General features: G+C 41.7%; 1 protein-coding gene, 3 non-coding genes and 1 pseudogene across 6 annotated transcripts; 3 read left to right on the top strand and 2 right to left on the bottom strand.

Moving 5' to 3' along the window:
• Nucleotides 1-61,631: 61,631 nt before the first annotated feature.
• On the bottom strand, nt 61,632-61,740 carry LOC126944621 (U6 spliceosomal RNA). The gene has a single exon (XR_007722135.1). It is a non-coding gene; the product is annotated as a U6 spliceosomal RNA (small nuclear RNA).
• Nucleotides 61,741-67,863: 6,123 nt separating this feature from the next.
• LOC126944482 (U6 spliceosomal RNA) lies at nt 67,864-67,970 on the bottom strand. Its single transcript, XR_007722068.1, has one exon. It is a non-coding gene; the product is annotated as a U6 spliceosomal RNA (small nuclear RNA).
• A 14,041-nt stretch (nt 67,971-82,011) lies between these two features.
• NR5A2 (nuclear receptor subfamily 5 group A member 2) lies at nt 82,012-230,180 on the top strand. 3 transcript variants are annotated; one of them, XM_050782329.1, is made up of 8 exons: nt 82,012-82,320; nt 94,032-94,169; nt 98,164-98,282; nt 99,863-100,004; nt 102,637-103,283; nt 164,434-164,553; nt 174,069-174,216; nt 226,723-230,180. In XM_050782329.1, exons 1-8 carry the CDS (start codon nt 82,257-82,259, stop codon nt 226,968-226,970), a joined length of 1,626 nt encoding a protein of 541 aa, XP_050638286.1. In that variant the 5' UTR covers nt 82,012-82,256; the 3' UTR covers nt 226,971-230,180. The 3 variants fall into 3 exon arrangements, with proteins under 3 accessions (XP_050638286.1, XP_050638297.1, XP_050638307.1); XM_050782340.1 differs by lacking the exon at nt 94,032-94,169 and having other exon boundaries at nt 82,024-82,320; XM_050782350.1 differs by lacking the exons at nt 82,012-82,320; nt 94,032-94,169 and adding an exon at nt 95,228-95,314.
• LOC126944793 (U6 spliceosomal RNA) lies at nt 108,243-108,347 on the top strand. The gene has a single exon (XR_007722176.1). It is a non-coding gene; the product is annotated as a U6 spliceosomal RNA (small nuclear RNA).
• A 29,891-nt stretch (nt 230,181-260,071) lies between the features above and the next one.
• LOC126955476 (cyclin-Q-like) lies at nt 260,072-261,205 on the top strand (annotated as a pseudogene).
• Nucleotides 261,206-285,581: the final 24,376 nt, after the last annotated feature.

Below are 285,581 nucleotides of genomic sequence, written 5' to 3'. Positions count from 1 at the left end.
GTTTTGGCCAAAGGCGGCCAGCTCTTCAAACCAGGCAAATGCTGAGCTGTAACCAATTCAGCTGTGTCTGTACCTCACTTCTGTTTTCTGTATGTCACTTTTCTTTTTCTGTCTATACATCATCTTCCACCACACGGCTGTGCTGGAGTCTCTCTCAGCCTACTCTGTTCTGGGAGGCTGCCTGATCCATGACTCGCTCTTTGCTCCGTTATACTCTGTTAAACTTAATTTGTCTGAGGTTTTTCTTTTAATATAAGACAGCATGTGACATTACCCACGCCGTCACTCCCACCAGCTCAGGGAGCCAGGCCTCACCTCTTTTACGTCATTTCTGAACTCCAATCAAAGCCTCCCAAAGGAATGTTTTGGCAGCCTGAAGACATAGCTAATCTTCCCTTATAAATAGCTGTTCTTCTACCAGAAAATTGAATGGATTATAACATAATAGAGCTGTAAAAGTTAGTGCCTTCATAATAAACCTCAACTATGCTTCTCTTGTGATTATTTAATCTCCTTCAGTCAATCATGTCAATTATGTTATCTACGCCAAACTGTGGATAAAACAGGAAGGATATACAGAGATTCTTCTACAAATTAAAACCTTCATGAGCTCTATTTACAGAAACATGGATATTTAGGGAACTTCGAAATCACTGGGTAGCAGCTCACATTCCAGTCTTCCGAGTTCGTTCATGGCCATTATCATGGCTTGATCCTCTCAGCAATCATCAGAGGAAGCAGTCAGGGAACAGTGGAAGGAGAAGTATACAATGAAGCAGGAAATGAGTTTGACTCCAGATTCTGTACCTTGTTATCTGATAAACAGTTATTTCATCCATCTGGACTCAATTTCCTTACCCATAAAATGTGGGTGATGAGGCCTGGTGCAGTGGCTCACACCTGTAATCCCAGCACTTTGGGAGGCCAAGGCAGGTGGATCACAATGTCAGGAGTTCGAGACCAGCCTGGTCAATATGGTGAAACCCTGTCTCTACTAAAAAATAGAAAAATTGGCCAGGCGCGGTGGCTCACGCCTGTAATCCCAGCACTTTGGGAGGCCGCGACGGGTGGATCACGAGGTCAGGAGATCAAGACCATCCTGGCTAACACGGTGAAACCCCGTCTCTACTAAAAATACAAAAAATTAGCTGGGTGTGGTGGCAGGTGCCTGTAGTCCCAGCTACTCAGGAGGCTGAGGCAGGAGAATGGCGTGAACCCGGGAGGCGGAGCTTGCAGTGAGCCGAGATCGCACCACTGTACTCCTGCCTGAGCGACAGCACAAGACTCCATCTCAAAAAAAAAAAAAAGCCAATGATGACAGCTACTTTCATTTGCTGAAAGATTAAATGAAATGAATATGTAAAAGCATCTAGCTGAACATCTGACTTACATTTTCTTTTAAAAAAAAACTTTTATTTTAAGTTCATGGATACATGTACAGGATGTGCAGGTTTGTTTGTTACACAAGTAAGCATGAGTCATAAGGTTTTGTTGTACGAATTATTTCATCACTCAGGTATTAAGCCTAGTATCCATTAGTTATTTTTCCTGATCCTCTCCCTCCTCCTACCTTGCACCCTCCGGTAAGCCCCCATATGTATTGTTCCCCTCGATGTGTCCGTGTGTTCTCATAATTTAGCTCCCACTTGTAAGTGATAACATGTGGTATTTGGTTTTCTGTTCATGCATTAGTTTGCTAAGGATAATGGTCTGTTATGAAAAGGTCAAAAAATAATAGATACTGGCAAGTTTGTGGAGAAAAGGGAACACTTTTGCACTGTTGGTGGGAGCGTAAATTAGTTCAACCATTGTGGAAGACAGTGTGGCAATTCCTCAAAGACCTAGAGACAGAAATACCATTCGAGCCAGCAATCCGATTACTGAGTATACACCCAAAGGAATATAAATCATTCTATTATAAAGACACATGTAGGCGGGGCGCGGTGGCTCACACCTGTAATCCCAGCACTTTGGGAGACAGGTAGATCATGAGGTCAGGAGATCCAGAACATCCTGGCTAACCCGGTGAAACACCGTCTCTACTAAAAATACAAAAAATTACCCAGGCGTGGTAGCACATGCCTGTAGTCCCAGCTACTCGGAAGTCTGAGGCAGGAGAATCACTTGAACCAGGAGGTGGAGGTTGTAGTGAGCCGAGATTGTGCCACTGCACTCCAGTCTTAGTGACAGAGCGAGATGCTATCTCGGAAAAAAAAAAAAAAAAAAACACACATGCACCTGTAAGTTCATTGCAGCACTATTCACAATAACAAAGACATGGAATCAACCTAAATACCCATCAATAATAGACTGAATAAAGAAAATGTGTACATATACACCATGGAATACTATACAGCCATAAAAAGCAATGAGATCATGTCCTTTGCACGTGGAAGGAGCTGACTTACGTTTTCTCTTCATGCAAACGCAATGGGAGTTTTTTGTCTTGACAAAGTAATTCTAAAACAGAACAAGTTTGCAGAATAAGCCAGTAAAGAATTCCAAAGAAAAACAATGGAAGACTACCATGGCCCCAATTCTCTAATCCACCCTGCATTCACCTTTTCTGCAATATGATTCCACAGCTCCTTCCATGAGAAAGTGGAGTATATTTCCCAGTCCCTCAGTCCTGAGGTTAGCCATGTGACTTGTTTTGACCAATGAGACATTAGAAAACTTGCTGCAGGCAGAGGCTTGACAAAGTGCTTGTGCATGTAATTCCTGTTTTGCCCTCTGCACTTCACTGTGTGAACATGTCTGAGCTAGTCCACTAAAGGATAAAATAAATGGGACCCAGTCACACACATCACCCCAGCCCACAGCCAGCAGACCACCAGACATGAAAATGAGCCTAGCTAAAACCATAAAAAGTGCTCAGCTTAAATCACAACTACAGTTTCATGAGCTAAACAAATGTTTGTTTTAAGCCATACTTCCTTAATGGGGTTTCCATGAGGAAAATAAGTCCTATAAAAAAATCATTCGTGTCTATTTTCTCAATTCTCCCAAGATGGTACATAGTTAATTTATTACATATAATAAATGCCTTACAGCATTAGATTTTAACTATCTCCTGGAACCCTGTTAGCTATTGCATTTTGGGTGGTTGTTATGAAGCATAATTATAGCCAGAGATAACTGATGTAATCATATATTAAAATGCTTTATAAAGCCACCATTATTAAAATACTGCATCACCAAAATGACAGGTAAATGAAAGAAAATTTAAATTTAAAAATATCTGTGGCTGGATGTGGTGGCTTACACTGGGAGGCTGAAGTAGGAGGATCACTTGAGGCTCCAAGTTCAAGACCAGCCTGGGCAACATAGGAAGACCCCATGTCTACAAAAAATGAAAAAATTAGCTGGGTACAGTAGTGTGTGCCTATAGTCCAGCATCTCAGGAGGCTGACATGAAGGATCACTTGAGCCCAAGAGGAGGTCAAGGCTGCAGTGAGCAGTGTTTATGCCACTGCACTCCAGCTTGGATGACAGAGCAAGACCCTGTCTCAGAAAAAAAAAAAAAAAAATATATATATATATATATATGTGTGTGTGTGTATATATATATATACACACACATATGGTTTTAAGGAACAAAAAGTTTAATAGGCAATAAAGAAGAAAGAAAGAAGAAAACAGCTCCTCTGTACAGAGATGGGGGTGTTCAGAACAATGAGAGACCCCCCAAAAAAATTTTTTTAAACAAGGGGCATTTTAAGTCTTTGGAGGAATGATGGAGCATTCAATGAAGTATTTTGGGACAAGTGGCTACTATATGGAGAATAAAAGCTTCACTACCTATCATCTTGTCCTCAAATCCATTCCGGATAGTTAAAAATTTAATGTTTTCCAAAGAAAGAGCTATATCATTAAAAATACATAATAATTTATATTTTCTTCAAGTGACAGAGGGCTGTTGAAGCATGATACCAATAAAAGAAGCCATAATGGAATGATTGATAGATTTAACTATGTTAAATGTTTAAACATCAGTACATATTAAAGGGCAAACAAAATTTTAACTTTGGCACAACACTTTTATATTTTGCTACAAAGTTAAAAGGCAAACAAAAAAATGGAATTTGGGACCAGGCAGTGGCTCATGCCTGTAATCCTAGCACTTTGGGAGGTCAAGGCAAGTGGATCACCTGAGGTCAGGAGTTCGAGACCAACCTGGCCAACATGGTGAAACCCCATCTCTACTAAAAGTACAAAATTAGCTGGAGGTGGTCCCAGCTACTTGGGAGGCTGAGGCAGGAGAATCACTTGAACCTGGGAGGCAGAGGCTGCAGTTAGCCAAGACGGCGCCGATGCACTCCAGCCTGGACGAGAGAGCAAGACTCCACCGCAAAAAAAAAAAAAAAAAAAAAAAAATGGGAATTTGGTAATACATGTGTGTTTGTGTGTGCATGTGTGTGGATATATATGTGTGTGGATATATATATATATATATATATATTCATAGCAAATATTTGTTGAGCTTCTGCATGCCAGAACCGTGTATCTGAAGGTAAAATAGAAAGCAAAAACAGGCCAGGAGCCGTGGCTCATGCCAGTAATCCCAGCACTTTGGGAGGCACAGGTGAGTGGATTACTTGAGGTCAGGAGAGCAGCCTGGCCAACATGGTAAAACCCCATGTCTACTAAAAATACAAACTTAGCCGGGCATGGTGGTGCACTCCTGTAATCCCAGCTACTCGAGAGGCTGAGGCAGGAGAATCTCTTGAACCAAGGAGGCGGAAGTTGCAGGGAGTCAAGATTGCACCACTGCCCTCCAGCCTGGGCTGCCCTCCAACCTGGGCAACACAGAGAGACTCTGTCTCAAAAAAAAAACTGGAATATAGCAAGTGACTAAATACAGGAGAGCATACCAGTAACAGGAAAATACATGTGCAAAAGCCCAATGGTAGGAGGGAGTTAGGTATATTTGAGGGACTGAAATAAGGCCAAAACCACGAAAGCACTGAAAACCAATAAGATACTGGCTGAAGAGGAAAACAGGGGTCAGAAGTTGCAAGCCTGGCCAGGTGCAGCGGCTCACGCCAGTAATTCCAGCACTTTGGGAGGCCAAGGCAGGAGTATCACTTGAGCCCAAGAGTTCAAGATCAGCCTGGGCAACATGGCAAAACCCTGACACTACCAAAAATTACAAAAATTAGAGAGGCATGGGAGTGAGCGCCTATAGTCCCACCTACTTGGGAGGCTGAGGTGGGAGGATGGCTTGAGCCTGGGAGGTGGAGGCTGCAGTGAACTGAGATCACACCACTGCACTCTAGCCTGGGTAATAAAGCCACACCCTGACTCAGAATAATAATAATAATAATAAAGTCACTTAAAGGACTTTGATTTGCTGGTTAATATGATCAGATCTGAATTTTGTAAAATCTTTCTGACTGACTCAAGCATCTGCAGTGAGTTACTGTGTTAGTGCAGGCAAGAGCACTAGGAATTTGATCTAGTGTGGTGCTAGTGAAGATATTGACAAGTGAGTGGATTCAAGAAATACTGGTTTTTACTTTTTTTTTTTTTTTTTTACAGATGGGGATCTCGCTGGATTGCTTAGGCTGGTCTCGAACACCTGGCCTCAAGCAATCTGCCCCCTCACAGCCTTCCAAAGTGCTGAGATGACAGTCATGAGCCACCACGTCCTGTGGAGAGAGAATTTAATGATAAACACAGTGGAGCTTGATGATGGATAGGATTAGGGAGTGAATGACCAGGCATGGTGGCTCACGCCTATAATCTCAGCACTTTGGGAGGCCAAGGTGGGTGGATCACCTGAGGTCAGGAGTTCGTCACCAGCCTGGCCAACATGGTGAAACCCCGTCTCTACCAAAAATACAAAATTAGCTGGGTGTAGTGGTGGCCACCTGTAATCCCAGCTACTTGGGAGGCTGAGGCAGAGGAATCACTTGAACCCGAGAGGTGGAGGTTGCAGGGAGCACAAGATCGTGCCACTGCACTCTAGCCTGGGTGACAGAGTGAGACTTCATCTTAAAAAAAAAAAAAAAAAGATTAGGGAGTGAAGGAGGGAAGGTAATTATCTACTGTGCCAGAATGTGAGAGTGGCTTATGAGTTTTATCTTAAACTCGGGAGGCTGAGGTGGGAGGATCACTTGAGCCCAGGCAGTGGAGGCTGCAGTGAGCTGTGACTGTGCCACTCTACTACAGCCTGGGCAACAGAGTGAGATTCTGTCTCAAATATAAAATATATATACTACTCTGTTTAAAATATATGAGAGATTTGTGTAATACCTAAATGAATGATGTTAGGCTTCATCATTAGGGTTTGTTAAGAAATAAAAATTGAAAGTAAATTTAATTTAAATATTAAAATGACATAGTGTTTGTAAAGTTCTTAGTTCAGTCGCTGACACAAATATTCATTTCCTTTCTTTTCTGCTCTATACAAGTAATACTAAAGGCTAAGGCTATTAGAAGATTATGTGGGTTGGGCAAGGCGGCTCACACCTGTAATCCCAGCACTTTGGGAGGCCAAAGTGGGAGGATCACTTGAGGCCAGGAGTTTGAGACCAGCCTGGGCAACATAAGCGAGACCGTATCTCTAAAAAAAAAGAAAAAGAAAAGAAATGAAAGGTTATGTGCAATTGATGTTGGGTGTTCTGCTTTATCAGTATTTGTTTTAATCAAATAAATCAAATATATTCTACTTTCAGTTACTTCCAATCTATGTCACCTCTTCCAGGTTCTCTTAGCACGTATACACCTCTATTATAATAGTATGATTCAGTTAATATAGAGATAATAGGCAACCAAATCTTTTACAAAATACTATTCAGTAGTTTTGGTTATAATATTTTTGTAGAAAGATATTCAGAGTACAATTTAAGCATATACACACATTATAGGTGAGCAAATAGATGCATGAAGAATGTAACTTGTTTAAGCTATAGAATACAACCAAAAGGAGTAGCAAATAAGGTCTTTTCTTTCTAAAAGTTTGCCATAGCTGAAACGCAACAGGAATCAGCATGCCACTTGACATTATGAATGCATTCCATCAGGTGCCCAGGCATATGAAAATTGGGGTTCCTGCTCTATTCATAAGTTGGACATCAACTAACATTGCTCTGCAGCAAATTCCTCTACACAAGGAAATCCATCTAAGTCCTTCCAAAATGTCCTAATAAGAAATAAAATAAGTAGAATTAAAGCTGTACTAGGCTAGGGCATATTTATATTACTGACAACTATAGATTATTCAGTAATACCTCGCAGTGCACCAGTAAGCAGAGAGCATGGAGAGCTAATAAAAGTAATGAAGTCTTCGAAGTACATGAACTCACTGCTATTAAATCTCTTCTGAGAAATGGGATGAGCCTGCCAAGTTTGTTGGGAGGAAGGTTGAATGTGTAGGCTGTCGAAGTGAAAATAAGTAGGGCCATACGGCAATGGTGGCTGAGAGAGATAATGGGTGTTAATGCCCGGAAACTGAGTGCTTTACCTAGCCTTCAACTTTATTAGGAAGCAACAGTGACATAAAGCTGGATAGGGTTTATCGTGCTTGTACTTGTCAGCGAAATCTACGGATAAAAATCATAGTTTTATAATAATCCAAAGCTTGAATGTACCATGTGGCTACCAATATTGAGGAGCCAATAGAGGTATAGCCACATAACACAAGCGTCATATTTTTCATGTGGTGACTGACTGTTTAAGGAGAGGAAAGCCTATTGAAGGATCCCTGTTATTCAGAATCCCTGAAAGGCCAAGATGATGTTGAGGTCTATAGAAAGTGCTACTTAAGCCGGGCGTGGTGGCTCACGCCTGTAATCCCAGCACTTTGGGAGGCCGAGGTGGGTGGATCACAAGGTTAGGAGTTTGAGACCAGCCTGGCCTGTATGGTGAAACTCCGCCTCTACTAAAAAATACAAAAAAAAAAAATCTGGGCGTGGTGGCATGCTCCTGTAGTCCCAGCTGCTTGGAAAGCTGAGGCAAAAGAATAGGTTGAACCTGGGAGGCAGAGGTTGCAGTGAGCCGAGATCGCACCACTGCACTCCAGCCTGGATGACAGAGCGAGACATCATCTCAAAAAAAAAAAGAAAGTGCTACTCAGGTTGTGGGTCAGTCAAGGATTAAGCAGACAACGCAGCATGCCAGTGCAGTCTCCTGAGGTAGTAACAGTGGGGCACATCTATCACCCCGGGACTAAAGGGTCAAGGGAAGGGAAGTGTTACTGGACTCTGGAGACAGAAAGGGCTGTGCAGAAAAGATCATGCTACAGGAACTGTAACCTTCAGAAGAGGGGCAAAGTCAGCTGCAGCCACTCTGCAGGGAGGGAGATTGAGGAGTAATGCCCCAACCTCTCTTCCCTCTGCTCTCCAGCAGGGGCCGCCTATTGACTGAACCCAACCAAAAGCCAGCGGACAGGGGAGTCCTGGGAATTGGTCTCCAGGGAGCTGAGCAGGGTGGATGGAATAGGGAGGATAAAGATCTGAAGGGGCAAATGGAAGATATATCTACTGTCTCCCTAGTTTTGCATATGTAATTATTTTATCAATAATTCCCTATATTATTTGCTTGGTTTTCTCTCCAGGAAGAACAGTTCCAACACAAGAGTGGGTGAAGGACATTAAACCTCAATAATCAACTTCCTTAAGCATTTCCAGGTAACATAATCTCTTGCTTCCCTACCAAAAAAAAAAAAAAATCAAAAATTCTCACTTAAATCCCTGGGAGATATTTATTTTCCTCCTACAAAGAATGCCTGTTGTTGAGTGATGACGTTTCTTTAAAGAGAATAATTAAAGCTCTCTTTTTTTTTCCTTTTACAAATCAGGTGAGCAATGTACTCACTCTGAACAATGACAGTGTTTTGGCTGCTTGTGAACCCTGGAAATATTGATCAGTTAAAAATATTCGGACTCTTGCATCTCTTGAATTTGCTTACTGCAGCCCTTCTTCCTGTTCGGCCGGGAGAGCACCAGCAATTTTGTTATCATGATAAATTACCCTCCCTGGTAGGTCACTCTTTTTTACCTAAAGTCACAATTTGCTCCTTCCGTTAGGTCATAACCTGATTTTTTTCAGGGTGACAGATTTATTGCTTGCTTTGTGCTCCAAAAAACAAATCACCAACATTGCTCAAAATATAGTCCTGTCACAATAACTTTGGATATTTCCCAATGGGAATGAGACTCAGCATGTATATTCCAGTTTGAACATGGTAGAGTAGGCATTCCCACGTTTCTCTGGATTGAAGCTGGGAGGACAGTACTTAGGTTTAAGTCACGCTGCCAGTTTAAGGAATTGATGAGCAATAATTAATATTTGTTGACATAGTCTCAGGGGATCTTTTCTACTTTTTAGGAAACTCAGCCAACCAAACAGCTATTCTCATCTCCAAAGCAAGCCTTTCTCGTGGCTGGGATACTTTCCTTGGCCATTACGAAAGCGTAAATCCCCTGTAAATGTCCCTAAAACCTGAGAATGAAGCTGTGATGTCTTAGTGGTTCAGTAAGATCATGTCACAGAGCTCTCACAGTGTAATGTGGACTAAAGTTACGAACAACAAACAATTCCAGGCCTGGTCCATAAGAAGAAACCTACACTAGGTCCTCAATGCTTCCTTCATCAACCTGCCTGCTGAGTGTGCCGCAAGTCTCCAACCCGCATCCAGTCCAACTCCTGCACCGCACACTTCCAAATGCAGTTATTCCAAAGCAAGTCCCAGCTCTGTCCATACTGGGGCCCCTAATCTCAGCTGAGTCCTTAACACAGGCCAGCATTCTAAGGTCTATTCCTAGTCAACTGGCCACTCCTTCTTTAACCTAAACTCATCCTCCTCCCCAGAGAACTAATCCTCTCCTGATCTCAGTCAACAGCACCACAATCATCCGAAAAATCCTTTAGACCCTTCCCCCTCCCTGACTCATCCACCTGAAAAGTTACATCTCCTAAATATGCCCCAGATCCCTAAGGGTGTGGTGTGATCCTACAGTGGAATACCATTCAATGGTTTAAAAAACCACTAACAATAAATGAGTAAAAAATAGCTGCAAGTTTCATTATAGATAAGCCTCAATAACATAATATTGAATGAGAAAAGTCACAAATAAATATATATTGTATGGCCAGGAGCAGTGGTTCATGCCTGTAATCTCAGCACTTCAGGAGGCCAAAGTAGGTGGATCATTTAAGGTCAGGAGTTTGAGACCAGCCTGGCCAACATAGTGAAACTCCATCTCTACTAAAAATACAAAAATTAGACTGGTTTGGTGGCAGGTGCCTGTAATCCCAGCTACTCAGGAGGCTGAGGCAGGAGAATTGCTTGAAGTTGGGAAAGGGAAGTTGCAGTGAGCTATCACTCTAGCCTGGGTGACAGAGCCAGACTCTGTCTCAAAAAAAAAAAAAAAAAAAAAATGCATATGGTATGATTCTGCCTATATATAGTGTGAAAACAGGAAAAATAAAGCAGTATTTCACCTGTCATGAATGGCATTCTATGGCAGGTTGTATGACAAGGCCAAATATAGGTGGCCATTATCTATATGTTAGGGACTGAATGTTTGTGCCCCCCAAAAATTGGTATGTTGAAACCTAATTCCTAATGTGATGGTATTTGGACAAGGTGGAGCCTTTGGAAGGTGATCAGGTCATGAGGGTGGAGCCCTCATGAATGGGATTAGTGCCCTTCAAAGAAGTGGCCAGTGAGCTTACTTTCTTTCTGACAGATGATGATTCAATGAGAAGACAGCAGTCTATAACCAACTATGCTGACATCTTGATCTGGGACTTCCAGGCTCCAGAGTGTAAGAAATAAATTTCCATTGTTTATAAGATATCCAGTTTATGGAACTTTGTTATAGCAGTTCCAAATGACTGAGAAAATACCACTTCTTCTCTATATTATTACTGTTTTCTTAAAAATAGAAACTACCTGGTTGCAGTGAGCCGAGATTGTGCCATTACACTCCAGCCTGGGAGACACAGCAAGACTCTGTCTAGGGAAAAAAAAAATAATAATAAGAAGTAGAACCTACCTAGATGGCAGACGCTAGTATCTACACAAGTAGATGAATGGAACACAGAAAACCTGGTCAAACTCCTTTATTTGATGTCATAAAAACTAAAAGCCTCTCCAAAGTTATTACTTTACATTCAAAATGAATTAAATGTAATGTTATGGTGTAGATATATATAATTCAAGTGATAGGTACTCTCAGGCTCATTCTAGAGTATGCTTTCTGCATCATCTTTATAAGCATTTATTAAACTCCTACTATGTGTCAGGCGCTGTGCTAGATCTAATAATACAAATATAATAGAACCAAAAACCTTTCCATTTTCAGGGGATTTACTGTCCACTGAAAAGGGGACAAGGAAAGGACAACAAACATTTAAAAATTACAAGACCAAGAAGAAAGTGCTATACTATAATGGAAGTGCTATAATAGAGTTTCTGTGGGAAAAGAAACAAGCAAGCCAAAAAAAACCACTTAATTCTTCCCAGCAGTAAATCTGGGAAGGCTTCACTGTGAGGATTAGTTTTGCTTTGTTTCTGTTTGGGGTTTTTTTGTTTGTTTGTTTGTTTGTTTGTTTTTTGCAGATGCAGATGAATTCACAGGTAGGAAGAAGTGGAGGGATACTTTCTAGGAAGAGAGTGCAGAAGCACGCGAAGGAAAACCAGCATAACACATTTGGGAAATGAAAACCTGAGAGAATCTGGCTAGGTGCAGCGGCTCACACCTGTAATCCCAGCATTTTGGGAGGCCGAGGCGGGCAGATTGCTTGAGGCCAGGAGTTTGAGACTTGCCTGGGCAACGTGGCAAAACCTCATCTCTACCGAAAAAATTGGCTGGGCATGGTGGCGCATGCCTGTAATCCCAGCTACTCAAGAGGGTAAGGTAGAGGATCGCTTGAACCCAGAAAGTGAAGGTTGCAGTGAGCAGCGATCCCACCACTATACTCTAGCCTGGGTGACAGAGTGAGACCCTGTGACACAAAAAAGAAAAGAAAATATAGGAGAATGAGGCCAGCCGCGGTGACTCGTACCTGTAATCCCAGCACTTTGGAAGACTGAGGCAGGCGGATGACTTAAGGCCAGGAGTTAGAGACCAGCCTGGCCAACATGGAGAATTCTTGTCTCTACTGAAAGTACAGAAATTAGCTGCGCATGGTGGCAGGTGCCTGTAATCCCAGATACTCGGGAGGCTGAAGCACAAGAATCATTTGAACCCGGGAGGCAGAGATTGCAGTGAGACGAGATCGCATCGCTGCACTCTAGCCTGGGCGGCTGTCTCCAAAAAAAAAAAAAAAAGAAAGAAAAGAAAGAAAAAAAAAAAGAAAAAACAAAAACAAAAAGAAAATATAGGAGAATGAAATCGGAATATGAAGGGTATAATATGACATGTCCTTTGATATTGCAGACCATTGGTCTGCTAACTACAACCAGTTTTATAAATAAAGCTTTACTACAGCACAGCCATGCCATTTGTTTACATATTGCCTATGGTGCTTTCACACTACAATGACATAGCTGAGTAGTTACAGTAGAGACCCTTGACCACAAAGCCCAGAATATTTACCATCTGGTCCTTTACAGAAAAAGTTTGCCAACCCTTGAAATAATGCAGAACAACATAATGGTTGTAAGAGAGAGCACAAAGGCACAAATCCCTGTTCGCCCTGTTTTCCCTACACTATGCCATTCATTCATGATGTCAAACATATCATACATATTTGGGCAACTTCTATCCATTAAAAAAGATTACCTATTTTCTGCAGAAAAATATGGTTTCTTCATGAGAGTTACTTGAGATTTTCAAGGATCTTTCCATTTAAGTCCTGAATGATAAACACAAGGGTTTTTCTCTGTTTGTTTATTTAAAGTAGAGGCAGAAGTCTCCCTATGTTACCCAGGTTGATAGGCATCAGCCACCACATCCAACCCACAAGTTGGTCTTAACTACTTTTATTCTTTTTTTTTTTTTTTTTGAGATAGGGTCTCTGACACCCAGGCTGGAACTCAGTGGCCTGATTACTGCTCACTGCAGCCTCAAACTCCCCAGGCTCAGGTGATCCTCCCATCTCAGCCTCCCAAGCAGCTGGGACTAGAGGCATGTGCCACTAGCCCACTTAATTGCAACATTTTGTAGAGACAGGGTTTTGCCACTTTGCCCAGGTTGGTCTTGAACTCCTGGACTCAAGCAATCTGCCCACCTCAGCCTCCCAAAGTGCTGGGATTACAGTAACGAGTCACTGCGCCCTGCCTGATTATCTTCATTCTTAATCTGACTGGGGCCTCTGTGGATTCTAAATATTTGAAGTCTGTTTGTTTCAAATCAATCCAACTTTGGTCTTTAGCTCAATATCAGTTATCAGTAAATAAGAAATATTTTAAAACACAGTATTCTCTGGACATAAAAAATATCATATTTTGCTGCCCAAAGCTTATTCCAAAGTTCTTATAACAATTGTTAAAAGCCAAAAGACCAGGCTAGGTGTGGTGGCTCACATCTGTAATCCCAGCACTTTGGGAAGCTGAGGCAGGAGGAATGTTTGAGTCCAGGAGTCAAAGAACAGCCTGGGCAACATAGCGAGAACCTACTCAACAATAAATTTTTTAAAATTAGCCAGGTATGGTGGTGCATGACTGTAACCCCAGCTACTCAGCAGGCTGAAGTAGAAAGGATCACTTGAGCCCAGGAGGTTGAGGCTTCATTGAGCCATGTTCGTGCCATTGCACTCCACCCTGGGTGACAGAGCAAGATCCCATCTCAAAAAAATAAACAAAAACTAAAAGACCAATTGGCAGAAACAAGTATTTAAATTATCATGTATAACAATCCTTTTATAGTTCATTATAGTTATTTATCACACCGGTCTGATGTGATAAATAAATAAATAAATTCTCAACCGGGCGAGGTGGCTCACGCCTATAATTCCAGAACTTTGGGAGGCTGAGGCTGGTGGATCACCTGAGGTCAGGAGTTTAAGAGCAGCCTGGCCTGCATGGTAAAACCCTGTCTCTACTAAAAATACAAAAAACTCAGCTGGGCATAGTGGCAGGCACCTATAATCCCAGCTACTTGGGAGACAGAGGCAAGAGAAGTACTTGAACCCAGGAGACAGAGGTTGCAGTGAGCCAAGAGCATGCCATTGCACTCCAGCCTGGGTGACAGAGTGAGACTCTGTCTCAAATAAATAAATAAATAATCACTTATTGTTCCATTTCAATACATAATTGAATAATAATAGCTAATATTAAATAAGTATCTGTGTGCCAAGTCCTGAGCAAAGCACTTTATGTAGATTATTTTATGTTATCCTCACAGTAACCCTATGTGGTAGGTCTTATTAGTATTCCCATTTTTCATAGTCTGTCTGCATTAGGGCTTATGTATTCAGATCAATAAACATTTCTGGTGCACCTGTTATGTGCAAGGCACTGTCCTAGGCATTTTGGAGGCTGCAAAGATTGCAACACAAGTGATGATATCACAAGACAGTAAAGAGCTATGAGATATCACAGGAGAAATACAATTGCCTTGGTAGCTCCAAGACAGGAATGAACACATCTCTAAGGGAATCCAGAAAGGCTTCACTGATCAGATGTTAATATCCTGGGGCTTCAAAACCAAGGAAGAATCTCTCCTTTCTTCTCTCTCCATGCAAACCACAGGGGCTCTGCCACTGGCCTTTAACAGAGGCACCGCTACTGCAGGATGCTGCCCACACAACTCCATCTGGATTTTTGGCACATGGTTGTGAATCTCTATTTGTCCAAGCCATCACTCTTTGTGACTCTGATTTTGTATTTTGATTCTACTTCTTGGTGGTGTTGCCTACTCATGAACTGGTTCCTGACCATGGCCCATTCCAACCTCAGCCTGTCTACATCCCCTGGAAAGAACTGATAGGATTCAGCAGATCATGTCTATATAGCTCTTCAAGTTCTTTAAAGCGTCTTCCTACCTAAAGAAAGATACAAAGATTTTCAAGTGTATCATCATGTCACTGAAACCAATTATTAAAAAGTATACATAGCAAGAAATATTGGATTGTATTTGGCAGTGGTTGTGAAGATGCAAGGCATTTGGGGGAAATATCTGGGGCACATAAAAACGTGCCTGACTCCAACCCACTCGTATTTTTTCAATTTACATTTTGTAGATGAACTGTAATAACATGCCATCAAAAAAGAAATACTCAAGGCCGGGTGTGGTGGCTCACGCTGTAATCTCAGCACTTTGGGAGACCAAGGTGAGTGGATCATCTGAGGTCAGGAGTTCGAGACCAGCCTGGCCAACATAGTGAAACCCCGCCTCTGAAAAAAATACAAAAATTAGCCGGGCAATAGTGGCACACACCTGTAATCCCAGCCACTGAGGAGGCTGAGGCAGGAGACTCGCTTGAGCCTGGGAGGCAGAGATTGTAGCGAGCCAGGATCATGCCACTGCACTCCAGTCTGGGTGACAGAATGAAACCCTGTCTCAAAAAAAAAAACTTTCACAGGAATCAGCAGAATTTTCCAAGGTCCCATCCAAACCACTCTGTACATATGCATAATCTGAGTATCAGAATTCCCTTTCTTCTGTTGATCATCCTTTTGTTGAGACAGAAACCCTGTTGCCTGAGCTGGAATGCAGTGGCGTGATCTTGGCTTTCTGCAACCTCCGCCTCCTGGGTGCAAGTGATTCCCGTGCCTCAGCCTTTTGAGTAGCTGGGATTACAGGAACGTGCCACTACATCCGGCTAATTTTTGTATTTTTAGTAGAGATGGGGTTTCACTATGTTGGCCAGGCTGGTCTTGAACTTCTGGGCTCAAGTGAGCCTCCTGCCTCAGTCTCCCAAAGTGCTGGGATTATAGGCATAAGCCACCTCACCCCGCCTGGTCACCATTTTCTTTTTGTGGCCATTAGACGCTACCAATGAGACAACTCAGAAGATGTCATGTTCAGAGAGCTAATTAGAATGAACTTTGCTACTCTTTGACTTACTTGAAGAAGCCTACCTTGGGCAAGAAGTTTCAGAGAATGGGAAATTATTCCATGAGCAACAGGTCAGAGTTTCCTCTCTAACTCCATTTATGTCTCTTCCTGGGCATGATCAACTCACAGGGAAGAAAAACAAAGGCTGATCTGGTAATAGTGGGCATTGAGAAGTCTGTAATGAAAGTATTCTCTCCTCATCCTCATCACTTAGGGAGACCGTGTGGTCTAATGGAGCGATCAGTAAACTCAAAATAGAAAGATTTGAGACCAGGTTAACCATTAAATTATTGTAAGGCTCACCTCAGTTAATCCTGCAGTTTCCTCCTCTGTAATATGGGTGGGGAGTGAGGTACATGATCTCTGAGATTCCCTTGTGGCTTTTTTTTGTTTTGTTTTGTTTTGAGACGGAGTCTCGCTCTGTGGCCCAGGCTGGAGTGCAGTGGCCGGATCTCAGCTCACTGCAAGCTCCGCCTCCCGAGTTCCCGCCATTCTCCTGCCTCAGCCTCCCGAGTAGCTGGGACTACAGGCGCCCGCCACCATGCCCGGCTAGTTTTTTGTATTTTTTAGTAGAGACGGGGTTTCACCGTGTTAGCCAGGATGGTCTCGATCTCCTGACCTCGTGATTCGCCCGTCTCGGCCTCCCAAAGTGCTGGGATTACAGGCTTGAGCCACCGCGCCCGGCCCTCCCTTGTGGTTTTAACATTCTCTGACTAGGTTACTTTGCATTCTAGACATGCTCATTCTCTTTTTTTTTTTTTTTTTTTTTTTTTTCTTGAGACGGAGTTTTGCTCTTGTCACTCAGGCTGAAGTGCAATGGTATGATCTTGGCTCACTGCAACCTCCACCTCCTGGGTTCAAGCGATTCTCATGCCTCAGCCTCCTGAGTAGCTGGGATTACAGTGCCCGCCACCACGCCCGGCAATATTTGTTTTTCTTTTGTATTTTTGGTGGAGAAGGAGTTTCACCATATTGGCCAGGCTGCTCTCGAACTCCTGACCTCATGTGATCCGCCGCCTCAGCCTCGCAAAGTGCTGGGATTACAGGCATGAACCACTGCCCCACGCCAGACATCCTTATTCTCTTACGCTACCCATCAGGTTGACTTCCCTCTGCACAGTGGAAGAAATTCTTAGAAATGGCAGAAGTTAGATTTTAGGTCAAAATCTTTAGTAAAGATTAGATTTTTCTCTCTGTGGACTAAGATAAGACAAGCACCACCTCTCAATTTGACAGGGACAAATTGACTTTCTCCATGATGACCTCAAATCAAACTCATAATGTGCTTATCAGGTGCCAGATAATGACGCCTACTGCAAGCTGCCCAAGCCTCTCCTTGTTTACTCACAGGTTACTTTCCTAAATGAGGCCTTCCGGCCACCGTAACTAACAATACATGCCCCAAAGGCCCTAGCCTCACCTCGGCTTTATTTTTCTCTTAAACACTTGTAATCATGTAACATATGATATATTTTACTTTTCATTTATTTATTTATTTTTTAGACGGAGTTTTGCTCTTGTTGCCCAGGCTGGAGTACAATGGCACGATCTCGGCTCACCGCAACCTCCGTCTCCCAGGTTCAAATGATTTTCCTGCCTCAGCCTCCCAAGTAGCCAGGATTACACGCATAAGCCACCACGCCCGGCTAATTCTGTATTTTTTTAGTACAGACAGGGTAGGGTTTCACCGTGTTGGTCAGGCTGGTCTGACTCCTGACCTCAAGTGATCCACCTGCCTTGGCCTCCCAAAGTGCTGGAATTATAGGCATAAGCCACCACGCCGGGCCAATAATTGCTATTTTTAAGAGTAGAACATAAACCGGGCATGGTGGCTCACATCGGTAATCCCAGAAGTTTGGGAGTCCAAGGCAAGCGGATCGTCTGAGGTAGGGAGTTTGAGACCAGCCTGACCAACATGGAGAAATCCAATCTCTGCTAAATATACAAAAATAGCCGGGTGTGGTGGCACATGCCTGTAATCCCAGCTACTCGGGAGGCTGAGGCAAGAGAATCACTTGAACCTGGGAGGCAGAAGTTGTGGTGAGCTGAGTTAGTGCCATTGCACTCCAGCCTGGGCAACAAGAGCAAAAATCCATCTCAAAAAAATAAAAATAATAGCACATATTAGGCTATCCGGCTTCATATCCACTTAGCCTCATCCCAACTGACACTATATTTTATCTTTTTTTGTGAGATAGTCTTGCTCTGTCTGTCTTGCCCAGGCTGAAGGGCAGTGGCACAATCTCAGCTCACTGCAGCCTCCGCCTCCTGGGTTCAAGTGATTCTCCTGTCTCAGCCTCCCAAGTAGCTGGGATTACAGGTGTGTCCCACCACACCCGGCTAATCTTGTATTTTTAGTAGAGACGGGGTTCTACCATATTGGCCAGGCTGGTCTTGAACTCCTGACCTCAAGAGATCCACCTGCCTTGGCCTCCCAAAGTGCTGGGATTACAGGCTTGAGCCAGCACGCCTGGCCTTATTTTTCCTTTTTATAGAAACAGGCTCTCACTAAGTGTCACTATTCTAGTCCAAGCTGACATCCTCTCTTTGTTACCTGACATTTTGCCACAGTTTCTTAACTACTCTCCTTTCTTCCTCACCACCTCACAATCTATTCTCTATATTGCATCCAGAATGGTTTTTCTAAATCATAGATATAACCTAACTTTTTAAAATGGGCTTCCTGATTCCTTGTTGTCTTAAGGATAAAGATCACATTTTTGGCGGGGCGCGGTGGCTCACACCTGTAACGGTGTGAGTCAGCACTTTGGCAGGCCAAGGTGGGCAGATCACCTGAGGTTAAGAATTTGAGACCAGCTTGGCCTACATGGTGAAACTCAGTCTCTACTAAAATACAAAAATTAGCTGGGCATGGTGGCGGGCACCTGTAATCCCAACTACTCGGGAGGCTGAGGCAGGAGAATCGCTTGGACCCATGAGGCAGAGGTTGCAGTGAGCCGAGATGGCACCACTGCACTCCAGTCCAGGCGACAGAGCAAGACTCCCTCTCAAAACAAACAAACAAACAAAAAGTACAAAAAATTTATTGGGGGCCAGGCACAGTGACTCACACCTGTAATCCCAGCACTTTGGAAGGCGGGTAATCCCCTTGAGGCCAGGAGTTCAAGACCAGCCTGGCCAACAGGGTGAAACCTCATCTTTACCAAAAATACAAAAATTAGCCCAGTGTGGTGGCATGCACCTGTAATCCCAGCTACTCAGGAGGCTGAGGCATGAGAATCACTTGACCTGGGAGACAGAGGTTGTAGTGAGCCGAGATTGTGCCACTGTACTCCAGCCTGGGGACAGAGGGTCAATAAATAAATAAGTAAATAAATGTACTGGAGAGTAACACCTGCAAAGAAAATGGGGGAAAAGCCAGATAGAGAGAAGGAGATGTCAGGCTGAGATGTGCACCTGACATTGTCTCTGCCACCTCATCAGGGAGAATGAAGCAAAGAAGGCCCATTAAAGGAACCCCACTTTGGGCAAGATCACTGGACTGCGCAGGCCTTGTTTAGTCATTGTCTGGAAACCACTCCAAAAGTTTGACCTCAGCATCAAAGCTGAGGCTGACTCTGACCAAGCCCACCACTGGAGCTGTCAGGGAACGGAACTCCACCCCTGGAAGCTGTCTGACCAGCCTTTTCTTGAAGGTATATCTGAGCAGCACCTGTCAGAGTCTACCACACAAATGAAGCTATACAGAAGGGTTTGCCTGAGGTTTTGAAAGCAGTATCAAAAGATGGGTTCCAAAACTAGTTTGAGCACTGACAGCATCATTGCATTCAGTATGTTTCTCCCAAGGTAACCGTTTTTGAGGAAAGGGTACTTATTTGAATACATTGGCCTGGCCCATTTGATTTTCAAAAATTACTTCATATTACTTTAGAATCATTACTGCTACATGTACAAGATGTCGAATTCTTTTTTCATTTTATCAACAGATATCAATTTATTCGAGTTCCTGAATTTTTGACTTAATATTTATGAGGCTTGTAAGGTCTTTTGCTTTTTTTCTTCTTTTTAGTTGTTTCTGCACAGAAATTTTTAAAAACTTGCATAAAAATAGGAATAGGTAAATTTTTATCATAATATGCTAATATAATCTAATTTGAATTCATGCCAACCAAACTGTGCAAAACACAGATTCTTTAATGGTAATAGTTTGATAAACAAGTAAAATAAAGCTGGGCATGGTGGCTCACGCCTGCAATCCCAGCACTTTGGGAGGCCTAGGCGAGTGGATCACCTGAGGTCAGTTCAGGACCAGGCTGGCCAACATGGTGAAATGCTGCACTGTCTCTACTAAAAACACAAAAATTAACTGGGCATGGTGGTGCACGCCTGTAGCTCCAGCTGCTCAGGAGACTGAGGCAGGATAATTGCTTGAACCCAGGATGCAGAGGTTGCAGTAAGTGGAGATTGTGCCATTGCACTCCAGCCTGGGCAAGAAAGCAAGCCGCCATCTCAAAAAAAAAAAAAAAAAAAAGTCACTAGAAAATCCAAGCATTTTTGTTTTGGCATTTTATGTATATATTCGACTTGGTAACTGAAAATGTAAAAATAAGGGTTAGCTAGGCATGGAGGCTCACACCTGTAATCCTAACACTTCGGGAGACCAAGGCAGGAGGATAACTTGGGCCCAGGAGTTCAAGGCTACAGTGAGCTAGGATTGCACTGCTGCCTCGGTGACAGTGCAAGACCTTATCTCTGTTCGTTGTTGTTTATTTTTGGTTTTTTGTTTTATTTTAAAAAGCCAATAACATCTAAAATAAGTTTTGCTAAATTTTTGGAAACTGTAGGTAATAGAAATAACCACAAATACTTCAGAAAATCAACATTCTATTTATTTATTTATTTATTTATTTATTTATTTATTTATTTATTTATTTTTTGAGATGGAGTCTCACTCTGTTGCCAGGCTGGAGAGCAGTGGTACGATCTCAGCTCACTGCAACCGGGTTCAAGCCATTCTCTCACCTCAGCCTCCTGGGTAGCTGGGACTAGCACGCTACCACACCCAGCTAACTTTTGTATTTTTAGTAGAGACATGATTTCACCGTGTTGGCCAAAATGGTCTCGATCTCTTGACTTCGTGATCTACCCACCTCGGCTTCCCAAAGTGCTGGGATTATAGGCATGAGCCACTGTGCCTGGCAGAAAATCAATATTCTAAGTAAATTGTTTAATGGGGCCTATATTAGAAGATTCCATTTTAGCCGGGCGCGGTGGCTCAAGCCTGTAATCCCAGCACTTTGGGAGGCCGAGACGGGCGGATCACGAGGTCAGGAGATCGAGACCATCCTGGCTAACACAGTGAAACCCCGTCTCTACTAAAAAATACAAAAAACTAGCCGGGCGAGGTGGCAGGCGCCTGTAGTCCCAGCTACTCGGGAGGCTGAGGCAGGAGAATGGCGTGAACCCGGGAGGCAGAGCTTGCAGTGAGCTGAGATCCGGCCACTGAACTCCAGCCTGGGCGGACTCCGTCTCAAAAAAAAAAAAAAAAAAAAAAAAAAAAAAAGAAGAAGATTCCATTTTAAACATTTTGTGTGGAAACACTATGATCATATTAAGTTGGCAGTTTCACTAACCTTTAAAATTTATATAGCAAAATAGTTTAACTATTGCCAGAATTTTATTTCCACATCATTAAGTATTTTGCAGTTTCCCTCCTAAGTTAATTATCTTTGTAATTTGTTTAGTGTTTTTTTTTCTTGGCTTTTTCTACACCCTATACACATTCTCAAACCTCTTTTTTCTTTTTAATTGAGACAGGGTCTTGCTCTGTCACCCAGGCTAGGGCACAGTGGTACAACCAGACTCACTTACGACCTCAACATCCCAGGCTCAAGCAAACCTCCCAAGCAGCTGGGACTACAGGTCCATGCTACCATGCCTAATTGCTTTTATTTTTTGTAGAGACAAGGTCTCATTATGTTGCCCAGGCTGGTCTCAAGCAATCCTCCTGCTTCAGCCTCCTAAAGTGTTGGGATTACAGGTGTGAGCCACTGCACCAGGTCTCAAACTTATTTCTAAAAGAATAGATTCTACATCTTCCCTCACAAGAAAAGGGTTCTGTGGCTTGTCTATATTTGTCTTGGTTGGTTTGTTTTTTTGTAGAGATAGGGTCTCACTATGTTGACCAGGCTGGTCTTGGACTCCTGAGCTCAAGAGATCCTCCTGCTTCAGCCTCCCAGAGTGCCAGGATTACAGGCATGAACCACTACACCTGTAATCCATCTATATTTGGAAAACAAAAATTGTCCAGGGGAGATGAGCAAAATTGATTAAACCAAACAAGCATGTGCTGAACCTGACTCTATGCAGAACTCTGAGGTGTGGAACACCTGGATGTACAGACTAGCATCTGGCCTCTAGCAGCTTGCAATTTAGTGAAGGAGGAAAGACACATACAGAACTTAAAATACACCTTTATAGAAAACTGAAAATGCATGTGGTATAAACATGAACCTATCAGAAAAAAGAAGAGGTGATTTTAACTTTAAATATGAGCCTTTTAAAATAAATGGCCCATGCAGTGGCTCACACCTATAATCCCAGCAGTTTGGGAGGCCAAGACGGGAGGATCACCTGAGGTCAGGAGTTCGAGACCAGCCTGGCCAACATGGCACAACCCCATCTCTACTAAAAATACGAACAATAGCCAGGCATAGTGGCAGGTGCCTGCAATCCCAGCTACTCAGGAGGCTGAGGCAGAAGAATCTCTTGAACCCAGGAGGCAGAGGTTGCAGTGAGCCAAGATCACGCCATTACACTCCAGCCTGGGCAACAAGAGCGAAACTCCATCTCAAAAATTAATTAATTAACTAAAACAAATACATGTTTGTGTGGTGATTATTTGAAGTCTGGCTCCCACATCACACTGTAACTACCTTGAGGCAATATACTAACTTACAGTACTGTGAAATCATACTGCCTGGGTTCAAACCCTAGCTTTGCCACTTACTTGCTCTGTGACTTTGAACAAGTTACTCATCCTCTCAGCACTTCAGTTTCATCATCTGCAATGAAAGTGATACTAGCACCTACCTCTTAGGGTAATTGTGAGGATTAAACAAAATATGATCCATGGCTGGGAGCGGTGGCTCACGCCTGTAATCCCAGCACTTTGGGAAGCTGAGGCAGGTAGATCACCTGAGGTCAGCCAACATGGTCAAATGGTCTTTACTAAAAATACAAAAAGTTAGCCAGGGATGGTGGCAGGCACCTGTAATCCCAGCTACTCAGGAAGCTGAGGCAGGAGAATCACTTGAATCCGGGAGGCGGAGGTTGCAGTGAACCAAGATCTCGCCATTGCACTCCAGCCTGGGCAACAAGAGCGAAACTCTGTCTAAAAAAAAAAAAAAAAAAAAAAAAAAAAGGCTGGGTGCGGTGGCTCACGTCTGTGATCCTGGCACTTTGGGAGGCCGAGGCAGGTGGATCATGAGGTAAGGAGTTCTAGGCCAGCCTGGCCAAGATGGTGAAACCCCATCTCTACTAAAGATACAAAAAGTAGCTGGTGGTGGTGGGCACCTGTAATCCCAGCTACTCAGGAGGCTGAGGCAAGACAATCGCTTGAACCCAGGAGGCAGAGATTGCAGTGAGCCAAAATCCCACCACTGCATTCTAGCCTGTGTGACAGAGTAAGACTCTGTCTCAAAAAAAATAATAAAAATAAAAATAAATAAATAAATCCATAAAGCCCTTAGTGTTGTGCCTGCCATATAGAAATGCTTAATAAAAGGTATTTTTAGGGCAGGAAGCTTTCAACTTTGCTTACTAGTATAGTCCTTGTGACTGGCACCCACAGGTGCTAAATGTTCATTTTGGTCACATAGGAGGACATAGAGTAGCTACAGAAATCACTGTCAAATTCCTTAATTCAGTCAAAAATTTGAGTGCTTACTATACGCCAGGCACTGTTCCAAGCACTGGGGGTACAGCAGTCAATAAAACAGTCAAAGATCCCTGTTCTTGTGGAGCTTATAATATAATGGAAGAAAGACAGGCCACAAACATAATGTATATATTAAGTTGGTGCAAAAGTAATAGCAGTTTCTGCGATTAAAATTTGCAAAAAACAGCCAGGCATGGTGCCTCACACCTGTAATCCCAGTACTTTGGGAGGCCAAGGTGGATCACCTGAGGTCAGGAGTTCGAGACCAGCCTGGCCAACATGGTGAAACCCCATCTCTACTAAAAATACAAAAATTAGCCGGGTGTGGTGATACACCCCTGTAATCCCAGCTAGTTGGGAGACTGAGGCAGGAGAATTGCTTGAACCTTGGAGGAGGAGGTTGCAGTGCGCTGAGATGGCGCCACTGCTCTCTAGCCTGGGTGACAGAGTAAGACCCCATCTAAAAAAAAAAAAAAATCGCAAAAACAGCCATTACTTTTGCACCAACCTATTAGAAAAGCTATAGTTGACTGGGCATGGTGGCTCATGCCTATAATCCCAACACTTTGGGAGGCCAAGGCAGATGGATGGCCTGAGCTCAGGAGTTCAAGACCAACCTGGGCAACATGGTGAAACCCTGTCTCTACCAAAAATACAAAAAACTGATGGCACATACCTGTAATCCCAGCTATTTGATAGGTGGGAGCATGAGAATCTCTTGAACCCAGGAGGCAGAGGTTGCAGTGAGCCAAGATTGCCCCACTGCACTGCAGTTTGGGCGACAGAGCAACTCTGTCTCAAAAAAAAGAAAGAATTAGCCAGGCATGGTCACACTTGTAGTCCCGATTACTGGGGAGGTTGAAGTGGGAGGATCGCTCGAGCATGGGAAGTATAGGTTGCAGTGAGCTGACATTGTGCTACTGCACTCCAACCTGGGCAACAGAGGGAGAAATAAATGCCACAGTTGTTTTTGTTTTGTTTTGTTTTGTTTTTGGAGTCAGGGTCTTGCTCTGTTACTGAGGCTGGAGTGCAGTGGCGTGATTATACTCACTGCAGCCTCAAACTCCTAGGCTCAAGCAATGCTCCCACCTCAGCCTCCCAAAGCACAGAATTACAGGCATGAGCCACAGTGCCCAGTAAAATGCTTGACATGTTGACTGTTTGACAATGACAGATGCTAAAGGACAAAACAGCATAGGGTAAGGGGGATTGGAAGTGTAGGGGAATGGGTTGCAAGTTTAAATAGGGTGGTAAGGGTAAGCCTCCTTGACAAGGTGCTATTTGAGCAAAGACTTAAAGGAGGTGAAAGAGCAAACCATGCAATCATCTAGGTAGGGAAGGGAATAGCCAATACAAAGGACCTGGGGCAGGAGCATATCTAGCCCAAGAGCAGCCAAGGAGACAGTGGCTTGAATAAGATGGGAAGGAGTACAAGATGAGACGAGAGAGTTAAAGATAGGGTGAAGGAGAGGCAAAAATCAAGTAGGTCCCTGTAGATACAGGTCATTGGGAGAGCTTTGGCTTTTACTAGGTGAAATGGGAGCCCCTGCTGAGCAGGAGAATGACATGTTCTGTCATATATAGAGATGTAGATATAGAGATGTATATTTAAGAATCCATTCAGTTGTTTTCCTGATAATAAATTGGTAAGGAAAGGAGACCAGTTAGGCAACCATTATTTAAAATAAAAATTAAAAAAAAAACAAAACAGATGGAAGATGATGGTAATACGTACCAGAGTTAGTGGTAAGTACTGAGATTCTGGGTGTATTTGGAAGGTAGAGTCATCAGGATGTCCTGACAGATTGGGGTGAATTATAAGGGGAAGAGGATGAGAAGGATGTCACCAACGGAAAGAATGAGGTTGGCATCAACCCAAGTAGAGAAGACTGTGAGAGGACAGAATTGAGGTGGGAGTGGGGGTGGTCCTGAGATCAGTTTTGGGCATGTGAAGTGGGGGCTGTTAGATATTCAAGCAGAGAAGCTGAGCAGGCATCGTGCAGTAGAGAAGCTGAGCAGGCATCGTGCAGTAGAGAAGCTGAGCAGGCATCGTGCAGTAGAGAAGCTGAGCAGGCATCGTGCAGTAGAGAAGCTGAGCAGGCATCGTGCAGTAGAGAAGCTGAGCAGGCATCGTGCAGTAGAGAAGCTGAGCAGGCATTGTGCAGTAGAGAAGCTGAGCAGGCACTGTGCAGTAGAGAAGCTGAGCAGGCACTGTGCAGTAGAGAAGCTGAGCAGGCACTGTGCAGTAGAGAAGCTGAGCAGGCATCGTGCAGTAGAGAAGCTGAGCAGGCATCGTGCAGTAGAGAAGCTGAGCAGGCATTGTGCAGTAGAGAAGCTGAGCAGGCATTGTGCAGTAGAGAAGCTGAGCAGGCATCCTGCAGTATACAAGAGCGTTCACTTGGAACTGTAAAAGTGGAGAGAAAGATGAATGAAAAAATAAAATAATGAATGTTATAGGATATGAGCAAAATGCTACCAGAGGTCAGAATAATAAATGAGCTCTGCCGAGGAGGGATGATGGAGCTTTAGGATCTTGAAGAATGAGCAGGATTCCTGAGTGAAGAAGGGAGAAACGGCGTTCCTGAAAGAGGGAAGAGCCAGGAGTCAGGAAGGGGATAGGGAATGATGAGAAGCTTCCATGGTCGAAGGCTCGACAAGGGAAGGCAGCAAGGGCCAGGGAGAAGACATGAACGAAGATTTTAGCCAGATTATAAAGAGATAAACCAAGTTAAGGGAGGAAAAAAAGGTCAAGAAACTAACATGAAGATCTATGTTCCTGGTGCTCTGCTTTTTGCTTTACATGTCATTTAATTTTCATTGTTTATGATCATTTAAAATAACACTTCAGACCAGGCACTGTGGCTCACACCTGTAATCCCAGCCCTTTGGGAGGCTGAGGCAGGAGGATCACTTGAGCCCAGGAGTTTGAGGCCAGCCTGGGCAGCATAGAAAGATCCTGTCTCGGCTGGGCACGGTGGCTCACGCCTGTAATCCCAGCACTTCGGGAGGCTGAGGCGGGCGGATCACGAGGTCAGGAGATCGAGACCATCCTGGCTAACACAGGGAAATCCTCTCTCTACTAAAAATACAAAAAATTAGCCAGGCATGGTGGCGGGCGCCTGTAGTCCCAGCTACTCGGGAGGCAGAGGCAGGAGAATGGCGTGAACCTGGGAGGCGGAGCTTGCATTGAGCTGAGATCACCCCACTGTACTCCAGTCTGGGGGACAGAGCGAGACTATGAAAAGAAAGAAAGAGAGAGAGAGAGAGAGAGAAAGAAGAAAGAAAGAAAGAAAGAAAGAAAGAAAGAAAGAAAGAAAGAAAGAAAGAAAGAAAGAAAGAAAGAAAGAAAGAAAGAAAGAAAGAAAAAAGAAAGAAAGAAAGAAGAAAGAAAGAAAGAAAGAAAGAAAGGAAGGAAGGAAGGAAGGAAGGAAGGAAGGAAGGAAGGAAGGAAGGAAGGAAGGGAAGGAAGGAAAAGGGAGGAAGGGGGGGAGGAGGAAGGAAGGAAAGATCCTGTCTCTTAAAAAAAAAAAAAAATTAACCAGGCACCGTGGCACATACTCATAGTCCCAGCTACTCGGGAGGCTGAGGTGGGAGGATCACTTGAGCCCAGCAGCTCAAGGCTGCAGTAAGCCATGTTCATGCCACTGTACTCCAGCCTGGGCAACAAAGTAAGACCCCTCTCAAAAATAAATAAATATAATAAAATAATGCTTCAGTTCTTCCTGATAAAAAACAATGAAAGGGAAAAATTAAAATAATGCTAAGGATTAATATTTCTAATGAAATCAAATATCCGAGAGGGCAAACAATTTCATTCACTCCTGATTTGGTGAATTTTCACCCATAACTTAAATATAAGAACAAACACTCTTTACTACTCAGCTCACTTGTCCGTCTATAGTAAAAGTAGAAAAGGGTTTTTCTTGAAAGGAGATTTAAAAAAGGAAAAAGAAAAAACGTGGTCGTGGGCGGCTGTAATTCCAGCTACTCAGGAGGCTGAGGCGGAGAATTGCTTGAACCCAGGAGGCGGAGGTTGCGGTAAGCTGAGATTGCGCTACTGCACTCCAGCCTGAGTGACAGAGTGAGACCCCATCTCAAAAAAAAAAAAAAAAAAAGAGGAGAAAAGCAGTCTACAGTAGGCTACCTCTCTGTGAGTCAGTCAGAATTCTCAGGGTTGTCTTTTTTGAAGGAGAAAATCACATAGAGGAGGAGTTAGAGGAAGGCTGTCTTTTAGATTTTTCTGCCATTAATTTATTCAGCTGATGTTTATTTTATTGAAGGACCTTTACTGCTAGGTTTTATTGAAAGTACTCATACAAGTGCAAAGAAGAAAAACTCTGCATGCATGAGGCAAATTTAATATTCTTCAACACTATGAATATGCAGAATGATCCATTCAAAGGCTGGAAATCTGAAGCCAGGCACGATGGCTCACACCTGTAATCCCAACTACTCCTGAGGCTGAGACACAGGAATCGCTTGAACCCAGGAGGCAGAGGTTGCAATGAGCCGAGGGAGACTCCATCTCAAAAAAAAATAAAAATAAAAAAAATAACTTAAAAACAAATAAATTAAACAAAGCCTAGAAATCTGAGCATTCCCAAGGGTTAGTTAGAAATAAGTGATCTGTTTTTGTTTTTTTTTTAATCTATTTTGTAGCCAGGCGTGGAGGCTCACGCCTGTAATCCCAGCACTTTGGGAGGCTGCGGCCGGTGGATCACGAGGTCAGGAGATTGAGACCATTCTGGCTAACACGATGAAACCCCGTCTCTACTAAAAAGACAAAAAATTAGCCAGGCACGGCAGCACGTGCCTGTAGTCCCAGCTACTAGGGAGGCTGAGGCAGGAGAATTGCTTGAACCTGGGAGGCGGAGAGGTTGCAGTGAGCCAAGATCGTGCCACTGCACTCCAGCCTGTGAGACAGAGCGAGACTCGTTCTCAAAATAAATAAATAAATAAATAAATAAATAAATAAATAAAAATATAAATAAATTTTAAAATCTATTTTGTTTGTTCATTGGTCCCATTTAAAATTACCCAATGAAGAATGTGAACCACCTAGTCAATCTGACTGCTTTCCTGAGCATCAACCTGTGAGAAATCAAGACAGAAGGTAATTCTCATAAAAATGCCCTCCCTAGGGAACTTCCGGAAAGAAATTGTCAGAACGTGAGTTTTCTAGTTAAAAGGAAAAAATGTTGCAACTAACTCAAATCAATAAATGACTAACTCCATCATCCCTGTAGCCACGTGTGTGGAAACATGCTGGCAGCACAGCCAGTATTTGTGCTAACATTAGCACACTCAAGGAAAATCAAAACGTGCTCCTTAAGGCTGTCAGGCCCTCTTAAAAGCTTTCCCCTCCCACCATCTCTTAGATGAGACTGACGTCTGTGCAGAGTAATGGAAGAAGGCAAAGTCCTTTTTCATCTCCAAGGACTATGGCTAATATAATCTACTCCCCAGATAATTGTGTATTGTATCTGCCTAGATTAACAAACAGAAGATTAAGTAAAATGGAGGAAATCCAGTAGATCACACAGCCAACCTTTCCGGAATCAGGATCTTTACACTTGGTGTCCCCTCTGCCTGAAACCCAGTTTTCCCCACATATTTACATAGCCAGCTGCTTCTCACTGGAGCTCCCTCGAGGGGCCTTCCCTGATCACTCCTTCTAAAGCAAGATCCACAGACTCCCTGCTCTCCACAGTGATGTAACCACCCATCTGATAATAACCACACACTTCTAAAAATCTTGATTATTTCTTTCTGCTCTCTATCCCACTTGAATATAAACCCCATGAGAGCAAGCACCTAGTTTGTCTAGTTCCCTGTTGCAGGACCAGGTCTCAGACAGTGCCTGGCAGGAGGTGGGTGCCCAATAAAGATGTATGATCTAATGAGCAAATGCAGGACCTGAGTAACCCGAGGCAGTGGGCCCACAGTGCCTGAAGTCTGAAGTCTGAAGCCCATTTCTCAATTGCTCCTTTTTTTTTTTTTTTTTTTTTTGAGACGGAGTTTTGCTCTTGTTGCCCAGGCTAGAGTGCAATGGCGCGATCTCAGCTCACTGCAACCTCTGCCTCCGGGGTTCTAGCGATTCTCCTGCCTCAGCCTCCCAAAGAGCTGGAATTACAGGTTCCCACCACCACATCTGGCTAATTTTTTTTATCTTTAGTAGAGACGGGGCTTCACCATGTTGGTCAGGCTGGTCTTGAACTCCTGCCTCAGCCTCCCAAAGTGCTGGGATTACTGACATGAGTCACCGCGCTCAGCTGCTCCATTTCAATGGGTTAAATCCCCCATGAGCAAGTTAAAAGCAGGTATTGTGGCAATTAACCAGAGAATTCAGATGCAAAAAAAAACCCACTTTGACCTCAAATATCTGTTTCAAGAGAACGTTAATCTTTCAGTTCCTTAAATTCTTGACTTTACTTTGTATGTGTAAATCTGGCTAGCGGAGCTTCTTTTCTACTGACAGTGAGGAAAATATTTTTTCTCCTTCCTCAATAATTAGGGAATTTTCAAGGCCAGGCGCCGCGGCTCACACCTGTAATCCCAGCACTTTGGGAAGCCAAGGCGGGCGGATCACTTGAGGTCAGGAATTCGAGACCAGCCTGGCCAACATGGCGAAACCCTGTCTCTACTAAAAATACAAAAAATTAGCCAGGTATGGTGGCACATGCCTGTAGTCCCAGCTACTCAGGAGGCTGAGGCAGGAGAATCACTTGAACCCAGGAGGAGAAGGTTGCAGTGAGCCGAGATCATGCCACTGCACTCTAGCCTGGGCAACAGAGTGAGACTGTCTCAAAAAAATAAAGTAAAATAATAATAATAATAATAAAATAAACATTGAATGTAGAGAGAAGAAAAAAAAAAGCAGGAAAGAGAGAGAACCAAAAATGTAAAAAGTAATCCTATCTAAATCCATTAGCTGAGTTTCCCTAAAAGTGCTAGTGCCCTTACGAGAGGTGTAAAATAAACATAACATCATGAGATGTAGCATTCACCTTGAAACTCAACTTTAAACATTTCCTGAAAGAGCTCCTTTCTTTATGACGTCCCAGAATCTTAGAAATACGGCATTTGATCAAAAGAAGGCATTATAGACTCCAAGTTCCAATGGCTTAGGGGTACCATATGAAAACAATGTGTCAAGCCTCTGCAGGACAATAGGGTCCTGCTGGCCACAGGTGATGTCATTTAGCTTCAATAGCCTTTGCAGATAAGAGCCCCATGGGAGAACACTGGCCGGCAGCCCATGTGTGAGCATGCGGGCTTTTCCTCTTGAACATATTGCATGATTATGGAACAGTCCCTGGAGGATTGAGACTTTATAAACAACAAAAATAATTTTGACAGCTGGTGACAGAAATAATCATTTCTCCTTGTATTTCATTAGTATCAGTGACCACTTTGTTAATGTTCTTTCAAAACAGAAAATCTGCATAACTCAACTCAGCAAGTGTATGTTATACTTTTTTCTCTGGTTAGCAACTGACTATTCAGAGTTTGAAGGTGGACAAGATGGTCACAGTTGTCTCGAAAATACTCCACTTTCTCAGATGGAAGAAATTTGGAACAATTCAACAGAATGTCAAAATGTTTATAAGAAGTCTGAGATGAGAGAACTTTGTGACACAAGACAGATAGACAAAATAAACAAATGTAGTCCTTTGCCACCTCTTAGGTCTCATTACAAACTCCTTGAGTTCCTGAACTGTGCGCCTGAATTTTCTCAACCAGGGAGAGAATTGAGGTGAACCAAAAACTAACATCAAAAACGTAAGGAAAACCTCATCCTGCCTGAGATCTAACCTGCTGCCTCCAGCTGTTGAGTTTCCAGGGATCTCTGCATCAGCTTGCCAAATGTAGAACTGTAAGTGCCCAGGTGGCAGGAAATAGAAGCACTGTAACTTGCTTTGCAGAGTAAAACACTGACATATGTGACTAGTTGACAAATAGAACTTGGTGAGTGAAGGACACATCATGGCTGAGATGATATATTTTAAGGTATATTTGAAAGATGACAACCCAGTTAACAAATAACAGAAATATAATTTTTAGGCTACCACTAGTCAAATTATTTCTTTTTTTATTTTTATTTTTTTGAGACAGAGTCTCGCTCTGTCGCCCAGGCTGGAGTGCAGTGGTGCGAACTCGGCTCACTGCAAGCTCCGCCTCCCGGGTTCATGCCAATCTCCTTCCTCAGCCTCCTGAGTAGCTGGGACTACAGGCGCCCGCCACCACGCCCGGTTAATTTTTTTTTTTTTTTTTTTTGTATTTTTAGTAGAGATGGGTTTCACCGTGTTTCGATTTCCTGACCTCGTGAACCGCCCGTCTCTGCCTCCCGAAGTGCTGGGATTATAGGTGTGACCCACTGCGCCCAGCCTAGTCAAATTATTTCTAAGAGTATGGTTTTAAAGAAGCAGAGATGAGCTTTTAGGCCAGATGCAGTGGCTCACACCTATAATCCCAGCATTTTGGGAGGCCGAGGCAGGCGGATCTCTTGAGTTTAAGACCAGGCTGGGCAACATCATGGTAAAACCCCATCTCTACCAAAAACAAAAACAAACAAACAAACAAACAAGTTAGCTGGGCATGATGGCACACACCTGCAGGAGAATGGCTTGAAACCAGCAGGTGGAGGTTGCAGTGAGCCGGGATCGTGTCACTGCACTCCAGCCTGGGCAACAGAGCAAGACCCTGTCTCAAAAAAAAAAAAAAAAAAAAAACGGGCAGAGATTAGCTTTTAAATCACAGATTAAAAAATGAGGCCACACCTGTGTAGTGGCTCACACCGATAATTCCAGCACTTTGGGAGGTCACTGTGAGAAGAACGCTTGAGGCCAGGACTTGGAGACCAGCCCGGGCAACATGGTAAATCCCTGATTCTACATACATAAAAATTTTTAAACATGTAAAAATTAGCCAGACATGGTGACACATGCCTATAGTCCCAGCTGAGGAGGCTGAGGTTGCAGTGAGCTATGATCCCACCATTGCACTCCAGCATGGCGACAGAGCAAGACCTTATCTCAAAAAAAATTAAAATAAAAGTTCACCTTGGTTATCTCAATTTAATTTTTTTCTTTGAAAAGGTATCTGGTTTATTCAAGTTGTGATCTTCCTGAGAAACAAATAGAAGTCAGTGCAGACCAGCATTGTCCAACAAACAGAACTTTCTGGCATGATGGAATAGCCTACAGCTGCACTGTCCCCTCATGTGGCTATTTGAGCACTTGAAATGTGTCTAGTGTGACTAAGAAACTGAGCTTTCTAATCTTAATTTAAATTTGTTTAAATAGCCACATGTATTTAGTGGTTAGCATACTGGACAGTGCGTGTCTAGACCAGTGGTTCTCAACTGAGGGCAATTTTTAGTCCTCAAAAGCAGTCCTCAAGGGGTCAGTCACGTTGCAGGGGTAGAGGGAATCAGGGCCTATCTTCAACTGGTGGATAACCCCTCCAGCCATTCAAGCTCCCGTTTTCCCCACTACACATGGGCCTACCTGAAGAGGTTACTTCCTTGATTTAAATTTTTAAGAGAAAGAAACCTATATAGATCTATTAGTCTCTTGTGTTTTCTTTCTTTTTCTCTTTTTTTCTTTCTTTCCTTTCTTTCTTTCTTCCGTTTTTCTCTCTCTTTCTTTCTTCTCCCTCTTCCTTCCTACTTTCCCTCTCCTCCTTCCTCCTTTCCTTTCCTTTTCTCTTTTCTTTTCTTTTTTCTTTTCTTTTCTTCTCTGACAGGGTCTTGCTCTGTCACCCAGGCCAAGTGCAGTAGTGTGATCATGGTTCACTGCAGCCTCAACCTCCTGGGCTCAAGTGATCCTCCCACCTCAGCCTCTGAGTAGCAGGGACTACAGGCATGCGCCACTGCACCAGACTATTTTATTTTTATTTTCTGGTAGAGACAGAGTCTCGCTGTGTTGCCCAGGCTGGTCTCAAACTCCTGGATGCAAGCAATCCACCAGCCTCGACTTCCCAAGGTGCTGGGGTTACAGGCTATTTTTACTATCTATTTGAGGGCAGTGAAACTACTTTATTAGTATATAATGTTATACAGGTGGATACCTGTCCCATTTGTCCAAACCCACAGAATGTAACAACATCAAGAGTGAACCCTGGTATAACCTATGTTTGCACAATAATGATAATCAGTGTTGGTTCATCAATTGATTAAAAGCCTTTTTTTTTTAAGAGCAGTTTTAGGTTCACAGCAAAATTGAGTAAGTACAGAGATTTCTCATATACTTTCTTCCCTCACACCTGCACAAACTTCCCATTATTAATATCCCCCACCAGAGTGGTACATTTGTTATAATCAATGAACCAACATTGATACATTATTATTACACAAACATAGTTTATACCAGCGTTCACTCTTGGTGTTGTACATTCTGCGGGTTTGGACAAATGTGACAGGTATCCACCTGTATAGTATCATACAGAGTAGTTTCAGTGCCCTCAAAGTCCTCTGTGTTTCACCTTTCTTGTGTTCTTAAAAAATCCAAATGAACCTCTCACTGTTATCCCGCTGAAGAAAAAAACAGGGCAAAATTCCAATGAATCTAAAATGATATCTGGCTTTCAATTTCAAAGAGCTGTTGAATAAGATTAATAAGGGAATAAACTTAGTTTTCCTTTCATTATTCAGGGAAAAAGTCTGGTATTTAAGGCTATTTGTAGTTACTCTCAAAGTTCCTCCCTCTAATCTTCCTATACCAGCCTGTCTTAGCTAAATTGATGCTGTTTCAGCACATTTTGTTCTTCCATGTCCCTTTATTTTTTCCATTGTTATTTTTTTAGACAGGGTCTCACTCTGTTGCCCAGGTCGGGGTGCAGTGGTGTGATCTTAGCTCACTGCAGCCTTGAACTCTTGGGCTCAAGCGATCCTCCCACCTAGGCCTCTCGAGCAGCTAGGACTACAGGTGCACACCACCACACCCAGCTAATTTTATTTTATTTTATTTTATTTTATTTTATTTTGTAGAGATGGGTCGTTATTTTGCTCAGGCTGGGCTCAAACTCCTGGCTTCAAGTGATCACCCCACCCTGGCCTCTCAAAACACCGGGTTTCAGGCATGAGCCACCATGCCTGGCCTCCTTTATGCTTTTTTTTTTTTTTTTTTTTTTTTTTTGAGATGGAGTTTCACTCTTGTTGCCCCAGGCTAGAGTGCAATGGCACGATCTCGGCTCACCGCAACCTCCACCTCTCGTGTTCAAGCGATTCTCCTGCCTCAGCCTCCCGTATAGCTGGGATTACAGGCATGCGCCACCACGCCTGGCTAATTTTGTATTTTTAGTAGAAACGGGATTTCTTCATGTTGGTCAGGCTGGTCTCGAACTCCTCACCTCAGGTGATCCACCTGTCTCAGCCTCCCAGTGCGCTGGGATTACAGGCGCGAGCCACCGCGCCGGGCCCTGGCCTCCTTTATACTCCTTTAGACTACTTCTCACCTGAATGCTCTCCATTCTTCCCTCCTCCCCACTCATTCATCTTTTAAGAGTCTGTCGTGTGCAGCTTCACCTAGGAAGCTGCTACTGATTCCTCCAATCCACACTGACACCCCTCCCTGTGTTCTCTGAACTCTCACTGTTCCATCATTTGGTTCCAGTTTATAAAACAGTTTTTACTGCTAGTTAAATTTTCATATGTGTAAGTCTTGTCTCTCCAGCTGAATTGTAAACACCTAAAACACAGGGGCTCTGTTCTCCTCTCAAAGGAAGTCACAGTTTCATGCAAAGAGATGTAGCTCACTAAATTCCTGGCACTTTTGACTAAGTGGTACCTACCTGAGTCTATGATATTTCCACTATAAGAAAAGTAGGAAAGCGGCCGGGTGCAGTGGCTCATGCCTGTAATCTCAGCATGTTGGGAGGCTGAGGCAGGTGGATCACTTGAGTCTAGGAGTCTAAGACCAGCCTGGCCAACATGGTAAGACCCCATCTCTACTAAAAATACAAAAAAATTAGCCAGGCATGGTGGCAGGCACCTGTAATCCCAGCTAATTGGGAGGCTGAGGCAGGAGAATCACTTGAACATAGGAGGCAGAGGTTTCAGTGAGCCAAGATTGCACCACCGTATTCTAGCCTGGGCAACAGAGCAAAACTGTCTCAAAAAAAAAAAAAAAAAAAAAGAAAGAAAGAAAAGAAAAGTAAGCTGGATGAGTGCAGTGGTGTACACCTGTCCTCCCAGCTCCTCAGGATGCTGAAGTAGAATTGCCTGAGCCCAGGAATTCAAGTACAGCCTGGGGAACATAGCGAGACCCCCATCTCTTCAAAAAAAGAAAAAAAAAGTAGATAACCTCAGGAAACCATGAAGACCACCCCTTTATGCTTCAGCTGAACTCGAACAGAGCCAAAAACCTGGATCGCATCAATTCACTATGGCTAATCCAGACTTATCTCCAAACAAAGCTTCCCAACTAAGATCTAAACACACTAATTCTACCTTCACTAGGTGATTAAATGATCTACAGCTATCCAGGCTAGGCTTCCCTCAGCAATACATCCAGCTGCTTTACCATGTTCTACAAATGATTATTGGATCTGTATATGGAGGACAAACGATCAGCACTAGGGCAAATTTCCTCTGACACCAACCCGCCCTGACACACTTTAATGAAAGCCAACTCTTGGTTGTTCTAGAAAATAAAGTACTTTTATACTGTTGTTTGTATAAACAACAACTCTCTCTCTCTCTCTCTCTCTCTCTCTTTATATTTTATAAAATAAAAAATATATATATTTTAGGTGGAGTTTCACTCTTGTTGCACAGGCTGGAGTGCAGTGGCACAATCTCGGCAACCTCCACCTCCCGGGTTCAAGTGATTCTCCTGCCTCACCCTCCTGAGTAGTTGGGATTCCGGGCACCCGCCACCACACCCAGCTAATTTTTTTTGTATTTTTAGTACAGACAGGGTATTGTCATGTTGGCCAGGCCAGTCTCGAACTCCTGGCCTCAAGTGATCCACCCACCTCGGCCTCCCAAAGTGCTGGGATTACAGGCGTGAGCCACCGCAACATGCCACAAATATATTTTTGGTATAATCTCTCATGGAGCTCTTTAGATGTGGAAACAATTGTAACATAAAAGGATTCAATTGAGGAAGGTGATTGTTTAATGAGGAGAATCTGTCTTGGTTGACGAAGATCACTTTCTGCTTAAAAGCTGTTTTAGTGCAGTTGTGAGAAACCCCCTCTTCTTTTTCAAGCCCATTCCTTAGAAGAAAAGAAAATATGGTTGGTGATCATTAGCCAGTTTTATTTTATTTACTAAGATAAGATTTATAGCTTTCAAGTAAAACTAAACTCCTGTGCACTACCCACAATTACCTTGTGACAGAGAATAAGGATACCAAGCTTCGCTGTTAAAGCTGGACTCTTTCAAGACAGTGAAAATTCCTGGACACCACTGGTTCTAATGACCTCAAAGAAATGTCTGAATCACAGTTCATTACTGAATATAACAGTTGCTTAACAGAAGGTAGTGTTTGAAAAATAAATTGTCATAAAACAATAGAAAAAGGAAGATTGGGGCACATGTTCTCAGGATCTCCTGAGGGCTGTGTCGTGGGCCATGATCGCTCATATTTGGCTTGGAATAAATCTCTTCAAATATTTTAAAATCTCTTCAAATATTTTACAGAGTTTGACTCTTTTCATCGACAACTTTAATAATCGTTAGTAAAGATAATTTTTAAGTTATTAATAAAATTTTTAAAATTTTCAAAACTTAATTTAAACATTTAGTCCCTTTATTAGTCAGATAGGTCAAGTACTATCTCTACTGAATATTTTAAGGCCATAAACTATGACTTCTGTAATGTTTCTAATAATTGTTTGGCTTGTTTATGAACTTACATTTTAGAGTCATTAGATTTTAGGCTATAAAGCAGGGGTGTCCAATCTTTTGGCTTCCCTGGGCCACATTGGAAGAAGAATTGTCTTGAGCCTCACATAAAATACACTAACACTAACGACAGGTGATGAGCTAAAAAAAAAAAAAAAAAAAAAATTGCAGAACAATTTCATAAAATTTTAAGGAAGTTTATGAATTTGTGTTGGGCCGCATTCAAAGCCATTCTGGGCCGAATGTGGCACACGCTCTAAATACATGGCCGTGATAAGGCCTGGGGACATATAAGATCTTACCTGGCCCAGCTGTGCCTCCTGGCTGTACTAAAAAAGTCTGGTATTATCTCTACAGCTTTGTCCTTTGTCCTGGGCTCCACATCTAATAGATAATCAAAATTACTTACTTTCTAGGGTTTTCATTAAAAATAAGAATTACCGGCCAGGCACAGTGGCTCATGCCTGTAATCCCCGCACTTTGGCAAGCCGAGGCAGGCAGATCACTTGAGGTCAAGAGTTTGAGAACAGCCTGGCCAACCCCATTTTTAGTAGAGGGCAAAACCCCCTCTACTAAAAATACAAAATTTAACTGGGCGTGATTGGCACATGCCTGTAATCCCAGCTACTTGGGAGGCTGAGGCACTAGAATTGCTTGAGCCCAGGGGGGCAGAGGTTGCAGTGAGCCAATATCGCACCACTGCACTCCAGCCTGAGCAACAGAGTGAAACCCTGTCTCAAATAAATAAATAAATAAATAAAGTGTTTGCTTTTTTTAAAAAAGAAAAAGGACAATTATCTTTAAATGGCATTAAGATAACTAGATAACTCGGTGGATAGGAGAAAAGACAATGATTTATCTATCTTACTACAAAAAATCAGACACCAAAACAGGATACTTAAAATAGTTTTAAATCCTTAAAAATTAGCAGAAAACCAAGCTGGGCACAGTGGCTCAAACCTGTAATCCCAGCACTTTGGGAGGACAAGGTGGGCAGATCACCTGAGGTCAGGAGTTTGAGACCAGTACGACCAACATGGTGATACCGTCTCTACTAAAAATATAAAATTAGGCCTGGAGCGCTGGCTCAAGCCTGTAATCCCAGCACTTTGGGAGGCCAAGGCGGGCGGATCACGAGGTCAGGAGATCCAGACCATGGTGAAACCCCGTCTCTATTAAAAATACAAAAAATTAGCCGGGCGTGGTGGCGGGTGCCTGTAGTCCCAGCAACTGGAGAGGCTGAGGCAGGAGAATGGCCTGAACCCGGGAGGCGGAGCTTGCAGTGAGCCAAGATCCCGCCACTGCACTCCAGCCTGGGCGGCAGAGCGAGACTCCCTCTCAAAAAAAAAAAAAAAAAAAAGAAAAAAAAATACAAAATTAGCCAGACATAGTGGCGGGCACCTGTAGTCCCAGTTACTCGGGAGACTGAGGCAGGAGAATTGCTTCAACCCTGGAGGCAGAGGTTGCAGTGAACCGAGGTGATGCCACTGCACTCCAGCCTTGGTGACAGAGCGAGACTCTGTCTAAAATAAATAAATAAATAAATAAATAAATAAATAAAAATAGCACAAAACTAAACACATATTTGGAAATAATAAGTTCCTTAGAGCTGATGGAATAGAAGAAAATGTAAATGACAGAAAATGAGATCAAATAAACTATTTAAATTTCTAGATAATAAAAAGTTCAAGATTAGAGGAAAATCAGATAAATCTCAAAAAAGAGTGTTATCAATATTTCATCTTAATGTTTAAGAATAACAAATGTCCACTTTGGGAGGCCAAGGCAGGTGGACCACTTGAAGTCAGGAGTTTGAAACCAGCCTGGCCAACGTGGTGAAACCCTGTCTCTACTGAAAATACAAAAAATTAGCCAGGTGTGGTGGCAGGCACCAGGCTTTGAGACTCCATCTCAAAAAATATAAAATAAAAAAAGTAACAAATGACCAGACGTGGTGGCTCATGCCTGTAACACCAGCACTTTGGGAAGCCCAAGTGGGTGGATCATTTGAGCTCAGGAGTTTGAGACCATCCTGGGCAACATGGAAAAACCTTGTCTCTACAGAAAACACAAAAATTAGCTGGGTGTGGTGGCATTTGCCTATAGTCCCAGCTACTCCAGAGGCTGACATGGGAGGATGGCTTGAGCCTGAGAGGTAGAGGTTGCAGTAAGCTGATGTTTCACCACTGCACTCAAGCCTGGGCAACAAAGACAGACCCTGTCTCAAGATAAAATAAAATGAAATTTAAAAAGAGTAACAAATAAGAGTTAGCTATTGAGGAGGCTGAGACAGGAGCCTCACTTGAGCTCAAGAGTAGCTGTAGTTTAAGGATTACAGGTGGCTCATGCCTGCAGTCCCAGCACTTTGGGGGCTGAGGTGGGCAGAACACCTGAGGTCAGAAGTTCAAGACCAGCCTGACCAATATGGTGAAACCCCATCTCTACTAAAAATACAAAAATTAGCTGGGCGTGGTAGGGGGTGCCCGTAGTCTCAGCTACTTGGGAGGCTGAGGCAGAAAAATTGCATGAACCCGGGAGGCTGAGGTTGCAGTGAGCCAAGATCCTGCCACTGCACTCCAGTCTAGGCAACAGAGTGAGACTCCATCTCAAAACAAAACAAAACAACAACAACAAAAAAAAGAGTTTAAGGCTGCAGTGTGTTATGACTGTGCTTATAAATATTCACTGCAAGCTCGTCTGGGCAACATAGCAAGGCCTTGTCTTTTTTTTTTTTTTGAGACAAAGTCTCATTCTGTCACCCAGGGTGAAGTGCAGTGGCTCGATCTCAGCTCACTGCAACCTCCACCTCCCGAGTTCAAGCAATTGTTCTGCCTCAGCCTCCCAAGTAGTTGAAACTACAGGCGACCCCCACCACACCTAGCTAATTTTTGTATTTTTAGTAGAGATGGGGTTTCACCATGTTGGACAGAATGGTCTCGACCTCTTGACCTTGTGATCCACCCACTTTGGCCTCCCAAAATGCTGGGATTACAGACATAAGCCACTGCACCCAGCCTATTTACTTATTTTTGAGACAGGATCTTGCTCTGTCAACCAGGCTGGATGGAGTACAGTGGTGCGATCACGGCTCACTGCAGCCTCGATTTCTGGGCTTAAGTGATCCTCCTGCCTCAGCCTTCCAGGTAGCTGGGACTATAGGCACATACCATCATTGCTAGCTAACTTTTTATTCTTTATTTTTGTAGAGATGGGGGTCTCGCTTTGTTGCCTGGGCTGGTCTCCAACTCCTGGCCTCAAGTGATCCTCTACTTGGCCTCCTAAAGTGCCGGGATTATAGGCCTGAGCCACTAGGCCCGCCCTGCCCTACTTTAAATTTAAATAGCTAATGGCCATCTTACTGGACAGTACACATTTAAAGAATTCTTATTCATTGCTAGATTGAGTACTTGTTGTCTTTTCATACTTGAGCTTCTCATCTCCAGAACTAAAAAAATTATCTTTATTAAACAAATACATATTAAAACAACCTCACTGGCTGGGCACAATGGCTCACATCTGTAATTTTAGCACTTTGGGAGGCCAAGGCAGGTGGATGCCTTCAGCCCAGAACTTTGAGACCAGCCTGGGCAACATAGGGAGACCCTGTCTCTACAAAAAATTATTTTTATTTTTTAATTTTTATTTATTTATTTATTTTGAGATGGAGTTTCACTCTTGTTGCCCAGGCTGGAGTGCAGTGGCGCAATCTCAGCTCACTGCAACCTCCGCCTCCCAAGTTCAAGCAATTCTCCTGCCTCAGCCTCCCAAGTAGCTGGGATTACAGGCACGTGCCACCATGCCCGGCTAATTTTGTATCTTTAGTAGAGACAGGGTTTCTCTATGGTGATCAGGCTTCTCTCGAACTCCTGACCTCAGGTGATCCGCCTGGCTCGGCCTCCCAAAGTGCTGGGATTATAGGCATGAGCCACCATGCCCGGCCCCAAAAAATTATTTTTGAAAAAATTAGCTGAACACAATGGCATGCACCTGTGGTCCCTGCTACTCAGGAAGCTGAAATGGGAGGATCACTTGAGCCTGCGGGGGTTGAGGCTGCACTGAACCATGATTGTGCCACTGCACTCCAGCCTGGGTGACAGAGTGAGACCTGGGCCTGGTGGTGTGTGCCTGTAATCCCAGCTACTCGGGAGGCTGAGCCAGGAGAATCGCTTGAACCCGGGAGGCGGAGGTTATAGTGAGCTGAGATTGTGCCATTGCACTCCAGCCCGGGTGACAGAGCAAGACTCTGTCGCAAAAAAAAAAAAAAGAAAAAAGAAAAAGAAAAAACACAGGAGACACTCTACAGAATGCTTATGGGATCAACTGATTCTTTTTAAAAAAAAAAAATTATTGGCTGGGCACAGTGGTTCACACTTGTAATCCCAGCACTTTAGGAGGCCGAGGTGGGCAGATCACCTGAGGTCAGGAGTTCAAGACCAGCCTGACCAACATGGAGAAACCCCGTCTCTACTAAAAATACAAAATTAGCCTGGGTGGTGGCACATGCCTGTAATCCCAGCTACTCGGGAGGCTGAGCCAGGAGAATCGCTTGAACCCGGGAGGCGGAGGTTATAGTGAGCTGAGATCGTGCCATTGCACTCCAGCCTGGGCAACAAGAGTGAAACTCCATCTCAAAAAGAAAAAAAAGTATTTATAGCTGGGCATGCTGGCTTATGCCTATAATTCTAGCAATGTGGAAGGCCAAGGTGGGAGGATTACTTGAGGCCAGGAGTTTAAGACCAACCTAGCCAAAATAGTGAGATTCCCTCTCTATTAAAAAAGAAAAAATTCTGTTTATAAAAAGAAAAAAAAGATTTTTTCAGAGACAGGGTTTCACACTGTTGACCAGGCTGGAGAGTAGTAGCGCAATCATGGCTCACTGCAGCCTCAACCTCCTGGCTCAAGCAGTCCTCCCATCAGCCTCTGGAGTAGCCAGGACTACAGTCATGGACCGCTATGCCTAATTTTTTTTGGAGACAGCATCTTACTCTGTTGCCCAAGCTGCAGTGCATGGCATGATCTCAGCTCACTGTAACCTCTGCCTCCTGGGTTCAAGCAATTCTCCTGGTTCAGCCTCCTGAATAGCTGGGACTACAGGCTCTCGCCACCACGCCTGACTAATTTTTGTATTTTTAGTAGAGATGGGGTTTCACCATCTTGGTCAGGCTGGTCTCGAACTCCTGACCTTAAGTGATCTGCCCACCTCAGTCTCCAACAGTGCTGGATTACAAGCATGAGCCACCATGACCGGCCTTTTAAAAAATTGTTTGTACAGACAGGATCTCACTGTTGCCCAGGCTGGTCTCAAACTCCTGAGCTCAAGCAATCTTTCCACCTTGACCTCCCAGAGTGCTAGGACTGCAAGCATGAGCCAGAGTGCCCTGTGAAAAAACATGTTTTGAAGTATTTCTCTGCTAGTATTAATTGATGCATCACTGAAATACAGCTCCTTAGTTGCCTAGTTAGCATCAAAGTAATAAAAAGTGACTTTATTTATTTATTTATTTATTTTTTGAGACTGAGTTTCACTCTTGTTGCCCAGGCTGTAGTGCAATGGCGGCACGATCTTGGCTCACTGCAACCTCTGCCTCCTGGGTTCAAGCAATTCTCCTGCCTCAGCCTCAGGAGTAGCTGGGATTACAGGCACCCACCACCATGACCAGTTAATTTTTGTATTTTTAGTAGAGTTGGGGTTTCACCATGTTGGCCAGGCTGGTCTCGAACTCCTGACCTTGTGATCCACCCGCCTTGGCCTCCCAAAGTGCTGGGATTACAGGCGTGAGCCACCATGCCTGACCAAATTTGAAACTTTTTGAGTTCCGATGTCATGCTACAAGTGGAAAATTCTACAACTGACCTCATGTGATGAGGTTGTAGTCAAAACACAGACAAAACTTTGTTTAATGAATAAAATTATTTAAAATATTTTATAAAATTACTTTCAGGCTATGTGTATAAGGTGTATATGAAACATAACTACACTTTGTGTTTAGACTTTGATCTTTTCCCCAAGATATTTCATTTTATATATATATGCAAATATTCCAAAACTTTTTTAAAAATCCAAAATCTGAAACACTTCTGGTTCCAAGCATTTCAGATAAAGAATACTCAACCTTTATTGCTATTGTGTCATTTTACACATAAAGAAACAGAAGCTCAGAGATGCTAAGCAATTTACCTGAGACCACAAAGCTAGTAATCAGGCAGTCTGGTTCCAGGGTCAGAGTTTCACATTCTGAAAAGCACAACATTTGAGAGAGAATGGGAAACAGAGGACGCTGAAAGCAGAGATAAAGCTTGACCTACCCTCAATATCCTCTGAATTTTGTTTAGGCCAGAATTTTTAGCCATGATATATTCCCTTAGGGTCAGCCCTAAGATAGACAAAGCCATGTGATGAGAGGAAGTCAGGTCTTTCCAGAATGTGATATAGGTTTTTCATTTGTTTTTGTTGTCTTGAGACAGAGTCTCACTCTGTCACTCAGGCTGGAGTACAGTGGTGCGATCATGGCTCACTGCAGCCTCAACCTCCCGAGCTCAAGCAATCCTGCCACCTCAGCCTTCTGAGTTGCTGGGACCACAGACATGCACCACCATGCCCAATTAATTTCTGTATTTTCTGTAAAGATGGGGTTTCACCATGTTGCCCAGGCTGGTCTTGAACTCCTGAGCTCAAGTGATCTGCCTGCCTCAGCCTCCCAAAGTGTTGGGATTACAGGCATGAACCACCCCATCCAGCCTTGTATTTTTTTATTAGTAACAACGTTTTTGCTGGTATGTGTTGAGTAGCTCTTACCTGAAATACTTGGGACCTGAGGTGTTTCAAATTTTGGATTTTTTTCAGATTTTGGAATATTTGCATTACATACTTACTAGTTAAGCATTTCTAATCTGAAAATCTGAAATCCAAAATGTTCCAATGAGTATTTCTTTTGAGTGTCAAGTTGGCACTTACTTACAAAGTTTTGGATTTTGGAGTATTTTGGATTTTTTATTTTTGGATTACAGATGCTCAACCTATAGCAGTAAATGACCCGAAGGAGGAGATTCTGATTCCATTTCTCATCCCATAGTCCCTCCAGCAGATACAGCAGGAAAAAGACAAAATGAACTAAATGTTTAAATAGCAAACATATAGTCATTTCAGTTGGGGATGGAAATTCCATGTATGGGAAGCTTAACCGAAGCAAAGTTGAAGGCAGCAGTTCATAGCACACCCTTTACTACTGTAACTGCTCAACTTCATATAATAATAACCGGAAAACTTGCCAAATGAATCAGGCTTCTAGATATTTTTCCTTCTCTTTATTTCATTTTTCTTTTCTTCTTTTTGGAGATGGAGTCTTGCTCTGTCACCAGGCTGGAGTGCAGTGCACGATCTCGGTTCACTGCAACCTCTGACTCCCTGGTTCAAGCAATTCTCCTGCCTCAGCCTCCTGAGTAGCTGGGACTACAAGCACACACCACCACGCCCGGCTAATTTTCATATTTTTGGTAGAGATGGGGTTTCACCATGTTGGCCAGGATGATCTCTATCTCCAGACCTCGTGATCCGCTCAGCTAGGCCTCCCAAAGTGCTGGGATTACAGGCGTAAGCCACCACACCTGGCTTTCATTTTTATTTTCTACTCCTAAACATGAAATCCACCCTGAAGTGTTTAAGACAATCAGGTGAATTCATTCATCTGCTCTAAATTTTTCACTTAAAAATCATACCAATTTTGGCTGGGGGTGATGGCTCATGCCTGTAATCCCAGAACTTTGGGAGGCTCAGGCAGGAGGATCACTTGAGCCCAGGACTTCAAGACCAGCCTAGGCAACATGGTGACACCCCATCTTTACAAAAAAATTAAAAATTAGCTGAGCATGGTGGTGCAGCCTATGGTTTCAGCTACTCAGATGGCTGAGGTGGGAGGATCACTTGAGCTGAGGAAGTCGAGGCTGCAGTGAGCCATTATCTTGCCACTGCACTCCAGCCTGGGTGAAAAACTGAGACCTTGTCTGAAAAAACAAAACAAACGAACAACCCAGGTTTTCCCAAACTACAAATGAGATCAATTCAAATTTCAGCACAACTGTGTATGAGGTGCTATGCATTTGAGAGGCTGCACAGAATTACAAGCTGTGGACCCTTTTCTCCTGAAATTCACAAATAGCAGAGGCTTTCTTAAGAAATTCAATTTTAAATATATAAGAATAAATAACAATACAAAAGAATATCAAAATAGCACATTGTGTAATTAATTGCTAGATGAGAGGCACAATCAGGTTGACAAAATAGTAATGAAGTGTATATTAAATAATTTAATCAAAAGCAGCTCATATATTTGTGAATCAGAGATTTGGCTCTAAAAACAATTACTGGGGAAAAGCCTCATGACTCAGAGAGTAAAGTCAGGATTGGAACCAAGAGACTGTGGCTTTTGCTAACTTCTAGATGGTGCCGAACCTCTCACTTAGTCTCACTGTGTTTCTATTTCTTGATCCGAAGACTGAGCTCAGTAGGTTAAGTCAGCCTACAGATAGACACTGAAAAATAATTAATGTATTAGAAAGACAGAAGAAGGCTTTTCTAACATTAAAGAAAAAAACTGACACTATGCCATGAGTTCAAGTGATTCAAAACAGGATGTGGAAATTAAACTCCATGAAAAAGTAAAAATCAGTAACTATGAAAGACCCCAAATAGGCTACTATGTTATTGACAGCATTTCTTTTTTTTTTTTTTTTTTTGGGAGAAGTCTCATTCTGTCGCCCAGGCTGGAGTGCAGTGACATGATCTCGACTCACTGCAACCTCCGTCTCCTAGGTTCAAGCAATTTCCAGCTAATTTTTGTATTTTTAGTAGAGACAGGGTTTCACCATGTTGGCCAGGCTGGTCTCAAACTCCTGACCTCAAGTGATCCGCCCACCTTGGCCTCCCGAAGTGCTCGGAGGCGACACCCACCTTGGCCTCCCAAAGTACAGGTATGAGCCACCACGCCCAGCCGACTGATAGCATTTCATAAAGTAATCCAAATAAGAATCAGTTCACTACTCCAATTAGATAATCCTTTTATTTTACATTAAATCTTTTTTTTTTTTTTTTTTTTTTTTTTTTTTTGAGACGGAGTCTCACGCTGTTGCCCAGGCTGGAGTGCAGTGGCGCGATCTCGGCTCACTGCAAGCTCCGCCTCCCGGGATCCCGCCATTCTCCTGCCTCAGCCTCCTGAGTAGCTGGGACTACAGGCGCCCGCCACCGCGCCCGGCTAATTTTTTGTATTTTTTAGTAGAGACGGGGTTTCACTGTGGTCTCGATCTCCTGACCTTGTGATCCGCCCGCCTCGGCCTCCCAAAGTGCTGGGATTACAAGCGTGAGCCACCGCGCCCGGCCAAATCTTTTTAAAATTAATTAAGCACCCAGACATTATCTAGATTGTAGAGCTTACTAGAAAGCTACTTTTTTTCTTCTGATTGTCACTCAATTAAAAAAATGGAAGAGAAAATTCATCAAAGTAATTATGAATCTAAGTGGGCAGGGTTTCAGTTACTCTCTTTAGTCCTGTCTATCACTTGAGAAAATAATGTATCCTTTACAGCTTGTAACTTTCTCAAGGACCTCCAGGAAGTGTCCTGGAAATAGATACCTAACATCAAATGATGCCTTAATAGACACTAAATATCGAGATAGATCTAGGGATTTTCCTCAATGAGTACAAGGGATTGCCACAATTCAACTCTATTTTCAGCCAAACCAACTTAGGAATGCATTATGTTTTTCAGGGACACCGGAATGTCAACTAAACAGTGTTATCTGACATAGTCAGGTCAAGGCAAATTATCTGCTTGGTCTAGGGGCATCCTAACCATCAACTCCCAGTTCCTTAATAACTGAGTTCAACTGAGTCCTTTTCTTGTTTCCTCTGAGCAACCAGTGGAAGCCTATATAATTCTCATCTTATAAAAGAATTCATTTAAAGGCGGTTTGAAAGTTAATGGTTAAACCCATTGTTTGTGGTTCCATGAATATAGGTCACAATAGTAACAAGCCTTTAGACAGAAAGTACATAAAGAGGTAGTGAACAGTTCAGGACCTTATTACAACATGTCTGTCAAGCCCAAAGGGGCAAACAATGTGTCTGATTGATTTTTTTTTAAAGGGGGGAATCTGGCAGACAGCTCAGCTCTCATTAAGCCACTAGCTTCTAAACCTTGCCCCAAATTAAGACTGGAAGTTGAAGCAAAAGCTTTCTTTCTTTTTTTTTTTTTTTTTTTTTTTGAGATGGAGTCTCACTCTGTCGCCCAGGCTGGAGTGCAGTGGCGCGATCTGGGCTCACTGCAAGCTCCACCTCCCGGGTTTACGCCATTCTCCTGCCTCAGCCTCCCGAGTAGCTGGGACTGGCTAGTTTTTTGTATTTTTTAGTAGAGACGGGGTTTCACCGTGTTAGCCAGGATGGTCTTGATCTCCTGACCTCGTGATCGGCCCGTCTCGGCCTCCCAAAGTGCTGGGATTACAGGCTTGAGCCACCGCACCCGGCCAGCAAAAGCTTTCTTGATTCAACTCCCCAGGACCACCTTTCTTACGGGCAAAAGTCACAGTTACATTCAAGATTCTCTTCCTTCCTCCCACAGGTTCAGCTGTTTGAGATCCAGAAACATAAATTATCCCAAGGATGGGTAGACTTAGGGAGAATAAAACAAGACCCACCTACTGTGCCCCTAGCAACACACTTCCATATTTATTTATTCATTTGAATTTTTTTTTTTTTTTTTTTGAGACCAAGTCTCACTCTGTAACCCAGGCTGGAGTGCAGTGGCATGATCTCAGCTCACCACAACGTCCGCCTCCCTGTTTCAAGCGATTCTCCTGTCTCAGCCTCCAGAGTAGCTGGGATCATAGGCACGTGCCACTGTACCCGGCTAATTTTTTGTGTTCTTAGTAGAGACAGGATTTCACTATGTTGGCCAGGCTGGTCTTGAACTTCCAACCTCAGGTAATCCACCCACCTTGACCTCCCAAAGTGCTAGGATTATAGGCTTGAACCACTGTGCCTGGCAGAAAAATATTTTTTTAGAGACAGGGTCGTGCTATGTTGCTCAGGCTGGAGTACATGGTTATTCACAGGTGTAATCATAGCTCACTATAGTTTCAAACTCCTGGGCTCCAACAATCCTCCCACCTCAGCCTCCTCAGTAGCTGGGAGTACAGGTGCACACCACCACTCTCAGCTAATTTAAAAAATTGTTTTGTAGAGGTCAGGTGCGGTGGCTCACTCCTATAATCCCAGCACTTTGGGAGGCCGAGGTGGGTGGATCACATGAGGTCAGGAGCTGGAGACTAACCTGGCCAACATGGTGAAACCCTGTCTCCACAAAAATACAAAAAGCAGAGTGTGGTGGTGGACACCAGTAATCCCAGCTACTCGGGAGGCTGGGGCAGGAGAATCGCTTGAACCCGGGTAGCAGAGGTTGCAGTGAGTCGAGATTGTGCCACTGTACTCCAACCTGGGCAACAGAGCAAGACTCTGTCTCAAAAAAAAAAAAAAAAAAATTGCTTTCAGAGATTGGGTTCCACTATGTCGTCCAGGCTGGTCTCAAACTCCTGCCCTTAAGTGATCACCCTGCCTCAGTCTCCTGAGTAACTGGGACTACGTACTCACACAACTGTGCCTGGCTATATATTTTAAAAGACATTAAATCCTCTCAAGTTTACTCATTTTAATCATATTTTAAATTTTAAATCATATTTTAAATTTTTATTTATTTTTTCAATTAACCATTAATCAAAGGGAATCATTCACATTTAAAGAAACAGTATAGGCCAGGCGTGGTGGCACATGCCTGTAATTCTAGCACTTTGGGAAGTCTAGGTGGGCAGGTCATTTGAGGCCAGGAGCTTGAGACCAGCCTGGTCAGCATGATAAAACCTCATCTGTATTAAAAATACAAAAATTAGCCAGGTGTGGTGGCACATGCTTGTAATCTCAGCTACTACAGAGGCGGAGGAACAAGAATCACTTGAGCCTGGGAGGCGGAGGTTGCAGTAAGCCAAGATCAAACAACTGCATTCCAGCCTGGGTGACAGAGCAAGACTCTGCCTCGAAAACAAACAAACAAACAAAAAAACAAAAATCAGTGTAACAAACATTTACATAGGGATATGTTCATAGAACTAGATGCAAGTTATATTTTTAAATATAGTAGACTGGTCACTCAGCTTATGCTCTGACTAGCTGTGTCTAAACCAGCCCAGCCTTCGAGCTATTCATTGAATTACTAAGCACCTCTTGTATGACACATACTGGATGTGGTGCTAAGGAAGGGAAGAGCAAGGGAACCCTCCATGGTTATGTAGGAGACAACAATATGCTGATACAAGCCACCCATTGTATTACCAACAGGCTTCAGAGAATCCAAATGGCTGGTATTGAGTGACTTTAGATGTAATATTAGTTTGGGAAATAAAATTACAGCATCAGGGTCAGGCGTGATGGTTTGAGTCCGTAATCTCAGCACTTTGGGAAGCCAAGGTGGGAGGATAGCTTGATCCCAGAAGTTCAAGACCAGCCTGAGCAACACAGTGAGACCCCATGTGTACAAAAAATACAAAAATTACCTGGGTGTGATGGTGCACGCTTGTAGTCCCAAGTGCTCCGGAGGCTAAGGTGGGAGGATGGCTTGAGCTGGGAGGTTGAAGCTGCAGTGAGCCAAGATCGCACCACTGCACTCCAGCCTGGGTGACAGAGCAAGACCCTGTCTCAAAATCAAATAAATAAGGCCAGGCAAAAGAGTGAGACTCCATTCAAAAAAAAAAAAAATTACTTCAAACACAGAGATTCTTACCGTGACACTTTGTGGCGGTGATAAACTATAAGGATTGATGGTCAGGTGAGGATAATGCTCTCAATGATGCTCCAGTGGCACGGGTGCATCTTGGTTTCCATTTTGTTTGCAGCATCTTGCACAAATTATAGAGTACTTGGGCCAGGCACAGTGGCTTATGCCTGTAATCCCAGCACTTAGCAAGGCCGACGCAGACAGATCACCTGAGGTTAGGAGTTCAAGACCAGCCTGGCCAACTTAGACAGGGTACAGGTCTAAACCCTGTCTCTACTAAAATACAAAAAAATAAGCCTGGTATGGTGGCGGGTGCCTGTAATCCCAGCTACTTGGGAGGCTGAGGCAGGAGAATTGCTTGAACCTGGGAGGCGGTGGTTGCAGTGAGTCAAGATCACACCACTGCACTCCAGCCTGGGCGACAGAGTGAGACTCTGTATCAAAAAAAAGTAAAAACAAAAAACAAATTACTCGATAAATATGAACAATATCAAAGAATAAATACTTAAATATCAACAGCTTGGTTATCAGTTCTAATAAATTGAACACCTATCTTTTTTGGATTTCACTTTCTCTCTCTTGCTTGCTTTTGGCACTGAAATATCACAAGGCTATCAAATGCTATCATTAAAAAAAAAAAAACTGGCTAGGTGCGGCGGCTCATGCCTGTAATCCCAGAACTTTGGGAGGCCAAGGAGGGTGGATCACCTGAGGTCGGTAATTTGAGACCAGCCTGACCAATATGTAGAAACCCCGTCTCTACTAAAAATCCAAAATTAGCCAGGCATGGTGGCACATGCCTGTAATCCCAGTAACTCAGGAGGCTGAGGCAGGAGAATCGCTTGAACCCAGGAGGCAGAGGTTGCGGTGAGCCGAGATGGCATTGCACTCCAGCCTGGGCAACAAGAGCGAAACTCTGTCTTAAAAAAAAAAAAATCCACAAAAAACAACTTTCATAACTTGAGAAAACTGAGATCCCCAGATTGGTGGTGTGGTATAAAAGTCTATGAGAAAGAACTCAAATTAGCTGGGCATGGTGGTACACACCTGTAATCCCAGCTACTCAGGAGGCTGAGGCAGGAGAATCACTTGAACCTGGGAGGCGGATGTTGCAGTGATCCGAGATCTCACCACTACACTCTAGCCTAGGCGACAGAGAGGGACTCTGTCTCAAAAAATAATAATAATCAAGCCAGGCACGGTGGCTCATCCCTGTAATCCCAGCACTTTGGGAGGCCGAGGCTGGTGGTTCACCTGAGGAGGTCAGGAGTTTCAGACCAGCCTGGCCAACATAGTGAAACACCATCTCTACTAAAAATACAAAATATTATGGCTGGGCGTGGTGGCTCACGCCTGTAATCCCAGCACTTTGGGAGGCCAAGGCAGGCGAATCATCTGAGGTCGGGAGTCCCAGACAAGCCTGAACAACATGGAGAAACCCCGTCTCTACTGAAAATACAAAATTAGCCTGGAGCGGTAGTGTATGCCTGTAATCCCATGTACTTGGAAGGCTGAAGCGGGACAATCACTTGAACCTGGGAGGCGGAGGTTGCGGCGAGCCGAGATTGCTGCCATTGCACTCCAGCCTGGGCAACAAGAGCAAAACTCTGTCTCAAAAAAAAAAAAAAAAAAAAAAGCTGGGTGTGGTGGCAGGCGCCTGTAATTCCAGCTACTGGGGAAGCTGAGGCAGGAGAATCGCTTGAACCCGGGAGGCGGAGGTTGTAGTGCGCCGAGATCGCGCCATTGCACACCAGTCTGGACAACAAGAGCGAAACTCTGTCTCAAAAAATAATAAATAAATAAATAAATAAACAAACAAATAAATAAATAAATAAACAAACAAATGAATGAACCCAGAAACATGGAGGAGGAAGGTGCAGGGAGCTATTGATATTTTGTCAAAAATATGAGAGAATAGTAGAGAGATTAAAGCAATTAAGGATTCTTTTTTTGTCCTGGATTACACTGTCTAGCCTTTCATTTTAAAATAAATCAGAAATAATAATTTTACGAGCAATTTTAATTATGCCTAATACATTTTTCTGCTTCCAAAGTTACAGGAATGCTTTGATCTTAAAAAAAAATTATACTATTATACCTATTTTTCTTTTTTAAAAATTTTACTTATTTATTTATTTATTGAGACGGAATCTCACTCTGTCACCAGGCTAGAGTGCAGTGGCGCGATCTCAGCTCACTGCAACCTCTGCCTCCCGGGTTCAAGTGATTCTCCTGCCTTAGTCTCCCGAGTACCTGGGACTACAGGCATGCACCACCACACCCAGCTAATTTTTGTGTTTTCAGTAGAGACGGGGTTTCACCATGTTGGCCAGGATGGTCTCGATCTCTTGATCTCGTGATCCGCCCACCTCAGCCTCCCAAAGTGCTGGGATTACAGGCATGAGCCACCATGCCCTCTGTCACCCAGGCTGCAGTACAGTGGCACAATCTTGGCTCACTGCAGCTTCCCTTCCCAGGTTTAAGCGATCCTTGTGCCTCAGCCTCCGGAGTAGCTGGAATTACAGCCGTGCACTATCTCACCCAGCTAATTTATGTATTTTTAGTAGAGATGGGGTTTCCTCATGTTGGTCAGGTTGCTCTCAAACTCCTGGCCTCAAGTGATCCACCACCTTGGCCTTGCAAATTCCTGGGATTGTAGACATGAGCCACCACACCCAGCCCTATGCCCATTTTTCTAAAATGCTAGGGTTTTTCTTTTTATGCACAATGGTTCTTCCCCAGTGGCTTAAAAATTCTGGATATTTTATCTGTCCGTTTTTTGACTACCCAAGTCAAAATCAAGATACTGTAGAGATTGAAACACAGGCAGGCTGGGAGCAGTGGCTCATGCTTGTAATCCTAGGACTTTGGGAGGCTGAGATGGGAGGATCAGTTGAGCCCAGGAGTTCGAGACTAGCCTGGGCAACATGGTAAAACCTCGTCTCTATAAAAAAGTGCAAAAACTAGCCGGTCATGGTGGCACACACCTGTAGTCCCAGCTACTCAGGAGGCAGAGGTAGGAGGATTCATTGAGCCCAGCAGATCAAGGCTGTATGCAGTGAGCCATGATCTCGCCACTGCACTCTGGCCTGGGCAACAGAGTCTCAAGGAAAAGAAGGGAAGAAAAGAAAAGAAAGAAGGAAGGGAGGGAAGGAGGGAAGAAAAAAACCACAGGTAGCTGGATGTGCCATGTGATGGACTTTCTCTCTTCTGGACAGGCAATAAAAATTGGGACCAACTTGGCCACATCTCAGGGAGAAAATGGGCCTTGTTGTTAGCCAGTCCCAAATGCCAAAAGACTCATTCAGGTCCTGAAGACATAGGGAAGGCACAATGGTCTTCTCTTTTCTGTGGTTTCTCTTAACAATAGAAAAATAAAAAGGAGAAATCTTAAACCTGGTGCAACAAAATGGGAAACCTTGCAAATCTCCTGATAAAATGATGGGGGGACTCTGGGACTATGAAGGTCTCTTTAACAAATCATAGTGAACTTTCCCAAAAGCCTGATACTCAGCAATATCTTGAACAAGATTTTAGAAGATTCGAGGCAGAGATACAAACACGTTTCCACTAAGAGAAACGTTGAGCTGTTTAAATGTGTTGTTGGCGCAAGATAATTTTGTTTTAATGTGACAGTTTGGGCATGAAAGATTTGATGGGAGTTGTTTGCTCTTTGAAAGCCATTAGGGGGGAATTTACATCTGCTGGTTTTGAGATGAAATGGCAAGCAATAACCAAATTCTTAACATTAAGCCAGTATAAAAACTCAGCCAAATCAATTTCAGGGTACGGGCTTTTCCTGCAGTGTGGTGAGGCAAGCCTTCTCTGGGAGGCCACCGCCTTTGGAGAGGCCTATCCAGATGGCGGGGCAGAGATAGCTGAGCATGGCCATTCCCCTATGGGGTCATCACCCACTCAATCTCAGCTCTGTTGTTGATTCGTTACTCTGACTTTTACAACATCACTCCTCACACCTGAGTTTTTCTATTCGTTAAGTGGAGGTAATAATATTTGTCTTTTCTGCATAGTACAGTGAGGAGTGTAAGCAAACGGAAGGGAAGTTTTGAAATCTTGGCAATCTAAAGGATATTCTTCAGGCTCCCTAGAAAACATCTCAGTAGAAAATGTGTAAAATATACATAATCCAAATCAAGTCATCCAGAGCAACATTAGGTAAGATTTTCATTCCCAAAATAAAAATAGAAAAGAAAAACAATGATAAAAATTAAACACTAGCTATTTTTCAAAATGATAAAATTGTAAAATTCCAAGAGAGTATTTTAAGTGTTTTTAACACACACGTATGGGGGGGCATGTGCTAGCCATAGAGACAGATCTTAAGGTAAGTCACAGAGAGGAAAATATTTAATGTAGATTACAAGAGCTATACAGAAAAATTCTCTGAAGTTATAAAGCATAATACGTTTTATGTTGGATGTAGAGAAGTATTAAATATTCCATAAAGGGCTTTAGAATCATTTTTCTCTATCATCCCTTTCAGAGATCTGATAAGGCAGATTTATAATTGCAATCAGTTATACATGAGGTAACTGAAGTTGAATAGAGGAAAAAATATCATCATGAAAAGAATTCAAACAAGCTTTTGAATTCTATTTCTCAGTCTCTGGGTATAACAAATGAAGTTTACTTTCAAACTTACCAATTTATTGCAAATTCAAATAAGAGACTAGATAGTTGGAACTTGGTTTAGAAATGATTTTAAACCCTGTACTTTTTAAAGAAGCTTCACTTGAAGCATATTATATGTAATGAAGTATTTTGAAAGGTTAACATAATAGCAATTACCATAAAACTTTAAAAGTTGTCAGCACGATAGGTCTCTTGTGCCTCTTAGTGACTTTAGGACTAACACAGATCATTGTAACAATTCAAAATTGTCCAACTTAGTGTGGCACGGTGGCTCACACCTGTAATCCTAGCACTTTGGGAGGCCTAGGAAGGTGGATCACTTGAGGCCAACAGTTCAAGACCAGCCTAGGCAACATGGCGAAATGCTGTCTCTACTAAAAAAATGAAAATTAGCCAGGCATGGTGGCATATGTCTGTAGTCCCAGCTGCTTGGGAGGCTGAGGTGGGAGGATCACTTGAAACCGGGAGGTGGAAGTTGCAGTGAGACGAGATGGTGCCATTGCACTCCAGCCTGGGCGACAGAGTGAGACCCTGTCTCAAAAAAAAGAAAACATTGTCCAACCGTCTTCTAGAACAATGACAGTTATCCAACTCAGGCTTAAAATGAGGTACAAAGTACTTTGAATCCCTAAATTGGGCCAACTTTTGATAATGCTTTTACTGATGTCAGATAAGATATAGACAAAACACCTCATTTGTTATCAAACTATTTTGAAACCCACTCTTTAGGAAAATAATTTTAGTCTCCTAAGTCATTTCACATGTGCAAGCATTTCCTGCAGACTGGTTGCCTTTTGCCTTCCACTTTTATACTTAGACAAATCTCACATGGCTTCATTGATCAAATAATTAATGGATGGGTACTTTCTATAGAAAATATAACTTCAGGCTGGGTGCGCCGGGCGCGGTGGCTCACCCCTGTAATCCCAGCACTTTGGGAGGCTAAGGCAGGCAGATCACGAGGTCAGGAGTTCGAGACCAGCCTGGCCAGCATGGTGAAATCTCCTCTCTACTAAAAATACAAAAATTAGCCGGGCATGATAGGGTGCGCCTGTAATCCCAGCTACTCAGGAGGTTGAGGCAAGAGAATCACTTGAATCCGGGAGGTGGAGTTTGTGGTTAACCAAGATCAAGCCACTGCACTCCAGCCTGGGCAACAGAGTGAGATTCCGTTTCAAAAAAAAAAAGAAAAGAAAAAGAAAGAAAATATAACTTCAGGCCGGGCTCAGTGGCTCACGTCTGTAATCCCAGCACTTTGGGAGGCTGGGGCAGGTGGATCACGAGGTCAAGAGTTTGAGACCAGCTTGACCAACATGCTGAAACCCCGTCTTTACCGAAAATATGAAAATGAGCCAGATGTGGTGGCGCAGACCTGTAATCCCAAGTACTCAGGAGGCTGAAGCAGGACAATCGCTTGAACCCGGGAGGCCGAGGTTGCAGTGAGCCGAGATAGCACCATTGCACTCCAGCCTGAGCGACAGAGCGAGACTTCATCTCAAAACAAAAGAAAAAGAAAATATAACTTCAGCGTTTGTAGATGAGATATACATGTATAGCCCAGAGTACATGTGGATGCCTACTATGCTTTGCCAACCACACCTACTTCTCACAAGCTGAGGCCAAGTCTGTGAAGTCAGTGACACTCTCCAAGACTCTAAAAAAAAATCCCAGTATACACTGTCCTCCTTCACCAGCCCACTCTCTATATTTCGTTTTATGTTATATCAACTTGATATCAAGAAAAGAACTTTTGGCAAAAATGGTCTTTACCAAAATTGTCTTTTCCACGATTCTTCCCAAGCAAATATTAGGGTTTTTTTTCTTATTAAAACATATGCAGGTTTAAAATAAATAAATGATTGCTTAAATGAATTTCAATCAATAGTTTTCTAGCTCTAGTAAAAAAAAAAAAAAAAAAAAAAAAAACTTTCACCTTAGGATACATAAGTAGTGTGCAAACAATGGGGAGAAAGTAATGACTAACATTCACTGACACTATGTGCCAGGCTTTTGATAAAATTCACTCATTTAATCCTCACAACTCTGGGACATAGGTACAATTACTATCCTTATTTTGCAAATAAATTGAGGCACGGAGCAGTTAAGTAACTTGCCCAAGGTCATCCAACAAAGCTTAGCTTAAATCAATGCAGCAGCCCTCCAGAGCCAGCCTCCTGAACCCAGGCACTGTTTGTAGACACACACACATACACACACACACACACAGAGAGAGAGAGAGAGAGAGAGAGAGTTCTTCAACTCCAAACTAGCACTCTCTTTCCTGTTTGATACTAGGAATGTAACTTCTTCGTGGACATGCAGGGGACAATGGACTCTAAACACACAAAACACAAGTAGAGACAAAGTTAATTAATATATACTATAGGGCTGGGTGCAGCGGCTCATGCCTATAATCCCAGCACTTTCGGAGGCTGAGGCAGGAGGATATCTTGAGCCCAGGAAGTAGTGCCTGCAGTGAGTTATGATTACACCACTGCACTCCAGCCTGGGTGACAGAGTGAGATCCCTGTCTCTAAAAAGATATAGACATAGGGCTGGGCATCGTGGTTCATGCCTAAATCCCAGCACTTTGGGAGGTCAAGATGAGAGGATTGCTTGAGGCCAGGAGTTCAAGACCAGCCTGGTCAACATAGCAAGAGCCTCATCTCTAAAAAAAAATTAAATTAAATCAAAATACAGATATAGATCTAGAATAGCCCCAGCCATTCCTTGGTCATGAGGAATTGGCCATTTTCTCCTAGAGCAAATGTCTCTGGTTCCTTGACAGATTCCCTCATAATGTCTCCTTACTACACAGTCTTAGACATTGAGAAGAAAACACCAGAGGGGGTGTTTACAGTCCAGTGCTCTGATTAAAGATGGGTTTATCTGGCTATATGCTAACGACATACAGATGACACATCACAGCTGATGGGTCGTAATGGAGCACTCAGAACTTCGGCATCTCATTTCATCACCACCACCATTCGTCCAGCGAGCTCAGCATTGTTATACTCGGGATACAGACAGACCATATTGTCCAGTACACAGAAAAACTGGGATTCCTGCCTTCTACCTCCAAAGTGGGTTTTCCCTTCACCACAGGACTTACTGTGACAGAAAAACAAAAAACTAAAACCATGTAACAAAACAACTTGGAGCATCTGTTCTGCCCTTTTTTTTTTTTTTTTTTTTTTTTTGAGATGGAGTCTCGCTCTGTCGCCCAGGCTGGAGTGCAGTGGCGCAATCACAGCTCACTGCAAGCTCCACCTCCTGGGTTCACGCCATTCTCCTGGCTCAGCCTCCCGAGTAGCTGGGACTACAGGCGCCCACCACCACGCCTGGCTAACTTTTTTGTCTTTTTTAGTAGATACGGGGTTTCACTGTGTTAGCCAGGATGGTCTCAATCTCCTGTCCTCGTGATCCGCCTGCCTCAGCCTCCCGGAGTGCTGGGATTACAGGCATGAGCCACCACGCCTGGCCCTCTGCCCATATTTTTAATCAGTCCACATATTCCTCTCCTGAATTCCATGAAAAATGACTGGTTTTCAATTCATTTGGAAGTTAGCTATATATGGCCTTGGTGTACCACCTCTATTATTTTATTGCCACTTAATTTACATGTGTGTATATTATTACCCTCTCAGTAATAAGTAGCACACCATTCCTCACTTGGCTTTTTCCAGTTTTCACCCATCCCACAAGACTCAGGTCTTACATTACTTACTCCCAGAATGCTTCCTTGCCTCATCCCCACCTTGAATTTGTGTTTGGTGCACTTTCTGGGCCTCTGCAGTCACCTGAGTTTATCCTCATAAGGCCAGGCACAGTGGTTCATGCCTGTAATCCCAGCACTTTGGGAGGCCAAGGTGGGTCGATCATTTGAGCACAGGAGTTTGAGACCAGCCCGGCCAACATGGCAAAACTCATATATACACACACACACACACACACACACACACACACACACACACACATATATGTAAAGAATATTTTTACAGTCCTTTTTTGATATCAAGTTGACACAGCATAAAATGAAATATAGAGAGTGGTCTGATGAAGGAGGACAGTGTATCCTGGGATTTTTTGGGGGGGTTGCCTTGGAGAGTGTCACTGATTTCGCAGACTTGCTTCAACTTGTGACAGAAACCCGTCTCTACTAAAAATACAAAAAGTAGCTGGATGTGGTGGCACACACCTATAGTCCCAGCTACTTGGGAGACTAAAGTAGGAAGATCACTTGAGCCTGGGAGGTTGAGGCTGCAGTGAGCCATGATCACGCAACCACACTCCAGCCTGGGTGACAGAACAAGACTCTGTCTCAAAAACAAAATAGGCTGGGCGTGGTGGCTCAGACCTGTAATCCAAGAACTTTGGGAGGCCGAGGCAGGTGGATCACTTGAGGTCAGGAGTTTGAGACCAGCCTGGTGAACATGATGAAACCCCGTCTCTAGTAAAAATACAAAAATTAGCCAGGCATGGTGGTGCATGCCTGTAATCCCAGCTACTCAGGAGGCTGAGGTGGAAGAAGCGCTTGAACCTGGGAGGTGGAGGTTGCAGTGAGCCAAGATCGCACCACTGCACTGCAGCATGGGCGACAGAGCCAGGCTCCACCTCAAAAAAGAAATATAAAAATAAAAAACATAAAACAACAACAATTAAAAAAAAAAAAACCCCCACTGCACTGATTTCACTTGCCTCCTGTTTTCCTCAAGGAAGGAAAGTTCTTACCTTTCTCCCGGAAGGCTTTTATTTATTTCTGAACCTCCAGTGCCTTACACAGTGCATGCCATGAAGCAAACGCCTAACTTTGTTCCTGTAATCAGGTAATAAATAACCATGTGAGAGTTCAGAGCTGCAGGCTCCACTCCTGGCTCTGTGACTGCATGTGGGCTTTTCAGTGAGGCCCTACACCGCTCTGGCTATCAGGTTCTTTAACTCCAAATCAAGGAGGCTGAACTAAAACTGTGATGACCCTTTCAGCTCCAAAGTCCCACTGCTCTGTCATTCTGATTCTTTGTGTCTCCCACAAAACCTAGGACAACTCTGGAAGGACATAGTAGGTTCTCAGTAAATGTCTATTCATTTGACTGTAGTAGTACTGGATAGTGGATGATGGACTTAAAAAACAAAAATCAGCCTAACGCTAAAATTTTCTGCAGTTGCTGGGAGTCCAGCTAGATACTCTGGACAACAGACACAGTGGGGACCGAATATCCTGGGAGCAAGGAAGTAAGATGTGACTGCAGAGTTGCTTTTGTTGCAGTTTAAGAATTTTTTTATTTTATTTCTTTCTTTCTTTCTTTCTTTTTTTTTTTTTTGAGACGGAGTCTCGCTCTGTTGCGCAGGCTGGAGTGCAGTGGTGCAATCTCGGCTCACTGCAACCTCTGCCTCCCAGGCTCAAGGAATTCTCCTGCCTCAGTCTCCCGAATAGCTGGGATTACAGGGACACCCCACCGTGCCCGGCTAATTTTGGTATTTTTAGTAGAGACTGGTTTTCACTATATTGCCCAGGCTGGTCTTGAACTCCTGATCTCAGGTGATCCACTCACCACCGCCTCCCAAATTGCTGGGATTACAGGCGTGAGCCACCGCACCCAACCTAATAATTTTTAAAATATGGCCCAAAGGCTTCAGATTTATGGCAGTCAATCTTAGGTAACTTATTTGGATATGCACTTTGTTCAAGTAAGTGAGCGAACACACAAAACAAAGTTGGAGAGGGATAGAAAATGAGAGAAGAAAGGAGGAGAGGAGGAGAAAGGATTCAAAGTTGCAAACTTTAAGACAAATCAATTGAACAGTAGATATCAACACTGCAGAAGGATTTTCCATTTTACACAAGGAATGCAAGCTTGCATTGAACAGTAAATAGGATGTTTTTATTTTGATAAATTTGGCTTACATCTAACTTTTTAAAAACAAATCCATCAAATAAAGCAAAGTATGTATTTAATTCCATTTGCAAAAGATTATCTGAATTATTTCCAGGTTTTGGAATAGCTGCCATGAGTCCCATGCCATAGCTCCATTGTACTGCTAGGTCACTTAAAAACCTTCTGTGTGTTTTTGGGGGATATTTTATTTATTTATTTTTTCAATTTGACAGTCATTTTATTTATTTATCTTTTTTTTTTTTTAAATAGGGTCTCGCTCTGTCACCCAGGATGGAGTGCAGTGGCACAATTATAGCTCACTGCAGCCTCAAACTCCTGGGCTCAAGCAATCCTCCTGCCTCAGCCTCCTGAGTAGCTGATCCTACAGGCATGTGCCACCATATCTGGCTAATTTAAAACAACTTTTTTTAGAAATGGGTTCTCTTTATATTACGCAGGCTGGTCTCAAACTCCTGGCTTTAAGCGATCCTCCTGCTTCAACCTCCCAAGGTGGTAGAATTACAGGTGTGAGCCACTGCTCTCTACCTTTTTTTTTTTTAATACATATTTAAAAATTTTTAATAAATATGGGACACCTCACAAATTTGTGTGTCATCTTTGCACAGGGGCCATGCTAATCTGCTCTGTATTGTTCCAGCTTTTAGTATATGAGAACTTTTTTTTTTTTTCTGAGACAGAGTCTCACTTTACCACCCAGGCTGGAGTACAGTGGTGGGATCTTGGCTCATTGCAACCTCCACCTCCCGAGTTTAAGTGATTCTCATGCCTCAGCCTCCCGAGTAGCTAGGATTACAGGTGTGCACCACCACACCTGGCTAATTTTTGTATTTTTAGTAGAGATGGGGTTTCGCAATGTTGGCCAGGCTGGTCTTGAACTCCTGACTTCAAATGATCCACTCTCCTTGGCCTCCTAAAGTGCTGAGATTACAGGCGTGAGCCATCACACCTGGCCCGAGCACTACTTTTTAATCGATACATATTAGAGACGCATATTTTGGAGTACATGGGATAACTTGATACATTTACACCATCAAATCAGGATAACTGGGATATTCATCACCTTAAATATTTATTTTTGCTTTATACTAGGAGCATTCAAGTTATTCTCTTATAGCTATTTTAATTATTCTATCCTGGCCGGGTGTGATGGCTCACCCCTGTTATCCCAGCACTTTGAGAGGCCAAGGAGGGCAGATTACTTGAGCCCAGGAGTTTGAGACCAGCTTGGACAACATGGTGAAACCCCTTCTCTACAAAAAAAAAACACAGAAATTAGCCAGGCTTGGTGGTGCACACCCTGTAGTCCCAACTACTTGGGAAGCTGAGGCTGGAAAATTGCTTGAGTGTGGGAAGTTGAGGTTGCAGTGAGGCCTGACTGTGCCACTGGACTGCAGCCTGCGTGACAGAGGGAGACCCTGTCTCAAACGGAAACAAAAACAAACTTAAATGGGCAGTCAATTAATGTTAACTGTAGTTACTCTACTGATCTATCGAACACCAGGTCTTATTTCTTTTAAGTGTATTTGTACCCATTAATCGACCTCTGTTTATCCCCCTTTCCCTGTTACCCTTCCCAGCCTCTGGTAACCACTAATCTACTCTCTATCTTTATAAGATCTACTTTTTAGCTCCCTCGTATGAGTGAGAACATGAGATATTTGTCTCTCTATGCCTGCCGTATTTCACTTAACATAATGATCTCCAGTTCCATCCATGTTGCTGCAAATAGCACAACTTCACTTTTTTTTTTTTTTTTTTTTTGAGATGGAATCTTGCTCTGTCACCCAGGCTGGAATGCAGCGGTATGATTTCAGCTCACTGCAACCTCTGCCTCCTGGGTTCAAGCAATTCTCCTGCCTCAGTCTCCCAAGTAGCTAGAATTACAGGCGCCCACCACTACGCCCGGCTAATTTTTGTAGTTTTAGTAGAGACAAGGTTTCTCCATGTTGACCAGGCTGGTCTCGAACTCCTGACCTCAGATGATCTGCCCACCTCAGCCTCCCGAAGTGCTGGGATTACAAGCATGAGCCACCACGCCCGGCCAACTTCACTCTTTTTAATGGCTAGATAATATTCCATTGTGTATATAGGCCGTATTTTGTTTATCCATTCATCCATTGATGAACAGACCTTTTCTAATTAAACATTTTTAGAATATAAGAATAAAAGACCTAATTATGTGTTTAAGGGTATTCTAAAAAAACAGTGACTTGCACATTCAAATATAATTATCATTGCCTCTAAGATTATTTATTGTCACAGTAGAAGGTCCCCTTGTAACACACACACATACACACATACAAATGAACAATGTATGATTTCTAGCTCTTTGTCAGTGGTGTTAACTGAAGTCTTGCTTGAATTTTCTATTTACACTTAGAGAATGTTGTTAAACACAAAACAATCATTAAAAAAAACTAGTAAGAAAACTAATGGTCAAAGAATTATTTAACATGCTCATGTAGTATAACATTCTTTACTAGAGTTAAGTGAAATAACTTGTTAAGGCAAAAGCTTATCAAAGTGGCATCTTTGACAGGCTCAAGCTTCCTAAAAGAAGCCATAGGGAATAGTGGCTAGGGGCAAAAAATAAATAATGGAGTCTCTGTTTCTTCCACTTACAATCTCTTCACAATCTCTCTGTGCCTCAGTTTTTTTCTTTTCTTTCTTTTTTTTTAGACAGGGTCTTGTTCTGTTGCCTAGGCTGGAGTTTAGTGGCATGATCTCAGCTCACTGCAGTCTCCGTCTCCTGGGTTCAAGCGATTCTCATGCCTCAGCCTCCGGAATAGCTGGGACCACAGGCACGCACCACCACGTTTGGCTAATTTTTGTATTTTTAGTAGAGATGGGGTTTCACAGTGTTGGCCAGGCTGGTCTCGAACTCCTGACCTCAAGTGATCTGCACACCTTGGCCTCCCAAAATGCTGGGATTATAGGCATGAGCCACCATGCCTGGCTGTTCCTCAGTTCTTCTTTCATTTTTAAAATGGGAGTGATGATAATAATAGTACCTTACAGGGTTGTTGAACAAATTAGTTAATATAAAGTGTGTAGGACAGGGGTAGGTCCCCAGTAATTCCTATTTAAATGTTTGCTTTTTTTGCTTTTTTTTTTTTTTTTTTTTTTTTTGAGACAGAGTCTCCCTCTGTCACCCAGGCTGGTGTGCAATGGTGCAATCTCGACTCATTGCAACCTCCGCCTCCCGGGTTCAAGTGATTCTGTTGTCTCAGCCTCCTGAGTAACTGTGACTACAGGCGCAGGTCACCACGCCCAGCTAATTTTTCTATTTTTAATAAAGACAGGGTTTCACCATGTTGGCCAGGATGGTCTCGATCTCCTGACCTCGTGATCCACCCGCCTCGGCCTCCCAAAGTGCTGGGATTACAGGCATGAGCCACTGAGCCCAGCCAATGTTTGCTATTATTATTAGATAGAAGACAGGAGTGGAATTTTCAAATGAGATAATATCTATATATGAGGACCACATACATTTTTATTCTACCTTCTGCCAGTTCTCTGTGAATGTTCTGACAAGCTCAATTTTCTTTTCTCTTTCTTGTTTTTATTTTTGTTTTTGTGACAAGGTCTCACCCTGTCACACAGGCAGAGTACAGTGGCCCAATCACAGCTCACTGTGCCTCCATCTCCCAGGCTCAAGCCATCCTCCCACCTCAACCTTCCAAGTAGCTGGAACCACAGGCGATTGCCACTACACGTGGCTAATTTTTCTTCTTTTCTTTGTAGAGACAGAATCTTGTTACGTTGCCCAGGCTGGTCTCAAACTCCTGCACTCAAGTAATCTTCCTGCCTTGACTTCCCAAAGTGCTAGGATTATAGGCATGAGCCACCATACCCAGAGACCAATTTTGTTTTCTTTCTGCAATCTCTCGGTGCATTATGATAATGACTGCCCAGGTCATTAAGGTGCCCTGGTCAGTTGGTGGCAGTTTTTATAGCTTCTGTATTGCTGGCATAAAATCCTGGGGAAATACAGGCTTTCTAAGCTTTTTGTATGGATTCAGGTTTATTTCTGGTTACCAGGGCTTTCACCTGTTGTACATCATATCTTAACACAGTTGGTTAAGAAATGGTTTGCTGATAGGTTTGAACTCAAGCTAAATGATCCACGTACATTTCTCTTGCCTCATTGCATGTAAGCCTCCTTTCTGCCTCAGGATATTAAGTCCTCCACAAACAGACTGTCCCATTCCAACTCTGCAAACTCTGTCCTGCCTACTTACGTGAAATTAATGATTGCTAAAATGTCATAGGTGTTACCGAGGGCAAGAGAAAAACATTTAAGGGACATGGCACACAGTATTGATTGCTTACCCCAACCTATTCTCTTTCTTCCTTGCCAACAGACACCCAATTTTTCCTCTCTAGAAAAGTAACCCTATAAGGCCAGGTGCGGTGGCTCACGCCTGTAATCCCAACACCTTGGGAGGCTGAGGCGGGTGGATCATCAGGTCAGCAGTTTGAGACCAGCCTGACCAATATAGTCTAACTCCTCTACTAAAAATACAAAAATTATCTAGGCATAGTGGCGTGTGCCTGTAGTCCCAGCTACTCGTGAGGCTGAGACAGGAGAACAACTTGAACCCGGGAGGCAGAAGCTGCAGTGAGCCAAGATTGCACCACTGCACTCCAGCCTGGGCAACAAAGCAAGACTCCGTTTCAAAAAAAAAAAGGAAAAGAAAACGAAAAGTAACCCTATAGTGAGCTCAGCTCAAGGATAAATCCTGAATATTCTAATGACCATTCCATTCCCGTTCCCAGTGACTGATTTATGGGGTGGGCATGTGACTAGTATCTCATCAATGACATAAAGAGGAACCTGGCTGGACATGGTGGCTCACCGCTGTAATCCTAACACTTTGGGAGGCCAAGGCAGGTGGATCACTTGAGGCCAGGAGTTTGAAACCAGCCTGGCCAACATGGTGAAACCCCAACTCTACTAAAAATACAAAAAAAAAAAAAAAAAATCAACCAGGCATGGTGGCAGGCACCTGTAATCCCAGCTACTCGGGAATCTGAGGCAGGAAAATCGCTTGAACCTGGGAGGCAGAGGTTGCAGTAAGCCGAGATTGTGCCACTGCACTCTAGGGTGACAGAGAGAGACTCCATCAAAAAAAAAAAAAAAGAGAAAACTTCCAGGGGCTTTATTTGGAGTATTTCTTTTCTGGAATGAAAAAAGAGGGTCTGGCGCAGTGGCTTATGCCTGTAACCCCAGCACTTTGGAAGGCCAAGGTAAGTGGATCGCGAGGTCAGGAGATCAAGACCTTCCTGGCCAACATGGTGAAACCCAGTCTCTACTACAATACAAAAAATTAGCCGGGCATGGTGGTGCATGCCTGTAGACCCAGCTACTCAGGAGGCTGAGACAGGGGAATCACTTGAACCTGGGAGGAGGAGGTTGCAGTGAGCCGAGATTGTGCCAGTGCACTCCAGCCTGGTGACAGAGCAAGACTCTGTCTACGAAAGAGAGAAAGAGCCGGGTGCTGTGGCTCAAGCCTGTAATCCCAGCACTTTGGGAGGCTGAGACAGGCGGATCACGAGGTCAGGAGATCAAGACCATCCTGGCTAACACGGTGAAACCTTGCCTCTATTAAAAAAAAAAAAAAAAAAAAACTAGCTGGGCGAGGTGGCGGGTGCCTGTAGTCCCAGCTACTCGGGAGGCTGAGGCAGGAGAATGGCATAAACCCGGGAGGCGGAGCTTGCAGTGAGCTGAGATCCGGCCACTGCACTTCAGCCTGGGCAACAGAGCGAGACTCCGTCTCAAAAAAAAGGAAAAGAAAGAGAGAGAGAGAGAGAGACAGAGAGAAAAGAAAGAGTAAACAGAATACCCTAATTTCTTGCATTGGACATTGTTTTTGTTGTTGTTGTTATTCCAATGTGATTCCTAAAATTGCTGCAGCCACCCCGCAACAACGAAAGCTGTCACAGGATAAGTCAACACGTTGACAATGACAGTGATAGAAAGAAATGGGGCCCTGATGAGGTCACTGAGCCATGGATTAAGCAGCACTGGGGCTGCCCCACCTTTGAATCTCTTATTGGGTGAGGGAGAGTATATTTTTCTTATTGTTGAAGACAGTTGTCTGGGCTTTCTGTTACTTGAGACTTAAGAAAACCAAGGGCAACTGAACAGAGTGGCTCACGAGGATAATCGCAGCACTTTGGGAGGCAGAGGCAGGCAGATCGTTTGGGCTCAAGAGATCAACACCAGCCTAGGGAACATGGTGAAACTCTGTCTCTACAGAAAAATACAAAAATTAGTCAGACATGGTGGTGCGTGCCTGTAGCCCAGCTACTAGGCAGGCTGAGGTAGGAGGATTACCTGAACTCAGGAGGTCCAGCCAAGATTGCAACACTGCACTCCAAACTGGGCAATAGGAGGCCCTGTCTCAGAAAGAAAAAAGAAAACCAAAAGAAATGTCTTCAAGAGGACAATAACCTTACGATATGCCCGCAGAGTAAGACAGAGATAGAACATGAGCTGCTTAATGATGGATTCAGGATATATATATTTTTTAATTTTAAATACACATTTTAAATTAAAATTTTTAACAAAAAATTTTTTTTAAAAAAATTTTTTAACAAAAAAAGAGAAGGGGTTTCATCATGTTGCCCAGGCTGGTCTGGAATTCCTGAGCTCAAGCAATCTGCCTGCTCCAGCTCCCAAGAGTGATGGGATTACAGGTGTGTGCCACCACACCTGCCGGATTCAGGATATATTTTAATCTATAGGGGTTTGTGTGTGTGTGTGTGTGTTTTCTTTGTGTTAATTTTTAAAATATGGAATGCTTCATGAAGTTGTATGTCATCCTTGCACAGGAGCCATGCTAATCTTCTCTGTATTGTTTCAATTTTGGTATATGTGCTGCTGAAGCGAGCACTTAATCTATTGTTTTAATTGAAAAAATAACCTGTCATCCGGGCGCGGTGGCTCACGCCTGTAATCCCAGCACTTTGGGAGGCCGAGGCGGGTGGATCACGAGGTCAGGAGATCGAGACCATCCTGGCGAACACCGTGAAACCCCGTCTCTACTAAAAAAAATACAAAAAACTAGCCGGGCGAGGTGGCGGGCGCCTGTAGTCCCAGCTACTCGGGAGGCTGAGGCAGGAGAATGGCGTAAACCTGGGAGGCGGAGCTTGCAGTGAGCTGAGATCCGGCCACTGCACTCCAGCCCGGGCTACAGAGCGAGACTCCGCCTCAAAAAAAAAAAAAAAAAGAAAAAGAAAAAATAACCTGTCATCCGGGCGCGGTGGCTCACGCCTGTAATCCCAGCACTTTGGGAGGCCGAGGCGGGTGGATCACGAGGTCAGGAGATCGAGACCATCCTGGCTAACACGGTAAAACCCCATCTCTACCAAAAATACAAAAAATCAGCCGGGCGTGGTGGTGGGCGCCTGTAGTCCCAGCTACTCGGGAGGCTGAGGCAGGAGAATGGCGTGAACCCAGGAGGCTGAGCTTGCAGTGAGCCGAGATCGCACCACTGCACTCCAGCCTGGGCGACAGAGCGAGACTCTATCTCAAAAAGAAAAAAGAAAAAAAGAAAATATAACCTGTCCAGGCAAGGTGGCTCACACCTGTAATCTCAGCACTTTGGGAGGCTGAGGTAGGTGGATCATTTGAGATTGGGAGTTCACCACCAGCCTGGCCAACATAGTGAAACCCCGTCTCTACTAAAAATGCAAAAAGTAGCCAGGTGTGATGGCACGCACCTGTAATCCCAGCTACTTGGGAGGTTGAGGTGAGAGGACTGCTTGAGCCCAGGAGTTCAAGGCTGTAGTGGACTATGATTCTGCCACTGCACTCCAGCCTGGGTGACAGAGTGAGACTCCATCAAAAAGAAAGGAAAGAAAAAGAAAGAAAGAGAGAGAGAGAGAAAGAAAGAGAGAAAGAGGAAGAGAGAGAGGGAAGGAGAGAGCGAAGAAAGAAAGAAGGAATAACCTGGCCAGGCACAGTGGCTCACACCTGTAATCCCAGAACTTTGGGAGGCCAAGGTGGGCGGATTACCTAAGGTCAGGAGTTCGAAACCAGCCTGGCCAACATGGTGAAACCCCTATCTCTACTAAAAATACAAAAACTAGCCAGGCGTGGTGGCAGGCACCTGTAATCCCAGCTACTCAGGAGGCTGAGGCAGGAGAATTGCTTGAACCCGGAAGGCGGAGGTCACACTATTGCACTCCAGCCTGAGTGACAAGAGCAAAACTCCATCTCAAAAAAAAAAAAAAAAAAAAAAAAGAAAGAATAACCTATACTTTTCTTACATAAAGGCTGATTTTTAAAAATAGTCTCTCAACAAACTGTGTAAAGAATATTTAGTGCTGTACTGAATACAAAACTGAGGACTTTATCCAAAGATGGTGTAGAGCAAAGTCACATTAATTTTTTTGTTAAATGCCTCTAGTTCATCAGATAGCCAAATTAGAAGTCAAATCTGGCATCCATCCTAATCATAAAGGTATGGAGCTTACCTTAGGTGTTACTATGAAAAGAAATTCAATGTCAATTGTTGAAATTATTAGCCCATTAACTGACACCCCAAATCTCTGATACAATGATTAGCTGCAGACAAGCCTAACTAACCACAGTACTGGGACTGGATTTAGGAAAGAACACAAAACTGTGTTTACTTTTAATGAACTAACTAAAGGGAAAGCATTCCTTAAACCTCCCTCCAGCTGGGCAGCCACTTTATAAAAATTTTAAGATTTCATCATATCAGAACAAAGAAATGTAGAATCTGGGCCAGCAAGAATGTGCAGTTATTTGTCATTCTGCTCTAATTCCCCTACCAAAATGGACTCTTCATGGCCATTTTACTAGAACTGTGATTAGAAAGCTTGGGCATCTCAGTTAAAAAGTGCACATTAGGCCAGGCGCGGTGGCTCAAGCCTGTAATCCCAGCACTTTGGGAGGCCGAGACGGGCGGATCACGAGGTCAGAAGATCGAGACCATCCTGGCTAACACGGTGAAACCCCGTCTCTACTAAAAAATACAAAAAACTAGCCGGGCGGGGTGGTGGGCGCCTGTAGTCCCAGCTACTTGGGAGGCTGAGGCAGGAGAATGGCGTGAACCCGGGAGGCAGAGCTTGCAGTGAGCTGAGATTGCGCCCCTGCACTCCAGCCTGGGCGACAAAGCGAGACTCCATCTCAAAAAAAAAAAAAAAAAAAAAAAGGGCACATTGGCCAGGTGCAGGGGCTCTCACCTGTAATCCCAGAAATTTGGGAGGCCAAGGCAAGAGGATAACTTGAGGCCAGGGGTTTGAGACCAGCCTGGGCAACATAGTGAGACTGCCCCATCTCTACAAATATAAAAACATTAGCCAGATGTGTCAGTTGCTTGCTTGTAGTCCCAGCTACTTGGGAGGCTGAAGCAGGAGGATTGCTTGAGGCCAGGAATTTGAGGCTGCAGTGAGCTGTGATCACACTACTGCACACCAGCCTGGGTGACAAAGTGAGATCTTGCCTCTAAAGAAAAAATAAAAATAAAAAGCTTGTGTCTTTAAAGTAGTTTGTTTGCTCCTGGCACTCTAGGTTGTGGTTGTCTTCAAGCCTATAAATTTGGGATTGCACAAAATATATTCTCATGCCTTTTAACTTTTAGCTTCTCAACTGTTGGAGTTTCAGGGTTCACATCTCTTATTTAAAAATAAAATAGGTTTCAGTGTTGTCATGTACCTGGTTAATATCACCTGCCTGTTTAATGGACATTGTGCTTCCTTTCCACCATTTATTATAGAACATCCCACTCCTTGTCCCCTGTGTCTACTGATTGTCCTCAATTTTCTGTTCACTGATGACTCAGAAGCAAAGAGATGACGGATGTAACTCTCAGACAGTCTAAGCCTCACAACTGGGGAGGAAAAAGGGCATGACCACTTCATACCTTTAGCTTGGTACACAGAAACCAGGCTCTTTCTACTGTCTCTCAGAGGACATTCTGACCTTTTTGATTTGGTTTCCTACTACAGGATTTGTCTGAGATCACCGTATAGTACTACAAGAATGTCAATAACCATCTGCCAAACTATAAAAGGAGAAAAGACTAGCAGCCATACTGGCTATGTAATTTACCCTGGTGAGTGACAGGACACACTGACCTTATTTGACAAACCCAGAAGCCAGATCTGGTCCCAGGTCAATAAAGAAGACAGTACTGCAGAGTGATGAGCACTCAAGCTCTAGGATTAGATAGACCCACGAATCTCAGCCCCAGTCCCTCCTGGCCAGTGGACCTTGGGAAAATAATTTAACTTTACAACTCTCTGCTTTTCTTGTCCCTTTTTTTCTTTTTTCTTTCTTTTTTTTCTGAGACGGCGTCTCACTCTGTCACCTAGACTAGGGTGCAGTGGCACAATCATAGCTCACTACAGCCTCCAACTCCTGGGCTCAAGCAATTTTCCCAACCTCAGCCTCCCAAGTGGCTGGGACTACAGGTGTGCGCCACCACAACTGGCTCAGTTTTGTATTTTTAGTAGAGACAGGGTTTCACCATGTTGGCTAGGCTGGTCTCAAACTCCTGACCTCAAATGATCTGCCAGCCTTGGCCTCCCAAAGTAGTGGGATTACAGGTGTAAGTCAGCGTGCTCAGCCTAAAATTTCTTTAATAGAGAGGAGCTCTCTCTATGTTGCCCCGGCTGGTATCAAACTTCTGGGCTCAAGTGATCCTCCTGCCTCAGCTTCTCAAAGTGCTAGGATTAGAGACATGAGCCATCCAGCCCAGTCATGGTAATGGTTTTAAACAGCAGGATATAAAACAATATACACAATATGTTACAATTTTGTCTATATTTAACTTGGGGTTTTGCTTTTGTTTTTTGTTTTGAGACAACGTCTCACTCTGTCTCCTAGGCTAGAATGCAGTGGAGGGAACAGGGCTCACTGCAGCCTCAGCCTCCCAGGCTCAAAAAATCTTCCTGCCTCAGGCCCCTGCCTAACTGGGACCACACATTCATGCCATCACGCCTGGTTAATTTTTTTATTTTTTGTAGAGATGGGGTCTCATTTTGCTGTCCAGGCTGCTCTTGAACTCCTGGGTTCAAGTGGTCATCCTGCTTTGGCCTCCCAAAGTGCTGGAATTACAGGACCAGCCAATATTTAAATATTTAAATACATAGATATCTACTAGAAGAAAATACTTTAAAACATGATCTCAGAATGTCAGAATTACAGGTGATTCATATATCTTTCCTTTTGCTTGTCCACTAAATTTTTTTAATCTCTTTTTGCATACAGACTTTTATATAAATGCACAAATGTGATCATATGTTTATACTTTATTTTCTCCTTTTTTGCTTGATTCTTTCACTCATATAGTTGCCTTGATTGCTCATGCAACAATAAATTCTTCCCATGAATACTTCACTTTTTTCCTTCTAGACTATGAATTCTGATATTTCACTCTTTTGTTGTGCCAACACAAGGTCTCAATGTCCCCCAGGCTGGAGTACAGTAGCGTAATCACCGTACTCACTGTAGCTCACTGTAGCCTCGAACTCCTGAGCTCAAGTGATCCTCCCACCTCAGCCTCCCAAAGTGCTAAGATTACAGACATGAGGCACTGTGCTTGGTCTATCTTTTTTTTTTTTTTTTTTTTTTTAAGCGGCATTCAAAATGAAAAATATCTGGCCAGGCATGGTGGCTCACACCTGTAATCCCAGCACTTTGGGAGGCCAAGGCAGGTGGATCACCTGAGGTCAAAAGTTCAAGACCAGCCTGCCCAACATGGTGAAACCCTATCTCTACTAAAAATACAAAAAATTAGCCAGGTGTGCTGGCGGGAGCCTGTAATCCTAGTTACTCGGGAGGCTGAGGCAGGAGAATCATTTGAACCTGGGAGGCAGAGGTTGCAGTGAGCTGAAATCGTGCCACTGCACTCCAGCCTGGACAACAAGGGGGAGATCCCATCTCAAAAAGAAAAAGAATGAGTTTCATTTGGGGCATTATGCATATGTTTACTGAAAGACATATATAAGGACACAATGCATTACCAACTCTGTTTACAGTTCTTTGAGTTTCTCTGCTGTATACCAGCAATATTAATATTGGTAGCAAATGTATTGGTTGTCATGTGCCAGGCATACGTATCATTACATTCACAAAATAATTTGTCAAGCATTATAATAGCATTTCAAGCAGTATAATAGCATTGAAGTCAGGCATGGATTTGAGTCCAGCTCTATCAATCATATACCATCTGTGTAGCATTGGTCAAATTACTTAAAATTTTCAAGCGTTAATTTTTCTCATGTATAAAATAGAGGTAAATAAAATATTTTTAAAAACTAAGTGATAGAATGCATGTAAAGCACTTAAGAGAGTGTCTAGCATAATCATGTGCTGAATAAGTGTAGAAATGGCCAGGCACAGTGGCTCATGCCTGTAATTTAGCCCTCTGGGAGGCTGAGATGGGAGAATCACTTGAGGCCAGGAGTTGGAGACAAACCTGGGCAACACAGTGAGACCCCCCATCTCTATTTTTTAAAAACGCAAAAAGAAAAAATGAAGATAAAAAAGTGAACATGTAGAAATAATATGTGAGTGTATAGACGTAAAGAAGGCTTGAAAATGTAGTCAAAAATCACATTTCTAATAACACAGCTGTTCCAATTCTAATGTATCCTAATATTAGTATAAGTAAAATAAAGTTTTAGGATGATTTTGTATGATCTTAAAGCTTGAGATTATACTAAATGATCTTAAAGCAAAAAGGCACAATTTTTTTTTTTTTTTTTTTTTTGAGACAGAGTTGCACTCTTGTTTCCCAGGCTGGAGTGCAATGGCACGATCTTGGCTCACCGCAACCTCTGCCGGGTTCAAGCGATTCTCCTGCCTCAGCCTTCCGAGTAGCTGGGATTACAGGCATGTGCCACCACGCCTGGCTAATTTTGTATTTTTAGTAGAGATGGGGTTTCTCCATGTTGGTCAGGCTGGTCTCAAACTCCCAACTCACGTGATCTGCCCACTTTGGCCTCCCAAAGTGCTGGGATTACAGGCGTGAGCCACCACATAAGCCTCTTTTTTTTTTTTTAATTATTAGGTAAATATAGAAAAAGTGGATAGGTCATGGCCTTCTGAAAAATGCAAACGGATCAGGAAAATCTAAAATGCTAATATTTAGTATCAAAATAATGCTTGAGGGTGTAAATTGTCAGATTCATGGAAATAAAAAAGGTAGAAAGTGAGGCTATCTTTTAAAAACTTTTTTTGTTTTTACAAATTCATATAGTACAAAGTGACCTTTTTAAGTATCCTCAGTGTCTTTTAATTAACTCTTTTTTTTTTTTTTTTTTTTTTTTGAGAAGCTTTGTCACCCAGGCTGGAGTGCAGTGGCCACATCTGCCTCCTGTGTTCAAGCAGTTCTCATGCCTCAGCCTCCCAAATGGCTGGGATTACAGGTGCATGCCACCATACTGGTTAATTTTTGTATTTTTAGTAGAGACAGGGTTTCACCATGTTGGCCAGGCTGGTCTCAAACTCCTGACCTCACGTGATCTGCCGTCCTCAGCCTCCCAAAGTGCTAGGATAACAGGTGTGAGCCAACAAGCCCAGCCAATTAACTCTTTCCATTTTGGTTTTATCCTCTCTTTCTCAAATATAATAGAACATGTAACATATATGCATTTATGCTATTATCCTATTACAGTTAGTAGATTGATATTTTGACTAATCACAGATCTACAGGTGTATGCCACCATATAGCTAATTTTGTTTATTTTTCATAGAGATGAGGTCTTATTATGTTGTTCAGGCTGGTCTTGAACCCCTGAGCTCAAGTGATTCTCCTGCCTAAGCCTCCCAAAGTGCTGGGATTACAGGTGTGAGCCACCACGCCCAGATACTTTATTTTTATTTTTTATTAAAAATAATATTATTTGTATTTTCTTATTTCACAAAAAAGTGAGAGGGGGAAAAAAAAGTTCATTAAAATAACTGAAACATAAATCGAAATTGAGTTATATAGCTCCATGTAAGTTTCACCCACATAAAATATTTCAGTCTAGAGGAAAATCTATTATTTGAATGATTGTTTTATTTATGTAGTCTGCCAGACTGTTAGGTAACACATAACATTCAATTTCAAGAATTAAGAATGCCTGAGATGGCTGGGTGTGGTGGCTCATGCCTGTAATCCCAGCACTTTGTGAGGCCAAGGCAGGTGGATAACCTGAGGTCAGGAGTTCGAGACCAGCTTGGCCAACATGGCAAAACCCTATCTCCACTAAAAATACAAAAATTAGCCGGGTGTGGTGACATGTGACTGTAGTCCTAGCTACTTGGGAGACTGAGGCTGGAGAATAGCTTGAACCCAGGAGGTGGAGGTTGCAGTGAGCCAAGATTGTGCCACTGCACTGCAGCCTAGACAACAGAACAAGACTCTGTCTAAAAAAAAAAAAAAAAAAAAAAAATGAATGCCTGAGATCTATTTTGTAGCTTCGTGTTTTAATAATAATTGTGTTTTAATAATAATTATGCTGTGATTCCTAGGGAAATCACTTTGGATATGCTACAGTTTCCTCTTTTAAAAACAATTTAGATCACTTAGTTGTTTGCTTAAATGTCTTTAAAGGCCTTAAATTGAAACAAAATGCTACTGAGTGTATTTCTTTTACTCTAAATAAAGATATAAACTATGAGCCATCAGACACAGATCATAGATTGTGATAAACGTGGGGAACTCAGCACAAGCCTACAGGAGAGTAAAGTCTTAAACATTTCAATTGCCAAAAGATTGACTAAGGCTCTGTTTAATTATTAGTGTTACAAAAAGTGAGTAATATTTACCTGGCCATAATAGTATTGTGTAAAAGTCACTTATCTTTTCCGCCAGGTGCCACATTTCTCACAGTTATTTAAAAGAATGAGAAGAAATCTTTACTTAGTCACTCCCTTCCAAAATGTACCATTCCATCATCTTATATAATTTGGCAGAGGAGAGGATTATTAAGAAAGTTGATTTAAAAAAAAAAAAAGTGCCAACCCTAGCTCAGATTCTATACAAAATCAGCGACAAATGCCTTTGTTAGCAAAGAGTACAAGCAAAAATGCACTATTAAGCAATGGTTTGGAAGTAACTAAGTGGTTCAGTACTTACAAGCCTTCTGTTAAAAACTCCCCCAGATCTGATGCAATCAGTCTATTTGAATGATGAAAATTTTAAGGTGTTTGCTCTTAATAAACCCATATTATAAACATACTGAAAGGGCCTTTCCAGTTTGCTCATGCAAGGGGTTCATGATAAATCCAATTTTGCAGGAATATCAATTCCTAATAGATATGTCATAATGTCTTGGAATAGTGTTGTCAGGAAGTTTACAGTGACTGTAATTCATTAACTACACTTTAACATCATCATGCAATATGGGTTCAGGTGACATTGTTGAATACTTTTTGGATTTTGGCAAAGATGCCTTAGAGTCATTAGTTATCTGTCAATAATTTACAAATCGTTTCTGAAATCTGTTAGCAAATATTTTTTATCATTATAAACATATTCTTGTAAATGTGAGTCATTATAAGTATTCTATGTTGTGGTATCAAGTGAGGTAGTGAAGGTACTTAAAACAGAATGTTGTAATGGAAAATGCCCACACTTGCCAAATGGAAAGGGTCAGATGATACCTTGATTGAGAAAAAATAAACACAAAAATTCAGGGTGTGATTTGTTTTTTGTCCTCCCCACAGCATGGCCAGAACATAAATTGCTTGTTAACTGTCACTGAGGCTGAGTTCCAAGCATCTGTTATTTGTACCACATGTGAACATTACTCTAGCCTCACTTTCAGAAAAATATGTTCATTTCTCACAAAGTACTGAGTACCTATTTCTATTCAATCAGCCTGATGGATAAGCTTCAAAGGACCAAAGTAACTCATTAATATAATGTTTCCTCAACAAGCCAGTGAGTTTTATAGGAAAGCAAGAGAGTGACAAATCGCAAATAGTATCTTTTAAAGATTCTGTTAGGAGTTATTAGGCAAGCTGGTAATACTACCATTCCCAATTTTTTGTACATTCTTAAAAACAATTATGTCTGATTAGAGGCAGACAGTATAGCATGAAATTCAATCTTTGTGCTGTTACATGCTTTGTTAACCATATACGGAAAGGACAAGAAGAAAAGTAAATCACTTTACTATTTGTATTCATTATTATTATTATTATTTATTTTATTTTATTTTTTGAGACAGAGTCTCACTCTATTGCCCAGGCTGGAGTGCAGTGGTGCAATCTCAGCTCACTGCAAGCTCTGCCTCCCAGGTTCATGCCATTCTCCTGCCTCAGCCTCCCGAGTAGCTGGGACTACAGGCGCCCACCACCACGCCTGGCTAATTTTTTTGTATTTTTAGTAGAGACAGGGTTTCACCATGTTAGCCAAGATGGTCTTGATCTCCTGACCTTGTGATCCTCCCGTCTCGGCCTCCCAAAGTGCTGGGATTACAGGTGTGAGCCACCGCGCCTGGCCTGTATTTATTATTATTAATAAATACTTATTTATTCCTTATTCCTTATTATTTATCATTATTTCATTTATTATTTAAGAGATGAAGTGTCATTATATTGCCCAGGCTGGTCTCAAACCCGTGCCTTCAAGTGAACCTCTTGCTTCAGCCTTTCAAAATGCTGGGATTTCAGGTGTTAAGCCACCATGCCCAGCCACAAATCACTTTATGGTGCTGTTTAATTATATGAATCCTATGAGGTCTTCTATAAGGTCTCTAATAGTGTACGTGACTAAGATAGAATTGGTGTCAGAAACAAAACCCAAAAACAGAAACTTTAGTATGTCTTCTAAAATTCCACTAAGGAAGATGTGTCTTTCACTTAAGATCCCAAGTCACATAGCCCATAATCACTTTTTTTTGTTTTTTGTTTTTTGAGATGGAGTATCACTCTGTCGCCCAGACTGGAGTGCAGTGGCATGAACTTGGCTCATTGCAATCTCCGTCTCCTGGGTTCAAGCAATTCTCTTGCCCCAACCTCCTGAGTAGCTGGGATTACAGGCGTGCACCACTTTGCCCAGTTAATTTTTTGTATTTTTAGTAGAGACAGGGTTTCACCATGTTGGCCAGGCTGGTCTTGAACTCCTGACGTCAAGTGATCCACCTGCCTCAACCTCCCAAAGTGCTGGGATTACAGGTGTAAGCCACTGCGCCCAGCCTCCATATTCACTTTTGATGACACGTTGAGTGCTTTCTTTCTCTGACATGACACTGAGTACTTTATTTCTCATTTACATCTTACCACAAAAACTACTGGATTTCATCATTTTTGTCATTTTTACTTATGAGGAATTCAAGGCTTAAAAAAAAGCCAAGCATTACTTTGCCACCGAGAAGGGGGCAAAGCACAAATGGAAGCCCTGAGCTTTCTGACCTCAAATCCTAGGCTCTTAACCACCCTGCTACCCTGCCTTCATTCTTACCATGATCTCATGATTTGTGCTTATATAGGCTGCATTCAGCAACCAAAACTGAGTGGTTTCCTCAGGAAAACAGTTAGAGCTATAACCAGTGCATTGAGAGGATCTGATGGACAATGTAATTTTATGGACTGAATGATATGAAAGGCCTCAAGAACTATGTATCCAACACTTTGGCATGTGTAAAAGAAGACCTACATATTTCAAAGCAGTTACAGATGCAAAATATATCCATAGAAATATATGTTCCATATACTTGGAAGTCAGAGGCAGGACAATCGCTTGAGCCCAGGAGTTTGAGACCAACCTGGGTAACATGGTGATACACTGTCCCTACAAAAAAATACAAAAATTAGCTGGGTGCAGTGGCTCACATCTGTAATCCCAGCACTTTGGGAGGCCGGGGCGGGTGGATCACCTGAGGTCAGGAGTTTGAGACCATCCTGGCCAACATGGTGAAACCTCATCTTTACTAAAAATACAAAAATTCAGCTGGGCATGGTGGCATGTACCTGTAATCCCAGCTACTAGGGGGACTGAGGCAGGAGGATCACTTGAACCCGGGAGGTGGAGGTTGCCGTGAACCGAGATCGTGTCACTGCACTCCAGTCTGGGTGACAGAGTGAGACTCTGTCAAGAAAGAAAGAAAGAAAAGCGAAACAAGGAAACAAGGAAGGAAGGAAGGAAGGAAGGAAGGAAGGAAGGAAGGAAGGAAGGAAGGAAGGAAGGAAGGAAGGAAGGAAGGAGGGAGGGAGGGAGGGAGGGAGGGAGGGAGGGAGGGAGGGAGGGAGGGAGGGAGGGAGGGAGGGAGGGAGGGAGGGAGGGAGGGAGGAAGGTCCTTTCTGGGTTTCCATCTAAAATCAAAGAAGAAATCATTGTTTTCAATAACAATATTTTAAAATCCACCGTATAACTTTTTTTTCTTTAAAAGAAAAATATCGATCTAAGAAAATAATACCTAACATGGTGTTAATGAAAAGTAGGATGGATTGTTTATGTGTACATAAGAACTTAAAGTTCAAAGGAAAAACAGCATGCATATCAGCATGTTGACCTGGCTCCGCTGACAGCCAGGATTACCAGTTATTTCACTTGGTGTGCACCAGTGCCACTTGGAAACTACCCACCTTCCATGAGCAGGTCTACTCAACCAAATCTTACTTTCATGAGACTGTGAGGATATACAACTGGGGACATTTCTTATACTCAGAGGACCACAAGTCATGGCTGTGGCCACTTCTGATTCTGACTTCAGGGGTCACCCAGACCCCAAGCCACCCAAACCTGATAAAGGCAAGTTGATCTTGGGCAAGGTTCAGAGCCAGCAGCACAGCTGAAAGGTAGTGGAGAGCACTTTCAGATGCTATATTTCAACTGACATGAAGTGAAGCAAGAGGGGAAATAACTAACAATAATCTGAATAAAAAACAAAAGAAAAAAAAAAGGGCCGGATGTGGTGGCTTACACCTGTAATCCCAGCAGTTTGGGAGGCTGAGGCAGGTGAATCACCTGAGATCAGGAGTTCGAGACCAGCCTGGCCAATGTGGCGAAACTCCGTCTCTACTAAAAATACAAAAATTAGCCGGGCATGGTGGCATGTACCTGTAATCCCAGCTACTAGCGAGACTGAGGCAGGAGGATCGCTTGAACCTGGTAGGCAGAGGTTGCAGTGAACCAAGATTGTGCCACTGTACTCCAGCCTGGGCAATGGAGCGAGACTTTGTCTCAAAAAAAAAAAAAAAAGAAAAAGGAAAAAAAATGACTGTCCTGGGTTTACAGGTAGCTCACACCTGTAATCCCAGCACTTTGGGAGGCTGAGGCAGGAGGATTGCTTGAGCCCAGGAGACCAATCTGGGCAATACAGCAATACACTGTCTCTACAAAAAATTTTAAAAATCAGCCAAGTGTAGTGATACACACCTGTAGTCCTAACTCAGGAGGCTAAGGCAGGAGGATTGCTTAAGTCCAGGAGTCTGAGGTTGTGGTGAGCTATGACTATACGACTCCATTCCAGCCTGGGCTACAGAGTGAGATCCCATCTCTAAATAAATAAATAGACCATAAATTCTGTAATGTGAATCTTTAGACAAAGACTACTAAATCCATCAAATGATATATGAAGTTTTGTTACAACAAATGTTTATATATTGAGTTAAAAATTATCTGTACACATACACACAACCTGCATTTACTTAGTTTAAAAGGAGTGTCAATATTAAAATTAGGGATTTTGGCCAATTTGGGTGCAGTGGCTCATGCCTGTAATTCCAGCACTTTGGGAGGCCGGGTAGATCATCTGAGGTCAGAAGTTTGAGACCAGACTGGCCAACATGGTGAAAACCCGTCCCTACTAAAAATGCAAAAATTAGCCGGGCATGGTGGTTCGCCCCTGTTATCCCAGCTACTCGGGAGGCTGAGGCAGGAGAATTGCTTGAACCCGGGAGGCGGAGGCTGCAGTGAGCTGAGTTCATGCCACTGCACACCAGCCTGGGCGACAGAGTGAGACCCTGTCTCAAAAACAAAAATCATTTTTTGTTTTTTTGTTGTTGTTATTGTTTTTGAAGATGGAGTCTCACTCTGTCACCCAGGTTGGAGTGCAGTGGCACGATCTCAGATCACCGCAACCTCTGCCTCCCAGGTTCAAGCAATTCTCCCGCCTCAGCCTCCCAAGTAGCTGGGATTACAGGGCTGCACCACCACGCCTGGCTAATTTTTGCATTTTTAGTAGAGATGGGGTTTCACCATGTTGGCCAGGCTGGTCTTGAACTCCTGACCTCAGGTGATCTGCCTGCCTTGGCTTCCCAAAGTGCTGGGATTACAGGTGTGAGTGACCATGCCCGGCCTAAGAATAATAACTTTATAATTATGAAAAATCTATTACATATTCATCAGTTTGCCAGCATTAATCTCAAAGCATAAGTTTTACTTTTTGGGGATAAAGAGATAGATTGTGTTTTAGCCATATGACCAATGTAGAAACAAGCTAAGGTTAACTCCTCATCTAATGAATAGGCCCGATAAAAAAGTTGGTTGACCACAACATGAAAAAATAAATGACCATAAGCTTGGAAATGCTACCTCTAGTGTTTCAGAGTGTCGATCACATTTGTAGTCATCACTTAAAGAATTAATGTCTGCCAATGTTTTCATCTAAAATATATTTACAGAGGTCAGAAGAGCTATGTCCGTCCTCCTCTATGCAAAGAGGTGACGACTTCAAGGGGTATGTCACAAGCCAAAGTTTAGTTAGACTAAGTTAGTTAGCTGGTTTGTAGTTATATCCACTAAGTCTGATCTTCTGACCCCTCAGTTTTACAACTTTCCACTCTGTGCTGCACAGCACCTCTCCACTTCTGAGTTAATCATTTCTTTGCCATTATCTGGCAAGAATTCTTATCTCTTTTGCTGTCACTTTATAACAGGGTCCTCTTATCAACCTGCATAGAGTCATGTGATGAGTCAAAGCCTATCAAAAGTTTCCACTCTTCTGATTAGAAATCATCATGAAACTGGATACATGGTTTACAGCAGGTCACTAATGTTGGAAAAAGTACAGAGTCCAGGGAAAGACTTGCTTGTAACTTTATGAATTCTGGATTTTTTTTTCCCTTTGCTTTTTCTTAACTTTCACTAAGGGTTACCGTAGTCTGATGTGTCCTTCCCAAGGCCACGAAATTTGACAAGCTGCACTTTTCTTTTGCTCAATGATTTCTGCTTTAGGCCAAAGAACTGCCTATAATTTCACTAAGAATGTCTTCTAATTCGGATACTGGGGATTTACAAGAGTCTTTAAAGCACGGACTTACACCTATTGGTAAGTAGGAGTTGCTCTATTGATCATCTATTTATTCTGCTAGTACATACATATAATTTAATCTCGTTGATGGATTTTGCATTTTAAGTCATGGCTTTTCCTATTATGTTTATTAAAAGCACATAATAAGCCCATGTATGTGTATCACACATTTATCTTTCTTGCAGTTCAAAAAAAGCAAATGAATATTTCAACATATGAATATTATTCATTATATCTAGTGTTTACTGGTGGCATTCTATTAGCCTAAACAGCGAGAAAATATAATTTATAATTTAACAATTTCAACTTTAATATTTACTGATAATTTTAATCAGAAATAATAAGCTAAAATTTGAACAATTTGAAACAAGTTAATCATATTGACTGATCACTGATCAAACTTTAACAGATAGCTGTCAAGTATTTGTTACTTTTCAACCCACACAAAAGTATGGTGTCTCATTCTCTGCTTATACTGTAAAAACTTTTCATTTTATCTTCCTGGGGAATGAAAGCCATGCCCCCCCGCCAAAAAATAAAACCCAAAAAACTAGACCATCACTAATAAAGGATTTGAAGTTAAGAGCTACTGGTTTTTTTTTGCAACAATTAGTATATTTTGTTTTTACAAACAGAAATAAGTAAATAAAGCTACTTTTCATTTAAAAAATAGAGTTACCAACTTGTGAATTTTATAGCAAGACTACATTCAATTAATCCTAAAAGTAAAGGACTAAAGGGAAGTGATTCTCAGTGGTCTGTAATTGTCTGTTGGAAGTCATGCCCTTCTGCCTTTCCCCCGGTTTTTGAAGGACCTGTGTCTTTTCTGGTAGCATTTTCCTAGGCTTTCGGACTGGAACTTCCCTCCGAATTTGCAGGGGCCTGTCATGAGCTCTGAGTCTCAGCTCCATTGTAACAAGAAAGAAAATCCAGGCTTGAGTTTTTCCTCTTTTTTCCTTCCGAGTCAGCTGACTCCACAGAATGCAGTGATTGCTTTTTTTTATGGGCCAACTACACCCTAAAGTATATCACTTGAGGAAATGTTTACCAAAAATGTTCTATACTTACGAAAAAGAAAACACGGGGAAGGCAAGCAGGGTGTAACACACAATCAATTGTTCTGCAGATAACACAGAAAATACAGGCACAAGAAAGATGAGAGAGAAGCACAAAACGATTTCGCATCTTTTTCGTCGGTCTGAACCGCCGCGGTGTGCAGGCGAGGAGTCCTTCCCGGCAGCTCCGCGCAGCTCCCGCTCCGCGGCGAGGGCCGCAGCTAGAGCGCGCTCGGGCGGGAGACGCGGACTGAGCGCGCACGGGGGACGCGCGCTCGGGGGCTCGCGCCCGCGCGGGCGGTCTTGGGCTCTTGCCGCGCGCAGCCCCAGCTGGCCGCTGCCAAAATAGAGTTGAGCTGGGTCGGGAGACCACACACGCCGATCCCCCGCTGTCTCCCCCAGACCCCAAGGGTGAATTAAAGAGGGTAAGGTAGGGGAAGGAGACGCTGTTGCACTTCTCTCTGCAACCCGGGAAGAACTGTATTTCCACCGACCGCACCCGCAACTCACATAGCAAGGAACCGAGGCGGGTACACGCTGAGCGTAAACAGAGAACACCTGCAGCTTTGGAATCCGTCCCACCGCAGAGGGCTGGGAACCGGAGGACTGTCGGTCCAGCCTATGAGAGGCTGCTGGGGACTAAGCCTCAAGAAAAGTACCGAAGAAGGCTCTCCCCTGGCCTCAGCGAGCCTACCCCAACATCCTAAACCTGTGCAGGCACTTCCGGGCGCCGGATTCCGGGATAACAAAATTCCAGTTTCCGGTAAAAGAGACCTCTTTCAGGATCTTATTCGCAGCCACCCGCCCCTTCCCAACTCAAGCACACCCCCTCCGCCTCCTGGTATTGCAGCCCCGCAGGTGGTTGTGAGGTGTCCGCATCTGCAACATCTTAGTGACCCCGAGGCGACTTTGGCACCGAGAGATCGTCTGTTTAACCTCGTAGCCTCCAGGAGGGTGCTGACCGTCGTTCCCAGGGTGAATGGCTGGACAGAGCCATCCAAAGGGCTGAGGCAGAGGAAGAGAGGGCGGTGAGGAGCCATCAGACTGAACTGTTGGATTGAAGGGCCTGACCCGATTCCTGAAGGAGAGATGCTCTTTGAATGGGTCTTTCTGATTTGCCCAGGGCAGCCCCACTGGGAAGAACCCACGGGTGCAGCTGTAGAGAGTGACTGAGGGTCTCGAGAGTAGCTTTCAGATGGCAAATTGCAAGTTGGGTTGTGTTGAGTCGTTCACAAAACTGAGCCCGGTGTATGTAGACATCAGTCAGGGTTTACAATTCTACATTTAATTCAGTTGTGTTGTACTAGGAAATGGGCCTCGTTTTATTTAAAAAGCGACTCCATGGTTTTTAACTAGGGACTACATCTTGTATGCACACTGATGGTTACATGAAAGTTTTGTGTAGATGTCTGTGCTTGTATAGAAAAGCAGAATTGAGATAAAGTTGTTCCTTCTGCCTACCTGCAAGATAATCATTCAATGTAGTGTAAGAGCAGCACGCTCAGGTTATAACTAGATTGCTCCCTTAAAGTTAACTAACTCTGGGACGCTGGTCAAACTCTTGGTTTCTCGTCTCTGTTTTCTTCTTTCTCCCAGATAGGATGATTCTATTGAATAATATGCAGTACTAACTTTAGAGGCTTTTTATATTTACCTATATTAAGAAAAGAGCCTTATCTGTGTGGTAGGAAATATGTTATACATGAAACAAGTATTTATTGACAACTCCCACAATGTGCCCAATATTGTGCTTTGATTCATATTAAATTTCCATAATTCTTCAAATTAACTGCATTTGCAGAATATTTTATGCATTCATTATAATATTGCATATTATCCACAGAAGGTTATGTCTGCATACTTAGGGGTACATGATACACAGTGCAAACACTGTATTGAGTCTGTAATATGAGGCTTGCTATCTGGTCCCCTGAACACTCTGAGTCTGATTTTATTTCAGTGATAACCTCCACCAAGCTCTGCGCTCATAAGGATCTCTGAAAGTAGACGTCATCAGTGGAAAGTGTGATAGCCGTTATGTCACCCTAACCTCCAGCCAGCTTTATTTAGAATGCTAACCACCCAAGCCCATGTTCTGATTCTCGCAGCTCGGGCTTAGGCTGCCAGTTTCTTCTGGGAAGCTAAACTCCGGAGCCTCCCTTCTTTCCATGCCCCAGCCCATCTCCAAAACAGCGCTTCTCAGATTCCTCTTTTCTGGCCTGGATCCACAGGTTGTGACCAGAGTTAAAAGAGTTCTTAGGCCAGGCACAGTGTCTCAAACTGGTAATCCCAACACTTTGGGAGACTGAGGCTGGAGTATCACTTGAGCCCAGGAGATCGAGACCAGCCTAGGCAACATAGAACCAGTCTCTACAAAAAAAAAAAAAAAATTTAGCTGTGTGTGGTTGTGGTGGCATGTGTCTGTAGTCCCAGTGACTAGGGCTTGGGGGTGGAGGTGGGAAGATCACTTGAGCCAGGGAGGTCGAGGATGCTGTGATTATGCCTTGAACTCCAGCCTGGGTAACAAAGTGAGACCCTATCTCAAAAAAAAAAAAGGAAATTTTTTTTTTTTTTTTTTTTTTGAGGCATAGTTTCACTCTTGTTGCCCAAGCTGGAGTGCAATGGCATGATCTTGGCTCACTGCAACCTCAGCCTCCTGGGATTCAAGCAATTCTCCTGCTTCAGCCTCCCGAGCAGCTGGGATTACAGGTGCATGCCACCACGCCTGGCTAATTTTTTGTATTTTTAGAAGAAATGGGGTTTCACCATGTTATCCAGGCTGGTCTCGAACTCCTGACCTCAAGTGATCCACCCGCCTCGGCCTCTCAAAGTGCTGGGATTACAGGCATGAGGCACTGCACCCGGCATCTTTAACACCTCTTCTAATAAACCAAGAGAGATTTATAGAGGAACGGAGAACAGAGGCTTGTTAATGCTTCTCTCCTTTACTTGACCCCTCCACCAGACACAATGTCTAGGATTATCTTGGATTCAGCCTTGAACATGAGCTGAGCTAGAGAAGGGCATGTTGTCAGACTTCCACCTACAGGCCAACCCAATCCCCACCCCCAGGGATGCACTAGGCAGGCAAGACAACTTCACTCTACAGGTCTAGAGTCTACCTTAGGATAAAGCTAGTTCTTTGAGTTGCACTTCCTCACGCTTCACCTTATTGGAAGACACTTCTCAGATAAATCCAGTTAGCTTCAAGGAACTTCAGGAGTTTGGAGGGCATTGTGCTCTGGGGAGGCCCTGGGGAAGAGTTGAAATATGACCAATATGATCTGGAGAGGTCAAGCTTGAGAAAACCATGTGAACTAAAACTGACCAGGCCAGTTGATAAAGGTTGCCTCTTCTTTAGTCTTTTGGGAAGCTGTTATGTATGTTTTTGTGTGGTTGCTAAGTAAGAAAAGATATTTGGAGTTTAACTTTTAAACACCAAATAACCTGAATGCAGATGACCATGAGCACTTACATGAGCAGTTTTATCTGGTGATAAATGTAATTGTCTCCAAGGACTTTGTCAAGTCCTGCAAGACAATCAAGTTAACAAGCACATCCCACTGGAAGGTGGTCCTAGAATGGTTAGTGATTCCCTTTTTAGTTTTCTTACAGAATGATGAGTTTGAGTGAAGCTAAGGGGAAAGCAGGACAAAGGGGAACTGAGATATATGTGTGTGTGTGTGTGTGTGTATCTCCAGCATAGTATATTTCTTTCCTGGCACTATCTCATTTAACTATAAAGCTTACTTTGTTAACCCAATTTTACTGATTTAAAGAATGGAATCAGAGGTCAAGTAATTTACTCAGCTTGTCAAGAGAATGAACTGTAAACAGAGCCCAAGAAATATTCTGAAATACATACTCTTTCTCCAAGGTAGTAACTACTTGTTCTTGTTGATATAAAGGAATTATGATTTAATACAACGTTGGTCTATGTAAACTTTCCTCCAAGAGACATTTCGAGCTTAAGAAACACATTTATAAGTGGCTTTTTAATCTTCCTTTCCATTCTACAGTAGAAATCAGATTTGGATCCTTCTAGAATTCAGAAGGGTGGCATAGGGAGTAGTGTATGGAGAGCAGAGTGGAAATCGCATCTGGGAGGACTGAGATTTGAGTGGGATGGGATGAAGGCACTTCTGGTCCCCTACTCTGGAGTTTCCTGGAAAGGATCTCTGGAGTTTGGATGAAGTTTAGCTTGTGAATTTGTGGTGTATGGTAGCAACTCGCAGGGCTGCCAACAGACGGTGAGAAGGAACTGAGAGGAAATTCAGAGCATGTACTTGTTATAGAGTCAGTGGGTATGAGGAGGGCAGGGAAATCACTCAAATTGAGTGACTGAATTAGATAGCATAAACAAACATACTGTTGTCCCATGAAAGAAGGGGATAGGGAAAGACAATTTAGGTGTCAATTTAAAAAAAAAAAGCACTTTTGACAAACCTAGCTGTGCCTCCTGCAGCGAGATAGGCTAGTCCCACACCCATGGTAGCATTTTTCACGGTAAGTGCTGGATTCCTTGCTCAGGGTTTGGATGCCTGCAGCCTCTGCTTCCCGGCCCCCTGCAAGCTTCACCTGCTCCAGCGGCCTCTACAGGAATGGAAAGAAAATTGGTCGGAATCCACTGCTTGGTCCTGGAATCAACTTCCCAGTTTCCAGACAAGAAACTCCGGAGAAAACAAGTGAATCTCTCTCAAGCCTTGGCACACACTGTACGCCATCTCTTAATCGCAAAAGTTATCTCCATGTTGGAAGAGCCCACCCCCTTCTAATTGTGCAACCTCTGTAACTGCCCAGACCGTAACACTTTCCCTAGTTCCACGCTCCATGCTTGAGTGTGACCGTACCACTGTTAAGTCTTGCCTTTCCAAGCTCCCATTTTCTTTGTTAACCAAGTGAGATCCAAATTGCTGGACCCCGCACCCTGCGGTCCCTGCACTCTTTGACGTTAAGAATCAGAAGCTCGTAGCTCAGGCAGGGGCTTTTCTGAAGGAAGAAGTTTGGTTGGATTCATCCCCTCGCTGCAAAAGCCAAGGAATTCTGAAGCAATGCAGGACGTTACCCCTTCCATCAAGAAGTTTCCAGTATCGCCGGATACATTTAAATGGCAGCCTAGAATAATCTCGTGCTAAGGATTTTGTTCCTGACCCAGGTTGAGGAGGAGGAGAGGGTGTAAAGGAGGCAACTTCACGTGTTCAGCTAGTTTCACAAGGTGCTTTGTGGCCTGCTAGCGCCGGGATCGTCGTTCTGTTGGCCCCCAGGCTGGACAGGATTGGTTCCAATGGATGGAGTCTCAATAGTTTTGAACTGGAGCTGGCTCAAATTTCCATTTCAATTACAGAGAGGAAGAGATAGATTAGACTGGACCACCTACCCAAGATTATTTCCCCTGCCCCGCTCTTTTCTCAAGACCAGATCTCCCTGTTACACTCTTCTGAGGGAATCGACTATACCCTGGTGGGGCGCGCCAGGACCCTTGGTTTGGGACAACATGCTGCAAAGAAAATAAGTGAAAAGGTTCTTCAGTGAACTCTTTTCATACAAAGAGCCGTAGATTCCGATATCCAGGCCAAACTCTCCAAAAACCCCTCCTTTCCTTTGGGGCAAGGGTGGGAGGTTGCCTGGGGGGTGGGTGGGGTAGGTTGGATTACCCAGATAATTGCTTTGGCTTTCGTTTTCCTCTGCGATAAAAACCGCGCCACGCCAGATCAAGATATTCTCATAGTGATTGTGAATCAATCGCCATCCTCCTGCTCTAGGGGCTGATGTTGATGTCTTAAGTAGTTATTTACACGTGCAGCAGAAAGGCTTTTTTTTTTTTAAACGAGGCACGACTACTCACCTATTCACGTTTGCTTTTTTAAAGCTTCGGTCAACACGACGCTCCCTGGTAATTACTTTGGCTGTACTGAAATTTAACCCGTCTCTTTTTAATACAAAGCGCTCGGGATGCGGGCGGGTGGAGCCTACGGGCGTGGGCGGGTAGCCCAGCCCTCTGAGCCCAGGAATGAAACCGGAGTTCTGGCTAAACTTTTCAGAGAAAGGCAAAAGCGACTTCTGATGGGCTTTTCTGCTGGGAGCGGCGGAAAAATTAGGCAGACCCGGAGTTTCCGTAGGCTGATAAACTTGCTCCTCTTCCCCCTTGGGCTATCCCGGCCTGGTAACGGAGACCTGAAAAGAACCTAGACTTATTCTGGGGTCTAAAAAGTAGATAGGTGGGACGAAAAAAGTAGTTGTCCTGGTTTCTTAAAAAGCACCAAAAAGTGGGAATGGAAGAGTAGACGGGAGAAATTGTTTCCAAGGAGGAAGGTTTTGCAAGTTTTGTACGAGTTTGGGTGGGTCATCTACCCAGGCGCGCGGGAAAGGTGTGTCTGCCACACCTTTTGCGAGCCCAGGAAACCTGAACCGCTCCTGAAGATCCTGATATTTTTTTTCCTTTGTAGCCCGCACGGGTCAAGCGCGCGGGGGCCGACCAACACTTCCCAGGTCAGGTCGAGCTGATTGCTCCCAGCTCGCGCTCCGAAATGCGGTGCTGAACCAAGGGAAGGAGGAGGTGGGGAGGAGGGCAGGCAGTTGCATCCTCGCGAGTGGGGAGTGCGAGACATCCTCAGCTCCAGCCAGCTGGGTGAATGGGGCGCGCACGGCCCCGTAACGCCGAGCGTGGATAAAATATGCTAGGACTGCGCTTCTCGGGCTCATCAAGGTTGCGGGAGCCTCCCAGAGCCATCATCCTTCGTAATTGCAACCGTCAATCAACACTTCAAGACAAAGTCAGAATCCGGAAGGGCGAGCCCTGGAGACCAGTCTTGTCGGAAAGAAGGAGGTAGAGGGGAGGTGGGGGGAAAGGAGAGAAGTTTGCCAGAAGTTGACAGAGGGAGTGCAAAGAAATTGAGAACGCACAAGGTAGTTGAGCAGAGCTGTCCCCCGGTCCCACCACCGACTCCCAGACCTCCCGGGTTCTAGTCTCTGGTCTCCCCCACCAGTTACAATTCCCGCAGCGGCAAGTACGGGGTGGGTTCCTAAATGTGCTTCCACTAACAGGTAGAGTGGCAGTTGCTAAGATGTCCCTGACGGAGGATGAGATGCGTCTGTCCGCCCGCGATAGGTGCATTTATGGGTAGGTCCAGACCACCGCTGGCGCCGGCGTTTAGACCACACAGACCCCGTTCCACCTACTTACATCTCAACTGCTTTCCCTTCCCGCAGCCACTTGGCTGTCTTCACACTGCGGCCTCGGGAACCCAGAACCATTCCCAAGTATCCCATCTTAGACTCCGCGAACTCGGGTTCCTCCTCCCACAACTTCCTTTCGGAGAGGGCTTTCTGGGGGACGCCCAGGCCCATCCAAGGTCACTGAGCTAGCGGGTCCCCGGCTTCAATAGGGGTCCCTCACCCAGCAGAATTGAAGGGTCAAAGGACCAGAGTGAGTGCTCGGAAGGAGGAGGGAGTTCTGAGGGCTAAGAAAGGGTGCACTTGGAGGGCAGTAATGAGCTTGACGCTGGAAGTCTGGTGCTGCCTCCCCTTCCTCTGCATCTGCCTCCAGGGTGGAGACCCGGCTGCTTCCTTAAATCCCTGGCGGAGGTACCTGAGGAAGGTTTGTGTGCCCTCAGGTCTCTGGCAAGAATCAATTCCTGTGGAACATTCCTTGCCTCGTCCACTGCTGGAGGGGATCTTGACATCCTTCCAGGGGATCTGAAATAGGGTTGCCCCCAGGGAGCTTTTCCCGTCGTCGGGGTGGAGGCCTGGAGCGCCGAGGGCTTAGGCTTCTGAGCTAGGAGTTCACTTGGTTCTTAGGAAAGGCCGTTTTCCCTCGCTTGAGACTTTCTGCTCTTTCATTCCCCCTCCAGTTCGCTGCTACGCTTAGGTGTCGGCCTGGACTAGACTTTCAAAGCAAAGGAAAGGGCTTCCCTCCGTGATATAAGTTCCTCCGTGAATTTTTTTAAAGCATGGATTTTTAAAACCCCGTCCCCAGCCACTATTCCCTCCCGCACCCCTCCCATTTTGTGAGGATTTTTCTTTCCTGGAAAGTCTACCTGTGGAGAGATAAATGAGTGCCAGCTGGCCTTTTGCCACCACCACTTCCATCTTTCGGGGATGTGGTGGGAGGGTACACTGGCATGGACCGAGAAGTCGCTAGTGTGGCCTAAGCAAGTCCCTTCTGGCCCTGGCAGCTGGCGTTATGAGCATGGTCACAAAGCTTGCCTCACTAGATCAGCCTCAGCCTCAGTCTCAGCCTCAAGTCAAGGCAGGGTTTCTTGATACACTACAATTTCAAGGTCCTGTCAGACCCTTTTTCAACTTCTTTCAATTCTCCTAACTTCCCCCTGCTTCACCAAGCAGAGGTGAAATCACCATCACACACAGGGTTGGAGGCTTCCTCTAGGACCAAGGGTCTAGAGTCCTGCATGCTTGCCAGGCTAGGATCTGGGAAAGGTGCTGTATCATAAGTGCCCCCATAAATTCTTCGAACTGCTGTAGGAGGAAGTTCTTCTTAATTAAGGCTTTGAAATAAACTGATTTTCAGAGTTCACAAGCAAAGCAGGGCAACCACTGCAATAAGCCCTGAAACTAACTCCCTTTCTTTATTTTCTTAGTTCTCAGTGATATTTAAAACAACCAGGAATACTGAAATGTGGTGACAGTGATACTTGATACTATCATGAAAATTGGAGCTTTTGGCAACTTCAGCCCACTTCTCCATACAAACTAATGGACAGGACTTCATAAGTTTAAACGTTTCCATGAAACTTGAAGTTGCTACTAAAGCTGAAGCCTAAATAACTTTGATCCTGAATATATACTAAAGAGCAAAATGACAAATCAGTTAAGAGAGTCAGTAGTACCTGAATTGCCAGGTGTGAGTGGGTGATAAACAACCCATTTTATATAAATTATGCACTGCAAAGATTGAAATAATTTCCAATTCACCAAATACCGGACTGAGCAGTTTCAATGTGTAATCTCTATACCATTCAAATAGAATAAACTTAGATCTTTTGAGATTCAAATTCACCCCCTTGTGGGTGGACTCTGATAATTACTTCGTTGCACAGCAGACCCTGAATATGAGGCATTTCGCATGCAGTCAGGAGGCTGGAAAGAATGTTTTTCATCTTGTTGGGAGGAGATCTGAAAACTTTGAAAATGCGGCTGGGCTGGTGGTCGAAGAGCTTGCATAACAGATGGTTCTTCAAAACATTTTTTAAATGCTGGGCCTCGGCCTCAAGTGGATGGTCCCATCAGACAACAGAATGAAAAAGTACAGCCTGGACTGATCCTTGTATTCTGTGTGGAAACACAGGTCACTAAAACTGGAAAGTCTGTCGCTTAGATGATCTTGGGCTCCAGTCCAGGGTCTTTTAAAAGTAAGCGAAGGGACTAGGGCGCAGGCTGGGGAAATAGGAGTGGCTGCCCCTTCCTCTAATTCTAATGAGTGAGCTCTTGGCTTGTGGCCCGCCTCTCATTGAGCCAGGACCCTCGGCCCCTTCAGGGCGCCGGGGCCCACGTGTCGCCTCTCCAGGGTCTCAGTGCCCTGGGGAGTTGAAGCTGGAGGACCCTTGACCGCGGACCAACTCTGCACGTAAGAACGCTCAGCTGAATTTTCTCCTTTCAGTGATTTAAATGGGCGTTTGACTCCCCTTCATCTCCTCATCCGACACACTAGCTAGGGCACACGCCCACACGCGTCCCCATCCCTTCTTGCTTCCCCTCAGCTGGAGGAAATTGCCGCTCTGGCTGCTTCTCCTTCTCCGCCACGCTCAGACAGAGGTCGCTTCTGACTAGCTGTAAGACCCGGCTGCATTTACATCCCCCCCGCCCCGGGCCAGGGTGGGGTGGGAGGGGGCGAGGCGGGGTGAAGAGGTTGGGGCAGGCCTTGGGACTGGAGCCTGAGCCTCATCCTTATTGGCTGGCGGCTAGGGTCCGACCTGAGTCGGGAACCCGCGTCCCCATTCACTGTCTTCACCCCTCAATCCAGCCTTTCCCCTACCCCTGGCCCCACTTACCTCCTTCTCCCCCTCGTCTTCCCCCCGTCCTTCCCAGCACCGTCACCCTCGGGGCTGGGAAGGGCCGTTCTCGGACCCGCGCGGGGAGTGGACCAGGCAGGAGAGGGAGGTTGGAACTTCACAACTCCACACTTGGCGATAGTGAGCGAGAGGGAGGCAGAGAGTGATAGGGGGAAGGGGCGGAGAGGAGGGGAGAGAGAAGGGAGGCGAGAGAAAGAGGAGAGAGACCCCTGCCGATCCAGAGCCAGCGGGCGGTGGAGGGAGGGGAAGGAGTCGCCCGAGCCGTCCGGGAGCAGTGGCAGCGGCACAGCCGAGGCGGCAATAGCAGCCCCGCGGTCGCCTTCGCTGCCCGCCGGGAGCTCGGCGGTTCACCGCTCCGCGCCCCGGGCAGCTGCGTCCTCGCCACCTCCGCCTCCTGCGCCCTTGCGGAGCCGAGCCAGAGTGCCGGGAAGCTGCCTTCCTCGCCTCCTTTCTTAACCCCGACCTCCTCCTCGCAGCTCGGGGGCGGCTCCGGAGCTGTGAGACCGGACAGGGCTCAGAGGTCCTGCCCGGCAGCCCCGAGGAGGCGGAGGCACGCTCTGGCGAGGCGAGAGTGTTGGGTGAGCGGGCACCCCGGTCGCGCCTTCCTTCTTTTCGCCGGAGTTGAATCCGTGCTGCCCGTGTCCAGGTGCTGGGCTTCCGGACCGACACGGATCCCCCGTCCCCGCCCGCGGTCGCCTTGTCATGCTGCCCAAAGTGGAGACGGAAGCCCTGGGACTGGCTCGATCGCATGGGGAACAGGGCCAGATGCCGGAAAACATGCAAGGTAAGGAGGCGCCGCGCGGCGCTCCGGCTCCCGCGGCTTCCCCACCCCCGGGCTCGCCCTGCAGGCTTCAGCCTCCCGCCCCGCGCGGGCGCGGGAGTAGCCCCGCTGGGCGCTCGCAGGCGCGGGAGTCAAGCCCCCTCCCCAGGTGCAGGCATAAAAGTTTATGGCTCTTGAACAATGTGGGGCAGAGGTTTGTCCAAGCAACGTCTAATTGGCCGCTTCTAATTAAGGAAAGAGAGGCTTCCAGCTCTATGGCAACCCAAGCAGGGCAGCTTCAGGCTAAAGGTACTTTAGAATAGTAAGATCATTCTAAGAAATGGAACGGCTCACTGGACGCCCGAACAGGTTCTCCGTCATTGGAATTGGTTTGTGTGGTACTTCAACCAGTACTCTTGTGTGGAGGGAGGCGACCCAGTCTAGGAGAGTCAACTACAGAAAGAGGTGACCCCCGAAAGGATTGTCTTATCGGTATTAGAATGCATGTGACCACCCCAAAAGCCCAGGAGGCACCCGTAGCCAGCTCGGATTTGGACAATTCAAAACTGCTGGCAGAAATGAAGGGAACAAGTTACCCCAACCCCATCCCCTGTACGCGTAGTGCTGAGTGAGTTGGGGGGGGGGGGGGGGCAGTGGTTCGTTTATTGCCCCTTTTTAAAATCTGAAATCTGAAAATATGGAAGTCCCATTCGTTTTCCCAGCTCTTGATTGCCAACAAAAAACAAATCCCGCTGGCTATATTTTCTCCGCATTCCAAAATAGCAACTCTAGATCTGGCTTGTATTAAGCCCTTCAGAAGTTTATCTCATTTGCTCTGGGCCGGGGAGGGAACAATGCTAGGAAAAGTCACCGGTGCTCTTCCATCCTCGCCCCTTCCAGGGTGCAGGATGTGCGGGCCGGCGGGCCTGTGATCCCGGAACGCTTCCTGCCATCCCCTTGCGCGAACTTGAAAGGGCTGGGAGGTGTTGAGAGCAGAGTTCAGGGCTGTGCACTCTGCGGTGCTGAGTGGGCGGCGCGCCCGGGCGCTCAGGCCCGGGGACCTGTCGTCGCCCTACCGCGGAGGGGAAAATACGTAGCTGGAGGGCGTGCGCCGTGCGGGTGTGATCCGTTACCCCATCGGTCATCCTGGGGTCTCTCCAGGCCTCTAGGTAGGGCTGTGAGAGTCCCCGGGAGCTGAGGCCCCAGAGGCTGACCTGTGGGTCTGGCTGCTATGGGAACCCGGCTGGTCCAAAGCAGGCTTTCTTCTGGGCACCTGGAATTCCAGCTTAGTGTGAGGCATCGGGGAAGTGGCGCGGGGAGGCTGAGCTGGGGGCCTCAGCCGGCAGCTCTGGAGAGCGCCTACCCTTGGGGTCGCTGGGTGAGGCCGGCACGGTTCTTGGCTCCAAAAGGGAAGTTTCTGCTTCTTGTTCTGGCGGGAGAAACCAGAGGCTTATTTTGAGAGCGGAGAGAGAAATATTATTGGTAACGTTTTCTTTGGAAAGTTCGAGAGGGGTCTTCTGTACACACTACCTACTGCCCCCAAACCAGAGAAGTAGTTTTTCTTTGGTGCCTGGGCTCAGAAGTCGCCACTCCCTCAGCCTATGGTTCGAAATCAGCATGGGACGCGCGGGGCAAGGCTTCGTCGGAGACTAGAGGCCTGCCTGTTGGGAGGAGCCCGTGGGGATGGGGACCCCATTCTCTTGCTTGCTCTGTTTCCCACCTGGGACGCCTCCGTAGTCCGACTCGTGGGGGAGCCCAGAAAGACGATTCACAACTTAGCCCCGGGACAGCGCAGCGCGCCCAACTTTGAGGGAACTTTGTGCTCCTCTCTGAGGCCCCAGCTTTCCAAGGCACCGCCGTCCGTTCTTTCTCTAGACCGAAACTGGGGAAGAGTGTGGGCGCTTCTTTGCCCCGATAGGTTCGCTTCCCCAAACGCCTACGTCGGCTGCACCAGGGCACCTGGGAAATTCTGAAAGGTGCCCAGGCCTCACACAGCAGCGTCTCCCTACTCGGCCTCTGTCTTTGGGTTTTTTCAAGAGGGTTTCTACCTCATCCCTCGGTCTTTTTTCGATGTCGGGTCCCCGAGGTAGGCACGGAGTCCCTCTGAAAGCAGTTACCTGTCTGTGCCCCTTTGGTGTAAAGTTAGAGTTTACTTTGTTGGGGGAAGGGGAGGTAGAAAAGATCACACTTGGGAAAGTGCGCTGTTCGCCTTATTCCTAAAACATGCCTCAAGACTGTCATCGCGATTGTTAGGAGAGCGATCAATGTCTAGGGGCTATAAAGGAATTTCTGAACCCTCGGCCCTTCCCAAACCCCCAGGTTCCTAAAACCCTAGGCGGGGGTCTCTTGGAGCTGGGATTCAGGCTGGTACTGCTGGGAGGACCGCGCCTAGCATCCCTTTATTAATATTTCACGAAAGCAGGGTCCTGCCTCCTCTGGAGCCTCTTTTCTCGAAATTTTCCCAAACTCTGGTTAACTCACTCCCCTGTAAGCGCCACCCTAGGGCTCTGTGTCCCAGGAAGAGACGCGTCAACTCCGCGGGTCTGCGCGCAGTCCTGAGCCGCAGCGCTGCAAGTGACCCCCTCGACGGCCCTTTCCGACCGAAGCGCTCTGGAACCAAAGAGAAAAAAAAAAACTTTATTTTCAGAAGAATAAGTCATCACTGCGGCGATACTGTGGCCGAGGACTTTGGCGATGGGGTGGGGGCTATTTCTCTTTCCTTTTTGGTAAACAAATCAGAGGAAACTTCTGTCCGGCCGTGGGTTTCCCATCCCCCACCTGCCCCACCCCCTGCAAACGCCACTGATTAACTTAAAACAAACTCGGCTTCGTGTTTGTGCGCCGTTGGGTAGCAGGAGGTAGAGCCTGGGCGAGAGCCTGGTGCGTCCACGGGTTTGGCCGAAGAGTGCCCAGGGGAATGCGGGCACGGTCCCGGCTGCGCAGACCTGCGGGTGCCCGCCCACCCGCGCCCGGCGCTCCCATACTTGACCTGTGTGGATGTGGAGTCTCCGGGAAATACCGGATCAGGCACTTCCTGGGGTCTCCTGGTCACTGCCCTTCCTGTGCATAGTTTGTCATCTTTTCAGCTGTGAAGACGCCTTCGCGGGTCTGCGTCCGGAGCAAGGCGGTTGGTTACCCGATCCCGGCAGTGAGCCGAGCCGCGCGTCGTCGCGGCCTGATTTCTGTTTAACTTTAACAGGGCGATCTCGAGGTGTTTATATTTTGCTATGATGATCGGAAACATGTGAGGTTCATTACAGGGCTTCAATACTTTGAAACCAAAACCCTCCCGTGTACCTTTTACTCTTCTGGTATTTTTCCCCGTACGGGCGTCCTCTATTTTCTTTTTCCTTCCTTTTATTTTCACAGATTTTCAAACGTGAGGAGATGAAAGTATCCAGAATAGAAAAGTACTGTCAATACGGAACTGAATGTTTCGATTATTCTAACAGATCTGAACGTTGGGAGCCTCAGGTTGTTTAGTTCAAGTGGGCTGCTCCTGAGAAGCGGGTTTCTGGGGCTTCAGTTTCTCTGTCGGACAGTTTGCAAATTGGTGCTGCTGTCTCTGTAAGCAAGGTGCACTTGCAGCAAACCACTTCAAGAGGGAGGGAATAAAGCCTGCGCTTGTTTCTCTACCTTAGGCGAAGGTGACATTTTGGAACTTAACTTCATAGGGATTTAAAAGAAATTCGAAACTGTTACTTTATGCAATTCATTTCTCTATTTGTTGCTTTGTGGAGTTATGAGACTTGTGTTTAAAAGTGGTCAGTTTAAAATGTTAATAGAAGAAGTTGGAATTGTTTGTGGCACATGGAATTGTATAAGGTGCATGCTCATGGATGGCAAAAGATGTTTTACTTGTAAAAACAGTTCAGTAAGACCTTGCTAAAAATTGTTTTTATTTTATATTTTACCATGTGATATTTGCCCAGCAATCACCAAAATGCTTTCTGTTGCGGGATTAACACCTACATGTAAATTAATTGAATATGTGTATACATTTGTCTTTTTGTTTCAGTGTCTCAATTTAAAATGGTGAATTACTCCTATGATGAAGATCTGGAAGAGCTTTGTCCCGTGTGTGGAGATAAAGTGTCTGGGTACCATTATGGGCTCCTCACCTGTGAAAGCTGCAAGGTTTGCTCACACATTGCTACCTGAAAAATATAATGTCCAACACCAAGATAAACCAGTGGATTACTTTTTTTAAGCTAAATTTAGGCTTCCTTTTTAAAGACTCAACTAAAAATGACAAAGAGGGAAAAAGAAAGTCTTAGGGAGATGATTCTTAAAAGTGTGTGTCTGATTTAGTTCAAAAGGCAAAGAAATTTATGCTGTTTAGAAAACTTTGCCAGTCTCATGGTTCTAAAATACTTCATTGTAGTAAAGTGATACAGCTGTAGAAAGACTTCCATTTCTAACGGTCCTAAATATTGATTTTGCTTGACTTATATATATTTAAAGCATCGTTGTTCTTGAGAGGGAATATGACAAAGTATTTCCCAAATACATTTTAACTTCAGAGTATTTCTGTGCTACAAGTCTAAACATTTTTTATCCACAGACATAAAAGCCTAAATTCCCAACTGTGTGATTTCATCTTGATTTATTCCAAAATAATTTTAAGGATTTTTTTGAAATTTATATCATAAAGACCAAGAAATCAGATTTTAGTTTTTAATATAATAATTTTTACAAATATATCATATAACCTATTTAAATACATGGATTTTAATATGTAAAATATGCTATATTGTTAATATAAATTATACTTTAAGAATTTATCTCAGAACTTTTTAATATATTCCCAGTAAATTCAGTATTCACTAGTTTTCAAAGTTTTTTGTTTGTTTGTTTGTTTTTGTTTTTAAGTGGAAAACTCAGTACAATTACTTAAACCACCACCAGGAAAATCCCTCCATTCTCTATAACAAAGTAAGAATGTTTCTCTTTGTGGCGAGTAGGTTAAATATGAATACTATCCTGGTAAAGCTCTTATTATATTATAAAGCCACACATTTTACTTTTGATTAACTCTTTTATATAAAATATAAGGAAAGCACATACCCTGTGTGCTACAATTCAGCTATCTGTGATACATGCTTTTTCTTTCCATTAGTTTTGCCTTTTTAAAAACAGTCCCTATATTTGAATGTATTCCAGTGGAATTATGAGCATTTTCCCATTTTACTCTTTACATCCTTTTGCTTTTAACTATCCAGTGTTGACATTTGTTAACCAAAAAAAAAAAAAAAAAAAAAAAAAAAATTCTGAGGTGTTTTGCTATTCAGTTTTTTCCACTGGCATTTTTCAATGGTTTATCACTGAAATTATATCAGACTACTTAAAAACAATGCCAGAACTTTATGAGTACCCCTATCTGGAACACGTGGGATAATAGGAAAACAGATTTTTTAAAAAATTGATCAATATAGATTGTATTTTTTCTGACTGTTGGGATGAAATGGTGTGTAGCCAAATCTCCCCAAGATTTGACTTAATTCTTCAAGAATATAACTGATACCAGAAAAATCTCCACCATGGCCTGGCACAGTTTGGGAAGGTTGATGTTGCTGAAATGTAAAATAAACCACAGAACCACATAAGGGCTCAAATAGTGCAATGAAAGGATTTACTGGTGATTTTCTTAAAATGAAACAATGGAAAAGATGGATGTTAGATTTATAATACGTCTCACTATTTTCTCTGTCTTATAGGGATTTTTTAAGCGAACAGTCCAAAATAATAAAAGGTACACATGTATAGAAAACCAGAACTGCCAAATTGACAAAACACAGAGAAAGCGTTGTCCTTACTGTCGTTTTCAAAAATGTCTAAGTGTTGGAATGAAGCTAGAAGGTAAGATTCTTCTAAAGACTACTGCCTATTAAAACTCTCCAACGACATGGACTTTAAAACAACATTGTACTTATAGCATGGTAACATTATTTTCCTAGCATTTTAACACTACTGACAATACTGTAAGATCTTTCTCTGTTTCGTCTGCAGAATAGTCTGAGTCTCATTTAATCATGGTGACATCTACTAGGAAGAAAATTTAAAATATTAGTTGTCTTCCCCCCCCCCACCCCTTTTTTTTTAGTTTGGGAGCAGATTCATTTGACACAAAAAAGGAAAAAAGATCAGGTTATGAAAATAAGACTAAAACAATCCAACTGAAAACAAGAATAATTTGTAAAACTATTAAAAGTAAAATATCCTTTAAGTTTTTAAATCAAGATACCCTAGGAAAAGTTTGATTTCAATCCTTTTTAAAATAGGTGTGCTTGTCATAAGTGTTAACTACTAATTTCATGATTCTTAAGCAAGAGTTAAAGCCTTTAATGGTGAAAAGGAGTTTCTCATGTAGGATATTTTTGGTAGTGTAGAAATGTATTTTTTTAAAAGATAATGACTGAGGCTGCAAAATAAAAAATTGAGAATCAGGAAACATGAAAAATAATGAACTATTAAATCATTAGCAAAGATTTGACAAGAACAAGAAAGTGGCTCCTCAAAAACCACACTTGAACTTTGTTGAAAGGGCAGACCCTATACTACAATGTACAGATTGGCAGCCAGTAAAGTTAATATGTGACTGCTGTAAATAATTTGTAGTTCATGTACTACTATGGTATGTTGCTGCTTTCTAGCCTCTGACCTACTGGCTTTTCATGGATTAAATATACTGCAAATAAAGCAATAACAAGGGATACATATCACCGATGGTGCTAGATACAAGAGTGCATTTTATTTGATCAATGAGGCACAGGCTATTTTTATTTGGAACTTTTCTGTTATATGGAACTCATACTTGATAGAAATACTAAAAAAAAAAAAAATCATATAAATCTGCTGAATAGCTAACACACTTCTTCCGAATAGAGGTAGCCACTTTGGTTATTATGAGGACTGTTAATGTCAGTATCATTTTTAAGAGATCATGAAAGGAAATAATTGATGCTTATTAATTTTCTTATTATCAATCACTATTATTTCCCAAATAGCAAAATATTGTGGTAGATGCTTACTACAGTAAGAGACTCAGAAGATAAGTAAATGTTGTGATTTTGCATGTCATTTAATTCCTTTTCAACAAAAATAATAAGGCTGCATTTCTTTACCTTAAATAATTAAACTTTCTTTCTTTTTTTTAAATTAAGCTTTCATAATTGTAAATCACTTGTGGTACATGCTCATGCTTCCTTAGGAGTGATATGAAACAACTGAATATTCAATAAATTATCATCCAGATGAAAAACTCTTTATAATCTTGTGCAATATTCTGTATACCTAGAATTCACAATAAATTTTTAATGTGATACTAGTCCTAAGATAAAAAGCTGAAAAACTTAACCTCCAGCAAGTTCAATATGTCACAAGCTATCAAAGGTCTCTAGTTTCTGTCTAATTGCCATTGGCCACTATGGACTTAGAGGGAACTGCTAACTAACTTATTAGTCATGGCCGCAGACTCCACACACCACTGTGGCCAAAGACTGTCTTGACAGCTTCTGAAATGAGTTTGTTTTAATTATGTCCAATTCTACTTAAATTAAAAGCAGTAACTGGTCGTCATCTGATGTGGGCTCATCAAGTCCAGGTGAAAATGATTTTCCAAGAAGAACATGTCCCCAACCCTTTTGTAATTGCAACAAGGTAGCCAAAATGGCTTTCAGGGAGGAAGGTATCTTGTGGGAAGGTATTCACAATTTAATCCAAAAATGGGTAACTCAATTCCACACCCCTGCAAAAGAAAACCCCAAAGCAGTTTGGGTTTCCATAAGGAACTGGCATAATAAAAGCATATACTCTTAGTAGAACAACTGATACTCTTTCTTAGCAATGTGAAATATTTATTGTCTTTTTCTTTTTTCTTTTCTTTTTTTTTTTTTTTTTTTTTTTTTTTTTTGAGACAGGAATTTCGCTCTTATTGCCCAGGCTGGAGTGCATTGGTGTGATTTTGGCTCACTGCAACCTCCACCTCCTGGGTTCAAGCGATTCTCCTGTCTCAGCCTCCTGAATAGGTGGGATTACAGGCACCCACCACCACGCCTGGCTAATATTTTGCATTTTTAGTAGAGACTGGGTTTCATCATGTTGGCCAGGGTGGTCTTGAACTCCTGACCTCAGGTGATCCACCCGTCTTGGCCTCCCAAGGTGCAGGGATTACAGGTGTAAGCCACTGCACCAGGCCTATGTGAAATATTTCTATGTCTAACAAAAATTATGAACTCTTCTCAGTCCACAAAAGGGTTAATATGTCCCTACGTAGTCAAAATATTTTTTTGATGACAACACACACTTGGAGGAAGGAATTCATAAATAAAGAGGACATGGTTTTTTGGGAAATCTTTGTGGGCTATTGTAACGAAAACAACCACACACATACCACTTCTTGTCGATTTACATTTCTAAATATCTGAAGAATGCTAATAATTTGCACCTTATTTATACCTTTCCTTCCTTCCCCCCACCCCACCCCCAACAGCTGTAAGGGCCGACCGAATGCGTGGAGGAAGGAATAAGTTTGGGCCAATGTACAAGAGAGACAGGGCCCTGAAGCAACAGAAGAAAGCCCTCATCCGAGCCAATGGACTTAAGCTGGAAGCCATGTCTCAGGTGATCCAAGCTATGCCCTCTGACCTGACCATTTCCTCTGCAATTCAAAACATCCATTCTGCCTCCAAAGGCCTACCTCTGAACCATGCTGCCTTGCCTCCTACAGACTACGACAGAAGTCCCTTTGTAACATCCCCCATTAGCATGACAATGCCCCCTCACGGCAGCCTGCAAGGTTACCAAACATATGGCCACTTTCCTAGCCGGGCCATCAAGTCTGAGTACCCAGACCCCTATACCAGCTCACCCGAGTCCATAATGGGCTATTCGTATATGGATAGTTACCAGACCAGCTCTCCAGCAAGCATTCCACATCTGATACTGGAACTTTTGAAGTGTGAGCCAGATGAGCCTCAAGTCCAGGCTAAAATCATGGCTTATTTGCAGCAAGAGCAGGCTAACCGAAGCAAGCACGAAAAGCTGAGCACCTTTGGGCTTATGTGCAAAATGGCAGATCAAACTCTCTTCTCCATTGTCGAGTGGGCCAGAAGTAGTATCTTCTTCAGAGAACTTAAGGTATGCCACCAGCTGTTACAACGTACAGTATCCCTTTTAAGAGAGACCTAACTATGTTCCTAATTAATACATTCTTGGTGCTGAAAATACGTTTTCCTTAATTTTCTACTTTGTATGATTTACAGAGTAGACGTAATTTTATTACCTTGACTTCAGGACTATGGCAGCTTAACTTTATGGGGCTTTGATTCTGTGTAGCTCTTAATTTAGGGAGGTGGCATTTAACATAAAGTACAGGAAACTCGGGCTTTTTTTCCCAAATAGTAGAATATCTGTATTCCTTTTAATTCAGATGGTTTGTGGCTTAAAACATTTCAAGTCAATGTGTCAATGTGAAATAGCACCTAGTAAACGATTTTCCTTAAAAATTACCAAGTAAAGAGCTATGTTATAATGGTGTCATCTTGAAGGTTTCTTTCAAAGGAAAAAATGCCAACATTTAGTAGTATTTAGACTCTAAGGAATGAAAATGATACCACTGGTTAGTAGTATCAAGTAGGTATTTACTACTGTTTACCTTGACATTAGGTTGGTAAAGCCTTTGTTTTCGGAGCAGATTCCAATAGGATGTTTACTGTCATTGGATGGGGAATGGGCAAATGGTGAGTGCTAGTTTACTTGGCTTCGGTTGTAGTTCTCATAATCTATGTCTTGTTGATTTTAGTGGACTGGTACATTGTAAACATAGTACTTGTTTGTATAGGGATCTATGTTTAAATTCATAATTATTTTATTTCCTGAAACTTAAGTCTGAATTAATGTGGGAAAGTTATTTAGAAGTTTGGAATCTAAGAGTGGCTACCAAAACACATTTGGTAGTCAGTGGTTTCATTCCTATTTTAAAAGTGAGTCTTGGATTTGATTTCCAAGTACATTTTGTCACAAAATCAATTTCTTCTTTTTGCTGTCACAGGGAGAGATGTGGCTGCTAAATATCTGTAGCTTGTGATTACCTAGGACAGGAGATTGATTGTAAAATTTCTGAGAGAAGGAAAATGCAAACCCGACTTTTAATTTTAAGAGTTACTGTTAAATATCGTCTGTGTAAGTAGATGGTCTGGGGAATGTGGAAGCCATGCAAATGGAAAATAATGCTTTCATAGCAGTCTACATTAAGCACTGCTCTTTGTACATGGAAGCAAAAAAGTTACCCGAACAGACCTAAATAAGTTGATAAAATTCCATCAGCACGCTGTTAAGACTGTGGACACATCCAGCTCTTTATTCCCATGTCCTTTATTGCTACACTTAAAAATGGCTGAAGGATACCTCAGGCTGCAAAGGGCAAGCAGAACGCACTGTGTTAGCACAATTAGGCCAGATCTTTTCCGAGTATGTGTTAGTGTCTGTAACCACTTTATGATAATCAGAACATTTTTCATGAAAAAACAAACCACGCCAACACTTTCCTGATATTCTTACATTCAAAACTGTGTCCTTCTTAGAACAGGTAAAGTATTTGAAAATGAAAATTTAAATGATAATTTTAGATACCGTTGAAAGGTTAGGTAATGTAAAAACGAGGAAAACACAGACTTTTTACAATCGAATGAACTTGATCTGAACTCTATCTTAACCCCTTAATAATGATGTCTTCATAGGCAGGTTGTTAGACTCTCTGAGCCTTGGTTTTTCTCATGTGTAACTTGCATATGTGGTGTTTGTGGAGGAGTATTGGGAGCATAGATGTAACAGTGCTTATATTGAGGAGGTTTTCAAAGGAAAATGAGAATATGTAGATTAAGTACCCAGTACGGGAGTATGGCATATACTACATACTCAATAAGTGGTGTTGTTTTTTTTTTTTTTTTTTTTTTTGAGACGGAGTCTCGCTCTGTAGCCCAGGCTGGAGTGCAGTGGCCGGATCTCAGCTCACTGCAAGCTCCGCTTCCCGGGTTCACGCCATTCTCCGGCCTCAGCCTCCCGAGTAGCTGGGACTACAGGCGCTGCCACCTCGCCCGGCTATTTTTTGTATTTCTTAGTAGAGACGGGGTTTCACCGTGTTAGCCAGGATGGTCTCGATCTCCTGACCTCGTGATCCGCCCGTCTCGGCCTCCCAAAGTGCTGGGATTACAGGCTTGAGCCACCGCACCCGGCAGTGGTGTTGTTTTAAATTGATATTATCATTGCTGTTTTATGAAAAATGTGCAGAATCTACATAATTTTTATATTCAGGATCAAAAACATGCAATTGTAGTCTCTTAGTTTAACATTGGCAAAAACTATTACATGTGTTATAGAGTAGTATGATTGTATTATAATTAAGTTTTTAATCAGTACTAATTAAGGACCTGAAATTGGCCAAGTGGTAAGTTGGGTATAAGGTAAATATAACGTTGAATAAAGCAACATGTTTCCTCTCAGAGTTATAATAAGACAGTTTCATAAATAATTATTTTAAAAAATAAAGACAGCTGCAGAGAAAAAAATAATATTTTACAAATCAACAAGGAAAGAAATAATGCATATTACTTTATGTAAAAAGGAAACATTATGAAGTAAATATAGCTATCGGCAGGTAAGGCATAAAGAGGGCTGGGAAGATTTGCTTTTTCCACTATTCCTCTCTTTTCCCTCCTGCAGATAAATTTTACAGTGAGCTTTTTTATATAGCATGAGGTTAAATATTTGGCTAAAATATAAATATCTTTGAGAATGGGGCATATAAAAGCATTTTCAATCAATTATGGTGTTGTTTAATGCATTTATCAGTCTTTCATAAATTATGAAAAAGGAAAAAGGAAAAAAGTACAAACATGAGGGTCATCTACAAGGGGTGGGAGATGCTCCCAGAAGAGAAAGATAATTTTGACCCACTTCACAGTTTGCCTTTGGCTTACATTAAACAGGAGTGATTCAAGTATTTTTCAGTGAACAAAGAGTAGAATTCAGAAAGACTTAAGGATAGTTTCAGTAGAAAGTTGGGAGGTGACTATTGACATTTGGAAGAATTCCTTTTCTTTTCATTTATAAATTTATTTTGTCAGAAAGCAAACCAACTCATTTGAAGCCAACCTTGAGACATCTGTAGGGCTGTGGCTTTCAAATTTTTTAACCGTGACCCGCAGTAGGAAATGTATTTTACGGTGGGTGGGACATAGCATACCAAACACATCACACGGGCGCACACACACAGAGATGCACAAACACCCAGACACATACACACAACTAAACCAAAGTTTCACCAGATAGTACATAACCTACAAGTGATGCACTCTGATGTTTTCTATGTATTCTAATTTAGTCTAATTTATTTTTTGTTTTTTACAAAATTCTGGTCACGACTCACTAAATTGATTTCATGGCCCATTAATGAGGCATGACCTGCAGGAAACCTTGCTGCTGTAGAGGAGGTTTTATCGGCCATCCATTGGCATTGCCTACCTGCTACGATTAAGGATAATAACTCTGAAAAAAAGGTCTCTTCCTCCTGGCATGGCCTATAAGACATCCTTGAAACCCACAGTCTGAGTCCCCACCCTATCTTTCTGTAAAGGTTGTAATTTAAAAATACCATTTAGGAAGATAAATGCTCTTTTTTTTTTCAATTTGATTTTAATTACTTTTGTAGAGACAGGGGTCTCACTATGTTGCCCAGGCTAGTCTTAAACTCCTGGGCTCAAGCAATCCTCCTGCCTTGGCTTTCCAAAGTGCTGGGATTACAGACAGGAGTCATTGTGCCTGTCTTATTCATTAAATATCTGTCCTTTTCTTGGTAACTTCACAGCAAATTACCTATCAAGTGATATACTTATTGGACAGTTTTTTTATACCTCTAAAACCCAAAGATGAAAAGTCACATATTTGCTCCTAATTAGGCAATTTTGAAATGACCTCTTGCTCACTCTCTGAGGACAAATTACACTCTCTACCATGTAGGAAAAAAAGAGAATACCGATTTCATTTGTTTGCTAGTTAAGGGAACAGTAGGGCCAGGAAATTTGGTGGGTTGTTTTGTTTTTCTATACATCTACAAGGTGTAAAAAAAGATATTCTGGTTTTCATTCAAAATATTGGAATGAAAAAGAGGAAATTACAACTCCCCAACTCTCATAGAAACCATGGAATTTCAGAGCTGGAAGATGAAAGGGAAAAGGGTAGAGGACACATATAAGTGAGCTGCTCTGTTTTTTTAACACACTTATAAAGGACAATTCTGGTCTTCATCCAAAATAATGGCTTGAGAAAGAAGAAATTAATACTCTGAAACTTGTAGCTTTTGCAACAGCAGATGTGCATCAAAAGATACTTATTGCCTAGAAATCACAAGGTTTTTCAGAACTAGAAGAGATGTTTGAGATCATTTGACCCCACTTCTTTTTACATATGAAGAAACTGAGGCAGAAGGGAATGTAATCTGCCTAGGATTATACAGCTACTGAATGGCAGAACTGGGACTGGTAGATTCAGGTTCAAAGAAGCAGTCCTCTTGTGTGCATTCCCTCATCCCCCCCCCCCAGTGCGCGCGTGCGCGCGCGCACACACACACACACACACACAAATAGACAGTGTAACCTTTGACTCCAAAAAAAAAACAGTCCTTTGCCAGTGAAGCTAAAGCAAATCTCGAGGTTATCAGAAGTCCATCACTACCACCCAATTACCAAATCACCAATAATCAGTGAGACAGATTTTCCCTGAGTCCAGATGACCCCCTGGGAGTGAATGAGACACTTAAAAAAGCTACGATAATTCTTTCAGGCCCCTGGGGTATCATTCAGTACAGTGGATTCAGCACTTCTGGGCCTTGAAAGAGTTTCTGAAGCATTCTCTAGTGCCTTACCCTCTGTGAATAGTTTACTCTCCTGGAGAATCTGGTTCAGTGACAGCATATGGGCTGTGCTCTGCAGTTAAAGCAGCCAAACAGGATTATATCCTGTGCTCTACCAGAGGCTGGGCATGTTCAGTATAGGTTTCTTGTTATGTATGCTTGTTGAGATAGCAGAAAGAGAATGCAGGGTGCTCACTTTGGTGGCACATACAATAAAATTGGAAAGATACAGAGATTAGCATGACCCCCTGCACAAAGATGACACACGCATTCATGAAACTGTCCATAAAAAAAAGAGAACACAGGATTGTAACCGGGTGATAGGTGAACCACTAATTATAAAATTTTCTGATCTTTAAACCAAATCTGTTAAGTGACCTATGCTCTTGGCTGTTTCCTTGTGTTTTTAGAAATTAAGAGCTAATTCCAGACTTTTGTATTCTGCTGAAAGAGCTGTCCTTGTGAGTCAAGAAGATTGACTTTTTTTTTCTGTTATTTTTTTCCACCTGTGTCTTGAATATCTCACAAACACAAGAGCAGTGAGAAAATAATTCCCACTTTGTTAAACAGCTAATGAATCTGGAGGATCTATTTGATCTTCTAATGAGACCAGATGTCTTAAGAGAATTCTGGGAATGGATATATCAGAACTTCCCCTCGATGAATGATTCTGATACATGTAAGTATTTAAAAAAATCTAAATTAATCCTGACTGAAGCTCCCAACTAGCATTTCTGTGGAAAATAGGTCTCAGAGACTCAGGGAGTTTGTGCCAAAGGAATTTAGCAGCCATGCTGAAGTCAGTTTTTAAGTGTAGCTTTATCTAAAGCGAGGGCACAAGGGAGGAGCAAACCTCCTTTTTTCTCTAGCCCATTATAGAAGCTATTTGAGCAGCGTTATTTATTTATTTTTAACCTTCTAGATCCTTTTTCCTAAATCACAGTTACCTTTCCCAATACAGGCCTGTAATCTTAGACTTTATTGACTCTGCCCCAATTTTAAGCTATATTCTTTTGTAAATTTAATTAGCCCTACTTTTTTTTTTTTTTTTTTTAAGACAGAATGTCTCTCTTTTGCCCAGGCTGGAGTGCAGTGGCATGATCATAGCTCACTGCAGCCTTGACCTTGTGGTCTCAAGCCATCTTCCCACTTTAGCTTCCCAAATAGCTGGGACCACAGGTGCGTGCAACCATGCTGGCTAATTTTTTATTTTTTGTAGAGATGGGGTCTTGTGATGTTGCCCAGACTGGTCTGGAACTCCTGGGTTCAGGTGATACTCTCATGTCAGCCTCCCAAAGCGCTGGAATTACAGGCATAACCCACTGTACTTGGCAGCCCTCCTTTTTTTTTTTTTTTTTTGAGATGGAGTTTTGCTCTTGCTGCCCAGCCTAGAGTGCAATGGTGCGATCTCAGCTCACTGCAACCTCTGCCTCCCAGGTTCAAGTGATTCTCCTGCCTCAGCCTCCCGAGTAGCTGAGACTATAGCACCCACCACCACGCCTGGCTTATTTTTGTATTTTTTAGGAGAGATGGGGTTTCTCCATGTTGGTCAGGCTGGTCTCAAACTCCTGACCTCAGGTGATCCACCCGCCTCGGCATCCCAAAGTTTACAGGCATGAACCATTGTGCCCGGCCAGCCCTACTTTTCTATGGGAGAGAAAGAGAAACTGAGAGAGAGGATCCTGCTCGGTGTCTACCACAGTTACTTGCCATGTGACTCTCCTTTGCCTTCTCCTGAGAGTTGTGGTTGGGAATCATGGGTCCAACACCAGCACTCCTCATTGACTGTGATGTCACAGAGTGATAGCCACTTTGCTTATCTTTGTTTTCACTTCTCTGGATGCAAAGTAGCTAATCTGGGAAGCACAAGGATGACACAAAGAAAATAAACATTAAAGTTTGTTTTCCAGTTAAATTTTTCAATGAATATTTTCCAATCAAAATTTTATCTCAAGGCACATTAAGCCATCTATTGCCAGTTCTCATACTCATCACAAAGTTACCAGAATGAAATAAATTGAACCTGCATAGGTTTACAAGGAAATGATAAAACTAGTGTTTCTTCCGCTGAAAGTAGATATCAAAGTGTTGGCCGGGCGCGGTGGCTCACGCCTGTAATCCTAGCACTTTGGGAGGCAGAGGTGGGTGGATCACAAGGTCAGGAGATCAAGACCATTCTGGCTAACACGGTGAAACCCCATCTCTGCTAAAAATACAAAAAATTAGCCGGGCTTGGTGGCCGGCGCCTGTAGTCCCAGCTACTCAGGAGGCTGAGGCAGGAGAATGGCGTGAGAACCCGGGAGGCGGAGCTTGCAGTGAGCCGAGATCGGGTCACTGCACTCCAGCGTGGGCGACAGAGCGAGACTCCGTTTCAAAAACAAAAGCAAAAAAAGTGTTCTGTCTTTGTGAATTTGGAGAGAATGTTGCAATCAGCAGGTTTGATACATGGTCTCTAAGGTGACTTAAGGTGTTAGGCATCTGCTTTTATATCTTTTTCCAAGCAGACCTGAAACAGAAGGCTTTGGTGTGGCTGACAGTGTTGGATGAGAATTTATGTTATTTCAGCCTTTCTTGCTTATATATGTATATTGCATGTGTCTGTTGTAGACTCAGAAAGCCATTATCTTTCTTCTTGCTTTCTTCTGAGCTTTCTTCTTGCTCACAGTTCACTGAAAGAATCAGCTCTTCTCAGTCAATGCCTGTCATGGGGCAGTGGAACATGCCCATTTACTATGGGGATATGTATTGTTCTTTACCGGGATATCTTGAAAGTACACCAGTCACCTCAAAACTCCCATACAATAGTTACTTCTACTAAGATAAAATTTACTTTCCCTAAAATTTACTGTTTTTAATGTACAAATAATAGAACAACTCTTTCCCACTTTAAAATTACCCCGTGTCGCTTTGTAATAAGCTCCTCTCCCCATCCCAGTCCCTGCCAATCCTGATCTGTTTTTGTCCTTAGAGTTGTTTTTGATACTTTTAAAAATAAGTAAATTTGCTTTATTTGTTGAGTATACATTTACAAACTGTAGACTCAGTTTAAGCTCCCTGAAGCTTGGTTTCAGCATAGTTGAGCACTAAGAGTTTCCATGGAAACATATCCTCCATGGGGCACTGGGATATTTGGTAAGAGAGTAGTGATGATCGTAACTTCACACTGGGTCTGCTTGTTCACATGCCTTATGAGCTTCCTGTTCGTATTAACTTGTATGTTATCTACTGGAACCATGGGGAGAACATGAGAATAGCGAGGCACACCCAAGAAATCCATGTTTAACTAGCTTGACCATCGTCAGGTGTCTGAATCTGAACAGTGAGAGTAGGACCACACTGCTACTGCACACCTGACTGCCTCATTCTGTGCCCCTCCAGTTCGATATAGCCTGGTTTTGCAAACTGAGACTTAAGCCTCGGCAGCCAAGAGCAAGCCCTTATTCCTATTCTGATAAGGATGTACTGAATTATTTTGTATTCAGTTTCCTATGATGACCTTCTCTAATTACACAAAAGAAAACATAATGAATTTACATATCTTTGGGTCAATTTATGAAAAACCATTCTCTTCAGTAATATAAGTCCTTTAAGGCCTGTTGGAAAATGGTACAGACGTGAACATTTTCCTTGCTCTGCTCAAGGTCATATGGTAAAGGAGAAGAGAAGTAACTTTTCTTGGGCACCCACTAAGCACCTGCTCTAGTGCTAGATGCTTTCAGGCCATTTTCTAGTTTGATCTTTAGGACAGTCCTATGATGTGAGCACAGTGTATGGTCATTTGGTCAGAGTGGGAGTAAAAGACCATCGCTCTCATATAACATCCTCTGTAGAGGATACGTCCATCAGTCATAATGACCCATAGCAATGTCAAGTTAATTTATTAGTAAAAGTTTGTTAAATCAATTTTTTTTTATTTTTTTTAGACAGGGTCTCACTCTGTCACCCAGGCTGGAGTGCAGTGGCACGGTCTTGGCTCACGGCAACCTCCGCCTCCTGCGTTCAAGTGATTCGCCTGCCTCAGCCTCCTGAGTAGCTGGGATTACAGGCAGGCATCACCACGCCCATCTAATTTTTGTATTTTTAGTAGAGATGGGGTTTCGCCATGTTGGCCAGGCTGGTCTCGAACTCCTGACCTCAGGGTGATCTGCCTGCATCGGCCTCCCAAAGTGCTGGGATTTCGGGCATGAGCCACTTCACCTGGCCGTAATTGTACTTTCTTTCTTTCTCTTTTTTTTTTGAGACGGAGTTTCACTCTTGTCACCTGGGCTGGAGTGCAATGGTGTGATCTTGGCTCACTGCAACCTCTGCCTCCTGGGTTCAAGCAATTCTCCTGCATTCAAGCAATTCTTCTGCCTCAGCCTCCCAAGTAGCTGGGATTACAGGTGTGCGCCACCGTGCCCGGCTAATTTTTGTATTATCAGTAGAAATGATGTTTCACTATGTTGGCCAGGCTGGTCTCAAACTCCTGACCTCAGATGATCCACCGTCTCAGCTTCCCAAAGTGCTGGGATTACAGGTGTGAGCCACCATGCTCAACCAAATTGTACTTTCAGTAAAGTACTTGACTGTTTACAAAGAACTGCCATATACATTTTTTTGGTCCTGGTCTCTGTCTTTCATTTTGGAAGCATGGAGGTAACTGGCCTTTCATCAGTGGTTCAGTAGTGTTGTTTTTTAAAGCCTACAACAGAACCATCTCCTATGAATTGACTATCACATGTCTAAATGCCCTGTTTACAGGATGTTTTACCTCAAAGAGCAGGATATATAAAATACTTTATAATTGATAATTGCCATTATCAATATGCTCACCTCTGTATCATATTCCAACAGGTCTTAAAGGACTCGTATTGTTTTTTACTGAAGAGAGTGGTTTTTCATAAATTTACCCAAAGATACATACATTTGTTATGCTGGTTTTTTGTTTTGTTTTTGTTTTTGTTTTTGAGACAGAGTCTCACTCTGTTGCCCAGGCAGGAGTGCAGTGTCGCGATCTCAGCTCACTGCAACCTCTGCCTCCCAGGTTCAAGCGATTCTCCTGCATCAACCTCCCAAGTTGCTGAGATTACAGGCACATGCCACCATGCCCGTCTAATTTTTGTATTTTTAGTAGAGATGGGGTTTCACCACGTTGGCCAGGCTGGTCTTCAACTCTTGACCTCAGGTGATCCACCTGCCTCGGCCTCCCAAAGTGCTGGGATTATAAGCATGAACCACTGCGCTGGGCCGGGTTTTTTTTTTTTTTTTAACTAGAGGAGGCCCAACCAGGCACGGTGGCTCATGCCTGTGATCCCAGCACTTTAGGAGGCCGAGGTGGGAGGATCACATGAGGTCAGGAGTTTGAGATCAGCCTGGCCAACATGGTGAAACCCCTTCTCTACAAAAAATACAAAAATTAGCCAGGTGTGGTGACGCTTGCCTGTAATCTCAGCTACCTGGGAGGCTGAGGCAGGAGAATCACTTGACCTCAGGAGGCAGAGTTTGCAGTGAGCCGAGATCGCACTACTGCACTCCAGCCTGGGTGGCAGAGTGAGACTTTATCTTTAAAAAAAAAAAAAAAGGAGACCATCGTGGGAAACTGAAGACAAAATAATTCATTACGTCCCCATCAGAACAGGAACAGGGTCTTGCTGTTGGTTGCAGAAACTTAAGCCTCCTTTTGCAAAACCAGGCTATATGTAATTGGAGGGGCACAGAATGAGGCAGTCAGGTATGCAGCAGCAGTGTGGTCCTCCCCAGCTTGTGAATACCTGGGTAGGCTTACCTTACCTCCTCCAACCTCTCGGTGCTCAGCACCGGTTCCTACTGAACAATCGGTAGAAGCAATTTTGTCAGCTTGTCTGCCTAGAAGTAGCCGCATGCTTGTTTGCTGAGAATAATTAGGGTCCCTGCTTATTCCAGTACTTATGCTTCCCCAGCAGGCACACAGATTGCTCAGAGATCTTATGGAAAAGCTGCCAGTGTTACTTCCTCAGTGTGGGGGAGGTAGAGCCCACTGAGCCTGAGCCCCCGGCTCCCTCTCAGCACACTGTCATACAAAGTCACAGAATGGGTTAAAAAAAGAAAACCACACACAGAAAACATGACTCATATGTGACATCCCTCAACACACTTTTGAAGGACTTTGCCCTCTGAACCTATAAGGTAAAATAGATCTTTTTTATTTTCCAGGATAAATAAAGAATGATTTTGCTCTGACTTATTCTTCTGTACCTTGGGAAGTAGATCATACAAATCTTTGAGAGTTCAACATCTATTTGTAGAATGGCTCCATGGAAATTGGCCATTTAAACTATTCTTCATGCTAAAGACATTAAGCTCTAACCCAAGAAAACCACCCACAGCCAAGAACAACAAAAATGACATAAACCACATCACCTAACCTAGCAGCTAGGTATTTCTTGAATGTCTGATACTTAAAACCTAACTCCCCTGTACACCTGTGTCCTCTCCATATAGTAGGCTAAAATCAGGCAGCCAGTGGCATGGGCACCTTGGCTGGCTCCATGGGGGATACTAACCTTGTACATCATTTTCTTTATCTTCTCTTCTGTCCTCCTTGTCCACTTTTCTTCCATCCCAATTTGCTTTTTTCTTTTCTTAATTAACTATTTTTCCTTTCCTTCTTATACCTCAAGAAGCACCCTTAGGTATTACTTTGTCCTCAGCTGTATCTGCATTTACCCTTCAGGTGAGATGTGGTTGAGCAAGGAAGGCAACTCATTCCCTACAAGTCTGAGAATGGGTGGAGCAGGCAAGAGAAATGGTTAAATAGACCCCAGAGATGGGCTGCAGTTAATGATAATAGGATTTATATCTGTCCTTCCACTGTGCCAGGTGACTTCCACACAGTGGCATTTTCCAAGGGTGGGTGCAGAGAAAGTAGCTGCTCAGCTTGGATGGGTATGGGCAGGACAGAATACTGGGGCTGCAGGCTTAGCAAGGTGAGTATGCATAAATCCCATGAAGTCAATGCAAAAGCAACTTGAAAATCCCTGCTTTTTAAATAGGTGTAAGGGTTTCTGTCCATGACAAGGCTGTTCTACTTCAGTCTTTTAACCATGTCTCCACACAGTCCCACAGATGGTCACCAGTGTCTTCTTCACCTTTAACTTCCTCCTTGGAAATAATTTTCACATGCTATGTTCTTGACCTACCAGGACCAATTCTATGAATTCCTCAAGTACTATGTCCTGGGAAGAAATAGCCAAAAGCTTTGACAAGAAGAATTAAGTCTGGGCCAGGTGCGGTGGCTCATGCCTATAATCCCAACACTTTGGGAGGCCAAGGCAGGTGGATCACGAGGTCAGGAGTTCGAGACCAGCCTGGCCAAGATGGTGAAACCCCGTCTCTACTAAAACAAACAACAAAAAAAAAGAAAATTAGCCTGGCATGTTGGTGGGCACCATAATCCCAGCTACTCAGGAGGCTGAGGCAGGAGAATTGCTTGAACCCAGGAGGCGGAGGTTGCAGTGAGCCAAGATTGTGCCACTGTGCTCTAGCCTGGCCGACAGAGTGAAACTCTGTCTCAAATAAATAAATAAATAAATAAATAATAAGTCTGAAGTACCCAGGACTTGTTGAAATGCTGCCTTATCATTTCTCTCAGACAACTAACAGAAAACCACATTATTTTGAATATTTGGAAATGTCAGTGTCACTCAGAGTGCACAACATTCGGGATTAACTTTTTTTTTTTTGGAGACAGGGTTTTGCTCTTGTTGCCCATGCTGGAGTGTAATGGTGTGATCTCAGCTCACTGCAACCTCTGCCTCCTGGGTTCAAGCGATTCTCCTGCTTCAACCTCCAAAGTAGCTGGGATTATAGGCATGTGCTGTCACACCTGGCTAATTTTGTATTTTTAGTAGAGACAAGGTTTCTCCATATTGGTCAGGCTGGTCTCGAACTCCTGACCTCAGGTGATCGCCCACCTCCGCCTCCCAAAGTGCTGGGATTACCGGCGTGAGCCACCGCACCCAACCCGGGATAACTTTACAACCAAACTTGATCCAGCTTCTAATTCTGTAAGAATATCATTTCTTTACATGACAGATGGAGTAATTGGCCAATAGGTCTAAATTCTATCATTTATTGTGCAATAAAAGCCTCGCAAAGGTGAAATGCAACCTGAGATCTTAAGGTCCTGGTCTTTGCCTTTCATCTTGGGAGCACGGATGTAACTGGCCTTTCATCAGTGGTTTAGTAGTGTTTGTTATTAAATGCTACAACAGAACCACCTCCTATGAATTGACTATCACATGTCTACATGCTGTTTATAGCATGTTTTACCTGAGAGAGCAGGATAATTATTTCATTTAAATTAAAAACATATTTTTATGAGAATGACCCGTGGTAGACACTGGATACATGTTGAATTAATGTGCTCAAGACTTAAAGGACAGATACAGATTTACCAATGGTAAAGGCAATATGTAGACATCTTTGCTTTACTTTTAAGCAACATTCTGTAGATACTGTCAATAACCTGAAAATTCTCAGAATAATGTTTTAAATGACTTCTTAGTGTTCCTTATTTTCATATAGGCACACTCATATTCATTTGCTAGAAAACAGTTACCTGCATGCACAAGTTCCGGGTCCCAAATAAGTCTCCCTGGCAGATTGTGTATGTGTGTGTGTGTGTGTATCTGTGTCTGTGTGTGTGTATCACAGTGTTTGGAGTGCATATCCTGTTTTCACACACATTCTCTGAAATGTTGGCTCATTCTAAGGCCTGTTGTTTCATTTTGATCACTGTATCCTGTGGACTCTGAAACTGCTACAAATGCTTCTTTACCACACATCTTATCATCACAGTTGTGTGCCTTTTTGATCTAAAGTTGTGATGAATAAGAGGCTTTACTTGTTGCCTAATTTTTAAAAAACTTACTAAATATTACATTTCCCCTTATAAAATAATGATATAGATTAGTGTTTGTGCAGAAGTGTTGGCAATAGAATTCTTCAAAAGTTTTCCTTTGGGTGATGAAAAGCTGTTATATTATTTTGACTAGCTAATCAAACGTAATTGGGGAGCTTGAAGTGCCTTAGATTTTCCTTGTACAGTTATCAAAGCAGGAAATGTAACTCGCGGAGCTGATGAAAGGCATCTCTCATGGTATTCTTTCAATTATAGATCTTACAGAGCAAATGAAAGAAAAGCTCTACTGCTAAAAACTCAGAGGCTTGAAATGCCCCTTAATGTTAACTGCTGTATTAGCTAGTTAACACATTATTATGTACTTTAATTGATTCTTGCTCCAGCTTTGGAGAAAAAAATTATGGATCTGTTTGGCACGTAAATTAAGGTTGGGGGAAGACACCTGAGTGCAATAACAGCAATATTGCTATTAACACTCAGTTCAAGTAACATCAGATATCTGCAGTGTAAACAATGGCCCTGGTTCACTTTTGGTTTTTTTTTTTTTTTTTTTTTTGAGATAGAGTCTTGTTCTGTCACCCAGGCTGGAGTGCAGTGTCGCGATCTCGGCTCACTGCAACCCCTGCCTCCCATGTTCAAGCAATTCTCCTGCCTCAGCCTCCTGAGTAGCTGAGATTACAGGCGCATGCCACCATGCCCAGCTAATTTTTGTTTTTTTTAGTGGAAACAGTGTTTTACCATGTTGGTCAGGCTGGTCTCGAGCTCCTGACCTCATGATCCGCCTGCCTCAGCCTCCCAAAGTGCTGGGATTACAGATGTGAGCCACCACGCCCAGCCTAATTTTTGTATTTTTAGTAGAGACGGGGTTTCACCATTTGGTCAGGCTGGTCTCGAACTCCTGACCTTGTGATCCACCCACCACTCCCAAAGTGCTGTAATTACAGGCGTGAGCCACTGTGCCTGGCCTAAAAGCATTACTATATTGCACTCATCTGTTGGTATTCCTGCTTATGAGTGTTATTGAAGGAGTTTTATTTGACCATTGAGAATTGCTTTCATGATTTTATCAATGAAGTGTTACAATCTAGTAAACATAACTTCATTTCAGTCATATTTGGAAGGGTCCAACTGCGATTTTTAGCTTTTGAAAAGATCAAAACACATTACACCTGCGTTTTACTGGGGTGTAGTATTTTTCTTTATTGTTGAATCACACTCTCAAAGCTGCCCCTAAAACATTTCAGCCATAAATGGGTAGTCCTGACCTAGGATCAGGCCAGAGTCAGATTTTATTCACATATTCATTTATTCACTCACACATTCATCAAACATTTATCAAATTTGTATTATGTGTCAGTCCCTATGCTAAATTGCTGGAGATATAACAGAATCAAGTGCTGTAATCCCAGCACTTTGGGAGGCCAAGGCAGGAGGATCACCTGAGGTCAGGAGTTCAAGACCAGCCTGGCGAACATGGCAAAACCCCATCTCTACTAAAAATACAGGACGTAGCTGGGTGTGGTGGCTCATGCCTGTAATCCCAGCTACTCAGGAGTCTGAGGCAGGAGAATTGCTTGAACCTGGGAGGTGGAGGTTACAGTGAACCAAGATCACCCATTGCACTCCAGCCTAGGGGACAGAGCGAGACTCCATTTCAAAAAAAAAAAAAAATAGATGGAAGCTGTCTTCACTTTACAAGTCTCCATGGCAGTTTTCTCAAAGTGGAACCCCTCCTGACATTGATGCAGCACTAAACACAATGGCAAACTCTGACCCTGAAATCTTGTGCAAAAACTTGGTTATGACAGCACACAAATAGCCCCAGCTATGTTTAAGATTATGTTTGAACTGGAAAGTACAACTTAATTCTTATAGACAACAAGGTGGGAGTAAGGGAGGGTTCAGGAAAGCATCACTAGGAGAGAACAGCTCATGTTAAAAAAAGAGGCATTGGCATTGCACTTCTTGGAAACTTCAAGTAATTCCTATGGCTGGAAGGTCAAAGGTAGGGAAGGGGCAAGAGGTAAAGCTGGACAGGTGAGCAGATCATTTATATATACGGTTCTCATACGGATTTTATTCAGGGCAAAGGGGAGCCACTGGAAAAACTTAAGCATTGGGGGCCAGAAGGATTGAAAATGTACCAGGGACATATGCCTGCCACATAATGTCATGATTTCGGTCCTGGTATAGGATTTCCCTTAATTGCCAGCATTTAGCTGAAAGTGCATTTCGATATTGTTTTGTTTTTAATTTACTATCTAAACTCATACTAAAGGAGTTGGTATCTTTTATGTGCTTGGTTATTTTTGTCACTGTCTCCAACAGACCTTTTTCCTCTAGGTAAATTTTGGTTATTGATGACGTGTATGTATTTGAGGTCCTAGTCCTTGTTTCATATTTAATTTAAACAAATGTAATGTTTTAAAAATTATGTATTTATTTATTGTAGATATGGGGCCTAGCTATGTTGCCCAGGCTAGTCTCAAACTCCTAGGCTCAAGCAATTCTTCTGCCTCAGCCTCCCAAAGTGTTGGGGATACAGGCATGAGCCACCATGCCCAGCCTTCAGATTTCTTCAGTATAACATTCTTTTTGACCAGAAAGTTTTCTTTTTCTTTTTTAATTTCAATTTTTATTTATTTTTTTGAGACAGAGTCTCACTCTGTCCCCCAGGCTGGAGTACAGTGGTGCAATCTTGGCTCACTGCAACCTCTGCCTGGGTTCAAGCGATTCTCTAGTCGCAGCTTCCTGAGTAGCTGGGACTATAGGTGTGCACCACCACGCCCAGTTAACTTTTGTATTTTTAGTAGAGACGGGATTTCACCATGTTAGCCAGGCTGATCTCGAACTCCTGACCTCAGGTGATCCACCGCTTCGGCCTTCCAAAGTGTTGGGATTACATGCCCAGCCAAGTTTTTCTTTTTAACCTAGAACTGATTTATTGCGGATTATTTCATAGTTATTATTTTAATGACACCAAATCATCCTTCCAGTATATGCACACATTGAGGGGGCAATCTAGCCCAGTGTGCCTAAAGTGATTCCACACTAGCTTTTTAAAATTACATATTCCCAAGTTCCACCCCAGAACTAATGAATTGTTCATCCATTCATATATTTATTAATTCAACATACGTTAATTAAATATCCAGTATGTGTCAAGCCCAGGGGAGAGATGGAAAGATGGTGGCTTAGGTCAGGGCATGAGAATGGAGATGGGGGAGAAGTTGATGGACCCAGGATATATGTTGAGGTAAAGCTGACAGAATTTGCCAAAAGGACTTTGAGAGAAGATGAGGCAGGTGGACTCAGGTTTTTGGCTTAAGCCTTTGGGAGCCATTGTAGAGAAGGGGAACCAGACCATCTAGGGGAAAATCTAGGGGAAAATCATGCACATGTTCTAAAATTTCCCTAAACAGATAGATCCAGGTGCCAGAGCCAGTTCTCAGACGTCACCTTTGGGAGCTATTCATTTATTCTAATTCTTATTTTTATTTAAGAAGGCACAGCTAAACCACTCCATGGAGATATAAATTCAAGCTCTTCCCAAAGATTTCTCAGGGGTGGGGATCCTCTACACGTTCCCTGCCATCTATTTAATTAATTAATTAATTTATTATTATTATTATTATTATTATTGAGAGGGAATCTCACTCTGTCACCTAGGCTGGAGTACAACGGCATGATCTTGGCTCACTGCAACCTCTGCCTCCCGGGCTCAAGTGATCCTCCTGCCTCAGCCTCCCGAGTAGCTGGGATTACAGGCACCCACCACCATGCCCAGCTAATTTTTGTATTTTTAGTAGAGACGGGGTTTCACCATGTTGGTCAGGCTGGTCTCGAACTTCTGACCTCCAGTGATCCGCCCGCCTCAGCCTCGGGATTACAGGCATGAGCCACCACACCTGGCCCCTGCCATCTATTTTAAAGTTTGTCAGTAGTCAAGACATTCTTTTATGTACAACTTAAATCTTTCCTTCTGCACCACGTGTCATTCCCTGTGGGCCCTGTCAGTAGAGATGGAACACGTGGCTACCCCTTGCTTCATCATAACCCTTTACATGATGACTTGCTGAATTGCAGCTATGTGAAAACCTAAAAACTTTAGACATTAGGGAATCTAAATTTATTTCAGTATTTAAGACAGAGGAGTCTAAGACTGATCACCTATCTATGTAGCCATAAAAAAGAGCGAGATAATGTCTTTTGCAGGAACATGGATGGGGCTGGAGGCCATTATCCTTAGCAAATGAATGCAGGAACAGAAAACCAAATACTGCATATTATCACTTATAAGTGGGAGCTGGCTGGGCACGTTGGCTCACACCTGTAATCCCAGCACTTTGGGAGGCCAAGGCGGGTGGATCACCTGAGGTCGGGAGTTCGAGACCAGCCTAACCAACATGGAGAAACCCCATCTCTACTAAAAATACAAAATTAGCCCGGCGTGGTGGCAGGTACCTGTAATCCCAGCTACTCAGGAGGCTGAGGCAGGAGAATTGCTTGAACCTGGGAGGTGCAGGTTGCACTGAGCCAAGATCGCGCCATTGCACTCCAGCCTGGGCAACAAGAACAAAACTCTGTCTCAAAAAACAAAAGTGGGAGCTAAATGATGAGAACTCACAAACACAAAGAGGGGAACAACAGACACTGGAGTCTGCTTGGGGCTGGAGGGTGGGAGGAGGGAGAGAGCAGAAAACATAACTACTGGGTGCTGGACTTAATACCTGGGTGATAAAATAATCTGTACAACAGACCCCCATGACACGAGTTCACCTAGGTAATAAACCTTCACATGTACCCCCGAACCTAAAATAAATGTTGAAAACCACACAAAAAAACTAAGCGCCTATGCAGACACCAGTGTGCAAATTCAGTTGGCTACATATGCAGAGAAATAATGGCTGAGAACATTTAGTGCTTCCTCCCTTGACGTTCCTGATTCTGAGGCTGGCTCTGAGCTTAGGAAACTGGATTTCTTGTATTTAAAGTGTGAAATGTTACATTTAAAGGTATTTTTCTCCTTCAGTATGAAACCTATAGATGAATTTCATCTGATGTTTGCATCAGTGCCTTGGCATAGACCCAATTTGTTTTCCTCTGTTGTCCTTTTTATGAGGGTAAAGTTGCTAGTTATTTTAAATATTTTTTGTAAGCTTTATCTTCAATTCTTTAATGATCTTTGTTGCTTTTTAAAGAACTCTTTCAACTTTCTTTTCTGTAGTAGCACAAGAATCCAAGCTATAGTCTTTCCAAGGCTTCTCTCCTCCTGGGGCAGAGCAGTGTCAGGGTTTGGATTAGAAAACAAATCCAGGGATTTATCTACAAAATTACAGATGAGCATAAATATGTCATACATATCAGAATCAATAACCCTGCTAATAGCAGTGAGTGTTTCATCTATTATAATTCTTCAGTCTCCCAATCTTCCAACAGGACTTAGTTTCCCACTACTTCGAACCTTACTTAATTTACTTCTAGTCATTTGAAAAAAAAAAAATTGATAATATTTGGTCTGATATCTTTGAAGTTGAAAAGGTTTCTTGCCAGTTTACTTATTAGCCCAAGTCAGTGGTCACTTGCAGCAGAGATTAATCCCAGCTTTGTGGACCCTAAATTTTATACAATTTAGGAAGCTCTCAGTGAAAAAGACCACAAAAATCTCTTTCTTTTGCAAATTTTACAAAAACATTAGACCTGGAGCATACACATGGCTTGAGTCCCTCAAAAAGCCGTGGAATTTTCTGTGCAAGTAAAGGCTGCTGAAGCTGAAGCTCATTAGTTTCAGGTAAATCTGCTTCTGCTTCCGATTTGCAGTTCTGCTAAGGTATTTCTTGTGTAGAATATCATTTAGTGTAGGAGGAGGTGGAAATAAAGATAGAAACCTACAGAGATGATGAAATTTTAAAATTTGATAAAATAGGATTTAAGTCTATACTACCCAAATTGACTGAAAATAAATATTAACCCCAGACATCTGTAGTGAGTTTTTCTTTCTCAAAATAATTTCTCATTGACCCAGGGACTATCAAGAAAGTCATGCCTGGAAACTAAAGAAGTAATTTTTCTCTGAGCTAAGCTCAACATTTATAGCCTCATTACACACTCTCTGGTTATTCGGCCTTAAGCATTCCACCTTCTCCTAAGCTCACCTAGACTGGCTGATACCAGGCATAGTTCCATTAGTTCAATTTCACTCTCCTTACCCTAAGAAATTTCTAATATGTATATCAAACAACTTTAAATGGAAAATGCTGTAAGTTCTCTTTCAGTTCTGATGAAGAATTTGTGAACAATTCATCTTCTTTTTTTTTTTTCTTTTGAGACGGAATTTTGCTCTTGTCACCCAGGCTGGAGTGCAATGGCACTATCTCAGCTCACTGCAACCTCCGCCTCCCGAGTTAAGTAATTCTCCTGCCTCAGTGCCCCGAATAGCACGGATTACAGGCACGTGCTGCCACGCTTGGCTGATTTTTGTATTTTTAGTAGAGACGGGGTTTCACCATATTGGTAAGGTCAGTCTCAAACCTCAAATGATCCACCCACCTCAGCCTCCCAAAGTGCTGGGATTACAGGCGTGAGCCACCACACTCGGCCAAACAATTCGGATTCAAAATAGCAATAGTATTGCATATAGATACAAGTTTTACTGTTATCTAATTAGGAAAATGTGGGGTTTCCTATGGTAATATTATAAAGTATGTCATAAAGGTTTTGGAGGTCCTCATACTGCAGAAACTTAATTTTTCTATTTGTAAAAGGAATCCCATTAAAAACTACTAAATTATCTTACATTTCCTATTTGATTTTATTTACCCAGTTTTGCCCTTCATGTCAAAGTAAAAAGATTAGAACTCTTAAGTGACTAATTAGGAGGAACATTGGAAAACATAATCTCTAATTATGTCTCAATATTACATATGTATCCATGAATAGTTATCTCTAAGATGAACTCTAGTTGGCTTTAAAATGGGATGTTAGAGATATTTTTATGAAAAGTTTGCTCTCCAGAGCTCGAAGTTCAACATAAATTTAGAAGGCTGAGGGAAAGTTTGTTTTTTTTAAGTCATCTTTATTCACTTCCAATTTTCCCTGAAAAATAAAGTGACATTCTTAAGTACTTTTCATTTGTGAGGTAGTTTGACTGATATAAATTGTACAGGGTAGTAGTTTTGTACACAGTTGGTTTTAGGTAATTTTTCCCAGGCATCTACTTTCCTGTTCATAATAAGCTGTCAGTATATGTTAGTTAAATGAATGGATGGCAGAGCCCCTTTGTGCATTTGCTGTGGACGTGGGCTTTCTCAGTCTTTTGGTTTGAGAAATAGTTAAGGCAAACAGAGAAGGTAGCCTAGAAATCTTATGAGCCAGTCATATTCTGTAGTGTCTGATGATTTTTATTTTTAAATCGTCTATAAGTCAAGAATATATATTTTAAATGAAATGATCAGCCAGGTGCTGTGGCTCACACCTGTAATCCCAGCACTTTGGGATGTCAAATCAGGAGGATTACTTGAGCCTAAGACAAGGAGTCTCAGCATAGTGACCCTGTCTCTACAAAAAATGTAAAAATTAGCCAGCTGTAGTTACATGCATCTGAGGTCTTAGTTACTTGGGAGGCTGAGGCAGGATGATCGCTTGAGCTGAGGAGGTCCAGGCTACAGTAAACTGAGATAGCAACACCGCACTCCAGCCTAGGTGACAGCGTGAAACTCTGTCTCAAAAAAAAAAAAAAAAAAATTACTCACTGTTACTGCATAATAACATTTAATCAAAAATCCGTTCCAACCTCCCTTCCCCCCACCACCAAATACATACACAAACCTGATTGAGAGCTGGTTTAAGTTACCTGTGTATGTACCTGAGCAGTTGGGATGCATAGCAGAGTTTCAGTCTGTGTGTGCAGGCTCTCAGGTAAAAGGGAGAATTCTGGAAGAATCTGTAGGGAATACTAGAAGCATGTTGGCAATACTTTATAAGAGAGAGTAAAAATGAATTTATCTTTTGAAATGGGCGTAAAACTACCTATTTTTCCATATATAAATATATATGTATGTCCTTTTACAAGACATCCTTTTTAGGGCAATTGACTTCTTTAGTTTTAAATTATTTACCCAGATGGCTGCCTAACAAGAATTTGAGATTAGGTCAAATCATTTACAGGACTATTTTGATTAATGTTCTTTGATTTCTAAATCAAATGTACCAGACCACTTTCAGAGAGAGGAATTAATATCCACAAAATATTATTTCATATGCTTTTGCTCTAGGTTTTCCCACAGCTTCCAGCCCTGTCTCATTTCACCTTAGGAGTTAGAGAAAAATAACTAACACATCAATAATTAGTTTAGACCTGAAAACACTCTGCTTCACAGCTGTAATGTTTCACAATGGTTTCTGAGCTAAGAGGTGTTTATGTAGCATCAACTTTATTGGAACAAAACCCTAGGTAAAAACACATTGAAATGGCACTTAAAGCAACAACAGTGCCCAAAATCTGTTGTTTCATTACACATGAGTATAAGGCAAATCTAGAAGTTAAATTGTCCCCTATTGAGAATGACTGAATAAATGTTTACATAATTGCTCCCACTTTTGCTGAATGTTTTGGTTTGATCAGGTTTAGAGCAGAAGAGCAAAAATATATTTATTAAAAGAGATCTTTTGAGATTGAATGCTCTAATTAACTGCTAATTATTTCTCTAACTAGGCTATTTTAGATTAAAAACCTAATTGTCTCAATTCTAGTGGATTTTGAGGTTGTAATGAAGAGCAGAGCCGATATTCAGTGGGACCACAGGATCCAGCGCTGCCTGTGTTACTCAGTATTTCTCTGCTCAGAGACAGAACCAATTATAATATTTAGCAGATTTTTTTTCCTGAAAGTCTTAAAAATTGATCAGTTTTAAAATAGATGCACACAAACTACCTTGAGCTTTACTTTCTGATGAAAACAATCTATACTATGTGATAAAGAACATGATAGATATGGAATACTGGTTGAAGCTGACAAAATATGCACTTTTGTTGTCTTAGATTTAGTGAGGAAATTGATTCATGTTTGGTATGATTATCTTCACAAGGAATTGCTTATAAAGGGGTAGGACCTAACTCATTTATATAAATCAAGGTAAAGGAATACCAGGAGTAAATCTAGGAATATTAATTTTTCTGTTTTTGGGTGCTTCTAATACTGGAAAACCCTATTGGTTTCAAAGGGAACTCCTAGGTGCTAGGACTATTTTTAGAGAACTTGTACTCCAGCAAGCAATTTTTTATGGAGCACAGGAAACATTTTTAACTATTATATATTTTAACCATATTATATAGCAATCAGATAAATTTAAAGTTATAGTCTGTTGATTAATAAATTCATGGTGGGTTGGCTATAATAGCAATTTTGCTTCAGTATCTAAGACAAAATTTGAATGATTTGAGAATGCACGGTTTACCTCATAATGTGACACTCTTTTAATCAAAACACCTGAAGGCCAAATAATTAGATCTTGTATAAAACTTGGAAAGAAAACACAGTTTTATACCCCTACCCACCATTGAAATCTGTTTTTAGTTAATAAGGAAGTGGGAGTAAAATATTTGAATGAGCCTATATATAGGCTTTCATGTATTAAAAGAAAAGCTATTTACAACTGATTTGTTGCTAAATAAAATCTTGGATGAACACTTTTAATTACTAAAAAGGTAAGGTTACAATAAACACAGGAAGTATAAATGAATAAAGTGTGCACAGAGTCATGCTGCTTTCAGGACTATAAATAGCACCTCCATCTCTGCTACTATTATTAGCAAGTATGAACAAAAGAAGATGTCCAGAAATAGAAAGGGGAAGAGCATCTCCATGAGCCTTGTATTCCATGGCATAGGAAATGTTTCTAGCAAGCCCATGAATTTAGAGGGTTAATTGATTTTTAGAAAGGACATTTCCATGCTGTCAATTTGCCAAGGAAATTCTTTTACCGGCATGTTTGTAAAATTGGCAGGCTGATGTTTCCTCTAGGTGACACAAGATGTGATGAAGAATTTTATCTTTACTTCCTTACGAAAATCAGCATTGATTGCCTGCCTTTTTGTTAACTTATTTGGTTGCTATTAATTTGCATCTACAGAGCATCGGTTAACATAGTTGAAATTGGAAGAAGTAGTTTATTGTGAACAGCCCTGAACCAAAAGTCAGGTTTCAGTTTCATCTGAGCCACTAATGTGCTCTATGACTTTGGTCAAAGCGTTTACATATATATATATATATACACACACACACACACACACACACACACACACACACATACTGTTGTCCCTTGGTATCTGTGGGGGATTGGTTCCAGGACCTTCTACAGATATTAACATCTGAGAATGTTCAAGTCTCTGGTATAAAAATGGCACAGTATTTACATATAACCTCCCATGTACTTTAAATCATCTTAAAATTATAATACCTAATAGGGTATAAGTAGTTATTACACTGTATTGTTAGGGAATAATGACCAAAAAAGTCTGTATATGTTTAGTACAGACACAATTTTTTTTCCCCAAATCCTTTTGATCCATGGTTGAACTCACGGATGTAGAAGATACAGAATCACAGATACGCAGGCCCCACTGATACACACACCACACACCACACACACACATCTTCTCTGAGCCACAGTTTCTTGATTAATTAATATAGCAAACATATATGGAGAGCCTCAATATGCCAGGCACATTGCTAAGCAGTAGGGATACGAAGTCAGTTAAGATACCCAGTCCTTGCACAGTGGCCTCGCACTGCTGGGGGACAGAGTTTTGAATTTGTAATTAGAATTGACAATGGGTGTACAATGGAGATGATAGCTGTTATAAGAACACAGAGCAGAGCTTTTCTGTCTGTGGAGGGGGCACCAGGGAAAACCGTGCAGAGATGGTGCCATTTGAGTCAATTCAATCTTAAAGAATTCCTCTTGAATTTTTCTTCAAGACTGATTTGGATGAAAATGGTTAAACTTGGGCCTCATGAGGAAATAAAAGTATGCTAAAAAGCATAAAAAACAATATAAATAGGCTATTAGTAATGAAATGATTCATGGTCATGAATATTACAGATCTAGTTCTAATTTTTGATTACCTGTTTGTTAATGTTTTTTTCTTTTTGATAACTAATTATGAGTGCAGTTATTTGAGAACTGATTATAAGACTGTAATTAAAAGTGGGAGAGGCCAGCTACAGTGGCTCACACCTGAAATCTTAGCACTTTGGGAGGCTGAGGTGGGAAGATTCAAGACCAACATAGCAAGACCCTGTCTTTAATCTAAAAGAAAAGGAAAAAAAATGAAAGGAAGGAAGGAAGGAAGGAAGGAAGGAAGGAAGGAAGGGAAGGAAGAAAGAAAGAAGACAGAAAAGAAAAAGGGGCCAGGTGCGGTGGCTCACGCCTGTGATCCCAGCACTTTGGGAGGCCAAGGCGGGCGGATCACGAGGTCAGGAGATCGAGACCATCCTGGCTAACAGGGTGAAACCCCATCTCTACTAAAAATACAAAAAATTAGCTGGGCATGGTGGCAGGAGCCTGTAGTCCCAGCTACTTGAGGCAGGAGAATGGTGCGAACCCAGGAGGCGGAGTTTGCAGAGAGCCGAGATGGTACCACTGCACTCCAGCCTGGGTGACAGAGAGAGACTCTGACTCAAAAAAAAAAAAAAAAAAGAAAGAAAGAAAAGAAAAAAAACATGAGAAACACAAATCTCAAACACTTTGATTTTTTTTTTTTTTTTATCACTATGGACTGGAATTCAAACAAAAAAAAGTTCTCCAAATATGGATATATTTTCCCATAAATAGTCATGATAGACTGAATGATTATTTTTTAAATAGTTACATTTTTAGGGGTTTACAGCATGTAAAATTATGAAGATATGGTAGTTAGTAATAATTCTTTTTAAAAACATATATTATTTATAAACTATATGTGTATTCTGGTGAAAGATCATCCTCTAGGAAAAATAAGTCTTAGAATTATTTCTCTCCAGTAGGAATTTATTATTGTCCTATCTTCAGCCAGACAGCTCTGTGGTAATTTCATTTGGTGATCTCTTTAACAAATATTTTTTTGAGTGCCTATTTTGTGTGATGCCAAATGAAGTAAACAGTGTTTTATATAATATGTTCCAATATATATTTTTTAGAATGAACCGTTTACCAAGTATACATAAGTCAGACATTGACTGCATATCGCACTGAACATTTCCATTAATATAAGTGGAAAAAGGAAAGCCACTTTGCAAAAAAAGGAGGCCTTTTTGCTTCAGCAATATGCAAATTAATTTGGAGCATGCAAATAGTTGGAGCATGCAAATAGTTTAGAATTAGACTTTTGTTAAAAATAAGTGCCACACAGAGAAGAAGTGTAAAACAGAGTAGTAGTAATCTGTTGTGTGCACTTGAAGGGTTCTTGAAAGACGTGCATAAACCATTACCCTTGTAGCACAAGTTGAGCAGCAAAGGCCAAAGTCACACATCTGTGTCTTGTCGCCACCTCTCCACTTACCCACTCATACTGGCTTTTCTCCCGGCAGCTCTTTGCCCTCCTCCTTTTAACACTGTGGGCTGAGGTGAGGATGTCCTAGTCAAGAGTCTTTACGAGCCTATATATATCCAGGCTTTCAGAAAATGTGAAGCAAGGTAGTGTGAATTTAGAAAAAATAAAAGTGTATACAAAAGCTCTTCTGGTTTCTTTTTTTTTTGTTAAGAAACAATAGTGTTTATTTATCATGTTTTGCTTAGAATTCCTTTGGTATTCTGTTCTCTCGATTTTAACAAGAAGCTAAACTCAATAACATCTTTTAAAAACAAAACAATTTTCGGTTGAGGGTGGGTGAGGAAGTTATATGAAGATTGAGTGGGAACCTCAACCCAAGGACATAATAGACAAGAAACAGTTTTTTTCCTCCCCTTTCTTCAGAAGTAGTCTTCCGCATGGTTTAATGTGCTAACATAACCCCGGTTCCAATATTTCAAAAGATACAGAACTTCCCAGCATGATGATAAAGTTTTCCTGTGTTCCAATAATAAAACCTCAACGTACCAGTGATTTCCAGTTCCTTTGTGGCTCAGCAACTTGTGAAGACCAACTAAGTCCTAAGTACCCAGCCTGCAGTATCAGTGTGGGAGTCGGAAACAGATGTTCACCGGACAATGCCATTTGTTGTCACTGTCGATACTATGTGGCAACTTTCCCAAATGAAATTGTTTGTGGATGGAAAAGAATGTAAGCAGTGATTCATGCCCAGGAATTTTTTTTTTTTTTTCTCTGCAGGCTAACCGTATCTTATTTGTTTTAAATCGCAGAGCATTAGTGGATTAAAAATTTTAGGTTAACTTACTATTATAGTATCTTTTTCATTTTTTGTCCTGTACTTCTAAAAGGAGTGACTAATTTAGGTAGCTTACTGAGAATATTAAATGCCTTACTTGATTTGAGAATTCAAAAGCAGTTGATATCTTTTCAGATTTAGTGTTTTTACTATTGAGTAGGTACAGAGTAGACATTTAAATGAAGAGCATGACTTGCTTAGCATTTTAGTTAATAATTTGGAGGTATGGAGAATTCAAAATAAACATTAAGTAGAAACATATTTTTTGGTAATAGGTGGCATTGCATGATCTTGGTTTGAGGTTTTCATAAATATTACAAAGGAACATCCACTAATTCACTCACTGTGAGAGATAGTGAATTAATTTGTATAAATTAAATATTAATTTTAGAGAAGTTTAAAACGTACTTACAAGAATTTGATACAACAAAGCTACTTAAAAGTTAGGCAGACCATGTCATGTGACATGTATACAAACTATCCTTTTTCAAGAAAAAAATCCTAACAAGCATTTAGGGCATAATATCTACTACTTTAGTGCTGTTTTCATAAAACACAAATTTTAATCTACAAATGAAAGTCTTTTAAACATTTATTCATACCAACAGATGCCTAAGGCCAGAATTATAAAATGTTTTATGTTCTTTTAAAAATATATGTGTTTCTCATAATTAGGTTTTGGCATCACAGAAAAATTATTTTAAGGGACATACAACAAAATCTGACTTTTAAACAACAGCCAAAGGAAAGATTGGTATACATGTAGAGGAAGAGGCCCTGAAGAAGCAAATTCTGGAGTTTCAGTAACTCATTTTCACTAGCTATTGTTTAATAAATTGTATTAGGTTAGTGCAAAATTAATTGTGGTTTTTGACATTAAAACCACAATTAGGTTGGGCTGGATGACTCAAGCCTGTAATCCCAGCACATTGGGAGGCCAAGGCAGGTGGATCACCTAAGGTTAGGAGTTCAAGACCAGCCTGGCCAAAATAGTGAAACCTCGTCTCTTCTAAAAATACAAAAATTAGCCAGCCACAGTAGTGGGTGCCTGTAATCAATCACAGTTACTCTGGAGGCTGAGGCAGGAGAATCGCTTGAACCTGGGAGGCAGAGGTTGCAGTGAGCCGAGATCGTGCCACTGCACTCCAGCCTGGGTGACAGAGCAAGACTTGGTCTCAAACAGAAACAAAAACACAAACAAACCCGCAATTAATTTTGCATCAACTTAATAGTTGTGTGACACCCTCTTCCTCGGACTGCTTTTTCTCATTTGCAAGATGGTACATCAGTCTGGATGACCCTTTAGGGCTCTTACAGTTTTTGATTCTAGTTTAGGGTTTTGAATTCTGTTCTCTAGCAGTCACTGTTAACATTCTTTGAGTATCTGATGATAGCTTGTACTAATTTTCCCAGAAAAATGCATAAAACAGAAAATTTTGCATGCAATCCCAGGGCTTCATGGACCCATTGAAGCCTAGTGATGGTTCCAGGTAACGAAGCTAGTTAAAGAAAGTTAGTATCCTCACATTTCTGTCAAGATTCAAGCAAGAATTTCAAATTGCTCCAAACGTGGGCATCAGAACTTTCTGATTATTAAACAAAGTTGATTGTTTTTATTTTCCAACATATCCATGTTAGAAATTTGGCATTGGTATCAGCACGCATGGAGAAGGCAAAAACACATGTGTTGGTCCACTAAAGACTGCAACAGCACTTGGAAAGAGACACTCGTGTGTGTACGTACAGCATCTCAAGGGAAGTTACTTACATCTCAGCTACCTTGCTTTAGAACAGGGAAGGAATGAACTAAGGTGTATTTGCCTCTCTCAACCAGTGAATCAAGACTGATTGTTGTTAGTTACTTTAATTTATGAAAAATTCAAAATGTAATGCTACGGAAAAGACAGTGGGTCTAGGGAGGACTATGTTAAGGTCTTGTTCATTTTCTAGACCCAACAGAGAATATTTGAATGCACAAAAAAACTGATGAAAGTCATACTTTAAGTAACAAATACAAACTAGAAATTAATTCTCATTCATAATTAAGACTATTTCAACTATTAATTTTCTTCCAATATACCCCTCTACTTTTTTTAACCATTCAAGGGTCATTCTACATTTTCCTAAGTTCTAATATGATCTGGAGAATGTCTTGGACTTTTTTAAAGTAACTTCATGTATGTGATCTCATAAGATCCTTTATTTACTACCTTTAATGTGACACATAATACATAATAAACATGTAAAATTCATTTTAGTAAGTAGTGTAAGCCTCAAAAATTTTGCTTAACCACTTTGATCTAGTAAATTTATAAGCGATAGTAAAACTTTCCTTTTACCTTTACAATAATAGCTTTTAAGTACTTAGGCTGACAAATTCTTCATGGTCTCACTTTTATGTTTTTCAAATTCTATTAATTTCTCTGTATTAAAGCTGAATTAGATGGATTTATGTTGCCTATTCCTGGCATTCATAACTATAGCAAGCAACTATAAGGCATGATCAAGAAAACAGAAATTCGAATTCTCATGTTACAGAAATGGTCTCATGTTACAGAAATGGTCTACTTGACAGAAATGATTTCAATTAGGGAGTCTCTGGGCTACCTTTTCTGTTTCACCAGAACAAATGTTATTGATATAAGGGGAAATCCTTGGATACCATGTAACCTGCTCACTCTATGGAGCAGAGTTACTTAGAGCGCTCCGAATCCCATCTTTGATCTCTGGCGATATTTTTCTCTGTTATGTCACTGAGGTCACCTGGCTCATGTGTGACAAACTGCCTGCATAAGTCACAGTGCCAGTGGCAGAGATTTGTAACCATGCCCCTGGTCCATTGCCTTTGAATTATTTCACAGGCCCGCTGCTTTACATTTACACTCTGTCGGAAGATGAACAGGGGAAGGGAGTAAAATCAAGGGCAGGGTCTCATCCTGAAGGACAAGGGGAAACAGGTGGAAGGTTAATGGCCCTGGAGCGATTCCACAAGCCTCTCAGGCTTGATATATGGGCCTCGGGCCTAAAACGGGCATTGGCTTTCAAAGATATATTATTTCATTTGAGGAGAGACATTCTGGAGTTCCTGCATTTGTCTGCTGATAGATGATCCTCTGTCCACAATTGGTTATGGCGTGTGAGTTTTCCTTGGGCCTGCTCCCGTACATAAAAATTTTGCTGAGCTCTCCAACCTTTTGCATGCCTTTAGGAATGGGACCGGTGCAAGCCCGCTGGCAGGCTGTTGGATTTTTGTTGCTGCTATTTTAGTAGTTCCTTTTGAACCGTGAGGCAAGTGGGGAATGAAAGACACTTCTGTTCATTCATACATGACTTGATAAGGGTGGCCTTGTTAAAAAAAAAAAAATGGTGAAAGGGATGTTGGGAATCAAACATATATGTCATTTTGGGAAGATGGGCTCCGTCCAAAATATAATCATTTGTGTTTCCAAAAGTTGCTCACATAAAAGCTAGATACTATCAAACAGCTTTTGACTTTATTACTGTTTTGCACTCCCCAGGCTTTTAGCAAATGGCTTACTCTATTTTTCTTTATTGTTTCCAAAAAGTTTGAGGTGATTTGGAGAAAGAAGGAGAACAGACAGCTGGAAAAAGGTGCTTGACACAGAGATCCATGATTAATTTGCCTAACAAGAACGAACCATCAGGCAATGCTACCAAGAAATATGTCTAATGGCTCAAATGTTACCCGCGAATAGAACTGGTCACTAGATTAATGGAACCAGTCACTTGAATTAACCTAGTGTGGCCTCTCAAAAGTTGTACTATAGTCTAAGACTGCAAAAATCACTTTGCCTCAGCCTCTTAATGTTCATAGACTTAATATTCATGAAAATATTTGGATTCTATTATGCTTTGATTTGTAGTATTTTGAAATTTAATTATTAACTCTGGTTTGAGAGAGAGATATATATAAAATCTTTGATTTTATAGTTCCTGGTAATTGTGATACTAGCTTTGTGAGAGAGATAGTGCTTATTTTATGGCAAGCATTAAGGAAAAATGAGCTCTGTAACTCACTATCTAAACAAAAGGTGAGTTTTCTTTCCAGCTCTTTTTTTTCCATTACCCTTGTGTTTGGTGAATTCTCACAGCACTGTATGAAATATCAAAATCCTATTTGTGAACATTTTATCTTAAATAGCTTTGTCAAAAACAAATTCTTCACCTGGAGAAACTTTCCATTATCATCACAGATACATTGGCATTTAACTACAAGACGTTAATATTGGACAGATGATCAGATAATATATGAGTATCAATAGGAATTTCATTCTTGGATGAGAGGCAACAAATTACAAATACTTTTCACATATATTTACAAGGGATCCTTATCACAATCCCTATTCATATTGCCCTCAGTAGGAACATGCAGCATCTGGCCATTGGCCCCTGTTAATAATGATTACACAGATGTCCTTTTCTTTTCTTCCGGAATATTGCAAAGTAGAGGTTAGACCAGAAGCAAGAAGACTCGAGAAGCATGTTTAGTACCTGCAAGAAGAAATTTCATAACTTTCTTAGAGGAAAGATTCAGAATTACTAATTACATTGAGTTGAATGAGGAGCATTAGCCATCAAAAGAATCTGTTTTTCCACTTGTTGCATGGATAAATGGATAAAAGCCTGCCAAAGACCTCAGTCCACCAGCTGAGGGTACCATAGCTAAAATACTCCCAACAGAAGGGCAGGTCCCAAACCACACAGGCATGCTTTTCAATCACAGAATAAAACGTAGTTGTTTTCATCATTTCAACTTGTGATCTAAATGCCTCATTTTCATGTTTGAAAAGTTACCAACTTTATTTCAGTCCTATTTCCCTTCTTCTGTGGTATTTCCCAGTCAGTAGACCGCAGTCCTGTGGGTTATATCAATGCGTAAAGCAAAGATCAAATCAAAGCATACCACATAACTGGTTAAAATGAAAGCTCATTCTGAACTAGTAAATAATGCCCGCCTGTCTTCCACATCTGTCAAAGTCTCCCAGCTCAGATGGACACCTCCATAAGCTGATCCATAGGAAGCCAAATACTTGCAAACAGACTCTTAATTGCTCATTTGCAGTTGGACAAAATGCTAAATGCAGAAAGACTTCAAAGCCGATGGAATCTGCATTGAAAACAGGATCTCAATACACATAGTCGCTTATTGTTGCAAAATTAGAATAACAAATGTTCCCAGCATGAGGCCAGCATAAACTTGCCTGAGTATTATTCAACCTGAAACATAGTCTACCTTTTTTTTTTTAAACAGCAATAGAAGAGGCATACTTAGCACTTTGTTTGTTATTCTATACCGTTCATTTTAATGATATATTTAGGTCTCCATAACACTTTGTATTTTTACGTGTAATTACCCATATAAAAAAAAAACACACTCATTAGTGTTCTGTTCCACTGACTTAATTATGCCCCTTAATTAAATCTCAGCTAACAGGGGGTCACTGCAGTGTCAGTGGGATTTGTCACTGTTTGTCAGCAGGTGTCTGGTTGCATCTATTTCTGGTTTTCCTATGGTTTGAATCTATTTAAGAACTCACTATACACCCCCCGCCCCGCACCCCAACCAACCCCAAATGCCAGAGAGAGCATTCTCATTGGAGGGAAGAAGCAGTATCTATTTGACAGGCAACTGCTTCCCAAAAGCTTGTTTGTAAGAGGAAATTTTTGTTTTCATTACTCTAGAAAAATCTCCTGATTAGGGGAAAGATGCTTAAAACAGACCTGGATAAAACAGATGCACTATTTAAAAGATGAATAGGTTTACATTATAAAAACTATCATTTTTGAATACAATTCTAGAAGTTCCTTGAAGAACAAAAAATATATTTTGTTGCTGCTGTTATGAGAAGAGCGTCACGTTAGGTGTTTTGCATCATCTGGCCATTGGTGCCTTTGTACAGGGTACTCTATATCAATTATTTGGTTCACATTTGTCATTTTAAGAATATAAAACAAATTACAAACATATGAGTCAAACTGAAAAACATGTCTTTTGTGTGACTAATGTAGGGTCAATAGGAATTTAATTCTTGAATGAGAGGCAACAAATTACAAATACTTATTATTTGGAATGTGTCTTAGTATTCAGACTTACATGTCTTCAAATTTCACATTAGAATATTTTAAACTCATGATTTTAGTATATTAATTAAGGGAGATATTAAGGGAGATATAATTCCCATGTTTCTGTATATAATAGGCATCTAATGTTGATCTGAATAATTGATTAGTCCAGTCAGGCTTTTATAATTAGTTGTCAGCTTTTCAATGTAAAGCCCTCAAAACACGTGCTGTGAATTTACAAAGGTCTTACATATTTATTACTATTTTTAATCTAAAAAGGCATGCAACCTACCTGAAAACCATTTAATTTTTTTTCTGGAACTAAGATGACCCTTCCAACATATGCCCTAAAAAACTAAGACTATATGTCTCTGAGTGTTTCAGTCTAGAAGCTTTGGGGCTGAAATTCTGATTTTTAAAAAATCGTAACATTTATCTTTATTTAAAGATAAAAATGTCACAGTTTTTCTGCGTAAGTTTTTCAGAACTCAGATTTCTAATAGTAAGGTTAAGCAAGACAATGGGTTACAGATATCAAACTATCAACAATGTAAAGCAGTTTTTGCGACCTCACTGTCATTATTGTATAAGCAATTTTATTTTTCTGGGTTTACCTACAAATGTGGTAGGCAAGGAATAAGAAAAATAATTTAAAGAAAAATGTATAATACTCAGCTTACTTATTTCTGAAATTTAAATCAATTCATTTCATCCTAAAAAGTTAACTCCAACTGCCTTTTCTTAAGTAACAAATGTCATCTGCTGTCCAAGTAATTTTCAATACAATGCTCATTTGATGTTGCCTCTAAATTTCTTATCACACAAGTAATAAGTAATTCATAATTTACATATAAGTGTACATTTTAAAAACTATTTCAAATGGTGAGATGATAAGAATTTTTGTGCATTTTATGGATTCCTGTACAGCCTCTTCATTGTCATTAGATAATGAAAGGCTTCATCATGTGTGTATCATAAAGACCTACTAAGCAATATGAAACTCTCCAGATTGCCTTACATTTATACAGTGAAGTAATAATGTACAGTATTGCTGGGTGCAGTGGCTCATGCTTGTAATCCCAACACTTTGGGAGGCTGAGGCAGGTAGGTGGATCACCTGAGGTCAGGAGTTCGAGACCAGCGTGACCAACATGGAGAAACCCCATCTCTACTAAAAATACAAAATTAGCTGGGTGTGGTGGTGTATGGCTATAATCCCTGCTACTCGGGAGGCTGAGGCCGGAGAATTGCTCAAACCTAGGAGGCGGAGGTTGGCGGTGAGCTGAGATTGTGCCATTGCATTCCAGCCTGGGCAACAAGAGCAAAACTCCATCTCAAAATAATAATAATAAAGTACAGTTTAAATACCATAGGGTTGGTCAGATATTCTTAAGATTCCTTCTTTCGTTCAGTAAATACTTATCAAGTGTTAGTTGTGTGCCAGGTAGCATTATAGGACTTAGAGATTCAACATGAAAAGCATAGACAAAATCCCTGCTTTTGAGGATCATATTTATTGTGCATCTATTTTAGTGATTATGAACATTTATTTAAGAAAATTGCACTCACGTAATTAAAAAGTACTTATAATCTGGCAAACTAGCCTAATCTTAGCAATGGAATGTTTCTGCTCTCCTTCCGTTTAAGCCTTCAGGAGACCGTACCAGTATTCCCAACCAGCATATGGTGAGTTCAAGTATATTTCCCACATATGCTCAGGGATTATCTTAATAGTATTAATTTCTGAAGCTGGAATCAAGGGAGAAAAAGAACAATAATGATTTAGTGAAAAATAATAATTTTTTAAAGGTAAGTTTATAGTTAGTAACTTTATGTAGGTGAACTGATCACAGAGAAGGGTGGAAATCATCTGAATAAACAATGGATTTTAACACTTACTAGAATCTCTAAGAATATTTTTTTCCATGTTACAGCTAAATGAAACCCATTATGTATGCTTTCAGATAAACTCACAAAGCTCTTACCCATGTAAATCTCATAGATCTGCCATTATTCGTAATGAATAACAAGTTTTATCATGCATTTTCATTAAAAATGCATTAATCCCTTGTAGTAACCTCTCCCTAATTCATTGATTCGACAATACAAGAACAGTAAACATTTCTGGCATAACAAAAATGTGGTATCAAAGCGTACTGTATCCATAAATACAAAATGTAACAGGAAAACAAACACACTTACCAAAGGAGGATCAGGTTTTCCACCCATTAATAGTGCTATGGTTGAATACTGCTACAATCTAATACATTAAGAACTCCATCTTAGTGCCGCATTGTGAGCCATTTGTACCAGATCTGGTTGTTCCAGATTAAATGACTTGTTGAAACTTGAAGATGAGAGACAGGCAGAAATATCCCAGGCTCTACCCCCAGGAGGCTCCAGAGTGGGTTACTGCCAGTGGGGGACTAATGCTTCTGTCTAGTGGAGATAAGAGGAGAAGGATCAGAAGTGACACGTATGTACCCTTTTTTACTTGTAGGTTATTTACTTAGCTCGTTTCAGGCTCAGTGTCCTCATCTGTAAAACATGGCATTACCTCTTTCAAGTATTTTACTGGGGATTAAATGACTTAACACAAATTAAGTCCTTGGTAGATAGTATATATTCAAGAAAAGTCAATTTCCTCCTTCCTTTATTGATGCTTAAAAGCCCCTGGTGTGCTGTATTTGATTCATTCAGCAAATACTTGGGCTTGGCACAAGGCACTGGCTGTATAGTTACTTCCCTCTTATCATCATAGAGGCCTCCTGATGTGGAAATTGGGCAGGCCTTGGAGTCACACTTGGCTTCAAATCCCCTTCCATTTGCTTCCCATAAGCTCAGCATGTAGCTTCACTGTCCTTCTCTATAAAATACAGATAACGTATAACTTATGTGGTATCTAAAAATTAAATATTTGTAGAGTGCAGTGTGCTAGAATATCTGGGTACACAGAGATGGATTAGAGATGGTGTCTAGAGCAAACAGAATGAAGCCCTATCTCAAAAAAAGAAAAAAGAGAAAGAAAGAAAGAAAGGGTCTCTCCCCCTAAAGAGGGGGGTACACACGTACAAAACTGAGTCCCAATGAGATTTTTACGGGGCATGTGTTAGAATGCTGTTCCTGAACACGTATCTCAGCATTTCCAAAACGAGAATTACATTTCAGAAACTCAATATAAAGAAACATCTGCAAAAGACCAAAACAATTCATTGTTCAAACTAATAAATGTGTTGACCTATGTACATTTGATATCCGGATTCTAGGAGACAATTTTTTTAAGTCTGTGTAGCGCTCATTTCCCTTGGGTCTAATGTAAGAGCTGCTTGGTCCATAGTCACCTCTGTCCATCCTAGAATAGAGGGTGGAGAGATGGGGGTGGTGTTTTTACTCACGAGTCATTTGGAGATTATCAGGCTAACTATGTAATAAAAGATGCTGAAACACTGGTTCGAGTTAGGGTGGAAAACATGTGACGAACTCCAAGAATCCAATATGATTCTCTTACTGTTGTTAAGACTTTCTGACTTCCTTTCTTTACTATGTCAAACAAGCCTTATTTATGCCAAACAATTAAGTCTGTTATTAATGGAGGGGTAAGAGGGTGGGGAGAGAATGAATTCCAGAAAATTTTTTTTTTTTTTTTTTGAGACGGAGTTTTGCTCTTGTCGCCCAGGCTGGAGTGCAATGGCACAATCTCGGCTCACCGCAACCTCCGCCTCCTGGGTTCAAGCGATTCTTCTGTCTCAGCTTCCCGAGTAGCTGGGATTACAGGTATGCGCCACCACACCCAGCTAATTTTGTATTTTTAGTAGAGACGAGGTTTCTCCATGTTGCTCAGGCTGGTCTCAAACTCCCAGCCTCAGGTGATCTGCCCACCTCGGCCTCCCAAAATGCTGGGATTAAACGCTTCCGGAAACTTTTTTAGAAATAAAAGGCTCAGCTAATTACACTACAATATGTTTAGTGCAGTGATAGAAGTTCCCTAAGGAGAGTAAAATCTCAACAAATGTGAGTCCTCTTTATCTCTGCAGTCCTGACCTGGGTTAAAATTGGGGACAAGGCCGGGCAAGATGGCTCACGCCTCTAATTCCAGCACTTTGGGAGGCCAAGGTGGGTGGATTAACTGAGGTAGGGAGTTCGAGACCAGCCTGACCTACATAGTGAAACCCCTTCTCTACTAAAAATACAAAAATAAGCTGGGCATGGTAGCGCATGCCTGTAATCCCAGCTACTCAGGAGGCTGAGGTAGGAGAATCACTTGAACCTGGGAGGTGGAGGTTGCCATGAGCCGAGATTGTGCCACTGTACTCCAGCCTGGGATACTCAGTGAGACTCCTCAAAAATAAAAATAAAAAATTGGGGACAATATCAGGTAAACAAATTTTAGTTTCTAAAGTAGCTGAAGGGGCTTTATTCAGGTGGTTTCTGCTTTTCAGCTTTGACCTTTATCTGCCTTGTTGCAGCCACATGCATACTCTTCCTTTTCCAATATTCATATACCCACAAATGTCCCTCTCCCTTGAACACATACACCCTTCTTCACCAACACACACACACACACACACCCTTCCTCTTAAAGCTTATTCTCAAGAAAGGTTTAAGTTTGTCCTTTCAGTTCAATAGCCATCTTTCCTCATGGAGTTTGTTGGATCCCTTCTTTTGTAATTCTCCTACTTGTACTCTCCATCCACTTTATTTCCCTTTTATCTGTTGTTTCATCCCTTGCTAACATTTTATTGTTTTATTTTTATTTTTTATATATTTTTTGAGATGGAGTCTCCCTCTGTCTCCCAGGCTGGATACAATGGTGTGATCTCGGATCACTGCAACCTCTGCCTCCCGGGTTCAAGCAATTCTCCCGTCTCAGCCTCCTGAGTAGCTGGGATTACAGGCACCCACCATCATGCTCAGCTAATTTTTGTATTTTTGTAGAGACGGAGTTTCACCATGTTGGCCAGGCTGGTCTTGAACTCCTGATCTCAGGTGATCCACCCACCTGGGCCTCCCAAAATGCTGGGATTATAAGCGTGAGCCACCACGCCAGGCCCCTTGCTAACATTTTAATTTTGTTTGCTTATTGTAATTAGAGATGGAGTCTCACGTGTGGCCCCGGCTGGTCTTGAACTCCTAGCCTCAAGCAGTCCTCCTGCCTTGGCCTCCCAAAGTGGTGGCATTAGAGGCGTGAGCCATGGTGCCCAGCTCCTTGTTTTGTTTTTGTTTTTGTTTTTTTTATTGAAACGGAGTTTTGCTCTTGTTGCCCAGGCTGGAGTGCAATGGCGCGATCTTGGCTCACCACAACCTCTGCCTCCCAGGTTCAAGTGATTCCCCTGCCTCAGCCTCCTGAGTAGCCGGGATTACAGGCATGCGTCACCATGCCCAGTTAATTTTGTATTTTTAGTAGAGACGGGGTTTCTCCATGTTGATCAGGCTGGTCTTGAACTCCCGACCTCAGGTGATCTGCCCACCTCGGCCTCCCAAAGTGCTGAGATTACAGGCGTGAGCCACTACACCCGACCGCCCAGCCCCTTGTTATTTAAATCTTTCCTCTTCCACTGGCCTCCTCAGTCCACATGTATGTGCAAAGCTCCCCTCCTGAAAATAATACACAACACTGCATTACATGGGTCTCCCTGTCTGTCATGGTCCCGCCTTTTCTCATCATGACAGCTTTGCCCTTTGCTCCACCTCCTTTTTTTGGTATTACCACAGCCCACACTGTAGGACCGCAGTGCTAAAGCCAGGCAGCAAGCTGACTGCACTTGTGCTTCTCCATGGGAAATGCCTCTTGTGAATCTTAAACATCATCAAGGACCTTAGCCACATCTTCTCAGCCCTCATCCTCTCTCACTATTTTCATCCTTGGCCATCCTTGAAATTCCTTCTGGCACAGACTTTTTGGTCACTACTCAGTACTCCTCTCTGAGTGCACCTTGCTAGGTTTCTTCACTAGCTCCTCTCCCTCTACCCAATCTTAAATGGTTTTTTTCTAGTTTTCTCCTGTTGGTTTCCTTACCTTCTCATCCACATGTTCTTAGTGATTTCTCCCACAAACACAATTATGCCATACCTTGTCTCACAAACTCCGCAGCAGCATTGTGAATTGCTTGCTGAAACATAAATGATCATCACCTCCAAGAAGCCGCATTTAGTTCTGCAACTTTGGTTTTTTGTTTTTGTTTGTTTGTTTGTTTGTTTGTGACAGAGTCTTGCACTGTCACCCAGACTGGAGTGCAGTGGCACCATCTTGGCTTACTGCAACCTCCACCTCCTGGGCTCAAGAGATTCTCATGTTACAGCCTCCTGAGTAGAGTGGCTTTCACCATGTTGGGCAGACTGGTCTCGAACTCCTGGCCTCAAGTGATCTGTCTCAGCCTCCCAAAGTGCTGGGATTACAAGAATGAGCCACCACACCTGGCCTGCAACTTTGTACAACTTTCTTTCTTTCTTTTGAGAAGGAATCTCACTCTGTCACCCAGGCTGGAGTGCAGTGGCACCATCTCGGCTCACTGCAGCCTCCACGCCCAGATTCAAGCACTCTCTTGCCTCAGCCTCCCAAGTAGCTGGAACTATAGGCACATGCCACCATGCCCAGCTACTTCTTGTATTTTTAGTAGAGATAGGGTTTCACCATGTTGCCCAGGCTGGTCTTGAACTCCTGGGCTCAAGGGATCCATCCTCCTCGGCCTCCCAAAATGCTGGGATTACAGGTGTGAGCCACTGCACCCGGCCCTGTTTCTTTCTTGCACTCTCAAACATCAGTTTGAGATCTCTGCAGTTATTATCCTGGTTTGTCTGGTTTGATCATATCACTCACAACTTTCTATTGCATATGCAGAAAAAGTTAGAATTCCTCAACCACATATCTCATCATCACTGTCTTCCTCTCCATCTCATCCCACCTGCCAAACCCAAAGCCATTGATTTGACTAGTCTAAATATAGGCCTGGACCAATTTGAAATGGGGACTATTTGAAGTGGGGACTATCTGGCAAAATCTGGGATGGGATGTATGATGATGGCAATTGCACACTTTCTCCTAGCCTGGTTTGTGTTAGTTATATGTCTACACCCTCAACTATTTCCAACCTCTTTCTTGTCACCATTTCCTCCCACAAACTCTAGCACAGAGTTTTGAGTTAGGTAGTTACACCACTAAATTTTCAACCTGTCAGAAATTCATTTATGATTATATGCAAATGATTTGTGTTGATTTAAAGCAGTGGTTCCCACACCTTTTGGTCTCAGGACCCTTTGCACTTCTGAAAATGAGGACTATGGAGACCTTTAGTTTATATGAGTTTTAACTATTAATATTAATGCATTAGGAGTTAAAAACAGAGAAATGGTGACAAATCAAGCATCCACAAGTACACATTCCATTTGTCACCAGAGTGATGATGTCATTACATCCCGTAGTCTCTGCACACTCCTGAGAAATGGAGGGTGAAAAGGGCAAATAACATCTTGGAGTAATTGGAAAAATAGTTGTAACTTCTTCACTCCCTGGACCATACTTGTGAAGCCACTGATTTAAATATTATCATTCCTGTGGGTGTCTACTCTTTCATTAGGATTACAGATTGATGCCAAATGAATACATTTTCTAACCTTGAATTTTCAGATCAGTAAGTAAGGTCAGGGACATCCAGGGGAACAAAAACCCTTCTCGGTGTCCTGGGCTTTCTCTCCCAGTGGTTGTGAGGCTGTACTCCTGGAGGTAGGGGGCATCGGCGAGACCGGGGCCAGTTTGAGGGCAGCACAGATGTCTCTAGGTAACTGACACACAGACACAGGTGTCCCTGCATGTCAGCCTCTGCCCCCTCCCTAGCACACACTCACACTCACGTACACAAGAAATCACCCTGGAGTGCGAAGAAAATTCCCAGAACTTCAGCATTGTCTTAACCTGTGTTCTGGTGCCATCTTGAGCCTTGACCACATTGACTTGCTTTTAAAGTAGGTGCCACTGCATTCATTCTTCGAGATCAATATCCCTCTGGGTCTCCCCAGCAGCTATGGTCTCTTTCTGCTTGGCCTCAAGAAAATTAAGAATTAATGGGAGACCATGTCCAAATAAAAGACTGGAGTTGTTGCCTTAACTTCAGCAACTCCAGTATGTGCATTACATTATTATTTGCTTTGTAATATTTGATCAAGCTAGGGGGTTAGGGATTAGATCTGACTTTCATAGAAGAGTGATGCTCTCTAACAGTGACTACTATTTATTGAGCTCAAGCCTTAAGTTCTATTCATGTATTAGCTCAATTAACACTTACAACAACGGGAGTAGAGAGGGTCAATATTAATTAGAATTTGACTGCAGCCAGAATAAGCTAAATCCCAGGGGGTTCAGTTATTTGCCCGAGTTCACACTGATCTGCTGGCCACTGGTGGAGGCTGTTTCTACACCAGACCTGTCTGATTTTGCACCTCCTTACCCTTTGCCATCTTATTTATTTATTTATTTATTTTGAGATGGAGTCTCGCTCTGTCACCCAGGTTGGAGTGCAGTGGAGCGATCTCTGCTCACTGCAACCTCCACCTCCCGGGTTCAAGTGCTTCTCCTGCCTCAGCCTCCTGAGTAGCTGGGACTACAGGTACACACCACCATGCCCAGCTAGTTTTTGTATTTTTAATAGAGACAGGGTTTCACCATTTTGGCCAGGATAGTCTCGGTCTCCTGACCTCATGATCCACCCACCTCAGCCTCCCGAAGTGCTGGGATTACAGGCGTAAGCCACTGTGCCTGGCCCCCTTTGCCATCTTAGTTATTGTTCTCATCCCATATTCCTGTGTCTAACATTTTGGTGTGTGAGTGTGTGTGGGACTGATGTGTACATGTGGAGTGGGGAGCATTGATTTGCCAGAATTTTCTAGAGCTTTTTATTCAAATGATACATGAACCACCAGCATTGGTTTCATTAGTCAGCTTGTTAGACATGTAGAATCACAGTCCCCAGACCTGCTGGATCACTGCGTATTTTAACAGGACCCCCATGTGAACTCTAAGTGTGTTCAAGTTTGAGAAGCATGGATCTTGAGCACAGTTGTATCTACCTGAACTTTTTTTGGAGAATTAAGTGAAGCCATTAGTAGGGTTTCCTGCATAGACACATATTCAGCACCTTTAGTAAAAAACAAACAAAAAGCCTGCTTCTTAAAAGAATATGCTTTACTTTGAAAGTTTGCATTTATGCTATCTTGTCCATAATTTCAGACATAATATAGTAACTCTGCAAGACCTCCTCCCCTGTGTAAAAAGATGCACTACAAGTTTTTGTAGTCATCTTTGAGGTCTGTCTGCAGTGTGCTTTATTAAAAGCGAGCAAATACTGAAGGATCCCATTTAAGTATGTGGTCTGCGGTGGAGTCTAATTTGTACCACTAGGCAAAGGTCACACAGAGGAGCTCGTTAATGCACTTACTCTGCGATGAAATCAATCTCCATACTTCACCATATTGATCTGATAGCTCATTGGCGCTTCCCTCCATGAACTGGTTAGCTCACGTGTAAATGGAGACAGATAGATAGCTTTCCGGGCCTGAGAATTCTATCTGGGGTGCCATCCAGGGCAAAAGGTGGATGTTTTTATATCCTCATTTGGGTGGTCCTTTTGGTTTCTGGTGTTAGGTTCTCATGCTGGTATACCAGTTAGTCAGAAAAAAAGGTTTTTAAAACAAGTAAGTTGCTTTTCTACCATGTGTTTATTCTTTTTCTTCTGTAGTTTTTATGAATCATGTGTGCTCAAAAGTATGGATTACATTTATCTGAATAGGGCAGATGATTTGCTTTAAAGTGTAACATTGATATTACTAAAAGACAGGTCATTACTTTTTTTTTTTTTTCTTTGAGACGGAGTCTCGCTCTGTCACCCAGGCTGGAGTGCGGTGGCACAGTCTTGGCTCACTGCGACCTCCGCCTCCCAGGTTCAAGCAATTCTCCTGCCTCAGCCTCCTGAGTAGCTGGGATTATAGGCACACGCCACCATGCCCAGCTAAGTTTTGTATTTTGTATTTTTAGTACAATTAGACTCCCTTGTATTTTTAGGGATTTCACCATGTTGATCAGGCTGGTCTTGAACACCTGACCTCATGATCCACCCACCTTGGCCTCCCAAAGTGCTGGGATTTCAGGCGTGAGCCACTGCACCTGGCCAACATAGGTCATTTCTTAATGAAAAGATACCGCTCAGTGCAATCTTCAGGACTCAGGAGTCTCCCCTATGTTCCTTTTTGTCAATACTCAATGCTATTGATGTATATATGTAGTCATTTAATTGCAGGAACACCGAGGAAGTAGGGCTTGGTGAATCCAGCTCATAAAACACATACATGGGTACTAATTCCTTGAAGAAATGGGCCAAAATAATTCTAGAAATGAGGTAGAAACAAGCCAACAGGCCAAATATTTCCAATTTTTAAAAGATGTATAGATTCCAAATGCAAACTGGACAAAAGCAGACTCAGATCCCTTCTAACTTTCAAACACAGTTTTCCAGAGAAACTGTGAATATTGAGAAAACAGCAGCCTCCAAAGCCCCCAAGACTCGGTATTTTCATTATGCTTGGTTACAAGCTCATTGAAAAGTGTTTCCTGTTCATCCCTGAATCTCTTCCAATCTAAGCACAATGCTATGCACATGAGCAGGTGGCTTTGTAGTCTATGGACTCCTCCTAGACTTCCTTTTCCTAGATTTTAAATCAAATTTTGCCTCGAGGAAGAGTTTGAAGCTTGAGTCTGAGACAAGCACCTAGCCCAAACTTTCGCAAAATTTAATTAACCTCATTCTCTGGATGGGTATTTCTAAATTTTTAAAAATTTCTTGGCTGGGCACAGTGGCTCACGCCTGTAATCCCAGCACTTTGGGAGGTTAGGAGTTCGAGATCAGCCTGGCCAATATGGTGAAACTCCATCTCTACTAAAAATACAAAAATAAAAATACAAAAATTAGCCAGGCATGGTGGTGCATGCCTGTAGTCCCAGCTACTCAGGAGGCTGAGGCAAGAGAATCACTTGAACCGAGGAGGTGGAGGTTGCAGTGAGCCAAGATCGTGCCACTGCACTCCAGCCTGGGCAACAGAGTGAGACTGTCTCAAAAAAATAAAGTAAAATAATAATAATAATAATAAAATAAACATTGAATGTAGAGAGAAGAAAAAAAAAAGCAGGAAAGAGAGAGAACCAAAAATTGTTTTTTTTTTTTTGGAGATAGAGTCTTGATCTGTTGCCCAGGCTGGAGTGCAGTGATGCGATCTCTGTTCACTGCAACCTTTAAGCAAGGGATTTAAGTGAGTCTTGTGCCTCAGTCTCCAGAGTAGCTGGGGTTACAGGCGCGGGCCATCACACCCGCCTAATTTTTGTGTTTTTAGTAGAAATGGAGTTTCGCCATGTTGCCCAGGCTGGTCTTGAACTCCTGGACTCAAGCAATCCATTTTTTTTCAGCCTCCGAAAGTGCTGGGATTACAGATGTGAGCCACCACGCCCAGCCTGGATGGGCATTTCTAAAATATACATCTATTAAATGCCACTTCAAATGTCAAAATATGACTGTTCTTCAGATGAAAAAAATAGCCTTTTTAGACACCAGGCACCAAAATAACTTTCAGAAAAAGTAGTGTTCTTCTAGAGTTCTCATAGACAGAAAAGAACACAAAGGAATATGTTAAATATAACAAGAAGACTGGACATATTTATAAGATTCCAAATCTTAGGATATAATTCTATCCCCAGCCTTTGTGAAGGCAGATGGTCACAATGAGGAAGAGGGTGTAGTTTACCCTTCAATCAGGCTCTGTCTGACCTCCTTTTTAATAAAAAGAAAAAAAAAAGGATCTCACTGTGTTGCCCAGGCTGGAGTACAGTGGTGTGCTCATAGCTCATTGCATCCTCAAACTCCTATCCTCAAGCAACCCTCCTACATCAGCCTCCTGAGTAAGTGGGACTGTAGGCATGTGCCATCATGCCTGGCTGAGCTTTCTGAGTAATTGAAATAGCAATGAGTTGGCCAGAGTCCTCAATTTGAACTGTTGTGTTCAGGCCTAGTGAGAAATGCATAGGTACTTCAGGTAAAGTGGCGTGAGACTTCAGGGAACAAATATAGAACAATGCTGCACAAATTCACCTGACCTTGAGCACCTGGCTGGATGTCCATTGGTGAATGTTGTTAGATATTCTCTCCTATGAGTGGGTTATGATTACTATTCTGTATCTTCTAAATAAAGGTCCTTAACCATCATCAAGTAATTTTTTTTTTTTTTTTTGAGACGAAGTCTCGCACTCTCATCCAGGCTGGAGTGCAGTGGCGCCATCTCGACTCACTGCAAGCTCCGCCTCCCGAGTTCACGCCATTCTCCTGCCTCAACCTCCTAAGTAGCTGGGACTACAGGTGCCGGCTACCACACCCGGCTAATTTTTTGTATTTTTAGTAGAGACGGGGTTTCACCATGTTAGCCAGGATGGTCTCGATCTCCTGACCTTGTGATCTGACTGCCTCAGCCTCCCAAAGTGCTGGAATTACAGGCGTGAGCCACTGCGCCCGGCCAGCAAGTAATATTTTTTTTAAAATTTGGTGGCAGTGAAAAGTACTAATGGGACATAAAGAAATAATAGGAAAAGTACTAGTAGATGGGCCTGGAAATGCTTTGGTTCTCTAACTTGTGTGTAATGGCCAACATCACTAAGACAAGGACATGTGACAGACTAATTTTGAAAATTTATTCTCATGTTGCTGCATTTTTGTTATTCTGATTATCAATCTGCGCCCATACCACAATGCTGCTTTATTTTGTTTGTTTGTTTGTTTGTTTTTGAGGTGGAGTCTCACTCTGTCGCCCACGCTGGAGTGCAGTGGCACGATCTCAGCTCATGGCTACCTCTGCCTCTGGGGTTCAAGTGATTCTCCTGCCTCAGCCTTCTCAGTAGCTAGGACTACAGGTGTGCGGTACCATGCCTGACTAATTTTTGTATTTTTAATAGAGATGGGGTTTCACCATGTTGGCCAGGCTGGCCTTGAACTCCTGACCTCAGGTGATCTACCTATGTCAGCCTCCCAAAGTGCTGAGATTGCAGGCATGAGCCACCATGCCTGGCCTGTGCTGCCTTCCTGACACTCAAACACAGCAGGGTATGAGTTGTATGATCAGCTATGGAAAACAGACTGTGGTATGTATATATGACTGATATGTGGTAACAACCCTTCTCTAGCCCTGTATCGAGCTACACAAGCCAGGAACTGTTGGTCAGTTCAATTAAAAAATTAAGTGATTTAATGAGTTAGCTGAATTACCTTCTTGTTTGACATGAATCAACCAGCCCCCTCCAGCAAAACGGTCAACCAACTCACTCACTCTGTAGAAGCAGCGTGTCATTGAACAACCAAACGTAAGTTCATTGTGCACAGCATAATGATGTTTCATAAATGATGGACTACATATATGATGGTGGTCCCAACATATTAGAATAATGTATTTTTACTGGCTGTTTTCTAGTTACACAAATACTTACCATTGTAAGTATTGTACTGTAGCACAGTAACATGCTGTACAGGTTTGTAGCCCAGGAGTGATAGACTATTCCATATAGCCTAGGTACATAGTAGGCGCTACCATCTAGGTTTGTGTACGTTCACTCTCTGCTGTTCACACAAGGATGAAATCACCTAATGATGCATTTCTCAGAACATGTCCCCGTCATTAAGCGAAGCATGACCTACATGCATGAGTAAGCATGTGTGTGAGAAGCCATGAGAATACCTCTAGAAATACAATTCTTCTTTCTCTGAAAAATGCTTTCCCTCAAAGAACAGTGCATGCTCATGGAAAATGTAAACAATTTCTTTCTATAAATATCAAACCCATTTTCTGTGTGATTCATATTTCAAATAAAACACACACGAGATCAACCACTTAAATTGGATATTATTTCTTTTTTAAATAAACCTTTGTCAGAATATTATTTCTTCTTTTTTTCTTTTTATTGCCACTCCTCCTCTCCAGAATATTATTCCTATTGTGTGAAATCCAAAGGCAATGGGAAGGGATACAGTTCTCTTTCTCCCTTCTTACAAGGGAGAAAAAAGAACTCCGTTCGTCACTCACCTCTGTTAGAAATGCATTCCTTTAATACAAAGAGTATTTCTCTCATTTTATGATGAGAATAATTGGGAAAAAGAAATTCAATACTTTGTCTTTCACTTCTCAGCCACCTTTGGGGTACTTATATTTTGTATATCAGGATGGCTGTGCTATGCATAATTTCTTACAGATCTTGATGTGCTATCTTTCATCATTATATTCATATATAAACCCAATAGTTGTAGAGATTACTAACAGTGAGTAAAGGAAAGCCTATCTAGAAATATGGAAGACATAAAGGGATTGTCTTGGGACTGACCTACAGAGTCCTTGCCTCATGGGGACAGATTCAACAGGGCAATGCTGATGTAGGAAAGGAGTGTGTAGGGGGTGTGTATGTTGGGTGGGAATGGGAGAGGCAGTACAGTATCATAGCCTGCATATTCTTCTCCTTTAATCTAGAATAGGAAGAATATGAAAGTAGAGGTAATAGGAAATATGCCATAAGACACACCCTCTTCAGACAGTGCAAAAGAGCTAGGTGTGGTTTTGCTAAAAATTTAGCTAATGTGACTCTGATTTCAAAATCGTTACCTTGCAGCTTGTGTAGAATGTTTTCCCCTGTTTAACCGGCCAGGACAGGGAAACCAAAATATTGGTCAAAACTTGTGCCTTACAATATCGTGAATGGTGTTTCCATGATATCAGTGTCCGTCCTTTTGAGATTTAAGCTATCTAGTGGGGATGGGTGCCTATACTCCACCCTGCCGAGCTGTAAGCAATTATAAGAGGGCCACTGACAACTTCACCTCTGAGTCTTCTCAGAATAAATGTTAGGCCTCAGTTCATCTCCCATCCAGAATCACTTTCTCTGTCTTTCCCCCAAATCAGAAGGAGCATCTATGTAGATTTTATGTCCAGATAATTCTAAGGTTCTATCATTTGGTATCTATGGTTTTGTATTTTGTAAACTTCCAAAGGACTTCATTTCCCAAATCACAAATTTCTTTGCATTTGAAATAGAGAAATCAAATTACCATGATGTATTTTCTTGCAGGAAAGAAACTGGGCAATATTATATTTTTAAAAAATAACTTACAGAAAAAAAATAAGAAGATTGTTCTTACTCTTCTATGAAAGAGGCATAGTGAAAGAGCACTGGGCTTCGATTCAGAACACCTGGATTCCCATCCTGTTTCTGACACTTAAGTAGCCTTCTATGAACCACAGCCCACCTAGCCTGAGTTTCCTCTTCTATAAAATGTAGTTTAACAAAATGTAGCTATCAGATACTTTCAGCATTGATTCAGCAAATATTACTTAAGCACATGCTGTGAGCCTAGTACCAGGGTGTGATTCAGCACGTAACAGGAGGGGGGTGTCCCCAGTCCAGGTAATGCAAGGGGAGACCATTCACAGTGTCAAAGACAGAAAATTAGAGAGGACCTATTACTGTTAGCATGCTGTGTTTAGGGCACTGGCATAAATATTTCCCATTCTACACTATTAAGAAATTTTTAACAAAGCAAAAATTGTGTTGTTTTAAACTAAACTTAAGCTTTCTGTAGTTTAGGGCCAAATTTCAACTGTTGGAGCTCCATCTTTAATTGCTACTATTTTCTATGAATCCATTTCTGGGAATCGCTGAAGGCATAGACTGACTGTACACTTAGCACGGTGACATTAAGGGGAAATTTAAATTGTGTGAAGGGACAAGTCCTCTTCTTGTCCCTGGGGAACTGAGCAGAGGAATTCTCCCAGGAGCCTTTGTACCCAGAGAATTCCCATCACTGAATGGTCCTTAGGGACCTCTCCTTTACCTCTGCCCTAATTTCGGTTGTACTTTTGGTGAGTAATATTTAGGCCACTCAAATTCTTTTCTCCTTTCTTTGGCCAACTGCCTGATGGAAGCAGTCAGCCAAAAAGGACCCAAGGACATTTTAGCCTCTATAAGCTTTCTTTTTTTTTTTTTTTTTTTCCCCCCCGGCTTTGTAAAGCAATCTATAAAGGAAGAATTTGCATTAAATGATCTCAAGGGAGCCACAGAGCATGCCCTCTGGAATATCCCTCACCTTCTCCCTTTCTTCTTAACCCTACTATGCCAAAGACCTTAATTGTGCATCTATTTTACAAGCTGGAGGGCAACCAAAATCTTCCTTAATTTATGCCGTAATCACTGATATCCAGATGATGGGTCTGCTGCACACCTGGAATTCTTTTATTTTATTTTATTTTACTTTATTTTTTGAGATGGAATCTTGCTCTGTCACCCAGGCTGGAGTGCATTGGCACTATCTCGGCTATCTGCAACCTCTGCCTCCAAGGTTCAAGCAATTCTCCTGCCCCAGCCTCCTGAATAGCTGGGACTACAGGCACCCGCCACCACACCCAGCTAATGTTTGTATTTTTAGTAGAGATGGAGATTCACTGTGTTAGCCAGGATGATCTTGATCTCCTGACCTCGTGATCCACTCGGCCTCCCAAAGTGCTGGGATTACAGGCGTGAGCCACCGTGCCTGGCCACACATGGAATTCTTTTTTGGCTGGTGGCATTGTTGCCTTTAAGGCGGTGTCTAGAAAATGAGAATTCCAAACGGAACCTCATTATGCTATTAGAAAAATGACCATCATATTCACAACTGCTTTCTTGACGTTCCAAGCAACCCAAAAAAAATATATCAAGCTGAGAAGGATTCTGTTGTCATTACTTGAATATTATCTGCCAGGTTAGACATGTGAGAACATTGCTTTAATTATACATAAGAGATTTCTAAACTGGAGAACAGGAAACAGGTAGTGGTCATAAATGAAAACAATACCCAGAAAGAGAAGGCACTGGAAAATATTTCTTAGTAATCTACTTTAAAATATTTCTTTTCTAGTTCATGAAACTTTTGCATCACCTGAAATATTTTCCTTCGTACTTCATTTATCACCTTCCATATTTTGCCTTTATTTATTTACTTGGATTTCAGTTTAAGTATTTTTAACAGGATGTCTGCTATGTGGTGTTTTTAATAGGGTGTCTGTTAAGTTTTAGTTCTTTGCCCAAAGTTACTTGGTTAGTGAGAATACCAAGATGGGTATCCAGGTCTCTGAGCTCCAAAGCTATGCATTTCCTTATAGTGTTTAACAGCCCTGGCATCTGCTATAATGGAGCCTAAAATATATGCATTCTCTCCATTTCTGTATTGTCTTGGTTTATCTTTGTCATAAAGCAGACCGTTAGAAAGTTGAGCTCTAGGACCAAATTATCTTGGCTCTTCTTAACATTGCCATCAGTGTACACTGAGGGCATTCAAAGGAACACTCTGTATGAGGCTGAATATAGTATCATCTCACATGTAAACTGCTTCCAAATCTTTTCTTAAGGATGTGACATTATCCATATCTATATATGTATACATACAGATATTTACTGTTGAATTATTGGTTCCACAGACTGTAATACTTTGTATGCTTCCTGATGCACTAAGTATTTTGCAGGGCTATGTCTTGTTGGTCCAATTCATTTATAAGTTCCTTGAGGATAACAACTAGGTGTTACATTCATTCAAGTCTTGAGAGTCCCCAGCACTAATATATGTTGTTTGATTTATTGTTGATTGGGGAATATCCACAATCTGAGAAGGTAAGTGATTCCTAGGTTAAGCATGCCCTTGTACAAATCATCCTTTTTCATAACAGTGTCAAAAAATCAGGGGCTAGGTTGGCTATGAAGTTTGTCAGTACACGAATTCCTATCTTCTTTACTTTGCAACTTCATGAGTCACCCTACCACACTAGCTGAATCATCATGTTGAGCACAACTCTTAAGGGAAGTATGAGAAAGCTAACCTAGGAATGGCAGAGACCTCCTTGTCCTCCTCTATCTTAACTTGGGTACATGCTTTGACTTTGAAGCAATGGAATGTGATTGATTCCATAAGCCACATTAGTGCTCACCTTAATCAGATCATATAAATTATATGTGGCTATATATGGAAACTTAAGAAACAGAAAAGTCTACCAGGACTGCGGTGACAAAATTCCTGAGTCCCCAGATATGATGAACTTATCATTAGTTTGTAATTAATTGATATTTCAACAAGAAGCTTTTTGAAACGTGGTTAAGAGGAAGAATAAAAGCTGGCCAAACTTTGTCCTTTGGTTTGACAAATTTTGAGAAGGTAACTGTAATTCTAAGCAAAAGAATCAGACTAAATTACATTATATGTCCTGGTGATTATATGTTTCTTCACAGTGCTGTTTAACATTTACATACAATACTGTAAACCTCAAAGAGATCTCTCACTTATGTAATTACCTCACAGTTATATAAATGAAAAAACTGACATTTAATAAGTGACACTAGCATATCTTTATATAATGTCATGTTACATTTAACATCCCTGGGGACTAGGTACACCATGGATACCATGCGGATGGATGTTCTGGATAAATGAAACTTAACTTTGGAAACATTGCACTTTGAAATAATTTTAAAATTTTTTGATAAAGATTCTGTAATACAAATCGCACCATTCCATGACTTCTTAAACAGAGGATTTGATAAGCCTGTTCCTGATGACTTGTCCTGGTTGCGAATGCTCACTGTGGGACCCTGGGTTACAGAGCGGTTCCTTTAGGGGTTCCTGAAGTCTAGGCCTCTGACTTCCTGTACTGAGTGACTCTGGATTGAGCTATTCAAGAAGTAGAGGACCAGCCTGTTTTGTTTCCTGTCTTCCCCTTCTGCTGACAGCTGTCGTGTTCATTTCCCAACTGCTGCTCTACTCGTTCACTTTACACGTAAACATGTGAACATTGGGCAGGACCAAGGAGGCCCTGCTTCCCTGGAGATTAAGGATGTCAGCTGAATGACAACCACTAACCACCACCCCTACCTCTGCTTTACTTCCAGTTTTACTTCCCTTTCCTCCCATTCCCAGTTTATGAAGTTCCAAAAATCTAGCCCCCAAGACAATGAAAGCTTATTGTGTACAATTTAATTTTAACTTGAGTGCATATTTTTGGACCCCTTACTCAAAGAAGTTTGCAAGTTTTGAACCCCTTACTCTAAGAATTTTGCACAACCCAAATTGATTAATGCAGGTTAACATATTACAAAAGGTTACATGAATGTAGGAATGATAGTATGGGATGGAGTTGATCAGGGAAGACTTCCTGAAGGAGGCGGCTTTTAGAATGGTTTCTCAATGCATTGATGGATATTTTAGGTAAGGTATAATGCTATATTGTCTTGTTGCTAGGACGATGAACTCTTCAAATATTGGCTCTGCTGCTTATTTGCTGTGTTACATTTGGCAAGTTACTTAACCTTCCTCCCTCAGTTTCCTCACTGGTAAAATGAGGATTATAATAAGTTCTGCTTCATCAAGTTGTTTTGAGGATTAAATGAGTTCATGCATGTAAAGCTCACCTACCTTCCTTCCTTCCTTCCTTCCTTCCTTCCTTCCTTCCTTCCTTCCTTCCTTCCTTCCTTCCTTCCTTTCTTTCTTTCTTCCTTTCTTTCTTTCTTTCTGTTTTTTGAGTTGGAGTCTTGCTCTGTCACCCAGGCTGGAGTGCAATGGAGTGGTCTCGGCTCACTGCCACCTCTGCCTCCCAGGTCCAAGCCATTCTCCTGCCTCAGCCTCCTGAGTAGCTGGGATTACAGGCTCATGCTGCCATGCCCGGCTAATTTTTTGTATTTTTGGTAGAGAGGGGGTTTCACCATGTTGGCCAGGCTGGTCTCAAACCCCTGACCTCAGGTGATCCACCCGCTTTGGACTCCCAAAATGCTGGGATTACAGGCGTGAACCACTGTGCCCAGCCTGTAAAGCTTTTAGGACAGTGCCTGAGAGTACGATGTAAGGGTTTCCAATAGTGGTAGTAGAAGTAACAAGTTATAAGCAAGATACCTACAGCAAACAGACAATGCTTACCAAAGAACTAGGATGTAATAATAGCTGAAGTTGACATGGGAAAGGATATTTAAAGAAAAACTTCTCCATCTTTTTCATTATATGGCTCACATTTTTAAAAATGATGTTTACATGTCACAGCGGTATCAAAAAAGCGGGTTGCTTGCAGTCAGAGGCAACTGCCCCCAGTTTCTGGCTGCCACAGACCAACCTAGGCTGGAGGAGAAGTAGGTACATGGATAATCTATTCCCAGCATACACTGATTAGGGAGATCTTGTTTGGTGAAGATTTTCGAAGAGAAGTCTAGGGAATTTGGAACAGGTTATTGTCCAAAGGAACAGTGTGACCAAAAGAGATAGTTGTAGTAACTGTAATGTAATAAAACAGACCAAGAGGGAGAAGTATGGAGACAGTGTAGGTCCAGATTCTGCGAGCCTATTGGGCGTGACATAGATGGGAGATGAAATGAATGAAAACTAGGGTTTGGTGGGAATAGAAAAGAGGCAGATAGGAAGTTAAACCCCTCGGCCTCCTGCTTTCCTCCTGAGTCCAGATCTGGCAAAAGGAGGTTAGGGGGAGGTCCTTTGTTGCTCCATTGGAGAAACATGGAAAGGGGCCAGAATAGCTCAGTTATTCGAGGAAGTGTTGATAAACAGGACTTTGTATTATGGAACAGCAGCAGCACAATTAGAAAGCACATTGGAATCACCCCCAGTTATCTCTGGGCAGGGAAGAACTTCTGGTTATAAATCTATTGAGTATTGCAACAATTGACTAGAGTGTTTTACTGGCTCTTGTTCTCTTGTACAGTAGTGTTTTTAGTGCTTGTTTAATCATTGTTAATGTGAAATCATTTTTTCTTGGACTTTGTAGCAGTTTATTATAGAGGTTGCAGATAATCATCAGTGTTTTTTATGAAAACAGTAAAGGATTAATGCAATTGTGTGTCTGTCCTGCCCAGAGCAGGTTCTCATTAAGATAAGTCGATTTTGATTTGTTTGGGTTTTAATTTTTCTCTCCGTCTTCAGAACAAACTTCTATAAATGTCATCATTGTTACAAAAAGAGATGGAAATTCATCTTTAGGGATTTTTTTTGTTTTTGTTTTTGTCGGAAAGAAAAAAAGAAGGAATAATAGCTGGACTTAATTTGTAATGATTCTGAAGCATCTTCAAAATCATCTTCTTTCCTTTCCTGTTTTTTTGAGACAGAGTCTCACTCTGTCGCCCAGGCTGGAGTGCAGTGCCGCGATCTTGGCTCGCTGCAACCTCCGCCTTCCGGATTCAAGCGATTCTCCTGTCTCAGCCTCCCGAGTAGCTGGAATTGCAGGCACGTGCCACCATGTCCAGCTAATTTTTGTATTTTTAGTAGAGATGGAATTTCACCATGTTGGCCAAGCTGGTCTTGAATTCCTGCCCTCAAGTCGTCTGCCCGCCTCGGCCTTCCAAAATGCTGGGATTACAGGCGTGAGCCCCCGTGCCTGGCCTTTTTTTCTTTTTAGTGACAGAGTTTTGCTCTGTTGCCCAGGCCGAGTGCAGTGGCATGGTCACGGCTTACTGCCATCTTTACCTACTGGGCTCAAGTGATCCTCCAGCCTCAGCCCCCTGAGTAGCTTGAACCATATGCATATGCCACTATGCCTGGCTAACTTTTTATTTTATTTTTTTGTAGAGATGGGATCTTACTATGTTGCCCAGGTTGGTCTTAAATTCCTGGATGCAACTGATCCTCCTACCTCAGCCTCCCAAAGTGTTGGGATTACAGGCATGTGGGCCACCTCACCTAGCCTCATTTTTTTTTTCCTACATTATACTTTGTTCCAAGAGCATTCTAACAGGAAACACTGAGAAAGAAAGAAAAAGAAGTGATCTACAAGTTAAAACCTGCTTCAGCACATTCTTCTCTGACCCCCAGGAAGCCTCCCCAAGAAATGGAATGGTGTAAACTACTCCTGTTTTTCTTGTGCATATTCTGTCTCCTCTCATTGGAGTGTGAGTTTCTTGAAGGCAAGGATTGTATTTCAATAATCTGTTTTCCCTCACGTTTCTAACACAAGACCTGACACATCAAAATTAACGATCATGAATAATAAATTAGTTCATGTCTACTTAAAACCACCAGTTCATGGCCGGGTGCGGTGGCTCATGCCTGTAATCCCAGCACTTTGGAAGGCCGAGGCCAGTGGATCACGAGGTCAGGAGATCAAGACCATCCTGGCTAATGCGGTGAAACCCCGTCTCTACTAAAAATACAAAAAATTAGCCAGGCGTGGTGGCGGGCGCCTGTAGTCCCAGCTACTCGGGAGGCTGAGGCAGGAGGATGGTGTGAACCCGGGAGGCGGAGCTTGCAGTGAGCAGAGATAGCGCCACAGTACTCCAGCCTGGGCGACAGAGTGAGACTGTCTCAAAAACAAACAAACAAAACTACCAGTCCATATTGTAGAATGTTTTCTTTAAAAATCTCTTTTTTAAAGTTTAATCACTGGCCAGGCTCCGTGGCTCATACCCATAGTCCCAGCACTTTGGGACACCAATGCAAGAGGATACCTTGAGTCCAGGAGTTCGAAACCAGGCTGTGCAACATAGTGAGACCTCATCTCTACAAAAAAGAAAAACAATTGGCCAGGCATGGTGGTGAGTTCTGGTGGTCCTAGCTACTCAAGAGGCTGAGATGGGAGAATCACTTGAGCCCAAGAGGTCAAGAATCCATGACATCAATTTTAAAAAGCCTTTGCAATAAGGAAAGTAAAATAACAGCTCACTTGCTAGACTATTAAAAGGCAAATGGGAGGAGGCCACAAAAAGGTTTTGAAAGGCTAAATGTGGGCCTGACAAAGATCTACACATTTTTTTTCTCATTGTTGGCCAGATTCACTCTTTTTCTTTCCTTTTTTTTTTTTTTTTTTTTTTTTTTGACAGAATCTTGTTCTGTTGTTCTGTGGCCCAGGCTAGAGTGCAGTGGTGCCATCTTGGCTCATTGCAGCCTCTGCCTCCTGGGTTCCAGTGATTCTCCTGCCTCAGCCTCCTAAATAGCTGGGATTACAGGCGCTCGCTACCATGCCTGTCTAATTTTTTGTATTTTTAGTAGAGATGGGGTTTCACTATGTTGGCCAGGCTGGTCTCGAACTCCTGACCTTGTGATCCGCCTGACTCGGCCTCCCACAGTGCTGGGATTACAGGTATGAGCCACCGCGCCTGGCCATGGACTGATTCACTCTTCTTATGAAAAAGCACAAGTTTCTAATGATTAACTTTCTGGGTTGTGGGAAGTTGTGCTTCATAACAATATGGGACTTGTATTCCTTTACACTCTCATCTATAATATCAATATAAATACTTTCTCTGATGAGTAAGTAGGTTTCTGAGATAAGTCCTTGCTTTTATTATAGCTGATAACGCAAGATTATATGAGGTAGTATTGCTAACCACTAGTGAGAGGTTTTGCTATATAATGTGGAACTTACACTTCATTGGTCTTCCCAGAACACCCTAGATGCCACTCTAAATTGTTTATTGACAGCATTAATACCTGGAGAGTTTGCTTAAAAGAAGTAGATTATTTTTCTCCCCTTCCTTCTTCTACCCACACCCCCATAACTGTTTTTCTTAAAAAATAAAAAATCTTCAAAATTGCCAACATTGCTCAATTGTTGAGAACAAGGGAACAAGTCAGCCATCATATTTACCCTATTTTTTTATTCATAGAGCTGCATAAAAACTATGTTATCCAAAGCACCATGAAGCTGCACACTCACCAATTTCAAGATAATATAAAATATCACATAATCAATTATGGAAAATAATGAAATGGAATGTTGGCATAGAAAACCTCCTCGGAGAGTATTAAAACAAGGAATCAATTGCTCGGGTGGGGGGGTTGGGTGTTAAAATTACAATCAGTCAAGTCTTTACCAATGGCCAGCTGTGGGTGCAGACCTGCAGGGCACGTGTGAGAGGGGTCAGATACAAGTTGCTGAGGTAGTCACTGCCCTGTAAAGATTGTCATTAATTCTACAATGAAAGAGTCGTTTGCTTATGCTGTGGGCTAGGTGCACAAGGTACACAGAAAACTGCAGAAGTAAAAGTAATTCAGTCATTTGTTCCTTCATTTAGCAAGCATTTATTAAGTGGCTTTTTTCTCTACCAGACACCAAGGAAGGCACTTGGGAGCTGTAGCTTCAGAATCTGTCCCTGCCCTCAAGGAAGGCAGAAAAATAAGCAACCAATCATAATACTTTGTGAAAGCGGGGAGGTTATAGGAGATGCCCTGTTAGACACAAAGGAAGACAGGATAATGTGAACAGCACAGAATATAAAACAAAAATGAAGTACTAATTACAGGTAACAGGCTCAATTTCACCTCTTCCTGCAATTTTTAGAGAAGCAGAGGAACAGGGGATATGCAGATTTTGAAGTGTGTCCTCAGCATCCTAAAAGAAAAGAAAGCTAGGAAAAATCAGACTGTTTTTTGTTTGTTTTGAGACAGAGTCTTGTTCTGTCACCCAGGCTGAAGTGCAGTGGCGCGATCTCGGCTCACTGCAACCTCTGCCTCCTGGGTTCAAGCAATTCTCCCGTCTCAGCCTCCCGAGTAGCTGGGATTACAGGCGGCTGCCACCAGACCTGGCTAATTTTTTAAGAGATGGGGTTTCACCATGTTAGCCAGACTGGTCTCGAACTCCTGGCCTCAAGGAATCCGCCCACCTAGGCCTCCCAAAGTGCTGGGACTACAGGCATGAGCCATGGCACCCGGCCGCAGATTGTTGTCTTACAATTTTAGTATGCCTTAATTGTGGCAAGGTCTTGTCACCATAACTATTTCTGTCAAGCTATATGTGAAGGACAGGAACCATCGAATGCAAATAAAAAGGAAGACCCCTTGATGAGATGGCTCTAGAAGACATACTTCTGTGTGTGAGTGTGTGTGTGTGTGTGTGTGTGTGTGTGTGTGTGTGTGTGTCAGGGTCTTGCTCTGTCATCCAGCCTGGAATGCAGTGGCGCAGTCATGCCTTACTTCAGCCTCAACCTCCTGGGCTCAAGCAGTCCTCCCACCTCAGCTCCAGAGTAGCAGGTGTGTGCCACCACACTTGGCTAATTTTTACATTTTTTGTAATCTCCCTGTGTTGCCCAGGCTGATCTTGAACTCCTGCACTCAAGTGATCCTCCCACCTCGGCCTCACAAAGTGTTAGGATTATGGGTATGAGCCACCACACTTGGCTGACATACTTCTCTTAATTTTCACTCACCTTTTCTCCTTTTGTTCATGGCCAGCAGATAAGTCTCAGTTCTTCCATTTTTCCACCTGCAAAATGGGAATAATAAATTTTCTTGTTGTGTAAATAGGTTATTAAGCTGGAATCCTTTTTAGGTGTCCATAAATAGACTTTAGGGATTCTATAGTCCCCCACCCACTTGGAAATTCGATGCAACATTAACATGTATGGTAATTGTTTCTAGAAAGCCAATTTCAAAGTAAAGTATTTTGGGCTTTCCTGAAATAAGTGCTAAATAAATAACTAATACTTCACATCACAGAAGAACAACATAACAAAACTAAATTACCATCATAGACTAATAAATCTGAAATAAGATGTTGATAGTGTATGAGAATACAATAAAACCCAGAGAGAGCAAAGTGCACCTGGCTTTGAAATCACTCCTTAGCACCTGAGGGGATCACTTCCTGGAATCTGCTCTGCATGCAATGACATGCAAATTGCTAGGACGTTAGGCCACAGTTCCTTGGGTCAGCTGTTGGCAGAGAACATTTGGGCAGATCTGCATAAGCTGCTGCCCACCGCCAATGGATTGTAATACCACATGACATTCTGGAGACTTTCCTTTAAAGAAAAATATGAACTCTCACTGTCAACTAAACCACTAAATACCGTTTGGGTGAACATTCTCCCGCACCAGAGTCATTTTCAAAAAGGCAGTGACTGCATTTGTCTTGTCCACCCTTATCTGCTAGGGCCTGGCACTTATAACCATCAAAGAATTGGCTCTCAACAATAGCTATTTACTTAATGAATGTAACTGTTTTGGTCAGAATGTACTTACTGGTTTGAAACATTTCTGATGGAGATGTGCTCAGGGATGCCTTTTCCTGATCACAGAGCTTGATTATACTTCGATTTCTGTAAGTAATTTCTTTTTCTCTTCTAAACAGCACTTACGTGGTCCTCCAGTTGGGAGCCTTCTGTTAGCTGTTATTTCTGCGTTTGTGTATTGCTTTACACTTCACAAAGGGCTTTCCCATCCATTATCTCATTGCATCTTCACAAGACCTGCCCCACATATTTTTAGCTGAGAAAATATAAGGCTGGAGAATTAAGCAGCTTGGCCAAGCTCTCATAGCTAGAAAGTGTGGAATTGTGCCTCAAATCCTTGTTTTTGCTCTTCATTTGGTGCTTTCTTGAGCTCACTGTGTCCTGAAATTGTGGAAATAAAGTTAGCCAGAAACTCTTATCACTACTAATATATCGGTGACAGCTGTTCAGAGTCTTATGGAATGGCCACATAAAAATGAATTTGATAAAGTAAATTAAATGTATTTGTTTTATAAAATTCTAGAGTCTCTTGATATAATTTGGAGACAGCCTAGATTGTGAGAGGGAGAAAGAGAATTCTTATTTTGAGATGGAGTCTTGCTCTGTCACCCAGGCTGGAGTGCAGTGGCGTGATCTCTGCTCACTGCAGTCTCTGCCTGCCAGATTCAAGTGATTCTCCTGCCTCAGCCTCCCAGGTAGCTGGGATTACAGGTGTGCACAACGACGCCCAGCTAATTTTGTATTTTTAGTAGAGCCAGGGTTTCGCCATGTTGGCCAGGCTGGTCTCAAACTCCTGACCTCAGTCATCTGCCGGCCTCAGCCTCCCAAAGTGCTAGGATTACAGGCATGAGCCATTGTGCCTGGCCAACAAGTCTTTAGACATACCCCTGAACCTCTCTGACACCCCTGTTTTCTCATCTGAAAAAATGGGTACCAGTTCTCCTAACTTCAGAGACATGTTTTGCAAGTCAAATCTAAAATACACAAAAACTCTTAAAAATATTAAACAACATATAAATGTCAGTTGCTTTTTAAATAATGTATAGTGTGTATCTAAACATGGCCATCACATTTGGGTACACCAAGGTTTTTGTCTGGTAAACATCACAAAACAAAAAGTAAACTGATACAGATAGCTATAGAAATGGATAAATATGCTGTCCATATTTAAATATGAGGACTGGACATGAGACAGATGTGCATTTGTCATTGAAGAATGCAGTTCCCTGGAGGGGAAAGTGAAACACGTGTAAGATCCCTGTTATAATGTAGTGCTTTTCACTGTAACCCTCATAGCAACCTTGTCAGGAAGATACTTACTGTTCTTGGGCCCGTTATTCAGATCAGAAAACTGAAGTTTAGAGAGTTGGTGGGAAAATTGTCCAAATTATAAAAGAAGCTCCAGTTAGCACCAACATCATGCTTGGTGAGTGTTCTCTTCAGTCCAGCACAATTGGACTTTCAGTTAACACTGGTTACAAAATTGGCAGTGTGTCTTTGTCTCCAAAAGTCAAATGGGTTGTAATGCTAGTTTTCTTTTATATACATTCTTTTGGCTTGGCAGTTTGCTAATATCTATATACTATTTCAGCTTCACTTTAATGTACTGTATTCATTTTTAGATACATAAGCATAGGCAATCTGGGGTCATTCTGATGGGGCCTACTCAGGACAACCTGAGGCACCTGGACCTAACTCTAATAACTCTATTAATGTTAGGTAGACCAATTTAATGGAGTGCATTTTCCGAGTGCATTTTCCTAGCAGTTCATTGATTATAAATACTTAGCTTACGTACCTACGTGTGTCCTAAAAAAAAATTTGTCCAAATGAAAATCATGACTTTTAGGAACAGTGATATGAATTGTGAGCACCTGTGCTTCAGTGACCATGGGTGGAGACTTTCTTATTTATAGGTAGTCCTCTTATGTTGAAAACTACACAAAAACCAAAAAGTAGTGAATAACAGTGTCATATTTTGTGTTTTTTTGTTTGTTTGTTTGTCTTTTTCTATTTCTTTTGTAGGTTGATGACCAAATGAAGCTGCTTCAGAACTGCTGGAGTGAGCTCTTAATCCTCGACCACATTTACCGACAAGTAGTACATGGAAAGGAAGGATCCATCTTCCTGGTTACTGGGCAACAAGTAAGTGTAGAGACCAGAAAAAAAAAAAAGCGTCTTTTTATTAAGCATGTTCAGAATGGCCGGAATTTAACTAGGTCAGAAGCACTCTTGTGCTTTGAAAGGGAGAGATTGGCTGCCAATAATTTAGAAAAGATGACTTGGTGCACTCTGTTCCTGCTCCGATGATTATAGTTAAACTTGTAAAAGCAAACATAATCATGAACATTCTGCTGCTTCCAGTCTGCTGGGACTGAAAGTCCTGCTTATAAGGGTCCGAAGAACTGGTAAATCAAACGTAATGATTAGTACCTAGGTTTTTTTTTTCCTCGAGCTTCTGCTTTAACCTACGACACTTGTTTGTCGGCTATTTTAAAACCTTATAACTTGTGGAGTCCTAACTATTTTGGAACAATATTGGTGAACAAGATGGATTTGGATGTCACGAATAATTGAAATAGTTGGTATAAAGGCAAATGAGAGGGAGAAGAATTTCAGTTTTCAGGATCCAGTCATTCAAATGAAAGATAGAAAGAAAAAAATTACTGTTAGGTCCTACACCTTTCTGAACAGATATTTGTTCGATCAACAAATATTTATTGAACATCCAACTCTGTGCTAGTTACTTTTCCGGGGCTTTGGTATATATTAGTGAACAAAATAAAAAGGTTCCTGCCCTCACGGAACTTAATGTTGTCGCAGGAAGGAGCTGACATTAAACAATAATCCTAAGAAACAAGCCTGTAATATGTTAAAAGTCAAAGTGCTATTGAATAAAAGGAAAAAAACAAAAAAGAAAGAACCAATGAAAGGAAAATCAACACTCATGCATAGATGTGTGTTGCAGTGTGACCATATGTTGCACTGTGAAATAGGAATGGTTGGTTTGGCTTTATTGAAAATGTAACATTTGAGCAAAGTCTTAAAGGCGGAGAGACAGCTTTGTGAATGTCTTCAGAGAGAGTCTACTTAATGGACCTACATGCAACTTTACAGGAATATAGGCAAGTCTGTCCAGTTTCTTACCTTCCATTCTACAGCTGATGTGCTATTTAAATAAATGTGTGGAACACAGTGATTCCTTCAGTCCTTTGGATCATACCTATTCAGGGCACCACTGCTTTGTTCAGCAATGGTGACTTCAGTACTCAGGCACCATGATCTTTTACGTCCAGCCATAAATGTTTATGTGCTGTGAAACCACAGCAGTGCTATTTGGAAATGAAGGGCTGTCTCTACATCATTTGCTGTATTATTAATAAATCAAAATTTCCCAATCAAATTAAAAGCAAGCACTATTTCAGAGTTTTTGCAAATTGGGTCAATTCAAGCATCTCCATCACTATCTGGTCCTTACTAAATGCACCTCTCAGGAGAAAAGCTTTGTAGAGGAGAAAATACAGTCTCAATGGGTTTGACTTTCTGTGCTTTCAAATTTTTGTTTGGCATTTTCATTCTGGGACCCAAGTCTTTGGAGGAAATGTACCCATTTTCAGAGTCTAGTCATTGGGTGTGCCTCCCACCTTCACCCAATTAGGAGCTGCATTGGAAGTACAAGACTGGGCTCACAAATTAATTTGATTTCATTTCCTTCTGAGTTTCAGAAATGAAATGGGTTGTGCCGTTCTTTTTCTCAAAGCACTTCCATTCCTGCTCTTTAGAAATACTTCTTATTTCACATTTCATTTTGCCTTAAGTGCTGCCCGTGGGTGAGGGTAATTACTATTTAAAAAGTAGAGAAAAGTGCATTTCTTGCTGTCTGATTTTCAAAACCAAGAACAATCAAGGAATGGATGGTATCATAGTTTTTCAGATCAATTACTAGTGCTTTGTGTTTTGTCATCAGAACTGAATGAGGAACTCGGTGGTGGAGAAATAGTCATTTCCTTATATGTTTCCTGCAGCCTGGATTCTTCCAGCTCCCCTCCCCACCCTTTAAAGTGTGCCACAGATCTGTCTGAACCCCTCCCTTCACTTTTTTCATCCAGTCCAGTGACTACCCTAGTAATGATTAATTGTAATCAGACATTCTCATTTATGGCAATTATGGTAGACGTCTTTATTTTATTTTGTGGAATATCTAGACAAAATGTTTTGACTTTATCTCTGTGCTTCTTGCATTTCATAGGATGGAAGCAAAAGTGCTACAAAGGAAGACTTCAAAAGCTTATAACCTCTCTATCAGAATTAGATAGATATCTTAAAGCAGGGTCATATACATGTACTTCTTTTATATCCTCACAGTACCTAGCACAAAGCTAAATATGTTAGGCACACGATAAATATTACCTGATTGAACTAAATGAGAACTATTGTATCTCTCCCCTGGTTGCTTGATTAAAACAAATTAAGTATAATTTTTTTGAGAATTATAAATACTTCTCTGAGTGTAAAGATGGGAAAATTAGATTTTTGCTACAACAACAATACATTACTTAGTGTACACCAATTTTAAGAAGGTAGTTAAAACAATGATGAATGGAAGGAAAGGAATATATTAAGTGTAAGAGTAAATAAAGCAACATGCTAGAAGAAAAGATGATTTATAAAAAAGAAAAGAGGCCAGGCACAGTGGCTCACGCCTGTGATCCCAGTGCTTTGGGAGGCTGAGGCGGGGGGGGGTCATTTGAGGTCAGGAGTTCGAGACCAGCCTGGCCAGCATGGTGAAATCCACTAAAAATACAAAAATATTAGCCAAGCATGGTGGCATGCGCCTGTGGTCCCAGCTACTTGAGAGGCTGAGGCAGGAGAATCGCTTGAACCTGGGAGGCAGAGGCTGCAGTAAACCAAGATTGTGCCACTGCACTCCAGCCTTGGCGACAGAGCGAGACTCCATCTCAAAAAAAATAAAAAATATAAAAGAAAAGAGGTGGGAAGCTAGGAGATATATATACACACACACACACACATATATATCTACATATATACATACATATATACACATATATATGATATGAAAGTAGTTGAAGGAAGCAAAAAAAAAAAAAAAAAAAGAAAGAACTGCTTCCTTTTATGTTTATAATCCAATAACAACTGAGCTGTGGTGAGAGTGTATTTTCTTTGCTGGCGCAGACTATATGCTCTCTGGTGTGTGTGTGTAAAATTCACACATACAGTGTAATCTGGAATTGGAATTAACCTGTTTTCGTGTCTCCATTCCAAAACTTCCTGGCTACGTCGTCTTTAGCAAGTCACTTTACCTTTTGAGATTCAGTGTCCTCGCCTGTCCAGTGGCAACTATGATGGTATCTACCAGAGAGAATTGCAGTAGGAATTACAGGAAGTATTCTGTGAAATGCTGACATAAAAATTAGAAGTCATCAAAACTAGGCCAGTGCAAGGGTGACATTTATGGAGTCAACAACCCCATGAAGAAAGGACTATTATCCCACTTTGGCAGATGAGGAACCAAGGCAAAGAGAGATGAAGTGGTTAATTCAAGGTCAAGATGCATCTAGTAAGTGGTAGAACAGATGGTCAGATCGAGGCCGACTGGTACCAGAGTTTGTGTTCTTTACCAACATGCCATACTGTTTATCTGGATAACTCAGAGATGCTGCAGAGCTTGCCTTCACGCCGGCATTTAATTTGGTCTTCATGTGTAATTCCAGTGCATGACAGACTCTACGGAAATTCCAAGCAAAACAAATTCATTTCCTTTTTTGTTGAGACTAAATGCATACACTTTTTTTGTGGTTTGGTTAGTTAGTAGTTTGTTTTTGGGGGGAGTTTTCTATATGGCATTGTAAGCACATTGTTACAGTAAATATAAGTTATTCACAAGCAATTTTAATGTGATTGTTGCTTAGTGTTTTAAAATTATTTTAATATTAAGAAAAAACTAAAACTAAGAAAAAATCACTCATAATGCCACCTCTTGAATCAACTTTTTCTTGAATTCTCTTCCAATCTTTGGGGGAAAACATATATCTTAAAAGAGGATTTTTCTCATTTTTCTAAGTAAAATAACTTGCCTGCCCCAGAGACATATTGACGTGCTATCATGGATTTGTGTGGAATGTGAACTTTCAAACGCTGCTACAAGTATGTTTCCATGAAGCACTGTATTAAGGCCATGTTGTTGATAGCACGGGAAAAAAAGTAAATGGTATTACCTCAATACAGCATACAAAATTCCCGTAAAGGCAGCTTGGTACTCACCTGTAGGAGATAAATACGTTTTTTAATTTAGTTAAAACAAATGCTTCTGATCACCTGATAAATGAGGGGAAATCAAAGATGTAAGGAGAAAAACATTAGACACAGCTCTGCAGCCAATAGTGATAAGAGGCATAATTCATCCACCTAATTAATGACTGTAATGACTGCCCTTTGCATAGTGCTTTTCACTGTGTACTTTCACAGGTAAGCCCCATTACAAAGAGTCAGAGAAAGTGTGGGGAAATTTCAGAGGAGGAAGTGCAAAGAGAATAAGATGGGTGTTCAAAGCTGTCCAGATGATTCAGCTTCTATAAGGAAGTGCCTTACCCCTAAAGTGAGGATATTTGATTGTACTCTCCTTTGCAAGTTGAGGAAGACACCATTGCTTAAAATCCTTCTAGGTCAGAGGAACAGTGACAAGCAATTACTGGATGAAACTTTAAACTCGCCACCATTTTCAGCCTCAGCCAGAAGAAATACAATTCACTCATTATAGATTTCCAGGTTTACTTATAGTATTTTCTTAACTGCCCTATTGAGAAAATGATTACTTCTGGAACAAATGAAAATGTTTATACTGACTATTTTGAGATTGGCAAATAGGAATATTAAATGTGCCTTAGTCCACAATATCAGGAATGAAGTCCCAACACAAAGGGAACGCCAGACAGTGATTTTGTATCCCCTTGAAAGCATGTGTGTCATGTCTACACATTGCTTTATAGTGACCTTTTGGACAAACAGAGGAATGCAAGACCCCAGGTGCTCCATAGCCCAATCTTCTGGTTTTTCTTACTAAATACAGCTCACTGTAAATAATGTGGTGAATTTGTCATAGCAGAGGAAAAAGAATAAGACTAGCCTGGATTTTAAAAAATGAGTGACTATCCAGGAAACTGCTCCTTGGAGCTTGAAAAGAGAAGAAAAATAAATAAAATAGCAAAGCCTTTCTCTTAAGCCCAGTGGCTCACAAGTTTGCTCAATAAATGTTTGCAGAATTGAATCTGTTCATAGTTCATTGAGAACTAGAGAAACTAAAATAGCCCCACTGCAAAAAACAGCCCAGGACACCAGTACATTGTATATTAAAATGAGGATTCAGTGTTTCACTTAACCCTATAAGTTAGCTATTATGTTTTAATTGTGTCTTTGAATCAGGCATCTACATAAATGTATATTAAATAGCCTTATTAAGCAAAAAGGAAATTATAATTATCAATAAGATTAAGCACTTTAAATATTCTATATAGTCACAACTTAGTTATGAAAAGAATTCTTTCCTATCCAATATTTTAAAAACTATACACGCACATATGCACACATATATCTATGTATGTATAAAATAATAATGTACTTTGAAGTAGGGTCAGGTTTTAGTATTTGCATATTGTTGCTAATTAACAGCCACTGTAACATCATCCTAAGGGAAAGGTCTACTGGCAACTTATTATCTTCTATCATTGTGTATCATATTAAAATGACAGGCATCTTATACAAGTCATCAAAATTTCAGTGATTAGAATTAAAAGCAATTTAGCTAAAACTGTTTCTATTTTCATGATGAGTGAAATTTATCCAAAGGGGACATCAGTTTAGAGTATTTCTTCAATACCTCCCTTGAATTTAATGACACAAAGGTTACATGTAAGAGAGCAATAAATTAATTTTACTAAGTACATAAAAGATAAGACCAGCTGCTCCTGAAATGAGCACAAACTCTGCATTCAACAATGAAAATATAATTATGTTTGTAATAAAATGTAAGGAAGTTGCAGATCTCTATGTTGTTTCAAGAATAAATCACCCATCCTTCTTAAGAGCTGTGCAATTTGATAAATTATCCTTGAAAGAAATGTTGTCTAAGCCCCCATTTAATAAGCATGTTTGAGCTTTCAGATTAGCATGTAAATAAATGTATAGCTATAAAGTTGTTAGTAAACCAATTGATTTTTTGAGGTCCACCTCACTAATGGTCTCTCACTAAATATATAACCCTATGAAACAAATTAGATTCCTTTCCGTTATAGTGTACTACATTTTCAAGTATGAAATTCTAGTATTTGAACTTATTATTATACACCTGTTAGAACTACATACATCAATATTTAATTAACTCCATCTTAATAATGGAAAATTAATACCAACATATTTGTGTTTCATTTTACTATGGTCTTCCTGGTTCAGGCCTTAACTAGTGATTTTTTTCTTTTCTTTTCTTTTCTTTTTTTCCTTTTTTTTTCCTTTTGAGAGAAGTCTAGCTCTTGTCCCCTAGACTGGAGTGCAGTGGCAGAATCTTGGCTCACTGCAACCTCCGCCTCCTGGGTTCAAACGATTTTCCTGCCTCAGCCTCCCAAGTAGCTGGGATTACAGGCACCTGCCACCACGCCTGGCTAATTTTTGTATTTTTAGTAGAGACGGGGTTTCTCCATGTTGGCCAGGCTGGTCTCGAACTCCTGACTTCAGGTGATCCACCCGCCTCGGCCTCCCACAGTGCTGGGATTACAGGCGTGGGCCACCACACCTCGCCTTTTTTTCTTTTTTTTTTTTTTTTTTTTTTTTTTTTTTTTTTGAGACAGAGTCTTACTCTGTCACCCAGGCTGGAGTGCAGTAGTGCATTCTCAGCTCACTGCAACCTCTGCCTCCCGGGTTCAAGCGTTTTCCCTGCCTCAGCCTCCTGAGTAGCTGGGATTACAGGTGTGTACCACCATGCCCAGCTAATTTCTGTATTTTTAGTACAGACAGGGTTTCACCATGTTGGCCAGGCTGGTCTTGAAGTCTCGACCTCAGGTGATCCACCCACCTCGGCCTCCCGAAGCACTGGGATTACAGGAGTGAGCCACCACTCCCAGATCTTAACTAGTGATATTTACTACAATATCCTTGTATATTTTAAGCTATAGCTACAATTTATTCCATTGATTCCAAGCTTAAATTGATAGTCTTGTCCCATCTATGATTAGTTCTTGATAATCACAGAAGTGAGAAGTACCTTATTATCATCACCTAACTTAGTTAAGTGATTTATTTAAAGATGAGGACACCAAGGTTGGAGATTTATACATACTTGCCCAAGGCTCTTCGTGTGTAAGAGGCAGCATTGACTTAGGTCTCATACCTAGTCTCAGGCTTTTGCCACCACTGCTGTACCATCAGGCCTTGCTGCTCTCATTCACTCATCTATCCCATTCATCCCAGTAAAATTTGTATTATTATTATCTGAAGTAGTTGACTATGTGCAGTTTTTAAAGAATTTACAGCATAGGCACCTTTGTAAAGTAAGGACTTCCCTTGAAGTAGAAAGTTCCCCTGTAAGAGAACTGGCAAAATGATAGTTGAGACGTCACTTTGTGTGCTCTGCAAATAATCCCAACGTGCTCCACAGAGTTCAACAGCTTGTCCTGCCTCTTTCCAGTTCAGGGTTCAGGTTGCCCTGGTACTGACCCTTCTTTCACACACTCTGAAACAGAAACCACAGGAGTTCTTACAACACTTGATGTTTAAATTTAGTGCGTAGATGCCAGCACCTGGCTAAAGCAGGTAGACAGTGCTGTACATGATGCAAGAGCTTTCCTCTAACACACATTAACTGTGGCTTTTTCATGCATAGTTGACTCTATATAAACTGATTGACACCTTTGGGGGTCATCTTTCCACTGACTCATAATTTTTCTCGCTCTTGAAAAAGGTTTCTGTACACCCAGTATTCTCTAGTTAAAGCTGAAAATTCAACTCATCATATTTACACAATAAAAAAAATCCATTCTGCCTTGTTTTTAATTGCAAATTCTACTCAGGGGACTAGTTCTCCTGCTTAGGAGGCAGCCCTGTGCCTTCTCCTAGAGAAGCAAGTGCAGTCAATTATGGTAATGAAATGTCAATAAATATAAAAATTTAATACAGTCTGCTCTGGGTGAGTGGCAGATGAGGACTTGCCTCCCAGACAAATTTGCTGCTGCTGCAAATATTAAATGCACCTAAAAGAGTATCTGGTTGCCTGAGAGCTCTCCAGTAAAAAAAGGATGGGAGCATCAGGTACCAACTGGGCTTTCCCATTACGCTGTAATCGCAGCAGCAAAGTCAGTGCTATCACTGACAGTCTTCCCAACATCTTAACTTATTATAATTTGAACTTCTTATGTCCCCATGAATAATCTAAGATTGGAGGCTAGCAGCACTTTTTTTTTTTTTTTTTTTTTTTTTGAGATGGATTCTCGCTTATTCACCCAGGCTGGAGTGCAATGGCACGACCTGGGCTCACTACAACCTCCGCCTCCCAGGTTCAAGTAATTCTCCTGCCTCAGCCTCCCCAGTAGCTGGGATTACAGGCATGTGCCACCACGCCCAGCTAATTTTTGTATTTTTAGTAGAGATGGGATTTCACCACGTTGGCCAGGCTGGCCTCGAACTCCTGGCCTCAAGTGATCCACCCACCTCAGCCTCCCAAAGTGCTTCGTATGTAAGCGCCACCATGCTCAGCCCCTACTTTTTTTTTTTTAATGAAAAGGAAAATAAGCCTTTTCTTTTTTTGCTTCCAGATAACGGAATTATTCTCCTAAATAAAATTATTGCTGTGTTTAGAAACACATTAATCTGATGTAATCTAATGTAATCATCTGAGAATAGCGGTTTTATGTCATGCTTTTTAGGAAACAGAAAACTAAAGAATAATTTATTTGTATTTATTTTAAATTTTTAAATGAACACTTCTGCTGTTCTATAAAGAATAATTTAAATGTGATTCTTTCATCATCCACAAACATGCAATCTTGAACCATGATTACTTTAAAATGTGGTCTCATAATACAAATGGAAACGTATCTGCCTTTATTTTCCTCATGCACTAGTTAATATTGTATATACATAGAACACTCTTCTGGATTCACTTTTCATGGACAGTATGTTTTTCTTTCACCTTATTCATGAGAGTTAAATTTTTTTATCTTATGTGGTGATGTAATTTTATAATATAAAGAAGGCATATATACTTGAAAAATTTAGGTAGCCAAAACCTGTTTCCTACAAAACTTATCAAAGGTGATTATATTTATCAGACATACTAATTCTGATGCATTTTAGAATCATGGAATGTGCTTCAAACTACTTTCATGGGGAAAATCTCTTCTGTTACCAGTCTGTATTGTGGCCAGGCACGCAGTGGCTTAGGCCTGCAATCCCAGCACTTTGGGAGGCTGAGGCCAGAGGATCACTTCAACTCAGGAGTTCAAGACCAGTCTGGTCAAATAGTGAGACACCCCCATCTCTATTCTATTTTAAAAACCTGTATTGCAATCTGATTTTACCCATAGTTCTTAACAATCTCAGGTGAAATATGTATTGCTGATTCTGATAGTCCTTAAAACTGTGATTCTGTGTTGCAGGTGGACTATTCTATAATAGCATCACAAGCCGGGGCCACCCTCAACAACCTCATGAGTCATGCACAGGAGCTAGTGGCAAAACTTCGTTCTCTCCAGTTTGATCAACGAGAGTTTGTGTGTCTGAAATTCTTGGTCCTCTTTAGTTTAGGTAAGAAATCCTTTTCTCATGCTGTGCTCAACCAACGATTGCTAAATGATGCTGAAGTTCAAATATCTTGTGGTCCATGTATGTTTTTGTTCTATCAATATAATGCCTTTCCTTTCAAATTATGAAATCTTCAAACATGAATATATTTTCATATATGTTTGTACATGATGCATAGCCCTTCCGTGGATAGGTTGGGGAATGGAAAAATGAGTTTATTCAATTGACTCATTCAAATGAGTCCTGTTTTTCTTCCATAATGTACAGATAAGCAATAACCAAATAAAGCTATGACAAAGGTTTAAAACAGACAGCTTAGGAAAGATGTATGGTATCAAATTTTAGCCATCTTTCTCCCATTGATAATTTCTATGTGCCTTTTGTTTCATCTTGCTACTTACTTCTGTTTTTATTCTTCTAAAATGTGAATTGTAATTAAAAACCTGTATTTAAATCTCTATTGGGATTAACTAGAGAATGTTTATAACCCGATGCACCACTATGCAAGTATAAAAGATGACAGTTGTCAAGGGGAAAGGATGCTTCTTTAGGAAAGCTTTGGAAAAGAAAGATAACTAAGCAAGACAGATTAGCTAAATCAAGGTTCTCAGTGAGTCAGTTGAGAAAAATCACCACTGCTTGGAATAAAAAAAGGATTAAGAAGATGGATTTTTATTGACTTCAAAGGAACAGATTTTCCTGCCTGTCCCTTACTTGATTTCTGTATTTTGTTGGCTTAATAAAGCCAACTTAAATAAACTTTTTGCCAAGTCCATTTATTACTTATTGGCAGACAGCTGAGGGAGGCAACTTCCCTTGAATGAAAAAAATGCAGAAATCAGATTCACCAACATATGCTTTTTCTTTAGTCTTCAGTTATAAGATAGTTGTGAATTCATATTCTAAGGAATAAAACAATAAAAAAACTGCAAAGTAAAACAGATGTGTCTACTCTCCAAATTTGGTACTTTATTTTAAAAATTCTTCTTGACAGGACTGCACAACTGTTGCTAATAAAGGGGTAGTTTGAAGTAATAGAACCAGAGTTAATTTTTCACGTATAGTCAACATTTAAAATAAAAAGAGCATTTTCATATTTTGGAAAATGTGATAAATATAGCAAAGAGAAATGTTACTGAAAATTTAAACGGACAACAGAATTTCATAGATGTAACGTTCAAAGGTCTACAATGCCAAGACTAGATCCTGTGTGGTTTCTATATTAACCACAATAAAAAGGAAAGTTCTGTTCAAGTTAAGTCTGCATCTTTTACCCGAGAACAGTGTTTAGAATGTTAAAAAGGAAGATAGCAAGCATAGGCCTGCTTGCTGTAATCGCACAAATTATTCTGGTTTATGGTAAGATCTTAGCCTTTTAAACTAGTACATTTGATCAGTAATTAAATGGAAAATGTGGTAATATATGTGTAAGAAATCTTATAGCATCTTAGTGATAAAATATTTAGAGAGGGTCATCTCACTTCAATGGTATTTTAAATTAGTTGAAGAAATATATTACATTTGAAGATGTACGTATTAACGATGAGCCATCTTTAGTTTTCAGCACTTTTATCTTTCCTTCATCATTTTCCAAAATTATTATATTCTCTGCTAAGACTGTGGGTAGGGGGTTGGGATAGATCTGAGATGCTTTCAACCTTTGAACCTCAAAAATATCTTCCTGAACACCTGGGCCATGTATTTACCAGAACTTTAGTCACACACTCTGTTGTTTAATGAGCACCTGGATTGTTTCAGGAGCCCAGTGCACCAGTGAATAGCTGACCTAAATGTCCATTAAATCCATGTCTATTTGTTGCTTAAGGAAGAAAGGAAAGCATGGCTTTCAGATCAGAGGTAAATAGAATTCTGGCTGAGAGTCTATTTTTTCAGAGAAGCAGGAGAAAAGTAACCGGCAGTAAAATTCAAATAGTTTCTCATTTATGAGTGGAAAAACTTTTTACTCTATAGAAACGGTGGCTAATCAATTTTTTAAATGTCGCCTTTATTGAGGTGTATAGATAATTAACTTTAGGTGCCCCAGCTAGCCCCAAGTGCTGGTTTTACCTGTGATTAAGGGTGAAATCATACCAGAATCACTCTTGAAAGTTAAGGCCAAGTCCTAAGCCGGTATCTGCTGTCCCAGACCTTCCTCCTGAGCCTCGAGTCCCCTGAGTCTGAAGCCTGCTGTTTTTATCTCAGCCCAGCCTTGAGACTCTTTGGTCCTGGAGATAAATGAAGATTTTGTGGACTGGTCAGAGGCCGGGGGCTGTGTTGAGAGATGACTGCAGCAGTATTCTCCTGTGAGAGATGGAACAGTGTTTTCCAGATAGATTTGGTGAGAGAAGGTAGGGTGTGGTCCCAAGCAGGTGCAGCATTCCAAGCTAGAAGCATGGCCAGTGTGAAAGCTTAAAGGCAAGAGAGAGCAAAATGAGTTTGCTGAACTGTTCGTTGATGGATATGGTTTGAGGGAAGCAGCAGATGTGGCTGGAGACATAGACAGGAGCCTGGACATGGACGTGAAAGCCTCAGATGCATTCAACACATACTCACTGAGTGCTTACTATGTGTCCGGCAGTGAAGTAGGCACTGGGGCTGTAGTGGCAAGAAGAAGGAGGTGCCATGGTTTTCATTCTCTAAACAATTAGGAAGTATAGCAGTGTTCTTAAGGGGACAGGGATACAGTGAATAACTTCAGTTTCTGGTAGCAGCATGGAAAGTGGACTGGACCGAGAACAGTGCTAGAAACCCTGTGTTCAGAGGTTTTATTTTTATTTTACTTAATTTTTTTTTTTTTTTTTGCTTTTATTCCTGGCATGCTGTGATTTATTTTATTTTATTATTTTTAGAGGGTTTGTTGTTGTTGTTGTTTCTTTTTTTGAAACAGAGTTTCGCTCTTGGTGCCCAGGCTGGAGTGCAATGGCGTGATCTCAGTTTACTGCAACCTGCACCCCCCAGGTTCAAGTGATTCTCCTGTCTCAGCCTCCTGATTAGCTGGGATTGCAGGTGCCTGCCACCACGCCCAGCTAATTTTTTTGTATTTTTAATAGAGACAGGGTTTCTCCATGTTGGCCAGGCTGGTCTGGAACTCCTGACCTCAGGTGATTCACCTGCCTTGGCCTCTCAAAGTGCTAGGATTACAGGCGTGAGCCACCACGCCTGGCCTAGAGGTGGTTTTAATATTCCATGTGGTTGGACTGAGATGGATATAAACCAGTTACAGGTTTCAAGCCACAAGATGTGGCAGAGTTGAGAGGGAAAAGTCTAGGGTGTGTTTGGGGTTTCTGGATGTCTAGCTGGAATAGAAATATCTGCAGGAACAGTAACTGATCAGTTGATTCAAAGCGGGTCCCAATAGCGTCATTCACTTTCTAATCTAAAAGTCATCATTCTTCACTAAAGTTTATTACTGATGGCACAAAAAGCTTGTGACAGGACTCAAAAGAAAAGTACAGTGGACTCAAGTCCTTCTAGTTTGCTGTCTTACGTTTCCCCCTTCGGATTGTATCCATGAGCACACATCAGTTGGGTAAATCGGTCAGGAAAGGAAATAAGTAAAAAATGCCCTCCAGCACATTTCTCTGTGTATAACATAATAGATTCTGTATGCCCATTCTGTATGCCCAGTCTCTATTAGTTGTTAGTGGTAATGTTTTTGTTACATTTCTAGCACATTGCTTGGTACATAGTATGACTTACAAAATGTTTAATAAATAGGCCAGGTATAGTGGCTCACATCTGTAATCTCAGCACTTTGGAGGCCAAGGTGAGAGAAATGATTGAGCCCCAGGGGTTTGAGACCAGCCTGGGCAACATAGTGAGACCCCATCTCTACAAAATAATTAGCCAGGTGTGGTGGCAGACACCTGTGGTTTCAGCCACTTGGGAGGATGAGGTGGGAGGATCACTGGGGCCTGGGGGCATCAAGGCTGCAGGGAGCCAAGATCATACTACTGCACTCCAGCCTGGGTGACAGATTAAGATCCTGTCTTAGAAAATTAAAAAATAAAAATAAACAAATAGTTTGAAACTTAAAGCAAAGCCTTTACCAAAGCAACTCGTGATAGGTAATAGGAGGTAGTTTAACTAAAAGCCATATTCAAATACAGGTTATTTTTCTGAGACCAGTTTTTCCAAAGAACTCTCTAACAAATATCTCCTCAAAATTAAATTATTTCTGTTATCAGTTTGCATTCTCCCAGTTTATGAGAGGAGATGTTTATTTATAAGCTCTTTGGGAAAGCTAACGTGAAAAAAGATTAGAAAAAATATTACTGGCTAAAACCAGGTGGCAAATGCATTTCTGTTCCAAGCAAATGCAAGATGATAGGCTTTCAGCCCATGTTAAGTAATAGTAGTTAAGACAATGTTGTACAATTCTTTCTTGGCATTGATAGAATCCTGTTTCCAGCAAAATGAATGGAGAAAATATTATATTTGTTCATCATGATAGCTCTTTGCTTCATACTAAATTTCCAAATTTTGAATGTGACACTTGATTATACCATAACACATCCCAGGTAAGGTAAGTTTTGTCCTCATGGAGACAAACCTCCCAAAGAAGATGGGTTGTGGTTGCCTCAGGGAATGACTCAACTGGCCCAGACAGAAAAACCTACTGCCTGCTGAATGTCCTCACCAACCTGTCACCTGATCCTCATCTGCAGAGAAGCAACGGGCATAATTCAAGAATAAAACTGGATGAAGAGTTGCTTGTTTCACCCACAGGTTCAGTTCAGGCATTCTGTAGTGTCTAGTCATGATTTCTTTATCTTAAAAAAATTAAGAACATTATCTTAAATATAAAAGGTCATCTAAGCAATTACTATAATGTCTCAGAATAAACAGTATTGTTTATTAATAAACAATATGACTTGAACACAAGTTGAAAGGGATTTTCAAAATGGATGGGTAAGACCTTCAGGGGTTGAAAGAATTTTATTTTATGATTTCTTCTTCTTAATTTTAGAGACAGGGTCCTGCTCTGTTGCCCAGGCTGGAGTGTAGTGGCATGACCATAACTTTCTGCAGCTTCTAACTCCTAGACTCAAATGATCCTCTCGCCTCAGCCTCCTGAGTAGCTGGGGCTACAGGTCACACCCATTGCCTGGCTAATTTTTAATTTTTTTTATAGAGACAGAGTCTCACTATGTTGCCCAAGCTGGTCTCGAACTCCTGGCCTCAAGCAATCCTCCCTCCTTGGCCTCTCAAAGTGCTGGGATTGCAGCCATGAGTCAGAACATCTGGCCCTCCCTTGAAAAGCCTTTAAAATCGTAATTTGGAAGGAAAAAAACAGTATTTCTAAGGCAAAGCAGAACACTTTTCTCTTTGTTGTGGCTCCTTTAAACTATACAAGTCTGACCCTAAACAAAGTTGGGGGGCAGGGCTCTATGGTTGTTCTGGTTTTCTTTTCTTTTTTTGTTCTTTTATTTTGTATGTGCTAAGTGAAATGTTCTTGTTTTCTTAGTGAAGCAAAGGTCTTTTATCTGTCAAATTTATAAACTGTAAGGTCCATGAACACAGTGTATGTTTTACTCCTCATGTACTCCCTGGCATATAGGCTTTTAATAAATATTTATTGCATTCATGAATGAAAGAATGCCTTTCTTCCCAACTTCTAGATTCAAAAAAAAAATGGGAATTGAAAAGAATTAGTTAAAAAAATGCAAGCACAAAATTTGAAGAAAGAGAGCCTAGAAAATAGATTCTATGGATAACTATTAGAGGATTTGGCATCTTCTTTTCCCCTTCAGAAAGTAGGGAGATAAGTCTTCACATTATGAAGGGGATTTTTTATTTTTTTTAATTTTTAGTACAGACGGAGTCTCGCTATGTTGTCAGGCTGGTCTCGAACTCCTGACCTCAAGTGATCTGCCTGCCTAAGCCTCCCAAAGTGCTGGGATTACATGCATGAGCCACTGTGCCCAGCCTATGAAGGGGATTAGTATAAGTAATATAGAGACTAAATTGAGTCCCTCTTCTTTGCAAATAAAATAATAAATGAAATTAATTACTGATGATCAGCATTTAGGCTCTATTTGAAGTTGTAACACTAAGAGTGTCAAACACCAAAATGAGCCATAGAAGGAAGTGGTGGTAATGCTTTTCTTCGGTAATGTTCATAATAAAATGTTCTCAGGTGAATAAATCACTTAGCTTCTCTCTTACAGAATGAAGAGACCTAAAAGAACATTCCCCTCCAGTTTTGTCGTTAAAAAAACAAAACTAGATGATTTATCCAACATTTTAGGCTCAGATCCAGGTCTAGAACTAATAACACCAAATGCCAGTCAGTACTTTCTCTGATTCAGCCTGCTTTCCTCTTTGGAGACATTTGATCTCATCAATCAGCATATTAAAAATACTATATAAAGAAAACCTTTGAAGAGACAGGTTTGAACTGTGTAGATCCACTTCTGCTCAAATTTTTTTTTTTTTTTCAATAAATACAGTCAGCCCTCTGTATCTGCAGGTTCTGTGTACAAATGCAAGTCCAAAATACAATATCCAAAAGGCTGGGCGCAGTGGCTCACACCTGTAATCCTAACACTTTGAGAGGCCAAGGCGAGTGGATCACCTGAGGTCAAGAGTTTGAAACCAGCCTGGCCAACATGGTGAAACCTCGTCTCTACTAAAAATACAAAAATTAGCCAGGCATGGTGGCGGGTGCCTGTAATCCCAGCTATTTTGGAGGCTGAGGCAGGAGAATCGCTTGAACCCAGGAGGCAGAGTTTGCAGTGAGCCGAGATTGTGCCATTGCACACCAGCCTGGGCTTCAGAGAGAAACTCTGTCTCAAAAAAACAAGACAAAACAAAACAAAGTACAGTATCCATTGGATGCAAAATCCACATATACAGAGTGCTGACTTTTCAGATCTGAAGGTTTCACGGGGTAGATGGCAGGACTTGAGTATTTGCAGATTTGAGTATAGGCAGGTGCCCTGGAGTTGATCCCTCTCGTATACCAAGGGAGGACTGTACTTACTAAGACACTATTTATTTATTTATTAAGGCAAAATGATATAAGAAATTGGGACAGTCATCTGAAGAATGTGGACAAAAAGAAAAGCAATGTCTATTGGTAAAAGCACGGAAATACTTTACCTGAATTTCCAATTTTTATTGAATATGCTAAGTAATTATGGAGGTCTTAATTCACTCAGTTTCTAAACACCGTCATCCCTCAGTATATGCGGGGAATCAGTTCCAGGACCCCTGTGTATACTAAAATCTGCACACACTCAAGTCCCGCAGTGGGCCCTGCAGAACCCGAGCGTCCAAAACATTGGTCCTCCGTATAGGCAGGTTTTGTATCTGTGAATACTGTGTTCTCATCTGTGTTTGGCTGAAAAAAGTCTGCATGCGATGTGGACCCACATAGTTCAAACCTGTGTTGTGCAAGGGTCAGCTGGATATTGTAAGTTTTGTTTTTCGCTACGTGAACTCTGGGTTTCAGAGTTCCAGCGAACTCCCAGAACACATTTACCTCACAGCTTCGTTACCTCTTTCTTAAAGACTTCCTCCTTGTAGCTGATTATCACCTCTTAGGTGTGACATTTTCTTTGGACCATTCACTAGACATTAGGAAAGGTAAATGATCATAGCTTTCATTACATATATGTCTATTTTAGGATGTATTTTAACTGCTTGTGATGGTAAAAGGAAAAATAGTAACAAAACGAATAGTCGTTCTTTTCCCCTCTGGCAGTCACCGGCATTAAAAATCCTAAAGTAGCCAATTGCATCTCTAAGGCTTAGGTGGACGAACTCCTTGGGGCAGGGCAGGGTGGAGTGTGGGTGGTGGGCAGGCAGAGAGGAGTGTAGTAAGTTTGTACATTCTGTTTTCAAGTACAGCCGTCTGCTTTCCTGAAGGGTTCAACCATAACTCTGCTCTTGCGATATGACGCTGACATTGTTAATAGTAAATAAAATGCTTATTAGCTGAAAGATGTGGATAAAAGTTTTTTAGGTAGGGAAATTTATTTGCAGTGGTTAGTTTTCCAATTGTCTTTAGTTTCTGGAATAGGAATTTTTTTCTTATTTGAATTTTGTCCGTTATTTCTTCTGCTTTGACATTTAAAGAAAGATCTAATGCTTCTTTTCCCTTAAGTGTATGCCATTTGTCCTCTGGCACTCAATATCAGAACCTGGCAGAGGTTTGCTGTCAAAGCTCCCCATAGAGTGGTTGGTAAGGCAAAATGCAAATAGGGAGACTAGCCCCATATCCCCAAGCCCAGTCAGGACCTCTGCACAGAGCTTACAACTCCAGCACAAGCCATCATATACGGGAACTCTGTCCCATCACTTTTGAGACTCTCTCTCTCTCTCTCTCTCTCTCTCTCTCTGTATATACATATATATATACACACACACACATACATACATACACACACACTTCATTTGAAAATGAAGGCTTTATAAGTAAGCAAAGAATTGCAGAGCAACTACTGATCTCATATCTCACTTAACAGACAACAGAGATTTGTAGGAATAGCAAACATTCAGCCATTAAGTGAGGCCTACAAAAGGTTCCTGTGTTAACATAGTTCAAAAAACTACGACACTTCAATCAGAACCTCTTTCTGCTTGTCTATTTTTCTTTAAAAGAGGACGCTTCCTTTTTGTTCGATAGGAAGTACTATTCTGAATCTACCAGCAAGGTTGGCGTGTGCTGTCCTATAAAAGGAAGAGACTTCACCTAGCCTCTTCACCCTAACTGCTCAGTTGTTTGCTACCCCTGGCAAGGATGTTCTAATTGTGCAGTGGAGGGTATAAACGGGTTGCTTTAACTGCAGTTCCATTAGCTAATCGGAGTCGTGATGTCAGTGTGACATTGTGGTGTAAATCATGAAGGGGTTTTTCTGCCACTTCCTGTGGAGAGAAAATAGTTTTGCAGGATCACCTGATGATTGGCCATTGTGGGGTTGTCTTTTTGAAAAAGAAAAGTTATCCTGACCTGTGCTGTGTTTGGGATGCCTGCATTTTGCCTTTCCTAAGCGATGAACCCCCCAGAAAGGAAGTGTATGGGGGAACCATTGGAGTTTGAGTGCTCGCTTCCCTCAGTACTTCTGGAGAAGCCTGGAAATATTGTAGACACAGTTTTGGAGAAGAGAATTCAAAGGGCTTACAAAAAGAGGTACTTTTTTGTCCACTTCTCTAGAAGATGGACAGCAACTTGTTGAGTTTGTGTTGTGTTGTGTTGTTTTTCTGCCACCAAACTAGGTGTTCCTATTGTGTGGGAGATGAAAAAGAGAGCACAAATCTATTAATAAGTAAAGCAACTGAAACAAAGGGAAAAATGAATCCCTATTTTGCTTTTTTTTGCAACATTACATCCAGTTAATAAAAGAAGCTTACAAATCCAACAGAGATCTGCTTGTAGGAACTAACTAGGAATAAGAAGGAGAAGGAGAAAGAGAAAAAAAAAATCCAACAGAGAAATTTGATTACTGATTTAAATTGTGTTTGCAGTGCCTAAAGCAAGATGAACAATTCATTCACTATAAGTCAGAAGATGACAGTACCAAGCGTACCATTTGCTATATGGCAAATCTACAGCTACTCTAGAAAGTGAAATAGGAGTGCCTGTTCTTATCCCTTATTTGACTACCTCATCGCTGGATGTGCCGTAAGAGCTTCAGAAGGGTGGAAAACCAGTAAAAAATTTCCAATTGTGCATCAAAATTTATGCCTATTAATTCTGAAATAAGCATGATAGTCTAAGTGTCATAAAATTCTTCTTACTTGGTAGCTGCATAAAAGTTGGTTTTGAAACAGCAAAACCTAATCTTCCTATTATGTGGCAATTCTCCTTCCTAAAGCTGGTCACAATATTTGCTTTATTGCTGGCTTCCTCTAAATATGATTACACACTCACCCACACACACTGCCACTGGCTGGACTGCAAAGCCTACTGAAGCAGAACATTTACCTCACATCTTTACCCAAGAGCATTGGTTAAATTGTTCTTTATGAAGTCAGATAAGCAAAAGAAACATCCCAGGTTCTTCTTACAATTAGCATTCGCTCTCAGTTTTTACCTTTTCATATGTGATATTGTAATTTAGAAAAACACCCACTAGACACTTGTCAAATAACTGTGCATATCTTCATACTAATGCCTTGCTGATATATATGCAGCTGAGGGTAATGCTGGCAAATAAGCATTTCCTAAAATTTATGTAATCATTTGAAATTCAGAAAGGATTGATTAGCATTCAAGAGATGCCACTGTTCAATATTTACACCATAGAGATTTGGCAGAAGCAAATAATGGCACATAAAGTTGATGCTTGTCTTAATTAAATGCAGTATAATAGGTGTTGTGAATTTTTTTTTTCTTCCAGTGAGCAAAGCATTTTAGCAATGACCAGATATAATTCATTTTGGAGTTCTAAGTTTGAGCTTAATCAATACGTACTTACAGTCATGGAAGAAGTGATTATCATTTGTTATTTGCTGGCACAAGAATATAATTGCCTAAATAGCATTTATTTAAGCATATTTCTGAATACCTTATGCCTAAAAATATTTGTCATAGTTTAGCTGTTAATGCTAATATTGTCATTTTGCTAACTACTGCTATTTAGTAAGATGATTTTTTCAGAGACATATTGGCCAGGCAAGCTAGGAATAACCAGCAAGAAAAATCAAGTAAGAATGCCACGTGCTCTTGGTTGATGTTTCTCGCTGCTTTAACTGTGTCAACTACTCTGTTCAAACCTGAGAATAGAGTGGCTATCTTAGTACTGGCTCAGAAGAGGGTAGTTGGTTAATGTGGTCAGCCCAGATGCTGCACTGTAGTGGACTGTGGACACCCCAGGACCTCAGGTCTATTCTACAATGGACCAAATCAGTGACTCACATCTGAGTCTTGCATTAGATCTTCTTTCTAGTTTACTGATAAAAATCTGACGAGTCTTATCTTGAGTTGTGGCTGTGTTTGGTTAAGAAGGTTAAATTTCAAACAGACCAATCCAAAGCCAGGAGACAAGAACAAATAGAAGTGAAAGGATCGGTATTGAAACATTGAATCACACAAAATATATTGAGTGGCCACTATGCAGAACCATTGTACTAGGCAAGCTATGAAATAACAACATAGAGTCCTTTTTTTTTTTTTTTTTTTTTTTGAGGTGGAGTCTCACTCTGTCACCCAGGCTGGAATACAGTGGTGCGATTTTGGCTCACCGCAACCTCCACCTCCTGGGTTTGAGCAATTCTCCTGCCTAAGCCTTCTGAGTAGCTAGGATTACAGGTGCCCATCACCAGCCCTGGCTAATTTTTGTATTTTTGGTAGAGACAGGATTTCACCATGTTGGCCAGGCTGGTCTTGAACTCCTGACCTCAAGTGATCTGCCCGCCTCGGCCTCCCAAAGTGCTGGAATTACAGGCGTGAGCCAATGTGCCCAGCCGGAACTGGCAATATATAGTCTTTCCAAAGAGAAGGAAACTCCTATGATAGAGAGCTGCACTTTGGATCCCCAGGACACTGTTCTGAATAAGGCGTGGTACACCAAGCAAAGAGTCCAAAACATGCCATGCTGTCAGCAATGCTGCATGCATCTCTTGTCTTTCTTTCTGTTCCTTGTTTTCACTGAACTAACGCATGTTCCACACACGTTATTCTCCTTGATTATATTTTATCAATCAGAAAGCCTTTGTCAACCCTCATGTTACATAAATCTCACAGCAATCAGAGACTTCATGCCTTTTCAATTTCCCAACTCCTCTGAAAGGAGATGATTTTTCAGAGATATATTGGCCAGGCAAGCTACGAATAACCAGCAAGAAAAATCTAGTAAGAATGCCACGTGCTCTTGGTTGATGCTTCTTGCTGCTTTAACTGTGTCAACCACTCTGTTCAACTCCTCTGAAAGGAGCTGGGAAACTGTGTGGGATCACCTCCAGGAGCCTTAGCAAGGGGCACTGTCCCTAACACCCACATCCCAAGTTACCTGCATTTTGGACAGCACCAATGTGGCCTCAGTCCTGGAGGAACTGAGTCCCAGAACATCAGCATGGAAAAGAACCTATGTTGTTGCTGAGTACAAACACGTCTTATTTCTGAGTAAGAAAATTTAGGCTAATGGAGGTTGAGTGACTTGGACACAGTCATGTAGAGTCAGGATTTGAACTGAAATTTTTGAACTCCACACACAGGAAAAGAGCACAGATACAGATTTCCATATTACAGAAATAGTGCTTTTGCATTTGTTTCAAAATTAGACCTTCCTATTTCTTGGCCATCCTTTTCAACTAAATCTAAAATTTTCATTGGGAAGTGTAAAAGTGATTTCCCAGAAACGTGGAGAATGTACATTGTCTTTTGCTACCTTAGGACTCAGCTGTCCATGCTGCATGCTGGTTACCCTGAACTTTGGAGGGCAGAATGAATCTCTCCTACAGTCACTCACGCTCTCTCCACTTCACTCTAGGTACATGGGGCTCTGTGCCATCCATAAAGGTCAGTGTGTCCTGAGTGGCTATGCTGGACTCAAATTGGATAATTCTGCCTTATCCCTCAGCAGGAATGATCATATTCATTTTGTCCTATCTTGGTTATATAGTCATGCTTTACATAATGATGTTTTGGTCACAGATGGACTGTGTATATATATATATGTATATACACACAGTCACACACACACATATATATATGGACTGTGTGTATATATATATATGGTCATATATATGATAGAAGACTATAATGGAGGTGAAAAATTCCTATTGCCTAGTATTTACTCTACTATACACTTTGAAGTTATTTTAGAGCATATTCTTTGTACCTATGTATATAAAAGATAACTTACTATAAAGTAGTCTCAGGCAGGTCACTGTGGAGGTATCCAGAAGAAGGCATTGTTATAGGAGGTGACAGCTCTATGTGTGTTACTGCCCCTGAAGACCTTCCAATGGGACAAGATAAGGAGGTGGAAGACAGTGATATTGATGATCCTGACCTTGTATAGGCTTAGAGGCTAATGTGTGTGTTTGTGTCTTCATCTTTAACAAAAAAAGTTCAAAAAGTAAATAAATAAACTTAAAAATAGAAAAAAGCTTATCGAATAAGCATACAAAGAAAATTTTCATACAGCTGTACAAGGTATTTGTGTTTTAAGCTGTGTTATTACAAAAGAGTCAAAAAGCTTAAAGAAATTGAAAAGTTTATAAAGTAACAAAGGTATAGTAAGCTATAGTTAATTTATTACTGAAGAAAGAAAAATATTTTTTATAAATTTAGTGTAGCCTATGTGTACACTGTGTATGACGTCTGCAGTCGTCTACAGGAATGTCCTGTACCTTCCCACTCACCTACCACTCACTCATTCACTGACTCACCCAGAGCAACTTCCAGTCCTGCAGGCTCCACACATGACAAGTGTTCCATACAGGTGTGCTATTTTTTATCTTGTAGACTGTATTTTTACTGTATCTTTTTTCTATGTTTAGATGCACAAATACTCGCTGTGTTACAACTGCCTTCGATATTCAGTACAGTGGCATGCCGTATAGGTTTGTAACCTAGGAGCAATAGGCTTTACCACATATCCTGGGTGTGTAGTAAGTTTGTGTAAGTACACTCTATGATGATCGCGCAACGAAATCACCTATCAGTGCACTTCTCAGGATGTGTCCTTGTTATTAAGCAAGTTATGTATACGTGACTGTATATATAAGAACTGATAGCACACCTGAAATAATCCTTTCTCTGTACTATTTATCCTAAGAAAAAATAATTATTGTAGTAGTATCAATATTACTAACATCTATGTAGGAATTTTTTTTTTTTTTTTTTTTTTTTTTTTTTTGAGACGGAGTCTCACTCTGTCGCCCAGGATGGAGTGCAGCGGCGCGATCTCGGCTCACTGCAAGCTCCGCCTTCCGGGTTTACGCCATTCTCCTGCCTCAGCCTCCCGAGTAGCTGGGACTACAGGCGCCCGCCACCACGCCTGGCTAAGTTTTTTTTTTTGTATTTTAGTAGAGATGGAGTTTCACCGTGTTAGCCAGGATGGTCTCGATCTCCTGACCTCGTGATCCGCCCGTCTCGGCCTCCCAAAGTGCTGGGATTACAGGCGTGAGCCACCGCGCCCAGCCAGGAATTTTTTTTAAGTGCAGATTTTTTAAATTTTTAATTTTTAAAATTCTGATAAAATCTACATAACACAAAATTTACCATTTTAACAATTTTTAAGTATGCAGTTTAGTAGCATTAAGTCCACACACATTGCAACTGTTACCACCATTTGTCTCTAGAACTTCCTGTCTTTCAAAATTAAAACTGTGCTTATGAAACAGTAAATCCCCAATTCACCCACTGCTCAGCCCCTGCAGTCGCCATTCTGTTTTCTGTAGAGAACATTTTATTTACAAAGTACCCTCTCTTTATAACATTATCCTTTACATATAACACAACACTGAAAGTTTAGTGATTTTATAATACAAAATGTGACTGGACTCAGAGAGCATGACTAATGTGCTCATGACCACTCAGCTAGTCATCTGAGAGAGCACATGCTCCAAGCCAGGGCCACTGATTCCAGATCTGTTGTCGTCACTCACAGGCAAGGAAGTCTTTTGACTTGGGCCTGAAATAATAAAGCATGAGGCTTGGCGGCTCATGCCTGTAATCCCAGCACTTTGGGAGGCCAAGGCAGGTGGATCACCTGAGGTCGGGAGTTTGAGACCAGCCTGGCCAACGTGGTGAAACCCCATCTGTACTAAAAATATAAAAATTAGCTGGGTGTGGTGGCGTGTGCCTGTAATCCCAGCTACTAGGGAGGCTGAGACAGGAGAATCACTTGAACCTGGGAGGTGGAGGCTGTGGTGAGCCAAGATTGCACCCCTGCACTCCAGCCTGAGCAACAGAGCAAAACTTCGTCTCAAAAAAAAAGGAAGAAGAAGGAGAAGGAGGAAGAGGAGGAGGAGGAGGAGGAGGAGGAGGAGGAGGAGAAGGAAAATGCATGAATGAGGAAAAAGGGAGGCATTCATGACAAGTTTCTTACTATTGAGGTGATATGTCCTAGTGGTAAAGACTGCAAACTTGAATTCAGATTCTTGTTCTATTCTATCCTTAGGAACGTGTATCACCTCACTTTTTTCCATCTGTAAACTTGAAATAATAATGATCTACCTGAAGCATCATTGTGATGGTTACATGCAATAATTATTAGGAAGAACTTACCATAATGCCTGGCACATAGTGCTAATAAGTGATTATTACTCAAAACATCTGTGAAAGTCATAGACATGAAGGCTGCTTATTGGGAAATGCCTCTTCTCAGATACAATCTTTGGTATACAGATTCTATGAAAAAGATCTTTCTCATGTCAGCAATAACTGATACATTAATTCAGTACCAAGCCATAGTTTAAAATCTTTGATCCACTAACCAAAGGCATCATTATTATTCTTGATGTTTTGAAATATGTCAGAGTTAGAAAACTCAAGCCACTTCACTTCAATTCATCTATCATAAGTCCCAAAATCAAGCCAAAGTCTAATAATAAACAATTAGTCCTCTTTCTAGGTTGGTGCAGGCCCTAGACGATGACAAAGTGGAATGGCTGGGCTCACACCTGCCCTCTGGGGAATGCCTATGCTAGGAAACTTTTTTTTTTCTTTTGAGACGGAATCTCACTCTGTCACCCAGGCTGGAGTGCAGTGGTGCGATCTCTGCTCACCACAACCTCTGCTTCCTGGGTTCAGGCAATTTGAACACACACAAGAAAGAGCACAGATATGGATTTCACTTAACATCATGCCTGGAATACAGTTCATATTAAAAAACAATACTCAGTATGTTCAATTATAATAACTACATCTTATTGTCCTGTGTGAACAGAGTACATTATACCTGTTGTTTCTAATCTTCATAAGCAAGCCTTTGATGAAAGTATCATTTGCCATTCCTGTTTTACTGTCTTTCCCTGAGATCAGAGAAGTCAAACAGCTATACAAAATTACTCAGGTAGTAAGTAGTAGAACTGAGATTTGCATACTTCAGACATCAAAGTCTAGGTTTTCTCCACTATTCACTGCTACTTTTCTGGTTCATTGATTAAGTATGTAGACCAGAAGGCACTATACAAGTGCTTGTCATTTATGATGAAGATAACCCATTCTAAATCTGATTCTTCTAGATCTTAATTTTACTTGAAAGTACAAGGACTGAGTAACAATCCTACCTTCTTAAATGCTTAATAATCCCTCCCTCATCAACATGCCATGGTTTCAGTCAGAGCTGCTTTCTATTGATCGGTTTTAAGAATTATCACGGCTTTTATCACCACGGTCAGAAGCACTGCTGAAATTATAGGGTATTTAATCCTTTATGCTGGCCTACTGACTCTAAGCAGATTTTCTTTTCTCTTTTTTTGAGACAGAGCCTCACTCTGTTACCCAGGCTGGAATGCAGTGGCACGATCATGGCTCACTGCAGCCTCAACCTCCCTGGCTCAAGCAGTCCTCCAGCCTCAGCCACCCAAAGTGCTGGGATTACAGGCATGAGCCACTGTGCCTGGCCAGATTTTATTTATTTATTTATTTATTTATTTATTTTTAGTTTTATTTATTTGTTTATTTTTGAGACACAGTCTTGCTCTGTTACCCAGGCTGGAGTACAGTGGCATGATCTCAGCTCACTGCAACCTCCGTCTCCTAGGTTCAGGCAATTCTCCTGCCTCAGCCTCCCAAATAGCTGATATTACAGATGTGCACCACCACACCTGGCTAATTTTTTTTTTTTTAATGTTTTTGGTAGAGATGAGGTTTCACCATGTTGGCCAAACTGGTCTCGAACTCCTGACCTGAAATGATCTGCCCACCTTGGCCTCCCAAAGTGCTGAGATTACAGGCGTGAGCCACCACAAGTGGCCCAGATTTTATTTTTAATGTAAAGAAACATCTGCTGTCTAATTCCTATCCTCTTACAAATTTTTACTGGGAACATAATTTGATAATTGATTGAAAATTATTACCAGATTATTAGCCTAGATTATTAGCAGATTCTCCCTTTCCTAATATTGCCAGTGTCAAACTCAATAGAGTAAAAGAAGGAATGAAGACTAAAACATCAATTTATGTATGTTTTTAAGTATTTTAAGGATACCAAAATAAAAGTGTCATCGTGAATTTCTTAGTATGTTTCTGATACAGTCAGGATAGAGTTTAGTAATTAGCAATTTCTTCTAAATTTTTTTTTAAAAGGTTATTGTTGTTACTTGCTACAAGAAATTATGGGACAAATTGGATAACCACATGTGCTGGCATTTGTCCAGGACAGCCCATATCAAAAGGGATTGGGGTCCATGATACTGTAACAGTATCATTTCTAATTATAACTTCAAGGAAATTCCTTTCTCAAAGAGGTAGCTAAGAAACTTATTCTTATCTTACAAAAGAATAGGGTTTTTAGGATTTAAATACAGCTTAATGTGCCATTTTGCCTCCAACTTATGTATTTTAGATTCTATTTTGATTTTCACTGATCAATGGTATTTCATTATATAATGTACCCCATGGTTTATTGATTCATTCTCCAATTGGTGGATATTTATTACAAACAATGTTAAAAGAACATTTTTCTCCATGTCTTCCTGTCATATATTGTTGGACAATCACTATACTGTTGGACAATCACTTGCAACTCTAGAAATTGTCAGTGTTCTCCAAAGTAACTGTGCCAAATTACATTTCTAGGCATAGTAAATGAGAGCTCGTATTTTTCCATATCATCACCAGCACCATAATACAGTTGCTGTCATTATTGTTTTAATTTGTATTTCTAATTACCAGTGATATTGAACATCTTTCTATCTGTTTCTTTGAAGTACCTGTTTATGAATATTTTTCCATATAACTTCTGCTTTTTCAGTTTTTTAAAGAAATCCTTCCCAACTTTGGAGGTCTTAAAGTACATTCTCCTTTAGTTTTTTTCCAAGTGTATTAAAGCGTTGCTTTTCTTATATGAATCTTTAATGTCCAGAATTTAATTTTGTGTATGGTGTGAGGGGGACATCTAGTTTTTATTTTATTTTATTTTTCTTAAGAGTAGTCAGTTGTCCCAACACTACTTACTGAATCGCTTGTCTTTCCCACCATTTTTAATGCCACCTCTCTTAGGTATTCAAGATCTGTATATGTGTGGGTCTCTTTCTGGATTTCTACTTTGTTCCTTTGGCCTATTTGATTATCTCAGTGCTGATCTCACATGTTTTAAGCATTTTTATAATAAATCTTGATATCTGCTTGAGTAGTCCCTCCACTTTTTATTTCAAAATAGTCTTAATTAGTCTTAGGCTTTTGCTTTTCCGTATGAATTTTAGGTTTGGCTTGCTGTTGCTCCACAAAGAACCCAGTGGGGTCTTGAGTAAAATTGCATTGTATTTAGAGATTAATTTGGAGAAAAATAATTTTCTTGGGAGAATTGAGACTTTCCCATTCATGAACATAGTTTATCTTTCCTTTAGTCAGGTGTACTCTGATGCCCTTCAATAAAGTCATACAATTTTCTCCACAGAGGTATTGCACATCATTTGTTACTAATTTATTCTAGCTATTTTATAGAGTTGGTTTTTACAATGCAAACCTTTTCTGTAGTTAATATCCATGTGACTGGATATTTTTAAATCACATTTTTATTTAACAAACCTACTAAATGCCCTTATTATTTGAAATGGCTTTTCTGTAGTTTATCTTCAATCTTCTGTGTAGACATTCATAGTCTGAAAATAAATACAGATTTATCTTTGCTTTTCTGGATTCCATTTCTGATCTCATTTTGTTGGTTAGACAGTATTGACTTGAAGGTGTGATAACAGGTACTCTTGCCTTATTTCAGTCTTTTATGAGAATCATTCTAAAGTCTAATGACTTGATATGAAAAGTGTCGTCTATTTTAGTAACCTTCTTATAGAAAAAAGAGAAGAAGCTGTTGGTCTTGGAGAGAGATCCAACAGCTTTTTTTTCTTTGCCTTTTATTTCAACAAATTCTCCTCTTTATCTTTTGTTATTTTATTGTTCTGGTTCTAGCTTCTTCAGTTGAAGATTTTGTTCACCTAATTTTCAGTCATACATTTTCATTGTTCTTTCATTTTTTGTTTTGTTTTGTTTCTCATGTGATGAAAGAATTTAGTATTAGAAAGTTGCCTCTTGGCACAGCCATAGTTGTATCTGTGGAAGTTTTGATGTGGGAGACTGACCTTCAAGGCTGCTTTGGGGTTATGCAAGTCACTCTACAGAACTCTAGGGGGCACCACTCACACTATAGTATACATAAATGCATCCCTAAGAGTTGTGAGGTACACAACACCAGTAGCCCTATCTGGTAGGCCTATGTCCAGTGCCAAATATTTTGTGATCTCGATTGTGATCGAGATTTATTTCACAAAGGGTTTTAAAATTTCCAAACAAATGGAGGTTTATATCTTTTTATGTTTGGGTTATAATTTCACTATGAGGTTATGCATATTACTGAAACTTTCTTTTGATGTGATATTTAGTTAATTTTAATAAATATGGCATATATGACACAGTCTCTATTTTAGGTATCAATATTTATTTCTTTACACCATTATTGATAAATTTGTTATATCTTCTATGTAGATTATTTCTTTTATTATTATCGTGTGCTTATTTTCTTTCTTTCTTCTCTTTTTATAGAGACAAGGTCTCACTCTGTTGCCCAGGCTGGTCTCGAACTCCTGAGCTCAAGTGATCCTCCCACCTCGGCCTCCCAAAGTGCTGGGATCACAGGCGAGCACCACCACACCTCGCCACTTATTTTTTTTTAATGGTTTGATCTTTTAAATCTGCTTTATCTGGTATTAAGAATGTTTTATCAGCTTTTTAAAATTCAGATTGATATCTTTTTTCCCATTCTCTTTGTTTTCTCCTGTTCAGTTGATTTAGTGGGGTTTCTTGTGTTTCTGTGATTTAGGTGGTTTTTCTGTAAGCAGCAGATGACTATATTTTATTTTGCTTTTCTTTAATCTAGCCTACAATCCCTTTTAACTTTTAAATTTGAGATCATTTTAGATCTACAGGAAGCTGGATGTTAAAACACATATAGGGGAGTCCCAAGTACCCTTCATCCAATTTCTCCAGTGGCAACATCTCACATAACTATCCTCAATATAAAAACCAGGAAAGGCGGGGCACAGTGGCTAACACCTATAATCCCAGCACTTTGGGAGGCCGAGGTGCGTGGATCACCTGAGGTCAGGAGTTCGAGACCAGCCTGACCAACATGGAGACACCCTGTCTTTACTAAAAATACAAAAATTAGCTGGGCATGGTGGCACATGCCTATAATCCCAGCTACTTGGCTGAGGCAGGAGAATTGCTTGAACTGGGGAGGCGGAGGTTGCAGTGAGCTGAGATCGTGCCATTGCACTCCAGCCTGGGCAACAAGAGATAACTCCATCTCTAAACAAACAAACAAAACCAGGAAATGGCATTGGTATAGTCTGTAGAGTTTACCTAGTTATTCAGTTTGCATATTTCACCAGTTTTACATGCACTCATTTGTGTGTTTGTGTGGGTTAGGGGGTGGGTTCTGGCAGTTTTATCACATGTAGGTTTGTGTTACTACCAGCATAATCAAGATACAGAACTTTTTCATCACCACAAGGTTCCTTCGTGCTGGCTCTTTTATAGCACCTACCCCTCCCTCCATTCTTAATACCTGACAATCACTAATCTCTTCTCCATCTCTGTAATTTTGATATTTCAAGAATGTTATATAAGTATATAGTGTGTAACCTTTTGGAATTGGCATCTTTCACTCAGCAATATTCCCCTAAGATTCATCCATAAGTGTATCAATAGTTTGTTCATTTTTATGATTGTGTAGTGTTCTTTGGTATGGATATACCACAGTTTGCTTAACCCTTCACTTCTTGAAAGACATTTGAGTTGTATCCATTCAGTTTTGGGGTACTACAAATAAAGCTGCTATGAATATCATGTATGGGTTTTTTATGTAAATATAGGTTTTCATTTCTCTTGGATAAATGCCCAAGAATGCATTTGTTGGGTCATATGGCAAACATATGTCTATAATCTACTTTTTAAGAGGTGAGTTTGATCCATTTACTAATAAGCCATCATAGTTTTTGTATGTATGAAATGTTTTAAATTTGGCCACTTCTTGGATGATAGTTTAGGTGAATATAAAACTTGAAATTGACAATATAGTCTCTTAACACTTGGGAAGTCTTTTGGAAGTCTACTGTCTTTTCTTTTTGATAGTTTTTAAGGTTTTTCTTTATTGCCAATGTCTTACAGAATTTTACTACAAGGGGTCTGAGTATACTGGAAGTGCACATCCAATTAGAGGGAACTGAAGAATTCTGCTATTCTCTTTTCATAGGTCGCTTCTATGCAAATCTCTCTGCTGACTCCTGTCAGGCATGTGTTGGAGCCTCATGGTCTACTGTGTCTTCTAGTTTTTAAGCCTTTTTCTCCCTTTTATCTCACTGTGCTGCTTTTTGCATAATTCCCTTTTCAACTATATCCAGTTTAGCACATATTCCATTAACTTAGTTTGTATTTGAATACTTGTTTTTTGTTTTAAAGGCTTCTTCTTCTTTTTTTTTTTTTTTAAAGTCGGAGCCTTGCTCTGTCACCTAGGCTAGAGTGCAGTGACATGATCTCGGCTCACTGCAACCTCTGCCTCCCGGATTCAAGTGATTCTCCTGCCTCAGCCTCCTGAGTAGCTGATATTACAGATGCCTGCCACCACACCCAGCTAATTTTTGTATTTTTATAGAGATGGGCTTTCACCATCTTGGCCAGGTTGGTCTCGAACCCCTGACCTCATGATCCACCCGCCACGGCCTCCCAAAGTGCTGGGATTATAGGTGTGAGCCACCGCGCCCAGCCTAAAGACTTCTTTTAAAAAAAAAATTATTATTATCATTATTATTTTTAGAGACAGGGTCTCACTCTGTCACCCAGCCTAGAATGCTATGGCACGATCATGGCTCACTACGGCCTCAAACTTCTGGGCTCAAGCAATCCTCCCACCTCAGTCTCCCACATAGCTGGGACTGCAAGTGCCTGCCACCATGTCTGGCTTGCTTTAAATATTTCTAATAGACCCGTTTTCCCATTAATGTTTAAATTTGGCCTCTGTTGTTTCATTACGCATCTTTTAAAATTTTTCTTCATTTTTTTCCTTTTTAATTAATTTATTTGTTTATTAAAATTTTTTCTTCTTGCCTTGTCTTATGGTGCTGATATCTTTCTTTTTAATGAATAATACCTCTATTTCTCTCTTAAACACCTCAAGCAAACTGATTTTGAGGTTTTTGTCAGATTCTTCCATAGAAATAATTTCTTCTGGAGTGAGTTGATGTTTTATTTTTGCTGACTTTTTCCTTAGCAATATATATCTTGCTGTATATGCTATATGTAAAAAGTGTGTGTGTGCTTGCGTGTGTGCGTGTGTGGTTTTTCACATTATTAGTTGCAGACTCACTTTGAGTAAGACTTTTGGTGGCTTTTGGTGGCTGCTCTTGTTTCTGTCTCTTTCTCTTGTCTTATGTTTGCTTTGCTACCCACATTGTGCTCACTCCTCCGTATTTAGCATTTCTGTCTTAGCTTCTGTCTGACTCTGAGATCCTGAGTCCAGAGGCAGGTCCTATACGATATTTATGCTTCTGCACTGTGGTCATATTGAAGATACTTTAGATCCAGTCACAGAGGCAGTAGGGACCCTGCTTTAGCTCCCAGTCTAGGGATATATTTTTGCCCTGCTACCTTGCCTAGGTCCACAGCTTACCAAATCTATAGCTTGGGCGGTAAATCAGGATTACTATTTTTTTTTTCCTTCTTTCGTTCCTTCTATTAGCCTCCTTTTACAAAAGGAGGGGAAGTGTGGAACTCCTGCCCCAGTCCTGCACCATGCTTTTCTTTAAGCAAGACCCAGCTCTGGTTGCCACATGCATGGTTGCCACACTTTAGGCCCCAACACCCTTCAGAATCTGGACTCCAGCTGTTGTTCACCATTTTGTTTGTTTGTTTGTTTGTTTGTTTGTTTGTTTTTGAGACGGAGTCTCACTCTGTTGCCCAGGCTGGAGTGCAATGGTGTGATCTTGGCTCCTGCAACCTCCACCTCCTGGGTTCAAGCGATTCTCCTGTCTCAGCCTCCTGAGTAGCTGGGATTACAGGCGCACACCATGAGGCCCGGCTAATTTTTGTATTTTTAGTAGAGACAGGGTTTCACCATGTTGGTCAGGCTAGTCTTGAACTCTTGACCTCATGATCCACCCACCTCGGCCTCCCAAAGTGCTGGGATTACAGGCGCGGGCCCGGCTACTGTTCACCATTTAAGTCCTGGCCACTGCTCTGTATTTCTGCTGTGTTTCTGACAGAGATCTTGACATTGATTGAGCCTAGCTATGTCATTTTCTCTCCCTTTGTATTTTTCTGTCATCGATATGTTTGTAACAGAAAAGGTGCACCAAAATGAGAATTCACCGCAACATTTTGACTAGAAGCACAGCAAAACTCTTCTGTTTCCAAAGAGCCTGAAATGTTTCAATCCTCCCACCACCACCAACCACCACCGCCATCACCATCCCACCACTGTTCTCTCTCTCTCTCTCTCTCTCACACACACACACATGTATACAGAACAACACTCAAGGCCAGGATCTCCTAAAGCCCTGTGCCGTGGGTCTCCAGTCTGCCTTTCCAAGTTTATGTCTCACTGTTCTCCTTGCCCATGTCAGCACACTGTTGCCCAGTAAACTGAGCAATTTGATCTTCCTGGAGCCTATGCTATGTCTTACTACCTTGGCGCTACTTCGTGTTCTGCCTGTCTTCTTGAAATGCCATTTGAAACAACCCCCAGTCTTTTAAGCTCAGACAAACTCCTCCTCCATGGAAAGACCCTACCAAATCTGCCATTTGGGAATGAATTTCCCTCTACTGTTAACCCATCACATTGTTTCCAATTTTTATTACATTTGCCATGATCAAATACCATTTTAAAACATGTTACCCAGTCTCAAACACTTAACATAGTCTTATATTGAAGATACTAACTGTTTATTAAGAAACTCTTATGTACTAGATGCTGTCCAAGGCCTTTTTAGATACATTGTTATCTCATTTAATTCCTTCACCAATTATGATATGAGGTGAAATTTGCTTATTTTAACAGATGAGGAAATTGAGCATGAGTGAGTGAGTCTTACCCAGGTCCTTATGAAACTAGCAGATTCCTAAGACCTCACTGAGACCTACTAAATAGGAATTGCTAAGGACAGGGCCCAGCAATCTGCATTTTAACCACCTCTTTATATGATTCTCTAGCACTCCTAGTCTTTAAACCTCTTTGCTCATCAGAATCATCTGGGGGTGGAGGGAGGTGGCTTAAAAACATTCAGAACTGGACGGGTGCAGTGGCTCACACCTGTAATCCCAGCACTTTGGGAGGCTGAGGCAGGCGGATCACAAGGTCAGGAGTTCAAGACCAACCTGATCAATATGGTGAAACCCGGTCTCTACTAAAAATACAAAAATTAGCCGGGCGTGGTGGCGCGTGTCTGTAGTCCCAGCCGTTCAGGAGGCTGAGGCAGGAGAATCGCCTGAACCCGGGAGGCAGAGATTGCAGTGAGCTGAGATCGAGCCACTGCACTCCAGCCTAGGTGACAGAGCAAGACTCTGTCTGAAAAAAAAAAAAAAAAAAAATTTGGAACTACCAAATTGGGATTTCCAGAGTAATGGCAATTTTTTTTAACAGTTTCTCAGATGAGTATGAAGCAGGTGGTTCACCAATTCCTATGTGAAAAATACCTAGGTAAATGTCATAAACTGGTAGTCCATTGATAAAATTTGTGTGTGTGTGTGTGTGTGTTTTAAAGGTGACCCAACATTTAAAATCAAGAGAATCCACATAAAATATGAATTCCACGTTCTTTCTGAAAAATTAGAAGGTCTGGTTACACTAGGTTCTTATGTTGCAGGTTTGTTTGATTATTTTTTAAAGGCAGGGTCTTGCTCTGTTGTCCAGGCTGGGGTGCAGTGGCAGTGGCCATAGCTCACTGCAGCTCTGAACCCCTGAGCTCAAGCAATCAGCCTCAGCCTCCTGAGTAGCTGGGACCACAGGTGCATGCCACCACACCTGTAGGCTATCATGTTGCAGGTTTCTAGGTGCCTTGATACTTTTATGTCCCTAATAATGAACGTAACTGCAAGAAGGGCAGTCAGTTTATGCCTGAACATAAGGAAAAATTCATATATTAGAAGAACGCTGTACACAGATATGAGATAAGGGTACCAGATAAATGGATATAAGCTTTACTAAAAATTGATTACCAAATATAATTTTACTCTTCAAAAATTTTACTTATCAAAAATATATTGAAGATACTCATATATAATCTCTTCCCTTTAATAAAGCATAAAATAAAATATAAATGAAATAAAATTATAGGATTCCTAAATATTAAAGACTACTAAGTACAAGATACAAGATTAGTAAGTATTAACAAGGTTACTAAATATCAACCGTGAGATTCTTGAGTTCCTAATTTGCCATTCACTTGCAGAAATTCACCTACTCAGTGGATTCTGTTGCTCTACTTGTTCAGCTGTGACCACTGTCAGAAATTTTCTGTGGAGGCCAACACAGGATAGTCGGTTTTTTTAACGTGATACAGTTGTAATTTCAACAGGCTGTATAAATAGCCATCAGTAGGTACCATGGAAACCACCTGGAATTCTTTATCTCTGCCCTAGAAAGTACTGGAGGTTTTGTACAGCAACTTAAGACATATTTAAGATCTTTTCAAGTAATAAAAAAGGTCTTTGTGCATTTTAAACGTTAAATAAAATTAAACCAGAAATAATTATTAAATAGCAAATTACTAGGTTAGGCCCTTTCTCTAGCTCTCTGGGAATCATGGTTTCCAGACCTATGGTTCTCAAACTGGGACTGGAAGCCAAAATTAATAAACAAATTACCCCAAATATTTTTAGTACTTTCAAAAATTTATTTGGAAATTACACATTTGTCTGCAATAAAGTTGCAAAGGCTAAATAAGTTTTTACTTATCAAAAATTTACATAACAATTTGCTTATCAAAAAATTACATAATATGACTTATATTCCCTTGTAAGGACACATAAGGATACAGAAGGGAAAATGTATCCTTACGTTTGTATCCTTATCCTTGTGTCCTTTTTTTTTTTCTGGTTCCACTTTTATTGGTTTCAGTGAATAAAAACAAAGAGTTGAACACAACAAAACTTGGAACAACAAGGAATTAACTGGGGTGGCAGCAAAGGGCACCAAAAGAAAAGATAAATTGCCCAAAATAAATAAGGACTGGGAAGGAAAATAAAAAATGTTTCCGAAAAAAAGTGGACTGTGATGCAAGGTACTGTGAGATAAAGAAGCAATTGTTTCATGCAAAAAAATAGAGGGGGCACCTCGCTGAAGCCAGCGAGGCCGCTGGACCACGTGGTGTCAGGAGACCTTAGCAATGGCCCAGGTTCATTGGCTGCACCTGCTGTGCCAGGCGCCTACTATGCGCTCCTCTCCTAATCCAGCAAAGGTTGGCCGACATGGAGGTTTGCCGACTCCCCAGGCCACCTTAGTTCCTCCCAGGAGTCTGTATGGATCTGGGCAAGATGCAGGCAGCTTATCTGTTTACGGGGTTGCCTCCTCCAGTATACGGAGAGCTCTTTGAGGCAAGGGATGATTTGATCTGTTTCTTCATCCTTTAAATGTCTGCTGCTTTTGCTGTTCCTGTGATTTCCTTGGCTCCTCCATTGGTGTGCTTAAAGCGATCTCCTCTACACGAACGCTAGGGCAGAGCACATCTTCGCACAGGCAGCGCCGCAGCTTGCCCTGGATCTTGTCGATGGCGTTTAAGTCGGACACGTGGAAGACATGGGTGGACTTGGGCTCCTAGGCGATCTCCTCCAGCTCCTCCTTAAACGCCTCTCCCATGTCCACGTGAAGATGCGGATGCCGGCGTGGTGGGCAGCCGCCGTGGCGTCCAGCACCAGGTCCTGGCTGGGGCCATCCGTGAGCAGTATGGCCACCTGCTTGTAGGCGCAGTCCGGGGGGCAGCGGCCGGCGCCCAGGGAGAAGCTGCGGGCTGTGATGTGGTGCAGCGCGTCGCCGGTGTCGGTGTTGCCGGTGGTAGGCGATGCACCAGGCGGCCGCCTTGACCTCCTCCCGCGAGCCCAAAACGCCCAGTATGAAGGCCACGTTGGGCAGGTTAAAGGAATGCACGACCCCCATGCAGTTGGGGCCCACCTCAAAGGTATCCACCTGGTTGGCCACCCACTGCTGCACCTTCTCAAAGTCCTCCTTGCCCACGCTGGAGGAGGTGTCCAAGAGGAAGACCAGATTGTAGTGGACACTTTTGCAACCTGTCCACTGGGCCTGGCAGCCGCCGCCCCCACTCCACAGCAGCAGCATCCAAAGGAAGCTGGCCCCAGCATTCCCTCGGAGGGCGGCCATGGCTCTCCTGTTCTTGGGGACAGGCTTTTCTTGGCCAGGAAGACACGCAGTTAGGGTCTACTCCATGGCCTGGCAGGGAGGCACTCAGGGGCTACCAGCAGGAGTCCAGTCCTGGGCCCAGGCCCACTGGAAGCAGCAGCTAGGAGAAGACACCAGCCCCAGGCAGCCTCCTCCTGGAGGTCGCCTGCCAGCAACTCGCCCACTTTTCCCCCAGTAATCTCACAAACTCGGACTCTAGATAAGACTTGCGGTTAAGTCTGGAGGCTTTCCCCAGGCCAGGGAGTCAGAGAGGATACATACATAAGGATATGTAGGGGAAAATTAGTCAAAAATAAAGAAGTTAAGTGAAGCACAAATTTGAGGAGGGGAAAAAAACTTTTAAATAAAAATCTCCCTGGTAAACTTCAAATTCACTAAAATCATTTCTATGTGGATGATTTTCTCTTTTAATATATTTTAGTAGCTAAATAATCTACACAAATGAGATTTAAAAATTGACCTCCAGACAAATGGAAACATGAAGGATCCTATGAGCATTTTCTGTCCTCATAAGGGTGAAGGTGTTTTCTCCTTCATCTTTTTGTCTCCAGCTCCTAGCCCAGTCTTTGGCATGCAGTACACTTTTTTTTTTTTTTTTTTGGAAACCAAGTCTCGCTCTGTTTCCACGCTGGAGCGCAGTGGCGCAATCTCGACTCGCAGCAACCAAAGACTCTTGGGTTCAAGCGATTCTCCTGCCTCAGCCTCCAGAGTAGCTGGGATTACAGGCACCTGCCACCATGCCTAGCTAATTTTTGTGTTTTAGTAGAGACAGGGTTTCACCACATTGGCCAGACTAGTCTCCAACTCCTGACCTCAGGTGATCCATCTGCCTCGGCCTCCCAAAGTGGTGGGATTACACGCATGAGCCACCTCGCCCAGCCGCACGCAGTACACTTTTAGACAGGGTCTACTTTGCACTTCTTGGTGCTGTTTACTGGCACACATAATTCGAAAGAGTGACCATAGCTGATGAGTGTGAGTTGCAATAACTGATGTGTGGCCACAGGTGTTTCCCACAACAGTTGGCTTTGATTCACTGTGTATCTTCAGCACTGGCTACAGTATAGTTATGCCTTGCCCTTCCTGGGTCCTGGGATTACTTGACTGCTGCTGAGGCTAACAGCCTCTTTTTTATTCTGATTGTGACCCATTACATTAGCTTGTTGGCCACTGGCTCACTAGTACTTGGAAGCAACCCACAGCTATGTTGTCACATCCACGTGTTCCCCTCAACACACAGCAAATTAGGGTAAGATCCAGGAAAGGCCCATGCATAAAGGAACCTGACAGCTGTCAGCAGTAGCACCTGAGGCCAATTGTAGGAGGTAATAGCACACACTCAGAAAACCATACGCCAGCAGTGTGTATGCATCACAATGCCGGGAGTTCACATATTGTGGGCTCCTCATCAACAGGGAACTCATCCTGAGTTGCTTTTATATCCCAACTATACTTAGCACAAGACTAACCATACAATAGGTATCCCTGCCTATAATTATTTAACCAATATTTCTACATATGGATTACTATTCATCACTTAGGGTGTCACTAAATGTTGCTGCTTTGAAGACATTTGCTTGACTCCCCTATGGCATTTTGTAGTTACCTCCATGCAGTAATGATAATATCCAAGTCATTCGTACCAGAGTTTATATCACTTTTATAAAGTGTATAACTCCAAAGCTTTGCAATAGGTGTTCAAGTAGCATATAATGGATGGATGGATGGATGGATGGATGGATAAACATTAATTGCTTAGAAGTCAGGTGGAGCAATCTGAAGAAGCACTCTCTCCTATACTTTTTGTTTTGTTATGCCAATTCATGAAATCCTCAGAATGACACATAAAAGGAAACCAAAATCAAATTAAAACTGATGAACCTAAACAATCTTGTGTCATCCTTGGTAGACACTTAGTGGAGGAAATATGAAATTGTACTATTCATTCAAGGAGTTAATAGATAAACCAGTTTATCCATCACTAACTTGTTTTTATAGCATCAACCTGGTGTAAAGACAAAAACAATCTTGAACTCTAGTAACTATCATCTATATTTAATGCCTCTATGCTACAACAGTAAGACTCTGGATGATTATCAGTCCCACTTAGAATTAGAGCTTCTTGTTAAATAATTCATACATTTGATGGAGAAGAGCGTCAAACAATGCTCAAAGCTCCAGTAATTAATGGGCTAATTATGAGATGCTTGTAAAATGGCTTAAACGCTAGAAGTTCAGTGTAGGTGTAATTGTTATAGAGTTAACCCTGTGTATTTAAATGTCAAAAAACTATTCAGTGAAGATGGGTAGAGGCTTGGGAGAGAGAGAAGAGAGATCATAAGATATCACACCAGTTTAGAAGTCTTCACTATTGATTTAAGATTTCTAAAAAGTCTCTGCAAAGGCAGAATGCAGGTCTTTCTAATGCCCCAGGCATTTTCCAACCATGTCTCTAATCACATAAGAAGAACATCACTCGTGAGTCATAGGACTCTGGGTACTCTTAGAACTCAGAAACCGCTGGAGTGCAAGTCCTTTCAGCCTAGTCACCTCTTCACTAGCAATGCCCAGGTTCCACAGGAGTGCTCTGTTTCATTCCAGGACCCGTGGGAGTTAAGAATTAAAGATAGTTGATTTTTTTCATTGGTTCATTTGTTTGTTTTTCCTCCCTGTTGTTTGCTGTTCTCAGAAATGACCTGCTTTCTGAGCTTTCTTGGAGTGTAAGGCATTTCAATTCTAGAAAGGTGGAGCAGGGAGGAAAATGGTCCCCCTGACTGCAAACCATCTAGCTGAAATGACCTCCACTCATGCCACTGGAAGGGGGAAAAAAGCCTTCTTTAGAAGATGAAACATTGTCTTGTGTCCTTTAGCATCGTTCTGGGCAGTCAGTCTGTTAGGACATATTGGGCGATTATAGGACTGTCTTTTTAGAGAAAGCCATGGGTTTCAAGTTAGCAGGAAGCATCTATCAATTCTTAAGATTATGCCATGATTTACTGTCAGAGCATCATGTATTCTCTGATTTTCTGCCTCCTGTGAAACATTGTGCTTTCCTTTTCTATTGATGTATCAACTATAATAGTTACAAGCAGCTACAGAAAAATCAATAGCGAGCTTTCATTACTGTGTACATCAAGCAAAGAGCCCCCTGCTGCAAGAGCACACCTTGTTAGATGCTCACTGAGGAAGGTGCACAACACTCAACTGTTTTTTTCCCAGACTGCATTAGCAAAATCAACTACAGAAAAAATTTAAAATAGTGTCATATTCTACATGGAAGCACAGAGACCCTATAAAATCTCTCAAAGGGCATGGACAGGAGGCATTATCGTGTTTCAAAATGAGAACAGCATTTCCAAAATGATTATAAAGGTATTTAATGCGATTCCCATGTGGGTTTTTTTTCCAGTTTTCTTTTGCATTTGTCTTCTTAAGGTCATCAGGATAGTGGGAGCAAGTACTAAATTAGTATTTACTAGATTGACTCCGTAAGCAGAAAGTCACCACTGGCTAAAGTGTGTGCTACAATAGTCATGTGCTCAACACCCATCCAAGCAATGAGGACCCTAGGAACTGTGTGAATATAAGGGTAATATCGCCAGGGTCTTAATCAGATCCAGGAGTCCCAGACATACATATGTAAAGTTTTATTCTCTTTCCAAACACACGTTGGAAAAAGAAAAAGACTTAGGATTTTAAAGCAACAAATACCTTTATTTGCCTTTGGGAGCACATTAGCTACCAATTAGTGCATGTAAATTGAGAATGCTGAAAAAGAGAACGTGTGCCCTGATAGTCTGGGGGGAACTCTCAAGGCCTCAGAAGTTCTCTAGCATTTCAGCATCAATTTGGGCAACATAAAGTGGAGATTTCCAAAGCAAATCCTAACAAGTCCTGAATCTGAACCATGTACAATAATAAATCCCATGGAATTCCCAGTCTTAACATATGGAATGAATGCATTCAGATCTATATATTTAAGTAATTAGTTCATTACTTTCTGATAGTCATGATCTACATAAAGGGTTTTCATATGTTACTATTATGATCCAAGTCCAAACTCCAGTTATTTTTTATCTTTAGAGATAATATATTTAGCAAGAGGGCAAAAATTTGTGCCTGATAATTTTTATGTTCATATAAGAATGTTAAGAAACTACAAAAATGTGTTTTGAAATATTACAGTAACAAACAGGAAACAAACTAAAACCTTGAGTACCAGGTCAGCTTCCCCAAAATACCATTTTAAAATACTGATGAATTTGAACAAGTACTTTGATTTTGGGGAGGTCTGTTTTGTTTTAGGGGGGGAGGGAGGAATATTTAAATGATAAAATTTTCAAATATCCCATTTTCTTTCATAGTTTTCCCAACTTTTGTGGATTTTTTTTTCCATTTCATGTTTCTATGCACCCAAAAATTATGTGAGAATTTTGTATTTGCCTTTGACATTCTAACAACAGAATGAACTGCCATTCAGCTACGGTCACTACATTGAGAGTTTAATGCTCCAAAAGGTTTTCTCTGCAAGGACTGTGAAAAGATTAATTAGTCTTTACTGGTTTCATTAGAGGATGCTGAGAAGCTAGCAACAGGTTCTCTCCTGCACCACAGCCCAAGAGGAAGATCCTCTTTTCCCCAGCAAATCAGGTAGCAATGACATCTGCAGGGTTAGCCTTTCTATTTGCCAGTATCCCTGACAATTAAAACAGTGAAAATAATTCATGCATTGCCAATCTTAATTACATTCTTGCTTTCATGTATTCTTTTTGCTACTTTCCTGGCTGGTGTTTTGCATGTTACTTATATGCAGTAGTACTTATCTAAAGCCTACTTTAGAGTAGTTGTCCTTACAATAAATGGAAGTCTAAGTAGAGTGGAATAGCATTTGGATGATTACAGATTCTCTGTGAATTCAGCTAACACTTTCCTCAGGGTAGCACTCATGCTCCTGTTAAAAGTATATTCTTTCCACGTGCTTTTTTTCACATAGTGAAAAAAAATCCTTCCATGACATACTGAACCCTAATACCAAATAAGCTGGTGCTTCCCCTGAGCCACATAGGAGAATGTTCACTCTGAGAATGTCGCAGCATCCCTGCACTGCTGTGATGTGCAGTCGACAGAGGGTATGAACTCTGGCAGAAAACCCAGAACAGGATATTATGCACAGTAGGGGCTTTCCAACCCAGCTGTTCCAAGCCCTGTAGGGTCAAAATAATGGGGAAATCCAGAATGACAGTAATTATGCCATCAACTTTATGGCTCCCTGCCAGAGAGGTTGCTGGTTAAACATCTATACATCCAGTAGGTGTTTAATACATTTTTAAAAACAGGTATAGTGAAAGAATGCATTTTAAACAAGAATTGAAAATGTACTAAGAATGAGACAATAATGTATGAGCAAGCACTTACTTTGTTTCTTACTTTAAGTAAGAAAAAAATGAAAAAAAAATGAAAGGAAGGAGGAAAGGGATGGAGAGGGAGATAGAGGGATGGAGGGAAAAGAAAAGGAAAGAGAAGTAGATAGAAAATCAAACACAGATGAAAACAATTATGATTATAATTATTTCCTTCTCTAATCATGTAAGATTTGAATTTTCTTTCTAATAAAGAAAAAAACAAAATAAGTTCATATGTCAAAAAAAGGATTCTAGAATTGCACTGACATAAATGTTATTCTGTGATCCAGTTGCATTCTTAAATTGCTGTTATTTATGCAAATTATGGTAAGAAAAATGATTTTGGATATTTTTGTTTTACAAATATATTTTTTACTTTCACCACATTATTTCCAGAAGTATCTTTCCTTCCACAGGGGTTCCCTGTCTGCTCTTGCTTCCTCCAGCTCCTCAATATATGTACCTTTCAAGTTTGTTTCAGCAGTCCTGAAGTTGTGTGTGTGTAAGCATGAGTAAGAGTACTTATGTGGCAGTGTGCTATTGCCAGCCTCACAGATGGTGTTATTTCCTGTGCTAGACTTCCTACTCACTGATAGCTGGGCTCACACTTGACATCCTCTCTTAACTGCCTCTAGTTCAAAAACAGGCAAAGTCTTGCAGCGTGGGAGGGAACCTGTGGCTGTGCATTGGGTTCAATTGATAAGAATAATCACCAGCCCTTGTGAGTCACCAGAGAGCAATGGGGTGATACTTAAGTACAAGAGAGATGGTGGTGGTCTCTGGTGGTCCCACCACTGTCCACCCTTTGCAAGTAGATAAAGTCATTAAAGGAGCTGTGAAGAGCCAGATGCAGTGGCACATGCCTGTGGCCCCAGCTACTACAGAGGCTTAGGTGGGAGGAACACCTGAGGCCAGGAGTTTGAATCTGACCTGGGCAACATAGTTAGACCCCCCAACTCTAAAAATAAATAAATAAGTAAATTTTTAAAAAGAAAGGCGTTATGAGAGTTTCAGCAAAACATTTAGGAAGGGTCTTCTAAGAGACGATGATGATGATGGACAACAGTAAGCTGCTTGTTCGCACACTAATGCCCAGTTCGTGTTGACTGCTATGTACCCACATGTCTCCTCTTCTGGCACATGCCTTAGTGACTGGGAGCTCTCTCAGAAGCTTAAAAAGATCCTTTTATTTTACCTGCCCATCAAAGTTTCTACACATTCCAGCCTCCAGGGAGGGGTGGAACTGAGATTTAGGAATATCTATGTTCACAACTCCGGGACGAAGATTCAGTAAAGCTTCAGGAGGGTGGAAGTGCAGCTTATGAGGGCAAAACTTTAGAATCCAGTGGACTTCTTAAGGTCATCTGGACAGTGAGAGTAAGTACTAGGCTCTTATCCCATGTCCACCACCAACCAATGCAGAAGTGGGATTAAGATTAATAATACTGAGATACCATTAAATGTTTTGATGCAACCCATAATAATCACATCAGATAAACAGTTGTTCTGTTCACACAATCTAAGATTTATGCATTTTTTCTTTAAAAAACCTTTCTACATCCAAATGGCACATTCATAAAGTTTAAAGTGAAGCTCAAAAGATAGAGTTGTCACTTAATAATTATACAGTAGACTTGGAGAAAGACAGGCATCTCAAGAATCGGTTTTTAGAGATGTGTCTAATGCCTTAAATAAGTGTTTGCTTTAAAATCTTGAAAAAGCCTCATGTAGAAGTGAGATGTTGTAAAATAATCATTGGCTTTGGCCGCTGCCAGATCGACTACCAGTTTGCTATTTGTGATGTATTTCACTATTTTGGAACTTACAAAGCTATTCCCGATTTCCTTCTGTTATGGAGGATTAAGGGGACAATGCTGAATCCACAGAGAATACAAAAATTATTATTTTTTTTTTTTTGGAGACAGTCTCACTCTGTCACCCAGGCTGGAGTACAGTGGTGCGATCTTGGCTCACTGCAACCTCCACCTTTTGGGTTCAAGCGATTCTCCTGCCTCAGCCTCCCAAGTAGCTGGGATTACAGGTGCCAGCCACCACGTCCAGCTAATTTTTGTATTTTTAGTAGAGACGGGGTTTCATCGTGTTGGCCAGGCTGGTCTCAAACTCCTGACCTCAAGTGATCCACCCTCTCAGTCTCCCCAAGTGCTGGGATTACAGAGGTGAGCCACCGGGCCCGGCCCAAAGATCAAATTTTCAACAGTTATTTAAATCCACTACTTCCCAAGATGAAAGCTTTATTACCAACTGAAACAGAGAACTAAGAGTGGTCCTGGGCTGCCCCTGAACTTGCTGTGGGTATATTTACTGAGCCACCATAGGGCTCATGTGAAGAGTCTGGGGTTTTGTTTTACAACCTTAACACTTCAGTTTTGAAAATCCCCATAAGACAGTAATAGTTCTATAGGGTAAACTCCACAGAGGGCTTCTGTAGGGGGCATAGGAGTGGCACCCAGAGTTGTAGGAATGTCACAAACCTGCATCCTCCCTCAGGGGAGAGGTCAGAGCAACTCAGAATATTATGACTACCGAAACGACTTTTTGACTTTACGATGGAACAAAGCAATCCACATCCAGTAGAAACCATACTTCAAGTACCCATACAACCATTCTGGGTTTTTTTGAGATGGATTCTCACTCTGTCACCCAGGCTGGAGTACAGTGGAGCGATCTCTGCTCACTGCAACCTCTCCCTCCCGGGTTTAACCAATTCTCCTGCCTCAGCCTCCCAAGTAGCTGGGATTACAGGTGCCCGCCACCACGCCCGGCTAATTTTTGTATTTTTAGTAGAGATGGGGGTTCACCATCTTGGCCAGGCTGGTCCTGAACTCCTGATCTCACGATCCACCCACCTTGGCCTCCCAAAGTGCTGGGATTACAGGCGTGAGCCACCATGCCTGGCCCATTCTGTTTTTTAGTTTCAGTACAGTATTCAATAAATTACATGAGATACTCAACACTTTATTATAAAATAAGCCTTTTGTTAGATGATTTTGTCCATCTGTGGGCTAATGTAAGTGTTCTGAGCACATTTAAGGCAGGCTACACTAAGCTATGATGTTCAGAAGGTTGGGTGTATTAAATGAATTTGTGATAATATTTTCAACTTATGATGGACTTATTGGGGGCATAACCCCATCGTAAGTCGGAGCACCTGTATTGCCGACGTCTTAACACCTGTATTGCCGATGTCTTAACACTTGTATTGCTGACATCTTAACAGAGCCGCTTTCTGTGTAAGCTGACTGATACGTTAGGCTTGGGATAAATCATATCTGACCTTTCCTTTAGAATAGCATTGGGTGGACTTTGAAGGTAGAAGAGATATTTCTTGTTCAACTAAGTCGTCATTGAAAGAAGATGAAACAGATGGTACTTTATGAGCCAGGCACTATTCTACCTTGTGGTAATTCCTATTAGAACACATTTAACACATGAGGAAACTGAGACTTAGAGCAATTTACTAATTTCAAGGTCTTATGGCCAGTGCAGTATTCACAGATTTAAAATCACTTTCTTTTTTATTCTTCGGAGCTGTGGAAATGCAAGTATCAGTAATTTCCCTTAATAATCACGAGTTGACTATAGTTAAACTGCAAAATACCAAACAATTTTCCACACTTGAATTAATGATTTATGGGTGTGAAAGGGAATGGTGACCACACATTCTTAGTTTCCTTCTATGCAAGCCTTAGAACTGAGCATAGCACTTACAAAACCAATATGATCAGATATAAGATACCTTAATATCACTACTATCACTGTCTTAGCAAAATCTATCATTACACTGAAAAAAAAATGTGATAGCTTATTTTGCAAAATGTTTCAAGCTTCAAAAGTTCTTAGAATAATCTTTCTTGTTATTTTCTCTGCCACATGGTTACACAAATACAAAACAAATTGGAAATATGGATTTTCTGTCTTTCATATACAAATACATATCCCTGAGCAATTGAATGAATTATTAATTTGTTTTGTCCAAAAATGGATAAGTATTTGGCTTTAATGATCTTGTTAGGTAACTAGTTTCCCTTCCCTTATAGTTCTCAACTCCAAAGACCCTCTCTTTTCATTTTTCAAGCAAATAATTCAGAATCAGTGTTGATCCATTGCATGATTTTCCCCCGTTCATTTCAACCTCCGATCTTACTAAGCAGAATTTTAATAGGCTAAGGGAAATGATGTAATAATAAGTAACAAGTATGTCAGCTCTTAAAGAGTAGCTTTAATTTAACTCTACAAACTAATAAAATCTTGGATATTTAGAGTGAATGTAGATAGTAACAGTTCTCATATAGGCATAAAATGGCAAGAATTTTGCTGATTGTGATGTATTACTTTTAGCAAAAATAGAAACAGAATGTACCAAGTACAATAAACTTCACTAATTCAGAACATTTCAACTTGGCAACAAAAAGCTGAATTTATATGTACTTAAAGAAATGCAATTTTAGTAATCTCAGTCTAATGCTTTATCTAAAGTAACATGGTTAACACAGTGGGGCACAATTTAAAAGGAGTTGGGCGCGTCAGATATAATATTAAAATACCTAGTTTTTTTCCAATCTGATTAATCTATTTTGTGTGTCTGTCTCAGAAAGGATAGTACCAGACCTGCCAAAGTTGTTGCCAAAGTGAGATAAAGTAGATGCAAGCGGTTTGACAAAAACTCAAAGAATGACATAAATATAAAGTATTATTCTCAGAAATTACAATCCACAATAAGCCTACATTTTATAAAATACCTCTAAAATGTCTTCAACATTTAAAAATTGTATGTTAAAATTGGTGCTACATTAATAATACTCTTCATTCCTTGAATTTCTGATTCTGTTGCTGACTTTAGATAGAATTTATTTTTCATCAGTTGTGTACTCAAAGGCTGAAACAGGAAGGCGTTCTTTTTTGAGACCGAATCTCACTATGTCACCCAGGTTGAAGTGCAGCGGCGTGATCTCAGCTCGCTGCAACCTCAACAGAAAGGCATTCTTTAAACTTCTTATCCAAAATAAACCCAAATACAATTTCTGAAGTAGCATAGAGTTCAAGTTGCCGAGTCTTAATTAGTGAACCATCAACCAACACTGTAGAACATCATGGTGCTGCCATATAGTATATTTCTTGCTGTTAGGAAGGCAAAATTCCCTATTTTATTTTGCATTCTGGTATTGACCTGACCTTAATATGTTTGATTCTTTTTTTTTTTTTTTAATAGGGACAGGGTATCTGTCACCCAGGCTAGAATGGCCCGATCACAGTTCATTGCAGCCTCAAACTCCTGGGCTCAAGCAGTCCCCCTGCCTCAGACTCCTGAGAAGCTGCATGACACCACATCCAGCTAATTTTTTTTTTTAGTTTTTAAATTTTTTGTCAAAATGGTATCTCACTATATCAGACTGGTCTCCAGCTCCTGGCCTCAAGCAATCCTCCTGCCTCAGCTTCCCAAAGTGCTGGGATTACGGGTGTGAGCCACTCACTGTGTCTGGCCATGTATTTGATGCTTTTAAAATCATGAATACTTATTCTTTCAAACAACAAATATATTATAGTCATGTCTTGGTTTCCAATTTCTCAAGATGAGAATTGAGGCCCAGGGAAGCAGAGGTTCTCCAGATGTTTCCTTTCATTCACATCTAATCCTACCCCTCCACAGGAGGTATGAAGCCAACTCATTGCAAAGATGTCACCCAGGGCCACATCACCCAGGGATACTGAGGTTTGGTGAGAGCACAACGTGACAGTAGAGACCTCACCTGTGTCTTTCTGGCACCAGACAGTCCTATCATAACTTTGTCTTGGTGCCTGAGTACTAAGTTCAAGCAAACGTTTTATAAAGTTTCCTGCCCAGTCAACTGCTGGCATTGAGATCTGAGTAATACACATTATACCAAATAAACTGGTTATTTTGTGGAGATTATTGAATGCTTTCATTCAACATTTTCATTTTGAAAAGATTTTTTAAATTATTTGCTATTATTGTTATTACTATTATTATTTTTGAGACAAAGAGTCTCGCTCTGTCCTCTAGGCTGGAGTGCAGTGGTGTGATCTCGGCTCACTGCAACCTCCGCCTCCCAGGTTTAAGCAATTCTCATGCTCCAGCCTACCAAGTAGCTGGAATTACAGGTGTGAGCCACCAGCACCCGGCTAATTTTTGTATTTTTAGTAGAGACAGGGTTTCACCATGTGCCCAAGCTGGTCTCAAACTCCTAACCTCAGGTGATCCTCCCACCTCAGCCTCCCAAAGTGCTGGGATTACAGGTGTGAGCCACCACACCTGGTCTGAGAAGATTTTTTTAAAATCTTCTAAAATCTGCTGCTCTTTAGTTTCATGTAAACTTATTTTCCCCATGGCACCCTCCTCACTATCGTCCATGTCCCTTTTCTCCGTGAGCTGGTATCCCTTGCTACCCTCTTAAGACCTAGGGGATAGAAAACAACGGGCTCTAGCCTGCCTTCTGCAGGGAACAAAACCTAGAAACAGGAAGCTGCTCCTGGCAATCCCATCTGCACTGTGTCCATGGAGTATCATGAATAGTTTACATGAAGAGGATTTCTTTAAAATGCTGAATTATGAAGGAGTATTGATTGTGTGAGTAGAAATATCTAGAAGACTACATCTTTTGTCTTCTAGACTAATGCTCTAACATGGAGAAGTGTTTCCAGTCAACAGTTTATTCTGAAGATAGCACCTTGCCCACTAAATGCACACTTATATTCTCAAATTTACCTTTTTAAAAATTCTCTTTGAAATAATCTCTCCAAAAGTCAGTAAGAAACATGTCAAGCACTACCAAAGCTGAGAAAGTTGAGCTGAATCAGGTTCTTAGCCTCACTCACACAAAATAATATTTTAATTGGCTAAGCTAATATTTGATCCAAGTTCATAAAAGTTTGAAATCAAATAATTAAATGCAAATACAGTCTTCATCCCAAAGACGATAAGAATGCCTTTAAGCTAATATTTTTAACAAGAACTGTTCCACAGCGCTGTCTTGTAAATTTTATCATACCTGAGGCAGTTTTCCTCATTCGATTAGCTGGAAAGCTGAATTTATCCCGAGGCAAACCAGGCATCTAGTATGGGCTAAATTCAACAACTGGAGCTTAAATTTGGCTTAATATATCCCCACTTGGATCTGCCTGTTTAATTCTCTTTCATATGATAACGTTGGTTTATTCATAGTCTTGACTTGCCACCTGAACAAACTGAACCTCATATCTTATTCTAAGAGAATAAAACTTTGCAAAAACCACCAAAGTTTCTGAATGGAAATCAAATACAAAGTTATGGCTCAAAAACTGTTTCAGGACGTGAGTACCAAAAAAAAAAAAAAAAATGTAGCGAAGAGTTTTTCTCTGAGGGAGGGCTGCTCTTTATAAATGTGGATATTTCCTACACTTTGGGAACAGATGGTCTCTATAGCAGGATAAGGACTAAGACCCCAAGACCAGCCAAGGCAGCTGCAATTGTGTCTCAGGCTTGGAATGCTGCGTGCTACCTATTTTATCAAACACTGTATGTATTTGTCTTTATTGTTAAATCTACTTTAAATACAACTTTATTTGAGGTTTAGGGGCAAACTAGGAAATTGCCTCATCCTATATCCCTTTAAATTCTGTTTCCTGGCTCAGAATATCCCATCAATTTCCAGCCAGAGTCCTCATTTTTCTTTGATTTTCCGTGTATTTTAATGTAGTTTTCACTATCATCTGATATGCAGAAGTTGATATAATATACAGTCTGTTTCATAAACTCCTTTAGTATAGCATTCTGTTTTCATTTTTATCCCTAAGAATTCTAGAAAGCAAATTGCAAATGTGTATACAGAGGGAAAATGAAGGTGCTCCACACCGTGATGTGGTCCCTAACACAGCACACAGCCCCAAAATACAGGTTTCCTGAAAATGCTCAGACTACCACTTCACAACATCAAGCATATCAAATGTTTTCCTTCTACTCATTGAACTCAATTACTTCAATTTTGAATCAAATTACACCTTTTCTAGAGATACATTATAGGAAGAGAGTTTTGTTATATTTGAAATTGGTTAGGAATTTAACACAGTGAAGAACTTTAAAATTGCTTAAGAGTCTAATAGCTGGGGGTATTGACACATAGAAAGTGCTCAATATATTTTTATTGAATTAATTTGCTTATGCTTTGTATTCATGGGCACTGAATACAAATTAGCCAGTTCAATAATAAATGCATTGGTTGTCTTTTATGTGTGTGGTGCTATACCTGTGAGGTGTGGGAAATAAGAAACGTAAGTCAGAATCTCTGCCTTCTGAGAGAATGAAATCTAGCAGGAGAGGCAAGGCATAAACCAGTGACCAGAGAATCCAGAAAAGCTTGCCCAGGAAGATGCGATTGCAAATATGTGGAAGATGTTCCACGTACAAACAACGGGGAAGACCGGCGTGTGAAATAAGTGAGAAAAAGGATTCTCTTATTCGACAAATGTGAACTGAGCTCCTCCTTTGTCCAGAGGTTATGCTAAGCCTGGGAAAGGTTATAATTAACAAGACAGACATATCCCTGTCCTCACAATTGACAGTGACATAACCATGTAATACCAAGTGCCCTGCATGATGGGCAAGTAGAATGTGCTGTAGAATCACAGCAGAGAGGACTTCAGGGAGGCTTCCTGGACGTAATAATGTCTGTGCTGAGGCCCAGGAGATTAGTCAAAATTATCCAAATAAAGGTTAGGGGAAGAAAGTTCCAGGCACTGGCCCAGGCACATTCAAAAAACTGAAAGAAGTTGGTGGCTGGGGTGAAATAAAATGGGATAAACAGGCCAAATAAATGTCTTTAATCTTTAACCCAGGGTAGTGGGGGGCCATTGAATGATTTTAAGTAGAGGGTACTGGAGGACATAATTGGATTCACATTTAAAGTTATCACTCATGCTGTTGTGAGGAAAATGCATTTGGAGGAGGGGGCAACATTGGAGCAATCAGTTATAAGTAACAGAGGCGAGTTACGGTTGCAGCAATGGAGAATAAAGGAGAGATGCAAGAAGCAATTAGAAAGCAGAGGCAGCAACTTGGTGATGAATGGACTGGAAACGAAAAGGAGAGGGAGGAGTCATGAATGAATCTGGGTCTCGGGCTTGAAATCCCAGGTAGATATTGGGTAACGGGGTGGATTCTCAGTCCAATCACTGGTATAAGAAAAGCAGAAGGAGCAGGTTTAGAAAACCAGACAGATTGAGCTACATTTTAGACACTGTGAGTTTGAGATGCCCCCTAGCTATCAGGTGAGAGATCTAATAAACAGTCATATGGATAGAACCAAATGAAGTTATATTCTGCAATCTTCCACATGGGTCACTGAGTGAGCTGGTGAAAGCATTGAACACACTGAAATAAAATGTTCGACACATGGAAAAGTCCAAAGGATTTGAGAAAAACAAGCAGGCTTGGCATTACAAGCCAAATGACCCTGCCAAAAAGTCCTCTTTGAATCCATTTCCCGAGAAAGCACAATCTATAATGGAGTTTGTGCGTTTCACTTGCTGTTATAAAACAATTCTACACAAAATAAAAATAAAGTCGGCCATGAATTTTATATGGAAGAATAGCAGCATGTCAAAGCCCAAAAAAGAAAGAGAGAGAGAGAGAGAGAGAGAGAGAGAGAGAGAGAGAGAGAGAGAGAGAGAAAGAAAGAAAGAAAGAAAGAAAGAAAGAAAGAAAGAAAGAAAGAAAGAAAGAAAGAAAGAAAGAAAGAAAGAAAGAAAGATTTATTTTAGTTTAGGGCAAGAATTTAAATAGAAAGTTTATTCTCGTATTTCCTGAGGATCTCCTCTGTGCTGAGCACTGGCCAGGCACTAGGAATACAGCTGCACATAAGACCAAGTTTCTGCGTACACGGCTTTCATTCTAGTGGGGGTGATGGGCAATTTTGGGGTTTTTTTGTTTTTTTTTGTTTTTCCTTTTGGAGACAAGATCTTACTCTGTTTCCCCAGCTGGAGTGCAGTGGCACTATCTTGCTTCACTGCAGCCCCAACTTCCTGGGGTCAAGTGATTCTCCCACCTCAGCGTCCCAAGTAGCTGAACTGTAGACGCAGACCACCACGCTCACTAATTTTTGTAGAGACAGGGTTTTGCCATGTTGGCCAGGCTGGCCTTGAACTCCTGGGTTCAAGAGGTCCTCCAACCTTGGCCTGCCAAAGTGCTGGGATTACAAGCGTGAGCCACTGCACCCAGCTTGGCAGTTTTTAAAATTAGACAAATGGGCCGGGCCCTGTGGCTCACGCCTGTAATCCCAGCACTTTGGGAGGCTGAGGCGGGCAGATCACCGGGTCAGGAGATCGAGACCATCCTGGCTAACATGGTGAAACCCCCGTCTCTGCTAAAAATACAAAAAATTAGCCAGGCATGGTGGCGGGCACCTGTAGTCCCAGCTACTCAGGAGGCCAAGGCAGGAGAATGGCGTGAACCCAGGAGGCGGAGCTGGCAGTGAGCCAAGATCGCACTACTGCACTCCAGCCTGGGGTGACAGAATGAGATTCTATCTCAAAAAAAATAAAAAATAAAAATAAATAAAATAAAATTAGACAAATGTATGCATAATGTAAGGTCAGTCATGAACAAGTGAAAATAAGAATACATCATTTAGGGATATAAGAAAATGGTGATATTGTTTGGATCTTTGTCCCTGCCCAAATCTCATGTTGAACTGTAATCCCCGATGCTGGAGGTGGGGCCTGGTAAGATGTATTTGGACCATGGGGTCATGACCCAAAACACCAGGTTCCTCAGGGCCTGGTGTTGTCTCAGTAATGGTGAGTTCTTGCCAGATCTGGTAAATTTAGAAACGTGTATCACCTCCCTACATTCTCTCTCTCTCTCTCTGGCTCCTGCTTTCACCGTGTGATATGCCTGCCCTGTGATCACCCTCTGCCATGGTTTTAATCTTCTTGAGACCTCCCCAGAAGCTGAGCAGATGCCAACACCATGCTTCCTGTAAAACCTGCAGGTTCAGAACCAATTAAACCTCTTTTCTTTATAAATTACCCAGTCTTAGGTATTTATAGCAGTGCAAGAACAGCCTAGAGGAAATACAGAATTCTGGATTATGATCACCTCTGGGGCATCAGGAATTCGTTCTTGGGAGGAACACACAGATAGCCTGAAGAGTGCTGACCATGTTCTGGTTTTCCTGATGAGTAGTGGATTCATAGGTATTCACTATACTATGTTTAAAAACTGAAATATACATTACATTTAAAAAATTAATTATAGTAAAATATGCAAAATGTAAAATTTACCATCTTAACCACTTTTCCATAGATTTTAATAGACTTTTTTTTTTTTTTTTTTTTTTTTTTGAGACAGTCTCGCTCTGTTGCCCAGGCTTGAGTATAATCTGTATGGCACATATACAGTGGCACGATCTCAGCTCACTGCAACCTCCGTCTCCTGTGTTCAAGTGATTCTCCTGCCTCAGCCTCCTGAGTAGCTGGGATTACAGGTGCATGCCACCATGCCTGGCTAATTTTTGTATTTTTAGAAGAGATGGAGTTTCCACATGTTGGCCAGGCTGGTCTTAAACACCTGACCTCAAGTGATTCACCCACTTCAGCCTCTCAAAGTGCTAGGATTACAGGCGTGAGCCATTGCACCTGGCAAACTTTATTTTTTTATAGCAATTTTTTTTTTTTTAAAGACAGAGTCTCATTCTTGTCACCCAGGGTGGAGTGCAATGGCACAATCTCAGCTCACTGCAACCTCTGCCTCCTGGATTCAAGTGATTCTCCTGCCTCAGCCTCCCGAGTAGCCGGGATTACAGGTGTACACCACCACGTGGGACCTTTTTTCTAAACCATGTATACAAAAAGAGGCAAAAATGGAGAAATTCTTATTTCTTAGCCTTGGCACCTGTACAATACAATTGGAAGGGGTTGGGGTGGGGCTTGTCCAGAGAAGTCCCCACAAAGGTGCCCCATGACACTAGACCGTGCTCAGTCTCCATCGTGAGACTATTATTTATAATATTGATTTGTAGCACTTAAGATGTTAAATTTCCTTCAAAATCTCAAACATTAAGTTGTGTTACATGCCAATATAAATGTCAAATGTATATTATTTCATTCAAATTATCTGAAAACCATTCATTTGCATATCATGAGATCCTTTAGAAATGGAACTATTTGACTAACCAGCACGTCCCATTCTCCAACTCCAGCAAGTGACAGAAACTTGCAGGCATTGACACAATAAGGGGAAAAAATCTCCAGGACTTTAAAGTAATGAGCTCTGCAGGGTCCAGATTCCTGTTCTGCCAGAGAGAAGTCTTGTGGTAGAGGATACAAAGACTTTAGAGTGAGACAGGCCTGATCATAAATTCAAGATCTTCTTACTAGCATTAAAATCCTAGATGAGTTTCTCAACCCCTCTAGGTCTCTGTTTTTTCATCGGGAAAATAGTATTAATAATAACTTCCCCATAAGATTCTTAAGAGGCTTAAATATGTTAAAGACACTTGTCACATTAATTGGTGTTTGGTAAATGTTATTTCCTCCCTCATTCTTACTAACTTTGAGATCTTGGGAAAGCCATTGAATCCCTCTGATTCTTAATTTCATTAATACCTATAACACCTTCTAGGATAGAATCCTTTATAATTTAACTTCTCCTGAATCCCACTCCTAGGCCAGTTGTTTTCTACACATTCTTACTAACTCCTGGGATTTCACCCATCACCCAACAGTTGTACATTGATAAGTCCCAAATCTATACCCCAGCTCAAGCCTTTCTCTTGAGGTCTGGACCTTGATGTCTGGCCATTTCCTGGACATCTTCACCCAATATTCCATGTGCCCCTTAAATTCAACATGGCCATACCAAGACTCCTTAAATATTGCTTCTCAAATTTGCTGCTCCTCTTGCCTTGGTGGTGGCCACCACCTTCCTCCCTTAACAGACACCTGGAAGCCATCCAGGACCCTCACTCGTTCTCTCTGTCTCTCCTACTTTTTATTAACCCAAGGCCAACAAAGCCTGTTACATCAACCATCTTGATGCCTTTCAAGTCCCTCCCCACCTCCTTGGCCGCCATATTTCTCTTCTGTGTTCCTGCAGCAGCCTCCTGGCTGGTCTCCCTCCATGAGCCTGCTCTCCCCTCACCCTCCTGCACACACTAGTCCCTTCTACACACTTCTGGCAGAATGCTTTCTTTAAATCACAAAGCTGATCGTTTCCCTGTTTCCTAAAACTATTCGGCGTTTCTGCCTTGCATTCCACAACAAAATCCAGACCATCTGACATGCAATGGTCTTCACAGTCTTAAACCTTACAGCCCATCTTCATCTGGCCCACCTATTCCTTCGCCACAAAGGCTGAGCTGTTTAACAGTGTACCAAAGACCTCTGTTCTTTCCTTCTCTAGGAAAGAGAGATATAGGCCACTGTCTGCTAGGATATGCGTTCTCTTTCATGTGTTGCTCAGCTCATTCTAACTCATCTTTCAAAACTCCTCAGGTGTCACCTCCCCCAGGGACCCCTCTTTTCTCTTGAACCCTATGTTAGCTGCCCATCCTGTGAGGGCACTGCTTATCTGTATCACGTTAATTGAGCTACTGTATACAGAGACTGTGCCTTTATTTCCATATCTCCAGCACCCAGACCAGAGCTGTAAGACTGACTGACAGACTGAATGAATGAATGTGTATACATTGTGTATACACAAAGGTATGAAATAATAAATAAAGCATGTTAAGAATGTTTTGTAAACTACAAAGCACCAATCAGTTGTAAGGGCTTGTTATTTCTGTATACATACATAGTATATACACTTTATATCCACTTTTTTTTTTTTTTTTTAAGAGACAGGGTCTCACTCTGTTGCCCAGGCTGGAGTGCAGTGGCACAATTATAGCCTACTGCAACCTTGAGCTCCTGGGCTCAAGTGATGCTCCTACTTCAGCCTCTCAAGTAACTGAGACTACAGGCAAACACCACCATGTCCAGCCAACTTTTTATTTCTAATTTTTGGGGAGACAGGAGTCTTGCTGTGGTGCCTAGGCTGGTCTCGAACTCCTGGGCTGAAGTGATCCTCCATTTTTGTAGATAGCTCCTGCCAAGGGCTGCATTTTCTTATTAATTTGCCCATGAAAGCATAAAATTGTATGTTCTAGTTGGTAAAAATAACTCTTGGGTTAGTGTGTGTGTGTGTGTGTGTGTGTGTGTACACACCTATATTATTCTAAGGGACTCATGGGAATGAATTTAAAACCTTGAGTTTTGGATTTTGCTGGAAACTGGAGATAGAATCTAAGTTTAGGTGTCAGCACCAAAATTATCCTGCCCTCCCCTCCCCAATCCCTAAACAGCCCTGATTTCTTTTTAAACGTGAACTTTGTTCTTATGAAAAGAACTAACATGTTCTCCAACTTCCAGAAGTTCTTACAAAATTAGTTATACAGATTATCCAAATTTGGCCCTTTAAAAAATAATTTTGAACATTAGCTCTTTACAGAAAATCTATTTTCCTTCTCCTTTTCTAGAGGAAGGGCCCTTCTGAGGGCAAATCGTGCGGCAGTTTATAGATTGTCATCTCTCTAAAGACATCAAAGAAAATAAGTATTTTCTGTGTGCAAAATGGTACCTCTTTTTCCACCTTTATGTCTTTTAAAAGATTAGATAAGCCAGCTCGCAACTATAATTAATCCAAGATATTCCCAGTTTCTGGGACCAGGAGTAGCTGAGGCCGGAGGATCACTCGAGCCCAGGAGTTCAAGGCTACAGTGAGTTATGATGTCACCACTGCATTCCTGTCTGGGTGGCAGAATGAGACTCTGCCCCTATTTATTTAAAAAAAAAAAAATCAGACAATAATATTAGTAATTTTAAAAATTAAAATCTTTACAAAGACAAAAAAGACTAAGGAATTTTTTTCCCACTTGTGAAAAATTAACGAATATAATTACCTTACCAGCAAAAGCCAACACATTCCATGTGAGCCTCACAGCCCCCAGCCCCCTGGCTCAGCAGAGGACCCATTTCTGAAAAAGTGTGTTGAATGACAAGGTTTATAGGCTGCACCATTATGGCAGCTACCAGGGAGGCAGAGATGAGTATCTTCCTCTTCAGAGAGCGTGAATGTTGTGTATGACTGAAAAGTCAGGCCTGTAATATATTCAAGAAGACCTAAGGGTTTACTTTCCAATAAGGATGGAAAAAAATCTGAGCACCCCACTGTGAGCTTATCGTAATGCGCTTCATATAAAAAGTTGGTAATTAGTCCCTGAGTGAATAAAGTAGAATAGATGATAAGAGATTGATACTAAGAGGAGAAGCACAAAATGCTCTTGCCAGTCATCAAAATTTAAAGGCTATAGAGAAAGGGTTGGGGATGCCTCTGTCTGTTTACATACTATTTCCAACTCAGAATTTGTAATGATGGGGTTTATTAACTGGTGTTTTTAAATTGTATGAAAATAAAGCTTGTATAAATTTCAAAGGAACACACGGAGTGCCAAATGCAGGAGCCTTTGCAATCCAGCCTAAAATGCCACAGAGAAACTGGTGGGAATTTTGATCTCATATCAATCTCTTTTCCTCCAGCTTGGGGGTTTTTTGCTAAAATCCAGATGCGGGACAATGCTATTTAATATGAGAATCAAACAGCACATTTCAAAAACACATATTTCTGGGAACTCCAGAACATGTAATCATTTGTCTAGATTTTGTTTTCTTCATATAATTTAATATCAATTCACTTGTATATTTCTGTTGTTAGAGACTCCTGCTATAGATGAGTTCAGATTCCCAAGCTGCAGCTACCATTCATTACTTAATATGGAATAGGGCTTGATTTTTATTGGAGGGACGTTACAGAGAAAATGGAAATCAGGACGATTTCAGCGTTTACATCTGGGCCATAGCTTTGCATTAAACATGCTTCCCCTTTCCATCCCCAAGTCCTGAGAATTTAAATTTCTATTTTAATGGGATTCATGTTTTAATTTTTATGAAAAGGCATGCATTTTCATCAAAACTAATTCCATGAGTACTGAGGAAACACACTGAAGTTTCTAAACTCTTCCTAAAAAGTAAATACAAGTGAACCACATAAACGAGTGAAAATTCCAGGTCTTTGGGAGGTGGTATCATTTGTATTTTGGCACTTAATATTTTCCGTTGCTTTTAGGTCCTTGTGAACTGTCTGTGAACTACCTCGATTATAGTGGAAAATCCAGGGTCTACCTGTCTGTCAGGTCCAGTCCACAGCATCCCAGGGACTGACTCCAATCCGAATGAGATCATAGGCAGGTTTTACTTACCACAAAACTGACCAGTGAAAATCCTCATTTGCAAAACACGTAAATTAGAACTTGATTATTCAGATTACAAAAGGATTCATCAGAGGACTTTCTGAATAGAAAACACGATTACATGTAAAGCATGGTATTTTATTTCAGGGAGAGATCCATTACATATACGCCAAATTTTTGAAAATCAGTTTCTAGTTAGAAAAAGAAAGGAAATTGGCTTGTGAAATAATTTAACAGGTCAAATTCACAATTGTATCAATCTTGGACAAATACAACAAGAATGTGAAGCAAAGAGTTACTGGTGGATTCCCTGAGGATGGCTGGACTAAAGCATATCCCTTATCCCCAGGAGCTTACAGTCTGCATAGGGAAATGGATGATTAAATAGACAGAAGCCAGCACCGAGGCAGGCAGCAGAGCAATGATCCTGGAACAGCATGATCAGTAAATGAGAGGAATTCAATCAGAACTTATTCAGGATCATTGCCATGTGTATAGATGTAAAAACAAAATGATGTTCAGCAAGTAAGAATCTTTGGGACAATTAGCAGCATACATTTTATTACTTCATGATAACATTCATCAAAATAGCTTAATGGGATAATTAATTCAGGCATGTGGATTCAATTCTGATAAGCTTTAGCAAAAAATAGTATATTTAGCCCAAGTATGAGAAACCTATATATTTTCCTGCCAGAAGGAAAATTGCATGTATTTCCAAACTTTTGAGGGAAAAGGGTGTCAGTATGAACCACTATTCGTAGAAATTAACCATCGAGGCTGGACGCAGTAGCTCACGCCTGTAATCCCAGCACTTTGGGAGGCCAAGGTGGGTGGATCACTGGAAGTCAGAAGTTCGAGACCACCCTAGTCAACATGGTGAAACTGGTCTCTACTAAAAATACAAAACTCAACTGTGCGTGGCGGCGCATGTCTGTAATCCCAGCTACTCGGGAGGCTGAGGCAGGAGAATTGCTTGAACCCGGGAGGTGGAGGTTACAGTGAGCCGAGATGCACCACTGTACTACAGCCTAGGCAACAGAGCAAGACTTTGTCTCAACAAAAAAAAAAAAAAAAGAAAAGAAAAGAAAGAAAAAAAGAAGGAAATTAACCATCAAATGCTGAGCTGAAGACTCTAAATTTTTAATAGTAAGTGGATAAACCAAAACTTATGATCTAGTCTTTGTTTTATGTCTGTTGGTAGTTTTCTTTCCTTTTTTTTTTTTCCTTAACAGAGCAGCATAGTTTATCACAGAATGTTAAACCTACTTCTCAAAAAAATACTTTTATCAAAAAAGGAAAGTTTCAAGCAACTTTCGAAAAAAAGGCTATTCTTCATTTTCTTACATTTTATATTAATTCTATGCAAATTTCTACATCCTCTCTATTAATCTCTGTGACTATTAATAGCTTTGCTTGCTGGTGAGAGTATTTTTCACTGTAGCGTAAAGTAATACTCCATTTCAAATTGTTTTAATAGTCATGTTTTAATCACTATAATGCAACACAAATGTAGATTTTTCTATCATGTACCAAGGTACAACGTATTGAAGGTATTTCTGATTGTTTATATTATGTAATTTTGAACCAAGTATGACTGGATACATAGTCATATTTATAAATATTTTTAAGTAACTTAAAATCATTTTAAAAATATATTAAATAAGACAGGTGGAAAATGCTTTACTAACTGTAAAGTGTCGCATGTGTAAAATGTCCAGAGCACACCAATGTGGTTGCCAATTTAAAAGCCACCAGAAGACACAAAGCTCCTTATTTGTAGTATTTATCTGTCTGTAAAACTCATTAATGAATAATCAAATATGTTTGAGTCTCCCATCTCGCTTTGAAAGAGATGTGGTACCAACTCTCGACATAGCTATTGCAGTACTAATTCCTCACTGTTTTTAATTTGGGTCAGAGACTTGGGGATTGAAAGGGAAAGCATGTTTAATGCAAAGCTATGGCCCAAATGTAAACACTGAAATCGTCCTGAACACACTTCAACAGCAAATGTATGACAGCCTAGTGTAAAGCCATTTAGAAATAACAAGATGGACATGTACACATATGTAGGTTAAGTTCAACAGCATATAATGCCAAAAACAGTATAGTGGGTATGAGTTACTTTAACCGAGTTTAATACCTTTATCCTTTTAGTCATGGTACTGTGTGGTTTTCTTCTGAATCTCTTTCTCATTTATTTTTATCCAATTAGAAAATAAAGCAGGGCAGGGTGGCTGCATCTGTTTACTTTGTGAGCATGGGTGTATGTAAACACACACATGTATCTGTCTATTTTTTCCAGAGGCTTCTATGTACACATCGTATAAAAGTCATACTGTTAACATAAATCAACCCCAGAAGAGAAATTCCAGCATACCATTTTCCCTTGCCTATTGTCTGTGTGTGTGTTTGTATGTCAGTCTGTCTTTTTATTCTGGCTTTCTCTCTTATTCAGTATTTATAAGGACCTTTAGGGCAGATGTCTAAAAACAACTGCATAGTCATCAGGAGTTAGGCGGAATGAAATGCCTTCGCTCATCTCTACATGAGTGACCAGAAGAAAAAAAGAAACACAAAGTATCAGACTTTAGAAACCACATGCAGGTTAAAGGGCACCGACCATCCTGGCTTGTGTTCTGCCTAAAGGACAAGGCTTTCATTTGATAAAGATCATTAGTCACCAAGATATATATTTTAGAGAGTTCCCAGTAGCGAATATTCCGTTGGCAGTCACTGGAGTGTACCAGATGGTTCATTAGCATAGGCTAGACAAGTCAAAGACTTTCAGAATCATTTAGAAAATGTCAAACAGAAACAAGAATCCTGTCACTTTTTATTAGAATTAACTACATCATACCCTGGACACAGATTTCACCTTGGGTCAGAAAAATTAATACAGAATTATATGAATTGTGTAATATACTGGGTTAAGATAGGTCTTTCTCCAGGGACTCATTTGCTGGCAATATATTAAGATCCCTCTACTTTAGGAATCCTCAAACCTTTCCTTTTGTAAGATATGAAAAGAGTTGACCTTGCTCAAAATCCATTGGTGTCTAATTGATTTGAGGTATATGCAGAATTTCAACAAGACATTCTTCTAAAGCTCTTTTGTGATCCTTTTCCCGGGAAGCTCGGTGAGTGGGGTTATTCAGCAGCACGTAAAGTATGCTTTATGTCAAAAGGAAAATATATCCATTAATTGAACACACTGCTTTAGTAAACAGGAATTAAAATGCTATTGAAATGTTGCTTTTTTTTTTTTTAATGCAGATGTCAAAAACCTTGAAAACTTCCAGCTGGTAGAAGGTGTCCAGGAACAAGTCAATGCCGCCCTGCTGGACTACACAATGTGTAACTACCCGCAGCAGACAGAGAAATTTGGACAGCTACTTCTTCGACTACCCGAAATCCGGGCCATCAGCATGCAGGCTGAAGAATACCTCTACTACAAGCACCTGAACGGGGATGTGCCCTATAATAACCTTCTCATTGAAATGTTGCATGCAAAAAGAGCATAAGTTACAACCCCTAGGAGCTCTGCTTTCAAAACAAAAAGAGACTGGGGGAGTGGGGAGGGGGAAGAACAGGAAGAAAAAAAGTACTCTGAACTGCTCCAAGCAACACTAATTAAAAACTTGCTTTAAAGATATTGAATTTAAAAAGGCATAATAATCAAATACTTAATAGCAAATAAATGATGTATCAGGGTATTTGTATTGCAAACTGTGAATCAAAGGCTTCACATCCCCAGAGGATTCCATAGAAAAGACATTGTAATGGAGTGGATTGAACTCACAGATGGATAGCAACACCGTCAGAATAAAAACGGACAGAACAATTCTTGTATATTTAAACTGATCTCCGCTATGAAGAAATTTAGGAACTAATCTTATTAATTAGGCTGATACAGCGGGGGATTTGAGCTTACAGGATTCCTCCATGGTAAAGCTGAACTGAAACAATTCTCAAGAATGCATCAGCTGTACCTACAATAGCCCCTCCCTCCTGCTTTGAAGGCCCCAGCACCTCTGCCCTGTGGTCACCGAATCTGTACTAAGGACCTATGTTCAGCCACACCCAGTAGTAGCTCCACCAAATCATGAACAGCCTAATTTTGAGTGTCTGTGTCTTAGACCTGCAAACAGCTAATAGGAAATTCTATTAATATGTTAGCTTGCCATTTTAAATATGTTCTGAGGTTTGTTTTGTCACGTGTTCATGATGTTAAGAAAATGCAGGCAGTATCTCTCTTCTATCTTATATAAGTGTTAATTAATATTAAGGGAAATGACTACAAACTTTCAAAGAAAATGCTCCATAGCTAAAGTAACTTAGACCTTATTTCTGCTACTGTTGCTGAAATGTGGCTTTGGCGTTGTTGGGTTTCATAAAAAATTTCTGGCAGGAAGTCTTGTTAGGATACGTCAGTCTTTTTCATCATCCAAGTTTGTAGTTCATTTAAAAATAAAACATTAAACATATTTTGCTAGGATGTCAAATAGTCACAGTTCTAAGTCGTTGGAAACAAAATTGATGCATGTTAATCTATGCAAAGAGAAAGGAAAGGATGAGGTGATGTATTGACTCAAGGTTCATTCTTGCTGCAATTGAACATCCTCAAAACTTGGATGGAAATGGTGATTTTTACATGTGGCCTGGAAAGATATTAAAGTAATTCAAATCTTCTCCAAAGGGGAAAGGAAGAGAGTGATACTGACCTTTCTAAGTCATAGACCAAAGTCTGCTGTAGAACAAATATGGGAGGACAAAGAATCGCAAATTCTTCAAATGACTATTATCAGTATTATTAACATGCGATGCCACAGGTATGAAAGTCTTGCCTTATTTCACAATTTTAAAAGGTAGCTGTGCAGATGTGGATCAACATTTGTTTAAAATAAAGTATTAATACTTTAAAGTCAAATAAGATATAGTGTTTACATTCTTTAGGTCCTGAGGGGCAGGGGGATCTGTGATATAACAAAATAGCAAAAGCAGTTATTTCCTTAATGTTATTTTTCTGATTGGTAATTATTTTTAACAGTACTTAATTATTCTATGTCGTGAGACACTAAAATCAAAAACGGGAATCTCATTTAGACTTTAATTTTTTTGAGATTATCGGCGGCACAATCACTTGTAGAAACTGTAAAAAATGAAAGTATCTCCTAGTCCCTTAATTTTTTCATAAATGTTTCTGGCTTTTGAATAGTGTATTTATATTGTATATCATAGTTTCAACTGTAGACAATTATGATGCTAATTTATTGTTCCTTGGTTTCAACTTTGTATAAGATATAGCCAAGACTGAAGAAACCAAATATATGTGTTTACTGTAGCATGTCTTCAAGTTAGTGGAACTTAGTTCAGGGACATAGAAGAGTCTTAATGAATTAAAATCATTCACTTCATTAAATGTCTGTAAATCTTCATCATTCCTACTGTAGTTTATTTAATATCTATTGTAAATTATGTGACTTGTAGCTTCCTCTGGTTTTCAAGTAAACTTAACAAGGTGAAGTCTTACCTGGTTTTCCTTTCCAAGCATTGTAAGTTGTATACCAAAGATATTAGTTATTACTTGCGTGCGTACAAAGAGGATTATTTTATTACTTTTAGTAATCACCTCTAATACTCATCCACATGAAGGGTACACATTAGATAAGCTGGGCATTGGCTCATGCACAATCTCAGTCACCCGTGTTATCTTCATGGCTCAAAGGACAATGCAAAATCACCGACCAGAGCGCATATCCAAAGCATTACAGAGAACAGCAGCATCATTGCCCTCTCCAGCTGAAAAACAAGTTGGCTAGAAGATACACGGAGAGGAATGGTGTTGTCAACAGTTAATGAAACGGTCCTATCATGCATATGTAATGTGGGTGGAGACAATTATAAGATTTGACTATAACTATTTGGAGGGTCTTTAACATTGCCAAAAAACCAAATATGTTGATTTTTATTTTATTTTATTTTGTATTTTAAGAGGCGAGATCTTGATCTCATATGCTGCCCAGGCTGGCCTCGAACTCCTGGGCTCAAGCATTCCTCCCACTTCAGCCTCCCCAGTAGCTGGACTAGGGATGCACGCCAGCACGCCTGGCTACATTGACTCTTAAAATCTATGTTCTCTTATTTTAAAGATACAGTACTCCCCACTGAAAATCAAACCTAAAAAATGTCACTTATTGGTATGTTGTTAACCTGGTAGATTAAATCATGAGAACGATTAGAAAGATGGGCAACACAGCGGGTTACATCCACACTGCTGATCACACCAACGACAGGAGCTGATAAGCAAGAAAGCATCACAGCCAGCGTCTGTTCACCCAAGGTTGACAAGTGAAGTTTCTCTAGTGTTGATTGTTAGCCAATTTGTAACCTGACATTTACTTAGCAACTGCCTTATCAATTACAGGATTTACCGGTAACAGCAGACTCAAATATAAAAGTTTTTGGCTTAACTTGGTTTATTATAGTTGCTCTATGTTTGTAAACAGACAATCCGTAATGTCTGATTATTTGTATCACAGATCTGCAGCTGCCTTGGACTTGAATCCATGCAATGTTTAGAGTGTGAAGTCGGTTACTTGTTGATGTTTTCTTACTGTATCAATCAAATACATATTGTCATGTCAGTTCTTGCCAGGAATTTCTCAACAAAATGGAATTTTTTTTCAGTATTTCAATAAATATTGATATGCCCAGCCTGATAATTTTTAAAAGTTTTTATGTTGTCCTCATTCTATTGGGTACTAAAGCTTTTTTTTTGTTTTGCTTTTTTTTTTTTTTTTTTTTTTTTGAGACGGAGTCTTGCTCTGTCGCCCAGGCTGGAGTGCAGCGTCGCAATCTCGGCTCACTGCAAGCTCCGCCTCCCGGGTTCACACCATTCTCCTGCCTCAGCCTCCCGAGTAGCTGGGACTACAGGCGCTCGCCACTACGCCTGGCTAATTTTTTGTATTCTTTAGTAGAGACGGGGTTTCACTGTGTTAGCCAGGACGGTCTGGATCTCCTGACCTCGTGATCCACCCGCCTCAGCCTCCTAAAGTGCTGGGATTACAGGCGTGAGCCACCGCGCCTGGCCAACTAAAGCTTCTGAGAAAGAGCAAAAGAATCCCACAGGAATAGATACTTTTCCCTCTAGATATCTTCTAGAGTGGTTGACTGTCCTTCCATGGATACCTGAAGCATTAAATTCAATCTGCACATCATCTCTACATGTGAAACAAAGTATTTTATATCATTTACTGTTATAATCAATGAGCAGAAAAATCTTAATAGCCTCTCACTTTTTTGTAGAGCTTATGGTGCCCTGAGAACTTTCCCAAGTGATTTATTAATTCACTGGGTCTTCAGAACAGATCCAGGAGGTATTATTCTCATCTTAAAGCCCCTTGCACAAAATTATTCGAAACACTAGTCAGAGGAGGAGCGGGAATTTGAACCTAGGTAGTTTGACTCCAGAATCAACACTCTTAAACACTATACCACTCTGTCTCTAGACCAGGAGGACACTTCAGATTTGCTTTAAAAGGCAAAGATAGGCCAGGCGCAATGGCTCACGCCGGCAATCCCAGCACTTTGGGAGGCCGAGGCAGGCGGATCACCTGAGGTCGGGAGTTCAAGACCAGCCTGACCAACATGGAGAAACCCTGTCTCTCCTCAAAATACAAAATTAGCCGGGCGTGGTGGCACATGCCTGTAGTTTCAGCTATTCAGGAGGCTGAGGCAGGAGAATCGCTTGAACCAGGGAGGCGGAGGTTGTGGTGAGCTGAGATTGCGCCATTGCACTCTAGCCTGGGCAGTAAGAGCGAAACTCCGTCAAAAAAAAAAAAGGGGGGGGGGGCAAAGATATTGGAGAAAATCAGACATTAGGTCACCTCAAAGTATATAGATATTTATCAATAACCCAAACATAAAAGCGCTTATACTTTATGGATGTTAATCCTAAAAAGTAAGATGCCCATGTTCTAGAAATTAGCCTCCTTCAGTACCATTGTGGCTTTGCAGATGTTTAAGGCAATGAAATAACTACGAAATCCATTTTCAAAATTAATAAAACCTCTATTACAAAATAGTATAAGAGCCACAAAACACTTAACGGTGTTTAGGAAACATTATGGTCCAGCCTCCCACTTCACACTCCACCCTTCCCATCCCTACCCTGGGCCAAGATAAGCAGGAAGTGCTCATTCTTTCCCAAGCAGATGCCAATTTTTCTTAGGATCCTACAAAAAGATACCATGGAGTCCAACCCAAAATACTTCACTTAGAGTCTAGTGAGTATGAAACTTAAACTTACTATTATTTTTATTTTTATTTTTGCCTAGGCTGGAGTGCAGTGGCACGATCTCAGTTCAACAACCTCTGCCTCCAGAGCTCAAGCAATTCTCCTACCTCCACCTCCCAAATAGCTGGAACCATAGGCATGCGCCACCACACTCAGCTAATTTTTTATTTTTTGTAGAGATGAGATCTTCTTATATTGCCCAGGTTGGTCTCGAACTCCTGGGCTCAAGTGATCCTTCCGCCTTGGCCTCCCAAAGTGCTGGGATGACAGGCCTGAGCCACTGTCCCTGGCCAAAACTAAGATTTTTAAGCAACTAAATAGCGGCCTACAAAATACATCCCCCTTTTCAACCTCTAACTAGAAAGAACTTTTTAAATGATTCTTGCTGACATTCCATGAAATATGAAAATATATATTCATATTTAAATGAACTATAATTACCATACAGAAGAGTGTAGCATTTGATAAATATTTACATATGTATACACCCAGGTGATCATCACACAGTGTCAAGCAAGATAAAGCATATGGATTTTTAAAAATGTTTTTATAAGCAGTTATATACTTTAAAAAAAAAATTGGTGGAGAGAGCGTTTCTCCAAAGCCCAACCTGGCGATTGGCAGGGCTCATTCTGATGAGTGCAGAGGCCTCCCTTCCACTCACTGAGATGCTAAATCCATCAGCATGAGGCAGCCTCTAAGAAAAACCAGCCCATGCTGATGTGGATTTGATTGTTATATGTGATCTTCAAAATAACTTTGAAGAGGTTTGTACTTTGAACTAAGTTTGACGTTCAGTTTGAAGCCATCTCTGATGTATATTTTTATGAGAAACATGTGGAAAGTTTGTTCAACATAATGCAGGTCAAAATGCTACAATACTTAGTGATTTTGACATTTCCCTGGAATAATAAAGACCAATTTTCCCTAACACTGAACAGGAAGTGTATAGTTTAGTCACTCAAAATAAATATTCTTGCAATGCTTTATTACTGTTTCACGTAGGCATTTGTTTTATGTTAAGTTAGGAATTAATAATTCGGTGACTAACAGACTGTGATTGTGGTTTTGTTTGTAGAAAAGCTAAGAACCAATCTAAGAAACATTGTACGTGTGTTGCTGGAAAAGAGAGAAAGGGGCAAAGGGGGATGAAATTAGACTAATTGTTGAGTATTCCCTTGAGTGAGTTTGAAACTAAACTATCAAGAAGGGAGGAGGCTTGAAAGCACTGGAGTCTCCATGCCCTTCCTGAGCTGATGTGAGCACAGATCAGACCTGAGTCGGCCCCAGGAGGCACTGGGGATCCTGGTCCAGGCTCCATAGACACTAGATCAGATCCCAGACTATTCTTAGGATCATGTTAGAGCCAAGGGGAGACAGGAGTCGTCCTTCCAAGGAGACAATGTGTGGACTCTGATTCGTGCTTCTTACTTTGCAGAGCACGCCCACTCTCTGGTCTCAGCGGACCCAGCAGCAGCCCCCTGTCCTCAGTGGGCTTGGGCACCCTACCCCTCAGAGGGAGAAGCCCAGCCCAGGAGCTGTGCCTGGGCTGGGGCCTCTCAGTACTTTCGTGACAGGAATTGAAGTCCCTCCAGCTCCCCTGCCACCATGGGCATCTCCTGTGTGGAAGCCGTCGCAGGCTGTTCTTCCTCACCTCTCCTTCCTCCCGCGTGGCCTCAATATCCAAGCCCCACCAGTTACTTTTCCTATTTTTCTCCCCTGTCAGTCTGCCCCTTCCTTCCCTGCAGATTTAGAGCAGGCCTTTGGCATTTCTTGCCTGGAATTATGCAGTAGACTCCGGGCTGATCTGCTATCAATCTGAACGTACTCCAAATCTCACTCCATAGAGCACCCAGACCCATCTCCCTAACCCAGAGCTGATCATGTCATTCTCTTGCTTACAGTCCTCCAATACCTGGTATCTTCAGGAAAAAGTCAACTCTCACCATGGCATCCAGGTCTTTCCTGGCACAGCCTATGCCTGCCTTCCCAGCCTCCGCCTGCTTTTCCAGCCTCCTGTCCAGGCCCACTCATGCATCGACCACACCATAAGCACAGCCTGCTTCTTCCTGTTCACTGTTCTCCAATGGTCTAGCCAACAAAAACCAGGCTTAGAGAAGCCAAGGCAAGGAGGCTGCCCCTCCCCATCCAGCACACCCCCATCTCTGGGGCTCCCAGACCTCTGATGTTCATTATGCTCTGGTTTCATTGTGTTTGTTTCCCAGGGTGGCTCCTCTAAACTGTGAGCGAAAGAGCAAGGGCAGTGACTCAGTCATTTATAAACCACTGGCCCAGTGCCTGGCATAGAGCAGGCACGGCACATGACGTCCACAAAAGAATCAAAGTTTCCTGAGTTGTGGACCACATTGCCCCACAGTGGTCTCCTTGACTTGACCACGTGCATCTTCATCAGGCCCAGACTGGGATAGTCCAGTACCCATCCAATACGCTCTTCTATGCCACCCCGTAACACAAACGTACTTTATGTTTGCTTCAGAGGTGATTCGCATGTGTGACGCACGTCAGCTCCCACTCTACGTGTGTTGTTCATCCAAGAACTAGGCAGTGAAAGTGGCATCACGCCATTCATATGAGGCGTTTAGCGTCATTACCCAACATCAGAAGAAAGAGCTGCAAAGGGAATTAGAACTGTGCTCTGTGGCTCAGAGAGTAGAAACCCGTAGTAGTAAGGTAGGTAAATATTATGAAGAGGAAGATTTTGACACAATGTGGGGAAAAAAAAAAGTTTCATGGTCAAAGCTGTCCAAAAATGGAACTAACTATATTACAGGCTGGTGACCTTCTAGAAACTGCTCCACCTAAGGCTGGACCTGACAACAGTTTTGGGGCTGTGACTCCTACATGGAATGGCTGGCTGGGTAATCTTTAATGACCCTCCAGAACTGACAGTCCAGGATTCCAGCAGGGCCAACCAAACAGACAGGCCTACACCTTCAGGAAGGACCTCTTTCCTCACTTCTCCCCACAGGGAAGATTTGCTTGTGCTGTTAGAGTCTGCTAGGATGACAAGATACTGAGAGGAGAAATCCAGCCAACTCCAGAGACCTAAGTATGTAAGAGAGAAATTTATGAAGCTTGTTTTGGTATTTCTTTATGATGCAGGAGAAAAATCACAGGCTGCCAAACATGTTAGACCGACTCATGCTTACAAACAGGCAAGAGTTAGCATTCCGAAAATGTATCTACCTTTTGGAAAAATTGCATTTCTCCCTTTGCCTCTGCTTCTCCAGCATCTGGTATGGAGTTGGAAGAAGCTCATGGTCAAGGTGCTGGTTCCCACATGCATCTACCTCCTCTGTGTGAGGATCAAAAACATTCTCTGGTTAGACGATGTCACCTAGGAACATTGCTGGTACTTGTCCTCCCAGCCCTTCCTCACAGCTCACCCCACCATCTGATGAAAGAGAGCCAGTTGAAAAAGTTGCACTGGGCTGGGTGCAGTGGCTTATGCCTGTAATCCCAGCACTTTGGGAGGCTGAGGCAGGTAGATTACCTAGAGTCAAGAGTTCGAGACCAGCCTGACCAATATGGTGAAACCTCGCCTATACTAAAAATACAAAAATTAGCCGGGCATGGTGGTATGCACCTGTAGTCCCAGCTACTGGGGAGGCTGACACAGGAGAATTGCTTGAACCCAGCAGGCAGAGGTTACAGGGAGCCGAGACAGCACCACTGTACTTCAGCCTAGGCAACAGTGCAAGACTCCTTCAAAAAAAGAAAGAAAGAAAGAAAGAAAGAAAGAAAGAAAGAAAGAAAGAAAGAAAGAAAGAAAGAAAGAAAGAAAGAAAGAAAGAAAGAAAGAAAGAAAGAAAGAAAGAAAGAAAGAAAGAAAGAAAGAAAGAAGGAAAGAAGGAAAGAAGGAAAGAAGGAAAGAAGGAAAGAAGGAAAGAAGGAAAGAAGGAAAGAAGGAAAGAAGGAAAGAAGGAAAGAAGGAAAGAAGGAAAGAAGGAAAGAAAGAAAGAGAGAAAGGCCGGGCACGGTGGCTCAAGCCTGTAATCCCAGCACTTTGGGAGGCCGAGACAGGCGGATCACAAGGTCAGGAGATCAAGACCATCCTGGCTAACATGGCGAAACCCCGTCTCTACTAAAAAATACAAAAAACTAGCCGGGTGAGTTGGCGGGCGCCTGTAGTCCCAGCTACTCGGGAGGCTGAGGCAGGAGAATGGCGTGAACCCAGGGAAGCGGAGCTTGCAGTGAGCTGAGATCCAGCCACTGCACTCCAGCCTGGGCGACAGAGCGAGACTCCATCTCAAAAAAAAAAAAAGAAAGAAAGAAAGAAAAGAAAAAGTTGCACTGGAGAAACCCAGAACATCCATAAAAATGACTTAATATTTGTATTAATTTTACTTTTATTAATTAATAGAATAAAAACAATTTATTCCATATCCAAGAAATAATAATTGTTCCAGGCAATGATCTAATTGAGGAAATATACCCAAAGAACACATACTAGAGAGAGTTCATGAAAATAATAGCATCTATGTTTAAGCACTATGTGCTGAGTTTTGAGTGCTATATGCTATGACAGACAGTTATCTCCCCAAAATGTATCTTCTCTTTTTTCCCTGGACACATGGCTGCCCAGCCGAAGACTACATTTTCCAGCTTCCTTTACAGCGAGGCATGACCAAGTGAGTAAGATGGGTCTGCAGTAATGGGATGTGAGCTGAAGTGACAAGCATACCTCTCAGTCTTCTCCATTGGTAAAAACGAGTCACTTTCCTTAGTCTTTGGCTCCTAGCCCTTTCCCTGGCCGGACCCGAGGTGCAGACAGCAATCCAAGAAGACCAGTGATTGAAGAGCAACAAGAGGGCTGTGTAACCTGGATCCCTGAATGGCCTGATAGTGCCTACAGGTCAGCCTCAGGTGAGAGACAAATAAACTCCTCTCTTATTTAAGCCACTGCATATTGGGCTTTCTTTTTATTTCCAAAGCTTAGCATTTACCTTACTCTGCAAACATGATTTCATTTAATCCTCATAACAACCCCTCCTTGTGACTATGAAAACTGAAACTTCCAGAGGTACATAACTTGTTCAAAGTCCTGCAGCTAGAAAGTGACAGAGGGAGGGTTCAAAAACAGTTCTGATTCTAAACCTCAGGAGTTGGGAACCTGAACAACTTAGCTACAGTGTCTTCCTGAAAGCACATACCAAGGTATCCTGTAGGGTCAACATTCACTGCAACAACTGAGCATTTTCTTTAGGACCGAAAAGAAGCAGGCTGGGCACGGTGGTTCACACCTGTAATCCCAGAACTTTGTGGGCAGATGACCTGAGGTCAGGAGTTCGAGACCAACCTGGCCAACATGGCAAAACCCCGTCTCTACTAAAAACACAAAAATTAGCCAGGTGTGGTGGCACATGCCTGTAATCCCAGATACTTGGGAGACTGAGGCAGGAGAATCACTTGAACCCGGGAGACGGAGGTTGCAGTGAGCCGAGATCATACCACAGCACTCCAGCCTGGGCAACAGAGTGAGACTCTGTCTCGAAAAAATAGTAATAACAAATTAAAAAGAAAAGAAGCAATAGCGACAGATACATTTCTAATAACTGCAACACCAAATAACTAGAAATTTTCTTGATCTTAACAAGAGCCTAGACAAGCGCAGTTATAACCACAGACATTTAAAACAAGGGTCAGCTGCTCAGTGCCGTGGGAGTATCGACAACACAGACATTCTTTGAGTCTTACATAAACGAGAATTTTGAGGTGGTGACCTTTATTTTCTATACCACCTCAACGGGAAACATTGGCATAACCACCACTTATTAGCCCTGACTATGCTGCAACTATAAGAACTATACTAATTTTTATACCTTGGTTTGATTAATAGTTTCCCTGTTTATTTTATCACAAAATCACTTGAGCCATGTTATCTATACATTGATTATTAGAGACTATGCAAATACAAAGCAATCATGTTATGAAGAGAAAACATGTTGTGTTGATCATTTCTGCTCACATTCCTTTGCCGTCAGTGCAGTTAGTAAAGTACTGGTTGTTTAAAACAATTTTGTACCAAAGATTTTCCCCAGAAATAAATTAAGACTGCCAAAAGGTCTCTGCTGTAGAGGTGGAACAAGCTTCTATAAATAAGTGTGGAAACACGTGTTACATTCCCCCTGAGTGTTGCTGTAACAGGTTTTATTTCGCCTCTGCTCTTGCCTTGTGGCCTTGTGTTATTTGAGTGTCAGATGTTCCTGCAACTATTGTGTGGCCTGGATTCCAGCCAAGCTCCTTGGGCAATGCCTGATCAGTGCTCCCTCATCCTCTCTACTTCCCTTAAAGAAGTCTTAAAGTGGCACAACCACCTGGGGAGAGAGAGAAGGCCTCTCATCTGTGTGTGTGTCTCTCTCTCTCTTTTTTTTTTATAATTGAGACAAGGTCTTGCTCTGTTGCCCAGACTGGAGTGCAATAGCAGGATCATGGCTCACTGCAGCCTTGACCTCCCAGGTTCAAGTAATTCTCCCACCTTAGCCTCCTGAATAGATAAGACCACAGGTGTGCACCACCATGCACAGCTAATGTTTTGTTTTTTTTGTTTTCTGTAGAGACAGGGTCTCCCTATGTTGCCCAGGCTGGTCTCAAACTCCTTTGCTCAAGAGATCCTCCCACCTCAGCCTCCCAAAGTGCGAGGATTGCAGGCATGTAATGGATTAATGCAGAATCTAGGAAACAAACCATGCAAGAGATGGATTGTTAAACCCCACCTCTTCCTTTTTGTTTCATCATCTGATTTTTGGGAAGAACCTTCCTTTTTTCAACCTCAATAAAAGAAAACGCAATAAAACACACCATTATCGTGGGTTTATTTCACGTCTTTAAAAATCATCATCTTGGCATAACTAAGCAAAAAGTAAAAGGAGCATGACAGTGGTTTCTGCTTTTAGTGCTCTTTTTCTGTTTTTTGTTTGTTTGTTTGTTTGTTTTTTGCTTTGTTTCATTTTAATATAAAAGAAACTAAAATGAGGAGCTTATTTGTCTTCAACACAACATGCAGCCTCTTTATCCAGCCATATTTGTGCCTGAAGTGTTATTAGCCAAAGAGAATTTTACAGAAGGTACAAGATTTAAATGTGGATGCTGCTGACAAAGGCATAAAAGACTGAGTAACAGGTGACTGCTGGGAGATGAGAAGTGGGAACCAGAAACCCAAGGGCGATCCACAGATATGGAAAAGAAGATACTAGAAGACAAGGGCCTGGAAGGGGTAAGAAGATGAGCTGAAAGCATATAGGGCTTAAAAAAAAAAAAAGATGAGGCTGCAACATTGAAACACCCTAGCTGGGCGTGGTGGCTCACGCCTATAATCCCAGCACTTTGGGAGGCCAAGGTGGGCAGAACACCTGAGGTCAGGAGTTGGAGACCAGCCTGGCCAACATGGTGAAACCTTGTCTCTACTAAAAATACAAAAATTAGCTGGGTGTGGTGGTGGGCACCTGCAATCCCAGCTACTCGGGAGGCTGAGGCAGGAGAATCACTTGAACCCGGGAGGCAGAGGTTACAGTGAGCTGAGATCATGCCATTGCACTCCAGCCTGCGCAATAAGAGCAAAACTCCGTCTCAAAAAATAAATAAATAAAAATAAAAAAAGAAAGAGACTTCAGGGGAACGTGGGACTACAAACGTTTTTTATATGTTTGAACACAATTCATTATGATTACATAGGAATAGGGAAAGTCAAAATCTACTAATTTTGTTATCGGTTAGTAAAATACCTGTTATTAATAATCTGTTTGCTTTTGAGTTCTCCAAACAGAATAAAGCCATGTGCCCTTCCTTCTGTCCGTCCATCAGGTGTTTGGGAATGGAAAACAGCTCCAGTCTTCCATCCCATCAGTACCTACATGGGGGTGGGACGTGGGTTGTGACCTCAGCAGCTCAGATGGTCAAGGCCTCCTTCAGCCGTTGGCTGAGAGTGTGGAAGATGGGAGTGGCAGTGGCTTTGTAAACACGGAGGAGGGGCATCTGCCACTTGTATATCTGGGAACACCCCAGAGAAACCATAAGGTTCCCAGGGATGGAGGGTAAGAGGAAGGAGAGGCAACAGGTAAGGCTCTCCTCTTCCCCTGCCCTCCACTGTGTTGCCAGCCATCCTGAAATCAGGTTATTATGCCCCAAAATCAAGTACCCTGCCCATTCCCAGGTTACCAAATCCTACTCTATGTCTTTGCTTAGACAATTTCAGGTATCTACTCTTCTTAGTCAGAGGAAAGTAAACAGGTAGTTATCCATCTACGGCCAGGAAATGAACACCTGGCCCAGATGCCCAAAAGCAGTAATCCTTCCTTCCCTCCCTCACCCCTGCATTCTCCCTCCTTATTTTCTAAGAATTGCTTTGCTTTCAGAGAGAGAGAGCCAAGCTTACAGAATACGTCACAAATCTAGCATAAATAAGATGCACATCTCAGTAGTGTAATGTGTCAGCGCATGGGAAGAATTAAAAGGGCATTACAAGTCTACTGAACGTCCCCTGTTTCTTCCATCGTGAAGCTTTGGGGAGCCAGGCGCTCCACCAGGGATCTGAAACCTGCTCCCAACTTTAGCTTCTTTTAACTCGATGCTTACTCATAACAGGTGCTCAAAAAACATTTCTCAGATTAAATCCAATAGTTAATTGCTTTTATCCTGTTTTAATGTGTATTTGAAAGCAAATAATTTGAAAAGCAGTATTAATGGTCTCTGTCACCATGAAAAGATCTGATTTGTATTAAAATCTTCCTCTTTACCTTTCTTATACCTACTTTAAAAGATAATGCAATCATTTAAAATTATACTTTCACTGATAATTTCTGGGCCAGTAAATTCTTGATTATCTAGGATAAAGAAGATATGACTTGAAAAATAACTCTGAAAACCACTAAGGTCCAAAACATGGAAACCTCCTTTTCATTGTCTATCCATTCACCATGAAAGTCTATATTGCTTGAAAGAGAGTAAGCAAGAGCCTTTGCACCTAGATCCAGACACTATTACCTTCATCAGCCCTGGCAATTATTACATCATAGACAACATAGTTCTTTCTTAGTTGGACATTTTGTTTGGTCACTTGTTAATCTGAAAATCCAAGTGACCAGATATACCTTATTTCTTCAAATCTAAGATACCAACAATTGTGAGACACACCATTATCTTCTCCACCACTGAAAAGGAAATGTGCTTCTGGTATCATTGAAAGATACACGATATATCCTGACTTGAAGGAAGGTAAATGGTGAAAAATGTGTCTTAAGAGTGGTGAGATGAAGCACTATTTCCCTGGCTAAGGGTTCTTCACAGCCACGTTCCGGAAGCCCGAATTCCATGGCAGGAATCAGGCACCAACCATTTCAACCATGACTAACAGTATCTAAAATTACCAATGGATTTCTTAGGTTGTGTCTATTTATTTCCTTATTCGACAGATATTTCTTTGTACCTAGCATACGTGTTAGACACTGTCATACCCGCAAGTGTTAACAGTCTAGAAATGCATGACTTTGGTTTAGGCCAGGGATCAGCAAACCATGGCCATGTGCCAACTCCAGCAGGCCTGTTTTTGTAAACTTTTGTAACAAAACCACACCCGTATGTTTAAGTAGTGCCTATGTCTCCTTTTCTAGTGCAATGACAGTGTTGTCACCACAAAAACTACATGTTGCCTGGAAAGCCTGAAATATTTTCAATCTGACCTTTTACAGAAAAAGTTTGCTGATCTTTGGTGTAGGCTAATAGTTTGGGACTATAGTTGGGTCACTTTAACAACCTTCAATTTAAAACAAATATCCTATCCATTCAAAGTGGCACAGACTGTTTAAGAAGATAAACTGGGCTGGGTGCAGTGGCTCACGCCTGTAATCCCAGCACTTTGGGAGGCCAAGGCAGGTGGATCACCTGAGGTCAGGAGTTCGAGACCAGCCTGGCCAACATGGTGAAACCCCATCTCTACCAAAAGTACAAAACTTTGCCAGGCATGGTGGCGGGCACCTGTAATCCCAGCTACTGGGAAGGCTGAGGCAGGAGAATCGCTTGAACTCAGGAGGTGGAGGTTGCAGTGAGCCGAGATCATGCTACTGCACTTCAGCCTAGGCGACAAGAGCAAGACTCCATCTCAAACATAAAATAAAATAAAAATAAAATAAAATAAAAAGATAAACTAGGCAGGAAAGAGAATAAACAAGGACTATAGGACATACAGAGGCTAAGCACTAGGGATTATTGAAGACCTTTTCTTTCTTTCTCTTTGCCTGTAACATACAGTCTTCTGAGTATTACATGACATTGATAAGGAGAGAAAGATCTGTTAACCTGACAATATTGCAATTTATTAGCAACTCCGGTATTCAGGTTTACAAAGAAAGAATTGAACACTTGTAGGTAACATCTGATGTAGTGACAATGAACTTGAGCCATCCTCCACTAATCTTCATCAGTGACATCCTCTCAACACCGACCCTCTGTGCTGTCATTCATGGCTTTATACAACCAATATTTATTAAGCAATTACTATATGCAAGGCTGTTCTGGGCACTGGGGATAAAACAGTGAATAAGACAAATCCCCTACTTGACGGAGTTTGAATTTTAGTGGAAAGATACAAAAATAGGTAAAATAACTAAGTACTGTATCAGATGATGGTGATAACTGCCATGATAAAACATAAAGCAGGATAAAGAGACAAAAAGTGACAGTGGAGGGGTAGGTGAAAGGGGTGGCAGGAGACCAGGGAAGGACTCTCTGCCGTTTTAGGGAAACCTGAAGAAGGAGGGACTAGGCCATTAGGATACCTGGAACGCTTTCTGGCGGTGGAATGAATCCATGCAAAGGCCTTGAGGCAGAAGCATTGTGGCCAGGCTTGAGAAACGTCCAGGAAGCCTGTGTGCAAGCACAAAAGTAAAAGACAGCAAGGCAGGCCAGGCGCAGTGGCTCATGCCTATAATCTCGGCACTTTGGGACGCCAAGGAGGGCAGATCACCTGAGGTCAGAAGTTCAAGATCAGCCTGACCAACATGGTGAAACCCCGTCTCTATCAAAAATACAAAAATTAGCTGGGTGTGGTGGAGGGTGCCTGTAATCCCAGCTACTCCTGGAGGCTGAAGCAGGAGAATCACTTAAATCCAGGAGGCAAAAGTTGCAGTAAGCCGAGATCGCACCACTGCACTCCAGCCTGGGTGACAAAGCAAGACTCCATCTCAAAAAAAGGAAAGAAGGAAGGAAGGAAGGAAGGAAGGAAGGAAGGAAGGAAGGAAGGAAGGAAGGAAGGAAGGAAGGAAGGAAGGAAAGAAGGAAGGAAAACATGGGGAAATAAGAGGATAAAGTTGGAGGGGGTCGGAGGCCAGGCCATGGAACATTTGTAGTCCTCAGCAAAGGCCTCAGTGTCCTTCAGTGTAAGAGGGGAAGCCATTGGATGGTTTTGGGCAGAGGAGGGCATGATCTGGCAACGGAGTGGGGAAGAGACTGTTGGGAAGTCGGGTGGAAGGAGGAAAACAAGAGAAGGCTAGTGTAATAATTCAGGCAAGAGATAAAGGTGGCTTGGCGTAGAGTGACCATGAGAAAAATGGCAAAAAGTAGTCACATTCTGGGTATATTCCAAAGGTAATGCCTAGAGGATCTGCTAATGAATTGGATGTAGAGTTTCACAGTAAAAGAGGCGAGGAAGTTAACTCATTCTTTGTTATGGGCGATTGACATTTGCTCGTTTCTATATAAGATATGGATAAATTCATGTTTAGAAAAATTGTATATGAACTTAGTAACATAATCTAAGCAAAAATGCATGCTTGTCATACAGATACAAATTCAAGGCCAATTGTTCAGCCTGCTTTTCCAAGCGTGGCCTTGCCTAAGCCCTTCCTTCTATGAGGAAATTCTGGAGATCCTGGAAATTCTGGGAATTTTGTTATTAGGCATACTTCACTCATCCTCATGGTCTTTATGTCCCTCTTATGAGCAAGGTTTCCTGTATCTGCAGTAGTATCAAATGCAAATGACAATTTGTATTTTTCATTACAAATTACTCCTAAAATTAGCATACTAGAGTTCTAATAAACTTTTAAAATTGCCTTAGAATACGTTAATATTCAGAAAAGGCATTAAAAATTGAATGACTAGGTCGGTCGCTGTGGCTCATGCCTGTAATCCCAGCACTTTGGGAGGCCGAGGCAGGCAGATCACTTGAGGCCAGGACTTCGAGACCAGTCTCGCCAACATGGCCGAAACCCCATCTCTACTAAAAATACAAAAATTAGTTGGTCATGGTGGTGAGCACCTATAATCTTAGCCACCTGGGAGACTGAGACAGGAGAACTGCTTGAACTTGGGAGGCACAAGTTGCAGTGAGCAGAGACCGTGCCACTGTACGATGGCATGGGGCATTGGCAATGGAATGAGAATCTGTATTTAAAAAAAAAAAAAAAAAAAAAAAAAAGAATGACTAAATTATTTTATTTATTTTATTTTTTATTATTATTATTTTTTTGAGATGGAGTCTCGCTGCGACGCCCAGGCTGGAGTGCAATGGTGTGATCTCAGCTCACTGCAACATCCGCCTCCCAGGTTCAAGCCATTCTCCTGCCTCAGCATCCCGAGTAGCTGGGACTATAAGTGCCCGACACCATGCCTGGCTAATTTTTGTATTTTTGGTAGAGATGGGATTGAACAATGTTGGCCAGGCTAGTCTCGAACTCCTGACCTCAAGTGATCTACCGGCCTTGGCCTCCCAAAGCGCTGGGATTACAAGCGTGAGCCACTGTGCCTGGTTAAATTATTTTAAGTGAAATAAAATTGCATTCCTTCCAGTTACTTATAGTGGTGCTTTTCAAACCTGAAGGTGGGCATAGATCATCTGGAGACCTTATTAAGATGCAGATTCTGATGAGCAGGTCTGGGGTGGGGCCAACTTTCTGCATTTTTCACAAGCTCCCAGGTGATGCTGATGCTGCTGGTTCTCAAACTACGCTTTAATAAGCAGACATACGTATAAGTGAAGGCTAAGAAGAGACTTTTTTTTTTTACAAAAAAGTTTAGTAAACAGTTAAGAACCACTAATTCAAGGAATATTTATTGAGTACCTGTTAAGAGTCACAAAGTGTGATAGATGCTGGACTTTCTCCCTCTGGGGGAGAAACTTCATTAAAAAACAATTATAGCAGCCATGGGTGCCAGGATAGATAGGCTCTTGGGGACCAAAGAAAGGGTGGGGCAGGATGAGGCACGTAACTAGAAAGACCATCCTGAAAAACTGGCATGTGAGTTGTGCCTTGAAACACAGGAGGAAGAGGCCACGGAAGGGAAAGATGTTCCTATGTAGAAAGCTGCAGGAGCGCAGGCACAGCTCTGATAGCTCATAAATCCCTCTCTAATTGCAGGTTGTTCAGCAAGACTGGAAGGCAAGTGCCTGGGGGGAGGGTGGAAAATGAGGCAGAGGGTGGGCAGCAAGGAGGACTGAGAGGCTGGAGGCGCCTGAAGGTGGTGAAGCAACCCTGAACTATTTTCTTCCAGAAGAGAATCAGGTTTGTATCTTGGAAAGGCCACTCTGGCCACAATCTAGGATAACGGGGTAAAGGAGAGGGGCAGATACTCTAAGAACTATTGAAACACCGGAGGCTTGTATCTAACTCGCGAGATGAAACCTACACATTTTAAAACAAGTAAGCAGCTTAAATGACCTTGCTTGCATGAATAGTACATCCAGTACCTGGTGTGGAATTAACGTATCAGTGATTTCCAAATAGTCACCTACTAGTGCTTGAGGAAAAAAGGTTTATTCTATAAAGACAAAAATGTTTAACCCAACACAATTAATTTGCTTTGTAAAGCTTTAAGAGTAAAATTCAATACAATCTCTGCCCTAAAAAATCACAAATTCCAAATGGATAAATCAAATCAAGCATGATGCAAATGATAACTTCCTGCCTGCCCTTCATACTGCTGTGTCGAGACATTGTGTATAAGCAGGTGCTAGGGTGGGTGGATGCATGGTTTGCTCTTAGCACTAAGAGCCTGCAGCATCAGCTAAAGATTGCAAGCAGCCCAGGTAACTGTGGGGCCAGTGAAACTGTTTTAACACTTACGTCACCGTTTGAATTCCTGTGAACTTTCAGTGTAATGAATTTAGATGAGGGTTAATAATTCCAAGACTGAAATTTGCCTCCAAATTGGAAGCGATAGACAAATTCTGCCTCCTGAACCAAGAGAGAATAAAAAGAATCGGCAGGCAAATGGTCAATATCCTGAGGCAGTGCAATTTGTCCGCAGCAGACAGGAGCAGCCTTGGGACAGGGAGGCCCAGAGGCTCAATCAGAAATCACTGTGTGGTCCTCGAGTCAAAAAGCCTGGTCACCCTGGGCTTTAATCCAACAGGGTGAGAATCAAACTGTGGAGAGAAAATCTAAATAAACGTTAGACTGATTTAAAAAATCAGACGTCTAAATCAATGATAAGCGATTTTTAATATGGAAAGATCCAAGCACTACTCCATGCATTCTGTTTTCCCTTGTGTTGAGGTCACATTAAAATTCCAAATTGCGTTTTGATTCTATGAAAATAAGGAGGATAATAATAAGAGTAGCAACAACCGTTGTAATAACAACCATTGCTCCCATTTACCTAATATTTTAAACTCTTCTAATGGATTAATTTTATCAGTTAATTTGATCTATTCTGGAGAATAATCTAGAATAATCCAGGCAGGAGTGATTCTCCATCCATTTTACAGAGAGGAAAACTGATACTCAGGAGGCTGAGGTAGGAGGATTACTTGAGCTCAGGAGTTCGAGACCAGCTTGGACCCTGTCTCTAAAAACAAACAAACAAACAAATAAATAAATAAATAATAAAAATTTGAAGTTGGGGTTTAAAGACAAGAAATTTGCACCAAATCCATCATGTTAATAGACTTTTTTTATTTCCCACTCTGTGTGACGTTTAGTTCTTGAGAAATTATAGAGCAAACCTTCATTCCTTCTAAAGAAGTTTGTGCTTTTCAAGTATAAACATTTATACCACCAAAAGTATTGGCAGATTTTACTTCTGTATTCCCACAGGTGGCAATTCCTGCTTAGATTGATTGGCTTCCACACTCCTGAAAGCCATTTCCTTTATGAATCATAGCATAGTCGGCAATAGTTAATAAACAATTTAGAATGTCATATAAAAACACAGCCGTCTGTGCTAAAAAATCAGCATGGCAGAATTATGAGTCCAGCCTAATAGACATGATGAGGGCAGTAGTAGATGGAGGGTGGCATGGCATGGGGCACTATTGATACAGACAGGAGACACGGAAATACTGGGTAGAAGAGGGCGGTTCCTCAGCAAAGGCCCCACCCTCAAGCCTGGAAACCCATGGCCCTAAATGGGAACAGGCATTCCTGTTTTGCACCCAGAAGTTGCCTTTTCTCCTGCCACATCCCCCTATCCTGTACCCATATAAACCCCAAACCCCAGGCTCCATGGGCAGACAAGCAGATGGGCAGATGAACAGGAGAGCAAAAGAGTGGCAAGACGGTGCAACTGAGAGGAGAGAAGAGAAGGAGCATCTGAACGTTGAGAGGAGTTCTGCTGGGGACAGTCAGAGAGGAAATCAGCCACTGGACGGCCAAATTTCAGGGGAAGAGTATCTTCCCATTCCATCTCCTTTCCAGCTCCCCATCCATCCCACTGAAAGCCACCTCCACCACTCAGTAAAACCCCTGCATTCACCATCCTTCAAGTCCATATGTGACCTGATTCCTTCTGGATGCTGGACAAGAACCCGGGTACCAAGAGGACACTGAGTTGGTTACCACTTAAGCCATCTGTGGACAGCAGAGCTAAAAGAGCACTGGATCATGCCCACTAGGGCTTCAGGAGTCACAGGGATCCACCTCTAGACACTACTGTGGGGCCGGAGTCCAAAAAGCACTCTCCCCGGTTCCTGCACCTGCCCATCTGCATGCTTCCTCTCCTCTAAGGTGTTCGAGCGTGCACAGAAACTGAACAGTGAGCCACACCCCTGTTGCATGTCTTTCAAGGGGGGTCAGGGAACTCTCCATTTCACTATGTCCAGAGAAGAATCCCCTGAAGACAGGCCAGACCTCAGATAAGGCAGGCTGGACTTCAGTCCACCTGCAGGCATGAAGATGAAGTGGGGAGCCTGGACACACTTTTCTCTCCATAGCCATTGTGATGGCTTGGAATGGAGGTTCCACTGCGACCCCTTTTCCTTCCCTAGCCTTCAGTTTTCACTGAGTTCACAGATCCTGAGAACTGAGTTCACAGTGCACTAGGCTTTCTGGAACTGTTAATCCTTACCTGGCACACTCCCTGAGTCCTCAAACTTAGCAGAATGTTCTTCCCTCCCACTGGCCTTCACTGGAACCTTGAGGTCAAGAGTTCCACTTCCCCAGAGCCACCACAGTTCCTGTGTTGGTTAGTTTCATGTGTCAACTTGGCTAGGCTGTAGTGTCCAGGTACTTAGTAACATTGATCTAAGTGTTTCTGTGAATGTATTTTGTAGATGTGGTAAACATCTACAATCAATTGACTTCATGTAAAGAAATCACCCTCAATCACGTGGGTGGGCCTCATCAAATCAGTTGGAAGGCCTTAACAGCAAAAATAGAGGTTTCCCAGGAAAATAAGAAATTCTGCCTCAAGACTGTCATATCAACTCCTGCCTGAGCTTGTTGGCCTACCCTACACATTTTGGATTTGCCAGCTCCAAGTGCATGAGCAATTCCTTAAAATAAATCTTTTGGGGTGTGCGTGCATGTGCGCATGTGTATGTGTGAGTGTCTGTTCCTCATAGTCACTTTCAGACCTTTACTTATTCATCCTTTTGCCAAGCCACAAAAGACATCAAGGACAAACACCTATTCCTCCAGGGCTAGTTCTTCACCCCTGCCATGCACCTGCTTGCAGAGGAGCTACTGTCCTCTACCAGCTTCTCGGTCACTCCCCAGCTCTCAGCAAAAAAGATTCTGGCTCCTGGATCACAAGCTTCTGCAGCAGCACCAATGATCTACAGGTGTATTAGGTTGGTGCAAACATAATTGTGGCTTTTGCCATTACTTTCAATGGCAAAAAGTACAATTATATTTGCAGGCGCATGTTTTGTTCACCAGTCCTGGTCCAACACCAAATGCCTACTTGACTCCTTTCTTGAATGTTACCTTTTGAACACCTCAAATACAGTTTGTTCAGATTCAGTGGGCATAGTCTTCCCTCTATTCCCAGTTCTTTTCAAGGGTTCCCAAGTTCAGCGTATGGCACATCCACCTATCAAGCTATGAAAGCCTAAACATGGAAGCCTTTAAGCTTCCTCTCCCTCATCCCCTTATTTCTGACTCATCACCAAATCTCATGGATTTGATTTCATAAATATCTCTCAAATAAAACTAAATGGCTTCATCTCCCCACCAACAACCTAGTATAGGCTACCATTCACTCTGACTTAGACTACTTCATTGGCCTCTCAAAATGGCGCCTTTGCTACATGGGTGCCCAAATAATCTTTTCAAAATGCAAGTCTGATTATCTCTAATGAATATCCTTAATGGATTTTGCTGACAGAATAAAGTGAAAAATCCTTGTGTGGCCCTGCCTCCCCTTTCCAGCTTGATTCACATCCTGCCCTCCCTCCACTCACTCCGCTTCAACACACTGGCATCTCTCAGTCCCTCGAGGTTATCATGTGCTCCACTCTACGTGGACTTCTCAGACTCCCCTCTTTGCCTGTGTAAATCCTATTCATCCTATAGGCCTGCTAGTTCACATCCTCTAGGAAGTGGAGGCCAAGATGGATTTAGAAGTACAGGAGAATTAACAGGGAAAACTTCTGTTAAGGATGAAGGAGAGGGAGCTGGCATAAACCAAGAGAGCCTTTGAGCATGATGAAGGTCTGATGCTTGGGAAAGGAAAGAAGGGAGGAAGGACGGCTGGATACAAAGAGCAGCAAACTGCTTTGAGAAAGTCTCAGCCAGGTTGATGGCTATGAGCATCCGTGTGGCCTTGGCGTGAATGTTGTGCTGGATGCCAAAGGTGCAGGAGCTGGAGGCTGCCGGCCAACTCACTTCCCTCACCAGGTTCTCTCATGTGGCACCTCCATGCCTGCCACAAGACCTAAGCTCAAACTTTGTGTCTATTTGAAAAAATATGTTTTCCTGTGTTTAAAGTTGATTCCTTAGATTACACCAAGATGTAGAAACATTTTAAAGATTCTTAATACATATGATCAAAATTCTCAATCATTGACAAAAGACTAAATTACTTTGTTCTGTAGCCTAGTCTGGAGTGCAGTGATGCGATCTTAGCTCACTGCAACCTCCATCTCCCAGGTTCAAGAGATTCTCTTGCCTCAGCACCCCAAGTAGCTGGGACTACAGGCACCCGCCACCACACCCAGCCAATTTTTGTATTTTTAGTAGAGATGGGGTTTCACCATATTGGCCAGACTAGTCTTGAATTCTTAACCTCAGGTGATCTGCCTGCCTCGGCTTCCCAAAGTGCTGGGAATATAGGCGTGAACCACCGCACCCAACCACTGTGCTACGTTTAAAATGACAGTTAAAAGGAAGGGTGGGCTCACATGTGTTGGGATGGCTATTATCAAAAAGACAACAGGTAACAAGTGTTGGCAAGCCTGTGGAGAAAAGGGACCCTTGCATGGGGTTGGTGGGAATGTAGACTAGTGTGGTCATTGGTAGAGATGGTGGAAAATGGTATGGATTCCTAAAGAAAGTACAAATAGAAAGTACCATATGACCCAGCAATCCTACTTCAGGGCGTATTCCCAAAGGAAATGAAATCACCACCATGTCAAGGTACCTGCACTCCCTTGTTCATTGCAACTATATTCACAGAAGCCAAAATATGGAAACAGGTGAAATGTCCATCAATGGATGAATGAACAAGAAACTGTGGGGTATGTGTGAAATATGTATGTATATTTATGTAATATATATATTACATATCTATGATGGAATATTATTCAACCTTTAAAAAGGAGATCCTGCCATTTGCCAAGTGTGTAAACTTAGAAAACATTATGCTAAGTGAAATAAACCAGACACAGAAGGAAAAATACTGCATAATCTCACTTATATGTGAAATCATTTTTTAAATGTTAAGTACGCAAAAACAGATAATAAAACAGTGGTTAACTGGGGTGACGGGGAGGGAGAGGGAGGAAATGGGGGAAATGTAGGTTAAAGGATACAAAACAGTACATGTGTAGGATATGTAGGTCTAGAAATCTAATGTACAACATGAGGACTATGGATGATAACATTGTATTATATTAAAAGTTTACTAAATGAATATATTTTATCTGCTCTTGTCACAAAAAAATAGGTAACCATGACGGATATGCTAATTTGCTTCACTATAGTAGCCATTTTACTACCTTCCTGTATCTTATAACATTATATTGTATAACTTAAATGTACACAATAAAATTTTATCTTCATTTTAAAAATATAATAACATTTTTAAATGAATGGTTGGAGAGGGGATTTTGGAATTAAGTTGAGAAAAAAATTCAGATTATATCCCATTTTCTAAATATTCTAAAAAAAATCTCAGTTTTATAGAAAGGTGATCATTATAAATATGTGTGCTTGCTGTTAAGCAGAATTCTTAACCCTTTCATTCAGTTTGCCTTGTAACTAACAAACTTCAAACTACAGATTGAGGTTTACTTAAGATATGATCCTCCTGCCTTTTCTAACAACTCTTACTTTAAGTCTCCGAAAAGGAAATGAAATCAAAGGTGAAATCAAAGGTGAAGGGCTAAATATAATGTAGTTCTTGCCCCTGAGGAACTCAGAGCTTAGCCAGAGAAAAAGACATGTAAATAGCTAACCATACACCACAACATGAGGTGTATTATTATAAGGTAAATAAAGAGCTAATGGAACATGGATGAAAGAGGAATTCATTCAGCCAACACAGAGAGGGAGAGGAAGAGGAAACAAAAAGATTCACGGAAATGACATGCAAGCTGGACTTTGAAGAATGAAAAGTTCACCAAGCGGAAGGCATCACCAACCCAGAAATCAGTGTGCACAAAGGCATAGAGGAATGACAAGGGTGAAAAATCACAAGGGAGTGGGGGAGACGAGGTTGGACAGGTAACTAAAGACACGGAAAGTTTTGCCTTGATATGCTAACAAATGTGCATTCTCCTCTACAAGCAACATGAGTCTTTAAAGATTTTGAGTAGGGAAGGGACATGTTGAGAGCTGTGTTTTAGAAAGATCATGCTGGCAGCAGTATGGAGGATGGAATGAAGTGGGCTGAGACTAGAGGCAGAGAGGCCAGTTAAGCTATTGCTATTGCAGTAGTCAAGGTCAAGAAGAGTTAAGAGGATTGAATTAAACTAGAGAGCAGTGATCACTGGAAAACATAAAAACAGATTCAAGAAACCTTTTGTATATGAGGTTGGGTCTTAAGAATCCACAGAAAGCATAACTCCGGTCTTTAGATTCAGTGGCCAAATCTGTAAACGGACTGGCTGCACACAGCCAGTGTTTCTGGAAACAAGGCCTTGCGAATCTTTTTCCAGAGATATGGTGGAAGCATTTTACAGCTTGTCATTTGCTAGTTCAGACCCTAAGGCCTTAAAGAGTTAATGACATCTTCCTTGTTGACACCAGTATAATCTCAAATCTCACAGTGGTTCATTAAACATGGGGTTTATAGTATGAAATCTTTTTAATGGCTTGAGATAAGATTTCATGCCATTTTTATAAGCAGAAAGTTGGCTGAGGGGTGTTATGATAGGGAGAGTAAGAGAAAGACATGATCATTCCAGAAAGTGGACCGTCTGGTGCTTAACGCAGGGCCAGCAAGTTAACACGCTCTCTTTTTGCTCAAATAATATTTCTTTCTCATTTAGGTAAGTAATTGGGATTTAGTTGCTTCACTACTTTCAAGAAGAGCAAAATGATCTATTTATTCCAAAAAAGGGATCTGAAAATGACATTATAGTCCAGAACCAAGTGTGAATGTAGATTTCAGTTAAACATGACCAGTTATTGGGTTCACTGGGGTCAAGTGAATTGGATGGGTGGCATGGACACGCTGTAAGAGGCAGTCTCTTAGAAAGTTCAACAAAAATCAAAGATCTGGACTGAAGGTTTTGGTATATTGTCCACCATTGGCTTTGAGAGGCTTTTTATGGATAATTGAGAGACATGTGCCATTTTACCACACACTCATATTTGTGATGGCCTGACAGACACCTCTTCTCTGGATGTGTCACTGACCTCTCAAAGACAACACCTTATCCTATTACACCAGGAGTCAACTCTTCCTCCGACCTCCCCACGGTGATTGCTGGCCTGTCATTTGTTGCCCTCGCCCATCTTGGATTTTGCCCTTCCCCATCATACATACGAGTCAGTTACCCAGTTGTGTGAATTCTTCCTTGTCTGTGACTCATTTGTCTTCCTACTGTCTCTACCTAGTTTTTATTCCTGATTCCTCTCCCCTAGACAATAGTTCTCTGGCAAGCTCTTAACCCTTGAATCTCGTCACATTCTTATCCACTGGGCATTCTACCACAAATTAACCTTAAATTATTTTCTAATTCTTTAATTTTTATACAAAGAGCAGAGCTTTAGAAAGTTCAAAAATAGTTTTATGTTTCATCTTTACTACCAAATAAATTCTAGACCCCTAACTTGGATAGTTTAAAGCCCTACAAATGTGGCTCCATGTTTTGTAGGGCATTAAACTAACCAAGTCAGTGGTCTACAATTTATGGCCCTTCATCCTAAATGCCAGCCCAAATTGCACCACTCCTCCTGAGTCAGACCTTACAATCCTTCTGTGTCCATGGTCCTGTGCAAACTAATCCTCTGCCAAAAATATCTCTGCCCTCCCCACCCCTCAAAATCCGTGGTCTATTTCCATCATGTTACATTGAGTAAAAAAACCCAAAAAACAAAAATGAATATGTGAGTACAATGGTAGAATCCCGCTTCTTCTTTCTGGCTTTTTCCATCTATCTACCCATCAATCTATCTGAAATAAAGAAAACTGGATTTTAAAAGATATACACCAAGTTGTTAAAAGGAGATTTTTCTTGGTGGCACAATTCTGAGTGTCTTTTTTCATTTTATTATCTAATTCTCTAATTTTTATACAAAGAACACATTTACATTTATAGTAAGAAAAATTCTTCCTTGTTTTGGACAAAATGTAGTAAAAAGAAAAAGTGTTAAAAAGTTAAAAAAAAAAAAAAGAAAAATTTGTATTAAGTTTTTAAACAACTACAATTTAAATGGAAAAAAAGCATGTCCATCCTTCAAAGCTCTACTCATATGTACACCTCCTTTGCTAAACCTTTCTGTTTTTCTGAGATGGAGTTTCACTCTTGTTGCCCAGACTGGAGTACAATGGCACAGTCTTGGATGACTGCAACCTCCACCGCCCGGGTTCAAGCGATTCTCCTGCCTTAGCCTCCCAAGTAGCCGGGATTACAAGCATGTGCCACCTCACCCACCTAGTTTTTGTATTTTTAATGGAGACGGGGTTTCGCCATGTTGGCCAGGCTGGTCTCAAACTCGTGACCTCAGGTGATCTGCCCGCCTCAGCCTCCCAAAGTGCTGGGATCACAGGCACAGCGCCCAGCCTAAACCTTTCTTGATGATTAAAGATGTGCTTAAATTCCCTTTCCTTCAACCTCCTTAATAGCTTTACACACATGCAAGTAGTGACTGTAATGTTGTTAAGACCACAGGCTTTGAAATCCGACACACACCATGTAAAATCACTTTTACTGTTGTTAAGGGCTGAATTATGTCACCCCAAGACTCGTATGTTGAAGCCCTAACCGCCAAAACCTCAGAATATGACTATATTTGGAGCTAGGGGCTTTACAGAGATAGTTCAGGTTAAATAAGGTCATTTGGCGGGCCCTAGTTCACTCTGACTGGTGTTCTTATAAGAAGACATTTGAACACATGAAAGACATGAGGGATGTGCACGCACAGAGGGATGACCATGTGAAGCAGCAGCAAGAAGGCGGCCATCTGCAAGCCAAAGAGAGGTGTCTCAGAAGGAAACCAACCCTGTCAGCACCTTGACTAAGCATTGTCTTAGGCCAAAACATTCTGCATTCCCACAACTCCCAGGTCGGCTCTGTGCTGCTCTACCCCAGTCAAAAGCAGCACCCTAGGACAGTGGTGTGCACCCCCTTACTCCATCCTCCCTGAGCCTCTGTGTTAGAAAACAGTTCTCCCCAAACACATAGTTAACATAACCCATTTTTTGCTATTATTTTCACAGAAAGTTAACTTCCGAAAGCCGGAACATTTTCATGAGTAATCTAATAAGCCAGTTCCAAACTGCATTTACCTGAAATTGAAAGTACAATCCAATTTATTTAAACACAATTTCTTACGATGTACTTGAAGAGAAGGCCAGTAAAATAGGGCTGGAAGAATTTCCCTTGGATCCATTATGCTTCCCTTTGCCTACCCAGAAGTCAGGAACTTTTGCGTAGTAAGGACAGAATGTTCCGCATTCTAATAATTAACTGAACATAACCTGCAAATGAAAAAGCAGGGGAAATTTTCTTAAAACTCTCACGGAAAACAGAAATAGTGCACTTAGGTCCTTCAAAACAGATTCACAGCTGAACTGCAGTTAGCTGCATATACTTGGCTGAAAAAGAAAAAAAATAAAGACCATGTACTAAAGCATTTTCTATTAATTACAGTGTTTAGAAGATACATGTCCCCTATTTTGATATTTAAACCTATTTTTCATTTTTATTAATGTAATTGGGGTTTTTTTTGGTTTCCTAACATGGATGATGTGGCAACATGTAGCTTAACTCTTAAATTGCCAGTTATTTTTGTTTCTCTTGATTCTTCTCTTCAAAATCTTATGTCTTTTCCATCATTTGGGAAGTTCTATCAAACTATAACTTTAGAGTTGAGCCTGGTACAGTGGCTTACACCTATAATCCCAACACATTGGGAGGCCAAGGTGGGAGGATTGCTTGAGTCCTGGAGTTTGAGACCAGTCTGAGTAACACAGTGAGACCCTGTCTCTAAAAAATATACAAAAATTAGCCAGGCATCGTGGCACATGCCTGTAGTCCCAGCTATTCGGGGGGCTGAGGTGGGAGGATCACTTGAGCCCAAAAAGATCGAGGTTGCAGTGAGCTGTGACGGCACCACTGTACTCCACCCTGGGAGAGAGAGACCCTGTCTCAAAACAAGAAGAAGAAGAAGAAGAAAAATCATTTAGATACTCTTTAAATATTTTCTTAAAAACTAAATTTTGAAAAGACATGGATGTATCCAAATTATAAGCATAATAAAGTCTTAGTGTTTCCATAGGGAAAAAAAGCCCAGGTGATAGTGTAGAGACAGTGAAGGCTGGGACCCCTGCACTTAGGGCTCCCTGGATTAAAGCCTGTGACAGAGCAATTCTCATCTTCAAAGTTCCCTAATGACTAATGTGGATTTTAGTAATTGTTTAAGGGCCCCGTAAGGAGTGTCAGAAAGATAAAACCCTAATTCCAAGACTGAAATTAAATGGGTATCATTTCATGAGGAATTTGAAAAAGCTCTTTGAAAGTATGAGAATGTAATATGGAGGTACTGAATTTCTTCCCTGTGACTGTTTCATTATATTAAACAATCCATAAAAACTGTAAGTAATGGCAGAGATGAGACTACTGATTTTTCTTGCTTGATTTGTCCTGAGTTCGCGTTGACTGAGCATAAGAAACTCCCGTTCCCTGAACTGGGCACCACCAGTAAAACGGAAAGTTTTACTGCAGCCGTTGAAGAGGAGTTTAACACGTGCCTCAGACGTCCAGTCTCTGGGACTGCTGAACTGTAATAAACTACACCATTAAGTGAAACATTGGATGAGAAGCTGGCTCATTGGGTCGGCGGTTACAGTTATAAGTAGCTCCTTGGGATGCTAATAGATTAAGATGAGTGGTTTAAATTTCCAAGACAGACCTCTCGCTTTAGTAAACAGCAGAGTAAAAGACTTACATAATACCTCAGGCAGTGCACATTCTGGTATTGGCCCAGCCTCTAATTGTGTGACCTTGGACAGCTAATTTTGCTTCCCTAGACACCCCAGTTTTTTCATCTGAAAATGAGAATGTATCATGGGATCATCTCAAGTGTATCTAGAGCTCTACTGTTCTGGGATTCAACCACTGGTAAATCTACAAATATATTTCATGACCAGGATTAAATGAACTCTAATGGGCAAAACGCATGATTTAGTCATCCAAATGCTAATATTGTAATGTGGGGAAAGAACAGATTTTAAGTTCACCAAAAATGAAATCAAAACAGACCAGACATATTAAAAGAAGCTCAACTTCATTTGTAACTTTAAAATGCAAATAAAAACAATGAAATACCATTTTCACCTATCAAATTAGCAACAACATAAAGTTTAAAGATTGAGTGTGGGGAAATTGGTACTTTTAATGCTATTTGTATGAACGGAAATTGGTGGTCTTCTCAAAGGTCAACTTGTATCAATATGTATCCAAAGTGAAAATACAGTCACACTCACATAACAACTAAGATATGTCTGAGAGATACATCCTTGTGTGATTTCATCATTGTGTGAACGTCATAGTGTACTTAAGCCTAAATGATACAGCTTACTATATATTATATACATATAGGCTGTATTGTATAACCTATTCCTCTTAGGCTACAGACCTGTGCAGCATGTTACTGTACTAATATTGCAGGCAATTATTTGTATATCTAAAAATAGAAAATATATGATAAAAAATACCCTGTAAAAGATTAAAAATGGAGGTCGGGCGCGGTGGCTCACGCCTGTAATCCCAGCACTTTGGGACGCCAAGGCGGGTGGATCACGATCTGAGGTCAGGAGTTCAAGACTAGTCTGGCCAACATGGTGAAACCCTGTCTCTACCAAAAATACAAAAAAAAAAAAATTAGCTGACTGTGGTGGCAGGTGCCTGTAATCCCAGCTACTCGGGAGGCTGAGGCAGAAGAATCTCTTGAATCCAGGAGGCGGAGGTTGCAGTGAGCCAAGATCGTGCCACTGCACTCCAGCCTGGGTGACAGAGTGAGACTCCATCTAAATAAAATAAAATAAAAAAGTTAAAAATGGTATATCTGTATAGTATAGGGCACTTACCAGGAGTGGAGCTTGCAGGACTGGAAGTTGCCCTGGGTGAGTCAATGAGTGAGTGGTGAGTGAATGTGAAGGCCTAGGACATTACTGTACACTGCTGTACATTTTATAAACACTGTATACTTAGGTTACACTAAATTTTTTAAATGTTCTTTCTTCAATAATAAATTAACCTTAGCTTACTATCACTTTTTTACTTTATAAATTTTACTTTTTTCTGACATTTGACTCTTTGTAATGACACTTAGCTTAAAACACAAACACATTACACAGCTATACAAAAATATTTTCTTTCACTATATCTTTATTCTATATACCTTTTTCTGTTTTTAGACATTTTAATTATTTTTTACTTTTTAAACTTTTTGTTGTTTTGGTTTTTTGTTTTGTTTTAGCTACAGGGTCTGCTCTGTCTTCCAGGCTGGAATGCAAGTGGCACAATCAAGACTCACTGTAACCTCAACCTCCAAGGTTCAAGCAATCCGCTCACCTCAGCCTCCCCAGTAGCTGGGACTACAGTCATGAGCCACCATGCCTGCTTGATTTTTTAAAAAAAAATTGTAAGGACAGAGTCTCACTTTGTTGCCCAGGCTGGTCTTGAGCTGCTGTCCTCAAGTGACCCTCCTGCCTCGGCCTCCAGAAGTGCTGGGATTACAGGTGTGAGCCACTATGCCTGGCCAAATTTTTTGTTTAAAAATGAATACACCAACACACACATTAGCCTATGCCTACACGGGGTGAGGCTCATCAATATCACCGTCTTCCACCTTTATATCTTATCCTACTAGATGAATTTCAGCGGGCAGGAACACACATGGAGCTGTCGTCTCCTACGATAACAATGTCTTCTTCTGGATGCCTCCTGAAGGACCAATCTGAGGCTGTTCTTAAGGAGGAATCACTCTTTTCAGAAAGATGCTCATGGTGGTTTGTTTATTTTTTCATATTAGATTTGTGTGAGTCTATCATGGGCTATGGCATTACGAAGGCTGTGACTTCACCCAGCGATAGGAATATTTTTAGCTCCATTATAATCTTGTGGGATCACCATTGTATATGAGGACTGTCATTGACCAAAACATTGTTATGCAGCGCATGACAGCAACATATCCTTGAACACACAATTTCACTTCTGGGAATTTAGCTTAGGGATATACTTGCAAAAACACACTAAGCTGTGTGTACCTTCCTGTACATTTTCAAAGAGAAATTGTCTACAACTTTATATCATTTTGGTCATGTTAAAGACTTGGGACTGGTGGTTATATTCCTGTACACATAGCTTAGTGTGTTTTTGCAAGTATATCCATAAAATAAATTGACAGGACAGAATTGTTTGAAAAACAACCATGAATATAACATAAATGTTCATTAACAGAAAAATGATTAAATAAATTATAGTACATCCATTTTATGATTTTTTTTTTTTTTTTTTTTTTTTTTTTTTTTTTTTTTTTGAGACAGGGTCTTGCTCTGTTACCCAGGCTGGAGTGCAGTAGCGCGATCTCGGCTCATTGCAACCTCTGCCTCCCAAATTCAAGGGATTTTTGTGTCTCAGCCTCCTGAGTAGCTGGGATTACAGCATGCACCGCCACGTGGAGCAGGGGCGCGATCTCAGCTCACTGCAAGCTCCGCCTCACGGGTTCACGCCATTCTCCCGCCTCAGCCACCCGAGTAGCTGGGACTACAGGCGCCCGCCACCATCCCCGGCTAATTTTTCGTATTTTTAGTAGAGACAGGGTTTCACCATGTTAGCCAGGATGGTCTAGATCTTCTGACCTCGTGATCTGCCCACCTCGGCCTCCCAAAGTGCTGGGATTACAGGCGTGAGCCACTGTGCCTGGCCCATTTTATGGGATATTATGCAGCTGTTTGTTTTTTGTTTGTTTGCTTGTTTTTAAACTTTGTGTGCTGATAGGGAAAGATGCCAAGAATATTATTAAGTGAAAACTTATGTTGGAGAGCAATATGCATAATATGATACAACTTGTTAAAAAAAAAAAAAAAAAAAAAGAAAAGGAAACAAAAGAAAGGAAGAGAACGGCCAGTCTGCGCAGCTGACCGCCTCTCCCGCCGCAGCCGCGGGGCCTCATGGAAGGCGGGGAGGACCGCAGAGGGGGCGCCGCAGCGCAGGGCCCCGAGGGGCGGCCGGCGCCGGAAGCCAGGGTGCACTTCCACGTGGCGAGGTTCATCATGGAGGCAGGTATCAAGCTAGGGACGCGGTCCATTCCCATTGCCACTGCTTGCACCATTTACCGTAAGTTTTTCTGCGAGACCAATCTGGACGCCTATGACTCTTTTTTTTTTTTTTTTTTTTTTTTTTTTTTTTTTTTTTTTTTTGAGACGGAGTCTCGCTCTGTCGCCCAGGCTGGAGTGCAGTGGCCGCATCTCAGCTCACTGCAAGCTCCGCCTCCCGGGTCTGTGCCATTCTCCTGCCTCAGCCTCCCGAGTAGCTGGGACTACAGGCGCCCGCCACCTCACCCGGCTAGTTTTTTGTATTTTTTAGTAGAGACGGGGTTTCACCGTATTTAGCCAGGCTGGTCTCGATCTCCTGACCTTGTGATCCGCCCGTCTCGGCCTCCCAAAGTGCTGGGATTACAGGCTTCAGCCACCGCGCCCGGCCGACGCCTATGACTCTTACCTGATTGCCATGTCTTCCATTTACTTGGCCGGCAAAGTGGAAGAGCAGCGCCTGCGGACTCGTGACATCATCAATGTGTCCAACAGGTACTTCAACCCAAGCGGTGAGCCCCTGGAATTGGACTCCCACTTCTGGGAGCTCCGGGACAGCATTGTGCAGTGTGAGCTTCTCATACTGAGAAGTATGCACTTCCAGGTCTTCCAGCATCCACACAAGTACCTGCTCCACTACCTGGTTTCCCTCAGGAATTGGCTGAACCACCACAGCTGGCAGCAGACCCCGTTGCCGTCACTGTCTGGGCCCTGCTGCAGGACAGCTACCACCGGGGGCTGTGCCTCCGCTTCCAGGCCCAGCACATCGCCGTGGCGGTGCTCTACCTGGCCCTGCAGGCCTGTGGAGTCGAGGTGCCTGCCGAGGTCGAGGCTGAGAAGCCGTGGTGGCAGGTGTTTAGTGACGACCTTACCAGGCCAATCATTGATAATATTGTGTCTGATCTCATTCAGATTTATACTATAGACACAGAGATTCCCCTAAGGCCCTGGCCAGGCCTGCCCAAAGAGAAGCCCAGGATGGTCAGCTGCCTGGGGACACTGCCACCACATCGCCATGATGGCTGGTCCCCAGAGGACCAGCTGGGAGGACTGGTTGTGCTGCTGGAGAAGGGCTGGTGAAGGCGATGACATGCTGCCGCTTTGACCATCCGTAGCAGTCGCGGTCCAGATGATAATGGGAGCTGCGCCTCCAGCGGGCAGGCTGGGAGCACACTGGGTGCAGCTGACCCAAGGCAGCCACATCTGCCTTTGTTCTTTGAGAGGACTCTGAATACAATAGAGGCATGATGCCAATAAAAGGAAAATCATGACATCGACGACACTGAATCCCTAGGAATTTTTTTAAGCCAGATTTATAGCGAGAATGAATATGCAACGTGACTGAAATCTATTTTGTGTAATACAAGGTGAGGCAAGTCAAAAAAGAAAAAGAGAAAGAAAGAAAGAAAAGGACCAGGTGCGGTGGCTCATGCCTGCAAACCCAGCACTTTGGGAGCTAGAAGCTGGTGGATTACCTGAGGTCAGGAGTTTGAGACCAGCCTAGCCAACATGGTGAAACCCTGTCTCTACTAAAAATACAAAAATTAGCAGAGTCTGGTGGTGCGTGTCTGTAATCCCAGTTACTAAGGGGGCTGAAGCAGGAGGATTCATGGATGGATGGATGGATGGATGGATGGATGGATGGATGGATGATTGTTTTCAAAGAGAAATTTTCTAGAACTATATACCATTTTGGTCATGTTAAAGACTTGGGACTGGTAGTTAGAGGATGGGGGAGACATCTTTTCTTTCTGATTTTATATTATTTTACTTTCTATTTGAATTTTTTTACCATGATCATTTACATTTGTAATTTTTAAAAGACCTACTGAAAACATGAAACAGCCTTGAGAAATGGTAGCGGGGAAGTGTTGCAGAATGACCACATGCACCCTGATGCCTTGGTGGGGGATGTTGGCCCTAAGGCCAGTCTGGACCCTGGCTGCCAATGTGGCATACAGGAGATGATGGGACTCTGTGAACACAAGCACTACTGTGGTTTGAGCATGTCCCTCAGAGTTCATGTGCTGGAAATGTGGTCCCCAGTGTGGCAGTTGGAAAGGTAGGGACTTTAAGAGGTGATTAGGTCATTAAGAGGAATTAATGCTACTCTTCATGGAATGCGTTATTTCTCATGAGAGTAAGTGAGCTCTCACTCTCTTTCAGGACTGGATTAGTTATCTCAAGAGCATGTTGTTATACAGTGAGGTGGTCCCTATGTTTTGCCTCTGACTTCTTCCTTTCTGCCATGTGGTATGCTAATGCTGTGCTCTTGGACTTTACAGCCTCCAGAACTATGAGCCCAGTAAACTCTCCTTTATAAATTACCTAGTCTCAGGCATTCTGTTACAGCAACAGAAAACACACTAAGACCTCCCGTCTGGTGCACATCTTTTATGTTTTCCCTTCCCAGTATTCCTTTCCCCTTCTTTTGGTAACAAGACCCATTTTCCTTTCTGCAACTGCTTTTCTTCCATGCCTCAGTCCATGTTTCAGGTTGGGAATTGGACCTTGACCTCCAGTTCCAAAAGTGGGCCTTGACCTTGGGCTGGCCAGGGCACCAAAGTACTATCACAATGGCTTCAAGGAGGGGCATTGGCTCAAACATGACCAATAAGAACATCCTCCAGTACTTCGGCTAGTGCTTTTGGACCAAGGCTCTCCCCTTCCCTCTAAGTGCAGGAGTACTAGAACAAATGTCTGGAAATGCTTTGACCATTGTTACCACCACTGGGTGGAGATTTTCCTGAAAATAAAGCAAAACAGAGGAAAGCATAGCTTATGTGATGAGAGACAGATTCCTGTGGACACAGAGCACCTGGATCCAGCCATGAAGAAACCTTCTTAATTGCTTTTCTGTTATCTTAAACTTTACATGAGTTAAATTCTCATTTTTCCTTGAGCTGGTTTGAATTATTCTATTAATTTCATCCAAAAGTCTCTATAAATGTAAACACCTTAGTAATTTCTTCTACAGCTAGCAGTGCCCATAGTGCCTTTTTAAGCCTTTGCCCAACAGTGTGGACTCCCAAGCAGCAGCACTTACCATAAATATTTTTCATCATTTTGCTTGTGGTTTCCTTATGCTCCCACCCAGTCCTAGTACAAGGTCGAGCAGAGAGCAGAAACTCCTTGAAATGTTTGTTGCATGGGGCAATCATTCTAATTTTCAATATTCTAACATTGTCTCTGCGTAAGACACAAATATGTCTTAAATATATGCAAGACATGAATACTTTTTGTGCCCATTTTTTCTTACATTTTGGAATATTAAAACTTGGAATAGATGATGCAGAGCATAGATTCCTAAGCCTCAACTCTTCTTGCAAAACTTGAAGGACCAAACTCAGCCCTCTACCGCAGAACACACAAAGCCTTACTCAAACCTACTACTCTAATGCTTGATGTCTGTATATTTATAAATTACTATACTAAGGTGAGAATTATGAGGACAGAAGAAACCTTTAAATGAGCAGCCCCATTTATTTTTTCTTTTATTTCTCTCCTTGATTTCTTTCTAGTTTGTTACCAAATTCTTAAACAACATTAGCAATTTAAAATATGTTAGAAATGGAAAAAATTGAAAATGGCCTGTTCTCTGAAAGTTCCTGGTTCGTAGTTGTAATAGCTGTTCAACATCTTCTTCTAGCCATACGATAACTCTAGTGCCAGGTGTACAAATCCTGATCCTGTTTCAGTGATCAACACCCACTAAATAGTCTCTTACTACCCGAGAAACTGCTGTATGTCACAGGGAAATTCAGTAACCAAGGTGCACATCAGTCCATTGCATCTGAAACAGCATATTCACTACTTATCACTCAAATGTGAATTTTTTCTCTTTTTTGGAGACGGAGTCTCACTCTGTCACTCAGGCTGGAGTGCAGTGGTGCAGTCTCAGCTCACTGCAGCCTCCTCCTCCCAGGTTCAAGTGATCCTCCCACCTCAGCCTCTTGAGTAGCTGGGATTACAGGCAGCCACCACCACACCTGGCTAATTTTTGTATTTTTAGTAGAAATGGGGTTTCACCATATTGGTCAGGCTAGTCTTGAACTCCTGGCCTCAAGTAATCCACTCACCTTGGCCTCCCAGAGGTGCTGGAATTACAGGCGTGAGCCACTACACCCAGCCTCAAATGTGAATTTCTAACCCATTTGCAAACATAACCATCCCAGAAACATGACTGGCAGGAGGAACCCTTATCCCTCATTGGAAGATGTTCCCGTTTTTCTCCTCACAGATGTCACCACCACACGTGCTACTTAGTGGCCAGGAGCTCAGTGACACACTGCTCATCACGTTAATTCATCAAGCCCAGGGTCAGCGCTGGCTCTGGGCACCCTGCACCCGCTCACTCTCTCACTGTGAAAGTTCACTGCTAGCCGCCTCCTCAAACTGTCCATAAATCTTGGGAGATTTGGGGGCTCTACCTGGGGCCCACCCTAAGTTGACATCACACTTCCTTGCCACACCTACCACAGACTCAGATTTATCCAACAAGACCTGAAACAGAAAGTGACAGTTACAACGAGACACCTTACAAACGGGTGTAGTGTGTGCAGTGCACGGTGAAGAGGCATCTGTTAGTTCTGGACACGCCTCTCATCCCTTCGCTGCAGGACAAATTGGCGATGACCCACAGCAAATACAGTATGTAACAGCAGCCTTGACTCTGTCTGGCTGTCAAGACTTGCAGGGGACCAAAAAGGCTGTAGGCTTCGCCTTTCAGTGTTCGATCTTTTGGTATCAGTAAAATCAAAGGCAGACAGAAAAGGGAATTGGAAAACGCAAGAGGAAAATACCACTGGTACATTTCACTCAGCTGTTCCTGTGGCTCCACGCCTTAGTCCATTCAGGCTGCTGTAACAAAGTACCACAGACTGAGTGACTTATGAATAACAATTGATTTCTCACAGTTCTGGAAGCTGAAAATCTGAGATCAGAGTGCCCTCATGGTAGGGTTCTGGGAGGGCCATCTTCCAGGTTGCAGAGAACCATCTTCTCATTGTATCCTCATATGGTGGTAAGCGGCTAGAGAGCTCTCTGGGATTTCTTTTATAAGGGTACTAATCCCAGTCATGAAAGCTGCACCCTTATGACTTAAACTACCTCTCAAAGGCCCCACATCTTAATACTATCACATTGGGGGTAATATTTCAAAAAAGAAATTGGAGGGGGGACGCAAACATTCAGTCCATAACTCTCCATGATACTTACACAAGGCTAAGCCTGGCCTTGGTGGCAGCCCAGGGGATTCCAGTTGTGTATTCCCAGTGATGGCTGGAGAAAACATTGAACCCAAGAATAATGATGAAATATTGGCCATGGTGGCCTACAAGGCAAAGCCACTGGCAAGTGAGCCTTGATCCTGTTTTCAGGATCAAGATTTGAAAATTATTTTGTTAACGCTATTTAGCTCAAAGGTATGCTTTTCTCAGTTCTGCTCTGCATATAGTTTCTTGAATCCACTCCTCCTTCCCTCACATGCGGTGTTGCACCTGCCCTCTGTGCTGTCAGTTCTTCCCTACTTAGGTTCACCCTGCACACCGCCACCTCTACCTGAACAGCCCCTCATCTGAATACATGGAATCAGGCAGACCTGTATTTATTCATGTTACTCTCCTCAACACATAATATATGTTAGCATCATGGTCAGCAGGTCACCACCTGGTGAGAGCACTTAAAAGAGTGTGTGTGTATGCATATATATATAAAAAGTCTGTGTGTATATATATTATAAAAAAAAGTATATATTGATCATATTATGTAACTGATTCCTCAGCATCTGCAGAAAAAAATCTCAAAGTCCCTTGTCAATTCACTACCTCATTCTCCCTCATCACTCATGAAGCCCCCATTCCGCTGTACTGCAGCTCATACTACTCCATTTGCCCAGAAAGTCTTCTCTTTTTTATTTACATCAGTACTGAACTGAAAGCACCTTGAAGGGAGGAATCATTTTATACCCATCTAACTTGATGTTTGAGAATAATAGGTGATTAATTAAATTCTTGGATTGACTGATTGATGACTTCTCTTCAGCCTTGTGAGACACAGTTCAGAGTCCATCGCTTCCATAGGAGCTCATCGCCCTCCTACCTGCAGGGATCCCTTCCTCTTTTGAACTGGCACCTATTGGCTGTGCAATCCATTCAGCAACAAACCATGAGATATCATTCTTTTGCTACTGTATTGTGCCTTTTAAATTTAAAAAAAAAGTTGGAAAATGTTTGTGGGTATGTTATTTCTATTTTTTATGGGTTTATGCTAATCTCTTCAGGGACCATACAATTTTTTTTCCCTACCTCAATCTCTAAAGTCTTAAATAGGTCTCACAAAAAGTACAAACAATATTCGTCCATTATGATTTGCCAAAATTAATTCTAATTATGTATATTGTTTAATTATAGGTAATTGATATTCATTATTAATTACAGCCAGATAGGTTTATTTCTGCACACTAGAATTTTGTAACTTCACATTGTTTTACACTAGAAAGTCAAGCTGTTTCTTTACATCTTTTAGCAATTGTGAATGACACATGAAACATGACCTTTTGGTACTGAACTTAGTACTTTATAGTATTAAATTTATAATACTAATTGTAGTACTATAAATGGTGCTAATTATACTACTAATTTTTTTCTAAATTGAGTACTTTATATACAATTCAGAAATTGAAATGTAATTCCTAAGATTAGGAAAGATACGCTGTCTAATTGGTCTTTGATATCTGTCCATGTGCATACGAAGATGTATTATTTTGTGTCTCACTTTTTATGGTGGCCGGCCTTCAAGATGGCCCCCAGGGATTCTTGCCTCCTGGTACTCATGCTCCAAGTAGTCCATAGTCTCTTCCCACATTGAGTAGGGCTGGCCTACATCACCAATAGGGTATCATACAAATGATGAAGTGTGACTTCCAAGGCCAGATCATAAAAGAAAAGACATTGCAGCTTCTCCCTTACTCTCTCTTGGGCCACTCACTCTGGGGAGCTAGGTGCCATGTCATGAGGACATGCAAATAAGGGGTCCACAGGACAGGAAGCTGAGGCCTCTTCCCAACAGCCAGCACTGAATGGCCAAACGTGTGAGCAAGCTACTTGGAAGCTGACCCTCCACATCTGTGGATGTCAGTGGCCTCAACTGTACTTGACATCACTTTTTTTTTTTTTTGAGATGGAGTCTCGCTCTGTCTCCCAGGCTGGAGTTCAGTGGCACAATCTCAACTCACTATAACCTCCACCTCCAGGGTTCAAGTGATTCTCCTGCCTCAGCCTCCCAAGTGGCTGGGATTACAGGCGTCTGCCACCACGCCCAGCTCATTTTTGTAATTTTAGTAGAGACGGGATTTTGCCATGTTGGCCAGGCTGGTCTCAAACTCTTGACCTCAGGTGATCCGCCCGCCTCGGCCTCCCAAAGTGCTGGGATTACAGGCATGAGTCACGGTGCCCGACTAACATCACTTTGAAAGAACTGGAGCCAGAACCATTTGTGTTCCTAACCCACAGAATTGTGTATCATGCATGTTCACTGTTATTTTAAACTACCAAGTTTTAGAGTAATTTGCTGTATTTTACTATATGACTAATACATCTGAAGATAGAACTATTTACTTAATGTAAATAATAAAAAGAGAGTTTCTATGACAAACTAGAATGCTGTAAGTATAGATCAAAGAGGCTCGTGAAAAGACGACCAGGGAAAAATGAGTTTCTTGTAGTGAGATGGATTGAGTGAACTTATATCTGAAATATGAAAAAATACTTTAAAACTCAAGCAAAAAAAGAACATAATATTGAACACTTCATGATTTGAGGTCTTATTGATTTGTTTGGTTTGCAAAAAGAGTCCAGGATACACATAATGACCATGACAGGTAACCACAAAAAGCTGAAGGGGTTGCCTGTATTACTGCCCTGGTCCAAGCCAGTGTTCTCACCCAAACCATGATACAGTAAGAGCCTCCCACTAGTCTCCCCACAACCTGTGCCCCCACATGTCCACACTGAAGCCAGAAACGTCTTTTTTAAATTTTTTTTTTTTATTTTTTAGAGATGGGCTCTTGCTACGTTGACCAGGCTGGTCTCGAACTTCTGGCCTCAAGCAATCCTTCCATCTTGGCCTCCCAAAGTGCTGAGATTACAGACATGAGCCACTGTGCCCGGTCCAGATATATCTTTTTAATGTCTGCTGACTGTCACCATTCCTTCAAAAAATATTCCCTTGCTCCTCAGATGAAGCCCAAGGTCTCGAGTAGGGCCTCAGGACTGCACACTGTGGCCCTGCCTTCTCCCCCAGCCTCCGTGTTCTCTCTGTGCCCTCCAGCTCTACAGGCTTTCTGGAAGTCCCCCAAGTTTGTCATGCTCCCTCCCACCTCTGGGCCTTTGCACATGCTATTCCCTCTGTCTGGTATACCCCCCAGGTATCACCTCTAAACCACATCCTCCCCTTGAACTCTCCTCAGACTCTCATCCTGATCTCCCAAATCTCCATGCCAGGGCAGCCTCTCAGGGACCCCTTTGCTGATGCCCTTGTCCAGGAAAGGATCTCGGTCATAAACTAGTAGGGACCCTATACCTTTTGCTCCAAGCTTTGGCTGAATGAGCAATTATCTGATTTTTGTGTCTCCCACAGCTGGCTGTAGGCAGAGCCAACCCTACTGGGTTTGTGCCCTGCACAAAGGTGCCTGGCCCAGATCACTGTCCAATAAAGTCCTGCCTGGGCTCTGCCTCCCAAGCTCGGCCTAGGTCTGTGTCACACAGTTTTTGGTTTTTGTCTTGGGGAGGTGAGGGGGTGGGGATGGTAGTTTATACTGGATACTCCATGAGAATAGGGCGGCTTCTGATTTAGGTCACCATTGAATCCCCAACAGTTAGCATAGGGAAGACACTCAGCATATATTGCCTTAATTAGTTCATTTAGTAATTAAGGGCCAGTTCAGTCAGGACTTATCTTAATTTGAGGACTGTCTAAATGTTTCTTGCCTCTAAGTACCAAGTTGCCCTAAATTACTCGTACTCCATTGTCATCCCTCGAGTATTCCCTAACCACAAATTCCTCTGGGAAAGGAAACACTAAATCAATAACATCTTAATGTGAGTTAATTTATCCAAGATTAAAAAGTCAATTGCTTTACAAGACCCCCAGAAAATAAGGCAAAGAACATGTGAGTTGTAAAGGGGAAGAAAGTTCTAGAAACCTCCCAATATTTTCCAGGCTTTGAGCTTTTTCTCCAGCAAGGAATAGTTACAATAAGTCATAAGCTATAATTCCTTTTCACTGTAAAATGAAACAGTTACTTAAAATTAATTAAGTTTCTACCATATAGGTTGATCAAAATGTTAGCAACCATATTCCTTTTTCCCATTCCAACCTTTCCATAACGTACTTTCAACCAGGAATAGATCTAAATTGGGGGGGCCTGAAACTAGTATAATTCAGGGATCTTGTTTAAGAAACATGTATAAAAGTACGAATACAAAATACCCGTGATGGTTATGGGTACAAAATACCCACAGCTATCCCAATATCACCCAACATGAGAAGAAGTATGAGAGTGGAGTGGTATGGGTAAAATTTCTCACCAAATTTCGCACTGTAATCACATACAACCATGTGACACACACACACCCTTCCCCCAGAGGCTCCGAATGGGCCCTGCATGGAAGGAGCCCTGCAAAGTCTGCTTTGGCATTCACTAAATCCTAGTTCAGTTCTCAGTCTCTTCTAATTCCTGTGGAGGGGGCCCATTTCTTATTTTATACAGATGTGTCAAATGTCTGTTTCAGACTCCTTTTGTATTATTTTCTATCTCATTTTTGTTTAGCTCTGTAACACCTCATGTTTGAATCTTCTCACCCACTGGTTATCTTCACTATGGTCAATCACACAATAAACGTAGAGTCTCTGGTTTTAGTCATCTTTGTTGAGCCCCTCCTATGTAGCAGGCTGCCATAGGCCCTGGGGATACAGCCAGGAACAAGAAGGGCAGGGTCCAAGCTTTCCACTGGTGGTTGCAGGAGAAAGACAATAAACAGATAAGTAAACTATCAAATATTAGGAAGTGAGAAGATGGGAACAGCAGGAAATGTGGTCAAGACTGAACAGGTGATCTGGGACAGCCTCTCTGAAAAGGTGGCATTTCAGTGGCACCTTAGTGACAAGAAAGAAACACCATACAAAGCTGGTCAGTTTAACAGATTAGTGCAAAAGTCCGTTGATTTGTGCAAAAGCAACGAGCCTGTTTAAGGAGCAGAAAGAAGACCAGTGAAGCCCCACAAGAAAGTCCAGGCTTCGGAGGCCAGGGTCATGAGTTTGGATTTTATTCAAAGTGCAGTGGGAAGTTTCTGAAAAGAACTAGGAAAATATGATGACATGACATTTTACATTTTTAAGTAATCACTCTGGCTACTGTGTAGAGGATGGATTTGTAGTGGGAGCAAGAGTGGAAGCCAGGAAGCTAGGGAGGAGGCCTTTCTATTGAACAATAGGGGAGCTTGGGGCAAAGGTATGCTTTTGGTCACCAGCAGAGCCTCCCCTACCAGAGGCCACTCCTCCCTCAACCACATTTCAGGCATTTCGTAGGACCCTGAGAAAAACACAAAAACAACTGCCAAATACCTGTCTAGCATTGCCTATATTTTCCCAGATCTACTTTTCCAAGTACCTTCTCTGCGTATTGTATACACAAAAGGATGGAGGATGAGGGAGGGTATGGGGGAAGACAGGAGGCCAACTCACTGCCAAGTTTTTCTTTAAAGATAGAAAAAATAATTTTCTAAATTGGGGGCACAAAATTAGAATGACCCCATCCAACCCAGCTCTACAGTTAGGCAGACACAGACTCAAGTCCTGGCTCCACTACTTATCAGCTATGAGACCTCACTTTACTTCTCGGCACCTCAGCTTCCTGATCTCTAAAATAGAGTTTGTTTATGGTATTTCAGTGGGGACTTACTGAAATCATGCAAGTAAACCACATTGTTTGTTGCTAGGTAAAACATAGGCATGTTCTTCCCCGGCGTGAAAACTTGGCCCCAGGCACAGATTTCTAATATAGTCAGAGCAGATGTCTTTGTTGCCCTTCACTGCGATTCAACCCCGCCATTCTTGAGCAAGCCTTTGAAGCCCATCCAATCTTAACAGAACTGCTTTTGTGGGTGAGACATCTCTAAGAAGTTCAATTGTGTTTTGGACCAAAATCATTTGCCATTCTTCTGTTCCTAACACACAGGTCTCTGTGTGTTGATCTAACCAATTGGTAGTGTTTTGAGTAATACATCATGAGGCCAATGGCGCCTTAACGATGTATTACATTAATATATCATCAAAGCCATGGCATTGTTATGATATATTACTTTAATACATCATTGGAGTGCCACAGCTTTAATGATGTATTACTCAAAACCATAGCAACAGCTAGAAAGATCAAGATAAGTTTTGTATTTTTAAAACTTATTCTCAGTAAATATAATTTTTTTTTAAGTTTCCACAATAAAATATGTGTTCAAATGAAATAGGAGGATGCAAGGCCTCCTGATAAGTAAGCATCGAGATGCTTCCTTGGTCATCCTCCTCCCACAGGTACTACGTACCTGGCTCCTAAGTTCATTTTAAACTACTTTATCCAAATCTCCTAAAAGTAATATTGCTACTGAATTTATGATTCTATAAGTGTCCCAGGGATCTCCAATTGAATGTTACAGCTACCCATTTATAGAGCAGTTGTTTTTCCAATGGTAGCTTGAGCATTTTCTACCCACCTTTCCAAAGGATTCTACACTGTCCAGGCCAAAATGTCCTTCAAGAAACTCTTGGGCAAGTTTGATTTTTTGTATAATAAGATGTCTGAATCCCCTGTATCTCTAACTTCTCCTCCTTGTTGGCATATCAGAGTGTGTGTGTGTGTGTGTGTGTGTTGTATATCACATTGTATGTCCTCTCTGAGATATTTCCAATATGTAAGACGGATTTAGAGATAGACCTAAATCTCAAATCTTCCATGTTTGACAGCCTTGAGCATTCACTATTTTTAGCACAATGAAAATTGACCAAGAAATTAGATTAGTGGGGTTGCACCAATTGCAACAGTATCAGTATCAATAAAAACAGGAAAATGTTTTAGTCCATATCCTCATGACAAATCCTGACTGTCTAACAAGAGTTCCACTCACTTGAAAATGGTTTGAAGAGCAAGAACATGCTTCCTGTGTGTGCGCGCGCACACACACACACACACACAAAATGGGGGAACAAGACATTGGGGCCAGAGATCTCACCCCAAAGCAAGCCTTCTTAAGAAGGCCCTAATATTCAAATACTCACACTCCCTTGGATTCAACTTTTAAAATTTAATTCTCCAGTCTGGGCACCATGGCAAAACCTCATCTCTACAAAAAATACAAAAATTAGCCAGGCATGGTGGCACTTGCCTATAGTCCCAGCTACTTGGGAGGCTAAGGTGGGAGAATCACCTGAGGAGGTCGAGGCTGCAGTGAGCCAAGATTGCACCACTGCACTCCAGCCTGGGTGACAGAGTGAGACCTTGTCTCAAAAAAAAAAAAAAAAAAAAAAAAAAAAAAGGTTTAACTCTTCAGAAAATTCAGAATTCATGTTATTTAGGGAGGGGTAATGCAGTTCTAGACAGACGTGAGAGTCTACTTCTGAAATTTCTAAGACATAGCTTTATACTGTCAGTGTTTTTCACGTTGTGAAATTTAGAAGCGCCCCATCAACCACTCTGCAACACCCCGATTTCTCTATCATGGTGTCGTTCATTCTTTTCACAGCTTTGGCTCAAATCTGTCATCCCAGATTCCTCTGAACACCTCTCAGGCAGGAAAGCCTTTTCTCATTTCGAGTGCCTGACTTGGGAATTGAATTCTCTCACCCTCTTTTCTCTCTTCATCTAGGCTGAAGGACTGCAAGGGAGCCAGCTGCATGAGAATAGATTAGGCGAGAAATGATGATTCAGCACCCACGGCTTCCTGCCATGTGCTAAATGATCAGTTTAGTCTCAATCAGCAGATAAAGAAAAGGCCCGGGGAAGGGACAAGAAGATTCGCCCTGGAAAAGGGAAGAATGACAAAGATCTTCACATCAGAAATGTGAGGTTTGCAATAAGATGAGACTGAAGAAAAAAATGTGTCAAATGGTTTCTGTTCTTGAAGGTAACCAGAGGCAGGAAGCCTTGCTGCTTATAAATCACAATTAACCACAGAGCTACAAGGGGCCTCTGAGATTAGACTCGATCCCTGATTTTACAAATGAGGCACAGGAAGTGCTGGGTAGCACTTGCGATTCCTGGAGCACCTTTAGAGAAGTTCACAAATTACATTCAGTGGCGATCAAACAGGAGCGTACGTTTTTCTCTGCCCAGAAGGACCACCCCATCCTCATCATCTGCACTTGGCCCAAAATGCTCAGTCTAAGTCCCACCTTCTCCAGGAAGCCTTCCTGACTCCCCCAAGCCTGTGATGACTTCCCCCTGCCTCTGATCCCCTATAGTTGACTGTCCCTTCGTTTTCATTATCTGCTACTTTGTATTATCATTTTCCCTTTCTAAGATGTATTTGCCTGATAATTTCAACTTCAGAAACTTTGGAAAGGGCACATGCACCTGCCCCGGGCAGGGAGAAGAGTGGTGGGACCGGGTGAAGGCACAGCCTTTGGGTTGGAGGAGCAGGCCTGCAGCATGCTGTGTGCTTCCCTTGCAAAGCACCTTCACAAAGCAGCTGTTTAATACAGGGTGTTCATAAAGTCAGGAAACAAATCATATAATACAATTCTTAGTAAGGACTGAAGATGTTCCTAATGCCGTCCTGTAGTTTTGCCTGGGTCCAGACTTTATGGACCACCTGACTATGTTAGTTATTTGTACAAATGAAGGAAGCTCTGACATAAGTCCCTGAAATCAGAGTGCAAAAGAAAATGTTTGAGTCCCAGAACTTCTGGCTCTTCTTTTCATCATTCTACTATAATCATTTCTTTCTAAAGTTCTAGGTTGAATTGGTACCGTATCACCTTTTTATATAGTCAGATATATGTAGTTATAGTTAGATATATAGAGATATATACAAAACTGCAGTTTTATCTTCCATAAATAATAGTTTAAAATACACACTAAAATAAAGACTACAAAATACTTGGTAATGTTTGTCTGGACTCTTCATAGAAAATTACAAACCAATGGATTTTTTTTGAACTCTTTTTTTTTTTTTGAGATGGAGCCTCGCTCAGTCACCCAAGCTGGAGTGCAGTGGCATGATCTCAGCTCACTGCAAGCTCCGATTGCCAGGTTCACGCCATTCTCCTGCCTCAGCCTCCTGAGTAGCTGGCTAACCACACCTGGCTAATTTTTTTTGGTATTTTTAGTAGAAATGGGGTTTCACCGTGTTAGCCAGGATGGTCTCGATCTCCGACCTCATGATCCGCCCATCTCGGCCTCCCATAGTGCTGGGATTACAGGCATGAGCCACCGCGCCTGGCCTGGAACTCTTATTAGGAAACAGATATTTCTATATGCAGTCTCATAAGGAGACTTGTCCTTTTGTACACACATAAACTAATAATTACTTCTAGTAAACACAAGTTCACACTCATCAACAGAAGACTCTACCTTAATTCCAACTTTTCCTGCAAACCATTCAGATAATCATTCAGAGTCAACTGAATTTTCATGATATAAGAAAAGGCATATTAACTGCAAAGCATTCATTTTTAAATTTGTAAAACATGTCCTTGTGAGACGACATTTTCAAAAAGGATCTGCCAGCTACTCTCTTAATGTATTGCATATATTAACAGAAGACTAAATACCATGGTTTTTCAATCTAGCAAAACTGCACAATGAATCAGTTTCACTAAACCTAATTCCATTCACCACACCGAATGTGTGCCTTCAGCCCTTGGAGTATTCCAATGCACTCAAATGCTTGACAAGAACAACACGAAAATTGAGTTTCCCGTCAGGGTCAGGATGTTGCATTTTTGCTTTACATGCAGTGAACAGATTCCTTTCCTTTTTCACTTTCCAATGATTGTGTGTGTCAGGCAGATACAAACAATAGAACTCTGTACTTCCGAAATCTCAGCATCAGTGCATACATTAAATGAAACAAAGTGATGCCCACGTGACGCTTTTCTGAGGCAAAACACTTCTCCCAAGGAAAAAAAAAAAAAACGTGGTCAGGCATTATATGTTTCCCCAGTTACCCTCGTCTCTTCTTGACCTTCCTTCCTGCTGGTGCTATATCCTTTGTTACCAAGATAACTTGTTTATAAAAGTGCTTGTATCAGTTACTGAAAACAAGTGACACATGATTTACCTGGGGTGTATTACAAAAGTAAATGCCAGGATCGAGCAAGAAGCTAAAGAAGACTCTCCTTTCTGAACATTGACTTCTATCATGAAGAAAATTTGAGCCTATAGAACTGTCACTAGGATACAAGAATTACCCCAGAGTAAAAGTTTTGCTATGAAAACTACAAATATTTTAAATTTCTTTCCTCCTTTTAAGCTCTGTAATCTCTTGTGATGTCACACTGTTTCTGGAATTTAAAAATGGATTCATGGGCTGGGCACGGTGGCTCATGCCTATAATCCTGGGACTTTGGGAGGCCAAGATCACTTGAGGTCAGGAGTTTGAGACCAGCCTGGCCAACATAGTGAAACCTTGGCACATGCCTGCAGTCCCAGCTACTCAAGAGGCTGAGGCACCAGAATCGCTTGAACCCAGGAGGTGGAGGTTGCAGTGAGCTGAGATGATGCCACTGCACTCCAGCTGGCTGACTGAGTGAGGCTCTGCTTCAAAAAGAAAAAAAAAATCCATATATTACATTATTAAGTGCAATTAACACATCTTGTAAAACCCACCCACTTTGCTCCATTCACACTGCACTATGCAATCCCCAAAATAAGTTCTGTTCTCATTCTAATCCTGACCCTGGCTTAGGTGATTCCTCACCAAAATACTCTCTTTCCATCCTTTGCCTGGCCAACTATTACTTGTACCTCAAGTCTCAGATTAGGCTTTGCTTACCCCAGGAAGCCTCTCTCGATAGCGCAGCACTTGACGAGGGTAGATGCTTTTCCTACAGCCCACTGCACTTTTCCTTATCATACCATCTATCACCCTTCATTGTAAATATCTGCTTCCTTCTCAAGCCCCCTTCCAAGACTGAGGTTTCTTGGGGACAGGGACTCCATCTTTCTTACCACTATACACTCAGCACTTAACAGCGCTTGGCACATAGCAGACACACTCATTGCATTTTTGTGGAATAAGTGAACATGATGTACTAAATTTTTGGTACATACAATTAAAGGAGTGGGGAATTATTCCTACACAAATAGCTGAACCTCTATTAAATTCTGCTCCCTGTCATCCAGCATGTTCCATTTCCCCGTCCTCTCTCCATTCCTTAAAGAGACATGGGTGGCCGGGTGTGGAGGCTCACGCCTGTCATCCCAGCACTTTGGGAGGCCAAGGCGGGCAGATCACCTGAGATCAGGAGTTCGAGACCAGTCTGGACAATACGATAAAACCCTGTCCCTACTAAAAATACAAAAATTAGCCGGGCATGGTCACACGCACCTGTAGTCCCAGCTACTCGGGAGGCTGAGGCAGAAGAATCTCTTGAACCCGGGAGGCAGAGGTTGCAGTGAGCCGAGATCATGCCACTGCACTCCAGCCTGGGTGACAGAGCAAGACTCCATCTCAAAGAAAAAAAGAAAAAAAAGAAAAAGAAAAAGAGAGACATGGCTGTTTCTTGCCTAAAATTTCAACCTCCAGGTCTTCATATGGCTGGATGCTTCTTGCCATTCATATCTCAGCTTAAAGGTCAGTGAGGCCTCACCTGGCCTTTCAGTCTAAACGTGCTTCCTAAGCATTGGATGTTGTTTTGCCTGTCACACTTCTCTGCATGGCTCATATTACTACCTGATCTTTATTTCTACCTTTATTGTGTCACTCCACCATCATTCGAATGTTAGCTCAATGAGGGTGGAGGCTTCTCTTATTCACAGCCATGTCCGCAGAGCCTAAAACTTCATTGGCACATAGTAGATGCTGAATGGATGAATGAATGAATGAAGGATTAAAATATTTAAAAATGTAAACAATTAAAATCATGACCCAGCACTGTGGGAGGCCGAGGCAGGTGGATCACTTGAGCTCAGGAGTTTGAGACCATTGTGGGCAATATGGAGGAACCTCATCTCTATTAAAAATACAAAAAAAAAAAAAAAAAAAATCCCCCGGGTGTGGTGGCATGTGCCCGTAGTCCCAACTACTTGGAGGCCGAGGTGGGAGATTTGTCTGAGCCCAAGTTCAAGACTGCAGTAAGCTATGACTATGCCACTGCACTCCAGTCTGGGTGACAGAGTAACATCCTGTCTCAAAAAAAAAAAAAAAAAAAAAAAAACACATGAGACCAGCTGTGGTGGCTCTTGCCTATAATCCCAGCAGTCTGAGAGGCCAAGGCAGGAGGATCACTTCAGGCCAGGAGTTTGAGACCAACCAGGACAGTGAAGCAAGACCCCATTTCTACAAAAATAAAAATAATAAATATATAAAGTCATGAAAAATTCCGGACATGCTTAAAAATCAGCTAGAAAAACCACTAGGTTTACATGACAGCTATTGATAATAACATTATTCACTTTGCATTCTTTTACATCCAAGTCACCCTGGAGTATACTAAGGCCGTTACACCCTGAAAGGAAGGAATAAACTCTAGGGGGCATTCAGCAGCTGTCCAGGTGATGGCTGAGGAGCTGACCTGGTGTAGAGGGGAGCACTCCTTGGAGAAAGGATCTTCTACCTGTACCTGAGCACATAAAGAACTGAGGGTCTACCCAAAGCAGCAAAAAAGAATCTCATTTTCTGCAAAGGACTGATGTCTAGAAGGGACAAGTTTTTTAGCAAGAAGAACGATGGAGAAGTTGAGTTCTTAGAAGAGCCAAAAGGACTTGAGTTTTACCAGAATATCTCAAATCAACCAACAGGTTCAGAAACTTGTACTCCTATGTATTTCCTGGATTTTGTGAGACATAAATGCAATGGCTGGACACATACGCCTTCCACTAGGGAGACATTGGAAACCTTTCTCCTCTTGCAACCTGTCCGCAGGTTCCAAGACCTAGAGCAGCACCCAGGAGACACAATGGCATGAAACTCCTGCTCTGAGGACAATCTTTGATCAAGATTACAGAGCACATCACTTTTGGAGCTTCAGGGGAAACCTTCCTCTATCCCTCCGAAATCATCCAAAACCCTTGAAAGTTACAAGGCACAGGAAAAGTCACTGTCACACCCCCGAACTGGTAATGGTACAATTACCCATCCCAGGCTGAAATGAGTGATATTGCATGGACTGACCTGGGTTTGAATCTAGACTCCTCCACTTACTGTGTGAACTTGGGCAAGTTCCTTAACCTCTCAGAGCTACTATTTTTTCCATCGGTTATAAAATAATGGAATAATACTCTTTCACGGTTATTGGCAGGGCTAAGTGAACCAAGGTGTATCAGGCCCTTTGCAAAGGGAAAAGGCTTAATCATTGGTGACTATTGTAATTATTGCTGTCATTTATTAATAAAAGTGGTTGTTATAGAGATACAAATATTAGAGACTAGAGAACTGTGGCTCGGAACTTTTAGTTATGTGAACCCATTTACAAAAGAGCTACCAACGAATAGTTCAAAGTCCAAAGCTCAGATTGCTACATGCTAATTCTTTGCCATACCCCTTTTTGAGAAATCTCTTTGAAATTTTGGGTATATAAGCTAATATGGCATGTTATGAACAATATGTTATTGCTTCTCTAAAAGGAATTATATTGTATATCCGCAGGATGAGACTCACCACTCTTGGGCTATAATTAGTTCATGTCCATTAAATAGCAGTTGCACAACTTCCTAGTAATTTACTGGTAGCCTAAATTATAAGGCTGCTATTTGAAAATGTTTTTGCCTGAGTCATTTTTCCCTCTCAGTCTCACTTAAGTCTGGGTCTCTTAAACTAGAATATGAACTAGCTGCCTTTTACAGATCAGAGAACAGATTCTGAAATCATCCGTATTACGATATCCTAAATTTCACCAACAAGGGAAAGAGAAAGTTTATGTGACAATCGAGAAAGAGTATGGCAAACAAATTCACATGGAATTGACTCTAACAAGTCTTTTTATACCTCCTCAGAAACACAGTTGTAAGAAATATCATTAGTTTGTGTGTGTAAGAAATATCATTAGTTGGTGCATGACATTTCATGTTAAATTGATTATAAAGACATTGATTAGGTACAGTGTACACAGTTGAGCAATACAATTTAAATCAATGACAGACACTATCCAACAATCTTTAAAGAGAGCAGCATCACTTTTTAATAAGAAGAAAAAAAGGAATGCTAGGATTGATATCACTCTCAATGCCATTGCAAGAAAATAGACTTTTGAAAATCTTAAAAACATACATTATGAAAGCAAAAAGCATAGCAATCATTTAAAAAAGAAATAGTATCATATAAAAATGAAACATATTTGCATTTATTCAGAGAATCTAAAGTAAATCAATACTACATCAATTACAGGTACTGGAATTGAGCAGTAACTGGTTAACAAAAGAGCATTTACACTATTCTTTAACATGGCATTGAACAGCATCACCACAAGCACGACCTGAAAATTGAGTCAGAAACAAACACACTGACTGTCCTATCTGATCTGCACCCATAAACTGTATCTGATGAATTTCAATGACATTCAAAAAACCCATGGGTAACAATATATTAACCCATCAGTGACAAGGGGCTGACTGGAGTCAAAGCTCCCACACTTAAGGGTCAGATACCTGCTTAGAAAAATACCACCGAGATTGTCAAGAGGGGCCTTGTTCTCATTATTCTCCATCAACTCTGCCACACTTGTACAAGTTACATTTGCATTTTCTTATCCAATTACATCTTGCTCAATTCCTCACTACAATTTATAGCAAACTTTACAAAGCTTTTGACCTGTCTCATCTTATTAAACTTTTATGAAAAATCAATGGAGTTCCATCATCTCACGAGGCTCTTCCTCACACAGTTGTCGGTGTGAGTGGAGAAGTCTATTTATCCCCAAATCTGGAGGAGAGGTACTTATTTACAAGCTAGGCTCCACTACGTAGGAAATTATTTTATTTTTCTAAAATATAGCATTTTAAAGAATTGCAACCTTGTAAAAATGGGCCTGAAGGGAAAACAAAAACAGCCAGTTTTCAATCTTCTGTCTTTCTTTAATGTGCTCACGGCCTCTCTCCAGCATAACGCAGTACTCTCTGGACCACAGAGAACTCAGGAAGCCGACATGCCGAGACAGCTGAGTCACTCGAGAAAAAGAGAGAGACCTGCTGATCTGCTTCAAGAAGAGAAAGAAACTGTCCTGGAGCCTAAGGGACACACCATGCTGAGGAGCTCAGACACATACCTCCCCACCTTACCCACCACTTCCTCTGGAGGGCTTTTTTAAAGGTTCGCATTTTTAAAGAAGAAATGACAGGCTGTCTCTTATCACTTTGCCTGTCAACAACGTAAACGCTTCTCTTCCTCTGCTTCCTCTCCGAATGGTACTGGATTGGCTTCCAAAAATTTTTAAACAGAAAATTCAGGTCAATTCAATAACTGAGTCAAGAACTAGTTTTAGAGGCCCAGCTTCTCATCCTGCCCAGATTCACTGAATGGCAAACACTCCGCACAGCCCTGTTTTTCACCTGCTCCCCTGAGCCCAGGATCTGTGCACGAGACCACCTCCGCCCGGACCCCTACACATGGCTGCCCTGTGGGTTCCTCACACTCAGTTTGTCCAAACCTGACCTCGGCGTCGTCTCCTCAGCCTCTCTCTACAGATAGTTCAGTGTTATTACTGCCATTCCCCTGGTAACTTGGGCCAGAAATCTGAAAGCCAGCCTAGAATCCTCTTACCTTCCAAATGTTGCATGAATCTGTACCCTCTCCCCCCACCCTACTCCTGATTACCGATTCCATCTTGACAATCAACACAATAGCCCCCAGAATCTCTCCTACACTATCACAAATTGCTTCCCAACTGTTCTTTCTGCCTCCCTTCTTGGCCATATAAATGCATAATAAACTCTGATGATCTGGCTAAAAAATGTAATTCTGACCATACACTCCTCTCCACTGCAATCCTTCTGAAACTCCGTCAGTATCAGTCACATTCAGGGCAAGGCCTAGCTTTTGTGGGAAGTCAAACTTCTTAGTCATGGGCCTATAGCTGCCATTTCCTGAAAGCTCTGTATACACCAGGCCATGGGTTTTTGGTTTTCCACATAAAATGCTTGGCAAACATAGGGAATCACACACTCCTTGCAAAAATGCCTCCCTCTCGAATCCTGGGATTTGGAGACTTCAGTTTGGTTTCAGTTCAGATTGAAAATATAACAAATGGCAAGGAACTCTGAAACCTACACACTATCTTTCCTTTGCCAATAGTCTCTGCCTCCCTTTTGACTTTAAGAACTGTAGTGACCTATCAGAGGAAGAAGCAGAATGCCTAGAAACTCCACCAACATGTAAGCATCAACGTAAAGACCCTACAGGTGACCAAGGCAAATGCTCCAAGGAGATGAAAGAGTTAGGAAGACACAGCAGATCCTAAATAACGAGCTAATTTCCTCCTACCAAAATGCAGAAGAGCAGTGCTTAGGAACACATGCTGGTGGCAGTCAGACCTGGGTTCAAGACCTCCTCTGCCATCTACTAAGTATGAGGCCTTGAGCTACCTACTTAATCTGTGAGTCTTAGTCTTGTCACTTGTAAATGACGGTGTTCCTAAGAGTGCAAAATTCACAAAGGTTACTGGAAAGACTAAATAAGGACTTGACATCAAACCTAGCAGAGAGAGCTCAACAAATGCAGGTATCACTAATATTGTAAACACATAAGTTCAATAAATGCAGTTATTACTCATATACTAGCACACGACCTAACAAGATTTCCTAGCAGTTATCATGATTCGCTGTACTCAATAGTACCCTTTCTTCTCAATGACCTATTTCTTATGTTACTTTTCTTTTCTTTCTTTCTTCTTCTTTTTTTTTCTGAGACAGGATTTTGCTTTGTCACCCATGCTAGAGTACAGTGGCTCACTGGAGCCTCAAACTCTTGGGCTCAAGGAATCCTCCCACCTCAGCCTCCCATGTAGATGGGACCACAGGCATGTGCCACCACACCCAGCTAATTTTTTTTAATTTTCCATAGAAAAGCGGTCTCCCTAGGTTGCCCAGGCTGGTCTCCAACTCCTGGGCTCAAGAAATCCTCCCGCTTCAGCCTCCCAAAGTGCTAGGATTATGGACGTAAGCCACCCCGCCCAGCCCCTGTGTGAATTTTCTCAACCCACTCTGTAGTATGCAAGATAACCCTGCTTGATAACCAGAGAGTCAAACAAAAGTTAAGGTGTGTTTTCCAAATGACCCAAGATTCTTTCTCCAAACACCCCTGAAGCTTGACTCTTTTATGGATTCAGTCTTAGCCCTTCTTTTCTTCTCATGCTTCACGGTGTCTTTGGGAAACTCATCCACTTCCACAGTATGGTGTGCCTTGTGAGTTAGCTATCTTGTTCCTTTTCCTGACAGAATGCCAGTTCTCATTCAACCATTCGTCTCTCCCTCATGTGCCTAGAACAGTGGGCCCACCCAGAGCTTGGGAGGTGGGCCTGGCCTTAGGCTAATTTGTCTTCTTTGCCAGTGACGGGTTTAGGAACCGCAGTGATCTGGTGATCCAGGGAATTGATTCAGAAATAGGCATGGGACCCATAAATAGGCGTGTCCTGGAAAAGTCTTCTGTGCTTTGTTCTTTTAAGAGAGACATTTCAAAATATGGTCTCTTTTCTGTGGGGTATTGTTGAATGCACCCATGGATGAGGCTTGGAGCTAATGGAATGATCAGCCCCCAGCCAGAGGAGAAGGCAACACAGAGAAGGCATGCAGAGGCAAGAGGACATGAGAAAAGCAAGGCTGGAGCCCCCAGTGAAATAAGACTGACCAGCACCTTACCTCTGGGCCCTTTAACTTTTCTGAGTTGATAAATCTCTTCCATTTTTTGAGTTGTATTTCTGCAATTACTTGAGGTCCAAAGTACTCTGACTGATGCACAGGGCTTCAATTGCCACCTACAGCTGATGAGTTCAAATTTACATCTCCAGCAAGAACCTTTTTCCTAAGCTTCAATCCTGTATACCAGATACTAAGTGACAAAGCACCAACACATCAAAGAGAAACTGAGCTCAGTATCTTTCTTCAAAAACCTGCTCCTGCTCCTATGTTCTCGATCTCAGTCAATTAACACCACCACCCACCCAGAAACCCTAGCCAGAATCCTAGGCACCAGCTGCGACCCCTTCTTCTCTTGCAGTAGATCTTCTCCCTGCCAGCCCCCACCATGTCCAGTGGATCACCAGATCCTGCTGCTTGTGCCTCCTACATCACTAATCCATCGTTAACATCTCTTCCCATCCTCACTGCCATTGCCTTAGTAATATCCTCATCGTTTCTCCCCTGGATTAATAAAAAAGGGTAGTCCATTGCCCCACCCTAGCTTCTCGCCACCCAATCCAGAGTTATAACAATAACAACAGAATTCTTGAACATGTGTGTCAGGCACTATTAAAGTATTTTACATGTATTAACTCATTTAATCCCCACACCAGCCCTTCGAGTCAGTGTTATACCCTGTATACAAGTAGGAAAACAAAAGTATTTAGCGTGATAGGCAGGGATAGGATTCAAATCCACATGGTGTAATTCTTAACTACAACCTTCCTCTGTCTAATCACATCACTTGATCACCTAAAATCCTTCAGGGGCTCCTTATTTTGCTGAAAGAGGCTTCACAATTAAAGCCCTGACTTGCTGACTGAAGCCCTTTCTCCCTCTTCTCCCACATGCACCACAGTTAGTTCTTTACATTGCACTCTACCTTCTTGCTTTTGTACAGGCTGCTCCTTCCGCCAGAAAATTTTATTCCATATTGTGCACACTCATATGACTAATTTTTACTGACTCGATCAGGTTTCACTTCCTCCTCGATTCTTCCAGGTACAGGCTGAGTATCCCTTACCTGAAATGCCTGGGATCAGAAGTGCTTCAGAATTCTGATTTCAGGATCTTTTTTTTTTTTTTTTTTTTTTTTTTGAGACCAGAGTCTTATTACTCTGTCATCCAGGTTGGCGTGCAGTGGAGCCATCTCAGCTCACTACAATCTCTGCCCCCTGGGTTCAAGCGATTCTCCTGCCTTATCCCCCCGAGTAGCTGGGATTACAGGCACCCACCACCACACCTGGCTAATTTTTGTACTTTTAGAAGAGACGCGGTTTCGCCATGTTAGCCAGGCTGGTCTCGAACTCCTGACCTCAGGTGACCTGCCTGCCTCGACCTCCCAAAGTGCTGGGATTACAGGAGTGAGCCACCGCGCCTGGCCCCTGGAATGTTTTCATTATACTCCAATGAGCATTTCCTTTGAGGATCATGTTGGAGATCAAATAGTTACGGAGTGCCTTAGACTTGGGATTTTCTGATTAGGGCTACTCAACCTGCTCTAAAAACCAGCACCTAGCACCTACTTGCTCCTCTGCACTCCACACTGTAATGTGGATGTTGTTGCCTCCCCTAATTAAACATTAGCCTCCCAAACTGTGACTTACTCCACTGTGCACTGTGTGCCCAGTGAATGACACATAATAGGTCTAAATAACTATTCGTGGACTGAACAAATGTTCATGGCTTTCCAAAGGACATGAAGTGTGAAGTGTCAGAAGCAAAATTAGGAGAATTGGCCATTTCTAAGAATTGACCTGTGAATACCACAACTTATTTTACAGTTTCTAACATTTAAAGAATGAATTGATTACAATGATTTTAAAATACTAAAAATCTGTTGAAACTGTGAGCGATGAACCAAATAAATCTTATGATAATCTTTTTAACAAGCAATTGAAAAAAGAAATTGTAATAATGAGAGAAATATTTATTATACTCCTGCCTCCATGCTGAAGTTACTAGAAATCAAGGCTTTCTCCAAAAAAAAGAGTCAACAAACGTCTTGGCAGTGAGTTGGGAAAGTCAAATTTAGTTAAAATGATATTATCATAAAAAGGAATTGGCCCAGTAGGCCAGTCTTCTGAAACTATTCAGCTCATCTTGATGTACCCTCTGAAGGGAATACAATTTTTCTCTGACTTTAACCTTGATTACCATGGGGAAAAGCCTTAAATGGGATGCCCTTTTGATGATAGATAAAACGTGTGCTGATGCGTCACGCAACATGAGTGTGATGCTCGAAAGATTTCAGTGTTTAGTCATTCTATGGCCAACAGAGTCTCCTACGCTATTTTTATGAAACTATGTTTATAAGTATGGCTGATTGTGGAGTACTCATTGAGATACTGAATTTTT

This window comes from Macaca thibetana, chromosome 1, assembly GCF_024542745.1.
Source record: "Macaca thibetana thibetana isolate TM-01 chromosome 1, ASM2454274v1, whole genome shotgun sequence".
NCBI lineage: Eukaryota > Metazoa > Chordata > Mammalia > Primates > Cercopithecidae > Macaca > Macaca thibetana.
The sequence above is the reverse complement of the archived record's forward strand: the minus strand, read 5'-3'. Positions and strand labels throughout refer to the sequence as shown.

Coding starts and splice junctions, on each gene's coding strand:
- NR5A2 (XM_050782329.1), top strand. CDS start 82,257: ATGTCTTCTAATTCGGATACTGGGGATTTACAAGAGTCTTTAAAGCAC. Junction 98,283..99,862: donor TCACCTGTGAAAGCTGCAAG/GTTTGCTCACAC, acceptor TCTGTCTTATAG/GGATTTTTTAAGCGAACAGT. Junction 174,217..226,722: donor CTTGGTCCTCTTTAGTTTAG/GTAAGAAATCCT, acceptor TTTTTAATGCAG/ATGTCAAAAACCTTGAAAAC.